Genomic DNA, 288,358 nt, shown 5'->3' with positions numbered 1-288,358 from the left:
CACAAAGTTAGCATAGAAACCAAGGATGAGAAAATACATTCCATTGCTTGACTGAGGGGTGGCAAAGTTATGTTGCACTAATGTAGCACCACGTATAAGGTTACCATAACCATCTTTCAATCAGTGAATAGGCAAAGCACTTTCTGTCCTATGTTCTAATTGTCTCTTTAAGTTACCAATCTTCCCCAATAGCCTGAGAGCTCCTCAAGGACAGGAACTTTGACTGACTCATTACTTTGTTCCTCATGCTCAGACCAAGGTCTGGCACACAAAAGATAGTAAGTGTATGTTGAATGACTATGGCTGATGTAGAGCTGGTGAATGAAAGATCTACTTGTTCAAAGCCCTTGGAGCCACAAGTAGTATTCTCTTAAAATATAAAGTTGACATTATAGAACACTTTCTTTACTTCATTGCGACCCTTCAAATATTACCATGACTCATCAAGGTCAAATTCAACACCACTTCCTCCATAAAGGCTTCCAAGGCTATTTCTTTTCTTCTGTTACAAACTCTCCGCCACTCTAATGGCTTTTAACCCACAGCTTGCATTTGCTTTTGAATTCTCTGATTCCCTGCTCCCTAGGGGTCTTATGGGTCACACCTACTTTTCATCCGTAGTAGGAAGTTGCCAAGACTTACAGAGCTGCATCTTCTCTCCTAAAGGGCTTGTCACAGTGCTGGGCCCACAGGGTGTCCTCAGTCAACACTCCCTGAGTGGACCATCCAATCTGGGTGGTCTTGATCCTGAGAGGTATGGAGTAGGTATGCAAGGAGCCATTCATACCCTTCCCAGTGCTGTGCACATGAGAGCCTCCTGGGTCTCTGTGACAGAGTGAGGCACGGCTCTGGTTCTATGGCCTGGGACTTTGTTGTACCAGGCTCTGGCCCCTGAGCTAACGGGGCATAGAAGAGCAGAGTCATTAATGACAGTGGAAAGGCCTCCTCCCCCTAATAAGCGTCCAGGACCCGAGCCATTTCTTGTGGGGATGAGAGCCATCACCGCCCTTCAGATTTCTGGGGTTTCAGGAACCAGAGGAACAGGTTTCAATAGGTCCCCAAAGCAGAGCTCCTGGGTAACACATTTTACTTCAGTTTCATGAAGAACGTGAAAGCAAGCTATCACATAAGGTTCTGAGTTCCTTCCCATGCCAAACCTTTTCCAGTCACTTCCATTGCCCTCAGGATAAAGCCTGAGACCCTTAATATGGCAGAGGCTTCAGGGCTTGGCCCACATACCCATCCAGCTTCATCTCTCGCCATCCCACCTTGATTCCAGAGTCCACCCAAACTGAATTATTATTGTCCCTTGAATCACCATCTGCTCTCTTCTAGCTCGGGCCTTTATGTATGCTATTCCCTGTGCCTTAAATGCTGTTCCCCATCTTGCATCACAAACCCCTTTTCACCTGTCAGTGGGTTCAAGACTTTATTCAGACATTACTTACTCCAAGAAGCTTCCTGGAAGCTCTTAGCTGTGTTAGGAATTTTCTATCGATGCCATAGCGATGAGCCCCTTCAGGAACAGGAACTGGGACCTCATTTAGCCCAGATCCTGGTAGAGAATCACTGCCAGTCAATGTTGAAGGAAGAAACAAATGAGAATGTTTGAGAGGCTGGAAAACCAAGTGGTGGGAGTGTTACAAGGGCAAGTGCAAGGTTCTGATATTTCCAAGGTCTGAGATTCAACAGTTCGCTAATTCTTGGCTGAAGATTCAGACTTGGGCTTCCCTCCATCTGGAGCCCACTCCCAGCTGACCACCTCCACCCTGTGCCTTCTGAGTGTTTGTTCCCAAGCGGGCAGGCAGACACACTCACATGTTCTGAACGTAAGCAGGAAAGCAATTTACAAGAGATAATTGCCAGTCGATGTGTGCTTGGGAGCAGCGGTGAGCGCAGACTATTTTTGTCTGTGAGTCAGCCCACCCAGCTTCCTTCGTGCTCCATGGCCCTAGGGAAGGAGGCTCCCACTGCACAGGGTGGGCAGTTGCCTTCTGACACCAGACTTAGAGAAGCCAACCCCAGTGAGAGCCAGCTCTGAGGACTGACTGAATTCAAATGGGAGAACCTGAAACATGGGGGATGGGAAGAGCTTTATGGGGCCTGGGATGTATAGGTCAGCAAAACACACAGTCTGTTTTCCCCTCTCCCCACCCCATCTACACAGCCTCCTGCTGGGAAGTTCTACTAGGCCTTCATGGAACTTCTTCAGTATGAGTTTGCCTTTTTAATCTCTCCAGCTGAGTCCTCTTTGTTTTTCCTGCCCAGTCATGCTCAAAAAGCTGGCCCAGACCAGCTGCATCAGCATCACCTGGAACTAGTTAAAATTGTGGGGACTTACTCCAGGCCTACAGATGTAGACACTCCATGGTGGGAGAGAAGTGGGCCCAGCAATTTGTATTTTAACAAGTCCTCCACCTGATTCCGATGCAGTCTGAAGTTTGAGAACGACTGCTTTAGGCCACGAATGACCAATTGAGTTTTTAGAATTTACAGACTGTGTCCCCCCATCAGTCCATGAGTAGCCTAAGGACACAGGCTGTATCGGATTCTTCCCCGAAACCTCCTGGAAGTCTCAGCATAGGAAGTTCGGAGGAAAACTGAAATTAACTGATGCGGATACAAAGAAGAGAAACAGGATCTGTCCTGTGCAAGGTCATGCAGAACATCAGTGACGAAACCTCTCGTCTGTCACGCAAGTGCACACACACACACACACACACACGCACACACCAAAGTACCCTAAGCTCTCTCCCCAACAGATAACTTGCAGTTCCTGAGGTGCGCTAGGCTCTCTCTCTGTTTTAGAACAAGTTGTACTCTGAACATAATGGCTTCTGACCTTGTCTCTCCTGGAAACTGACTCATCTTTGATGATTCAGCTCAGACATCACTCATTCCTTGCTCAAACTGCATGAGGGCCCACCACTGGGCCCACTTCCCTTTCGTGTGCTCTCCTTGCCCTCCATGGGATCCCCTTGAGGGCAGCAGCTGTGGCTGATTCCCTGTTGTTTCTGGTAACCCATGCGAGTCCTGGCACAGAATAGACACTGCTGGATGTATGATAAGCAGACAAGGTGCTGGGTTCAGAGTGCTAAAAATAAAAGACACATATATGTGCACATATGCACACACACACACACACACACACACACACACACACACAAAACAACAACAAATGAAGACCAAAACCAAGTTCTCTCAATTTCCAGCCTAGACCACTTCTGCAGGTGACTCACCCCCTGCCTTGTCACCCTACCATGTGCCCTTGGCTGGCTCAGGCCCCATGCCCAAATATCTAAGAGTGGCCATTTCACTGTCGCCAAATCCAGCAGCAGGTCATATCACTGTCAGAAATGTCGAGAGCTGCTTTCAGTGGCCACTGATTCTCTCCAATCCTTGCCTTGTACTCCCAAGGCAAAGCCTAAAGCAACTGCCAAAGTTAAGATGAAGAGAATAGGCAGGAGAGGGGTGGCAGTCAGCCATCCTGCCCTAAGATTCCTTAACAGTAAACTAATAATAATAACAATGATGATGATAGCTAACACATAGTGCTTTTCATGTGCCAACACTGTTTTAAGTACTTTGCTTGGACTAAGTAATTTAATCCCCACCCCCCCACCCCCCCACTCCTTCTCATTCTGTTCCTCACGGCAGAGCTGCAGGAGAACTAGGAGTCACCTGCCTCTGGGTCCCAGCCATCTTCCTGGGGGATCCTAAATATACCTGCTCTGTAACAGGAAGACCAAGTCAGAGTTCTCTGACCTCCCCCTTAGGCAAGCAGCTCCTGTGAGCCTCCATAACCCCAGGCTTCCCCCTGACTGCGTGGAGTTGTTACTGACCATTTCCCCGGGACACATGTCTAAACTCTCTTTGACTCACAGGAGGCAAGGCAGAGCAGTATAACTGGGTCCAAAGCAGGGCCTGGGTGGAGTTGCTGGGGAAAGCCCTCATTTATCCCACCAGTCTCCCAAGTCCCTTTGATCATCCCTACCCCCACCTTTCATGGAAAAGAGGCTCCAGAAAAGGATGGTGTAGAGACATTTATTGGATGTTTATGGGGTTGGTCCACATGGGTCTAGATTTGGGACAACGGCCTCCTGAGGGCTGCCTGGGATGTCACTGGCAGTCACTGTGGCCATGAAGCAGTGCTGGAGCAGGCGTTTGGGGTCCATGGCCTGCTCCTCATTGTAGTCTAGCCGTGGGTTCAGGAAGGGGTGATTCTGCCAGGGAATGCTCACTCCTGGCACCTCCATTGAATTGCCTGTGTTTCCACCTTGGCGGCCAGGGGGCGCTTCCTCCTTGGGGTCTAGAAAACAGCAAGCAGAAGGCATTCCTCTTACAGACCTTCCTCCCCCACAGTCAAACTCACCCTGGCCAATTTTCCCAAGTGCTCACCTTGGGCAGGACTGCACTCAGTCTTATATGCATCATTCGCTTAACAAATATTTATTAACAACATACTACATCATTCAATAGGAGCTGTCAGTGTTTCTAATGAACTTACAGTCTAGTGGGGGAGACAGACAATAAACAATTGTTAGGAAAAAATGAAGACTTGACCTTGACCATAAACCCATGAGGTAGGTACTATTAAAAACTCATTTTATAGATGAGGATACAGGCTGACTACACAGCTAGCATGCAGAGATGTGTTGGAAAATTTAAAACATACATTATTCTCTTCTTTAAGAATAGATTCCATGACACGCTGCTGATTTATCCTCTCCTCCTCTTGTATACAAGCTTGAAAGGAGGCTCACTTGACATTAGTATTCCCCACTTCCCATTCATTACTTATTCTGCCAAAATTTATTTGGTTTCTGCTCCCAACATACCTCAAAATGTTTTGTCACTAAATCCCACAGTCACTTACAAATCCTTATCTCCCTTGACTTGTCAGGAGCATTTGACACAATTGAGCATTCTTGCCTTTTTGGATAAAATGTATCAAGTGTTCAGGGGTACCTGGCTGGCTCAGCTGCTGGAGCATGACACTCTTGATCTCAGGGTTGTGGGTTAGAGCCCCATGTTGGATATAGAAATTATTTAAAATAAAATCTTAAAAAACAAAAAAACATATCAACTGTTCAAGCCAGAAATGTGAGTCACCAAGTCCCTCTGATTTCACCAATTACCATCTTCCATATTCACCCATTTCTCTACATCTTCATGGCCACCACCCTCGATCAAGCTTTTCATCTCCTTCCTCCCAGACCACTGGAACAGCCTCTAGTTGGGTCTCCTTCAGTCTACCCTCCACTTTGTAGCCAGAGAGAACACTCTAAAGTCATGTGAGTCCATGTACTGTTCTTTCTCAAAAGCCTTCAATGTCTTCTCATTACCTGTTATCCTTGGGGTGGCATTCAAGGCTCTTCACATACTGGGCCTATCCCTTCTCTTTGGCTTCATTACTATCACTCTTAAGAATTCTGTGTTTGTGACACCAAGGTTTTCATTGTACCCTAAATAGCTCCATTCCTTTACATCTCTGATTTTTTGCTTATGCTGTTACTTCTGCCTGGAATGACATTTTTTACCTTCTCTGTCTAGAAAACTCCATTGATGGTGGTGGGGGGGGGATACCCAGGAAGAATGAGAACTTTGAAACTAAGGCAAGAGTGAATTTTAAGAAGCAAGTTATATTAGACATTGGAGTTGGCTACCTAACATTCACTCCACCTCTTCCCATCTGGTAATAGCAATTATATTTGGGTGGTATTGGTCCCATCCCAACTATAGGTGTGGGGCCTGGTTGATCTGAGCCAATCAGATAATCCTATTCCTTTGCCACATGGCTCAGTAATGGATGCACAGCATTTCCCTGAGGACAATGATTGGTTTAGGGGTGGACACATGACCTGAATGGTCCAATCAGAGTAGAGCTCAGCTCCCTGCACCTTTGAAGGAAGAGATAGTTCCCTCTTTCTTCTCCTGGCTAGAGGGAAACAAAAAGCTGGTGGCCCCAGGGACTGTTGGTAGCCAACTTTCTACCATAAGAAAAGTCAGCCTGAGGAGTAAGCCAACTCAAAATAGAGGGTAGAGTTGAAAGAATCTTAGAGGATGGAGCCACAAGCCTGACAACATAGTGAACTTCTATTTCAACCATGCATAAAGCCCACCTTACTTTTAGACTTCTCACCTACAGAGCCAATAAATTTCCTTTTTTTGTTGTTTGTTTTGTTTTGAATTCTCTATTCTTAAAGAATTGAAGACTCATAAGAAGTAAAAAAAAGAAAAAAGTACACTTATCCTTCACCCAGCTTTCCCCAATGATAACATCTTAAACAACCATAGGAAAACTTCCAAACTAGGAGACTGACATTGATACAGTATGATTAACTAAACTACAAATCCTGTTCAATTTCTACCAGTTTTTATATGCACTCTTTTTGTGGTGTACTATCAAAGTTTATCACATATATAGACATATAATCACAGCCACAATCAGGATAAACTCTTCCATCACCACAAAGAAACTTCCTCATGTTTCCTCTTTATACTTGAACCTTCCTTCTAAATCTAACTCCTGGGGGCGCCTGGGTGGCTCAGTTGGTTAAGTGACTGCCTTCAGCTCAGGTCATGATCCCGGAATCCCGGGATCAAGTCCCGCATCAGGCTCCCAGCTCCATGAGGAGTCTGCTTCTCCCTCTGACCTTCTCCCCTGTCATTCTCTCTCTCACTCTCTATCAAATAAATAAACAAAATCTTAAAAAAAAAAAATCTAACTCCTGGTAACCACTAACCCATTCTCTATTACTATAATTTTGTCATACTGGAAGTGTGATATAAATGGAACTATGTGGTATACAATCTTTTAAGATTGGCTTTTTTCACTCTTTATAACATCCTTGAAATCCACTGAAGTTTTGTGTGCATCAGTAGTGCATTCCTTTTTATGGCTGCATATATTCCATTGTATGGTGGTACCATCTGCTCATTGAAGGACTTTTGGGTTGTTTCCAGTTTTTGTCAATTGCAAATAAAGCTGCTATGAACATTCATGTTTAGGTTTTGTGCAGATGTACATTTTCGTGTCTCTAGGATAAATACATAGGAGTGTAATTGCTGATTTGTATGGTGTAGTGGGCTGAATAGTAACCCCTGGATATTAGGTCTTAATCTCTGGAACCTGTGAATGTTACTTTACATGATAAAATTTGCCAGATGTGATTAAATTACAGTGTTTTTTTCCCCCTTAAAGATTATTTACCTATTTGACAGAGAGTTGGGGGAGAGCGCAAGCCAGGAGAGCTACAGAGAGAGAGGGAGAAGCAGGATCCCCACCGAGCAGGGAGCCCAACGCAGGGCTTGAAACAGGACCCCGAGACCATGACCTGAGCCAAAGGCAGACTCTTAACCAACTGAGCAACCCAGATGCCTCAAATTAAGGATTCTGAGATAAGGAGCTTATCCTGAATTATCTGGGTGGATCCTAAATGCCATCAAAACTGCCCCTATAAGAGAAAGGCAGACAGAGATGGACCCACACACAGTGATGTAAAGACACACGCAGGGATTGCAGTGATACAGCTCCAGGCAGAGGGATGCTGGCAGTCACTAGAAACTGGACAAGGCGAGGAACTTATTCTCCCCTGGAGCCTTTGATTTCAACCCAGTGAGACGGATTTTTGTATTTCTGGCCCCTGGAAATGTGAGATAATGCATTTCTGTTATGTTAAGCCACCTAGTTTGTGGAAATTTGTTACAGTAGCCATAGGTATCTAATACATAGAGTAAGTGTATGTTTAACTTAATGAAAACACCAAGCTGATGGATGGTGAGAAGGGCCGATTAGGGATCTCCCACCTACACCTTTTAGAGGGAGAACTGAACTCTTGTCTATCAATGCCCCCCATTTTTTTTTGTCTATTATTAAATGTGTCTAGGTTGGAATATCACCTCTACACTTACCTCATTCACCTCATCTGCAAAATAGAGTTGATAGTCACCACTTGGCAGAGTAGTTGAGTAGTTTAAAGGGGATAAGGTGGGATGCCTGCGTGGCTCAGTTGGTTAAGCAGCTGCCTTCGGCTCAGGTCATGATCCCAGAGTCCTGGGATCGAGTCCCACATCGGGCTCCTTGCTCGGCAGGGAGCCTGCTTCTCCCTCTGCCTCTGCCTGCCATTCTGTATGCCTGTGCTCGCTCTCTCTTCCTCTCTCTCTCTGATAAATAAATAAAATCTTAAAAAAAAAAAAAAAAGGGGGATAAGGTGTAAAAAAAGCGTAGCGCCTAGCACAAGGGTAGGAACTCAGTCATCCTTCTGATCAAGTTAGTTCCTCACAAGGTACCAGAGTACCAGAGTAAAAAAGTTATGGTCTTTGTGCATCCTCAGTTTGGGGTATCGGGCTGCCGTGGGAGTGATGGGACATTACAGAATGCCTGGGCAGCAGGAGGAGCCTATTTTCAGAAACTCTGGTCCATTTCCACTCTGTCCTTGTTAAGGTACTTCCCACACTGCCCTTGTTCCCACAGTCAGGTATCATGGCCCCAAGATACAGTGCAATGATTGTAGGCTTTAGAATCTGGGAGATCAGGGTTGACTCCTCAGCAACACAGGCTCAGTAGCTCTTTGATTTGGCTAATTCACTTCTCTCGGCTAACCCTCCGTTTCCTTTGCTGTAGGATGGGACTAATGATCTCTGCATACGTCCTACTGAGAGGGAGACAGAAATGAGACACTTTTGTAAAGGTAAAACTCTGCTGAATGTAAGATAGTGGGCCTGTAAGCTGTCTCAGATGCAGGGGGGACAGGAGGCTCCTGGTAGATGCTGGGAGTTCAGAGGAAGGAGAGCACAGCACTTCATGAATGGGAGGAACAAAGTTGAGTTTGGGCAAAAGGCAGAGAAAGATGAAAGCTATCACTTAGTAAAAGGTCAGGAAATGCATTTTCCATCTTAAAAATAAGAAGCAAAGAGCAAGGATGCAAGCTGTCTCAAACCCTGGAAACTGAATTATCCAGCTGGTGGTTGATCAATGAAAAATAGGAGGGTGGTTTTCATTCACAGGGTCAAGGCATGAACTGTATTTCCTTTGAGTCAGAAAGGCTTGAGGGGATAAAACGGGGAGAGGGGAGGGAAGGAGGACACAAGCAGGAGCACCCCACAGAACTCACCTGGTGACGGAGAAAGAATAGGACTTTGGAGACACGAAAACACATGTATTAGAATTCCAGTTCCATGATTTACAAGCTGTAAACCCTTGGGCAAGTCATCTAACCTCCCCGACACCTGGATTTTACGTCTGTGAAACAGGGGCTAATAATATCTCCCGCACTGGGATAGTTGGGAAAATGAGATGAGATAGTGCATGTAAAGTTTCAGTCTGGTACGCAGTGAGGACTTTCCTTTCGCAGCATAGGGTAAGGAGACAAAGGAGAGGGGAGGCTGACATGACTCTGTCACTCGCTCACTAGGTGACTTTGGGTCCCTGTCTGTAAAATCCTCACTTGTAAAATGCATAGTAATAAGATCTATACTCCACCCAGTTACTGTGAAGAGCAAATGAGATAGTCTATTTAGAATTAGTTCATTCATTTTAACTGTGATATCATATTTCATTATTCCTCTCCTGAGGGACATTTAGTTTGTTTCTTATACAACAAGCTATCATGGATCTATCTGTACAAGTCCTCTCCTAGTGCAACTATTTCTCTAAGGCAGATAATTAGAAGTGGAATTATGGAGTCTAGGGTATAGATACTTTTAGTTTAAATAGATAAATAGATACTGCTTTAGTTTAGTTTAAATAGATAAATAGATAGATATTGCCAAGTTGGTCCACAAAGTGGTCATACCAATTTATACTCTTACCAGTAGCATATGACAGTATGAATTCCTCACAGTCAAATTTCTCTCTATTAATATGGCCAATTTTGGGACTTTTGCCAATGTAATTTTTTTTAAAGTTTATTTATTGGGGCGCCTGGGTGGCTCAGTCATTAAGGATCTGCCTTCAGCTCAGGTCTTGATCCCAGGCTCCTGGGATGGAGCCCTGCATCAGGCTCCCTGCTCAGCAGGAAGCCGGCTTCTCCCTCTTCCCCTGCCCCCCTCTTATGTTCCCTCTCTCACTGTGTCTCTCTCTGTCAAATAAATAAATAAAATCTTAAAAGTAAATAAACAAATGAAGTTTATTTATTTTAGTAATCTCTACCCCAATGTGGGACTTGAACTCACGACCCCAAGATCAAGAGTTGCATGCTCCTCTGACTGAGCCAGCCAGGCACCCCGCCAATGTAATTGCTTAAAAAAGTTATATAATTGAGGTGCCTGGGTAGCTCTGTCAGTTAAGTGTCCAACTCTTGCTTATGGCTCAGGTCACAGTCTCAGGGTTGTGACATACAGCCAGCTGAGTGGCCCTCAGCATCCAGCAGGGACTCTGCTAGAGGATTGTCTCTCTCCCTATCCCTCCCCATCTGTGCACATACTCTGTCTCTCTCAATCTCTCCCAAATAAATAAATCTTCCCCTTTCTCTCTAAAATAAATATATCTTTAAAAAAATTTGGGCGCCTGGGTGGCTCAGTAGGTTGAGTGTCTGCCTTCGGCTCAGGTCGTGATCCCAGGGTCCTGGGATCGAGCCCCACATCGGGCTCCCTGCTCAGTGGGGAGCCTGCTTCTCCCTCTCCCTCTGCCTCCTGCTCTCCCTGCTTGTACTCTCTCTCTCTCTAATAAATAATAATTTTTAAAAAATTTAAAAATTACATCATTCTTAAATTGCATTCTTCTTTCTTTCTTAATTGGGGTTGGGGAGCTGAAGGAGAAGAGAATCTTTTTTTTTTTTTTTTTAAGGAGGAGAGAATCTTAAGCAGGCTCCACACCTGGCACAGAGCCCTACACAAGGCTCACTCTCACAACTCCGAGATCATGACCTGAACAGAAATCAAGAGTCAGACACTTAACCAACGAGCCACCCAGGTGCCCTGCATTCTTCTCATTATTAGTAGGGTTGAGCAGCACTTTTCGTGTGTATTGAGCATTTGTGTTTTTTTTTTTTTTGTACATTACATTTTCCTCATTTGTTTAAAGATATGCCTATATATTCTGGATGTCAGTGTCATCTCTATTTTATATATAGTTGTATCTCATTATTCACAGTAGTTGTATTCTATAAAGTCACCACAAACACTGAATTAACGAATGCTGAATCATTGCTCCTATGGAAAATACAAGGTTAAGTTCCTATGGGCCTTTGGTCACAACAGTTTTGTCAACTGTCCAATGCATAAATTTGTTTTGTTTGAAGACACATTATTTACTATATATTATTGATTCATTAACATTGAACTCATGACCAACAGCACTATAACTCCTGCTTGAACCAAGTTTATCTAACACATGTATTTTCTGCACAGGGCACATCACAGCCTTCTTACGCTTAGGAGTAGTAGAGAATATATCAGCACTACATTTGGGGGCCACTTTAAACAGTGAAGTTAACAAGAATCACAAAAATGCAAAAAACATGGCACTAAATAGACCCTTGTTTACAGTAGGAGAACTGAAAACAAGAAGGCAGAGTGTAGATTTGTTTAACATCAGCTGGGAATGTGTGTGATAGGGCAACCCAAATTTTTTGCTGCTCTGCACATGTCCACACCACAAATTACCTCAAAAGCACTGCAATTATTGATTTGGAGGTTACAGATAAATTTTAGCAAGTAAACAAATTTGCAAATATCAACTGTGTGAATGAGGATTATCTATATGTATGTATTTATCTTTATGTTTATAAAACCTTTGTAGTCCATCACTTGTTTTGTAATGTTATGTATGATGTCTTTGTATTTTTTTTTCTTTTTTTTTGAGGGGGGAGGGGCGGCGAGGGGAGGAGTAAGTGCATAGGGAGGGGCAGAAGGAGAGAGAGAATCTTAAGTAGGCTCCCTGCTGAGCTCTGGGCCCTCTCAGGCTCATCCCATGACCCTGAGATCATGACATGAACCAAAATCAAGAGTTGGATGCTTAATTAACTGAGCTACCCAGGCGCCCCTGTCTTATTTTTATTTCATGATTATTTGGATTTGATGAAGGCAAATTTGCCAATTTTCCCCTTATTTAAAAAAGTTAAATGTTTTATTCAAATTCCTATATTTTAATTAATCTGTTTCCAGACTCTCTTTTTTTTTTTTTTAAGATTTTATTTATTTATTTGACAGAGAGAGATCACAAGCAGGCAGAGAGGCAGGCAGAGAGAGAGGAGGAAGCAGGCTCCCTTCTGAGCAGAGAGCCCAATGCGGGGCTCGATCCCAGGACCCTGAGATCATGACCTGAGCCGAAGGCAGTGGCTTAACCCACTGAACCACCCAGGCACCCCTCCAGACTCTCTTTTTATTCTAGGGTTTTTCAGATTGACACCGTTTACATTTTGGGTTGGATAATTCATTGTTGTGGAGCATTGTTCTCTGTACTGTAGCAGGTTTAACAGTATCCCTGGCCTCTACCAAGAGATATCTTCCCCAGTTGCGACAACCAAAAACGTCTCCAGACATCGCCAAATGTCCCTGGGGGGTTGGATGGTAATGTGCTCCCCGTTAAGGACCACGGCATTGCCCAATTCTGTCAACTGCTGTGCCAAAATCAAGTGGACAATTTTTCAAACTTTTAAAAATGTCTCTTACCTGATAGGCAAGTCCCTCCTCTTTTTCTTTTTCAAAATTGTTTTGCACTTTTGCTCTTCTAGATACGTTTTAGAACCAATTTGACAAATTCCATGAAACGTTTTCTTGGGAATTTCATTTATAGATTAATTTGGAAGTGACAGGTCTGTGACATCGAGCCATCTGTCCACATACATGCCATAACTCATGAGATAGTTTCTTTGATGCCTTTCATTAACTTCTATGATTTTTCTCTATAAAAGCTGAAGCCTGGGCTGTCTCTGGTCTCCCTGGGCTGTCTGGATCTACACTCAGGCTTTCTTCCTGTTTCCCTGCCAGCCTCCCAGGTTTCTGACTACAAGGCGAGCCAGAAGAATCCTCCTACCCTCAAAAGCCATCCCTCCTGCTTTTCAATGCTCAGCAACAGGAGGATTATTTATTGCCACTGGGATCTGAGAAGGGCTCTTCGTGCTGCTGCTTGTTGCACAAGTTGATGTCAAGCTGGAAAACTAATCTTTTACAACTAAAAGGGCCCTGTCTGTCATTCTCTGAAATTTAGCTACTACCCACCTTTCTACTGCCCTGATCATTGCCACCGCTCTGCTTCTGCTTAGCTTAAATTCCTGCCTGGCCTTCTTTCATACGGTGCCCCAGGATGAATGACCCAGTCACTGCATAGGTCTTACTCAGAACGGCCCACACATTTTTACCCATTATCTATCCTATCCTGGAATGCCTTTTCTCCTTTTACCCAACCAACTCCTTTGCTAATTCAGCACTCATTCAAATCTACTCTCCTTTTTGAAATTATCCTTATATTTGGTATTAAACAATTTTGTACTTAATTTCATATCTGCACAGACCCAGTGTGGTAGGCAGAAGAAAGAGCATGATTCAAGGTAGAAAAACATGGGCTGAATTTTAGCCTTACTGTTTATTAGCTGTGACACTTTGAGTAAGTCATCTAATCTGTCTTAGCCTTGATTTTCTCATCTGTAAAATGGAGATGATAATACTCATTTTGAGTGTTGTCTACCAAACTACACAGAAAGATCATTTGCCAGTAGGCACTTGTATCTTTCATAGTACCTTGCAGAAGTTGTAAAAGCGTGTGCAATAAAGACTTATGAAAAAGCAACACTTTTGGCAGGGGGAGGTCCTTTGAGGCTCTAGAGGGCCTACGCCAATAATGAAGGAAGGGGTAGTCCAGCAATTCAGATTATCAAAAAACAAAAACAAAAACAAAAACAAAAACACAACTATTTAATTTCTGAACAAACCGAGTTTGGAGAGCAGCAAGTTTTGCTTATTAATTCTATTTTGTTTGGGATAATATTAAAATCAGTTTTCATTCCCTAAGGCTAGAATTTTAAAGCAGTGTCTGAGAAAATCCACAAATGGATTAATCTTTGTGTGACAAATACAACGCTGACTCTATCAAGTTATTCTGATAAGCATTGAACACATTGAGCTGACTATGTCAAGTTATTTTGATAAACACTGAGTTGACTCTATCAAGTTATTCTGATAAACATTGAGCACATGAGGAGTTTGGGATGTAAGTGTTCAGACTGTGAACCTCCTAAAAAATGTGCTGCTGCTTCACAATATTCTAGGAACTCTCGTGAGTTTTTATTTCATGATTATTTGGATTTGATGAAGGCAAATGCCCTATGCCCTTAAGGAGATCCAGTTTAATTCAAGGCGATCTTTTATTTACCTGTACAAGAGTGTAAACTTTTTTGTGCTTTTATTTTTCAATTGTGAGAACCACTGATTGGTATGTTCAACAAATTCGTGTATACAAAGAAATGGATAAATCACTGATATATAAGGGAAACTACCTTAGGAAAGAATGTTTACTGAATGTTTATTTTATTTTTTTTTTTACTGTAGAGTGAGGGGTTGTTAACAAAGAATATATATTGGTCATTCTTACAATTACTATTTAAAGTCAGCAACTTTTCACTGAATTTGATAGGTTTTATGTTTGGCCATATCTTCATGCTCATCTTTGATTTCTGAAGACCTCCTACATACACTTAAATAAAAGTTAAATGGACATACTCCCTCTTTTTTGATTTACTGGTACATTTTTTAAATGATAAATATGCCATAAAATGCATTATAGCTGGAGACTTGCATTTGTATGGATGAATTTATTACATTCAACGTATTTAATTTTATGCCTTCTAATTCTAAGATGCAGAAAAAATAAATGAACATGATTTTATTCTATGCCAACATTTGGGCCTGTGAATGTATCCGTTATTTGAATTTAAGTCTATGAGAAGGAATGGTCAATTTGAAAAGTCACTCTAAACTGATTTTTTCCTAAAGGGCTCCTTTTTTCCTGGACTCTGGTTTTACTACTAACGTCACGTGTATGTATGAAAACATTGAGGCTCTGTAGAGCAGAGAGGAGACCTCTCTGGTGCTGTTACAGTACATTCTGTACCTGCCATACAGGCTCATTTTCATGCAAATTCTTCTTAGAGCCAAATAAATAAAGAATTAGGTGTAAAAAAACACGTCATCTAAATATCCCCCCTTGGGGGCGCCTGGGGGGCTCAGTGGGTTAAAGCCTCTGCCTTCGGCTCAGGTCATAATCCCAGGGTTCTGGAATCGAGCCCCGCATCGGGTTCTCTGCTCAGTGGTGAGCCTGCTTCCTCCTCTCTCTCTGCCTGCCTCTCCACCTACTTGTGATCTGTCCGTCAAATAAATAAATAAAATCTTTAAAAAATAAAAAAATAGAAAAAAATAAATATCCCCCCTTTGTAAGGGTGCTAGCCTGCTTAATACAAGGAAATCATGAGGTCTGTTTCTTACCTGGAAGCTGGAGGTGTAAGCCTGGGTCCAACTTCGTGTGGGGCTTAGAGCTGATGAACAGGTAACAAAGCACACAGGCGGTGACAATGAAGGCCAGGAGAACCACGGCTGCTATGGATTGGCCCACAAGGGCGCCAATGCTGGGGAGAGAAGACCAGAGGGAGCCGAGTGTCGGGAAGGGACTTAGGAGGTAACCTATGATGACGTATGAAGCGCTGTTGGTGTTACAGGCACCAGCAGGCTTCAACTTCTGTTCTGTCTCTACTTACCATAGGCTGTTTGTGGCTAAGCATGAGACAGAGCGTTAGCTATATGCCCAGGACTCACCACGTATGTAACATGACTTGCGTCAGCGCCACCACGAAGTTGGGACTCAGTACGTGTTCCCTTTCTTCTCTTCTCCTTCCTTCCCTACTCTCTTCGACTTGATTCCCGCCCACCCTGCCCAGGGAGCTGGAGATGGTCTTAAACAGCCCTCCCCACAATGCCGATTCTTAGAAATCAAGACACATAGCAGGCCTTAGCTAAAAACCAGCTGTCCTTCCAGCCTCAAGGTAGTTTCTGACTCACCCTCCAGTGGGTCATCATGCCAGTGTGGACTCCATGTTTAGAAGACCTCCCCACAGCTGTTCCCTCACCCTCCAATCTTGTCGCCCTTGCCCCAAGTCAGGCCCTCGTCATCTGGTCTCCAGTCGACTACCTCCTGGCTCATTTGGGAGTCACTGTCTTTCCTGTTTCACATGATTCCTCCCCCATCATCTCCCCACGTTAGAGTTTTACTTGTCTTTGAAGGCCCATCTCAAATGTCTCCTCCTCAATAATGCTTTCCTTGGCCATCTTTCTCTCTCCTTTTCCCCCTATGCCAGGCTAATCCACCCAGGACACTTCTCTCAGGGCCTTTAGCACTTTCCACTGGGGCAGGCAGCCCCGTGTGGTAGGAAAGAACAAAGGGCTTTGGAACCAAACCTGCTTGGATTAGGACCCAGGTATATAACAACTCACTCTAAGGTCTTGACGAAGTTATTATACCTTTTGAGCCTCAGCTTCTTTGTCTGAAAAGTGAAAATGATCAAAACACAGTATTTCACAGAGGTACCTGGGTGGCTCAGTCAGTTAAGTGCCTGCCTTCAGCTCAGGTCATGATCCCAGGGTCTTAGGATAAAGCCCCACATCAGGCTCCCTGCTCAGTGGGGAGTCTACTTACCCTTTCCCTCTGCTGCACCCCCTGCTTGTGTGTGCTCTCTCTGTTAAGTAAATAAACAAAATCTAAAACACACACACACACACACACTCAGTACTTCACAGGTGGTAGTGAGGATGACTAATATATGCAATATTCTTGACACATAGTAGGTGTTCCTCATGTGTTCCTTCAAGGAAGAATCAGACCATAAATAATGAGCTTTGTCCTCCTCTTGCAGAAGCCCTAGCACATAGTAAGCATTTCGTAAATATTATTGAATACCTACTGTGTATTAGGCACTGTGAGATTTTCTCCCAACAATAGTGGATAGGTCAGCAGCAGGCTTTGTTTGTGTCTATGAAGTCTATGACTTCTTTTTTTTTTTAAGCTTTTTTTTTTAAAGGTTTTATTTATTTATTTGACAGACAGAGAGAGATCATAAGTAGGCAGAGAGAGAGGGGAAACAGGCTCCCCGCTGAGCAGAGAGCCCGATGCGGGGCTCGATCCCAGGTCCCTGAGATCATGACCTGAGCCGAAGGTAGAGGCTTAACCCACCGAGCCACCTAGGTTCCCCTCCTATTTATGACTTCTTTACCAGCTTTTCTGGCCACTCCTCTCCCTGACCCCAGCCCCAGGCTCCTGCCCTTGCTGCTTCTGCCAAATTTTGGTCCCAGCTAGCTGATGACTTATTTTCCATCTAATTGATGGCTAAGTTCCACTAAGCAGAACAACCTTAGAGCTTTGGAAAATCTGTCTTCCCATGGCTAAATAAATTATTGAACACCACTGCAATGGAATAGTATAGAGCCATTAAAAACATGTTTTCAAGTAATATTTAAGATCAAGGATAGGGATGACTGGGTGGCTCTGTTGCTTAAGCATCTGCCTTTGACTTGGGTCATGATCCCAGTGTCCTGGGATCAAGTCCCACATCGGGCTCCTTGCTCAATGGGAAACCTGCTTCTCACTTTCCCTCTTCCTACTGCTTCCCCTGCTTGTGCATGCTCTCTCTCTCTCAAATATATAAATAAATAAATAAAAATCTTTTAAAAATAAAATTTAAAAAAGATCAAGGATAAGTTCTGATGAGATAATGCTAAGTGAAAAGAGTAGAACATATTACTAAATATACGGCATAACTCCAACTTAAATAAACATAAACATATACGTAAGTATACATATGTAAGGTTGGGTAGAAATATACCAAAATGCTAACAGGCTGTCTCTGGTTATAGTGTGGGCTGTGGATGTCCTGCCTGTGTCCCATGGGGTCTTGTAATTATAGAATATTCTGGCCAGGGTTTCAAATGCCACCATCTGTATCCCTTGGCTTGAGGGCTTTCTTTGGGCCCAGAACAGTCTCGTCTGTACATTGAGCAGATCAGAAGTGCAGGAAAATTAGTGCCTCGCTTCTCCCATCACCATACACCCAATGATTGACACAATTGTATGTGAATACCCGGTTTCCTGGCTCTCAGGTGGGATAATTCTGGGGTGTAATTTCTACAGGGCCGGCAGAGTTCGGCAGGCATAAGCTCCAGCGACCCTCAGTGGTGACCCACTATTGTTTGCTCATACCCTTCCCTGCCTCCTTTTGCCAGCCTCTACCTATGTTTCCTAGGATGGCTTTCCATACAAACTACTTGCCCTCAAATCCTTGTTTCTAAGTCTTTTGGGGAATCCGAGCTAAGCCACTAGATCTCCCGTGATTCCCCTATCCTTTCCACACGTTCCATATTGAGCATGCAGTCTCTTTTAGTTCTTGTAAGTACTTTAATGAAATATTATTTCCCCTTCCGAGATATGCTCACTATTTATAAGGCTATTATCTGGAAGGCCTGTGCTGCAATAGGGACCCCACACTTTACATGGGACATCTGTGGCCAGCAGGATGGAAAGGGCCCTCTAAACGTAAGGTCCTTTGAGGAATGGGTTAGAGAGCTGGCGGGAGATATCCCAGATTAGCAGTCAGTCAGGGAGCCGGCGCTGTCTCTGATGGTTTCTCTGGGGACTGAGGAACCAGGCCCCAAGACCAGAGCTGGGAACAACAGAGGAGGCTCCAAGTGGAAACATCTGTGCTTGGCAGAAGATGAACTTTAAATGATGGGAGTTGTCCCCAGGTGAATGGACTGCCTCGAGAGGCGGTAAGTTCTGTATTAAGGCAGCAGTTTGTAAAGAACACTGGGACGAGTACACTTCTCAGTGAAGCTGGAGTTTCCTGCCCTGGCTGAGAAACTGAAGAGCTGCTGGCCTTCTAGGAGTTCACAGAGCCGTAACTCTGAGAGACAAGGTAACACACTGTGACCCCTAGGAAAGAACCAGAGAGGCGGTCTAACATTTCTCCATTAGGGCTTTTGAGTCAGGCAGCTCTAAGTTCAAATCTGGGTTCTGTCATACATAAACTGAAAAATCCTTCATCTCTTGATCTCATTTTCTTCATTTGTAAAAGCTCCTGTCTCACCAGGTGTCCCTGAAGGTGAGACGAGATGGTGTATATACAGCGGCCGACAACCGATTCTGCCCTGCGCAAGGCTACTGCCTTTTGGCTCATGTCCTGGTAAAAAACAGAGCTACTAATAGAGGGTGTTTGGAAAGTGGACCAGACATGTGATAGCACCAGCTGCTTCTCCACAGGGAGTCTTCACTTCCTGAGACACACTTTTAGAGACAGCAATTCTCCTGGAGCACCATCCACGGAAAAAGTTGTTTACCTGCAGATTTTTATGTTTTTAAGGACCAACTTTCATGAAAAAGGCCAAATGGAGTTGAGAGCAAAACAAGATCTCCGCCCTGCGATGATGGGGCTCTGAGGAGCACTCCAGAAGCCTTGTTTTAGGGTTTAGAGTACACCGATTACCTAGATGCCCTGGGGACCCTCCGTTCCTCTCCTCCACTTTGCAACTGTCTGTGATGTTTATGAGCCACATTATGTCCAAGCCAAGGAAGAGTCAGCCCTGCAGGCCAAACCTTGCAACTGCCCTTGAGACCACAGAATGGGAGCACACTGACATGTGATGTGACCTCAGAGGTCACCCCATTCAACCCTCCACCTCACTGAGGCACTAAAGCATTCCACATATCATGCGTGGGCCAAAGCAACAGGAGGGTACCACAGGGGTGTTAGAGGGAAGGAGGTGTCAGAAGAGGGAGGGGATCTTGGCTAGATGCTGATGGGGTGTGTGTCTCCAAGGGCCAGCACAGTGCCCAGAAGACAGCAGAGGGTCACCGGGTGTCCTTTCAAACGATCTGAGTAGAGGGGGTTCTGAGAGAGCTAGGCTAGGTTTAGGCAATTGTGCCACAGGACAAGCCCGGACTTGGGCCAGAAAGGCCTGAGTTTTCATCCCAGCTCTGCCACTTGCTCTCACCAGGGCCTCACCAGAGAGTACCTTAACTGCTTTCAAGTTTTCTCATCTGTAAAATGGACAGAAGGGTTGTGAACGTGTGACTACATCTAACTCTTGGTTCATCCTTGCTGATGTTTAAATCTCAGTCCACCAAGACATTGCTAGAAGATCTTAGACGATTCACTTTCATACTCCAAGCTTCACTTTCCCACCTGTGAAACAGGGAAAGAAACTCCCTCCTACTGAGCGCCTACAGTATGTACTAGTCACTTTCACACGCATTATTTCACCTAATCTTCACAATTCCACAAACAGGTAGTACGATTGCCATCTTGAAGATGAAAAAAGAGGCTTAGAGATAATTTGGCCAAATTCACATAGCTACTAAGTGACAGAGCCACAGTTTGGGTTGACGGGGTTCTAATCAGCCCCAGAGTTCCACACTGTCTTTATACCTCAAAGGGAAGTCAGTGCTATCATATTTCACACCAGCTCAGTGCTAAGTACACAGTGGGTCTTCAGCAACTACTCCATTGTTATACTCTATGTGCGTGTCATATCTCTCTAAATGGATAGTGGGCCTCCTCAGGGGGAGGGAATAATTAATTTTTGTGTCCCTATTGCCTACGATAGTACCTGGCACAAAGCAAAGGCTATAAGGAATGAATGAATATGTGGGTAAATAGAGAATAAGCTAATATAATTCCTCAGGTTACAGATAGTAACCGAATATGCAGGATTGGCAAGCCTGGCTATCTGAAAATAGTTGAACGGTCTAGAAAAAGCGATTATCTCTAATTGTCAGTGGCATATGTCAAGTTGTCAAGTTCACCTCTTTGTCTCTTTGATCCTAGTCAGAAATCAGGGCAATCCTTTATCATACTCTTCATCTGATAGCTGTAAAGACAGGCTCAGAGAGGTTTCTGTGGCCAATGTCCTTTCCCACCCAGAGGGTATGCAACCTCTGGTCACACACCTCCAGGAACAGGAAAATCACTGTCTCCTGAGATGGTCCACTCCATTTTTACTGATGCCTATTTCCCAGAGCAGGCTCAGGCTCGGGTCCTATTTTCTGGGTGAGGCCTCTGGAGACTGATAGAGACTGAGACCCACTGCCCTCTCAGCACCACACTTAAGGTTCCAGGAATGTCAGCACTGGCCTATCTACTCCCCGCCCTGAACAGGGAGGGAAACTGAGGTCTTTTGGGTGGGGATTCACCCAAATTACATTTCTGTTAATCTTTACTGAGCTGGCTTCTGCTGTGGCCTTACGATGTTGCATGCAGCTCTGATCCCTTGGTCCTCTGCTTTAGCTAGGGAGTAGAGTACATCCCCAGGACCCACCCCTGGCCTGGCACAGCTAAGTGCTCTGTAAGGGGTAGCTGAAAGAATGACTAAATAGGAGGAAGAAAGGGTTGAGCCTCAGCTAGGCTGGGACTGACTTGGGGTGTAGCATGACAGGAGGAGTAAGACTTGGGGCTGAGGTCTGGATGTAGGGCTAGACCATGTTTGGAGTCAGGGTGGGCGGGAGAGCTGACGTAGGTTCCCTGGAGGACTCCGGGAGGTTGGGGCTGGTGATCAGTATTGCCTGGGGAGTGAGTAAAGTCAGGGATGAGGTCAGGCTCATATTAGGATGGGCACCCTGGTGAGCTCTTGGATTAGGGTAGAGTTTGGGTTTCCTGTGAATGTGGGAGATGGGAGTGTTGTGTCAGGGACAGGGTTGGTGTGTAATCTGGGGCTGGGTTCATGGTGGCAGAGGATGACACTGGGAGTAGAGATGGACTCAAGTTTCTCCAGGGTGGAGTTGAGGGTGAGGTTCAAGTTTGGATCCCAATAACTGTTCAGGTCAGGATGGGGGAAGGGGTTACAGAGGGAGCTGGCTTGGTGACAGGGTGAGAGCGAAGGTCAGTATTGGAACGGAAGGGCTAAAGGGCAGGTGCGGTCGATGCTGATGTTGGGGTGGGCACGTGGGTGAGGACTGAGGGTTTAGCTCGCGCTGGGCTGAGGGTGCAGCGAGGGGCTAAGACTGGAGTGGGGTTGGAGCTGGGGTTAGGGCCACGGCCAGTACCTGAGCCACCACATGTAGCTGTGCTCGTAGGGGAAGAAGCTGTGCGGGTCGTCGCAGCAGTACTTGTGGTCGCGGAAGCCTCAGCAGAAGACTGCGGCCGCCTCGCCTGCCGGCCGCCGGCAGCTGAAGCCGCGCACCACCTCCTGCTCCGCGCTCTCGTAGCTAGTGCAAGCGCCGCTCATCGCGCCCGGCGCCGGGCCCGTCGCCACCTCGGGCCACCAGACGGCCGGGCAAGCGAGGAACGGACAGAGACAAAACTGAGTCAGAGAAAGACGGAGACGGAGGGAGAGAAAAGCAGAGAGAAGCAGCGAGACAGAGAGAGACGCGGCGAGTGGCGCGGAGACGCAGCGGCTAGAGACCTAGAGTCCCGGAGGACCGAGAAGGGCCACCAGGTACGCGGACCGAGCGCGGCGGGAGAGGATGTGGAGGAAGAGAGAGACAGAGAAGGGAGGAGGGCGGAGGAGCAGTGGGAGTGGAGAGCGGCGGGAGGGCGCCGGGGAGACCGGGCGCCAGAGCGCGAGCGCGGGGCGGGGGGACCGGAGGGGAGGGCGCCCCGCGGCGCCGAGAGGAGGGAGCTGCCCCGGGGGAGCCTTCTGGGCGCGGGTCTGTGCCTGCGCTTCCCCCACCCGCCTCGCAGCGTTCTCAGTGTATGCATGAGGGTGCTGGGAGCTCACAGAGACTAGGCGACAAGTCCAAGGTGGCAGGGCGGGAATCGAAGCCGCCGCCGTGGATTCCACAGCTGCTCTCGAGCAGCCTCCTGCTGCTGGGCGCTGTGCTCCTCGCCGGCATCTCAGGGCAGGTCAAGGCGAGTGCGGGACACAGCGGCCAGGCAGCGTCCGCACGGTTTTCGGTCAGTATGGATGATTAGTACACTACTTCGCTGAACCTCCACACCAACCCAGAGGACCAGGGATTTTCAAACCCATTTTATAAACGAGAGCTGAGCGCCAGAGAGGTCATTTCCCCCAGTCCTCAAGTCCGTGGGATTTTAACCTGGGTCTGTGTAGTACCTAAGCCCTTGTTCTTTCCGGGGTTCTCACTGTGCCTCTTTTTCCAGTGGACTTTTTAAAAAAGACTTTATTATTTTTTAAAGATTTTATTTATTTATTTGACAGAGAGATAGTGAGAGAGGGAACAGAAGCAGGGGGAGTGGGAGAGGGAGAGGGAGATGCAGACTCCCCACTGAACAGGAAGCCTGATGCTGGGCTCAATCCTGGGATCATGACCTGAGCCAAAGGCAGGTGCTTAACAACTGAGCCACCCAGGAACCCCAAGAATTTATTTTTTTAAAGATTTTGCTTATTTAAGAAAGAGAGCAGCAGGCACACAGGCTGGGGATGGGGGGAGAGCAGGGGACTCCCCGCAGAGTAGGGGGGGGTGCTGGACCCCAGCACACTGGGATCATGACCTGAGAGGAAGGGAGACGGGGAACCGACTGAGCCACCCAGAAGTCCCACAACCTTGAGATCAAGAGTCATTCCCTCCACCAACTGATCCAGTCAGGCCTCCCTCCAGTAGAGTTCTAAATGTCTTCAGCCTCTGGCTTCCTTGCCTGTCTATTCCTTCCCTGAGCAGTTAACTCATGTAACAAGAGGGTTACATGATGTCCCAAATGGAACCCCACTCCCCAGGAAGCAAAGCGGACACACCTCTCCACTCTCAGAAATTATTTCCAGGTGACAAGGCAGTGTTCTCAGTAGGATCAGGGGATAACAGTCTGAAAGGGCCATCTATGGCCCTTAGAAATTTCCTATCTGTCCTCTCAGGATAAACTGGAGAAACTGAGGCTTTGAGAGGTACACAGCTTGGCCCAGTCACACTGATTCAAGACTAGAGACTCCTGAACTTTAGTTACCGCATTTTTAAAAAGTTTTTTAAGATTTTATTTATTCTTTTGAGAGAGAGTGCGAGCAGGAGGGAGAGGCAAAGGGAGAAGCAGACTCCCTGCTAATCCAGGAGCCCAAGGTGGGGCTCTGTCCCAGGAGCCAGAGATCATGACCTGAGCTGAAGGCAAACGCTTAACCATCTGAGCCACTCAGGTGCCCCTAGTTGTCCCATTTTATATGAGCTTTAGTCGTTCCATTCAGCTAGTCACAGGATATTGGGCTGAAAAAGACCTGTGGGACATGTAACCAGTTAATGAGTCACAGCTAGTTTTAAAAAATAATCATTAGTAACACCGGGGTGGCTTAGTCCGTTAAGTGTCAGACTTTTGAGCTAAACTCAGGTATTGATCTCAGGGTCGTGAGTTCAAGCCCCAGGTTGGGCTCCATAATGGGCGTGGTGCCTACTTAAAAAATAAGTTAAGGGCGCCTGGGTGGCTCGGTGGGTTAAGCCGCTGCCTTCGGCTCGGGTCATGATCTCAGGGTCCTGGGATCGAGTCCCGCATCGGGCTCTCTGCTCGGCAGGGAGCCTGCTTCCCTCTCTCTCTCTCTCTCTGCCTGCCTCTCTGTCTACTTGTGATCTCTCTCTGTCAAATAAATAAATAAATAAAAACCTTTAAAAAAATAAGTTAAATAAAAATAAAAAACAATAATTAAATGGAATAGAAAAAGTGCACTGGGGCACCTGGGTGGCTCAGTGGGTTAAAGCCTCTGCCTTTGGCTCAGGTCATGATTCCAGGGTCCTGGGATCGAGCCCCTCATCGGGCTCTCTGCTCAGCGGGGAGCCTGCTTCTTCCTCTCTCTGTCTCTACTGCCTCTCTGCCTACTTGTGATCTCTGTCTGTCAAATAAATAAATAAAATCTTAAAAAAAGAAAAAGAAAAAGTGCACTGTGGGATAGTAAAGCAAAGTATTCTTTCATAAAATGCTTATTTCAGTTACATATGTATGTACATATGTATTATGGACCAGAGCACAATGTAAAATGCATTTCTTACTTTGAGTCATGTCAAAAAGGTTTGAAAGCCACTGAGTCTTTCATTGGACAGATGGGCAGGGGCTAGCTCAAGATGACAAGATCTTTAGCTCTTCTAATTTTTTACAGGAATGGGTAGAGTAGGAAGTAGTTATTGTGATGCCTGGGACACCCCCATTTCTCCATCCTTTGCTTTTGGTGTGTGGGGTAAACACGGGCATCAGGCACTCTGCACTCAAAGCTTAGCTCTCCCCGTTCCCTGATACTTCTCTGTGCTTCAGGTTACCTTTCTTCATCTAGGCCAGCTTCTAATGCTAATATGTACCATGCTTTTGAGCTCAGCCCTGGAGTCCCTGAGAGGGATCAGATCTGGATCTGCCCGTGAGAAACACACAGGTGGTGGGGGAGTCACACAGATGATCATAGAACAGGGCAGTGAAAGGGGAAAGATAGGGACCATGGCTGCAGAGTGGTCACTGTCTGAAGGAGAGAGGAAGAATTTCGAGGGGGTAGTGTCCTCTAGGGTCACTATAAGGTCGGATATGAAAATTGGAGGGAATTGTTATTGTACCCCAGAAAACCTTTCTACTGAACTATGCATCTCGGCAAACTGGAGGCTGGATCTCGTACACTAATGAAGGTGCACTTTGGCCTCTTTATCAGATGGAAAGTAAAGGGGGTGGAGTGGAAATCCTGTGGAAAGGAGAGAGGTCTCCTGGAGACAGGGTTTAGCTGGGAGGTAGAAAGCACTCTGCTCTGACTTTTGGGAAAATTGTGAAGCTGCCAACAGTTTCCAGAGCCCTTTCCCAGCCAAGAATTAACTTGTTCCTGGAGTGAGCCAAGCAGGGGTGATTGTGCCCCTGAGAAATAACAAACCCAATGTCACACAGCAGTCACTGGTCCAGGCAGGACCGGCACTCAGGTCTGCTTAGCCAAGGGTTCCTTTGGCAGTCTGATGAAGACTTATGGACCCCTATTCAGAAGAGTACTTTTAACGACAAAAAGTAAATTACTTAGGATAACAAGAATACCAGTTATATAGAATCATTATCAAAATATATATTTTAAAGGTTTTATTTATTTATTTGAGAGAGAGAGACAGGGAGAGAGAGCACAAGCAGGGAGAGGGGCAGAGGGAGAGGGAAAGGGAGAAGCAGGCTCCCTGCTGAGCAGGGAGCCCGATGTGAGGCTTGATCCCAGGATCCTAAGATCATGACCTGAGCTGAGGTCAGACATTTAACCAACTGAGCTGTCCAAGTGCCCTTCAAAATATTTTTAAAAAAATATTTACTTTATGGGGTGCCTGGGTGGCTCAGTTGGTTAAGTGTCTGCTTTCAGCTCAGGTCATGATCCCAAAGTCCTGAGATCAAGCCCCACATCATCCCTCTCCCTCTGCTGCTCCCCCTGCTGTGCTCTCTCTCTCTCTTTCCCTCTCAGTCTGTCAAATAAATAAATAAAATCTTTAAAAAATATATTTATTTTATGAATGTCTTTCTTTTTTAATTTTTTAAATTTTTTTAAAAGATTTTATTTATTTGACAGAGATCACAAGTAGGCAGAGAGGCAGGCAGAAAGAGAGGAGGAAGCAGGCTCTCCGCCGAGCAGAGAGCCTGATGCGGGGCTGGATACCAGGACCTCGCGATCATGACCTGAGCCAGAGGCAGAGGCTTTAACCCACTGAGCCAACCAGGTGCCCCATGAATGTCTTTCTTAAACATTAAATAACAAGATCTAGAGATTGGCCTATTAGCTTTATAATTTCAAGGTGGTGAGTGAGTGTAAGTATTTTCAAGATATTGTTATTATAATGTAATATGAAAACCACAGCATTTGTTTATAGAAGATTCTTTTTTTTTTAAATTATTTTATTTATTTATTTTGACAGAAAGAGATCACAAGTAGGCAGAGAGGCAGGCAGAGAGAGAGGAGGAAGCAGGTTCCCCACGGAGCAGAGAGCCCGATGTGGGTCTCGATCCCAGGACCCTGGGATCATGACCCAAGTCGAAGGCAGAGGGTTTAACCCGCTGAGCCACCCAGGCGCCCCTGTTTATAGAAGATTCTTAGTGATGTTTGCCAACCCTAGGACTGGAACTGCCTTTTCTCTTGATCTTGGGCTAGTCTGTTCCCCTCTCTGAGCTTTTATTTCCTGTCTTTTAAACGGAGACAGTAATTCCTAAATAACCACAGGAAGAACTATCATTTACTGGATATTTACTATGTGTCAGACACTGCAGTGGTTTGTGGGTGTATTAGCATTTAATCATCCCAATAGGCTTATGAGTTAAGTGCCTTTAATATCCCCACGTCCCAGAGGAAGACACTGAGGCCCAGAGAGGTAAAGTACTTTGTTTATGAGTCACCCAGCTGCTAAGCAGCAGAGCTGGGATGTGAATCCTGCTTTGCAATACTCTAGACTAGGATTTCTCAGCCTATTGTCGCTTTGAGATAATTTTCTTTGTTGTGGTGGACAGTCCTGTGCATTATAGAAGCTTCTGGGGCCTCTACCCACTAGATGCCAGTAGTGCCCATCCCTCAGCTGTGACAACAAAGAATGTCCCCAGGTATTGCCAAATATTCCCTGGCGAGCAAAATCACCCGTAATTAAAAACCACCTGTCTTGTCTATACTCTCGAGTTCTAGACAATGTCTTTCCTCTGCAGTGTGACCACGCTTGGGAAGCTTCTTTCCCCACAAGAGTCAGTAAAGGAAATCAAGTGCAGACAAGTACTGCTCTGATGATAATACTGTTTCATTTTTGTTACAGCCCATTTCCACTTGCAAAGTGCCTTCTCATACATTAGTTTGTCTGAATATTCCAGGTGAGAGAACACATAGACAGAAGTTATCTAGCACAGTGCCCGGTGATTTTAGGTAACATCTTGATTTCCTTTTATTGGCTAGATGAAGTGATGGTTTCATGAGGTTAAGGGATAGTTCCAGGGTTACACAGCTAGTTAAGTGGGTATTGTCATTTATCATATTTATTAACCTGTTAACTATTTTTCCCAGCTTTTCTACTTAAATCCTGAGAAGAGTTTCTGCTTTCATTGGGAGGAACAAGGCAAATTGGAAGAGTTAGAATCTTTGTTTCTTGGAGTTGAAAGGATCTTAGAGGCATTAGCTCAACACCTTACTGCATGGTGTTCAATCCAGGGAAAGGTTGCCAGATAAAATATGGGTGGCAAGTTAAAATTGAATTTTGGGAAAACAGCAAATAATTTTTTAAAAAGATTTAATTTATTTATTTGAGAGAGAGAATGCAAAAGGAGAGGGAGTGGCAGAGGGAGAGGGAGAAGCAGGCTCCCCACTGAACAGGGAGTCTGACTTGGGGCTCAATTGCAGGACCTGAGCCAAAGGCAGATAGATCCTTAACTGACTGAGCCACCCAGGTGCCCCAATAACAAATAATTCTTTAATAGACATATGCCCCATGTAATCATCACTAGTATCAAAGACAGCCGTGGCTCTGGCACTCCCACTGGAGAATGATGAGCAGGGCTCAGTTGGCCATGCGATCAGAGTGGAGCACTTATATTCTGAGGGATTAGAGGAAGGGGTCTTCTGACCGGGCTTTCCCATCTCATTGAAATGGGTCACCCCTTCTGTGGGAGAAGCTTACCAGATGCAGGGGCTCAGATAGCCCTTGGGACATTCAGAAATACAGATGACAACAATGAGGTCAGTTGAACACCTACTCTGAGCCAAGCATTTCCTATACTCAAAGAGGGATAAAGCAATATCAATATCAAGGAAAGTGAGAATATTTTTTACCTGTGCAATGGGAGGAAGGAGTAAAGAGAATATGGCAAGAAATGGAGGAAAATGAGGCACAAGGACTTGGAATGACAGATTAAGGAACTAAGCCTTTACTCCAAGAATAGGAATGGAAGACACACTGAAGCAGAGAGATGATATGCTCAGATTTGCTTTTGGAACATCATTTAGCTTGTGACGTGAAGGATGGATTGGAGAAGGGAGCTGGAACCAAGCTGATGAGCAAGAAGGATGATAAGTCTTGAGTTAGGATAATGGTAGCAGGAAAGAACAGGGAGAGATTTGAAAGATGTTAAGATGTGGGGGTTTTTGTTCCAGAACCCAACTATTGGGGTTATTTGTTCTTCCCTTCTTCTATGTTAATGAAACTCCCAATTTTCATCTGGGCACATTACCATACAAATAAAAACTTTATTTCTTGTCTGAGTGGCTATTTGGTCAAGTTCATCTGACCTATAGGATGTGCTATAGTGCCCTCACTTAAAAGTATAGGGTTGAGGGGGCCCGGTGGTGAGCTCCAACTCTGGTGTCAGCTCAGGTCATCATCTCAGGGTGTTGGGATCGAGCCCCATATCAGGTTCTGTGCTCAGCACAGAGTCTGCTTGAAATTCTCTCCCTCTCTCTCTGCCCCATCCCTGCTCACACACTCTCAATAAATAACATAACATAACATAACATAACATAACATAACATAACACAACATAACATAAATACATAAAATCTTTTTTAAAAAAAGGACTAGGGTTGAGGTGGCCAGCTGTCTTGGGTTGTGCAGGTGATGGCAATATCCTGAGGCTGGAAGAGCCATTAACCTGGCTAAAGGTCCTTTACATAGGCTAGAAATAAACTTTAACTTTATTTGAGGATATGTTTACTTTGGGTTCCTGTTATAGCTGCCAAATCTCCATCCTAACACAAAGCGGTTAAAGCCACAGGTGAGAGCTAAGATGTAGGGACTAAAGGAGATGTGGGGAAGAGAGGAAGCTGCAGAGGTTTTTGTGAGACCGAAGGCAGTGTTTCATTTTTGAAATGTACCTTTTTTTTAAAAAGATTTTATTTATTTATTTGAGAGAGAGAGAGAGAAAGAATGAGAGAGAGAGCATGAGAGGAGAGAGGTCAGCAGGAGAAGCAGACTCCCTGCTGAGCAGGGAGCCCGATGTGGGACTTGATCCCTGGGACTCCAGAATCATGACCTGAGCCGAAGGTAGTTGCTTAACCAACTGAGCCACCCGGCACCCCTGAAATGTACCCTTTTGACCACCTGCTGTGTCATCTGTCAGGGTGGAGTCCACTTGGTGATTCGTAGGGACCCAGGCTTTGGCAATCCCCTCCCTCAGCTACCAGGCTGGCCTTGCTGGAACTGGGATCTGCCAGGTCCTCCTGCTTTCCATAGGAGTCTCCATGGTGATCCCTCCTCCGGGAAGCCAGAACAACCTGCTTCTCCTATCTGTAGTTCAGTGTCTGTGTCTGCCCTGGAGTTTATTTCTGGCCTTCAGACTTGGAACTGAAGACAGGCTCTGTCATGCTAAGTCAGGTCACTCTCATTTTTTACCTGGATTCCACAAGGCCCGCACGGTCTGGCCCCTGACTATCTCTCTTGCCCTTCACCTTATCACATGGCTCCAGACAGTACTGGCTCCATCCTATTGAGCATCTTCCTTCCTTAGGGTCTCCGTCTACTTAAGAACTTCCCACTTCTTTCCCCTAACTCTTTTTTTATTTTTTTGTAAAGATTTTCTTTATTTATCTGAGAGAGAGAGCGAGAGCATACAAGCAGAGAGAAAAGCAGATTCCCTGCTGAGCAGGGAGCTGGATGTCAATGTTGGGCTCCATCCCAGAACCCTGGGATCATGACCTGAGCAAAGGCAGACGCTTAACTCACTGAGCCACCCAAGCAACCCTCTTTCCTCTAACTCTTATTAAAATTTCAGCTCAGTCAGTTAGGCATCTGCCTTTGGCTCAGCAGGGAGTCTGCTTCTCCCTCTCCCTGGACCCCTCCCCACCTTGTGCACTCTCTCTCTCAAATAAATAAACAAAATCTTATAAATAAATAAATAAAATTTCCGCTCTTGGCTTAAATGTCATTCCTTAGGGAGACCTCTGAACTCCAGAATAGCTCCAGGGCCAGCCTCCCTGTACTTCCTCCTGGTGCTTGTCATAATTATGTAATAATTGGTGTAATTATTTGTTTAATGCTTATCTTTCCCAGTAATGTTTGTCTTTCCCACTATTCTCTAAGTAACGTGGCAGCTGAGAACAGGCCTATTTTGTTCACTGATGTATCCCTAGACCCTAGTGCAGAACTTGACACATAAACAGGGCTCAAGAAATATTTGTTGATGAATGAATGTCCCTTTCAACCATAACTTTCCAGGAAGCACCCTCATAGTCATACTCTCCTCTTACCACATTTTAGCTCAGCTCAGAGAGGTAAATAAGCAATTAGGAGGGACCTCCCTTTCTTAGAGGACCCAGGACCAGTTGATGAAGGAGAGGTCAGCCAAACACAAAGGCCTTTGTCATATCCACAGCCAGAAGTGATCCCTCTCCAAACTCCTACCTGGTGGTCTCTGGATTGCTAATTTACTCTTAAACTAATAGCAGATAGCTAAGGGATCAGTATAGGATTTAAGCAGACAACCAAAATATTGATTAATAATTAAGGCTTGGCAGAAAGCTAAACTACTAAGTGCTAAGACAAAACCAGATAAATAAAATACATTGCTTATAAATAAAGTGTTAGAAAATAACTAAAGTGCTAGTAGAAAACCAGATATTAAGTAATCAAGTGTTAGCTAATTACCAAGGGATTAATTTAAAACTAAGTTGTTAGCAGATACTGGTTAGCTAATGACTAAGGTAACAGTTGATAAGGATTTAAAGTGAAATTTTTTTTCCCTAGGGAACTCTTGCACATTAGAGGGGACAATGGGAGCAGCAGAATGCTGAAAAAGCATAGGAATGAAGGCCTACTTGGGACTGTGAAATCGTCAGCTAGACTCTAAATTTCTGGGGAAACTGCTCGTCTTTGGTTTCTAGATAGGTCCTAGTCAGGAACAGCAGGGAGCTGGTGCTCAGAATGCTTACTTTATAGTTAAATTATATATATCCTGAAGGCCAGGTGCTAGGCTAAGGAGAGAGGGGAAACCAGTCGCTTAAATAATAATAGTGTAGTAAGTGAGTGGTATGTGAAAGGAAAGGCTCTGGGGATTTGTGAAGGCTGAGTGGAAGGGAGATACGTGTGTCAGGGAGCGGTGATGAGTTAAGTTCTAGAAGCGTTGAACTGCAATGTCTGTAGACATGCCCACTAGGCAGGTGAATAGGAGTCCAGTGTAGATACAAGGTAGAGATTTGGGTGTCAGTAGGGCATACATGGTGGGGCGCCTCAGTGGCTCGGTTGGTTAAGTGCCTGACTCTTGATTTTGGCTCAAGTCATGATCTCACGGTTAAGAGACTGAGCTCCATCATGGGCTCTCTGCTCAGCCTGGAGTCTGCTAGAGATTCTCTCTCCCTTTCCCTCTGCCCCTCCCCTCACTAGCTCTAAATATACAAATAAAATATTTTATGTATTTTTTAAATTTCAACTAAGATTTTATTTACTTATTTGACAGAGACAGAGTGAGAGAGGGAACATAGCAGAGGGAGTGGGAGAGGGAGAAGCAAGGATCCTGATGAGGGGCTCCATCCCAGGACCCTGGGATCATGACCTGAACCGAAGGCAGACGCTTAACGACTGAGCCACCCGGGTGCCCCATTAATAAAATCTTTTAAAAAAAATAGGGCATTGATGGTGGTCAAACTATGAGGAAAAATGAGATGGCTGAAGAAGAGTACATGGAGTGAGAAGAAGGACCAGCCTGGTACTCCAAGGAAGAGCAACTGGGAAGGAGTGGGCAGGAGGAAGAGACATCAACAGATCTGAAAAGGAAGGAGCCCTCAAGGAGAAAAGCATAAAACCAGGAAAGATAGTGGCATGAAAGGGAAGAGAATGTGTCAGGGAGAAGAGTGCAGTCAGCAATGTCAGATGTGGCTGAGAGGTCCAGCAGGACAGGTCAGAGATGTCCACTGAGAATGTGGTTCTGAGGTGTCCATCACGAACATTTCTATGATTGCTGCATTTCAGTGTGTGTGTGTGTGTGTGTGTACGCATAGCATATGCAGAGCTAGAACTTGGAGCAGGTTGTGTAAGGGCAGGCTGGAGACTACCATCGTGGGGCCTGTGGTCGGCTCACAGAGAGCCTTCATTTACTCTGGGTAGCTTTTGAGGGGGACCACTAAGGGACACTGCAAAAACTATAAGCACAGTTCAACCTTTTCATTGTCCAGTGGGAAAATGGAAGACAGCAGAGAGGGAACAATTTGCTCAGTCTGTGAGTCAGGGGCACAGCCAGGACTTACATCTGAGTCTGCCTTGTAGAAAAGTGACCTTGGGAGAAGTGGACATGAAATTCTTATGGTTAATGAATTATCAATGAGTGACTTTGCCCATTACTTCAGTTTTTAGCTGCCTCTTTTTATATTTCTATAAAGAGTGAAACACATATTTTACATACAAAATTCAACCATTATAGAAATACTTAACAAAGACTGTGAAGGTCTCCTGTTATCCCCTCTTTCCCCTGACTACTTCATTGACAACCACCATTAACAGTTTGGTCTAGGGGGACCTGGGTGGCTCAGTTGGTTAAGCATCTGACTTTGGCTCAGATCCTAATCTCAGGGTCCTGAGATTGAGGCCTGCATCACCCCAGTGCTGGGCTCCACGCTCAGGGGTTGGGGAGTCTGCCTGCCCCTCTGTTCCTCCTCCGCATGCTCCCTCTCTCGAATAAACAGAATCTTCAAAAAAAAAAAGAAAGAAAGAAAGAAAGAAAGAAATAGATTGGTCTATATTCCTCTCTCTTTCACTTAATACAGAAAAATTTTGACAAAAATATCATACTTCTTGGGGTACCTAGATGGCTCAGTTGGTTAAGCAACTGCCTTCAGCTTGGGTCATGATCCTGGAATCCCAGGATCAAATCCCACATGGGGCTCCCTTCTCAGCCGGGAGTCTGCTTCTCCCTCTGACCTCCCCCACTCCATGCTCTCTTTCTCACTCATTCTCTCTCTCTCAAATAAATAAATAAAATCTTTAAAAAATTATACTTCTTTATACTGGATTTTTTAAAAAGATTTTATTTTTAAGTAATCTCTACACCCCACATGGGGTTCAAACTTACAATCCCAAGATCAAGAGTACATGCTCTACAGACTGAGCAGCCAGGCACCCCATACTAGAGTTTTGTGTGTGCGCATGTATTCATTCTGTTTTACAAGTTGCCCTTTTATCACTTTTGGACAACTTTTTCTATGGTAGCATATAGAAATCTACTTCATTCATTTTGGGGCACCTGGCTGGCTCAGTCAGTAGAGTGTGTGACTGTTGGTCTCAGGGTTGAGTTCAAGCCCCACATTAGGTATAACATTCTTTAAAAAAAACAAAAAAAAATTAAAATAAGATGAATAAATTATATTTTTTGAAATATTTTATTTTTAAGTAATCTCTACACCCAATATGGGGCTCAAAATCAACCCTGAGTCCAAGAGTTGCATGGTCTACTGACAGAGCCAGACAGGTGCCCCTAATTCATTCATTTTAATAACTGTATTAGTGTACCATTTGGATTTGTACCATAATTCATTGTCAGGCCATATTGATGGATACAGGGTTGCATCCAATTTTCACTATTGGATACTTGTCTTGTTTTTCATTTCTTTGTATAAGGAGGCTCCATACCTAGCACAGAGCCTAACACAGGGCTTGAACTCACAACCATGAGATCAAGAGTCAGATGCTTAACCTACTGAGCCACAAAAGGTGTCCCTCCAGTTTTCACTATTATGAACAATGTACATACATATTATTGTACATATATATTTGCACAGTTTGGGAGACTTCTAAGACGAAAAATGATGTAAGATACTGCCAAATCACCATCTAAAAACTTGTGCCAGTTCATTGTCCCACCAACAGTTACTATAAATGACATTTCCCCACATCCTTACCAACTATGGGTATTATCATTTAAAACAATCTTTCCAACTTTAATGAGGCTGAGTATCTTCTCATATCCTTATTATCCATCTACATTATTCCGTGAATTATCTATTCATATCCTTTGCCTATTTGTTATTATAGTGTAGTTTTGGTCTGTGAATTCTTATTGGGCAATAATGATTGGCTTGATAAAAAAAATTAGGAAGTCTTCGTACCAAATTGCTGACAGTATTTATTTGCCTCCAGGGAGTGAGATATAGAAAATAAGGGGGATATCTTCATTTTTATTTTATATCATCCTGTATTATTTTACAATCTATTTGCATTACTTTGTGATTTAAAAAAATAATACAGAGGAAATCAATTATAGTAACAAATAAATATTTGGCCCTGGATTCTCAATGGCTGGAAATTCCTGCTGGGCAAAAGTTTTTATTGATTACAAATTATTTTATGGTTTATATGCAAAAAAAAAAATTATTGAATGCCTCCTAGTGAACTGGCACTGCCCTAGGCACTTTCATAGATCTTTCATCCTCATCCTCACAACAGCCCTGTGAGGTAGGAATTGGTCCCATTTTACAGAGTTCTTAATAGGCAGGAGATTATTGCTTGATATACTTCTATTTGCCACATATTTTCATGGGCTAGAGGTTCTTGTTGGCTGGTGATTCATTGGTCAACAGCTCTTATTGCCCAAGAGTTCCTATAGGTTGTTCTAAGACTCAAGTAACCCAAATACTAGAAATTTCCCCCCATAGATGTGATAGGGTAGGTGGGTTAAAAATGGAGGAAGGAGAGTCCATAGTCCTCCCTCTAAGCACCACTGAGCACCACTGAATTTGCTTTGGTCACCCATTCAAGGTGGAGGATGGCAGGGGTGGGAGGATGGGGGAGAGGAGAGAAAGTGGTTATAAGTCTTCTCGCTTCTTCAGGATGAGCTTCCTCACGAGTGCCGTGATCTGGGGCCTGATCTCCTCCACCGACACAGTTGGGTCCCAAGCCCCGACTACCTTTCCATCTGGGGCCACTAGGTACTTCCAGAAGTTCCAGGTGGGCTCCTTCCCAGAAGTCTCTAGAGAAAAAGGAAGAAGGAGAGCAAAGTGTGCTTCCCTGTGTCCCCTCTCCTGGAATTCCACTACCGGTGTCCATCCTTCCCTTGAAGCAGTGGTTCTATTAGTTAGAATTAACTAAAGAACTTTTAAATATCCTGATGCTCATGGGGCACCTGGGTGGCTCAGTTCGTTAAGTGTCTGCCTTCAGCTCAGGTCATGATCTTGGGGTCCTGGAATCGAGCCCCGCATTGGGCTCCCTGCTCAGCGGGGTGTCTGCTTCTCCCTCTCTCTCTGCCCCTCCTCCCTGCCCATGCATGTGCTCTCTCTCTCTCTCACTCTCTTACTCTCTCTTTCAAGTAAATAAAATTTTTAAAATCAAATCAAATTAAATCCTGATGCTCAGTCCACACCCCAGACTACTTAAATTGGAATCTCTGGTGTTAAGATTTAGCCATCAGTATTACTTAAAAGTTCTCCAGGAAATGTCAGTATGGCTCCAAGGTTGAGAACTATTGCTTTAGGATTTTGTGAAGTGCTTGATAAAGCAGTATCAGATCCTCCTTTCGTAATGATCTCAAACTACTGAATAGTCTACACTCTATTCTCTAATGAAATCTTAATAGTTTCCAGATGTTAGTCTGTGGACTGGTTGCATCTGAATCATGGTGGTGGTGGTGGTATGGTGGGGGGGGGCGTGGGCTAAAAGCAACAGATTCTTGGGCCCTGATTCAGTAGGTATCAGTCTAAACCACTTTTAAGAGCTCCCCAGTTGCTTCTAAAGCAGTGTTGGGTTTGATCTATAACTATGGGAACTGGAAAGGAACTAATAAAAACACACAAGGGGAAAAAAAGCAAATATTAGGATTGACCCATAGAGCAAAATTCAGATCTGCCTCAGTAAGGGATCTTTTGTTTGCTACACTGTTGTTTTTCATTTACTCTTCCAAGTAAATGGGGCATGGTGGTGAGGGATAGGAAGGCAATCAGAAGCATGGAATAGAACGCAAAAATGGAGCCCCCAAAAGAAAGAGAAAGGCCCAAGGGAGGAAACAGGACCACAATGACAAGCTTGGCCCATGACCCCGTCTTGTGGTTCTGAGGCTCCTGGGGATGCAGAAGGGATCTATTTCTGAAATATTAAGATCTGGTATTTTTGGCTCCAAAGGTTTCCCTGCCATGGTCTACAAATTTTGCCCCTAACTCAGGAAAGGAGATACCTGTCAGCCATCTTGGTCAGCCTTCTCCAGGCATGTGGCATCCCTTGTCTGTGCCTTGGTTTCTCTAACCTAAGTCCATAACCTCGACTAATTCATGTTGACTAAATCTGAGGGCCCAGTCTCCTTTTAAGAACCCCCGCGTATGAAAACAGGATCCCAGAGAAGTCTGCAAGAGTAAGGGAGAACCTCAAGGCAGCGGGGTGAGATGGGGTTAGAGATATTCTCAGGTAGGAATACCTCTGAGCCCACCCTCAAAGATTAGTGCTGGAACAGACCACGAACCTACATGCAGGGGTCTGGAAGGGGCCCCAGGTCACCCAGCCCTCCAGTGGCTTCTGCTGCCCAGGGAGCCATGACCTCAGCCAGCTACAGGAAGATGAGGGAAAGGATCAGGACTCACGGATCAGGTACTTGAAGGCAGGGTGGGCACCGGTGCCAGTGACTGCGACCTTGCTAAACATGGGGAAAGAAACACTGTAGGTGTGGCGGGCGAAGCTCTCGATCTCCTTGTTACTGTCAGGCTCCTGCTGGCCGAACTGGTTGCAGGGGAAGGCAAGCACATTGAAGTGGTGGGGCCCCAGGTCCCGCTGCAGCTGCTGCAAGGCTCGGTAGTGCTGGTCCGTGAAGCCGCACTCGCTAGCCACATTCACCACCAGAGACACCTGGGCGCCAAAAACAAAACGCAGACACATACACAACCCAGTGACCAGTCATGCACTTGTACATGACCTAACACGCCCACACAGTGAGCCCCCCAATAATTAATGCTTTCTCATAAATACAAAGACACAATGTACACATATGTAAATATGCAGTCCTCGCACAGATAGAAGAACACATGCATGCAGGCACAAATGAAATCAAACACGCAGATATGTGTGCACTCACATACATGAACACTCATGAGGATGAGAATACACTATCCATAAATGGGGATGCATATGCCCCAAGATACAGAATATATCAGAGCACATCACACGTGCCCACAAACACACACAACACATTTACAGAGAGAGGCACACACGCTGGTGAGCTCCCATCAGAGGTAATGTGGAGGAGAGGAAAGGCAGATCTGGGTTCAATTTCTGGCTCAGTCAACCGGCACTCATCAATTTACATGGTCTCCCTTGTAATAAACTCACTGTGAACCCACTGAAGGCTATGCCTGCTTCACTCCTGGGCTTAACACATGGAAAAGAAAGCAGAAAGTGTGTGCAGAATGAATAAGTTAGTGTGCACACAGACAGTCACCTGCAGGGGTATATAGACAGACATGGGTTTTCTTCATAAAAGGACCCCACGGTAATCCGTCCCATTTTGCCCCTCTCTCTCCAGCACACAAATATCACTTTCTTGAGTCTAACTTAACTAATCCTTAAATTTTTTATCACCTTATAATAAATGCATTTATTTATAGCCTCTAGGTGATAAATAAAAAGCTGGCTGGTAGAACTCAGTTATAATACTGCAGTTAGAATTTTGGCACCAGTGCTGTTTTTAGCTTCTAGTTATACATTGTTAAAGAATTCTTAAAACTGGGGCACCTGGGTGGCTCAGTGGGTTAAGCATCTGCCTTTAGTTTAGGTCATGATCCCGGGGTCCTGGGATTGAGCCCCACATCGGGTTCTCTGCTAAGCAGGTACTCTGCTTCTTCCTCTGTGCTCTCTCTCTCAAATAAATAAAATAAAATAAAAAAAGAATTGCTAAATCTTACCCTGTGTCTGGGCCGCCTGGCCCTATCTCTTTGGCCGCTTTTCTAGAAGAGCAGGGATTATACTAGCTGTCTCCGTAAAGAGGGCCACCTCCCAGGGGCAGTCTGGCACTGGGCATGCACAGGCACAAACTGCTCAGGCCATGCAGAGTTTCTCACCTCAGTACTAGGGACATTTTGAACTAGATATTTCTTTATTATGCAGGGGCTATCCTATTCATTGTAGGAAGATTAGCAGCACCCCTGGCTTCTACCCACCAGATGTCTAGTTTTGGCAGTCAAAAATGTCTCCAAACATTGCTGTATGTCTCCTAGAGGAGTTGACAACTACTTGGCTGGATGATGAGAACTGTTGAGTTATAACTCTTCTACCCTGCCTCCACCAGATAAGGAAGGACCCATCCTATGGAGCCACAGGCCATTAGTACAACCTCCCTCATTGGTGTCAGCATGTCATATTCTGCCTGTGGTGGTGAGAAACTAGGACCCTTAACTCCCTTCCCTAGTTAGCGATCTTCCTCTTTCTTCTCTGCTGGATACCTGGGCAATGAGAACATTAAAGGTTGCTTATTTTTAACCTACATTTGTGCATCTGCCCACTCTTTTGGAAGGAGGGAAATTCGGCTTCTAGTTCCATTCCTGAAACCAAAAAGTTTATCCTTAAAGTAACCCAAACACGGATGGGCAGACATACCCAAATACACATAGCTAATTTACATATATGTCTAGCCAAACATACAGACTCAGGTGTGCACACAGAAGTAAACAAACCATTTGCACACATGTTACACTCAGGCCCACAGGTACATAAGCTCACACCAGAGACAAGTGCTTTCCCAGGTGGTCACCTATTCATCCATACTCAACACTGGTCTAAATGACAGCCTTCCCAGTTAGCCTGAGAGCACAAACCATACGCTCTTGTTCATGGCTTTGTCTCCAGGGTTAGACCCAGTGCCACGCAGGTACTGGGAGCCAGGAAACCTTTTCCAATTTTTAAAAAAAGACTATTAAGATACACATAATGAGTCAGTAATTATTTACAGGTAAATGAATGACCCCTATCGTCCAAGTAGTAGACCCAGCTTGGGTTAATTCACAGAATCCTTTACAGCTTCCCTGGAATGACTATTCCTGGTTTCCCTTTAAACCTTGCAGTTACAGGCTTGGGCTTTGGACCTGGACTGCCTGGGTTCAAATTCTTACTTTATCTCTTGGTAGGTATGTGATTTTGTTCTGATTGTTTGTTCGTTTGTTTCAATTCCTTTCGGATTGATTTCTTGGCTTCTCACTCCCATGGTTTTTAGGATTTACCAATGACCTAGAGTATTAAAACACTCAGAATTCTGGGATCACTTCTCTGGGTCATTTTCTCCAAGATTTCTGTTCCTCGCATTCTGAGTGCCTTATTAATTCTAAAAATAAATAGACTTTGTTCTATTTATGTCTTAGCATTTAGTACCACTGTACTAGGAATTACCTTGTTCACTTCTCTGTTTCTGTTTATGGTCTCTCTCTTTTCCATTTCATATAAGCTCTATTAAAGTGGAAACTTGTCTGTTTTGTTCACCACTGTATCCCGAGCACCGGCCTAGTACTTAGCATACAGTAGGTGCTCAATAATAATGAATGAATGAGTAGCAGAGCTGGTCAAGTGCTAAATCTGGAGCTTTCTGTCAACCTGCACTAGAAGGAAGGTGAGACCTGACTGGGAATGGGCCCTACTCTTACTGGCTTTTTGTCCTCAGTCCTGGATGAGTTTCCTGCTGGGGCCCACCAAACACAGGTACAGAGCACTCTACCAGGTTCTTCTGATGTAGGAAAATGTTGAGTTTCAGAGCTGACAGCCAAGAAAGAATTCTTGAGAAGTCTGGTGCAAAAAGGTGCTTTAATTCAATCACGAGGACAGGACCCATGGGCAGAATGAACTGCACTGGGGTCATGAGTAGTGGCTGATTATATACTTTCAGGTTGAGATGGGGTTAGGGACAGCACAAGCCTCCAAGGTATTTTGGAAACAAGGTTTCCAGGATCTTGAGGGGGCTAGCCATTGTTGGGAAAAGGTCATTTATTACTGTTTAGTAAAAACTCAGTCCTGAGATCCTCCATATGTATATCAGTAGGTCATTTGCTTGGAGGATGATTGCTAGCATATATCTTAGAGGGTAGAGACAAAGGAAGTTTCCAAAGGAATTTTTGTATGTTAAAGTAGACACACAGGATCCTGGGGGATCAGGCTAAGGTTGCCTCTTGCCCTTAGCAAAGTGTCAGCATCGAGGTAGCTGAGCTCCTAGAAGAACATCACTCTACCTGTTTCAAAGACTTGTCAATGGGCTGTAGACAGTAAGGAAACTTAATTTTTTCTTCTGCCTTTGTTTCCCATATCACTTCCACACTATCATCTCATTTGAAATTCACAACACCTTGGGGAACAATCAGGACAAGGAATATTGCCCCCAGGATTCCCAGCATAACTGGGCATTTTAAGGTTTAGAAAGTGCATTCTTCACTAAAGACTTTCTCCCAGGAGAAAAATGCTGATAGCCATTTTTGTGCAGTCCTTCCAAATCTGGATGCTGTCCCTATGTGTCCATTACCAACTCCTGACCTTTCTCACAACAAGGCCCTACCTAGGTTCATCTCTTTCTTTTCTTTCCTTCTTTTTTTTTTGTCTCAGGTCCATCTTGGGAAATGGACTTTGAGCACTCTTCATTACACCCAGTGCAAAATCTAGGCCTCTGAATATAGTGTTCAAGGCCCCTCTCGGGCCCTCCCTACTCCCTTCAGCCTCATCTTCTACCACTAAGCCTCAAGCTTTATATTCCTGCAAGCAGAACCTTTGAAGCCCACCCACCCATCCTCCATCCTTCTTGCTGTTTGCTTCTGAGCCTTGGTATGAACAGTTATTTGCCTGGAATGTTCTTGGTCTTGCCAAAACTCACCTTTGTTTCCAAGACTCACCCAGGCACATTTCTCTTTGAGTCCTCTCTGAGCTAAGGAGATAGCAGTTAGCCTGGGTGACTTGGAGCCCAGCCCCAGCTGCCATCTTAGGAGTTTGCCTAGAGAAGTCCACAGATGGGTGGGTGATTCTCCTCCAGGCTCTGTGCTTTCCAGCGCTGTGTGACCCTGTGCAAATAACCTTTCCTCTGCTGGCCCCATGTCCCCTCTAAAGGGAGATCCGGCAAGGTCCCCGTGCATCTGAACAGATAACCCCCGCTACACTGCACATTCATTTTCACAGTGCTCTCATTAGATTCAAGAGCAGCAACAATCCCAGCTCCAGACGCGGAAACGGGGTGGGAGAGACAAAGGCGGCAGGATGCTGGGGTTACTTTCCGACCCATGCATGACAAAGGCTGGGCCGAGGCGATCAGCCTGTGGGAGAAGTCCAGACTCCAAAGCCCAAAGTCGCTCGCTGGGAGGGAAATCTTCGTCCGCTGGGAGAGTTTCGGGTTTCACTGCGTGCCGGGGCCGTGCCACGTCGTCGCGGGACAGACCCAGAGCAGGATCTGGGGGCGCTGCACCCCGCGGGGAATGTCTGGTGTGGTGGGAGCCAGGGCAGAGCTGCGGAGCCTCCTCGGAGCCACACCCGCAGGGTCCTGGGTCGCGGGGCTCGAGCACCAGGCCCTGCCCGGGAGGGGCCGAGGCTGCCGCGGGCGGACACTCACCGAGCCGCGGTACTTCTCCAGCGACACCAACTTGCCCCGGATGTTGACCGCCTTGAAGTCGTAGAAGTCCTGCTCCCGCTGCGCGCAGGCCGCGGCCGACAGGAGCAGCCACGCCGCCACCAGTGCAACCACCATGACTGGCTCCCGATCTGGCGGCGCCGCGAGGGCAAAATCAAGGCGGAGGGACCCAGCGTGGGGGGCGGGCGGAGGCGGCTCCGGCGCGGGCGCCGGGCGGCTGGGAAGGCTGGGCGCGCCCCCTCGCCTTCTGCCTCGCTGGCGCTGGAGCACGGGGCTCTGGACCTTAGTCTCCCCACCAGCACCGGGGGAGCGTCGGACTGCGCGCCGGTTCCCGGGCCCCAGAAACATGGTTTGGGGATTCTGACCGCTGAGACCATTCTGATCAGTGACCGTGAGGCTTCTCGTTCCAGGATGCAGCGACTCGGTAGGGAAAGGGAGGTGAAAAACTGGATCTGAGAGCTCAGCTTTTAATGAGCTCAGTGACCGACCTTAAGCTGGTCATGCGACTTCAATGGGCTTCAGCTTCTCCCTGTGTTCAGTGGAGGCTGGCTAGTACCCCTTCCTGACGCCCCTAGACGATATAGAATGGGAGTAACAGAAGAATGGAGGTGAAACTGACGGAAGAAAAAGAATCAAAGGCCAGACTTTGCTGCGGCGGGCAGAATTCCTGAGGCTTACGGATTGTAACACTCCTACATCTCTCTCAAGGACTTCCTTTATTGCTTTACCGTTATAGCTTTGCTTTTATTAATGTCACTTTCGTTGATAGCTGTAAACACTCCTCAAGATATATTTGCAATTACCTCCTGAGCATGTGGCCCAATGATAGACATCCGAAGGGTCCATGACTGATGTTTTACTAGGCAGTAGTAAATAACCTTATCTTAGCAGCACCTAACCCCCTCAAAGTCCTGGAAGCTTTACTTCCAAATTCCTTAGAGACTTAGTCCATCCCTAAAACCCACTAACTAAAGGTATCATCAGTCACTCCTCCCAACCCCAGTGCAGTTCTTTCTGTCCATGGGTCCTGACCCCGTGCTTAGTAAAAGCATCTTTTTGCACCAAAAATGTCTCAAGAATCATTTCTTGACCATTTGCTCCTGGTCCACATCACATCAGAATGCTTTGTCAGCTGAAGGGTGCCTACAAACTTTAGGTGAATGAATGTACATTCCCTGAAAGAGATGGCCCGGAGAAAGGGGAGAAAAGACACAGGGCCTGTTGCAGGTGGGGTTTGGGGGAAGCGGATTCTGAATGGAGGTTACAGTGCAGGAATTTATAAGGGAACACCTGTGGAATCAACACCTGTGGAAGGGAGGGAGGGAACAGGAGTGGGCACAAGTCCAGAGCTCATTGCAGGCCCAAGGACAGTCTTGGCTGACCCCATGGAGTCTCTGGAGACTCTGGAGCTAGAACGGCCCATCAGGGTAGTCCCCAGATTAGCTAAAATGGCCAGGCCAGGGCTTTATATCCCTGCCTCACCAGTCTTTGGATGTGGGGCCATCTGGGAAGGGGCCTGAGGGGAGCCAAGGTGACCCTGTCCTTGGAGAGGCCGATCGTTAAAGGCTTTCCACTGACCACACTCCCAGCAGCTGATATCTCAGGTCTTCACTGATGGGGAATCTGGGCGGCACATCACAGTGTCTCCCACATTCAGAAAACCCTTACTAAGCCCCATAAAGTGCCAAGCATGGTGCTGGGTGCTGATGCTGTGCTGGTTCTTCAGGAGCTGACAGGCTGCTGTTAGAGAACAGCCGGGGCACACGGGTGCAAGAGCTTTTGGCTCCAGGGGTCCCAAAAGACCAAGTTCAGCCACTTGTTACTGACAAAATCAAAGGCAGAGAGATGAGTGGTAGTAAAATGAGAAAGGAGTTTATTTCAGTGAGGCCAATGTTGGAAGACAGTGGACTAACTTCTCAAAGACTATCTCCAAAGTGCCAAGAGTACTTCCAGATTTATATATGGAAAATGTAGGGCAAAAGTGGGTGACTGTGCAGGGAGGCAGTAGCAGTCAAATTGATCAGTGTCTTGGAGTCAGTCATGGTCAAGGTCTTGCTGGCTCAGGGCAGTCCTGATTGCTTAAAAGGGTGGTTTGGGTTCCCATCAGGGGATGCTTTGCCTGCAAGGTCTTCCATCTGAGCCAAGAGACAAACTGGAAAAAAGAGCCCAACCGGGGAATTTTGAGGTCAAAATGGAGGCAGCTGAAGTCCTCTTTCATGAGAAACCAGGTAAACTGGAGATTTGTTGTAATGTTGTAAGGGCTAAGCACTCCTATAGTTATTCAACAAACACTTATTGAGCACCTGGTCTGTACCAGGTTCTGCTCTAGGCACCTCTTATGCAGTGATGAACAAGACAGCATGGTCCCTACCCAGGGGAAGACAGGTATTAACTAATTCATAAATAGGTCTCTAATTACTACTGTGTTAAATCAGCTCAGATCATGAGCTTAACTAGCTTGGTGAGGGAAAGGGAGGCAGGCAAGGAGGGCTTCCCAGAGGAAGTTTGATCTGCACTCTGAAGAATAAGCAAAAAGTAGCCAGGTTGAAGCAAGGAAGCAAGTGCAAAGGTCCTAAGGGAGAGAGAAACATGGTGCATTGAGAAGCAAAAAAGTCTAGTCTGGCTGGAGCACAGAGAGCAAAGGGTGAGAGGGGAAGGTAATGCGGCAGGTAAGGGGTGAGATCGCAAAGTAGCTAGTAGGCCACAATAAAGATTATGGTCTTAAGCCAAGAAATGAGGGTGGTTTGTTGTTGTAGTTATTTATCTTTTTTTTTTTTTTTTCTTTTAGAGGTGGAAAGGGGAGGGGCAGAGGAAAAGGGAAAGAATCTTAAGCAGGCTTCATGCCCAGTGCAGATCTTGATCTCATGACCCTGAGATCAGGACCTCAGCTGAAATCAAGAGTCAACATTTAACTGACTAAGCCACCCAAGTGCCCATTGATGTTGTTATTTGAAGTACAGGAGTCGGGGTGCCTGGGTGGCTCAGTGGGTTAAAGCCTCTGCCTTCAGCTCAGGTCGTGATCCCGGGGTCCTGGAATCGAGCCCCGCATTGGGCTCTCTGCTCATCAGGGAGCCTGCTTCCCTTTCTCTCTGCCTGCCTCTCTGCCTGCCTGTGATCTCTGTCTGTCAAATAAATAAAGTACAGGAGTGGCAGGGAGTCTTATGATGTCGAAAGATCCCTCTGGCTGTTCCAAGGAGAGTGGATAGAAATGGGAAAGAGCACAAGCATTCTAGACACTGAGGTAGAGGAAACTCTGGGTTTTTAAGGCCTAGAGGCAGTTGCTAAACTAGCAGTCAGGAAAGTCTTCCTGGAGGTAGGTAGTAACACTAGAATCATGTCTTCAGAGAGGAAGGAGAATTCTCCAGTTTGGGGAAGGGGAGGGCAAAATGTCAGCCTGAGAGAGCAGTGTCTGTGGGGGCACAGAGTCTTCATAAGAGTCTGCCTGGCAATTGGGATGAGAAGGGTAGAGGGTAGATGAGATTGGAGCAGTCATCAGGGTCCAGATGGAGAAGGGTCTTAAGTGCCAAGTCAAGGAGCTCAGACTTCACTCTATACTGTGACGAGAGAAGTTTTGGAAGGTGGGCACAAGATCACATAGTTAATGAAATTCAAATCCAGGCCTTTAAATTCAGAACATGGGATCTTTCTGAACTGCCAAGGTGGCCTCTGTCTTCAGGAGCACACAACATTATCAAGGAGAGGAGGAGGGGCGCCTGGGTGGCTCAGTCGTTAAGCATCTGCCTTCCGCTCAGATCATGAGCTCCACATCAGGCTCCCTGCTTAGCGGGAAGCCTGCTTCCCCCACTCCCACTCCCCCTGCTTGTGTTCCCTCTCTCGCTATGTCTTCTATCAAATAAATAAATAAAATCCTTAAAAAAAAAAAAAAGTAGAGGAGGAAAAGAAGAATAGGTGCTCCCGGCAAGTGCCAAGACAGAAATCAAGTGCTCCTGCCATTCCCACTCCCTCCCCCACCTTCACCGTGGGAGCCTCAGGCCTATGATGCTTCTATGATATTAAGTGGCTCCTGCTTTACTCTGCCCAATGAAGATGTTGATCTCTCTTCCTGCCATCTGTCCCTTTCACTCAGCCTGTCCCTGGATGTCCCAATAACCATGAGTTCTCAAATTCTGCTCTATACAACTTAAGAGTTTTGCAAGCTTGGCCAAGCTTTTTCCTGTAAAAATCCAGATAGGTAGGCATTTCTACTAAGTAGGGAAAAAAAATAGTGATGTAATGTTTCTCACTTAAATTTCTCTTCTGGGGCATATCCTCCTCCCTGTTGAGAACCCAGCTCAGATATCACCCTCCTCTGGTACTACACTTAATCACTCTTTCGCCTCTGTAGTTAGTACATTTTCCTCCTGGTGGAGTGGTGATAATATTGTGTAGTTGTCTGTTTCCATGGCCATCTTTCCCATCAGCTTTTGGGGCAGGCTGGACCATTTCAGAATCATCAATGTCCCCCTGGCATACACTAGCTACTCAGTAAATGTTCATTTTTCTTAAACCTTCTGGTGACTTTCATTACTTGTCTGTGCTAGAATCTGAGATGAGATGCTATTGATTTTAGCCATCAGTGTATATTTTGTGATTTTATTTTCAGTCCACTATGAATTTTTTGTGTTTCTGAAAGAGCACAGCTATTTCTAAGTGGTCTATTAAGTGGGAGACCCACACAGTTAGCTGAGTGCCTGAAAGGGTAAGGGACTCACTCCTGGATATCCTGTACTCCTCTTCCCCGTAATAAGCTCAAAGAAGCTTTATATAGGTATTTAGAATATTTTCATTAATGTTTTGTTCATTCCTCAAATTATTAATCACCTGCTATCCACAAAATACATTTTTTTAAAGATTGTATTTATTTATTTGACAGAGAGAGAGAGTGTGTAAGCAGGGGGAGCAGCAGAGGGAAAGGGAGAAGCAGGCTCCCCACTGAACAGGGAGCCAGATGTGGGGCTCGATCCCAGGACCCTGCAATCCAGGGCCTGAGCTGAAGGCAGACGCTTAACTGACTGAACCACCCAGGCGCCCCAACAGAACACATTTTAAGGGCTAGGAATATAGTAGTTAATAGGAGAGACAAAAAAAAAAAAAAAAGGAAAATGGTTCTTGAACTTACATTATTATAGGGGGAAAACGAATAATAACTAAAATGTATAATATGAAACATATAGTTCATTAGATGGTGATAACTGGGGAGGATAGAGAATGTGGTGGTGAATGGGGGGGGGGGGGGGAAGGATTTTGCAACTTTAATTCAAATTATCAGGCGGCCTCACTGAGAAAGTGTTATTTGAGCAAAGACTGAAGAAAGAGAGTAAACAATGGGGAGAACCAGTAGAAGAGCAACATTCCAGACAGGGGAAACAGCAAGTCCACAGGCCCCACGGCAGGAGCGTGAAGGTGTGTTTGGAGAATAGCAAAGAGGCCATTGTGGCTGGAGTGGAGCGGGTGAGGGGAAGAGTAGCAGGAGAAGACACTAGAGAGGTAATGGGAGGGGAGCAGGCTGATACTGTAGGGCCTCACAAACCATTGTAAAGACATTGGCTTGGAAGCTGAGATGTTGAGCCACTGAAGAGTTGTAAGCAGGTGGGGTGCCTGGGTGGCTCAGTCCGTTGAGCATGGGACACGGGTCATGATTTCAAGGTGGTAGTGATGTAGTTTCTGAATGTTGGTGAGGTCCGGAGCCAATGGCCAAGAAAGAATTCTTGAGACATCTTTGGTGCAAAAAGGTGGTTTTATTAAAGCACTGGAACAGGACCCGTGGGCAGGAAGAGCTGCTGCCCCAAGGTTCTGAGGGGTGACTGATTGTATTGGGAGACATAAGGAAAAGGGAGTTTCTCAAAAGATTTTTGTATGCTAAGGAGGATCTACAAGATACTAGACGCCTTGTCATTGTCAAGTTAAGGTGATTTTTCCCTCTAGTAAAGCATTAATATGAAGATAGTTGGGAGTTTCCTTCTGGAAGTTAGGTTATTGGTAACAATGCTTTTACTCTTGTAGGTCACTAAGACATTTGTAACTGAGGGAGACTCTCGGTTTACTGGACTGTGATCTCTATTTAACCATTTGTTTTTCCTTCCCTTAGCTTTAGGGCAGCAAGCAGTGCCTGAGGAATGTCACGTATAGCACCCCCTGGGAGTGAGGGGGATTACAGAGTGTCAGTTTGTGGGTTTGGTTTTTTTTTTAAGATTTTAGTTATTTATTTGACAGAGAGAGACACAGTGAGAGAGGGAACACAAGCAGGGGGCGTGGGAGAGGGAGAAGCAGGCTTCCTGCTCAGCAGGAAGCCCTATGCGGGATCAATCCCAGGACCCTGGGATCATGACCTGAGCCCAAGGCAGACACTTAACAACTGAGCCACCCAAGCATCTCAGCTTGCCTTCGCTCCCTCATCAGTGGGATGGAGCCCAGCGTGGAGCTCTGTGGGCAGCTTAGAGTCTGCTTGTCACTCTCCCTCTGCCTCACACCCCCGCTTTCTTTCTCGCCTGTGTGCAGGTGCGTGCGCACACACAGTTCCTCACTCTCTCTCTCAAATAAATAAAGTCTTTTTTAAAAAAATGTGAAAAGAAAAAAAAGTTTTAAGCAGAGGAGTGGCATTTCTAATTCATATTTTAACAGAATCGCTCTGACTGCACCGTTGAAGCAAGGAGACCAGTCAAGAGGCTAGTGCAATAACTGATTGGCTTAGAAGAAAGAGATGGCAGTAGAGGTGGTGCAAAGTAGTCAGGTTTGAAAGGAGACACAAAAGGATTTCCTGATAGTTGGAGGTAGGGTGTGAGAGAAAGAGAAGAGTCATGGATGACTTTCTAAGGTTTTGGCCAGAGCAACTGGAAAGATGAAGTTCTGCCATTAATTGAAATGAAGATGCCTACAGTGGCAGCTAGTTCGGGATGGAAGATCAAGAGCTCAGTTCTGGAGTTGCTTATGAGTAGGAGTGTGCTGGTGAATGTTTGACAACTGGTTTTCCAAGGGAAAAAGGGGTGTGAGTGTGTGTGTGTGTGTGTGTGTGTGTGTGTTCATATAAATTTATTATAAATGGACATATTCCACCCAATTCACAATAAAATTTAGTAGCTCTCCTCCATCTGTGGAAGATAGGTTCCAAGATCCACAGTAGATGCCTGAAACCTGGGGTAGTCCTGAACCCTATATGAAACTATGTTTTGGTATGCCTGGGTGGCTCAGTTAGTTAAGCATCTGAATCTTGATTTCAGCTCAGGTCATGATCTCAGGGTCATGGGACTGAGCTGTTTTAGACTCCTTGTTCAGCGGGAACTCAGCTTCTCTTCCTCTCCCTCTGCCCTCCCCTAAAAATCAAAACAAAACAAAACAAAACAAAAAAACAAAAAACCCCACAAACCTAAGATTTTTTTCTATAAATGCATACCCGAGAGAGTTTAATTTTTTTTTTTAAAGATTTTATTTATTTATTTGACAGACAGAGATTACAAGTAGGCAGAGAGGCAGTCAGAGAGAGGAGGAAGCAGGCTCCCTGCCGAGCAGAGAGCCTGATGCGGGGCTCGATCCTAGGACCCTGGGATCATGACCCGAGCCGAAGGCAGAGGCTTTAACCCACTGAGCCACCCAGGCACCCCGAGAGAGTTTAATTTATAAATAGGCACAGTCTGAGATTGAAAACAAGTGCAAGTAATAAGATAGTATAAAAGTTACATAGTGTGGTCCTTCTCTCAAAACATCTTGCGCTGTGTTTGTAGTCAGGGTGCAGGGGTACAAGAGCACCCGGCTCTCAGGGTCCCAAACACACCAAGTTTGGCCACTTGTTGCTGACAAAGTCCAAAGGCAGAGAGATGAGTGGTGGTCAAACATGAAAGGAGTTTATTTCAGTAAGGCCAACAGCGGGAAGACAACGGACTAGTGCGTCTCAAAGCCTGTCTCCAAAGTGTCCAAAACACTTCTAGGTTTCTATACAGAAGATGTGGGATGGTGGTGGGCGGGTACAGGCAGGTGCACAGTAAAGGTCAGGTTGATCATTATCTTGGGGTCAATCACCAGCCGGGTCTTGCTGGCTCAGGGCAGTCCTCATTGCTTGAGAGGGCATTTTGGGCTCCCATTAGGGGATGCTTTGCCCAAAGGGTCTTCTGCCTGAGTTAAGAGATGGGGGTGCAGGGGAAGAACTTCATCAATGTGTGGGGCACCTGGGTCGCTCAGTCATTAAGGCATCTCGAAGGTGTCTGCCTTCAGCTCGGGTCATGATCCCAGAGTCCTGAGATCATGGTCCGCCTGCTCCGAGGGAAGCCTGCTTCTCCCACTCCCACTTCCCCCTGTTCCCTTTCTCTCTGTCTCTCTCTGTGTCAAATAAATAAATAAAATCTTAAAAAAACAAAAGATCTTTATCAATGTTAAAGTACAGACTGAGGTCACAATGCAGGTAGTTGACGTCCTCTTTTATATTCTCCCTTCTTGTGATGATGTGAGGTGGGGTGAATGTCTAGGCATTTGTGATGTAGTATTAGGGGACTATTGGCCTCCTGATGGTGCATCAGAAGGAAGACTTTTTCCAGATAGCAGCTGACCTGGATAAGTGAAACTCCAGAAGGCAAAGCCTCGGAGAAGGGAGGACTGACTTGATATAATACTCCTTATCATAAACTCCATATGGCCAATTTATTCTCACAGAATGCTTTCATCAGTTTTTGCCAAACGTGTCTGTTTGTTTTTCAATGAATTTTTAAAGTTATTTATTTAAGTATTCTCTACACCCAACATGGGTCTCAGATTCACAACCCCAGGGTCAAGAATCTTGCACTCTATGGACTGAGACAGGCAGGTGCCACGATTTTTGCCAGATTTGTATCTGAAGCCAACTAATGGTTGCAACTGCTGAACAAGGATTGTTCCAAGGTTCAGCCATAAAAAAGAATTAAATCTTGCCATTTGCAACAACATGAAATGAAAATGACCCCTAGAGTAGTATACTAAGCAAAATAAGTCAGTCAGAGAAAAACAAACACCATATGATTTCACTCATATGTACAATTTAAGAAACAAAACAAAGGGGAAAAAAGGGGGGGACAACCCAAAAAGCACACTCTTAACTATAGAAAACAAACAGATGGTCACCAGTGGGGAGATGGGTGGGCAAAGGGGTGATATAGGGAAGGGGATTAAGAGTATACTTACAGTGATGAGCACTTAGTAACATACGGAATTGGTGAATCACTACATTGTACACCCGAAACTGATAAAACATTGTATGTTAACTATAGTAGAGTTAAAATTAAAATTAAAAAAGTATAATTCCGGGGCGCCTGGGTGGCTCAGTGGGTTAAAGCCTCTGCCTTCGGCTCGGGTCATGATCCCAGGGTCCTAGGATCGAGCCCCGCATCGGGCTCTCTGCTCAGTGGGGAGCCTGCTTCCTCCTGTCTCTCTCTGCCTGCCTCTCTGCCTACTTGTGATCTCTGTCTGTCAAATAAATAAATAAAATCTTAAAAAAAAAAAGGTATAATTCCAAGGTGAATATTGGTTGATATTTCTTTACATTAATAGTAAGATGCAAGTTGGAGGGACTGGGTGGCTCAGTTGGTTGGGTGTCCAACTCTTGGCTTTGGCTCAGGTCATGGTCTTGGGGGGCTGTGGGATGAAGCCCTGTGTCAGGCTCCTTGCTTGGTGCTGAGTCTTCTTGAGATTCTTTTACCCCCTTCCTGGCCCTCCCCCTGCTTGCTCATGTGCTCTCTCTCTCTCTCAAATAAATAAATAGAAAAAAAAAATCTTTAAAATAATAAGATGAAAGTGAAACAAGAAAGAACTATTTTGGAACTTCACTAGCCAATGACACAAATGACTCTTTGTTGACTCAGTTGTTTTCCAGCCCTGGAAGAATAGTTCCTCAAATTTTTTTTTTAAAAGATTTTATTTATTTATTTGTCAGAGAAAGTGAGCAAGAGAGAGCACAAGCAGGGGGAGTGACAGGGAGAGGGAGAAGCAGGCTCCCTGTGAGCAAGAAGCCCGATGTGGGACTTGGTCCCAAAACCCTAGGATCATGACCTGAGCCGAAGGCAAATGCTTAGCCAACAGAGCCACCCAGGCATTCCTGAAATGATATTTTTTTAAGATTATATTTATTTATTTATTTATTTGACAAAGAGAGAGAGCACAAGCAGGGGGAGCAGTAGAGGGAGAGGGAGAAGCAGACTCTCTAATGAGCAGGGAGTCTGATGTGGGGCTTGATCCTAAGACCCTGGGATCATGACCCGAGCCAAAGGTGGAGCTTAACTGCTGAGCCATCCAGGTGTCCCCAAAATTTTTAATATTATTTACAGTGTAATGGCTACAGATACAATGCAATCTAAATTTAATCTGCATTATTAATATTTTTTACATCACTTTCTTAGGTACAGGCAATCAACAAAGTAACAAGTCAAACTCTGATTGGTAGCATTTGCCAATTTCTGCAGTGCAGTACTCTCACCATGACTGGTTTCGGAGCTACCAACATGTCACTGAATGTGGAGTTGGGAAGAGATGAAAGAATAGCACATCATTAAATAGTATTTTCATAATAAGAAAGAATAGTTGTAAATCACATCAAGAGCATAGGAAATAATAAAATATACGAAAATTATGAGTTTTGGGGTGCTTGGATGGTTCAGTTGGTTGAGTGTCTGACTTTGGTTCCAGTCATGATGTCGGGGTCCTGGAATCAGGCCCCACATTGTGCTCCCCGCTGGAGCACGGGGAGTCTGTTTCTCTCTCTCCTTCCTGCCCCTCCACCTGCTTGTGCTTTGTCTCTCAAATAAATAAATGAAATTTTGTAAATTTCATTTATATGAATTAAAATGAAATTTTATAAAGTGATGAGTTTTAAATTTTACCTTTTTTTAAATAGAATTTATTTCATTTTAACTTTATATAACTTAATTTTTAGTAATGGCTGTGTTTAACAAGAGGCTGGAAAAATTCCTGAAAATGTAGCAGTTGTCTCTAGGAGCCTGGTCCAGACACCACTCTTTCTCTAGTTAGGCTGGGTATCTGAGTCTGGACTTGGAGGAGAACAACAGGTCAGATATATAAATTTGGGAGTGGACAGCATGTGGAGTATTTAAAACCATGATACTGGATGATGGAGATGATAGAGATAGAGATTGGTCTAGATAGACAGGAGAACCAAGAACAGTTCCTGGGACTCCCAGCATTCAGCATCAGGGAAAGGAGAGCCTCCAAAGAGTAGCTAGAGGAAAAACAAGAACCAATAGGGCGCAGTGTCATGGAGAACAAGTGACAGATTTGTCTCAAGAAGGAGTTATTTTTTATGTATTTATTTTTTTGTATTTTGTTTTAAAATTTTTTCAAATTCTTAATTTTTTTGTTTGTTTGTTTTACCAAGAAGGAGTTGTTAACTAGTCAAATGCTGTTGGTGGTAAGACTAGAACTGAGAACCAAACAGTGGATTTATCAATTTGTTCTTAGCCCACAAAGAGAATCAAACAAACAAAAATACAATATTTTCAAGCCTTTTTGCCATTACTTATCCTGCTCCTTCTGCCATTTTTTCCTCTTTCTTATCCTTATAGCAAGCTCCTGTCCTGCTTCCAGGCTTTATCAGTCAGTCTGAATAGGAAACAGATGACACATTCAGATTAGGACAATTAGACAAAGGTTTATTTACAAAGGGGCTAATTTCAAACATGTGGATCGGGTATAGAGGAAGACTAGGAAGAGTCCAGGAACCTCGTTCGAGCTGTTAAGGCCCCTTGACCAGGAGGAGTTGGGGGGAGGGGGAGAGATTACAGAAACTGGAAGAGTCCTGTTCACCAGTTACCTTCAAAGAAGGTTCACAGCCAGCTCAAGGGAAACTTGCAGGAAGTAGCCGGGGAATTAATGACCCAGCTCTCACATTCCTCCCTCTCACGGATCCCCTGCAAGGGTGTTGGCGCATACCTAAGTGGAAGCACGGAGCAAAGAAGCAAATTGACTTGGTCTGCACAGGTTCATTGTACTGGTCTGTGAGTAGACAGTGGATCTAGAGAGCCAAACAGAAGGTATCCATGCAAACCCAACTCCAAAAACAACTGAGGCTTTTCTCAACATCTTTCATTTTATTTTTGAGTAATCTTTACACCCAACGTAGGCTCGAACCCACAACCCTGAAGATCAAGCGTGGCACGCTCCACTGACGGAGCCAGCCAGGTGCCCCTCTCAACATCTTTAAGTAGCTAGGTGTGCCTATGCTAAGCTTCCCTTTAACGTAGTACTTACGCTGTATTGCCACGATCCTCAATCCTGGCTGTGCCTTAGAATCACCTGGGGAGCTTTTTTTTTTTTTAAGATTTTATTTATTTATTTGACAGAGATCACAAGTAGGCAGAGAGGCAGGCAGAGAGAGAGGGGGAAGCAGACTCCCTGCTGAGCAGGGAGCCCGATGCGGGGCTCGATCCCAGGACCCCGAGATCATGACCTGAGTCAAAGGCAGAGGCTTAACCCACTGAGCCACCCAGGCGCCCCTCACCTGGGGAGCTTTGAAAAAATAACTGACATCCGGTCCCATTCCAGGCCAGTTGAATCAGGAAGTCTGAGAATAGGTCCTCAACATTAGTGCTTTTTAAAAAATCCTCCAGGTGATTCTAAGGTGCAGCCAGGACTGAGAACTACTGCTGTGTTGTCATTACCTACCTACCTGTGTTTTCTTGAGTGTCTGAGCGCTGTGAGGGGAAGATCATGTCTTTAACATGCAGCATGGAACTTGATAACCTGGCAGGTGCTCAGGACATGAGAGTTCACATTACAGAGTACGATGACTTCACATTTTGTGTAATTTTGTTAGGATTGTGGTATATTTGTCACCTAGGGCATTGTTTTCAAACTGCAAGTTGCAACCCATTAGAAGGTCCTAGAATCAATTTAGTGGCTCAGACCAGTATGAGGGGGAAAAAAAAAAAGACTTGAACAGAAAATACCAGAGTAGGTCCCACAGAGTAAGGGTTAGTGTAGTATTGTGAAACAAGCATGAGTGATCCAGGTTACAACATGAACTATGTTTCTGCTGTGGCTTGTGTACACAATGCTTGAAATCCACGGACCTGGGACAAGTAATCTACTGTCTGTGCTTCTGTTTCCCTATTTTTCAAAAAGGGGGTAGTGGGGCGCCTGAGTGGCTCAGTGGGTTTCGGCTCAGGTCTTGATCCCAGGGTCCTAGAATCGAGCCCCACGTTGGGCTCTCTGCTCAGTGGGGAGCCTGCTTCCTCCTCTTTCTCTCTGCCTGCCTCTCTGCCTACTTGTGATCTCTGTCAAATAAATAAATAAAATCTTAAAAATAAGTAAAAATAAATAAATAAAAAGGGGGTAGTAATAGTACCTCCTACTTTATGGGATTGCAAAGAAGATTAAATGACATAATATATGTAAAGTGCTTGGTGTCTAGCACAGAGTAAATAATCAACAGTTTTATTGTTCAACAACAAAAACCTTTTTAAAAGCAGAATATAAAAGTTTATTTATCCTGCAATTACTGCTATATACTATTGGGCATGCAGATAGATAAGGGTTTTTGTCTTAGACCAGTTATCGTTGGTAAATACTGTGGCAGTACGTAAACTTTTACAAACAGGAAGCTATGTACCCAACCTCTTTCCTTTTCTTGAGGTCAGGAATGTTGTGGGGCCTGATTGGGGTGGTGGAGGTGCTGTGTTAGATTCTATCTGAGGCTATGTCCTATTAATATCTCTACTGCTTCTGACCGGTGCCCGCAGGCTGTCTCTGCACCTGCTCTTGGAAAATTAACACAGCTCTGTTTGGAGGCCTTGGGAGAAGGGACTCAGCAGGGCTTACTTATTTAGGTATCCAAAGCACTTAGCACCATGCCTGATACGCAATAAATGTGGGCTAAACTATGGGTAACTGTTGTGTGACCTTGATCAAGTCATATACTCCAGACCAGAGTTTCTTGTGTGTAAAATAAGGGAAATTGCGTGGAAGTTAGAGGTAAAAGGAACCTCTGATTTTACAAGTGGGGAAGCCAAGATTCAATTAGGCGAAGGCACTTGTCCAAGTTTACACGACAAGGTAGTAGAGAGGTAGAGGTTATAGTTGAAGGCTCTCTGCTCCATGGCACAGCACTTTCAGTGGCATTGTATTGTCCATCTAATTCTAAAATCCTGGCAAGCAGTTAGAGACGACAAACTAAAGACGCACATAGCAGCAGGGATAGATCTTGAGAAATAGAGTGTGTGGTACAAAAGTAAGATACAGAATGAGATACATAATCAGGTGTCATTTACATAAATATGAAATATGTGCACATGATATGAAAATGCACATTTTGCAAGAACAATAAAAATGGTTGCATATGAGACACCTGGGTGGCTTGTTCGGTTAAGCGTCTGCCTTCGGCTCAGGTCATGATCCCGGGGTCCTGCATAAGGCTCCCTGCTCAGTAGGGCTACTGCTTCTCCCTCTGCCTGCCACTCCCCCTGCTTGTGCTCTCTCTCTCTAGCAAATAAATAAATAAAATCTTAGAAACAAAAACACAAACACGGTCTCACAATCAACACATTAAAGAGTTACCTACAGGGGTGGGGAGAGGAAAGATAGTAAAAGAAAATAAGTAGGGGCACCTGGCTGGCTTAGTCCATAGAGCCTGCAACTCAGTTTTGGGATCATGAGTTTGAGCCCCATGTTGGGTGTAGAGATTAACTAAAAAAAGAGAGAGAGAGAATGGATGAATGAATGAACGGGACAGGTCTTTCAGGCCAAAGAAACAACTGAGTAATATGTTTAACTCAACTCTCTGCACTTAAAGTTTAAAATAAAATAAAATACTACAATCTCTGCCTTCTTGGGATTTTATTTCTTTTTTGGGGGGGAATTTTATTTCTAACAGTGTATGTAAAATGCAAAGCAGATAGATTGTCACTGATTTTTAAAAATCCTCCCCTCCTCTCCTTAGCCTCTATCCTCACCAATTAGGCCTCAGTTTCTCTCACTTGGACTCTTGGGGCAGCTCTCTCCTTGGTCTCCTTGCCTCCACTCTTATCCCATCCAATGCAATGCAATTTCCCACAGAGAAACCAGAAAAATCTTTCTCATACAAAAATCTGAGGGCGCCTGGGTGGCTCAGTGGGTTAAGCCGCTGCCTTTGACTCAGGTCATGATCTCAGAGTCCTGGGATCGAGGCCCGCATCGGCTCTCTGCTCAGCAGGGAGCCTGCTTCCTCCTCTCTCTGCCTGCCTCTCTGCCTACTTGTGATCTCTCTGTCAAATAAATAAATAAAATCTTTAAAAAAAAAAATCTGATCGTGGTTTGCTTTCTTTTGTTTAAATACCCTTCAGTGACTTAGTCTGTGAGCAAACAATATATCTTTTTCTATCTGGCTTCTTTCACTCATCATAGGTCATTTGGTGATCCATTCTGCTACATTATGAGTTTTTTGAGGAAAGAGACAGTGTTTTATTAATCTTTAAATCCCTAATACCTAGCCCAGGGCCTGGCATTTGATGGGAGCCCCATGAGTATTTGAGGAATGAACGGATGCATGATTCCCTTGAGACTTTGTAATTAAACTGGTCATTTCCCCATCGTCAGTGGGGCCCCAGCTTCAGATCCCTGGGTGATGCAGGTGAGTTGCTAGGCAACAGCATGAGGTTGGCTCTGGGGTCACAGTGGAGAGTGTGCTATGGAGGCCCGAGGCTGAGGTAATTGGAAACACTTCTATTCAGCAGCCTCTGAACTGCCTCTGGTTTCGCCCCTCCAGCCCATCCCCCACACAGCTGCGGAGTGATCTTTCTAAAAGAGGCATAGACCATAGCTCTCCCCTGTTCCAAAACCTTTGGGCTCTCAGCTGAGGAAATGGAGGTTCAGAGATTTGAAATAACTCGCGCAATGTCCACATAACAAGTAAAGTGCAGAGATAAACTCTGGTTTTTCTGATTCCAAAACCCAAGCCCTTTCCAGTAGTTTGATTTTGGACAAGCTGAATTTGGGGTGCCCACAGATCATCAGCTGGAGAGATCCAGGAGTCCATGGGTGGCACTGCTGCCCTTCTCGTCAAAGACTTCCAAGAATTAGGTGCTTCAGCAACAAACAAAAAGTAAAAGGCCAGGAGACTAGTTCCCTGTTAGAGAAGGGATAATCTTGAAGGTTTCATACAACTTGGTATCTAGAGTTCTAATCAGTGGATTTGATCCAGACAGCGGCAACATCAGGCCCCCAGAGCCTGTCTGCAGGACCTCACTGATCCCAGAAAGGCACAACAGAGTGGTAGACTGGAAGAACAGAGGAGAGCCTTCAGTAAAGGATTCTAGGACAAGAAGGCATTTTGAACAATGAGTAGAAAACCAGGGAGAGAGAAGGGGAATGTGATAGAGGCAGTTCAAATGTCTGGATGTGTGAATTTAGGAGACCTTTAATAATCTGGTTGATGCCTACTTTCCTGGGTGAAGTTGTAGTTCTTTAAAGCATTCATTCAATCACTCATTGCACAAATTTTTCTTGGTTGAGCCATGTACATTGTACTTCAACCACATTGAACTTCTTACTGTTCCTTACACAATAAATGAAAGCTTCGTCCCTCCCTACCATTTGCATATACACACACACAGTTCACGGGACACCATAGCAGTAAGTCTTAGTCTCAATGCAGGAAGGAAAAGAGGCATGTGGAGGAAGTAGGAGGAAGTGTCATCCAAGCAGAGACCAGAAAGATGGATGGCGTTAGCCCGGTCAGGAAGGGGGAGCAAGGTACTGGTCTAGGGAGAGGAACAACATGTGTAAAAGTGCAGAGGCAAGACAGCACAGTGTATCTGGACAGCTGGAAGAAGCTTCTCATGGTACATTCCTATACATTCTTCTTCTATGGATCCAATTATTCCAGGGAGACTTCGATCCTTTCCCATTTCTCGAAGATTTATGATATCTTTTCTTAAAGGGTTCATTACATGATATTGTCACTTGTCTGGATTGTAGTATTTTGTCTGTTCTCCTAAAGATCTTAAGTTCCTTGAAGGCAGGAAACTATGTCTGATTCTGCGTGATAACAGCAACACTGGCGATTAGTGTCGTTGAATGACTGAATGAATGAACAAACTCCTCAAATGTCTTTCTTCTCCACTAAACTATGAGTTGCTCAAGGGCAGGGATCCTAGCTAATTCATCTCTAAGAACTTTCTGGCTTTTGAGTATAGTAGAGAGTACACAGGCTTTCGGGGACAGACAAAGAGCAAATGTCAGTTGCATCAGGTATTAACTATGTGACCTTAACCTTCCTTGCCTTCAGTTTCCCAATGGTCAAGGGAAGCAATAATTCCATTTTCACAGGGCTTCTGGGAAGGTTGAATGAAAAAATGTGTATGGGGGGGCCTGGCTGCCTCAGTGGGTTAAAGCCTCTGCCTTCGGCTCAGGTCATGATCCCAGGGTCCTGGGATCGAGCCCCACATCGGGCTCTCTGCTCCACGGGGAGTCTGCTTCCTCCTCTCTCTCTCTCTCTCTGCCTGCCTTTCTGCCTACTTGTGATCTCTGTCTGTCAAATAAATAAATAAAATCTTTAAAAAAAAAAAAAGAAAAAATGTGTATGATGTGGCTAACACAATGCTCAGCATATAGTAGATGCTGGTTGAATGAATGGGTAGATAGGTGGTATGGCAGTGGTTGAAGAGAAGACATAGGAAAAGATGATTCCCTTCCAACCCCAGATGAAAGAGGATTATTTTCCCCCTCATCACTGAGAGATGACTGAATCTCTCCCTCCCACTCAGGGACCCCAAATTCTAGTTTATAACCCTCTAACTCGTTGCATGCTCAGTCCCACTTAGACCTTCCCACTTTCCCCATTGTCTTTTCATTCTCTTGTATTATCTGTGGGTTCATATTATCTGTGCAGTTCATCTCCCCACATGGAAGTCCTTGGAGAACAAGGAGCAGAGTGGATTAATGCCTGACACATGGGGAATGGTTCTCATTAATCACATGCGAAGTAGAAATATAAAGGACAATAAGTCTGATGAAAAGGCCACCTGGTTCTTGGTTTCAATTCAGGTCATGATCTCAGGGTTTGGAGATCTAGACCTTAGACTAGTGGGGAGTCTGTTCCCCCTCCCACTCCCCCTCCCCCTGCTCGTTCTCTCTCTCTCTCTCAAATAAATATATCTTAAAAAAAAAAACACAGACAACCTACTGAATGGGAGATGTTTGCAAATTATATATCTGATTAGGGGTTAATAGTCAAAATATATAAAGAACTTACACAACTCAACACCAAAAACAACTAAATAATCTGATTAAAAATGGACATTTTTCCAAAGAAGATATACAGATGGCAAACAAACATATGAAAACACTTTCAAGATCACTAATCATCAGGGAAATAGAAATCAAAACCATAATGAAATATCACCTTACATCTGTCGGAATGGTTAATATCAAAAAGACAAGAAATAACATGTGTTGGCAAGGATGTGGAGAAAAAGGAATCCTTGTGGACCAAATGTAAATTGGTCCAACCACTGTGGAAAACAGTATGGAGGTTCCTCAAAAAATTAAAAATAGAAATAACCATATGATCCAGTAATTCCACTACTGGGTATTTACCCAAAGAAAATGAAAACATTAATTTAAAAAGATAAATGCACCCCTGTGCTTATTGTAGCATTACTTACAATAGCCAGGATACAGAAGAAACCTAGTGTCCATCAATAGATGAATGGATAAAGATGTGGTATGTATGGAATATTATTCAGCCATTAAAAAAAGAATGAAGGGCACCTGGACGGCTCAGTCAGTTAAGCATCTGCCTTCGGCTCAGGTCATGATCTGGGGGTTCTGGGATTGAGCCCTGTATCAGGCTCCCTGCTCAGTGGGGCATCTGCTTCTCCCTCTCCCTCTAATCCTCTCCCTGCTCTTGCTCTTTCACACTCACTCTCTCTCTCAAATAAATAAAATCTTTAAAATAAAAATAAAGAATGAGATCTTCCCATTTGTGACAACATGGATGCATCTAAAAAGTATTATGCTAACTGAAATAAGTCAAAGACAAATACCATGTGGTTTTACTTACATGTAGAATCTACAAAACAAAACAAACGAACAAACAAATAGAAAAGCAGAAACAGACTGCTAAACACAGAGACAAACTGGTGGCTGCCAGAGGGAGGGGAGTAAAGGATGAGCAAAATGAGTAAAGAGGACTGGGAGGAACAGGCTTCCAGTTATGGAATGAGTAAGTCACAAAGATGAAAGATCCAGCACAGGGAATATAGTCAATGGGATTGCCATAGTTTTGTATGGTGACAAATTGTAGCATAGCATAACATAGAGTTGTCAAATCATTATGTTATACACCTGAAACTAATGTAACCTTGTGTGTCAAATATACTTCAATTTAAAAAAATAAAAAGCAGGGTTTTTTTTTTTTTTTTTTTAAAGAAGGAGTCTGAATAATACATTCAGGGTGATTATGGACTCTAATTAAACTCAAAGACATCTTGTTAAAAAAAATTTTCTTCCCTGGTAGCAATTTTCTATTTGAGGCCAGTGACTTGCTTTATTGAAAGACCTTAAAGTGTTGTCGATCTGAGCCAAAGGAGGTTCAGAAAGCCTTTTCTTGGCAGCAACTCAATCCTTTCTATTATGTCCATTTCTTTAAACAAAAAAGGATTATAAAAAATCTTTTAAAATTGATTCTCTTGTAAACACTCAAAGAAAGAATGTCTGTCCTGTGGCTGGGGTAATTGACTCTAAGAATAAAGTGGAGGTCTGGAGAGGGGGCTGGGTGAAGGGGGAAAAAAAAGGTCTTTTAATTGTAAAGACATAAAGTGTCTGAATCTTCCATCCTAACATATTTAGTGTAATTGGCAATAATTTCCCCCTCCCCCACACCCTGATTGAGAGACAGCTCACTTCCTATTAGAAGAAAACCAGATCACCAGCCTGGGAACCTGAGTCTTGGAAAGAGTTTATTTTACTAGAGCATGCTTCCAGAGGGAGCGGAAAGCAGGAAGCCTGCATTTTCTCTCTGCTTCAGTCCACCTGGTACCTGGACTTACCACCATGCTTGTGATTGGCCTCAGCTTTCCCCCCTTCCTCTTGGGACATTTTGTAGCCTTGGAAATATTTGGGCAGATGCTTCCTGTGGAAAATATTTCACAGGGCTACCCTCTGTTATATAGGTTTCTGGTAGAAGTATCAAAGGTTCAAAGCTGGGCCCCATATTGAGATATTAGGTACATTGTGCTTTTAAGGGATCTGTTATAATATTAGAAAATACCTTAGAAATTTCTTTGCATTGTCAACAATTAAAACCTCATCTTTTGGGGCGCCTGGGTGGCTCAGTGGGTTAAAGCCTCTGCCTTCGGCTCAGGTCATGATCTCAGGGTCCTGGGATCGAGCCCCACATGGGGCTTTCTGCTCAGCAGGGAGCCTGCTTCTTCCCCCTCTCTCTGCCTGCCTCTCTGCCTACTTGTGATCTCTCTCTATCAAAATAAATAAAATATTTAAAAAAAAAAACAAAAAAAAAAACCTCATCTTTTTCTTTCCTTCCTTCCTTCCTTTCTTTTTTTCCTTCTGATTTTATTTGTTTATTTGAGAGAGAGAGAGAGCATGAGTGGGGAAAGGGGCAGAGGGAGAGAGAGAAGCAGACTCCCTGCTGAGCAGGGAGCCCAACAAAGGGCTCAATCCCAGGACCCCAAGATCATGTCGTGAGCGGAAGGCAGACAGACACTTAACTGACTGAGCTACTCAGGACTCCTAAAACCTCTTCTTTTCTTCAGCAGGCAAACTTTGAAATTTGTTAAATTTCTGGCCCTACCATTTATTAACTGTATAGTTTTGGACAGGTTGCCTGCTGTCTCTGAAACTCAATTTCTTTTTCTGAAAAAAAATTTTTTTGGAAATAACAGTTCTTGCCTGCATGGGTTGTTATGAGGTAGAGAGAAAAGATAAGTGACCATCTTGGCAAGCATAATCACGAATAAATTATGACTATTATTAGTGTCATACCCTGGAACCAAAGGGTCCATTCTGCCCAGTTTTTGAGCCAATCCTGCCTGACCAATGTAGGGGCAGACTGCCGTACCTCTAGGAGCAGGTGGGAACCGAGAGACCTGGTTTTGGATAGGCCAGACTGATTCAGTGTGTGTGACTGGTCTCCAGCTGCAGTCCTCCCACTTAATACACCTGCTGCTTGGTTGTCAGCCTGCGTAATTCCTATTAATCTTAACCTGGCTAGGGTGTGGGAATGGATCCTGCTCCTTATTTTAAGCTGCAAGCTGGCGTTGAGCTGCAAATAGAATGATAACCCAGAACCATAGCGTTCCTCTCATGAGACTCCTCAATGTCATTTGCTGCCTCGACTGGCTGCCATTTTCACCTGCCGAATTGGGGTTTCTTGCCACACATACCGCTTATCCAGACCATGTGTGAGCTCATCACACTCTGAACATCAGGCATTGGTCTGAGAAGATACTCAGCCTTCTCCTGACCAGGTCTCTACTTCTCCCTTCCTCAAGCCCAAGAGAAAAGGGAAAAATAGGTTAACATTTATTGGATACTAGGCAGCTTTATAAATGCATTCTCGCTTAGTTTAATCCTAACAACTATACGAGATAGGTCTTATTTTTCATTTTCCTTCTAATTTTCTTCTAATGATGAGATAACCAAGGCTCAGAAAGGTGAAGTAATTTTCTCAGAATCACATATGAATCAAGTGGTGGGGTGAGATTTTGGACCTTGGTCTTTGCTTCTGAAGTCCAGGTTCTTTTTGTTAGAGACTGGGTGTTCGTTCTGAGACCCTCGGCTTTAGGCCCATAGAAAATCTTTCATTGGAGTTGGGAAATTCCTCTAGTCCATTCTTTCTTGGGTTCACATCTTGACTCTGCCTTCTTGTCTTGTTCCATTTGCATATAGTAATCTTCTTTCCATCTTCCAATCTTGCCCTTGGATCAGTCACTAAATTCAACCAGGGTTTCTATTAGTTTTCTAGGGCTGTCATAACAAAATACCACAGACTGGGTGTCTTAAACAATAGGCATTTATTTTCTCACAGTTCTGGAAGTGAGGAGTCTAAGAGCAAGGTACCTGCAGGTTTGGTTAACTCCTGACACCTCGCCCTTTGGCTCCAGGTGGTCGCCTTCTCACAGTCTCTTCACACAGTCGTTTGTCTGTGCACGTGTGCCTCTAGTGTCTCTCTGTGTCCACATTTCCTCTTCTTATAAGGACACCCGTCAGATCGGATTAAGCCTACCCTCATTTGAACTTAATCACCTCCTTAAAGTCCCTGTTTCCAGATACAGTCACATTCTGAGGTTCTAGGTTTTAACATCTGAATTTTGATGGGTGAGGAGAAACACAGTTAAGTCCATCATAGGGTTCTAAGTAATAAACAACAGAAACGGACTCACTGAAGGGTGCTTGGGTGGCTCAGTTGGTTGAGGGTCTGACTCTTGGTTTCAGCACAGGTGGTGATCTCAGGGTTGCGGGATTGAGCCCTGTGCTGGGCTCGGGGCTTAAGCAGGGAGTGTGCTGGAGATTCTCTCTCTCCCTCATGTGCTCTCTCTCTCAAACAAGTAAATCTTTTTTCTTTTTAAAAAGATTTTATTTATTTTATTATTTTTTTGAAAAATATTTTATTTATTTATTTGACAGAGACATAGCGAGAGAGGGAACACCTGCAGGGGGAGTGGGAGAGGGAGAAGCAGGCTTCCCGCTGAGCAGGGAGCCTGATGCAGGGCTGGATCCCAGGACCTTGGGATCATGATCTGAGCCAAAGGCAGACGCTTAACCAACTGAGCCATGCAGGTGTCCCTCAAATAGGTAAATCTCTAAGAAAGAAGAAGAAGAAGAAGAAGAAAAATGGACTCACAGATTTCAGGAAAAAAAAAATTATTAAAAAGGCACTGAGGATTTCACAGAATCTTAGGGAAGCCTTAGAAATCAGGCAGGAATGAGAGAGGTGAGTAACCAGCCCACAACACAAATCATACTACAAAGCCCGTCTGGTGATGACCTGTAACTGGCCCTGACCAGTGACACTGCCCTCTCTGGATGCCGTTGCTGCCCCCCGGAAACATGGCATGCCTGCTGCTGCTCCCACTTTGGTACTAGAATGAACACTTTATGGACCCTGATCTTCTGGGTTACCAGCTCCTGATTCAAAATTTTGGGCAAGTGTATCTGGTTGGACAACACATGCCCTTGCCCACCAGCAAGAGAGGCTACGAAAACAAGCATCTTGTGTTTTCTGCTTCTATATTAGACCCTGTCTTCACCCAAGACTCACAAGGAGTTTCCAAACATAAGAAAAAAGTTCAGACCTGGGGCACTCAGAATTTTAAGTGTCCACCGCACTCAGCAAGTATTTATTGAACTTTCAATTAAAAAAAAAAATTTATTTTAAATAGGCTCCAAGCCCAGAGTGGGGTTTGAACTAATGACCCCAAGATCAAGAGTTGCAGCTCTATTGGGGCACCTGAGTGGCTCAGCCAGTTAAGTGTCTACCTTTGGCTCAGGTCATGATCTTAGGGTCCTGGGATCGAGCTCCACATTGGGCTCCTTGCTCAGCAGGGAGTCTGCTTCTTCCTCTGCCTGCTGTTCCCCCTGCTTGTGCTCGCTCTCTCTCTGACAAATAAATATATAAAATATATAAAAAAAAAAAAAGAGTTCCAAGCCTGGTATAGTGGTAAACAGATGAATAAAGGATCAGTTTGAATTCACTGTAATTATGGCCATGATAGAGGATAGCAGAAGGGGCTGTGGGATTACAGAGAAGAGGAACTGGCTAGCATAAAGGAATCAGGAGAAAAAGAGAAATATTCTGGGAAAGATGATGTCTGAGGAATGAAGGACAAAGGAGTTTTAGCTAGCTAAGAATCACACCCCCCCCCCTTACTGTCCCAGGCACCTGTTTTCCAAGCCTCAGATATGAGATGCCTTCTTGGCACCTGGCATCCAATCCTAATTGTACCTTTGCCCAGGTACCTCAGTCTTCTGGTCTGAGAACAGAGACTGAACATGAGTTTCCTCAATTAAGAGACTTATCCCCAAATGTACCAAATATATTCTCTCCTTCATTAATATTCTTAATCTCTTTTGGAAGCTTCTAAAACTTCCCAGCCCTGTGCTAGGCAAAGTAGGAGAAAAAAAAAAAAAAAAACGGAAGCCATGATCTGTGCTTTTAAGTGTTTATTATCTGGCTGTGGAGAGAAACAGGCCTGCAGTAGGGCTAGTGATGTATTCCTGGAGAAGGTTGGTTGGCCACTCAGATTCATTCTCGTAGGCTGGCATTACCATGGTCTACCCTGGTTTTGTGACACATGAAGAATGGATATGTCTCCTAGATTAGAGACAGACCCTCAAACTCACATTAACAAAGCTCAGTGTAACATGCATAAACCAGAATTCCATTTATTAATCTACAAAAAGAAACTTTTTTCCAAAGACAATTTAATTTGCAAAGCAGACCAGAACACTCACATCAAAAGATCTGCGCACTTTCTCTCTCCCTCCAAACCTGTTGTAAGGGGAGCCACGTATCACAGTCCAGTAGCCCAATAGGCCTGGAATTAGAGCAAAGGGTGTGAGTCAATCTCAAAAGAGACCCCTCTGCTCACTTAGATGTTTCTCAACACTGATTGCACATTAGAATCATCTGGAGACAGTTTTTAAGCACTCATGCCTGGGACCCACTTAGATTTTCATTCAGTTGGTCCATAGTAAAACCCAAATAGGAACCTTAATTAATCAATTAACTTATTTTTGTTTTGGAATCTTATTTTAAAAAGCTGCTAAGGCCGGGACACCTGGATAGCTCAGTCAGTTAAGCGTCTGCTTTTGGTTCAGGTCATGATCCCAGGGTCATGGGAGCGAGTCCCACATCAGGCTTCTTGCTAAGTGGGGAGCCTGCTTCTCCCTCTGCCTGCTGCTTCCCCTGCTTGTGCTCTCTCTCTCCCTTTCTCTCTCTGACAAATAAATAAATCTTTAAAACTAAAATAAAATAAAAGCAGCTAAGGCAAGTCTAACATGAGGTAAAGGGTTGCTTTCTAGGTCTTGCCAGGGAAATCATGATATTTATGTTGCTTAGCTAAGACTTCTCACCACAGGACAGTGCCTGGAGAGACACTTCTATGACTTCCTTTTTTTTAGGTTCCATGGTTGCCCATCCTCCCTTTCTATGCACACAGATGTTCTCCAAACATATATTACAATTGATGTGGTTTCCAGTTATTACATTGCAGTCAGTTTCTAGGCCTGCAGCTTTGAGAACACTCCCAGGTCATCTTGATTGAAGTTCTGAGCGTTCCCAAACTTTTCAGTTTTACACATGGGTTCTTAAAATGGCTAATTTCTTTTGTGGAGAGTGGATTTTATTTCAGGGGCAATCTTATTTCCAGACTTTTTGAGGGTGTCCTACTGTTGATCATCAAGCATCCAGAGAAAAATGCAAGGCTGTGGAAATTCAAAGAGAAAGTTAAATTATAATAAGTTCACTCTAACTATATGGACACACCAGTGGTTCAATGGAAAGAGTGCAGGAGGTCCAAGTACACATCTTGATTTGGACCTTTTGAGGATATGTGACTTTGGGCAAAAGGCTTTATCACCCTGAGCTTCATCTGTAAATTAGGGATTATCATGCCTAGCTTTTATCATAGTGATGAGTAATAAAGATACTGTATGAAAACTCTTCGGCATAGCATAGGCACTCAATAATATAACCATTACTTTGGTATTTGTGAGAGAATCTGCTTCTCAAAAGCAAGAGATTATTTCCTCAGAACCAAAGTCCCTCTCTCTACTTTTTTAGAGTAGAAATTTATCATGCTTTAAAAATAATGATATAAGAAATAACAATACATGCTCATAAAAAATTCAAGTAGTACAGAAGAAACACAAGGAAGAAAATAACAGATCACTCTTAATTCTGACACTCAAAATAACATCTTTAATGTGAATGAAAATCATTCTGGACATCTCTATATGTATTTACAAAACATAATCAACATATAAAATAAATCCAAAGGGCTCAAACTGGGGAAAATATTTCAAATAAAAGATTTAATAAAAAGCTCTTATTGAAATTAGCTTAGGAAATTTAAAAAAAACAAAAGAAGTTGATAAATGATAGTTATAAGAAGATTATGAAAATAATTGGAGTTTTCGGGGTTTTTTTTAAAGATTTTATTTATTGGGGCACCTGGGTGGCTCAGATGGTTAAGCATCTGCCTTTGGCTCAGCTCATGATCTCCAGGTCACAGGACTGAGTCAAATGTCTGGCTCCCAGCTCAGTGGGAGCCTGCTTCTCCCTCTCCCTCTGCTCATGCTCTCTCTGTCTCTCTCTTGCTCCCTCTCTCTATTTATTTATGAGCGAGAGAGCACACAAGTTGGGGGGCGGGGAGGGACAGACTCCCTGCTGAGCTCAATTCCAGGACCCTGAGATCATGACCTGAGCTGAAGGCAGATGCTTGACAGACTGAGCCACCCAGGCTCCCCTGGAGTTGTTATTTTTTAAACTATGCATTTTTAAAAAGATTTTATTTATTTATTAATTATTTATTTATTTTTGAGAGAACATGAGCATGGGGAGGGCAGAGGCAGAGGGAGAGAGAATCTCAAGTAGACTCCACACTGACCACAGAGCCTGACATGGAATTCGATGTCAAGACCCTGAGATCCCAACCTGAGCTGAAATCAAGTCAGACACTTAATCAGCTAAGCTACCCAAGTGCCTTGAAAGTATGCATTTTAGTGTTAGACAATATTGACTGATTATTGTCTGTCATGGTTGGGTGACTAATACTATTACACTTCCCCCTGTCTCCTCTCCAGTACTGCCTAATTTTTGTTGCTCATTATTTTTAATTTGCCAAGATCCATAATGTTTACATTTTCTTTTGTAATTATAATTCCTCTAGCTGTTTAGGCTTAGTTCTAGATTTAAACGGATTCCATTTTCACCATCAGTCCTTTATACTTTCTTTTCTTTATATAGATTCATGTCTTGATTAGCTGGATTTCAGCATTAAGAAGTTGCTTTTTTTTAAGAAGGATGCTGGATTCCTTGAATTCTTCCAGTTTTAAGAATGTCTGCCTGTTGCCTTTTTTTTAAAATTTTTTTAAATTTTTTATTTATTTATTTATTTATTTATTTTTTTGCCTGTTGCCTTTTTATTTAAAATGACAACATAGCTGAGTAAGATAGTCAGAAAAACTGCTTGCTATTTTTGTAACTCTTCTATAAATTTAAAATTTAAAGTTATTTTGAATTAAAGAGTTAAAAAATGGGGCTCCTGGCTGGCTCAGTTGGTGGAGTGTGTGACTCTTAACCTTGGCATTGTGAGTTCAAGCCCCACATTGGTGTAGAGATTTCTTAAAAATAAAATCTTTTAAAAAAAATAAAGAGTTAGGATGCAAAATAATACAATATATTGTTCAGGGATACAAATATGCATTGAAAGTCTAGGAGCAAGTGTTCCTGGATGGCTCAGTTGGGAAAGCCTGCAACTCTTGACCTTGAGGCTGTGAGTTCATGCCCCACATTGGGCATAAATCTTACTTTATAAATAAATAAGATTCCTCAAAAAAAAAAAAATCTAAAAGCATACATAGGGCAACCTATGGAATCGGAGAAGGTATTTGCAAATGACATATCTGATAAAGGGTTAGTACCCCAAAATATTTAAAGAACCTATGCAACCCAACACCCCAGAAGACAAATAATCCAATTTAAAAATGGTCAGAAGACATGAATAGACATTTTCCCAAAGAGGACATACAGATGGCCAACAGACCCATACAAAGATTCTCAACATCACTCATCATCAGAGAAATACAAATCAAAACTACAATGAGGTATTACCTCATACTTGTCAGAATGGCTAAAATCAACAACAAATGAAACAACAGGTGTTGGCAAGGATGTGAAGAAAGGGGAACCCTCTTACACTGTTAGTGGGAATACAAACTGGTGTAGCCATTCTGGAAAACAGTATGGAGTTTCCTCAGAAAGTTAAAACTAGAACTACCCTATGATCCAGCAATGGCACTACTAGGTATTTACCCAAAGAATACAAAATACTAATTCAAAGGGATACTTGCACCCCAATGTTTATAGCTGCATTATCTACCATAGCCAATTATGGAAAGAGCACAAATGTCACTGACTAATGAATGGATAAAGAAAATGTGGTATACACATACAATGGAATATTATGCAGCCATCAAAAGGAATGACATCATGCCATTTGCAATGACATGGATACAGCTAGAGAGTATTATGGTAAGAGAAATAGAGAAAGACTCATATGTGGAATTTAAGAAACAAAACAAATGAGCATAGGGGATAAAGAGAGAAAGAGATGCAAATAAAAAAACAGACTCGTAACTATAGAGAACTCATAGTCACCAGAGAGGAGGTAGGTAGATGGATGGGTGAAACAGGTGATGGGGATTAAAGAGTACACTTGCTATGATGAGCACTGGGTCATGTATGGAAGTGTTGAATCACTAACTTGTACACCTGAAACTAATATTACATTGTATGTTAACTAACCGGAATTTAAGTTAAAAAAAAAAAAAGGCAGCATACATAGGAAAGAAAAACACTGAATTCATGATAGTGAATACTTATGGATGCTAGAGGAGAAGAAGAAAGGATTAGGCAACTGTGGGCAAGTATATAGGGGCTTTAATTTTATTGGTAGTTTCATTTCTTCAGTGGGTTGTGGGACTACAGTATTCATTATATTTTCTATAATTTTTTGGTATTTCGGATTTATTTCAGTAAAAATGAAATATGGGGTGCCTGGGTGGGGAAGTTGGTTAAGCACCTGACTCTTGGTTTTGGCTTAGGTCATGATCTCAGGGTCGTGAGATCAAGCCCCGTGTCTGGCTCTGTGCTCAGCATGGAGTCTGCTTAGACTCTCCCTCTCTCTCTGCCCCTCCACTGTGCGTGCACAACCTCTCTCTCAAATGAATAAATATATCCTAAAAAAAAGAAATATTACAGCACCTACCTGGCTCTTGATCTTGGGGTTGTGAGCCCATGGGGGACTCAAACTCACAACCCCAAGATCAAGACTTATTTAAGTTATCTCTATACTCAGTGTGGGGCTCGAACTCACAACCCTGAGATCAAGAGTTCCATGCTCCCCTGACTGAGCCAGCCATGTGCTCCAAAAATAAATTTTATATATAAAAAAAGAAATATATAGTTCAGTGCCAAAATGAACATTTGTGATAAAGCCTTATCTTATTCCCTTGTACAGATTTACCACTGAACAATAGCCAAAATTTGAACTACCCTCCTCTTGCTCTTGCCTTTGCCTTAAGGTAAAAAATGTGAGTTAAGGGCAGATTGTAAAGGACCCTGAATGCTTGCACTTTATCCTGAGAGCAAGGAGAAGCTGTTAGAAGGTTTCAGCAGGTGAGGGGTGTGGTTAGATTCATGTTTTAGGAGGCTGACTCTGGCTACAAGAGATAACAATTGAATGGGGATTGAGAATAGAAGCAAGAATGTAAACCAGGAGACTGGCAGTAGTGTAGAAAAATGTGAATGGAGTCTACACCAAGGCAGTAGTAGTGGGAACAGTAGGAAAGGGAAATATAGACGAGGTGAGAAGGAAATAGCAGCAACAAGACTTGGAGAGTGAGTGCATGTGCAGCAATAAGGAAGACTCGGGGATAATGGCTCCTCTGAACTTTCTCATGAATGCTCTGGGCATTTAGAGTATTTGGCAAAGAGGCACCATGGTGGCTCAGTCAGTTCAGTGTCTGCCTTAGGCGCGGTCATGATCCCGGAGTCCTGGGGATGAAGCCCTGAGCCTCACCTCAGGCTCCCTGCTCAGCCAGAGGTCTGCTTCTCCCTCTTCTCCCCACTCATGCTCGCTCATCTTCCTCGTGCTCTCTTTGTCTTTCTCTCTCTCTCTCTCTCTCAAATAAACAAAACTATAATCATTACAAAAAATAAAGTATTTGGCATTTAAGTATACAGTATGCTATGTTATTTTGCTTTTTGTATTTATCCTTTGTCTCCTCAGTAGACTGGGAGCTCATTGAGGGCAAAAACTGTCTTTTCTTTGGCTCCTCCACACCACCCAGTCCCATGCCTTGTGCTATAGCTTACCAGAAATTGGTAGGAGCTGAAGAGGTGTTGAGTAAAATGGTCTGGAGCTAGGAGCAATCATATTCTGATGCTCTAGGAAAGGCTGCTGAGGAAAGGTGAATCCTGGGGCAGGCTGGCTAGGGCAAGGCTGTGAAGAACCAGGAAGAAGGACCTGGATTGAGACATGAGTTGAAAGCTAGTACAGGAAAAGTAAGCTCAGAAAACAAGTATTTTCCAGGTGCCTGGGTGGCTCAGTGGGTTAAGTCTCTGCCTTTGGCTCAGGTCATGATCTCAGGGTCCTGGGATGGAGCCCTGCTTCAGGCTCTCTGCTCAGCAGGGAGACTGCTTCCCTCCCTTCTCTCTGCCTACTTGTGATCTCTGTCTGTTAAATAAATAAAATCTTAAAAAAAAAAAAGAGAAAACAAGTATTTTCTTGCCTTTTTTTTTTTTAAAGTAAGCTTTACGTGAATGTGGGGTTTGAACTCACGACTTGGATATCAAGAGCCTCATGTTCTATGGACTGAGCTAACCATGCACCTCAACAATCCTGATTCTTTTTTTTTAAATAGGATTTTATTTATTCATTTGACAGAGAGAGTGAGAAAGCAAAAGCAGGGGGAGTGGCAGACAGAGAAAGAGGGAGAAGCAGGCTCCCTGTTAAGCAGGGGGACCCCAATGTGGGACTTCATCCCAGGACCCTGGGATCATGACCTGAGCAGAAGGCAAATGCTTAACCAACTGAGCCACCCAGGCACCCCAATAATCCTGATTCTTAATGATGAATGGTGAAGTTGAATTCTAAATGGTGACTCACTGGTTTGATTTAGTTGATTCCAATCTATTGTAACACCATACAGAGCTTCCTAAAAGCCGAGCCACTAAAATCATACTATAAACAATAGCATTTTATTCATTTATTCAGTAACTTATTCAAAATTATTTTTGTTGAGCACTTGTTATCTTACACAATTTGTTCCAAGTGCTGAATTATGAAACTTATGATCTATTGGAGAGACAATGATCAAGTATTTACAAGTGTGATAAATGATACAAGCAAGGAATATTGAGTATTATAAGTCCATATAATAGGAATGTCTAAACCTGTCTTTGGGTAGGGGACGGCTTCCATTAAAAGTAATGTTTAAGTTAAAAACTGAAGGATGAGCAGGAGCTAGGTGGATGAGGAGTTGGGGAAATGAGTGGGAAGAGACTGGGAGTGGCATTGGCATGTGGGAAGGCCCAGAGGCCTAACCCTAACCCTAACCCTAACCCAATTTTGTTCAGGGAACTGAAAGGTTCAGTTCCTAAAAACTGGAGCACTGAGTATGGGACATGAGACAAAGCTGAAAGACTGCTGGGGGTCAGCTCATTTAAGACTTTATGGTCATGCTAGAGTATTCACAGTTCCTCTCCCTGGGACTGGCTTTGTTCTGGGTACTAGACATATACAGAATTGAATCAGACTTTAAAGTTCCTTAATCCTGGGGCACCTGGGTGGCTCAGTTGATTAAGCATCTGCCTTCCATTTGGGTCATGATCCAGGGGTCCTGGGATGGAGCCCCCACCTAATCCGGCTTCTTGATTAGTGGGAAGTCTGCTTCTCTCTCTCTCTCTCTCTCCCTCTGTCCCTCCCACTGCTCATTTTCTCTCTCTCTCTCTCAAATAAATAAATAAAATCTTTGGGGCGCCTGGATGGCTCAGTAGGTTAAGCCTCTGCCTTCGGCTCCGGTCGTGATTCCAGGGTCCTGGGATCGAGCCCCGAATTGGGCTCTCTGCTCAGCAGGGAGCCTGCTTCCCTCCACCCCAACTGCCTGCCTCTCTGCCCACTTGTGATTTCTCTCTGTCAAATAAATAAATAAAATCTAAAAAAATAAAAATAAATAAATAAATAAATAAAATCTCTTAAAAAAGTAAAGTACCTTAATCCCAGGCCTTAAATAATAGGTCATCAGGTGGCTTAGAGACACTTTGACAAAGGCAATGCAGCATAATAAATATAATAGAAGTAAGAAGAGACTTTCATGGGAATTCACAGGAAAGGATCTTGAGGAGTAAAAAGAATCTAGAAAACAATTTTTTTAAAGACTTCATTTATTTATTTGACAGACAGAGATCACAAGTAGGCAGAGAGGCAGGCAGAGAGAGAGAGGAGGAAGCAGGTTCCCTGCAGAGCAGAGAGCCCCATGTGGGACTTGATCCCAGGACCCTGAGATCATGACCTGAGCCGAAGGCGGAGGCTTAACCCACTGAGTCACCCAGGCGCCCCTAGAAAACAATTTTAAAGATTTTATTTATTTATTAATTTGACAGAGAGAGACAGACAGACAGAGAACACAAGTAGGGGGAGCAGAAGGCAGAGGGAGAGGGAGAAGCAGACTCCCTGCTGAGCAGAGCCCAACACAGGGCTCCATCCCAGGACCCTGGGATCATGACCTGAGCCGAAGGCAGACACTTAGCTGACTGAGCCACCCAGGTGCCCCAGGAGTAAAAATAATTTCATTATATTTCCTTTTAAAATTATTATTATTTTAAATTAATGTATAATGTATTTGTTTCAGGGATACAGGTCTGTGAATCATCAGGCTTATACAACTCACAGTACTCACCATAGCACATACCCTCCCCAATGTCCATAATCCAGGCACCCTATACCTCTCCCCGCAACCCCACAGCAACCTTCAGTTTGTTTCCTGAGATTAAGAATCACTTATGGTTTTTCTCCCTTCCCTGTCTCAACTTGTTTCATTTTTCCCTCCCTTCCCCCTATGACCTCCTGCCCAGCCTCTCAAATTCCTTATATCAGAGAGACCATATGGTAATTGTCTTTCTCTGACTGACGTTTTGCTTAGCATCATACCCTCTAGTTCCATCCACGTCATTGCAAGTGGCAAGAGTTTGGTCTTTTTGATTGCTGCATAGTATTCCATTGCCATTACAGTTCCTTTAAAGTTATTTCCTATAGCTTCTAAACTCATATTAGATGAGTCAATTGTAGGACTAAGTTTAGATTAATGTTACTTTTGGGCATACAGAAAAATGGTGCAGCCACTTAGGCAACCAAGCCATTGCTAGTACAGTTCTTGCTTATCACCTCTATACCACATTTTCCTTTCCTTTTCAAAGATTCTTACTCATTCTTTAAGACTCTGCTGAACTCCCCTCTATCATTTTACCCCAGGTATAATTAGAAATCTGTTCTTTTCCCCTCAGTTTCCCCTCTAGACTTTCCCCCCCCCACTAGATTTCTTATGCACAGAGATTTTGTCTTGTTCATGCTTCAGTCAGTCACTCAACAAATATTTATCAAACATCTACTATATGCTGACCATCAGGACAGGTTCTGCAGATTCACTGATAACCTGGCTAAGACTCAGTCCTTGCTCTCACAGAATTATAGCCCAGTACAGAAGGCAGGCAAGTAAGTGGGCAAAAACAGTAAGTATGACAAATGTTATGATAAGGACAAGGGTAAAGTGTCATGGGGAACTCAGAGCAGGAGTACCTACCGTACTAGTGGTATCATAGAAGGCTTTCAGAAGGAAGTAATTCAAGCTAAGAACTGAAGGATAAGCATGAATTAACCAGTCAGAGTGGCATCATGGAACAGAGCTGAGAGAGAACATAACACATTTAAGAAACGGAAAGAAATAAACATTAAAAAAAAACAGAGAGAGAGAAAATTAAAGAACTTTACAGAACAGTAGAGCTAGTAGACAGGGGGGGGGGGGGGGGGGGCAGGTAGAGAGAAAGAGAAGGGAACAATTAGAGATAGGTGTTTAACATGATGGTGTACACATAGAAAACACTATGTAAATTTTCGTTGGATGAATGAATGAGCCATTCCAAAACCTAAGAAAGTGAGACCTTTGGGAAAGCCAAGTTTGTGTGTGATTTTGTTCCCTTGTTCTCTGCGAAGCATTGTAGTGTGTTGGTTAAAATCCTGGTCTCTGGCACCAGCTGCTTGGATTTGAATCCTGGCGTTCACAATTAATAGCTGAAGTCACTCTAGACAAATTACATAACCTCTTTTGTGTCATTTACCTTATCTGTTAAGTTAGAGAAGATAATAATACTTCTTAGGATTGTTGTCAAGATTAAACGAGTTAATACTTGTAAAGCATTGGAACAGAGCCTAGAACTAAGCACTGTGTAAGTGTTAGCTATTATTCATCCATTCATCAAAACATTTATTGTGGGCCAAGTACTGTGGGAGATGCTGTGAAAATAAGATGTGGCTCCAGCCATGGAGGAGGACCATAAAATCTGGTGAGGAAGAAAATTCATAAATAAGTAATTACAACACAATACCATCAAGTGAGGTGATGGGGTAAGTGCTGCAGAATTGAAGAAGAGGGGGTGACTCATTCTCTCCAAAGAAGCCAAGGGAGGCTTCAGAGGGCAGAATGCATTTAAGTTGGGTGACACAAAATGAACAGATTGCCAGCAAAGAAAGGCAATAGGATTTATCAGGCCAGGGAAACACCATGTTGCAAATGTTTAATAGGATGCAAGTCTAAAGCATGTTTAGCAAATGGTAAGGAGCACTTGAGCATCTATTTTGGTCTGCGCTAGGCACTTTTTGTAAGTTATTTCCTTTACTTTTCATAAAAACTGTTCATTGAGTGCCTACTCCACGTAATACTCATATACTCCTTACTGTTACAGTGACTTTATGTATATTAACTATAGATACTTATGACCACTGTGTGAAATAGGTACCATTATTATTCCCATTTTACAGATAAAGAAATTGAGGCAAAAATGTCAAGCTCGTTATTCAACATCGTACAGCATTGAAGCAGCTGTGCCAAAATGCAAACTCACAGGCTGACTCCAGAATTTGTGCTCTTAACCACTATTCTTAGTCTGTCCCCTCCCCTCTCCCATCCATTAGTTGTTGTTTTTGATCTGCTATGGCCATAGAAACTAGACATCCAAACTTGTTGGGACTGCATGAAAAGTAAGAGTTGAAAGTCACATTTGGGAGCGAAGTGCATGCATAAGCTCTACAGCATATGCAGTCTGCCCAAGACTGAGCCCCAAATACTTAAGCACAAGACAAATAACTCCTTCCCCTCTCTGACTCTCCCGCTAGCTGTAGCCAGAAAAGGTGGGGGTGGGGGAGAGGTGGATGTTTATTGAATTACACAGGATGTCTCAGGCCACACATGTGTCTCTGGGGGTCCATTTTAAATGTGGATCCTCCAATCAGCAAGCTGCTCTTCTCTAGAAACAAACAAACAAAAAAGGGTTTAAAATACTCCCTTTATGGCAGGGGAGGACAAAAATGGGTGGAAAATTGCAACACAGACAAGACATGTGACAAAAAGAGTTAGGATTATCGAGAGCTAGGCAGAGCCAAATTAATTCACAAAGAGATACACCAGTTGCAAGGACAATGAGGAATAAGAAAGGAGACTTTTGCAGACTTACAGCAGGAAGCAAACTTCCTCAGAAATATGATTAAGACCATACTTAAAGTGAACCCTTAGCAAATGCAACCATGGAAATATAGATTAATGGTGGCAAACAAGAGAAGGAGCAGAAAGCCCAAATCAGATCTGAGGAATTCGCATTAGTTAAGAGCTTTCCCTAGGTTTTTTTGTTTTGTTTTGTTTTTTTATGGAGGAGGAACTGAAAGTCTGATCCAAAACCTATTAAGCCACCTTTGAAGATCTTCCTGCGGATTTATGTGTAAGTCAATGGGCGGTGAACTGTATACTCTGAATAAAATATATATTCATAATATATATTATGTATATATATAATAACTGTATATTATATAGCATATAATATACATTATAAATCTATAATATAATAACTGTATACTCTGAATAACTGAATATATACTGTATATTCAGAGCATAGGTTCAGTCTTTCCCAGTGAACCCTTAAATGACCTTCATAAAGTCTCCAGTTTAAAAAAAAAAAAAATCCCTCTATGTATGACCTTATAGATAGGAATCTGCATGGCTAGACCCTACCTGAGGTACAGTCAAAATTCTGGTTCCCAGGGTGGGCAAAAAGCAAAGATCTCTTTTTAGTCTGAGTGTAACATAACGAACAGAAACTTCCCGACCACTCTCAGGATGTTCAGAGTTCTTGCTTGTGAAACTGCTTGAAAGCTAAGATTCTGGATAGGTGAATTTATAGCAACATCATGTCCCAGATTTTTGAAGACAGCCCAGATTTGAAGTGCCCTATGTTGTTGTAACTGTAAGTATGCCTATAAACTTGTGCTCTCATGTATCCTAATTTGGACAGAGAGGAAAATATGGGCATGATATAAGTGATACTTTCTTGGACTTAATGATAAGGATAAATACCAGAAGGACGTTGTGCTTGGGTTTAGAGGGATAACAGTGCTAGGAGTATTCCTAAGAATACTTGGTGTATACTTGCTAACAGGGTGTAAAAAAGCTGTTTTGGATTTGAGAGAGGCTGGAAGAAACTCCTGCAAAATTGAGGATGTTACATGTGCCATTTGGAATAATAGAAAAGTCTAAGTGAGAGAAATTTGGGGACAAAATAGAGTCTGCTCCTAGTGAATATCGGTTGTGTCCCCATCTAAGAGGAAAGGGCTGGAAGTTTGAGAAATCCAGAAGAACATAGAGAGAGTGAAAGAAAGTTTACAAAGGCTCACAGGGAGAGAGAGGGAGAAACAGAATAACATTAAAAGAGTTCACAGAAAATCTTCAAAGAGACACAGGAAAGTAAGAGACAAGTGGGGGGCAGGGAAGAAAGGCTAGGGAGAACCAGAGCATTCGAGTGAGGATGGGGTGGGGTGGGCTGAGTTAGAGCAAGTAAGCAGGCAGGGGCGAGAGAGACAAAGGGGAAGCTTGGAGTTTCTCTCAAGATTGTGAAAGTCTGGGGGAGAATTGGGAGAAATCTAAGTCTCGGAAAGGATTGTGGAATTGGACCAAGGGCTGTCCAAACAAGAAAAACTCAGAGCTGCATTTACTGTCTGCTAGAACTGGTGATCCCTCCAGGGATCCCCTAGAGAGCCTCACCCTGCCCAAAGTTGTAAGTGATCTTGGGTCATATCCTCCCAGGAATTTTGGAGACCCAGCCAGATGTTTTGTTGATGTTGTCGAATCTTAAGGAACTCTCTCTCTAAAACATTGTCAACCTGCAAGGTGGGGGTACTTAGTGGTTTAAAAGGTGTGTTTCTTAGGTTCTTGGGAAACATCAAAGTGAGTAACGTGTGTAAGTCCCCAGTTCTCCCCAAACCTGGGACTCCTATGGTACCAAGCCAGTATTTAATTTTTTAAAAAAGATTTTATTTATGTATTTATTTGACAGAGAGAGAGAGAGAGACAGAGAGAAAGGGAACACAAGTAGGGGGAGTGAGAGAGGGAGAAGCAGGCTTCCTGCTGAGCAAAGAGCCCAACACAGAGAAGATCCCAGTCGAACCCAGGACCCTGGGATCAAGACCTGAGCCAAACGCACACGCTTAACAATTGAGCCACCCAGGCGCCCCACAGTGTTTAGTTTTTTTGTTTGTTTTGTTTTTTTTTAAATTTTATTTTTTATAAACATATAATATATTTTTATCCCCAGGGGTACAGGTCTGTGAATCGCCAGGTTTACACACTTCACAGCACTCACCATAGCACATACCCTCCCCAATGTCCATAATCCCACCCCCCCAACCCCCCTCCCCCCATCAACCCTCAGTTTGTTTTGTGAGATTAAGAATCACTTATGGTTTGTCTCCCTCCCAATCCCATCTTGTTTCATTTACTCTTCTCCTACCCCCTTAACTCCCCGTGTTGCATCTCCTCTCCCTCATATCAGGGAGATCATATGATAGTTGTCTTTCTCCGATTGACTTATTTCGCTAAGCATGATACCCTCTAGTTCCATCCACGTCGTCGCAAATGGCAAGATTTCATTTCTTTTGATGGCTGCATAGTATTCCATTGTGTATATATACCACATCTTCTTTATCCATTCGTCTGTTGATGGACATCTAGGTTCTTTCCATAGTTTGGCTATTGAAACTACATTTGTAGTTACTACAGCCTTTGCTCAGAGATTCTGAGAAGCCTGCCCTTTTTAAAGCTTGGAAATGTTTAGTTTGTTTTCTCTCCCACATAACAGTGCAAGTGGAATTTAGGACAAACCCTTTAAAAATCAGTTTGGCAGCATATATTAATTTAAAATTTTTTTAATTTAGAAACTTTAAAATTTTCACACTACTCAATATAGAAATCCCACATTTGAGAATTTTCTCCTAGGAAATAACTTCATAATGCTTTGTACATTTATGTAAAAGTTATCATTTACAATAGTAAAAAATTAGAAGTCACTTAAATGCCTAATAATAAGGGACTGGTTAAGAAAACTCAAGTACCTTCTCTTATGTAACATTTTAGAGCTGCTGAAATTGTATTTACAAAATTCTTAGTGATGTGGAAAAAAAGATAAAACATCAGGTAAAAAAGTTCGTACAAAGTGTGATCTAAACTATGTTAAAATGCATATTTTAAAAAAGACTGGGGGGCGCCTGGGTGGCTCAGTGGGTTAAGCCGCTGCCTTCGGCTCGGGTCATGATCCCAGGGTCCTGGGATCGAGCCCCGCATCGGGCTCTCTGCTCGGCGGGGAGCCTGCTTCCTCCTCTCTCTCTCTGCCTGCCTCTCTGCCTGCTTGTGATCTCTCTCTGTCAAATAAATAAATAAAATCTTTAAAAAAAATAAAATAAAAAATAAAAATAAAAAAAGACTGGAATGAAATATGCCAAAAAGTTGCTCAGACTAGGGATCATAAGATAGTGGGGTGATGGTCTATTATTATTATTTTCTTTCTTTAAGATTTTATTTATTTATTTGTCAGAGAGAGAGAGAAAAAAAAACGCACAAGCAGGGGCAGAGAGAGAGAGAGAAGAAGGCTTCCTGCTGAGCAGGGAGCCCAATGTGGGACTCTCCATCCCAGGACCCTGGGATCATGACCTGAACTGGAGGCAGATGCTTAACTGACTGAGCCGCCCAGGTGTCTCCTATTATTTTCATCTTAAGTTTTCTTACATTTTCCAGATTCTGCAAAGGGCATGAAATATTATCATTGGAAGAAAATAAAAGTTTAGTTTTAGAAGTTTAAGAAACCAGGGAACTAAATGTTTGCAAACGTAAAAATCATTTAGTCGAAAGTAATTTTTACAAAAGTAATTTTATAAAAACAATTGTTAAAGGGAATGACATAAAACTTTTTATTTTATTTTATTTATTTAATTTTCAAAATCATTAAAAAAAATAGTATTAGTACTGGGGCACCTGGGTGTGTGTAAGGGGAGGTAATATGAACCAATGATTATCCAAAATTACTTTCCATTTCTTCTACCTCTCACCAAGAGAAAGATCAGAAAGGAAACAGCAATGTCACAATCAGAGCTCCCTCTCTGAAGCAAGAGTGGACCATGACCTTACCTTTAACCTGTTTCCTAGACATTATTTGTAAGTAGGCCAGGGTTTCACTTAAACCCTCCTTTCCCTCTGTATCCCTTTAGAAGGAGATGTCTATAAAGTCAAGGGCAGATAACCCAAAATTATTTTAGCTCTTATCAAGGTCTAGCTTTCTAAAAAGTTATCATAATTCTTGTATTGAATACCAACCTATAACTACACCCCAACGCTGATCAGACAGCTTTAGGCGGAGAATGCAAAAACAGTCTCGAGACCCTATTCCTATGGTTCCCTTAACAAATAAGTCCATACAGTCCAAACAGTTCCTTCTGGGATAAGGAAGGATACATGAACAGCAAAGGTTAGAGAAAATAGATCAGGACCCACTCCATCCTGGCGTGTGTCAGTTAGCCTTTACTGGTCTTCTGCTTAGGTCCTAAGAGGCAGTATCCAGGTGGAGGTGGGAAGAGGTAACTCCTTACGAAGTAAGACACAGCAGGAAGGCTTCTAGCAAGGCAGTCCTATAGGAAAATGCTTAGGCATGACATTGTTTTTCATACACAAAAAATTATGTTCTCTCCCTCATCTTACTCCCAACAGAGGAACCCACCAGAAAGATTCTTCTCTGGATCTCCTAAAAGAACAAGGAAAAAAAAAAAACCCAAGAAAAATTTGGGGAGCCTGGGTGGCTCAGTCCCTTAAGCATTTGACTTCAGGTCAAGTCATGATCCCAGGGTCCTGGGATAGAGTCCCGCACCAGGCTGCCTGCTCAGTGGGCAGTCTGCTTCTCCCTTTCCCTCTTCCTGCCTCTCCCCCTGTTTGTGTGTGCTCACTCTCTCGCAAATAAATAAGTAAATAAAAAGTTTTCAAAACAAAAAAAACCCTAAAGGACAGATCTTGTTAAGAATATCCAAAAGGGACTGACTGGAAGGGGTTGCCCCCTCATGAGGGGCCGGAGGTCGTGACATTCTAGATGTTCACCATCACAGAGCTTTGACTGCCCAACCCAAGGAATGGTGGCATTCAATAGTAGTCAAATGTAGTCAAATGACAGATGGCCCAGTCTTGCTCCTTGGCTCCTAGTATTAACCCATTAACATTGAGGGCGGTGGAGAGAGGTCCTCTCTGGGCTCAGCTTTCACAGTCTCCTGCACAGCCATTATGCTCTTCTATAATTCAGGCCCACCCATGGCATGGGAGGCAACCCATGCCATTGACCTGGCATAAGGACCAAGTCAGACACGTGGACTGGCAAGGTAAATAGTAACTCAGAGTAGGAAAATGATTGCCCCACCAAACTGCTGTTCCAGCATAATATATCCAGATGTGAGTCTTGAAGTTTAAGAGATTCGTGCATAGTAGAGGCCCCTGTCGCCTCTCAAGGGATCATAAATAAATCCTCAGCCTGCCTGGATAACCAAGTTGTCCATTTATGAAGCCTATGCCATCGGGTGGAGGGCAAGACAAAGGGTTTTATTTAGCAAAAGGTTAGGCTTTGTCTCCAAGTCCATGAGCTGTAACTGCTGGACCTTTGGGAAACTGGTAGCTTTGACCTTTTCTTCTTGTTGGGGCCAAGATTACAGAGCTTCCCTTACCAGATTCAGTTGGAATTCTTTTTCTTGGTTTTCCCGAATTGTGACTATTAATATCCATATCTTATACCTGACTTTCATTTGTCTTGGAGAAGTCTCATTCAGAGGCTCAGACATCAGAGGAGCAGTCCCACTGAGGACCAGTGATTAAGGCCTGACCATCAGCTAGCTATGTTCCAACTGTCAGTTATCCAGAAAGCCCTTGATATCAGGCAGCCAGAAAGGCTGAAGAACCAAAGGATTCCTAGGCACACAGCTGCTTGCCTGTGCACTGGGGACAGTGATGGGGGTGGGTGGGGTGTGTGGATGGGTGGTGGGGTGGGGGATGGTGGGGAGGGTGGGGGAAGGGTTGCGGGGTAGGACCTTGAGTACTTCCTGGTGTAGAGATCAACCTGCATGGTACAGTACACAGGATGCATGGCTCCTCCTGCCCAGGGTTTCAAAGCTGATTTCAGGTAACATAACAGGATCCTAATTCCTAAATTATCCACTTTGGGTTTTTTTTTTTTGTTTTTTTTTTTAAGAGAGAGAGAGAAAGCACACAAGCAGGCAGAGAGGCAGGCAGAGGCGGAGAGATAGGCAGGCTCCCTGCTGAGCAAGGAGCCCGATGCGGGACTCGATCCCAGGACCCTGGGATCATGACCTGAGCCGAAGGCAGCGGCTTAACCCACTGAGCTACCCAGGCGTCCCTCCACTTTGGGTTTTTAAAGGCTAGGATCCGGGCACCTGGGTGGCTCAGTTGGTTAAGTGCTCAGGTCATGATCCTGGAGTCCAGGGGGATGGAGCCCAGCATCAGGCTCCCTGTTCAGCGGGGAGTCTGCTTCTCCTTCTCTCTCTGTGCTTCTCCCCCTGCTCATGCTCTCTTGCACTCTATCTCTCTCTCAAATAAATAAATAAAATCTTAAAAAAAAAAAAAGGCTAGGATCTTCAGTGGGAATTGGGACTTTTTTAAAAAAAGATTTTATTTATTTATTTGACAGAGAGAGAGATCACAAGTAGGCAGAGCAGCAGGCAGAGAGAGAGGGGGAAGCAGGCTCCCTGCCGAGCAGAGAGCCCGATACGGGGCTTGATTCCAGGACCCTGAGATCATGACCTGAGTTGAAGGCAAAAGCTTAACCCACTGAGCCACCCAGGTGCCCCAAGAATTGGGACTTTTGTTTGATTTTTTTTTTTTTTCTTCTACCTAGATACCTAACTTCTCCAGGCCACAAGGCCAGTGTATATTATTGTCCTGGTCACCTTCGGACACTTTTATGTTGCAGCTGCTGGAATTCTGGAAGTGAGCATTGTAACTGCTCATCAGGCCCATTCCCAGATGCTCCAGGAAGGGAGCAAAATAGGAGCCACCAGCCCCTCCATCTTTCACTGGCTGAATGCCAAAATCCTTCACACTACCAGTTTCTGTGAACTGCAGGTAGAAGTAGCCACAGTCGACTGCCCCGTGCACCTCAGCGCAGAAGCCCAAACAAGAATCCTGTGTTAGGTGTAGGAGCAATTGGCCTCTAGCTGGTTAGTATCCATGTTAGCCAGAGAGATTTCCTGCATTTTCATTGGTAAACCACGGCGGAGAGGGTGCACCTATTGCTCACAGCAGCGCGGGCAGCAACAAGTCTAGCTCTCTCAGGCTCGCTGGGGCTGTGGTGGGCCTAGAGGCCTGTTAAGGCCATGTCCCTGGGTGCGGGAACAGGGGGAGTGTGCGGTGCCGAGGCAGCCAGCAGCCAGCAGCATCTGCCTGGGAACCCAAAGCCTTTCAGTTTCTTCTGGCATCTCCTGGAGTCTGGGACTTTGAGCTCAGACTGGCCTGGACTCACCGCCAAATGGTCTCTGAGCTTCAGCCAGCAGCCCCCTAAAATTTTTATTTTTTTTAAGTAGTATTTTTAATTTTTATTTTACTAAAAATAAAAGTTTTACCTTTGAAAACACAAGTGGTCATGAAGAAATGCCTATGATTTAAGGTTAAGTGCAAAGGGGCCAAAATAGTTAAGATTACTATTATCACTATTATTATTAGTTAAGATTACTAAGATTACTACTATTTTTTTACTACTACTATTATTATTACTATTTAGTCCAACATTCTAAGCAACTATACTCAGCTCACAGTATATAGTAGGTCCCTGTAAAAGGACATCCAGGCTCCATGCTCAGAGGGGAGTCTGCTTCTCTCTCTCTCCCTCTGCCCCTCCCCTTGCTCATGCTTACTTTCTCTCTCACTCTCTCAACAACAACAAAAAAATCTAGATGTGTATTTCTGACTTGGTTTTCATTTAGGTTCTGTCCTACCCCTCCTGCCAAAATATGCGCAGAGACTACTTTTGGTAATGCCTCTCCATATCTGACCTAGCCCCTGGTACTCTCCTTTTTTTTTTTTTTTTTTTTAAGATTTTATTTATTTACTTGAGAGAGAGCATGTGTTTGCAGGAGCACCAGCACAAACAGGCGGGAGGGGCAGAGAGAGAGGGAAAAGCAGCTCCCTGCTGGACAGGGAGCCAGATATGGGACCTCAGTCCCAGGACCCTGGGATCATGACCTGAGCCCAAGTCTGGAACAAAAATATTTGAAGTTTGAATTAAAGTCACTCTCTGCTTTCACAGGTAACTTTTGAATTCTCCTCCATTTCATGATTTCCAAAGATGGATATAAAATTGATATCCCTTTAGCCAAGAAGATATGAGGTCTGAGATCCTATCTAGGTCAGAGAAACATCTTTCTCTCTCCAAAGCAGATTCTGTACAACCAAAATAGTGATTTAAGCATATACTTCTCTTACCTCTTATCTTACTTGAGATACCCCCCAGTGCTCCCAAGAGCAATATGGCTCCCAAGACCCCTCACAATCTACTGCCATTCTACCTCTCCAACTTTATCTTCCAGTAATCTGCTAACCTTTTTCTTTCTTCCTAACCCGATGTTACATCAAACTACTTCCATTCCTTAAACACATATTAACTTTTCCACATTTTATTGATGTATACCGTTCATACAATAAGGAGCACCAAACTTAAGTGTACAACTCAGTGGTGGTTTATATAGGTACCCACATGATCAAGATCTAGAACATGACTAAGATCTAGAACATTTCTAGCACTCTAGAAGCCTCCCCATACCACCCTTAGTCCATATCTACACAATTCTGACTTGCATCAATAAAGATTCATTTTGCCTGTTCTTTAAATTAAAAAAAAAAAAAAGAAATATGCCATATGTATTCCTTTTTCTTTTCTGTTCTTTTTTTTTTTAAGTAAGCTCTATGCTCAGCGTGGGTCTTGAACTCATGACCCATACACCCCTAGATCAAGAGTTGCATGCTCCACTAACTGAGCCCGCCAGGTGTTCCACCATATGTATTCTTTAAAACCCATAGTAGATTTTTATGCTTCCTCTACTGGAAAGTAGGAATGCTGAGTATCTGTCATGTGCTGGTGTTCTCCCATTCTGCCTCCATGGCAAATATAACTGAATCACCATTCTTTCTTATTGTATCTAGATTGAGGTTTAGGCTCTTTTCCTAAACTGTGCACCAGTAGCCACTACTGATTATTGAGAGCTGGCACTAGTGAAACTTTCCTGGACAAGAATGGCCTCTTTCACATGAAATCCTTCATTTCCACCATGTACAACACATTTGATAAGTCATTTAAGTCTTACTGACTTAAATGTCCCTTTTTTTTTTTTTATTTAAAGATTTTTATTTATTTATTTGACAGAGAGATCACAAGCAGGCAGAGAGGCAGGCAGAGAGAGAGGAGGAAGCAGGCTCCCTGCTGAGCAGAGAGCCCGATGTGGGGCTCGATCCCAGGACTCTGAGATCATGACCTGAGCCGAAGGCAGCGGCTTAACCCACTGAGCCACCCAGGCGCCCCAAATGTCCCTTTTTTCTGTTCCCTTTTTGCATGCCTACTCCTGCTTATTTCAAGCTTTCATAATTTCTCACCTGATTTTCTACAACAACGCCTCACGGTGTTCCCTGCCTTCAGTTTTGGCTCCTCTATTTTTTTCTACACACTGCTGATTAATCTTTTTAAAATATCCAAATACGATATCCTACATCATTCTCCTGGTTAAAACCTTTTAAGTTGCTACCTTTCAGGTTAAGCCTAAGTGGTTAACACTGTATTGTAGGCCCCGCCTCTCTTGCCAGTGTCATCTCCTGTAACCTGCCCTCCAGGATGTCAGCTGTGCACAGCTTTCTGAAACATGTTCTGCCCTCTTCCTCCTCTAATCTTGAATGCTGTTCTTTCTAACTGGCTAAGTCTCCTTCACTCTTCAGGGGTGTTTCAAGGATATTTATTATACAAACGTTTATCGGTCATTCTTTCCCTAACAAACGATTATTCTCTCCCAGGCAAAACTAATTATCCCTTGTTTGTGGCCTCATAATACTTTATACATATCCTTATTACGACAATTATCACATTGTATTATTATCTGTTCACATTTCCAAGAGTTCCTAGAGGGAAGAGAGCTTTGTAGCTCCAGAACTCATCACAGTGCATGACATCTTATTTTACAGGTTAAAAAAATTGTGGTAGGGGGGCCTGGGTAGCTCAGTGGGTTAAAGCCTCTGCCTTCAGCTCAGGTCATGATCCCAGGGTCCTGGGATTGAGCCCCGCATCCGGCTCTCTGCTCAGCAGGGAGCCTGCTTCCCCCTCTCTCTGCCTGCATCTCTGCCTGCTTGTGATCTTTGTCTGTCAAATAAATAAATAAATAAATAAACAAAATCTTAAAAAAAAAACAAACTGCGGTAAAATCAATGTAATGTGAAATTTACCATCTTTATCATTTTCAAGTGTGCGGTTCAGTAGTAGTAAGTACATGCATGTGGTCCTGCAGCTATCACCATCATCTATCTCCAGAACTCTGTTCAGCTTGTAAGATTGAAATTCATACTTATTAACTTCATTCTCCCCTCTCCCTAGCCTCTGGCAACCACCATTCTACTTTCTGTTTATGATTTTGACTTAAGTGCCTCGTAGAAGTGGAATCCCACAGTATTTGTTTTTTTGTGACTGGCTTATTTCATTTGGCACAATGTCATTTGGCACAATGTCTTCAAGGTTTATCCATTGTTGTAGCCTGTGTAGAATTTCCTTCCTTTTTAAGGCCAAACAATATTCCACTCTACGTATATACCACATTCTGCTTATCCATTCATCTGCCAGTGGACAATTGGATTGCTTTCATGGTTTAGTTATTGTGAATATGCCGCTATGAATATGGGTGTACAAATCTCTTTGAGGTTTGCCTAGGTGGCTCAGTCAGTTAAGCGTCTGCTTTTGGCTCAGGTCATGATCCCAGGGTTCTGGGATAGAGTCCCACATCGGGCTCCTTGCTCAGCAGGGAGCTGGCTTCTCCCTCTGCCTGCCGTTCCCCCTGCTTGTGCTCTCTCTCTCTTGCTCAAATAAATAAATAAAATCTAAAAAAAAAAAATCTCTGAGAACCTGCTTTCAATTCTTTTGAGTATTTGCCCTGAAATGGAATGGCTGGATCATATGGTAATTCTTATTTTATTTTGTTTTCATTTTTTGAAAGATTTTATTTATTTGTCAGAGAGAGTGCACAAGCAGGGAGAGCAGCAGGCAGAGGAAGAAGCATGTTTCCCACTGAGCAGGGAGCCGACGCGAGACGGGATCCCAGGACCGTGGGATCATGACCTGAGCCAAAGTCAGACACTAAATTGACTGAGCCACCCAGGCATTCCTTGGATGGCAATTTTATGTTTAACTTTTTGAGGAACCACTATACTATATGTGTGTGTGTGTGTGTGTGTGTGTGTGTGTGTGTGTGTGTATACATATGCTATGTTTTCTGCTGTGGCTGCACCTTTACCTTCCCATCAATAATACACAGGGCTTCCGATTTCTCCACATCCTTGCCGACACTTAGTGTTTTCTATGTTTTGTTTTTCTTTTTGATAGTAGTTGTCCTAACAGATGTGAGGTGTCATCTCATTGTAGTTCTGATTTGCATTTCCCTAATGATGGTGATGTTAAGCATCTTTTCATGTGCTTATTGGCCATTTGTAGATCTTCTTTGGAAAAATGTGTATTCAAGTCCTTTGCCCATTTTTGAATGAGGTTGTTTTCTTGTTGAGTTTTAGTTCTCTACATATTCTGGATATTAATCCCTTATCAGAGATAGGATTTGCAAACATTTTCTTACTCCTTGGGTTGCCTTTTTACTCTCTTAATACTGTCTTTTGATACACAAAATGTAATTTTTATGAAGTCCAATTGTTCTATATTTTCTTTTGTTGCCTGTGCTTTTGGTGTCATATTAAAAAATTATTTCCAAATCCAGTGGCTTTTTTTTTTTTAAGATTTTATTTATCTATTTGATAGGAAGATAGAGAGCACAAGTAAGCAGAGCAGCAGGCAGAGGGAGGGAGAGAAGCAGGCTCTCCGCTGAGCATGGAGCCCAATGTGGGGCTTGATCCCAAGACCTTGGAATCATGACCTGAGCCAAAAGCAGACACTTAACCAACTGAGCCACCCGGGCACCCCTAAATCCAGTGTTTTTGCCCTATGTTTTCATCTAAGAGTTTGCCGTTTTAGGTCTTAACACTTAGGTAACAGATTCTTTTTTTTTTTAAAGAAAAAAAAATTTTTTTTTTGACAGAGAGAGAGTGCAAGCAGGGACATCAGCAGGCAGAGGAGAGGGAGAAGCAGGCTACCCACTGAGCAGAGAGCCCTATGTAGGACTCGATCCCAGGACCCTGGGATCATGACCTGAGCTGAAGACAGATGCTTAACCGACTGAGCAACCCAGGATCCCTGGTCACAGATTCATTTTTCGTTAATTTTTGCTTATGGTGTTAAGTAAAGGTCCATTTTCATCTTTTGTATGTGGATATCCAGTTTTCCCAGAACCATTTGTTGAAAACACTGCCTCTTCCCCACTGATGAATGGTCTTAGCACCTTTGTCAAGTATCGTTTGACCATATAGGTGAGGGCTTATTTCTGGACAGAGTGCGTGGTATTTCATAAGATCCAAAGATGAATCAGATTATCCTAATGCACTAGAGTTGCTCATAGGGAGTGGGATCTCATTTTTATTTTAGACAAAAAAGAAGAGATGATTTTAGAGGGAGGTAAAATAGCCAACTTAAAAAGAGTTCAAGTCAGAATTATAGATTTTGGTCATCTAGTTCACATCCTTGTTTTTATATAGGAAGAAAAAAAGGCCTGATGTTGCTCTTAAGATCAGAATTATAACAAAAATAAAAAGTTATTATAGAAGATTTCAACTCAGTGAAGGAAGAACTTCTAACATCTAGAATACACAGATTTGAGAAAGAATGAGCTCTCTGTAACTACAAATATTTAAACAGAAGTTGGATGAATACCTGTAAGCTTTGCTATAGAAGGCAGGTCTGATCATTTCTTTGCCTTGCTTGTAAATATTCTATGACTGCCCATTAACTTCAGGATAAGGGCCTGCTTTTTAAAATGGCATATACAGGGGCGTCTGGGTGGCTCAGTGGGTTAAGCCTCTGCCTTCGGCTCAGGTCATGGTCTCTGGGTCCTGGGATCAAATCCCACTTAGGCTTCTTGCTCAGCGGGGAGCTGGCTTCTCCCTCTCTCTGCTGCTCCCCCTGCTTGTGCTAGTGCACTCTTTCTTTCTCTCTCTCTTTGACAAATAAATGAATAAATAAATAAAACGGCACACATAGCCCTTAAGATATGGTCCTAGGTTACCTATATAGCATCATTTCCTGCCATGTATCTATGTTCTTGATATAGCCAACTTTTGTATTGTGAGGTCTGTCCTTTCTAATTGTCAGACCTAACTCAAATTAAAAAAAAAAAGTCAAAAAACAACCATCTTTAAAAAAAAAACAACAGTTTCTAATGCTTCAAGGAAGTAAGCTAAAGGGTGTGGCTGTAGCTTAAAATTCCACACATAGAATTCTCAAAACAAATTAAATAGAATCAATGGGTTGCAAGTATACACATGCACTAGTGACTATAAGGGCACATGAAATCCAAACAGGCAGATGAGAACAAACTTTGATTTTCAGAAGAAAAGGAATTAATTTTTGGTGAATGTTACCATATAATATACATTTATTATTATTTTTTTAAAGCATGCTGTATGCCCAACATGGGGTTTGAACTCACAACCCAAGATCAAGGGTCGCATATTCTACCAACTGAGCCAGTCAAGCACCCCTATAATAGACATTTAAACATATTTTAGCTTATTTAATTTTAAGAATGCAAAAAGACAAAATAAATAGATCCTTTACACTATTTTTGAGGTGAAAACATACTACGTTAGGATCTTTGGTATTACATGCTATAAATAAGAATCACAAAAGTTTTAAACTTTGAACATATCTTCTGCTTTACAGATAACTTAGTGTGTCAATAAGCAATTTCTAGGTACTTTCTGTGTGTCAGGATTGTGCTGGGTACTGGGAATACAAACATGAAAAAGGAATAGGACCACAGCATTGAGGGTGATATGGTTGTTTTGGATGGAGCTCATCATCAGACAAGGTCTATAAAAGGTTAACAACCACTGAAGTCTCTCTCCTTGAAGAAATCAAGTATCTAGGAAAAAAAGGAGGGGAGCTCAGAGAAAACCTTTAGCAGATCAGACCACATCTCTTTCTTGCTTATAAAAGTTCAGTGACTACCCATTAACTACAGGAGAAAGCCTGTTTTTTTTTTTTTTTTGTTTCTATGGCATACATAGCCCTCTATGATTTATTCCCTTTATGATCTATTGGCAAATTGACTTGGTTTGAGCAGACTTATCTTTGAGGTCCCTTTCTTGTGATTTGATTTACTCACCAGATCACCTGTCTGTCCAATATGATTATTTTTGGACTAAGTTTTTCTATCACCTAGGAGGAAAATAGAATATGAATATTGATCCACTGGGCAATTATATTTCTCGTTATATGTGATGAAATAAGACTTTAACTGCAAGCAATTTTCACCTGAGTTTAGATGAAATTGTGCTCCTAGAAGTTCTGGACTGGAGGGCTAAATTTAGAGACTTAACCACAATTATGATATCTTCCTTGCAAGTATCAGGTATAAATCCTCAGTGTTTTTTTTCGGAGCAGTCGTTTACTGTCTTATTTCTCAGTAAACTGTTTGGGATTCAATAGAAAGAACACAGGGCTAGTATTCTAGTCCTGCCTGTGACTTACTGTATAATCCTGGTACTTCAACCTCTTATGTCCTAAGTTTCCTCATTTTTCAAATACAAATAATATTTGTTCTACATGTACTTTGTGATGATACACAAGATTATAGTTTAATTTTAACTCAATGAGTATGTGAGTATTATAAGGAATACAAATGTAAGTATTGTACTCAAGCTTATATTCTGTTGGGGTCAGACTTATAAAAGTAACATGTAGGGATCCAGAGGAAGGATGGATTACATTCAGTGGAGGGGGTGTGATCAAGAATATTTAATAAAGGAGATAGGAGTTGAGCCGGGTCTTGAGGAATAGAAAAGGTGGCAGAGTCATTTGGAAGGGATAAGAACAGAGAGGCACTGGGATTCTCAGTCTGGCCCCAGCTTTTTTTAAAAAAAACGATTTATTTAGTAGAGACAGAGGGAGAAAGCACACCTTTCTTGAAGGGGAGGGATAGGGCAGAGAGAGAGAATCTGAAACAGACTCCCCACCATGCGGAGGCAGGGCTGGATCTTGCCATTTGGAGATCAGGAATCTAGGATCATGACTTGAGCCAAAATCAAGAGTCAGATGCTTAACTGACTATGCTACCTGGGTGCCCTGAACCCAGCCTTTATTTTCAGACTCATTATCTTCTGCACACTTCAGACAAAATGATGTTTTCTGAATCAGGCATGTGTCTGGCATATAGCAGTTGAGCCTCCATGGTCCAGCTTCTACCTCTTCCATTAGAGCCGCACCCAAGTGGCATTTATCATACTTTCCTCTGTATGAGCCTGGGCCTTTGTTCATATGCCCTTTTGCTTTTATTGTAACTTAATAGAACAACCTTCCTTGCTTAATGGTGAACTTTTTGGAGACAGGAATCTGGTACTGAACTCAGTGCTTTGCTCTTATTAAGTAATCAGGTAATTTTATTGAATTGAACTTGTTCCAAGGACACTGATATCACTCATGTCGGAAGGACATGTTGGTATCATCTCAGTGTCTCTATAGGCTTTAACTTTTGTGTCCTGCTGTTTTTCTTACATCATATCTGTGAAGTAGATTTTTTTTTGCCTTTAAAAACTTACAGATGAGGAAACTCAGAGGGTACATTTGCCCAGTCATCCAGCTAAGTTCTGAAGCCAAGCAGGGCTCTTTTGACTTGAAATCCCCTACTCTCTGCACTATACCTGGGCCTTGTGGCATCAGACAAGTAGGGGTAAATGCACTTATTCTGAGAGCTCTCATTCTCTCTTTGTAAATGGGAGCAATAGTACTGACCACATGGGACTGTTATGAGGGTTAAATGGGGTAAAATATGTGAAGTCCCTAGCTCAAGGCCTAGCTAGCACTTAGTGGGCTATGCTTGGTCCCTTCTCAAAGCTTCAAATTCAAATGGACATAAACAGATAAATACCCAGTTCTGAGGTGCAGTGGGAAGTAGATGGGACTACACAGGCAGGAATATCCTTCTCCTTGTAACCTCTCATATGTTCTATCCTTTGAGACCTATTATATGCATTAGGCAGTATTTTGTAAATACTTAAGATTTAACAACCTCCTTCACCATCACGTCCACCCATGTTCTACCCTTTTCCTGCCTAGTGTGTGTCAAATGCAAGGGCTGTAGTTGTGTGACTTGTCCAGCTTTGAGGTCAGGGGTTGGTTGAATAATGTCCAAGGCTGGGGTCTTTAAAAAAACAAAACAAAACAAAACAAAAACTAAGCCATAGATCCTCTCGGATTGCGACTTTAAATAACTATGCAGAGGAACCTATTAAAAGCAAAGTAAGAATGGGCCCATAGATGGTAGTTAATTGCAAACCGGAGTGAAACTAAAGAAATTATTTTTGATATCTTCCCGGGGTAGGGAGATGTTCTTGAGATTTTTCTGCTGAGCTCCTTAACTCCTAAATAGGCTGCATTTTGAAAAGAATTACAGCTTTGGTGGATTGGTGGCAAAGGTGACTAGGCGGGTGTCGACCCCCGGCTTTCTTCGTCCAGCTCCCCCTTGATGTTCAGAAGCCCGCGCTAGGCGCCGAGGGTCCACGGAGGATCCGGCTAAGCCCGGCCCGTGTGCCAGGCTACAAAGTGCACGTCCAACGCCAGGCTTCCTTGGTCGTGGTGGCAGAGCGGGGGGAAGGACAGCTTCTGGAGCGAGGAGTAGAGGCAGCTTTCTGGCCCTTCTTTTCGCTTGGAGGCCTCGGTAGGGCGGGAGGCCCAGGAGCCAGAACTGAGTGGCGCTGCAATACCCGTAACCCCGACCTGCTCAGGCACGCCGGCGTCCCCGTTCTCCCCAGTGGGGCCCCGTCGGGTAGCCGGAGCTAGCGACTCCCACTCGATGGCCCCGCCCCTCCTCGCGAGCCCGCCGTGACTTCGGCCCGCCCCCAGCGCTAGAGGACCCGCCCCCTCCTCGCGTACTAACGAGTGTCCTCGCGCGCGCGCGCCTCTTTTCTCCGCCTGAGTGTGAGTGTGTTGCCCTCCCACCTCGGCCCCTCCCTATTGTTTCTCGCCGCCGCCACAAGCCTCCAAACGCAGCCCCTCCCCCCATTGGTGTTTACCGCTCCCCCCTTCCCTCGTCTCGGTTTAACCGGCACCCTGGGGCCCCCAGAACGAAGGGAGGGGGTACCCCTGAACTCTTTCCTCTGCGTTTCCTCTCCTGGGTCTTTTCCGCGTCTTTCCCCAGCCCAACTCTCGGAGGTCAGGACTCCATTCAAGACTCTGTCCGTCCCTCCCCTCCCCCCTTCCCTGGCTCCCCCTCGGCCCCCTCCCTTCAGCGGGTCCTCCTTTTTCTCTCCCTCTCCTTCCTCCTCCCCCACCCCATCCCTTCCCCCCCACAATGCAGTTCGCGGCGCGGCGGACATGGCGGTGTAGTCCTGAGCTCGTCGTGTCCCGGCCTCCAGCGGCGGCGGCAGTGACGGCGGCGGCGGCGGCAGCAGGAGGCGGCGGGGGGAGCGGGAGCCACTGAGATGAGGAGGCGCCGCGCGCGCCTGTAGCTCGCGGGCCTCGCAGGTACGGAGGTTCCGGCCGCGTCGCGGCGCCGGGCGCCGAGGGGGTGTGCTTTGGAAAGGCCAGGCGGCTCCCTGTTCGCCCTCCTCAGGTGCGGAGCCTCGCAGGTGTCGGGGACCCGGCCCGAGCGTGTCTTAGCCACCCCCTTGGGGCCTGACACTTCTTTCTTTGCCGGAATGGACTTCGGGTGTCCCAGGGGAAGGCTGAGATAAGAGAGGTAGGGGCGGCGGCCTGGCGGCCTGAGGAGGGCATTGGGGCGCTTCGGGGACCGAACTTCACAGAGAGGCTGAGGTTCTCGGTTCCGGGCCGAAACCTGTAGACCGGGGAGGCGGATTTTGAGTTAACGGGATTGATGTGAGCATTCTCTTGGGTCCAGTACGATTCCCTGTCATGTATGCCTTTTCTTTCATCTCCCCCCCCCCCCCGTTAGACACAGATGTCCATATATAACAGGCAAATATACACACTCATGTAATACATAATAAAGGATTTCTCCGGGCTCACCCTTGTCGAGAAGAGAGAAGGCAGAGATGTCTGTGAATTTCGTTTTTTGCTCGCCCGCCTTCTCTCTCCCCCGCCCCCCAGTCGAATGGTGGTAATGAACGCCTTGACGTGGGAAACTGAGATTCGTATTTGTAAACAGACAGCACTAGCCGTGTGTGTTGCACGCCTCCGCGAGAGGTTTCAGGTCTTTTTGGTATCCGGATCGCAAAAGAATGAGATATTTGGACGTGAAAGAAGCACATCGCCGAGATTTCTAGTCATACCTGAATGGGATGAATTACTGTTATTTTAGGAACGTTGATTGAACATTTTCTTTTCGTAAGTTTATCCAGTCTTTAATCAGATGAATTTTGAACCTTGTGTGAGATCTTGTTTCGGTATACCATGTTTTTTTATTTTGATATATTTTTGATACAAAAGTAGTTCCTGACACATGTGACATTCTACTTGGTTTTGTGATCTTTTTAGTGTCTAGAAACGCAATTCGAATTGTTTTGTTGGCGTGCATTTAGTAATTAGCTGTAGTGGATCAGATTACCTTTTGTTTCCAAAAGGCCCCTCTCCCCCGCCAAGTCTTGTAGTAGCGAAATGTGTAACACTTGGTGAAACAGAACATACCCTGTTTCTAAAGTAATGAGAACTATTAGCTAATAAAACTGGATGATCCCAACTAGATACGACAATTTAGAGAGAGTACTATACTAGGGTGGTGAATTGTGGAATGCTTTAAAAAAAAAATTGACTTTTTTGTTCTTGGTGTCAGGCAGCATGTTCTGTATATGAGTACATTGTACGCTGGAATTTTCTTTAGGCTCAGCACCCTTGTAAGGTCTCCTTAAAGATTGCTGCACCTTGCATCCTAGTACTTAATTAGTCACAACTTGTAAAATTTTGAAATTGCTTCATTTGGAATGCTGTGCTTTAAAAATAATGAATTCACTAGTGTCTAGTCTGCTGTGATGTTTTATAAACAAATTTTAAAGAGTGTTCTTAAAAACCACATACTTTGGGGACAATAAGCATTTTATGCTTTAAAATTTTACGTATTTTATGCTTTAAAATGTAATTGTTAATATAAACAAAAGAAAGTTGCTTTGAAAGAGAGCTCTTTTAGGTCTTCCTATTTGCAATTTTTAATTTGACTAGTGTGGAAAATGAAAATTAAAGCTTCCTTGAAATAATACAGAGGAGGAAGTGAAAGTTATTGACATTCAATGTTTTAAATGTAGCAAATGTCTGAATACAAAGAGAAAATTAAGGTCTTTTCATTGTCTTAGGTCAAGTTGTTATTAGTTACAGATAAATTTACAGGATGTTATCATGTACATAAGTTTAGTTCAATTTCGTAATTCCTAAATCACACAGATTCACATTTATTTTTAGTTCATATAACTAGAACAGTAGTGTCTGTGTTATAATTTTAGACCTTTTAAAATAAAAAATTTATAGTTGCAATTATAAATATTTCTGATTAATAGAAAGTTGTTTAAGGAGAATTTTTATTAGTTCTCAGAGCAGATTCAGTCTAGTAAGTAGAGAAACTTTTTTTTGACCCCAGGGTTAACCTTGACATGAATAATCATAAGTTATGTTGTGTTCCATTTTTGTTTTGTCTTGTTTTGTTTTAATGTTGTGTTCTTTATCCAATGTCAAATCAGGATCTGTGGGTAGAGAAAATTTTTTGAATTTATTTTCTACAGAAAGTGTCTGTTTTCAGGCAATAAATAAGACTTACTTATAAATGCTGATGCCAGTAAAATTTGTTTATCCTTAAAAAGAACAAACCATTTTGATATAACAATTCAGGGAGATGTGTTATTTTCGAAGGTAAACTACAAATGCTGGGATCCATAAATAATATTACAAAATTCAGTGAAAGTTATGACTGCAGGTAGAAGTATGTCCTAAAGAAGAACAGTTCTTAAAGACCTAAAACAAGGAGAAAACACTGTAGTTTAAAGCAGGATAGGTGATATGTAGATTTTTTTCTTCTTAATCTAAGAGGAATTAAGATGGTTTAAACTGAACTAAGTGAATTAAGAAGATTTACACTAAACTAAGTTTTAATTCTAGAATTCTAGATAATTGTGTAATTTGGGGAAATGTTTAAAAAGCAGCATATGTCCCCAAGCATTTTTTACAGATCCAAAAAGAAAAGTTATATAAATGCAAAGATGAACAGTTTAGATTTTTTCCCCTAAAGTGATAGATTTATTTTGTATAATGTGTTATGGTTTCCAAATTGTTCTCAACATTAATTCATTGAGTGTCCATAATTATCCTGAGTTAAGGGGGAGAGAAAAGGGAACTGACATTTGAGTAACTTTTTACCAGGCATTATGCTAGACATGTTTATTTTTTTTTCACTTTTAACAACCTTATGAAACCTTTTTTGTAGTTGAGTTCAGTCTCTGCTGAAGATCATAGAGTCAGATTTGGAACAGCTCAGTGTGTTCTTCCTATTACATATGCCTTGTTGCTTTCCAGATGTATCAAGTAGTCTCTCAGTTTTGTAGGATGGACTGCTTAGGGTTACTCATTCACAGATCATTTAATCATTTATCAAACACTTGCATTTGTACATTATCCTAGACACTGGTAGGTTTTAGAGACACAGAATTATTGAAAACAGTCTCTCCCTTCAGGGAACTGAGTCTGCATATAATATAGATAAATTGCAACACACTGGATCATGGAAGGTCAGAGGGAAGAAGCTGGCTCTTGAATGATGAGTAGGAGTTTGCCAGGTAGAAAAGGGTTATAGTCTGGAGGCTGGTCCAGAACTAAGGAATAACCTATGCAAAGATGTTAAGTTGTTAAGGGGCTCAGAGTAGGAAGAGTGAGAAATTCAGTGTGGCAAGAGTTGAGGATTTATGGATAGAGTGGTGAGCGAAATGGTTGGAAATAGAGAGTGAAGGTTATTGTGTAGTTAAGACCTTTGGGTTTTTATTTTGTCACATGAGATCACCAAGTGAGATAGTATTCGAATTGTGATTACAAGTGTGTTTTCTGTATATGTGCTGCCGAAGCGAGCACCAAGTGTGTTTTCTGACTCCTAGTTTAGTATTTCTTTCTCTTCGGCTTCCTTACCAACAGAGTTAACCCATTTTTGGTGGATGGTCAAGCACCCTTTTTCATGATATTCTTTTCTCCTCTTTCTAGTAGTTGCTGTATTTCAGATTAGTTTTTGAGGATCCTGAATGTTAAATTTCTTAGAAGATTTTTTTAAAAAAATTTTATTTATTTATTTGACACGCAGAGAGAGAGAGAGAATCACAGGTAGGTGAGGAGGGGGGTGGAGGGGTTCAGGGAGGCAGGCTCCGTGCGGAGCAGAGAGCCTGACGTGGGGCTCCATACCAGGACTCTTGAGATCATGACCTGAGCCGAAGGCAGAGGCTTAACCCACTGAGCCACCCAGGCGCCCCTTAGAGGATTCTTTTGAGATAAAAATACCTCTGGAGGTAATCACTTGTTATAGTTACTTAGGAAGTTTTTTCATTCCTTGATTTGGGTTGGTTGACTGATTTCTAGTTTAGCATTAGAAAGCAATAGGATGAGGGCTTGGGGAGTGTGGGCTTCCTGCAAGCTGTGTTCATCAGCAAGGATGAGCAAAGTGCTCATCCTTGCACAAAGCAACCTGTACTTTCAAGAAGAAATCGGTGTAAGTCACATAATTGTCTGGTAGTTTATTTATTTGCAAAGATTTTATTTTTCAATAATCTCTACACCTAATGAGGGACTCAAAGTCAGAACCCTGAAATCAAGAGTTGCATGCTCCACCAACTGAGCCAGCCAGATCCCCCAATAGTCTGGTAGTTTTAGGTGGGTATTTGATTTACAGTGATGGTAGATAACTTACTGCAATTTTTACGAGGTATAATTTCTTTCTAAAGATCTTAAGTATTAACTCAGTCTTCAACAACCCTTTTGTATTATCCTCATTTACAGGTGAGGAAAGAGGTACAGAAGGGCTAAGTATTTTGGACAAGATTTCATAGCTACTTCGCTGCAGATTTGGTATTTGAACTCAGGGTTCAGGGTGTCTGAGTCTGCAGTTAGAGCTCTTAACCACTACATTATGTTGTACCTCAGGCTTGGGTTGTCAAAATTGAGCATGCAGAGGGTGTTAGGTTCAGCACAGTTACATGGGTTGTCAAAAAATACATTTTGAGGAAAAAATTTATTTTAAGAATGTAAAGTGTGGGGGTGCCTGGGTGGCTCAGTGGATTAAGCCGCTGCCTTCGGCTCAGGTCATGATCTCAGGGTCCTGGGATCGAGCCTCACATCGGGCTCTCTGCTCAGCGGGGAGCCTGCTTCCCCCTCTCTCTCTGCCTCTCTGCCTACTTGTGATCTCTGTCAAATAAAGAAATAAAATCTTTAAAAAAAAAAAAAAGAATGTAAAATGTGAATTATACATAATAGTGAAATCTGCTTGCATTTTGTCAGTCTTTCCTGCACATTGTAGTTTAAATAATTGTCATTAAAATTGCTCAGCCAGGGGCACCTGGCTGACTCAGTTGGAAGAGCATGCTATTCTTGGTCTTAGGGTCATGGATTAGATCTCCATGTTTGGGGTAGAGATTACCTAAATAAATAAACTTAAAAAAAATTAAATCAAAGTAAAATTGATCACTTACTAAGAATTTGTTAGTTTAGGCTAGCGGTATTCAAATTCTGGGAACCTTTTTGAGGGGATCTCTGAGTTACAGCTCTTCTCATAGTAATATTAAGATAATATTTGCCGGGTCACCTGGGTGGCTTAGTTGTTAAGCGTCTGCCTTCGGCTCAGATCATGATCCCAGGGTCCTGCGATCGAGCCCTTCTGGGCGGGAAGCCTGCTTTTCTCCCACTCCCCCTGCTTGTGTTCCCTCTCACTGTGTCTCTCTTCATCAAATAAATAAATAAAATCTTTAAAAAGAAAAAAAGATATTTGTCTTTTACCCTCTCCTGTCATCTAGAATGTAGAGTGATGTCTACACTATATGTTAAAACATTGCTTTGGGGGCGCCTGTGTGGCTCAGTGGGTTAAGCCTCTGCCTTTCGGCTCAGGTCATGATCCCAGAGTCCTGGGATCGAGCCCCGCATCGGGCCCGCTGTTTGGCAGGGAGCCTGCTCCCCACCCCCCGCCTATCTCTCTGCCTACTTGTGATCTCTCTGTCAAATAAATAAAATCTTAAAAAAAAAAAAGACAAAACATTGCTTTGATGGCTAATGGAGTATTTGTTAATTTTTCTTTGAGATATAGTTTACAGTATCATAAGACTCATCCTTTTAAAGTATAGTGTTAAGTATGTATTCATAAGGTTCTGTAACCATCACTGTCTAATTCCAGAACATTTTCATCCTTCCAAAAAGAAACCCTGTGCTCATTAGCAATCACTCCTCATTACCCTCTCCTCCGAGCCTTTGGCAACTACTAAGCTATTTTCTGTCTATGGATTTGCCTGTTCTGGAATCATACATGTGGCTTTTTGTGCGTGACTTCTTTCACCAAGTGTAGTGTTTCCAGGTTTCTCCATATTATGTATTAGTGCTTCATTCCTTTTTATAATATTTCATTCTATGGACTGTATTCTATAGAGATACCATGCTTTGTTATTCATTCATCATTTAATAGTCATTTGGGTTGTTACCACTTTTTGGCTAGTATGAATAATATCGCTATGAACATTCATGTAAAAGTTTTTGTCTGAGGGGTGCCTGGGTAGCTCATTTGGTTGAGTGTTTGACTCTTGATTTTGGCTTAGGTGATTATCTCAGGATCATGAGATTGAGCCCCGCACTGGGCTCTGGTGAGGGTGGAATCTGCTTGGAATTTTTTTCTCCCTCTCACTGCCACCCCTCCCTTCACATGCTCTCTGTCTTTCTCCAAAAAAAAAAAAAAAAAAAAAAAAAAGGTTTTTTTGTGGATGTATGTTTTCATTTCTCTTGATTATACACCCAGGAGTGAAATTGCTGAGTATTTGGATGCATTTATGTTTAACTTTATAGATTTTATATTTATTTATTTATATATGGGGTGTTGTGCAGCTTGTTAGCAAGTGGGGGAGGGGCAGAGGGAAAGAGGAGAGAATCTCAGGCCGACTCCATGCTGAGCTTGGAGCCTGAGACCCTGAGATCATTATGTGAGCTGAAACCAAGAGTCAGCTAAGAATTGGACACTTAACCCATTTTTTGTTTAACTTTATGAGTATCTGCCAAACTATTGTCCCAAGAGGCTGCACCATTTTGTATTCCCACTAACAATGTATGAGAATTCTATTTTCTCCACATCCTCACCAACACTTATTATCGTTCATCTTCTTAGTTAAAGCCATCCTAGTGGGTGAAGTGGTATTCATTTTGGTTTTGATTTGCATTTCCCAAATAACTCATGATGTTGAGCATCTCTTCTTGTGCCTTTTGGCCACTTGTATATTTTATTTGGAGAACTGTCTATTCACATTCTTTGTCCATTTATTTATTTCTAGAGATTAAAGATTTTTTAAAAGATTTTATTTGTCAGAGAGAGAGCTAGCGAGCACATAAGCAGGGGGAGCAGCAGGCAGAGGGAGAAACAGGCTCCCTGCTGAGCAAGAAGGCAGATGATTAACCTACTGAGCCACCCAGGTGTCCCTGTTTATTTAAAGATTTTATTAATTTATTTGAGAGAGGCACAGAGAGAGAGGGAGAGCGTGTGCGGGCCCTCGCAAGAGTGGGGTAGTGGGGTGGGGGAGGGGCAGAAGAAGAGGGAGGTGCAGAAGAAAAGGGAGAAGCCGACTCCCTGCTGAGCAGGGAGCCTGATATGGGTCTGATCCCAGGACCTGAGCTGAAGGCAGATGCTTAACCTACTGAGCCACCCAGGTGCCCCTCCTTTGCCCATGTAAAAAAAATTAGGTTATTTATTTATTTTTTTTTATTGTTGAATCTTAAGAATTCTTTATATATTCTGTATACTGGACTCTTATCAGATACGTGGTTTGCAAAAATGTTTTCTCATTTTCTTTAAAAAAATTTTTTTAAAGATTTTATTTATCATTTTGAGAGAGAGAGCGAGTGCGCGAGTGCCTGCCGGTGCGCGTACAAGCAGGGGGGAGGGGCAGAGGGGGAGAGAGAAGGTTTCCTGCTCAGCAAGGAGCTAGATCAGGGGTTCCATTCCAGGACCCTGGGATCATGACCTGAACTGAGGGCAGACGCTTAACCAATTGAGCCACTGGGACACTCTCTTTTTAAAAATTTAAAAAATTGTGGTAAAATATACCTAACATAAAATTTACCATTTTTAGCTATTTTTATGCATACCTTCAGTGGTATTAGGACATTCAGATTGTTGTGCAACCATCACCACTGTCCATCCCCTGAACTTTTTCATTTTTCAAAACCAAAACACTGTACCTTTTAAGCAATAGCTCCTTAGCAAATACCATTCTACATTCTGTCACAATGAATTTGACTACTCTGTGTAATTAGAGTTGTGCAGTATTTGTCCTTTTGTGACTGAAATTTAACTTAGCACAGTGTCTTCAAGGTTCTACCATGTTGTAGCTTGTATTAGAATTTCCTTTCTTTTTGGGGCGCCTGGGTGGCTCAGTGGGTTAAAGCCTCTGCCTTCGGCTCGGGTGGTGATCCTAGGGTCCTGGGATCGAGCCCCGCCTGGGGCTCTCTGCTCAGCGGGGAGCTTGCTCTCTCTGCCTGCTCTCTCTGCCTGCTTTTCTGCCTACTTGTGATCTCTGTCTATCAAATAAATAAATAAAATCTTTAAAAAAAATTTCTTTTTGAGGCTCAATAATATTATTCTCTTGTGTATATATATCTTCTATATACCACATTTTGTTTATTCATCTGTTGGTCAGACTTTGGTTGCTTCCATCTTTTGGCTATTATGAGTAATGCTGCTGTGCACAAGGGCATACAAATACAAATTGAGTTCCTGCTTTTTAGCTCTTTGGGTGTATAACCAGAATTGGAATTGCTGGATCATATAGTAAATTTACATTTAATTTTTGGAGGATTTGCCATATTGTTTGTTTGTTTTTCATTTTCACTTTTTTTTTTTTTTTTAAAGATTTTATATATTTGTCTGAGAGAGCGTAAGCGGGGGGAGGGCAGGCAGAGGGAGAAGCTGGTTCTCCACTGAGCAAGGAGACAGATGTAGGACTTGATCTCAGGAGCCTGGGATCATGACTTTAGCAGAAGGCAGATGCTTAACCGACTGAGCCATCCAGGCATCCTGGTTTTTTTCATTTTCTTGAGTAAAGTATGTTTTTGAAGTATGTTAAGTTTTCAGTTTTGATAAAGTCTGATTTATGTATTTTTCCTTTGATTGCTTGTGCTTTGGGAGTCATATCTAAGAAATTATGGCCTAATCCATGATTATAAAAATTTATACCTCTGTTTTCTTACAACAGTTTTATAGTTTTAGCTTTTACATTTAGATCTTTGATCCATTTTGAGTTAATTTTTGTATGTGGTGTGAAGTAGAAGTCCAGCTTTCTTCTTTTTTTTTTTAATTAAAAAAAATATTTTCTTTCTTTCTTTTTTTTTTTTTTTTTAAAGATTTCATTTATTTGTTTGACATAGAGAGAGAGAGATCACAAATAGGCAGAGCAGCAGGCAGACAGAGAGGGGGAAGCAGGCTCCCTCCTGAGCAGAGAGCCAGATACAGGGCTGAATCCCAGGACCCTGAGACTGTGACCTGAGCCAAAAACAGAAGCTTAACCCACCGAGCCACCCAGGTGCCCCCAGCTTTATTCTTTTACATGTGGCTGTCTAGTTGTTCCACCATTAATTGATAAGACTGTTCTTTCTCTTGTTGAATGGCCTTGGCATCCTTGTTGAAAATCAGTTGATCATAAATGTCTATGTTTATTTGTGGATTCTCAATTGTTTTTGGATACTGATTTGATCTGTATGTGTATTCTAGCACCAGTACCACCCAGTCTTGATTACTGTAGCTTTATATAAAGTTTTGAATTCTGGAAGTGTGAGTCCTCCAACTTTGTTCTTTTTCAAGATTTTTTAGCTATTTAGAGTCCCTTGCAATTTGATATGAATTTTAGGATCAGCTTGTCAATTTCTGCAAGAAAAAGAAAAAGAGTTGAGTTTTGAAAGGAATTTTGTTGAATTTGGTAATTAAAAGTGGGGAGTATTGTCATCTTAATATTAAGTTTTCCAATCCATGAGTATGAGATGTTTGCATTTACTTTTATTTCCATTAAATAGGCCTTTACCTATTTATTTCAACAGTGTTTTGTAGTTTTTAGTGTATAAGCTTTGTACTACTTTTGTTGAATTTATTCCTAAATATTTTATTCTCTTAGATGATATTATAAATGGAATTATTATTTTTTTTAAGATTTATTTATTTATTTGACAGAGATCACAAGTAGGCAGAGAGGCAGGCAGAGAGAGAGAGAGAGAGAGAGAGAGGAGGAAGCAGGCTTCCTGCTGAGCAGAGAGCCCTATGTGGGGCTTGATTCCAGGACTCTGGGATCATGACCGGGGCAGAAGACAGAGGCTTTAACCCACTGAGCCACTCAGGCGCCCCTGGAATTGTTTTCTTAATTTCATTTTTGGATTGTTCATTGCTTGTGTTTAGAAATACAACTGACTTTGTGTAGTGATTTTGGAGATCAACCTTGCTGGACTCATTTATTAGCTCTGATGGTTTTTTGTGGATTTCTTGGGATTTTCTTTATGTAAGATCATGTCATCTGCAAATAGACATAGTTTTACTTCTTCCTTTCTTATCTGGTTATTTTTTATTTCTTTTTCTACCTGATTAGTACAGTGTTGACTATAAGTGGAGACAGTGGACATTCTTGTCTTGTTTCTGCTCTTAGAGGAGAGAACATCTAGTCTTTCACTATTAAGTATGATGTCACCTGTGAGTTTTTCTTAGATGGCCTCAGTAAGGTTGAGGCAGTTTCTTTCTATTCTAGTTCATTGAGTGTTTTTATCCCAAGAGTTTGTTAGGTTTATCAAATGCATTTTTACATCTTTTGAGATGACTGTTGTTTTGTCCTTTATTCTATTAATATGGTATATTACACTGATTAATTTTCATATGTTGAGCCAACCTTGCATTCCCAAGAGACATACCACTTGGTGTTCTGGTGTATAATCCTTTAGTTTGCTAGTATTTTGTTTAAAATTTTTGCACCTATATTCATATAAGACACTGGTCTATAATTCTCTTGTGATGTCTTTGTCTGGTTTTGGTACTAGGGTTATAATGGCCTTATAGAATGAGTTAATAGTGTATTCTTGTATTTGAAAAATTTCTCAGTTTTATTATCTAATGATATTAGTATCAGTAGCTATAACCTGCACAAAAAAAGTTCTTTCGAGCTTTAGTAATTTTTTTTTAAAGATTTTTCTTTTTTTTTTTTTTTTGAAGATTTTATTTATTTATTTGTCAGAGAAAGAGGAGCGAGAGCGAGCACAGGCAGACAGAGTGGCAGGCAGAGGTAGAGGGAGAAGCAGGCTCCCCGCCAAGCAAGGAGCCCGATGTGGGACTCGATCCCAGGACGCTGGGATCATGACCTGAGCTGAAGGCAGCTGCTCAACCGAGCCACCCAGGTGTCCCTCGATCTTTAGTAATTTTTAAGAATATGAACACATCTCAAAAAGTTTGAGAACTGTTGGTTTAGGTGAGCAGACCTACCTTAGTGCCTAAACATTGAGCCCTAGATTGGGACACTTGTTTATAGTCCTAAATCAGTCCTGTTTGTGTCACTTTAGGCAACTCACAAACTTAGGGTGCCTCATTAGTGTATAAAATGGAATGACTCAGTTGGTTAAGCCTCTGCTTTCAGCTCAGATCATGATCTCGGGGTCCTGGGATCAAGCCCGGGCTCCCTGCTTAGCAAGGAACCTGCTTCTCCCTCTCACTCTGCCTCTCCCCTCTGCTTGTTCTCTCAAAAAATAAAATAAAATAAAATGAAATCTTTAAAATAGAAATACTGTAAGACTGTATTAACTTCATAAATGTGTAAAGATAAACAAATGAGCATACTAGACGTATTAGCGATGGTGTATCTTCAAAAATTTTTTTTAAACTGAAATATTTGTAAGAGCTCTGGATATTTTTGCAGGAACTTGTATTATTATGTGACGGTGTCTTGAATTCTGCCACATAGATTAAAAAAGAAACAAACAAATGTTAGTTTGTCTTTGGAAATTTTATTTAAGTTTTCTGTGATAGTACCAGTTTTTTTTTTTTTCAAGATTTATTTACTTATTTATTTGACAGAGATCACAAGTAGGCAGAGAGGGGAAAGCAGGCTCCCTGCTGAGCAGAGAGCCCAATGTGGGGCTCGATCCCAGGACTCGGAGACCATGACCTGAGCCGAAGGCAGAGGCTTAACCCACTGAGCCACCCAGGTGCCCAGATAGTACCAGTTTTAAAGCAGTGATTTTCATTATATAAGAATTACACTTTCCTTTGGAAGGCATTTTGTAGTTACTAGAAACTACTCACAATTATCATCCCTCTTCCTCATTCTTTTTTTCCTCTTCGTTTCTGTTGGGAATTTATATTCTATTTCTCAGATGTATTAAAACAAACAACAAGATTGAGAACCATTACTCTGTCCTAATCCTGTAAGGGATGTAGTTTAGTTTCCTCACATTTCAAAGCCAGGAAACCAGACCCATATTTTTCTGCATGTTATCTATTTATTCTTCTGTCTTTGTAGTTCCTCTTCCTTTAAGACTGGTAGCCTGCTGCCTATATTTTTTATCTGACTTGGCATTTCAATCTAGGAACCTCTGGGTTATTCTTTTTTTTTTTTTTTTTTTTTTTTTTTTTTTGGTTAAAGATTTTATTTATTTATTTGACAGAGAGAGATCACAAGTAGGCAGAGAGGCAGGCAGAGAGAGAGGGGGAAGCAGGCTCCCTGCTGAGCAGAGAGCCCGATGTGGGGCTCCATCCCAGGACCCTGGGATCATGACCCGAGCCGAAAGCAGAGGCTTTAACCCACTGAGCCACCCAGGTGCCCCTGGGTTATTCTTTTATATTCACTGATTCTGGATGTAATTCTTGACATCATATTGGCAGTTGGACATTGAATGTCATCTAATACCTTAACTTTATTTTTCCTTAATTTCTGTATTCCAGGGATGCCTGGGTGGCTTGCTCAGTTGGTTAAGCGGCTGCCTTTGGCTGGGATCAGGATACTAGGGTCCTGGGATTGAGTCCCTCATTAGGCTCCTTGCTCAGTGGGGAGCCTACTTCTCCCTCTACCTGCCCCTCCCCCAGCGTGTGTGTGTGTGTGCATGTGCACACGCTCTCTCTTTCTCCCTCTGATGAATGGATAAAATTTTGAAAAATATTTTCTGTATTCCAGTGGTACTCAGTCTACATTCCTTGACATACCTACTCATATGGTTTAAAAAATGGTTCTGGGGCGCCTGGGTGGCTCAGTGGGTTAAGCCTCTGCCTTCGGCTCAGGTCATGATCTCAGGGTCCTGGGGTCGGGTCCTGCATTGGGCTCTCTGCACAGCGGGGAGCCTGCTTCCCTCTCTCTCTCTGCCTGACTCTCTGCCTACTTGTGATCTCTCTCTGTCGAATAAATAAAGAAAAATCTTTAAAAAATGGTTCTGTTTCTGACCAAATTCTCAAAAATATTTATAGGTGTATCTTTCTCATTTCTTTAGTTTTCTGATCTATTCTTAATCTCTATATGTAACATCTTTTTGGCTTTATTCCCCCTCTCCCCCCATACCATTACTGTTTTTTACCCTTACTCTTTTGAAATAGTCATTCTATCAGTCCCTTACCCCATATGAATTAAAATATTTGCTAATTGTATAAGTTAGTAGACTGGTATTTTATATATCTAGTTTGGTCCTTAACATAGCTTGCCAGGATTTTAGATTTCTTTCTGTTCCTCACATTTGCTATTGTTTTACTCCTATCTTAAGCCCTCTACTGCCCTCTGCTTTTCTCGCTTAGTGCTGCCTTTTCTTTTCTAGAACAGTGTTAAAGTGTTTCTTCATGGTTCTTTGAGATGATAGGTGGTCCTGGCAAAAGAGGCTTCTTTAGTCAAATAAATCTGGGATATGTTGTAAGTTATCTCTCTTTTGGAGATTTGCAGTGCTTATTAGCATATTGAAGAGTCTGAAAGTTTCTTCTGGAGAGAAACTCATTTTACTTTATTTATTCATTTATTTTAATTTAAAGATTTTTATTTATTCATTAGAGAGAGAGAGTGAGAGAGAGTGCACACAAGCAGGGGGAGAGGCACAGGCAGAGGGAGAGAGTGAAGACGACTTTCTGCTGAGCTGGGAGCTGGACGTGGGGCTTGATCCCAGGACCTAGAGATCATGACCTGAGCTAAGGCAGACACTTAAAACATCTGAGCCACATAGGCGCCCCTCATTTAACTTTAACACAGACGTTCCCCCTTCCCAACTCTACTTAAATTGCTTGTTATAAGGCCCTAAATAAGTTAGTGGTTTTTACTACTATTGATAATTACTATTGCTTACATTTTTTTTTTTAAAGATTTTATTTATTTATTTGACAGAGAGAAATCACAAGTAAGCAGAGAGGCAGGCAGAGAGAGAGGAGGAAGCAGGCTCCCTGCTGAGCAGAAAGCCCGATGCGGGGCTCGAACCCAGGACCTGGGATCATGACCTGAGCCGAAGGCAGCGGCTTAACCCACTGAGCCACCCAGGCGCCCCTACTATTGCTTACATTACTGACTTGTCTCATTTTCCTCTCCGCTCTCTTACTATCCTGAAATTATCTAAAACTGAAATTGTGCCACTCTTCTGCTTATAAATCTAGGCCTTTTTGCTTAAAGTATAAACTTGACTTGGTATGTAAATGTGTGCACCAGTTTACATTCTCAGTTCCTCTCCTATGTTCACCATTGTGCATGCTATTTTATGATCCTAAAAAGGTTGTCAAATTTTATAAATACGTTTTGTTTACTATATACAGATCTTATTAGGTCTTTCCCTTCTCACTCTCTCTTCTAAGTGGGAAATTTTTAGCCTAACAATTATTTCCACGATAAAGTCTTTTCCAAGGCTCTTCCCACAGGGTTTCCATAACATGTGTCACATAATATACTGTCATTATTTGTTTGTATGATGGTCTCCCCTTTTACACATGACCCATTATTTATCATTATATCTTCAGCTTTTAACCTAGCACTTTATATGTGAATGTTGACAAATAATCTTTGTTAAAATGAATTCCAGGTGTATATTTATTTACCTGAACAAATGCAGGCCCAGCTACATAATTTGCAGGATGAAGTACAAAATGAAGATATAAGGACCTTGCTCAAAAAGTAGGGAGAAAGTGCCATTAAAGTTACTAAAATATAAAGCTTTTTCCTTTCTTCTGTGATCTTTTTCTCAACATTATGGTGATCTATACTTACTTTTATTATTTTATGAGCAGGGAGCCCGATGCGGGGCTCCATCCCAGGACCCTGGGATCATGACCCAAGCCGAAGGCCGATGCCCAATGACTGAGCCACCCAGGCTTTTATTATTTTAATTTATTTTTAATTTACTTTTAAATGTCATTCTAAATATAGAAAAGTCATAAACATTTTACTTTTAAAAAAGATTTATTTGAGACCCATGTGCGCTTAAGAATGACAAAAAGAGCTTGTATGCATGGGAGTGCATGCTGGGAGAGGGAGAGGGAGAGGGACAAACAGCTCCCTGCTGAGCAGGGAGCCCTATGCAGCCCTTCATCAGAGGATCCTGGTATCATGACCTGAGCCCTGAGCCCAAATCAGACACTTAACTGACTGAGCCACCCAGGCACCCCTAGAACAATTAAAAATTTTAAGTTCAGTATAAATTTTACTGTTCATCTTTATATTGTTCAATGTCACCTCTAAGTGTATATATAAGAGTGTATTAACTCTTACGTGGAATTGCTGGTATTTTATAGCTTGTACTTGTACACTGTATACTTGTATATTTAATTTTATTTTTTACCAGGGAAAAACACTGCACAGTACTTACTGAGCTATTTTTATTTCACTTTTTTTTTTTTTTTTAAGATTCTATTTATTTGACAGAGGGCATACAAGCAGGGGGAGTGATAGGGAGAGGGAAAGGGAGAAGCAGGCTTCTTGCTTAGCAGGATGCCTGATGTGGGCTTGGATTAAGCTGAAGGCAGACACTTAACCAACTGAGCCACCAAGGCACCCTTATTTTACTTTTATTATTATTTTTTAAGATTTTATTCATCTATTTGAGAGAGGAAGAGATATGAGAAAGAGCAGGAGTGGGGAGGAGAGGGAGAAGCAGGGAGCCTGATGCAGGGCTCAATCCCAGGACCCCTGGGATCATGACCTAGCCGAAGGCATCAGATGCTTAACTGTCTGAGCTACCCAGGTGCCCGCCATTTCACTTCTTATACTTGCACATTCCACCAGCACCCTCTACCTTCTTTTTTTAAGTTTTATTTAAGTAATTTCTACACTCAGTGTGGTGGGGCTTGAACTCATGAGCCTGAGATCAAGAATCCCATACTCTTCAATTGAGCCAGCCAGGTACCCAACGTGTTCTGCCTTTGATTTTGGCAGTACTGAAAGGAAAAGGAACTGTGGCTTTCCCTTTCCTTCTGTGTCATCAGTTTTAGCATACAGGATTAGTTAATACAGGGAAGTAACATGAAAAAGAAAAGATATAATAGGGTTTGTTTTGGTTTTTTGGTTTTTTTTCGTCACGTTTCTTAGAATACCATTGCCTTTCTTCTGTGTTTGAAGCAAGGTATGGTTAAGGTAAAAAATGTGGCTTCTTGGTTTGCTTGGTTATAGACAACACACTTACCTTATACTCACTTTGAGTCCTGCTGAACTACATATAGTGGCTCCACTGGAATTCTGTGCTCATGGGGCATCAAAGCTATATAAAAACGAGGTGGAAAGGAATGTCAAGACATGCATTTTGCATGTATTTCCTCTTCTCCCATCAGACTACAAAACGCAGGGCCACCTGGGTGCCTCAGTCAGTTAGGCATCTGCCTTCAGCTAGAATTGTGATCTCAGGGTCCTGAGATGGAGCCCTGTTGTGAGCTCTCTGCTAGGTGGGGAGTCTGTTTCTCCTCTCCCTCTGTTCCTCCCTGCAACTTGTGCTTGTGTGCGCTCTTTTTCTCAAACAAATAAATAGAATCTTAAAAAGAAAAATATTACAAAACACAAATTCATAGATAAGATTAAAAATTTCAAGTTGATGACAGCAGTTTTTTGTTTTTGTTTTTTTTTTAAATGAAAAAGAGATCATAAGTAGGCCGAGAGGCAGGCAGAGAGGGGGAAGTGGGCTCCCTGCTGAGCATGGAGCCTGATGCGGGGCTCGATCCCAGGACCCTGAGATCATGACCCAAGCCAGAGTCAGAGACCCAACCCACCGAGCCACCCAGGCGCCCCTCAAAGATTTTATTTTTATTTGGTTGAGAGAAAGCGAGATAGAGCAGGAGCAGAGGAAGAGGCAGAGGGAGAGAGAGAAGCAGGCTTCTTGCTAAGTAGGGAGCTGGATGTGGGACTTGATTCCAGGACCTTGCGATGATGACCTGAGCCCCAACTGAGCCACCCAGGTGTCTTGCATGAGGATTTCATACTGTCCATATCCATACCAACATTTGTCATTTTCTGCTTTTTTGATAATCCTAGTGTGTATGAGGTGGTGTTTTATTATAGTTTTGATTTACATTTTCCTGGTGACTAATGATGTTGAGCATCTTTTCATGTACTTATTGACCATTTATTAATCTTTGGAGTAATGTCTATTCAGGTCTCTTGCTCATTTGTTAAGTGGGTTTTTCTTTTTGTTGATAAGTTGTAGGAATCTATATATTCTGGATACTAGACCCTTATCAAATATATGATGTACAGTTTTTTTCTCCCATTTTGTTGGTTATTTTTTCACTTTTTGGGTAGTGTCCTTGCTGAACAGATGTTTTGATTTTTTTGTTGAGATGTAATTAACATATACCATATTAGTTTCAGGTGTGCAACACAATGATTTGATATTTGTATATATTGTGAAATGATTACCACAATGAGTCTAGTTAACATCCATCACCATATAGGTACAAATTATTTTTTCTTGTGATGAGAACTTTCAAGATTTACTCTCTCAGCAACTTTCAAATGTACAATACAGTATTATTAGCTGTAGTCACAATGCTGTACATTATATCCCCAGAACTCATTTTTTAAAATAATTGTAATCTTGTACCTTTTGACCACTTTGACCTATTTTGCCCACTTCCTTCTTCCCAGCCCCAGCCTCTGGCACTACCAATCTGTTCTATATATCTATGAGTTCATTTTGTTTTAGGGTTTACATATAAGTGAGATCATACAGTATTTTTCTCTATCTGTCTCCCTTAGCATAATATCCTCAGGGTCCGTCCAAGTTGTCATAAATGGTAAGGTTTTCTGCTTTTTTTTTAATGGCTGAATAATATTGCATTGTATATACACACCACATTTTTTTAATCCTTTCATGGACACAGGTTGCTTCCATATCTTGGCCGTTGTAAATGACACTACAGTTAACATGGGGGTGCAGATATCTTTTTGAGTTATCTTTTCTTTTTTTTAAAGATTTTATTTATTTATTTGACAGAGATTACAAGTAGGCAGAGAGGCAGGCAGAGAGAGAGAAGGGGAAGCAGGCTCCCTGCCGAGCAGAGGGCCTGATGGGGGTTTCCATCCCAGGACCCTGGGATCATGACCTGAGCCGCAGTCAGAGGCTTTAACCCACTGAGCCACCCAGGCGCCCCCATATCTTGTTGTTTCCTTTGACTAAATGCCCAGAATGAGACTCGCTGGATTATTTCATAGTTCTTTTTAAATTTTTGAGTACCTTTACACTGTTTTACACTATGGCTGTACCGGTTTAACTTTACCACCATTAGTGCACAGGGATTTTTTTTCTCCACATCCTTGCTGGTACTTGTTATGTTTTTTTGATAATAGCCATTCTGACAGGTGTGAGTTGATAACTCATCGTAGTTTGAATTTACATTTTCCTGATGTTTAGTGTTGTTGAACATCTTTTCATGTCCTGTTGGTGGTTTGTATGTCTTCTTTGGAAAATGTCTGTTCACATCCTCTGCCCATTTTAAAATCTGATTGTTTGTGTTTTGTTAACCTCTTGAGTTCTATGAGTTCTTTATATATTTTGGGTATTAACCTCTTGTCAGATAATGTGATTTGCATTTATTTTCTCCTATTTGTAGATAGCGTTTTTATTTGGCTATGCAGAAACTTTTTAGTTTTTTTTTTAAAGATTTATCTATCTATTTTATTTATTTATTTACTTATTTAAAGATTTTATTTATTTATTTGACAGAGATCACAAGTAGGCAGAGAGGCAGGCAGAGGGAGAGGAGGAAGCAGGCTCCCCACTGAGCAGAATGCCCGACGGGTGGCTCGATCCGAGGACCCTGGGATCATGACCTGAGCCAAAGGCAGAAGCTTAACCCACTGAGCCACCCAGGTGCCCCTATCTATTTATTTTAGAGAGAGTTCATACGTGGGTGGATAGGGGAGGGGGGAGAGAATTTCAAGCAGACTCCCTGCTGAGTTGCTGAGTATAGAGCCCAACCCAGGGTTCAGTCTCACAACTCCTGAGATCATGACCCAAGCTGCACCTAACTGACTGGGCCACCTAGGTGTACAGAAGCTTTTTATTTTATTTTATTTTTTTAAAGATTTTATCTTTTTAAGAGAGGGGTGCCCCTCTTGTCTATTTTTAATATTATAGTTAAGAAGCTGTTGCCAGATCTAAGGTTGTGAAGACTTACCAGTTTTTATAGTATGTGTGTGTCTGTGTGTGTGTGTTTGTAAGTTAAAATATAAGGTAGGGTGCCTGGCTGGCTCAGTTGGTAGAGCATATGACTCTTGATCTGGTGGTTGTGAGTTTCAGCCCCACACTGGGTGTAGAGATTACTTAAAAAAAAAAAAACAAAAAAACAAAAAAAACAAGGTATAGTTTTTAATGTAATTTTAAAATTTACATCTTTGGGGCGCCTGGGTGGCTCAGTGGATTAAGCCTCTGCCTTCGGCTCAGGTCATGATCTCAGGGTCCTGGGATCGAAGCCCGCATCGGGCTCTCTGCTCAGCGGGGAGCCCGCTTTCTCCTCTCTCTGTCTATGCCTGCCTCTCTGCATACTTGTGATCTCTCCCTCTGTTTCAAATAAATAAATAAAATCTTTAAAAAAAAAAATAAAATTTACATCTTTGGAATCTTTAAAAAAAAAGATTTATTTATTTATTTATTTATTTAATTTTAGAGTGAGAGTGAGAAAAAGTGAACTTTTTAAAAAGATTTATTTATTTGTCTGTCTGTTTTAGAGTGAGAGTGAGAAAGAGTGCATGAGAGAGAGCATGAGGAGCCAGAGGGAGAGGGACCGAGCCTCGTGTGGGCCAAATCCCATGACCCCAGCCAGAACCAAGAGTTGGGCACTTAACTAACTGAGCGACCCAGGTGCCCCTTTTGTTGTTTTTATGCTTCTACTGTTTTTTTTTCTTTTCTTTTCTTTTTTTTTTCTGTTTGAAAGATTTAATTTATTTGAGAGAGAGTGTGTGGATGAGAGAGAGTAGGAGCAGGGGAAGGGGAGAGGGGAGAGGAGAGAGGAGAGAGGGAGAAGCAGACTCCCCTTCTGAGTGGGGAACCTGACTTGGGGCTTGATCCTAGTACGCTGGGATCATGATCTGAGCTAAAGGCAGATGCTTAACCGACTGAGCCACCCAGGTGCCCCTATTTCTTTTCTTTTAAAATATTTATTTGAGAGAGAGAGTTTGGGGGAAGGAGGGGTAGAGGAAAGGGAGAGAGAGTCTTAAGTAGACTTCATGTTGAGCACAGAGGCAATGAGGGAGGGGGCTCTATCTCAGGATCATGAGAGCATAACCTCAGTGAAAACCAAGAGTGGGACGTTTAACTGAGTGTGCCACTCAGGTGCCCCCATTGTTTATTTCTGAACATTTAAGTGTGTGTGTATATATATATGTTTTCTTCTTCTTTTTTTTAACATTTTATTTCTAAGTAATCTCTACACTCAATGTGGGGCTCGAACCCAGAACCCTGAGATCAAGAGGCACAGACTTGACTGACTGAGCCAGTCAAGTGACCATTTTCTTCTTTCTTCTGCAGAATTACTACATATTCCTATATGTATTATTTTTTTTTATTTTACAGTAAGTAGGTCCTCACTGTCACTCCACAGCAGAATAGAGACTTCCTCATTCTGTTTTATGGTTGTGTAGTAATATATTTTATGTTCTATGCTAGTTTTCCCTACCAGTGTGGTATTGATGGTCATTTGAGTTTTTTGCCCAGTCTTTCGATTTACAATTAGTGCCTTTTTAAAAAAGATTTTATTTATTTATTAGAGAGAGAAAGAGAAGAGAGGGAGGGCACAAGCAGGGGCGAGGAGCAAAGGGAGAGGTAGAACTGGATTTCCTGCTGAGCAGGGAGCCTGATGCTGGATCCCAGGACCCTGAGATCATGACCTGAACTAAAGGCAGACACTTAACTGACTGAGCCACCCAGGTACCCTCACTTAGTGCTTTAATAAATTATACAGTATACTAATTATAATTATAAGTCTTATAGTTACTATAAGTTATAATAAGTCTGATGTGATCTATTTTGAGTAAATATTTGTAACTGGTGTAAGGTCAGGGTCCAACTTCATTCCTTTGAATGTAGATACCTGTTTTTTTCTAGCACATTTGTTGAAAAAACTGTCCTTTCCCTGTTGAATACTCTTGCCATCATTGTCAGATCAGTTGACCCCGTAAGTGAGGGTTTATTTCTGGACTTTGTTGTATTCTACTAATCTATGTCTTTTCTATGCCAGTATGGTACTGTTTGATTATTGTAGTGTTGTAGTAAGTTTTGAAATCAGGAAGTGTGAGTCCTCCAAATTTTTTTCTTCCTTTCCTAGAGTGTCTTGGCTCTTCAGAGTTTCTTGAAATTCCATATGAATTTTAGGATGAGTTTTTCTATTTCTGCAAAAAATGCCATTGGGATTTTGGTAATGATTGCACTAAATCTGTAGATCACTTTGCGTAGTATTGGCATTTTAACAATATTGTTAATAATATAAGTTATTGGTGATAAGTAAAGGAAATAAATGGGTAAGTACATAGTGGGCTACACATCATGAATTCTGCCCAGTCTCCAGCTTTTGGCAACTCTGGGGAAAAAAGCCTAATCCATTCTTGGGATTTTTGAGCTTAATAACAATAAGCAAGGAGTGGAGTGCTTAATCCTTTTAAGTGAAGGTGGAACATTGTAAGAGATGTGTCTTCCAGTTTTCCACTCCTTGGGGCTCTAAGTCACAGGAACTTAAATACTTCCTGATTTCCAGCCTCACAGTGTAGAATGCAAGGAAGAGGTAGACAGGGAAAATAGATCGGAAGGAATCCATGAACTTGAGATATTGTACCATTTGTTTGAGTCTAATCTTTTTCAGTATTGTTTTGTAGTTTGGTGTGTGGAATTTTTTTTGCTTCCTTAGTTCAGTGTATTCTTAATTATTCTTTTTGATGCTAAAGCCTCTGCCTTCAGCTCAGGTCATGATCCCAGGGTCCTGGGATTGAGCCCCGCATTGGGCTGTCCGCTCTGCGGAGAGCCTGCTTCCTCTTCTCTCTCTGCCTGCCTCTTTGCCTACTTGTGGTCTCTGTCTGTCAAATAAATAAATAAAATCTTTAAAAAAAATAAAAAAAATAAAGAATGGAATTATTTTCTTAACTTCATAGACCTGTGTTAATTTCGTAGATCATTGTGTTGATTCTGTATTCTGCAATTTGCTGACTTAGTTTTTTACTACTGTTTTGGTGCATTTGTGTGTGTGTTTGTGTGTGTGTGTGTGTGTGTGTGCGTGCGTGCATGCGTACTTTTAAGGGTTTTCTTACATATAAGATCATGTCATCTGCAAAAGATAATTTTATTTCTTCCATTCCCATTTGGTTGCCTTTTTTTTCTTTTACTTGCCTAATTGCTGTAGCTGTAACTTCCAATAGATCTATGTCAAATAGAAGTGGAAAAAGCAGACATCCTTGTCTTATTCCTGATTGTAGAGGAACAGTTTCAGTCTTTAACTATTGGGTGGATGTTAGCTGTGTCTTTGTTTTGTATGATGGCTTTTATCATGATGAGGAAGTTCCTTGCTATTACAAGTTTATTGAAAAAATTTTTTTTTCCCCAAGAAAGGCTGCTGGATTTTTTTCAAATGCTTTTTGTTGCATCAGTTAAGCTGATTATGTTTTCCTTTTCCTTCAGTGTGTTAATACGGTGTGTTACATTGATTTTTGTTTGTTGAACCACTCTTGGATTCTAGAGAGAAATCTCACTTGGTTGTGCTGTATAACTCTTTTAATATGCCGCTCATGTTACTGAATTTCTTTTCCTTTAGTGCCCGTGGTTCTTGGTCATGCTGCTTTGAAGAATGAAGAGGTAGACCAGACAAAGAGTGGTGGGCAGCAAAGCAAACATTATTGAGTAATAGTACAAAGCTCCTGAAGAGGAGGGGACCCCGGAGGGTTGCCACCAGTCTCCAAGTCTAGTGGTCTTTATGGGCTTGTTGGCGGGCTCTTTTAATCTGATTAACCCTCCGTGCATCTGTCACCCTATCAGGTTTTTATCATATAACTATTAGGTGGGTAAGGGTAGAGGCTCCTTTTAGGGTGGTATTTAAAGGTGGTGTCCTGTTAGGGTGGAGTTCCCTTGTTCCTGCCTGCCTTCTTCCAACTATCTTTCATTACTTGGTTTGCTGGTATTTTGTTGATGATTGTTTGAATATATGTTCATATATTAGGGTAATGCTGGCCTCAGAGAATGAGTTAGGAAGTGCCCTCCCCTTTTAATTTTTTGGGAAGAGTTTGAGAAGGATTGGTGTTAATTCTTTACACATTTAATAGACTTCACCAGTATAGTCTTTTGGTTTCTGGGCTTTTTGTTGTTGTTGTTAGGTTTTTGATTACTGATTTAATCTATTTCTTTGTTGTAAGTGTATTTGGATTTTTTATTTGTTCTTGACTCTGTTTTGATAGCTTGTATGTACAATTTGACCATTCTATCTAGGTTATTCAATTTGTTGGTAAACAGTTGTTTATTGTATTCTTTTATAATCCTTATTTTTTAATTAAAAAATTAAAAAAAAATGATTTTATTTATTTGAGAGAAAGAGCATGAGCAGGCAAAGGGACAGAGAGAGAGGGAAGAGCAGAGTCCATGCTGAGCAGGGGGCCTGATGTGGGGGTTGATCCCAGGACCCTGGGATCATGACCTAAGCCTAAGGCAGATGCTTAACTGACTTAGCTACCCAGGCACCCTATAATCCTTATTTTTAAAAATTATGTGAAATATCCCTCTTATATCCATTTTTAGAAAATGTGGTAAAATGTACGTTGTTTTCATCTGTCTCAAGGTATTTTCTAATTTCCCTTGTGATTTCTTCTTTGACCCATTGGTTGATTTGAGTGCATTGTTTAAGTTTTCCATATTTGTGAAATTTCCAGTTTTTGTATTGATTTGATATCTAATTTCATTCTGTTGTGGTAAGAAAAGATACTTTGTATGATTTCAGTCTTTTTAAGTTTGTTAAGACTTGTCTTATGGCCTTGCAGAATGGTCTGTTCTGGAGAATGTTCCACGTGCAGTAGAGAAGAATGTGTTCTGTTGATGCTGGGTAGAGGCTTCTGAGTATGTTAGGTCTAATTGGTTTAAGATTGTTGAAATCTTCTATTTTCTTACTGATTTTTTGTTTGGTTTCTCTATTATTGAAAGTAGGATATTGAAGTTCCCTATTATTTTTTTTAAGATTTTATTTATTTGAGAGAGGGGGAGAAGCAGAGGCAGAGGGAGAAATAGGCTCCCCACTGACTGAGCAGAGAGCCCAATGTGGGGCTTGATCCCAGGACCCTGAAATCATGACCTGAGCTGAAGGCAGATGCTTAACTAACTAAGCCACCCAGGCATCCCTGGATTGAACTTCTTATCCGTATATAATGTTCTCTTTGTTTCTTGTAATCTCTTTTGTCTTAAAATGTATTTTGTCTAATAATTATATGACCACCCAGTTCTCTTTATAGTACTATTTGCATGGAATACCTTTTTCCACCCGTGTACCTTTTTTTTTTTTCCCCCTTTTGCCAGGGATGGAGAAGGGCAAAGGGCGGGGAAGAGAATCTTAAGCAGGCTCCATGTCCAGTATGGAGCCTATGCCAGGCTCGATCTCATGACCCTGAGATTATGACCTGGGCCAAAATCAAAAGTCAAGGATTCAACTGCCTGAGCTGCCTGGGGACCCTTGATTTGCATGTTTCTGATGGGAAATCATCTGTTAAATCTTACTGTGAATGCTTTGTACACGAGAAGTTGCTTCTGTCTTGCTGATTTCAAAATTCTCTCTGGTTTTCAAAGTTGAATAATAAGTTGATAAAAATCTTGGTGTGGATTTCTTTAAGTTTATTCTGCTTGGAGTTCATTGAACTTTTTGAATGTGTATAATTGTATCTTTCATCTGATTAGGTAAGTTTTCAGCTATTATTTTTTCAAATATTTTTCTGTCTCCATTTTTCTCTTTTACTCTTTCCTATGTGTATGTTAGTGTGCTTGATAGAGAAGAAAACAAATGAGAAACTCAGGAAACCACAAGAAGCAGAAAAAAATTTAAGCAAAACTATTAGTGTTCAGATATAAGAGATGATAGTCATGAGACAAGAACAAGAGTGCTGTAGGAAGTAATAATCAGAGAGTTAAAGTGTTTTTAGAAATGAAAATATGGTACACCTCCTGTGCTTCTCTCCTCCAAATGTAGAAGAGTTGGAAGATAAAGGTGAGGAAATCACTCAGGAAAGAAAATAAAGGTGGAAAATGGATAAAAGAGGTAAGATAACTGGAGAATCAATGTAGGAGGCATAAGGTCCAATGACTAGGAACTAAAGAAAAAGAAAATGAAAGGGAGGAAATGATAGAAGACATAATACAAGAAAAAATTTTCAGGAGTGGGGGGACTTGAGGTAGAGATTAAAAGAGCCAACTGAATACCAAGGAAAATGAAGAAATATCTGCTCTAGGGCTTATCACTTAGAAATTACAGAACACTGAGGGAAGCCTGGTGGTTCAGTTGCTTAAGTGTATGACTCTCAGTTTCAGCTCAGCTCATGATCTTAGGGTCATGAGATCAAGCCCTGCATCTGGCTCTGTGGTCAGTGGGGAGTGTGCTTGAGATTCTCTCCTCTCTCTGCTCTCCCCCGCTCACATGCATGGTCTCTCTCTCTCTCAAATAAATAAATGAATCTTTAAAAAAGAAAAAGAAATTACAGAACACTAAAACAAAAACAAAAAAAAAAAACAAAACAAAATGCCGAGACAAAGAGAATATCCTAAAAATTCCCATAAGGAAGAAAGCAATTCAGTAAAAAAGATGGAAAATAAGTACGGGATGATTTTCTCAGTACTAACACTACAAACTAGAAATCGTTGAAACAGTACTTGTTGCATTTTGAGTGTATGATTTCTAACCTAGAAGTTTAAACCTAATTAAACAAAATAAGAAGAAAAAAAGACGTTTAAAACATACAAAGTCTTATAAAATTTACTTCCTATTGGGACATAAGGGACCCAATAATTAACACTGTTTCCCTTCCTGAATCCTGAACAAACTGGGCAAGACAAAACAAGCATATGGAGATCAGATTATTGTTTTTGTTTTAAAGATTTTATATTTATTTGAGAGAGAGCATAAGCTGGAGAAGAGAGGGAGAGGGAGAGGGAGAAACAGACTCCCTGCTGATCAGGGAGCCTGATGCGGTGCTTGATCCCAGAACTCTGGGATCATGACCCTAGCCAAAGGTAGATGCTTAAACCACTGAGCCACCCAGGTACCCCCAGATTATTTAATTATGGATAAAATTCACTTTGGGGAGTGGATTTTTTATTTTCAAGTTGTTTGCTAATACTCAGTGCCAGAATTAGACTTACTCAGACACAGGCACAACTTTAGGCTCCATGTGGGGCTTACACCTGTAAATGTTAGAGTATGAATGAGAAAGTGGACTTCTATTCTCTGTGAACAGCTAGTGAAGAGGAATGAGAGAGAGATACTATGTTTTACCTAATCATTTTCACAAACTCATGGATGAAAGATGTTACTTCATGTCCTCCGGAAAAGAATGGATGAGGGAAGTGTAAAGAAGTCCAGAGTGTTATGATAATGTATGCCTGTCTATGTAGAATGAAATGCAGAAATTGGGCATAATTTGTTTTCACTGCCTTTCATATTTCCTTTCTTATCTACTGGAGGGTGTGCTCCACCAAAAAAAGAGGGAGTAAACTGTGGAAGAAGAATATAGAAGTCAGTTTGAGGGTGGATGAGAATTGGTAGGATGATAGTGAAAGGAAGTTGCAGGCTGACAGCTGTGGTAAAAGACTAGTAGTAACCAGCAAGTGCTAGACAAGGGATGTTCAAGGAGAACACGGCAGTAAAAATAAACATATAGGGGCGCCTGGGTGGCTCAGTGGGTTAAAGCCTCTGCCTTTGGCTCAGGTCATGGTCCCAGGGTCCTGGGATCGAGCCCCACATTGGGCTCTCTGCTCTGCGGGGAGCCTGCTTTCTCCTCTCTCTCTGCCTGCCTCTCTGCCTACTTGTGGTCTCTCTCTGTCAAATAAATAAATAAAATCTTAAAAAAAAATATGTAGCTTATGTGATGTGTGATTGATCATATTGACAGGAGATTTATGGTTCTGTCAATGAATTATTGATAGGTATGTAAAAAAATCTTAAGAAAAATGAGGCAATGGTTAATTCCAGATAAAACTGTAAAGTATACCAAAGAGAAATATGATTATAAATATGTATATTAGTTAAGTCAAAATGGCTGGGCTACCATGACAAAGAAATCCATTAATACAGTGCCTTAAAAAATAGTTTTATTTTTTTCTCATATAACAAATGCTAGATGAGTGATCACCTGATCCAGATGAGTAGTTCTGTGTTGTCACTCAGGGGCCCAAGTTCCACTGATGATGTTGTCCAGCCAAAAGTATGGCCAAGGGTTAGCAGCATTGGCTTTACTTGGGCTTATTAGATATGCAGAATGTCAGTCCTCCAAATTGGAATCAGAATCTGCATTTTGGAACTAGCTGATTCTAGTTCTTACAGAAATTCAAAACTCTGTGGTCTGGATTAGAACATAATTGTTGGCTATATGACTGAAGATGGATGATTGAGAATTTTACCCAGTAATAGGAGGAGAGCATGGAGGAGGTAACAACTTGATCTTAAGGACACACCTAACTGTAAGGAAGGTTGGAAAATACAGTCTAGCTATGTGTGTGGGAAAAGGAGAAAATAAATTTTGAGGGGCATTTAGAAAGTTTTATAGTATAATATTTGGCTCAGCCATGAATAATACTGTTATATCTTATTAAAATCATCTTCAGGGGATGTGGGTGGGATAGGAACATATGTGTGTGTATAATTCTGTTTGTCTCTAGGGGGAATGTTTGAGACAGCTAAATTCTTTCATAGTAGGAAGTCTGTAGATACTATCTAAAGTGAAAACAAATTAAGATCAGTATCAGTTTAAGCATGTAATTTAGAAGTACGGAGATAAACTTCAGAAGAAACTTCTAAAAGAGTTGAAAGCAGTTGCTTCTGAGGAGGAAGGTGGGTAGTTGGTGGACAAATACTGTTTTGTCTTATAGTACTGTTGACTTTTTGAACTCTGTATATGTATTTGTTTTATGAAAAGTAAATTGGAAAAAAAAGTTCCTATTATACAAAGAGGAAATAAACACATAAAAGGTATTAAGTACTGGGTGCCTGGGTGGCTAAGTTGGTTAAGCATCTGACTCCTAATTTCAGCCCAGGTCATCATCTCAGGGTCATGAGATCAAGCCCCATATGGGGCTCCTCACTCAGCACTGGGTCTGCTTGTGCTTCTCCATCTGCGCATTCTCTCTCTAAAATAAATAAACAAATAATTAAAACCTTATAAAAAAAAGTATTAAGTATTGAATGCTATGAGAAGAGTAAGACTAAAGTTCATAGAAAGAGGCATATTTCTCTGAGCCCAGCTTAGGGGGTAGGAGCCTCCAGGATAGATTAGGGAAGGCTACCTGGAAGAGAGATATTTTTCTATTTACATTGTGAATAATATAAGCCATGATGCAATTAAATGTTTTGGATTTGTTTTTAAAGTGAACAATTAATTAAATTGCAATTAACATAATTTAAATGTTCATTAATCCATTTAATAGGTTCATTGAATGCCTACTTTAAACTGGGCACTGTAGTAGGTAAACAATGGTAAACAAAATCAGAAATGATTTCTCTCTTGGGTGCCTGGGTGGCTCAGTGGGTTGAGCCGCTGCCTTCGGCTCAGGTCGTGATCTCGGGGTTCTGGGATCGAGTCCTGCATCGGGTTCTCTGCTCAGCAGGGAGCCTGCTTCCCTCTCTCTCTCTCTCTCTCTCTCTCTCTCTCTCTGCCTGCCTCTCCGTCTACTTGTGGTCTCTCTCTGTCAAATAAATAAATAAAATCTTTAAAAAAAAAAAAAGAAATGATTTCTCTCTTAAGGTAGATGCTTAACTGAGCCACGCAGGTGCCCCTAATTTATTTTTTTTTTTAAGATTTTAAGATTTTTTTTTAAGATTTAATTTATTTATTTGACAGAGAGAGATCACAAGTAGGCAGAGAGGCAGGCAGAGAGAGGGGGGAAGCAGGCTCCCTGCAGAGCCTGATGCGGGGCTCCATCCCGGGACCCTGAGACCATGATCCGAGCCGAACAAAGGCAGAGGCTTAACCTGCTGAGCCACCCAGGCGCCCTCCTTATTTTTTTTTTAGCCGGACAAACTTTTTTTTTTTTTTTTTAAAGATTTTTATTTATTTATTTGGCAGAGAGTGACACAGGGAGAGAAGGAACACAAGCAGGGGGAGTGGAAGAGGGAGAAGCAGGCTTCCTGCTGAGCAGGGAGCCCGATGTAGGGCTCGATCCCAGGACCCTGGGATCACGACCCGAGCCGAAGGCAGACGCTCAACACCTGAGCCACACAGGTGCCCCTAGCAGGACAAACTTTTGATGGCTTTCTGTAATCATGCCTTAGAATAGTTTCTCTGTCTGTCTTGTGGAAGGGTTACTTGAGAAGTAATTATTGCTATGATTAGTTTTTCTGTTATTATGCAGCAGTTATTTCTGATAAACTTTCTTACCTAGTGTATCCATACAACTCTTTTAAGTCTCAGGCTCCAGAATTTGTAGCCCAGTCTGTCAACTGAGTGATGGATAATTAAAGAAGAGTGTCAGAAACTTCTTGTGAAACAATTCCAGAGGTCCCTGGGTGACTCAGTCTGTTAAGCATCTGTCTTTTGCCTTTGGCTCAGGTCATGATCCCAGGGTCCTGGGATGGAACCTTGAGTGGGACTCCCTGCTCAGTGGGGAACATACCTTTCCCTCTCCTTCTCCCTCTGACTCCACCCCACCCCCCACTTGTGCTTGCTTGCTTTCTCTCTCAAATAAATAAAATCTGAGGGTGGGAGAAAATTCCAGTTGCTGCTAAAGGCTTCAGATTTTATCAGGAAAAGAAAGATGTGAAGCCATCTGTCTGGAGTGGATATTCTTTTAATTGCTAGTGATTTTGAATGTCTACTAAGTACCTAGCATTGTGGTAGTAAGGCAGGCAGAAGAGGAAGTGCTGTATATTTGCACGAGGAACAAAAAACAGGGAACAGAGTGTTATACCTGACAGAAAGTTTGTAGCAATTAAGCAAACTTATGATAGTTCTGTGATTTCTTGTGATCACAAGTGTTCTGCTGCCAGTGCTTTGCTTAACTGCAACTTAAATGCACACAAAGACCCCCAGTTAGCCTGAAATCAGACTCTATCTGCACGTAGTAGCTAATGTAGAGCATTGCATAATATTATGCAGAATTCCTAGAAATCCCCGCCTGTTCCCTAGAATCCCACATGAGTATTTCATGCCCAAATTATAACCACCCATAAAAATCAGAGCCTCACATCTATCTAGTGCTACTTAGATCCTCTTTCTGAGTGTGCCCTCACTCCTCCTTCCTTGGAGTGTAAACTTGGACTTTGCAGTAAAGCTTCCTCTGTTATACTTCATTCTGACTTGTCCTTGAATTCTTTCTCACTGCAAAGTCAAGAACCTGCCTCTGGTTTTTGGGTGAGGTCCAGGGCCTGAGAACTCCCTAAGTCTGTAGTAGTCAGTAGGCATTGTAAGGATTCAAGGAAGGAAGACATGATTCAAGGAAGGAAGATAAGTCTGTAGTAGTCAGTAGGCGTTGTAAGGATTCAAGGAAGGAAGACATGAACTAGAAGTAGGAAGTGGACTGATGTCTTAATGATATAAAAATGAAATGGAATTGGGCACCTGGGTGGTTCAGTGGGTTAAAGCCTCTGCCTTCGGCTCAGGTCATGGTCCCAGAGTCCTGGAATCGAGGCCCGCATCGAGCTCTCTGCTCAGCGGGGAGCCTGCTTCCTCCTCTCTCTCTGACTGCCTCTCTGCCTACTTGTGATCTATCTCTCTGTCAAATAAATAAATAAAATCTTTAAAAAAAAATGAAATGGAATATATGCTAAATACTGTTGTTTTGGGGATGCCTGGGTGGCACTCAGTTAAGCGATTGCCTTTGTTGGCTCTGGTCGTGTTCCTGGGTCCTGGAATCAAGTCCTGCATTGGCCTACTTGCTCACTGGGGAGCCTGCTTCTCCCTCTGCCTTGTTCTACCTGCTCTGCCTGCCAATCCCCCTGCTTGGGCGCGTTCTCTCTCTCTCTCTATAACAAATAAATAAATAAAATCTTGAAAAAAAAAAAAACTGTTGTTTTCAGTATTCAAAAAACTCTTTAAAGAAATTTGTTAAAAATTCTTTCGTGTTTTCTTGATAATAATTGCTTATATAAGGTTAGAATCTCATTTAGTCCTCATTTGCTGCATTCTAAAAATGTAACCAGGAACTAGAACATAGGTCCAGCATTTTTATTTGGCTCCACAAGTTTTGCTATGAGTACACTGGGAAGCAGTGAACATTACTCAAAACCTTACCTCCTTAGAACTTTATTTCTAGAAATTACAACTTTTTTGGGAAAAATTTGTACTGTTCTTAGAAATAGCAGTTTTGCTATATAAAATTACCACACTTTTTTTTTTTTTTAAAGTGGCCTCCATGCCCAATGTGGGGCTTGAACTTATGACCCTGAGCTCAAGAGTCACATGCTCTCTACAGACTGAGCCAGCTAGGTGTTCCACCACACTTTTTTTTTTGGTGGAATTTAAAATATATATATATTTTTATTTTTTTTATCAGAGAGTATAAGCAGGGGGAGTGGCAGGGGAGGGAGAAGCAGACTCCTCCTGGGCAGAGAGTCTGAGGTGGAGCTTAATCCAGGACCCTGTGATCATGATCGGAGCCAAAGGCAGACGCTTAACCAGCTGAGCCACCCAGGTGTCCCATAGGATCCATTTTTATTTTTTTTTTATTTTTTTTTTTTTAAAGATTTTATTTCTTTGACAGAGAGAGATCACAAGTAGACAGAGAGGCAGGCAGAGAGAGCGGGAGGGAAGCAGGCTCCCTGCTGAGCAGAGAGCCCGATGCGGGACTCGATCCCAGGACCCTGAGACCATGACCTGAGCCGAAGGCAGCGGCTTAACCCACTGAGCCACCCAGGCGCCCCCCATTTTTATTTTTAAAATTAGGAATTTGCAGCAGTTTCTACAAGAGTTTAGATATAGGCATATATTTGGCAACTGTTTTGACAGTTATGTGAAACACCTTAGAATATTGAAAGCAGTGTATAAATCAAATGAATTAAAATATCCAAAACCAGGAGCAAAAACATTCTAAGTGGTAAGCTTTTTAGTGCTAAGCTCTAAGTGGTAGAGCTTTTTACTAGAAAATAACATTAGTGGTAAAAAATATAAATGGTGAAAATATAGGATGGTTTTGGCTTAATTTTGTTTCTGTTTTGGCTTAAATTTTAATTATAGTTAAAAATTATAAAATAATTTAGAAATAAGAGCCTAATCAGTTTTTTTATAAAGTCTTTTTTTTTTCCCCCAAGATTTTATTTATTTATATCACAGAGAGAGAGAGAGACAGCAAGAGAGGGAATACAAGCAGGGGGAGTGGGAGAGGGAGAAGCAGGCTTCCTGCTAAGTAGGGAGTCCAATGTGGGGCTCGATCTCAGGACCCTGGGATCATGACCTGAGCTGGAGGCAGACGCTTAACAACTGAGCCACCCAGGTGATCCTAGTTTTTTTTTTTTTTTTAATAAAAGAGAATATCAGTCTGACTGAATAATCCCTATACCCCGTGTGAGACCCTGAGATCAAGAGTTGCATGCTGAGCCAACTAGGTGCCCCTAGATTGGAATGTGTTTTCTTGTTCCATTTTCTTTTATATTAATCGTGGTACATCAATTGCAAGTTTTATTTCCCTTTTAGTTGAAATTCTTACTAAGTAATGTAGAACAAATCTAAAATTCTCTGTTTTGATGTCATATTGACATAATTACATTTGAACCTACTTTATGACCATTTGGCTGTTATTTACTAATAATTGGGTTTTAACTCCTTATATGGTTAATGGAGTTTTTAAAGTTTTTACAATTTCTTTAGTTTTGAGAACAAATTTGGAAGTTTTTGAAAGTCTTACCAATTTTTAAAAAATGCCTTTTGCATTTTAAATAACACATTTTTTTTTTAACCCTATAGTTTGTTTGCCTAATCTGGACTTGAAGCAATCCAGCTATTGGAAATCTGCCATTTTACAGTATCACAATTGGAAGGAAGCAGGTTTTCAAATAATGGAAGACTTTAAGACCTCTAAAAATGAAAATCATGAACCAAAGAAGAATGCTTGGGCTCTTTCTGAAGAAAGCAAAGCAGTTAAAGTTATATCTAATCAAACTTTGAAAGCTAGAAATGATAAATCCATAAAAGAAATTGGAACCAGCTCTCCAAATAAGAACAGTAGTAAAAAAAATAAGCAAAATGATATTTGTATAGAAAAAACAGAAGTTAAATCATGTAAAGTAAATGCTGCCAACATAGCAAGCCCTAAAGATTTGGGATTAGTCCTTCGAGATCAAAGTCATTGCAAAACAAAAAAATCACCTAATTCACCGGTGAAAGTAGAAAAGGTACCTGTTTCACAAGCAAAAGCAGAAAAATCACCAAAGTCCCCCAATTCACCAGTGAAAACAGAAAAGACACCCAGCTCACAGGTGACAGCAACAGAAAAGGCACTTAGTTCACAGAGGAAAATGGAAAAAGTACCCAGTTCTCAGATGAAATTGGAAAAGGTCCCTGGTTCACCAGCAGAACCAGAAAAGGCGCCCAGTTTACTATTGAAGGAAAATATGCGACGTACAGAATTACAGCAGATTGGAAAAAAAATTCCAAGCTCTCTTACTTCTCTGGACAAAGTGAATATTGATGTGGACGGAGGAAAATCTGCTTTGGAAAACTCACCAGGATCTCAGAAGCAACAAGCATGTACAGATAATACTGGTGATTCTGATGATAGTGCTTCAGGAATTGAAGACATATCAGATGATTTGAGTAAGTACAAATTAGAGTATCCACTGGTCACATTTTTGGAGAGATTTTCCTGTATTAATGTTCTTTAGATTATCCTTACTTTATTTTCAAAAAGCACATTAATAATAGGGCTTTTTAAGCTAAAAAAGAACCTTTACATTTATTACAATGAGTAAAAAGCCTGTGTAAATAGAAATTCGTGGCTCCTGTAATCGGTATGTACATGTCTATGTACACACATACACACTTTTTAAGTGGTCCTGGTAATATGTGGCTCATTCATTCAACGAACCTGTATGTATTGAGTTCCTTTTATATGCCAAGTATATGTTTGTAGTGGAAAAACAAAAAAATACAGCACCAAATCTCAAGGATTCTTCTAGTTAGATGGGGATGATACACATAAATAAAATGGTAATAATTCAGTGCAAAAAACTTAACTTGAGAGAGTGCATAATTTAATTGAGGGATTTAGTCTTTGGTTTGAGAACATGCAGGACATAAATGTGAGAATGAGAGTATGACTGAGATTAAATATGACTGGAACAGAATTGGGGGTGAAAGTAGCAAATGATCCAGCTGAAAAGACATACAGTAGTTGGAGAATGAAGGACCTTTTAGGACATGATAGACAGTTTGGACTTTATGATGAGTGTTTTGAGAAGCCATTGAAGATTTTTAAGCAAGGTAGTTCTATGATCACATATATTTATACATTTTTTTTTTTTAAAGATTTTATTTATTTATTTGACAGAGAGAGATCACAAGTAGACAGAGAGGCAGGCAGAGAGAGAGAGAGAGAGAGAGAGAGAGAGGGAAGCAGGCTCCCTGCTGAGCAGAAAGCCCGATGCGGGACTCGATCCCAGGACCCTGAGATCATGACTTGAGCCGAAGGCAGCAGCTTAACCCACTGAGCCACCCAGGCGCCCCTATTTATACATGTTTTTAATTGGACTGTAGTGCAGTAAATTCTTTGACAGGAAGCAGAGATTGGTTAGGACACTTGCAATTTACTTAAGACTTCTTGGTGTAAAATTCATTTTCTTTTAGTATTTTGATCTTAGCTTTAATTGCTTATAAATGTTGCCTATCTTTTGAGTACTTTAATCTTGGTTATGTTTAACTTTATGGATTTTTTGGGCAATCTTTTTTCTCATGTTTCTGTGGCTCAGTGAATAAAAGCTTTCCTTGATATATGAATAACAAAAAAAAGCTATTTCTAAGTCATTATTTGTTACACTTTTTTTAGAAACTCTGGTAAAGGGTTTAAAAATAGTTTATTTCTGATGATAATAATTGATAGTATATTAACAGACCACTTTTTTAGCTTTAATAGACATATCTTTATGTGTATAAGAAAAAAATACCAACTTCATAATTTAAAAAATGCGATTTAGGAGAAGGCCAAAAAAAGTAAGTCAGTTTAAAGATAGTATCAAAAAAATAACACTACTGATAGTGTTTAGGTGAGACAAATCTGAACTAGATAGTATGTGAATGATTGAAGTTGGGAAATAGTGGTGCATAAGATCAATTACAAGGGTTTGATTGCTTGAGTTAGTGAAAAATCTGATTCAAGGATTATTATTATTTTTCCAAAGATTTTAATTATTTATTTATTTGAGAGAGAGTGCACAGGAGGAGAGGGAGAAGCAGACTCCCCTCTGAGCAGGGAGCCTAACATGGGGCTTAAGCCCAGGACCCCCCAGATTATGACCTGAGCTTGAAGGCAAGATGCTTAATTGACTGAGCCATGCAGGCACCTCCAAGCATTATTTTTTTTAAAAGGGGAAAGTAGGGGCACCTGGGTGGCTCAGTGGGTTAAAGCCTCTGCTTTCAGCTCAGGTCATGATCCCAGGGTCCTGGGATCGAGCCCCGCATTGGGCTCTCTGCTCAGCAGGGAGCCTGCTTCCTCCTCTCTCTCTGCCTACTTGTGATCTCTGTCTGTCATATAAATAAATAAAATCTTTAAAAAAAAAAAGGGAAAGTTAATGAAGTGACAGTGATATGATTGAGAATGTGAGCTGTAGGGTAAAATTGTATAGGTTTTGAATCCCATCTTCCCCACTTAATAAATTTGTAATCTTGGATAAGCTGTTTATATTTTATTTTTTTAATGTATATAATATTTATGAATATATATACTGATATACATAATAGATATAGATAATGGTTGGATAGGGAAAATGCAGCTAGATGCACATCATATAAACTACTTATACTGTATTTATTTATTTATTTTTAAAGATTTTATTTATTTGACAGAGATACTAGGCAGAGAGGCAGGCAGAGAGAGAGGCGGAAGCAGGCTCCCTGCTGAGCAGAAAGCCCAATGCGGGGCTCAATCCCCTGACCCTGGGATCATGACCTGAGCCACCCAGGTGCCTATAACTACTTGTACTTTAAAACATGTTTCAGTTTCTTCATTTTTTTTTTTTCTAAAGATTTTATTTACTTATTTGACAAAGACACAGTGAGAGAGGGAACACAAGCAGGGGGAGTGGGAGAGGGAGAGGCAGGCTTCCTTCCCAGCAGGGAGCCCGAGGCGGGGGAGGTGGGGGAGTGGGGGGGCATGACCAGAGCCACTGAAGGCAGACACTTAATGACTGAGTCACCCAGGTGCCCCACCTCATTTTTTTTTTTTTTTTAATTTACTTACTATAAAAAAAGAGAGAGCACACACAAGAGCAGGAGAAGGAGAGGGAGAGAAAAATCTCAAGCGGACTCCATGCTGAACGTAGAGCCTGACTCAGGGGCTTTATCTCACAACTCTGAGGTCATGACTTGTGCCAAAACCAATAGTTGGGTGCTTAACTGACTGTGTCACCCAGGCAGCCCATCAGCCCTCATTAAAAAAAAAGTTAAGATGCTGCTGCCTGTTTTATGAAGGTGAAGTGAAGTAATCTAATGGAATGTTTCATGTAGTACCTGACATGGTAGGCATGCAGTGCAATGAATGAATATCCTTTATTATTATTATTTCTCTAATTAAATGCTGTTTTGTTATTTGTTAATATGGAGAACAAGTTGAACTAGTTTAAAGAAGCTGGTAGACCAAGAAGAGGTCCTTTTGGAAGACTTGGTTTAACAAATTCAGAGCAATGATTTGTAGTATAGCAGTCATTTTTTATTAAAGAATTCTCTTGAGTATGTGTAATATCTGCCTTGAAGTCATGTTCATACACAATTGTTTAGTATTTTTTTCCTCATATGAAAATTCCAAATTATATTTAAATTAATGATTTCTCATTAGAGTGTCCCTTTATAAATTAAATAGAATAAACCTTTATATATAGATCATTGTCTATTTGGACTTAACCGACTTTATAGAAATTTGACTAATCTCAGGCTCACCTGAGGTTAGTGGCTTAATCTTCCTTCATTAGGCTCAACTTTAGCTTCCAGTTAACACTTCAGCTTTTCCTTTTGCCATTAATCCAGTAAATATTTTTATGGGTGTCTGCTATGTGCCAGGTACTAATTTAGTTGCTAGGAATTTAGCAACGAACTAAAGCAGACAACATTGCTTTTACAGAGTTAATATTCTAGTAGGAGGAGAGGTTATTTATTTATAAAATAAATAACAAAAGTATGTCGTAAGTTAGATGGTAGTAAATCTTATGAAAAAGTAGGAAAGATCATAGGGAATGATGCTACTGTGTCTGATGGTTGTGGTTCAAATTTAAATTGTCACTGAGAAGGTAACAGAAATATTTGAAGGAAAGTGGTAAGAGAGGGAGCATGTGAATATTTGAGGGACGAGTGTTCTAGATCTGAGCTTCTCAAACTTTTTCCCCCCCCAAATTCTAATACTTATATGAATTAGCTGGGAATTGTATTAAAATGCAGATTCGTAGGTTCCTTTTGTAGGAATTTTTGATTTTGAAAGTCTAGAGTGGGACCTGAGATAATGGATTTCTCACATGCTCCTGAGTGAGATTGGTGTTGCTCGTTAGGATCATGCTTTTGAATAGCATAACCCAGCTTACCTCTTTCTATTCACTTACGTAACTTTTCATTTTATTTTCAACGTAACAGCCAGAATGATCCTGTTAAAATTATTCAGATCATATTACTACTCTTCAAAATGGTTCTGTAGTTTCCCATACATTAGAGTGACAGGATCCTGGGATCATGACTTGAGCCGAAGGCAGACACTTAACCCACACTTTACAGAAGTGGGAGGGGCACAGGGAGAGAGAAGGAGAGAGAATTTCAAGAAGAATCCACACTGAGTGGGGAGCCCAACACGGGGCTCTATTTCACAACCTTGAGATTACAGCCTGAGCCCAAACCAAGAATCAGTTTACCAACTGAGTGCACCACCCAGGTACCCCTGTTACTATTATTTTTTTAAGTATGTTCCATAACCATTGTGGGGCTTGACTCAGATCCTGAGATCCAGACTGAGCTGAGATCAAGAGTCAGACATTCAAGCAACCGAGACACTTAAGTGCCCCTACCTTTTTATATAATAGTTTTATTGAGATGTAATCACGTGCCAAAATTTCTCATTTAAAAACATACAGTTTCGGGGCATCTGGGTAGCTTATTTAAGCATCCAGCTCTTGATTTCAGCTCAGGTCGTCTTGTCAGGTTCTTGACATCAGGCCCCACATTGGGTGTCTTGTTCAGCTTGGTGTCTACTTAAGATTCTCTCACTCTCCTTATGCATACCACTCCTTGCCCCCCACCCCTGCTTGCCCCCCCAACCTCACTTGCATGCACTCACACTCTCAAAAAAAAAAAAAGAAAAAAAGAAACATACAATTTAGTGGTTTTTAGGACTATATTCAGAAAGTTGTGTAGATTTTATCACTAATTCCTGAAAATTTTCATCACCTGCAAAAGAAACTGTACCTATTAAAAGTCACTACTCATGGTGCCCTTGTGTGGCCCAGTGGGTTGAGGCTCTGACTCTTGATTTTGGCTCAGGTTGTGATCTCAGGGTCTTGAGATCAGCCCTGCACTGGACTCCATGGGTTCAGTTGGTTAAGCATCCAATTTGGATTGGACTCCATGCTGGGCGAGGAACCTGCGTAAGGTTCTCTCTGTCCCTCTCTCACTGCCCCTCCCCTCTAAAAAAAGAAGTCACTTATCTACTTTCTATCTCTGTAGATTTGCCTATTTTATATAAAGGGAATCATATAATATGTGGCCTTTTTTGTTTGGCTTTTTTCACTTAGCACAACGTTTTTTTTGTTTTTTGTTTTTTTTTTTTTTTTTTTGCTTGATTTTTTAAATTAAAAATGTTTTTTTATTTGAGAGAGAGAGAGACTGAGTGCATGCAAGCGGGAGAAGGGGCAGCGGCAGACAGTGGGGGCGAGAGAGAGAGAGTCCCATGCAGACTTGGTGCTGAGCTCAGAGGCCAAAGCAGGGCCCAGTCCCATGACCCTGAGTCATGACCTGAGCCAAAACTTAAGAGTCGGATGCCCAACCAACTGAGCCCCCCAGGCTCCTCTCCTTTATTTTAAAGAAGGTGAGGGAGAGTGAGAGAGGGGCAGAGGCAGAGGGAGAGAATCTTAAGCAGGCTCCATGCCCAGCGTACAACCCCATGGGGGGCTTGATCTTAAGACCCTGAGATCGTGACCTGAGCCAAAATCGAGTTGGATGCTTAACTGACTGAGCCACACAGGTGCCCTAGCACAACGTTTTCAAGATTCATCTATGTTTAGCATGTACCAGTACCTTATTCCTTTTTATTGCTAAATTCCATTGTATGGATATACCACATTGTATGTATCCTTTTACCAGTTGATAGATGTTTGAATTGTTTCCATCTTTTATTTATTATAAATAATGCTGTTATGAACATTTAAACGTTTTTGTGTGGATATATGTTTTCACTTGATGTATGTGTAGGAGTGGAATTGCTGAACCATACAGGAACTCTAGTATCTTAACCATTTTAAAGTATATAATTTGGGGCACCTAGATGGCTCAATTGATTAAACACCTGCCTTTGGCTCTGGTCGTGTTCTCAGGGTCCTGAGATTGGGCCTGCCTCAGGCTCCCTGCTTAGCGGGAACTCTGCTTCTCCCTCTCCCTCTGCCCCACCCCTTGCTTATGCTGTCTCTCTCTCTCTCTCTCTCAAATAAATAAAATCTTTTTTAAAAAGTATATAATTCAGTGGCATTAAGTACATTTATAGGGTTGTACAACCATCATCACTACCTAACGGCAGAACTTTTTCATCATCCCAAAAGGAAACCTTGTCCCCATTAAGATTCATTCCCTTGGGACCACCTGAGTGGTTCATTTGGTTAGGAGTCTGACTCTTGATCTCAGTTCAGGTCTTGGAGGGGGAAAATTCATTCCTATTCTCCCTCGCTCCGTCATCCTCTGAAAACCACTAATATGCATTCTTTCTCTCTATATTTGTCTCTTCTGGGTATCTCATAGAAACGGAATCATAGAATATGTGATCTTTTTGTGTCTGGCTGCCTTCGTTAAACATCATGTTTTCAAGGTTCAAGGTTCATTCATGTTATAGTATATATCCATCAGTACTTTTTTCCTTTTTAAGGCTGATGGTATAGACTGAATTGTGTCTCCTTAATCTACCTATGCTGCAGCCTTAACTCCCAGTGTGATTGCATTTGGAGATAAGAGCTTTTAGGAGGTAATTAAGATTAAATGAGGTCACAAGGTGGGCGTCCTAATCCCATAGGATTGAAGCCTCATATGAAGAGGGGAAGCATTGAAGCCTCATATGAAGAGGGAAAGCAAAGAAAAAAAAAAAAAAAAGAAGAGGGAAAGCTCTGTCTGTGAGAATTTCTTTTTTCTAGCTTCCTTTATTATGATAATACAATATATAATATTTATAACATACAAAGTATGTATCTGTCTGTCAAGGTTTTTGGTCAACAATAGGCTATTAATAGTTAAAATTTTGGGCAGTAAAAAGTTATATGCAGATTTTTGGCATCCCAAGCCCCAATATTATTCAGGTGTCACTTGTATAAAGAGTATCGGACTGTCTTCTGAAACAGTGTAAGCTTAAGCTAAATTTTGCAGGACAGGTAAATACTAGCTGAAGTAAGGATGGCCTTGATGGTGAAAGGAGCAGCATATGAAAACGCATTGAGACTTGAAGTAGCAGTGATCCATTCTAACACATTTGGTATGAATAAAGTGAAGAGTGTTATGGTAGGTTATAAGGTTAGAGATACAGATAACTTAGTTCTGTTTCATAAGGTCTTTTAAAAAAAATTTTTTTTAAAAAGATATTTATTTATTTATTTATTTGACAGAGACGGGGAAGGAGAGAGAGAGGACAGGCAGGGAGAGCAGCAGGCAGAGGGGGAGGAAGAAGCAGGCTCCCTGCAGAGTAGGGAACACAATTCGGAACTCCATCCAAGGACCCTGTGATCATGACTTGAGTGGAAGGCAGACACTTAACCCACCGAGCCACACGCTTGGCCCTCTTTAAGGTCTTGATTTAAAATCTGAGAGAAGTCTTCCCTGATTCCCGTATCTGAAGTTAGTTTCCTTCTGAGTTACTTGCTTTTTTCCTTTATAGCATTTATTACAAATTGAAATTATTGTTGTTTACTGCCTGCATGAAGGCAAGGATGGCATGTATTATGCTAGAGAGTTTAAACTTTATCCTGAGCTCTTTGGAAGTCTTTTAAGTATTTTAAGCAAGAGAATAACATGATTCAATTTGTATTTTTAAAAAATCACACTGATAGTGGAATCTACTATATGCCAGGTGTATAATGCTAGGTACTGGAAATGAAAAGTTGATAGTACACAGTCTATCTCTTGAAGAGATTGCAATCTATTTAGGAGGCAGAGAAGCAAAGAAGAAATACTGATGTGATAGGGATATCCATGAGTTCAGTGAAAGTAGAGAGGTACTAGCTTGGTGTGGGTTTGTGGTCCAGAGGACATATGTTCTTTTAGCAGCTAGTGTATAGTGATGAAGTCATTAAAATGACTTTAGTGACTAATCTTTGGGACTTAAACTAGATTTTTATCACATTTCAGAGTTCAGAGATTATACAAGATGGTTATGTTGTGTTAGCCTTGTGTAGTGAGTCTGTCATATTTGTCTTTTGATAGGTCAGAAGAACAAGATAGGCATTTGACTCATGAAATAGATTTTTCTTTGTGAATTCTGATACCATGTATATCTCTTCTTTGTATTTACATAAGTATACCAACTTGTACAACTAAGGAAGGTATAAGGAAAGAATATTTTCCCTGTATGTGTATAAATTGATTGTTTCCCATTGAAATTAAAAAAAAATTTTATCAGTTCTGCTGATGGTAACTGATTGCTTCCTTTTCTAGGTAAAATGAAGAATGATGACTCTAATAAAGAAAACTCTTCAGAGATGGACTATTTAGAAAATGCTACTGTGATAGATGAATCTGCATTGACACCTGAGCAGAGGCTAGGCTTGAAACAAGCAGAAGAACGCTTAGAAAGAGATCACATCTTTCGACTTGAAAAAGTATACTATGTCATTTTAGTTATTTGAAGGATGATGGATGTTTTATAACTTTTCTTTGCCAAGCACAGCTCTTTTTATTTACCTTCTTTTATTGCTCAGGCAGAGATAGCATTCATTTTTCCTAACTTCCCTCTTTCCTTTCTTCTCGCCATCTTTCTTTTCTTCTCTCCCTTTGTTCAGCAAATCCTTGTATCTGTGAGTCTGAATTCATTCATTCTTTCTAGGGGTCAATAAACTATGGCCTATCTTCTTGTTTTTTCCTTTTGTTTGTGTGCTCTGTGTTTTTAAAATTGTGTAAAGTAAACCTAGTCCCTTGTTTTTGTAAGCCAAATTGTATTGGTAGATAGCCATGCCGTTTGTTTACCCATTTGTGGCTGCTTTCATGCTACCATGGCAGAGTTGAATGAGTAGTTAGTTACTCCAGAGAGCATTATAGCTTGCAAAGCATAAAATATTTACTGTTTACCAAAGCATAAAATATTTACCAAAATATTACTTTGTCCCTTTACAGAAGTTTGCTGATCTCTTGATTTATTCACTCAGCAGTAGATACTGAATGCTTCTTATGTTCTCAGTACTATGCTGGGCACTGGGATATATTGATGAAAATGGCAGTTGGTGAATTAGAAGTGAACAGTCCATTTGGAATGACAGAAATAAATGAGCAAATATTATATAGTACGCTTTCTTCTTTTCTCCTTGGTTTTCTCCTCCCCTTTCCTCTTCCGTCTCCCATATTTACTGAATATCTCTTAATGTATTAGGAATTGTTTTAGCCATTAGTATCTTGTTCCTGTATATTAATTAAATTCTTAACCTAGAAATACACATTCCTAGCCTTAATAAAAAACATTGCTAGGTATTGAAGGAAAGAATCATAAATCAGCCTGTTCACAAATAGATACTTGGGATATTTGTGAGCATGTATACAGGGTAATATAGGTCATGATTCTTGATAAATAAGAAAGGAAAGAAAGAAATGGTATAATTTTGTAGAGTTTAGAAAAATGAGGTCATATCTAAATTGAAGAGGCAATCCTGGGTTATTAATAGAACTTATAACAGAGTGGTCACCCTAAGAAAATAGAAGTGAATATCAAGGGGTAGAGGCCCATAATGTAGGGAGAATTTAGGTTGTGTAGTTAGTCTCCCAAGGTGCTAGTTAGAAGGAAGTCTTTTTTGCAATTTGCTCTTTTACTTAGTTCTCGCTTTCCTCACTTTCTCTTCCCTATGTCTGGAGTTAGTAGTTATTCTGGGTGTGTGTATTGTTAAGGTAAATATTTAGTGCTTTTCATGTGCCATGATCTGGTGATAAAAAGTTGAATGGGGCCTGTGTGGCACATTAATTAATTAATTAAAAGATTTTATTTATTTAATTAACAGAGAGAGACAGTGAGAGAGGGAACATAAGCGGGGGAGTGAGAGAGGGAGAAGCAGGCTTCCTGCCAAGGAAGGACCGCAGTGCAGGACCTAATCCCAGGACTTGGGGATCATGACATGAGCTGAAGGCAGATGCTTAACAACTGAGCCACCCAGGTGCCTCATGTGTGGCATTTTTAGAAACATGTTACTGGTTTTCTGGTTTACTAATTAGAGAAAAACATGTAAGAGATAATAGTAATAATAGCAGTATTGTTTGAAATCTTAGACAAAAGAGTGGCCAACTTGAACGGGGGTATGGAAGCATCAATTTGGAGAATGCTTTATAAGCAGGTGACATTGGGACTGAGTCTGAAGGAGTATCTGTAGGAGTTGACTAGGTGAATTGGGGAAGTCTGGTGCATTAGGTGAATTATATGGCATGTAAAAAGGAAATGTGAAAAATGTGTTTTAAGAAAAATAGTAGGACTGGATGGGATAGGATATAAAGCAGGAAAGATCAGTTCTTGGGAGAAGAAAGAAATTAAGGTAGAATAGATGTTTGATGGTGGTAGGAAAGAATGCAGGGAGTAAAAGAAAAGCTTAGAAGCATAGAACAAAAACATTTGCTGTTTGAATTTATTTGAATTTAAGCAGCCATGATATAAAATGAGTGTGCCAGTACTAGCATAGATGTCTATAATCTCTTTTCTTTCTGGCACTTCTTTGTTTCTCGTGTCCTCCAAAACCTCTTACTTTCAATTTAGTGTACTCTTAATTAATATTTTTCTTTATCAACTTTAGACATTCATTAAGAATATTCTTAACTACTTGCTTTTGATTTTATCAGTTCTTGGGTTCAGTGTACCCATACATTATCTGATTGATGAGTAAAGATGTAGATTTTTAAACTGTACCAAAGAAGGAAAGAATCTAAGCTATTAGGTCAGAAGGGTAAATTTCCCTATAGTTAGTGTTAAATGTTGACTAGGAAATACTTAGAATTTCCATGCCCAGCAATCTTTATTCTAGCTCTTTTGCAGAAAAAAAATTTTTTTTTTTTAAAGATTTTATTTGTTTATTTGACAGACAGAGATCACAAGTAGGCAGAGAGGCAGGCAGATAGAGGAGGAAGCAGGCTCCATGCTGAGCAGAGAGCCTGATTCTGGGCTTGATCCCAGGATCCTGGAATCATGACCTGAGTCAAAGGCAGAGGCTTTAACCCACTGAGCCACCCAGGTGCCCCTCTTTTGCAGAAACTTTAAAGAAGATTTATTAATGTCTGTGTTTAATAGTAAAATAAAATATAACTATATAATGAAGGAATTTTAAAACATTTTTCGTATGTCTCTTCTATGAAACTAGAAGCTTCATGATGTCATGAAAACATTTTTGTTCCATTTGCTACTGTGCTTAATATAGTTCCTTGCACATGGTAGTTGGTTATTAATTAGAGGTAGTATAAGTGTATAGGTTTTGGAGTCACTTAGTCTACCTTTGCCACTTACTGCTTGGGTAACCTTAGATAAGTTATTTAACTTCTTTAAACCTCAGTTTCTTCCTCATTAAAATCAAGTTGATAAAAATAACACCTAGCTCATTGTTTGAGGATTAGGTATGATAAATACAAGTAAAAGTTCTTCGTATAGTGTCTGGTGTGTATTAAGCGGTAAAGATCAACTACTTGTAGAATTGAATTATTTTACCACTAGAGCAATTTTTATTATTTCATTTTAAGGTTATAGAAGCAGTTTTCAGTGTTCGAGATTTTTTAAGATTTTATTTATTTGACAGAGACAGAGATAGCAAGAGAGGGGAACACAAGCAGGGATAGTGGGAGAGGGAGAAGCAGGATTCCTGCGGAGCAGAGAGTCCGATGTGGGGCTTGAACCCAGGACCCTGGGATCATGACTTGAGCTGAAGGCAGACGCTTAACGATGGAGTCACCCAGGTGCCCCAGTGTTAGAGATTTAATCCAAGGTCAATAGAGATGTCATCACAAGCCTTCTGACTCCCCATTCATGTTAAAACAAACTTTTCTTACAAAAAAGAATCCAGACAAGTCTTTGTCTGCTAATATTTTACAGTTGAAAAACTTTTATGATGAGTTTTTCTTGACTCCCTTAGTGACCTCATGAATACTCATAGCTTTAAGTGTTCTGTATTTATGTTTTCAACTCCTCAGTCCTGACCCTTGCCACTTTCACCACTCTTCTTGAACCAAGCCAGCATCATCTCTTGTCTAGATCATTGCAGTATGCTTGTAATGGCAATAAGCTCTTCCTGCTTCTATTCTTAAAGGAATTAGGAAGGCAAGGATCCTTTTAAAATATAGATGAAAACTTAATTCTCTGCTCAAAAACCTTCAGTGTCTTCCCCTCACACTTGGAATAAAAACCAGAGTCCTTTCAAGGGGCCCTATGATCTGGCCCTCCTTACCACTCAGTGCCAGTCATATATTAGGCTTTTTGCAGCGTCTCAGACATATTAACATATTCCTGCCTGAAGGCCTTAGCCTAACATTTCCTTCTACTTGGAATATCTCTTCCCAAATACCCACATAGTTTAATCCTTCACTTCCTTTCAATTATTTTATCAGTAAGGTCTTTTTTTTTTTTTTTTTTTTTGTAAAGATTTTATTTTTATTTATTTGACAGAGATCACAGGTAGGCAGAGAGAGAGGAGGAAGCAGGCTCCCTGCTGAGCAGAGAGCCCAATGTGGGGCTCCATCCCAGGACTATGGGATCACAACCCGAGCTGAAGGCAGCCGCTTAACCAACTGAGCCACCCAGGCATCCCAGTGATGATCCTTTTTAAAAAAGTAGTTAACACCCGTGCACCATATTCCTCCTTATCTGTGGATTTCTTTATTACATGTCTCTGTATATTAGAAGTAAATTGTAAGGACAGTTTTGTTTTGTTTATGCTATATATCCCTCCTTCCTAGACAAATGTTTGACATTTGTTATGAGCTCAGAAAATATTTAGGGAATTAAGTATTAGTTGTGGTTAGAAACTAAGAGGTAGGAGTCTCTGCAAGGGCTTAATTCCCCAATAAGGACAGATTTGAAAGAGTTTTTTTATGGTTTTTTAAGTTTTTATTTAAATTCCAGTTAGTTAATATATAGTATAATATTAGTTTCAGGTGTACAGTAGAGCGATCGAACACTTCTGTACATCACCAGGTGCTTATCGCAACAAGTGTACTCCTTGATCCCCATCACTCTTTAACCCATCCCCTCACCCACCTATCTCCTGGTAACCATCAGTTTGTTCTCTTGATAAATTTGGTTTCTTGGTTTGCTTCTCTTTCTCTTTTTTTAACCTTTGCTCATTTGTTTTGTTTAAGTTCCACATGTCCGTGGAATCATACTATATTTGTCTTTCTCTGACTGACCTATTTCACTTAGTGGAATGTTCTCTAGTTCCATCCGTGTCATTGCGAAGGGATAAAGAATTTTTATACTACAAATTGAAATGACTGAATTGAGCTGAATTTTCCTTTTTGCTTATTGTTTTGGACAAAATTATTTAAGTTTTGAGATTTAGTTGCTTTGCCAGTAAAATGGGGAATCATAAAGTTGAAGGTTATACATACTTTATAAATGATGGCTGTATTTATTTTTAGTCTGTGGTAGGACTCTTGCTAAATTTGGGGCAGGTTTCTCCATTTGAAGAAAATCAATATTAGGAAGTTAGAGAATCTGTCAGGAGTTGCAAGCTATTGAAGATCAATCTGAAATAAAAATTTAAGCATTTTTGTAATTTCAGAAGTTGCAGTATAAGGCACTAGAAATAATGTTTTAAAATTCAGTGTGTATTTATTATGCTTTTGTAATTTTTCATTCTATAATCATATGGGTTGAGTTGGCTTCAGAATCAGATATACATGAATTTAAATTCATCATCTCCTACTTAATATTATATCCTTGTGAAATTTACAGGCTGTATGAGTTTTTTTAGAGAATGAAGATAATAGCAATCTAATTGGATTATTAGAGGTATTAAAAAGACAAATTGTGTATGAAGCACCTAACTTAGCACCTGGCATATAATAGGCACTTTGGAATTAGTTACGTTTTTTTTTTCTTATTATTTCATGAACAGGTTATTGTAAAGTATGAATAAAGTACTATGGTAATTTTTGTGTGTCATCAGAATTGTTCCTTTTAGAATAGTGGCCTCAAGAGATTATTGATTTATTTCCATGAGATTGTGATTGAGTGGAATGTTTCCAGAACTAAGCTTTTGGAATATTCTTCCATATTCTCAACTCATATTCTTTTAAAATCTCCTATTTGAGGGTGGATTTTATTTTTTATCAAAAAGTCAAGGTTTGAGGGGCACCTGGGTGGCTCAGTGGGTTAAGCCTCTGCCTTCGGCTCAGGTCATGATCTCAGGGTCCTGGGATCGAGTCCCGCATCGGGCTCTCTGCTCAGCGGAGAACCTGCTTCCTCCTCTATCTCTCTCTCTGCCTACTTGTGATCTCTCTCTGTGAAATAAATAAATAAAATCTTTAAAAAAAAAAAAAAGTCAAGGTTTGAAACCAATTTTTGGGAAAGCATTGGGAAGAAGACTACTAAGACTGCCGTTCTTATCCTACATTGGATTCTAAGGACTGTATTAATTAAGTATCAAACATTTAGCATTATCACAGTGTTGTTTGAAATGAGTATATGATCTCCTATGATGACTGTTTTGAAAAGGACAACTATATAAGTACTGATTTGTTTATTAAATATTTATTCCTTTAATGCTTGTTTTTGTTTCTTATATTTATGTAATTATATCATTCCCATATATAGTCAAATACTTACTTCTCTGCTTTCTGAAAAAATGCGTTTTTTAATTTTTCAGCGCTCACCAGAATATACCAATTGCCGATATCTATGCAAACTTTGCTTAATTCACATTGAAAACATCCAGGGAGCTCATAAACATATAAAGGAGAAACGACATAAGAAAAATATTTTGGTGAGTTCTTTTTTCAAAATATATTGTTTATTTTTCAAATGGCAAAACTCTATCAAATACTTATTTATGAAACTAAAAATGGGGTATTTGTCCTGTTTTACATTAGTAAGTGAAGTGATAGCATTAAAAGCTGTGTTCTTTTATCTTAGGTGGTCAGGACGGGAACCTTTTCAGAGCCAGTCTGTTCGTACTAAAGTATGTTGATTCTCAAAGTTAAAACTGTCAGATATAGTTGGTAGAGCATATAATTCTTGATCTCATGTTGTGGGTGTAGAGATTACTTAAAAATAAAATCTTAATTAAAAAAAGAAACTGTCAAATACCATCAGTCCAACTGATGCTTACTGAATTTTTGTGTACTAGGTCTAGGCAGTGGTGAATAAGATAGTTGTGGTTCCTACCCTCAGATTTTCTAAAATGTTGGTGAAGGCATACACTGAAAAAGAATCTAAGTATATTGAGTTCTATTAAAGGGAGAAATGTGGTGCTAAGGAAGTATACAAGGATATTTTACCTAATCTGCAACAGGGACATTTCTGAGAAAGATATTTGAGTTGAACTTTGAAGTAGTATTCTGAAATTAAGGCAAAAAGGGGGTTCCTAGTTGGTTAAGTGTCTGACACTTGGTTTCAGCTCAGGTCACGATCTCATGGATCGTGGGATTGATTGAGAGTCAGTTCTGTGCTAAGCAGGGAATCTGTTTGAAATTTTCTCCCTCTGCCTCTCAGTCCACTTTTGTGCGTGTGCTCTCTCAAAATGAATAGGTAAATCTTAAAAAGAAAAAAGGAAAAAAGGTGAGTGAGGACATGGCATATGAGGAACAGAAAGAGTCAAGTATGACTTGGGCAAAGAGAGAGAGGAGGAAAATGATGTGAAATGAAGCTAGAGAAGTCCAGACCATGCAGGGCCTTATAATCTTTAGACTGTCGGAATTCATAATTTTTCAGTTATTTTTATTAGAACATTTCATAGACATAGGTATGAGTAATGTTTTTAAAAAAATTATTAGTATTTTAGCCATTTAAGCTTTTCTTTTCAAAGTGGTAATGTATATTTTTTATGAGGCTGATACATATCTTTTTAAAGATGTATTTATTTTAGAGAGAGAGAGAGCACAAGTGGGAGGGGCAGAGGGAGAGGGAGAGAGAATCCCAAGCAGGCTCTGTGCTGAGTACAGAGCTCTATCCTACGACTCTGAGATCACAACCTGAGCCAAAACCAAGAGTCTGGTGCTCAACCGACTGTGCCACCCAGGCACCCCTCAAAGTGGTAATAGTAATATTATTTAATCTCCTACTTATGTCTGAGTGTCTGCTTGTGTATTTTCTCTGAGAAAATTCTTTGACCTGACCTTCCCAACAAGTCTAGGTTAAGTATTCCTTCTCTGTGCTTGCAGAGCTGCTTGATCAGAAAACTGGATATATTGTATTGTGCATGTCTGCTTTCTCTCCTCTTCTAGACTTGAATATCCAATATTCTAGAGGGCTATTCTAGAGGGCAGGTTTCAGTTCTTATTTATTTTTGTTTCTATATTGTTTAGGACAGTGTCTGACAAAGTAGGTGCTCAATATGTCTTTCTTGAAAAAATGAGTGCACTGAAGAAAATCAGGAACTCAGAAGGAAAAGAAATTAATTTTTTAAAACAGATTTTTATTTATTTATTCGACAGAGAGAAACACAATAAGAGAGGGAGCACAAGTAGGGGGAGTGAGAGAGGGAGAAGCAGGCTTCCTGCTGAGCAGGGAGCCTGATGTGGGGTTTGATCCCAGAATCCTGGGATCATGACCTGAGCCAAAGGCAGACGCTTAATGACTGAGCCACCCAGGTGCCCCAGAAATTAAAATCTTACTAGCATATAATTATTATTATTATTATTATTTTAAAGGTTTTATTTATTTATTTGAGAGAGAGAGTGAGAGAATGAGAGAGAGAGAGCGTGAGTGGGGAGACGATCAGAGGAAGAAGCAGAACTCCCTGCTGACCAGGGAGCCCAATAGGAGACTCCATCCTGGGACTCTAGGATCATGACCTGAGCTGAAGGCAGTTGCTTAACCAACTGACCCACCCAGGTACCCTGTCAGCATATTATTTTGATTCAATTAGAGCTTCAGAAGATTTAATAGGACAAAGATAAAATTGGTAGTTTATGAGATAACAACTGAAAAATCTCAAGAAATGTTGAGTGATGCTAATCATTAATTCCAGGAAGCTCAGGGAATTCCACACAAGAAACTAAAAAGAAAGCCGGTAGACATTATACACATTATAAGGAAATTTGAGGACATTACAAAAAAACTAAAAAAAAAAAAAAAAACCTTAAAAGCAGTTGTAGTAGATTTTTGCTTAGTTGAAGTTGTAATAATAATGACGAGATTTACCTTTACTCCTGAATAAACCAAAGGAAAAAAGGGATAAAAATAGCTAACAATGGTTTTCAGGCAGTGAATGGAAAACAAATGAGATTAACCCAACAATTACTCTAGTTTGAGAGAGTTTCCATACTGCATTATAGGAAGGGGAACCCAGTACACTCCCAGAGTTGCGGAGATGAACTTGAGTCCAGGGAATCCAGGGTGGCTAGAGTTTGTAGGACAGGATAAGAAAAAAGAGAAAGCTATACAGAAAGAAATCTATAGATAAAAAGACAGTACCTTCAGAGTATTCAGCACAGTACTGATTGGTACATGCATGTGAGAAAGCTGCCTGAAGCTGGGGAAAGAATCATCTAAAGAAATTAGAATAGTGCTTGATGCTTACATAGGGCTGAGAATAGTACCTTCCCACTATTCAGACTGAAAAACTCATACTTCATGGGCATTGGGTAGAGTGCCCAGCAGGATCTTGTTTCAGGACTGGGGAATATATAGAAACTAAATGCAGTCTGATCCCAATAAAGCCTTTATTTTTATTTTTTTTAAACTAATTTTTTTTTAAAAGATTTCATTTATTTATTTGACAGAGATCACAAGCAGACAGAGAGGCAGGCAGAGAGAGAGAGGAAGGGAAGCAGGCTTCCTGCTGAGCAGAGAGCCCGACGTGGGGCTTGATCCCAGGACCCTGGGATCATAACCTGAGCCGAAGGCAGAGGCTTTAACCCACTGAGCCACCCAGGTGCCCCAAGACTTTTTTTAAAAGATGTTATTTATTTGAGAGAGAAAGAGAGCATGAGTGGGGAGGAGGAGAAGGGCATGGGAAGAGGGGCAGAGGGAAAGGGAGAAGCAGACTCCCTGCTGAGCAAGGAATCTGACATAAAGCCCGATCCCAAGACCCTGAGATCATGACCTGAGCCAAAAGCAGATGTTTAACTGACTGGAGCCACCCAGGCTCCCCCCAACTAAAGAATTTTTTTTTTTTTTTAAGATTTTATTTATTTGACAGACAGAGATCACAAGTAGGCAGAGAGTCAGGCAGAGAGAGAGAGAGGGGGAAGGGGAAGCAGGCTCCCCGCTGAGCAGAGAGCCCGATGCGGGGCTCGATCTCAGGACCCTGGGATCATGACCCGAGCTGCAGGCAGAGGCTTTAACCCACTGAGCCACCCAGGCGCCTCCCAACTAAGGAATTTTAAAGGCAAGACCCAAAAGGACTATTTCCAGGGCTTAATGTTGTTATAGAACAAAGCTTGAGGGTATATACAGAAATAGAAAATATGTGTCACCACAAAAAGTTCACATTGTCTGGCATTCAAAGATAGTAAGGCCAAAGCAGGAAAATACATACCACAATAAGGAGAAAAATCAGCCAATCAAAACTACCTTGAATTGACAGAAAAGAATTAGCAGAGGAGGACATCAAGGCAGATAACTATATATTCCTGATATTCTAAAAAATAAAGAGACATGGAAGATACAAAAAAGATTAAAGCTGAACTTACAAGAATGAAAACTACAGTGTCTAAGATGAAAAATACACTGAATGGGACTAAGGGTAGATCAGACCTTAGAAAAGAAAAGGTTAGTGAACTTGAACATATAACAATGGAAAACATCCAAAATGAAATGGAAAGAAAAAAAGAACTTGAAAAAAAAGAAAAGGTCACGTTTGAGCTCTGGGATAATTTTGATAATATGTGTACCAGTTCTGCACATATTTCAGGGCACTGAAGAGTAAGAATGCTTCCTAATTTCAGTCCATGAGTCCCACATTACTCTCATACCAAAACCAGAAAAAGATTTTACAATAAAAGAAAACTTCAGACTATATTTTTCATGAATTTTAATGCAGAAATTCTATACATTACTTTTGCAAATTGAATCTAACAATGAAATTAAGGAAGAAATATATTATGGTTAAGTGGGGCTTTATTCCAGGAGCACAGTGTTGGTTTAGAAAACCAATCAATGTAATTTATCATATCAAACAAAAAATCATTTCAGTAGATGCTGAAAAAGCTTTTTTTTGAAGTAGGCTCTACTCAGTGTGGAGTCCAAGGTGGGGCTTGAACTCACAACGCTGAAATCAAGGCACAAGCTAAGATCAAGAGTTCAACCATATTCTAGCATGTATCAGAATTTCCTTCCTTTTAGTGATGAATAACAGTTCATCTTATGTATATACCATGTTTTGTATATTCATTCATCCATCCATCCATTCATGTTTAGCTTGTTTCTACTTTTTGGGTTTTGTGAATGATGTTGGTATCAACATTGGTAGTTTTTTTTCCATTTTCTGCTTTCATTTCTTTTGTGTATAGACCCAGAAGTGGAATTGCTGGACCAAATGGTAAATATGTTAAATTTTTTGAGGAATTGCCCTGCTGTTTTCTACAGTGGCTACATTGTTTTACATTCCCACTAGCAATGCACAAGGGTTCGGTTTCTCCACATTTATAAACTCTTATTATTTTTCTCTTTTGTTTGTTTTGATAATAGTCATCTTCATTGAATTGGTATCTCATTGTCCTTTTGATTTGCATTTTTCCAGTGATTACTGAGGTTGAATACCTTTTCATGTACTTAATGCCCATTTGTATATCTTCTTTGGAGAAATGTTTATTCAAGTCCTTTAACCACTTTTGAACTGGGTTTTCTTGTTCAGTTTTAGAGGAGTTCTTTATATGTTCTGGATATTAATCCCTTATCATATATGTGATTTGCAAATATATTCTCCTATTCTGTGGGTTGCCTTTTTACTCTATTAAGAGTGTTGTTTAATGCACAGAAGTTTAATTTTTTTTAAGATTTTATTTATTTATTATTAGTGAGAGAGCCCAAACAAGCATGAGTAGGGGCAGGGACAGAGGGAAAGAGAGAATCTCAAGCATACTCTGAACGAGCTCGGAGCCTGATGTGGGACTTGATCCCATGACCCTGGGATCATGATCTGAGTCAAAATCAAGAGTTGGACGCTTAATCCACTGAGCCACCCAAGTGCCCCCCACAGGTTTAAATTTCATAAATTCCAATGTGTCTGATTTTTCTTTTGTTGTCTGTGGGTTTTTTTGTTTCATAGCTAAGAAATCATTGCCAAATCTAGTGTCATGAAGCTTTTTTCTTCCAAGAGTTTATAATTTTTCTCTTACATTTTCTCTTACATTTGATCCATTTTGAGTTAATTTTTGCATATGGGTGTAAGATAAGGGTCCATTTTGCATGTGGGTATACAGTTTTCCTAGCACCATTTGTTGAAAAGACCGTCCATTTGCCATTGAATGGTTTTGACACCCTTATTAAAAATCATTTGACCATATATATGAGTTGGTTACGTGTTTTATTCTTTTGGTCTATACATCTATCTATATGCCAGTACCATAATGTCTTGAGTACTATTGCTTTGCATAAGAAGTTTCAAAATCAGGAAATGTGAATTTCTGACTCTGTTCTATTTCAGGATTGTTTTGGTTATTTTGGGTCCCTTGAGATTCCTTGTTAATTTTAGGATCAATTTTCCTATTTCTGCAAATAGGGATTAAAGGAATTTTGATGGGATTGCATTGAATCTGTAGATTGCTTTGAGTAGTATTGATATCTTAACAATATTAAGCTTGCCCATCCACGAACATGGGATATCTTTCTGTTTCTTCATGTCTTCTTTCATTTCTTTAAGCAGTGTTTTGTTGTTTTCATTGTACAAGTCATTCATCTCTTTAAGGTAATTTCTAAGTATTTTATTCTTTTGGGGACTGTTTTAAATGAAATTGTTTTCTTAATTTCCTTTTCAGATTGATTGTTGTTAGTGTCTAGAAATGCAACTGTTTTTTTTTGTGTTGATGTGTGTCCTGCTACTTTACTGAATTTAGTTCATTAGTTCTAACTAATTTTTTTTGTGTGTCTGGCATCTTTAGGGTTTTTTACGTATTAGATTATTATCTGTGAATAGAGATTATTTTATTTCTTCCTGTCCAAGTTCATTGCCTTTCATTTCTTTATGGCTAACACTTCTCTAATATATTGAATAGAAGTGGTGAAAATGGGCATTCTTGACTCATTACTGACTTTAGAGAAAAAACTTTCACAGCCTTTAACCACTGACTGTAATGTAAGCTGTGGTTTTTTCAAATATGTCTTTATTATGTTGAGGTAGTTTCTTTTTATTCCTAGTTTGGTATTTTGTTTTGTTTTGTTTTGTTTTGTTTTTGACCACAAAAGGATGTTAAATTTTGTTGAATGCTTTTTATGCATTGATCAAGATGCATAAAAATTTTTTTTCCTCTCATTTTGTTAAGGTGATGATTACATTGATTATTGTATGTTGAACCATTCTTGCATTCCAAGAATAAATTGTACTTGTCATGATGTATAATCTATTTAATATTTTGCCAAATTTGGTTTGCTGGTATTCTGTTGAGGATTTATTGAAAGTTTTAAAGTAGAGGACTAACTGGTGGAAGTAAGGGGAATAAAATGAAGGGGCAGAGTCTGGAAATAGGAGACTCATTAGGAGATTCTTCCTTCTTGGGCACTATTTCCTAGCCTAAACTGATTGTTTCCAGAACTTACCTCATCTCTGCAGAACCATTTATTTACTCAGGTGCTTAGGACAAGCACCTTTGATTTATCTCTCTGATTTACATCCCCCATTCAGACCATTAACAAATTGTATAGAATTTACCTTCAAAACATTATGTATTCCCAATTTAGTCATTTGTCACACACACTCTTCTTTCTGTTGGGCTTTTTTTTTTTTTGTAATCTCTGTGCCCAGTGTGGGGCTCAGACTTATGACTTTGAACTCAAGAGTTACATGCTCTACCGACTGAGCTGGCTAGGCCCTCCTACTCTTTCTGTTTTAGTCTATGCTACCACTGTCTCTCACCTGGACTGTTTCCAACTTAGCCCTCCTTCCTGCCCCCATACTATATAGTCTGTTATTCTTTATTTTTCAGCAAGGATTGCTCTTTTAAAATATGTCATATCATGTTATTTTCTGGTCATAGCCCCTCTTTGGCTTCCCAACTTAGAATAAAATGTAAGTCCTTACCAAGTTACTTAAGGTCATATGATATTTAGCTTCCAGTTAACTTTTCAACCTTACCACCTTCTAGTCACCCTTTTGTTAACCCTTTAGCCACATTGTTCTCTTCAAATAACATTAGGTACTTTCTTGCCTTAAGTTTCTGCATTTACTGTTCTCTGTATCTGGAATGCTTTTCCCACAAAAATTTAAATGTCTCTCTCTTTCATTTTTAGGTTTCTGCTAAACATTACCTGTTTAGAGGGACCTTCTTTGTCCACTCTATGCTAAAATAATAACCCTTGCCCATCAGTGTGTAGTCGTACCCTGTTTGATTTTCTTCATAGCTTTTCCTGACATGATAGTATACATTTATTTATCTGTTTCTGTTTTCTCTAACTAGAATTAAGTTACATAGGGCAGAGACTTCATTGCATACTTATGACAGGATATATGAGGATGATCATTAATAGAAGGATATCAGTGAGACTGTTAGATGGAACAGTATCCTAAAGGAAGTAGGATAGGCTTATTAATAGCATAGGTAGAGGAGTATGTTCATCGACTCTCTTTTATCTTTTTATTTCCATGACAATTTAGCAATATAATTCAGAGAATTTTTTGTTATTAAGTATGTAGCTATTAGTACCTTGGATGAATCCTAAGAAAATAGACCTGAGAACTTCAGACACTCATCTAAGATTTAGATTATAATTAAGATTACAGAAATATTCACAGAAATTTATAAAAATGAGGTTGTCTTACCCCCTATGTTTGATATAGTTTACCTTTATCTTAGGTAAACTTTATGTTGAAACTAAATATGGTAACACTGAATAAAATTAGAAATAGAGTTAAGTCTTTGTTTAACTATATTATGGGGAGTAGAGAAGAGAGAATAAGCTACTTTTGATTTTTAGAATTGTTGGGAGCTACAATATAAGAGAATGTCTCTTGACTGAAATGTGGGGTATAGAAAATACCATTATTATAACATTAAAGAAATGGTATGATCCCAGTTATGGTAAAAAAAAAATAATAATAAAATAAAATAAAGGAAGGGGTGCCTGAATGGCTCAGTTGGTTAAGTGCCCGACTCTTGATTTTGACTTAGGTCATGATCTCAGGGTCCTGGGATTGAGCCCCATCTCGGGCTCTGAGGAGTCTGTATCTCCCTTGGCCCTTCCCCTCTCCTGTTCTCTCTCTCTCAGATAAATAAAATCTTAAAAAAAAAAAAAGGAAATTGTATGATATTAGATCGTGGATGATTTTCTTTGTATTTTCCTGTGTTTTATGTAACTTTTGCAATTAGCATGTATTTTTTTAAAAATCAGGAAAAAATTAATCTTTAAAAATTATATATATATAATTTAGTTGGTCCCTCTTTAGTTTTTGGTTTAAATTGGCTTTCAGACTTTTAGTGAAATCAAGGGTTTTGGGGAACATTTGGCTTAGCATTGGAGAAAATGACAGAAATCAATTTTAAATGGTAGGCAATATAACAAATATGATGAAGTGTGTTTAGGATATTTTCCTGTGACCATTTAATATGCAGATGAGAGAAAGAAGACTTTCTGCTACATCTTTGCTGTAATAAAATTATCCGCGGAATTAACAGCCAAGTGTTGTACTTAAAATATTTTGGCTTTGATGTAGTATTTCAGAATTTATGCATACAGAAGAACAAATTTTTATTTTTTTAATGTTTAATAGGAACCTGCCCCAAAGCACCCCTCAATCTTCCAATACTTAGTCACAAAGGAAGGGATTTCTGTCTTGTTCACTTCCTTATCCTAGTTATCTTGAATCAGGCACGCAGAAGGTGAATATTTGTTGAGTTAATACATTTGTTTAGTCTTTTATCCTAAGTGTAAGGACATTAAAATAGAAAAGATTTTTTATGGTGTTGTTAAATGTTACACTAATAGGAAAAACAGGAAGAAAGTGAGCTTCGTTCTCTGCCACCTCCTACCCCTGGCCACTTGGCTGCTTTAAGTGTTGCAGTTATTGAACTAGCAAAAGAACATGGAATAACAGATGATGACCTCAGAGTCCGTCAGGAAATTGTGGAGGAAATGTCAAAGATTATAACAACATTTTTACCAGGTACAAATATACTTTATGCTTAATTTTTAAAATCATACAACTCTTCCCTTTGCTTCCTGTCGACTTTACTTGTGTAAATTTCTTTATGTTTTCCTTTCTCTTTGTTTCTCTATCTTAAAAGCAGATGAATGTAATTATTTTTTAAGTGATTTTTTTTGGGGGGGAAATATTTCAGGAAAGGAAAATGGGGAGTTACAAACATAATTTTTGTAATAAGAAAGATTTTTTTAAATGTCAGATTCAGGAAAATTTCTTAAAGGTCTTATAATATTTTTAGTATTTCTGACTTCTGAATGGACATTTTAGTTATATTATTTTGAGAATATACATTCTAGCCAGTCATAGAATAAGAGTCCTATTAGCCTGATGGTGGGGAAAAATTAATTTATTTAAGTGGGGTCATTAGAAGTAAAATTTGCACTTTTCTTTCTTTTTGACTTTGCTCTTTCTTTATAGAAAGCTTATGTTTTTGGTGTAAATGGGAGTTGTGCCAGGTTTATTATAGACGTTTATATAAAGATTATATTTGTTTAGCCCTTACTATTTTTTACATCAATATTGAATTTAAATAAATATCTATTAAATAAGACTCATTTCTCACCACCAAAGGGATATTGAGTAGTTGACAAATTATAGTTTTATAAAGAGCCATTGTGAGATTTATAAGAAAGAATGTAAAATTGAAATCTGGAAATGGAAGACATTTTCATTTCTCTTTCTTATTTCTGTTATAATGTGGTTTTCTATAAAAAAATTGAATACTAATTTAAATTATATGCAGAAGTAATTTAGTATTGGGGCACCTTGCTGGCTCGGTTGAAAGAACGTGTGCCTCTTGATCTAGGGGTTGTGGGTTAAAGCCCCATGTAGGGTATAGAGATTATTTAAATAACTTAAGATACCTAAAAAAGATGCCTAAAAATTTTATTTTAAAATGCCTAAAAATTTCTATTTTAAAAACAGAAATGAAATTTTTATTATTTTAATGACTTCAATGACTTTCAGACGTTTTGTGAACTTGGAAAGTAGACTTTTATATATATATATACAAATGAGTATGAGCTCACATTTTCTAAGTAACTGCACCTGCCTGCCCCAATAGTTCCAATCATGTTATTTTTCAACTTGCCCTCTGGTGAGAACCTTTTAAAATTTTTGAAATAATATATTCGACTGTCTGAAAAAGATGTAGGTTGTATGTTACTATTCCTATATATTTTGTTCTGTGAATTCTTCAAAACCACAGGATTTTGTTTTTTTGTTCAAGTGATTAGGCTTCTGTTTGTATTTTTAAAGAATGTTGGCATTGAATGTCTGTGATCCCTTTACTGTTTTAGTGCTCTTACGTAAATATAAATATCTAAAAATAAATAAATGTAGTTTATGACAGTAGCTGTACCTAGGTTAGTACATTCTTTACTGTTACATATTAAGTGTTAAACATACGTCTAGTTATTCCTAAATGAACTGTTCTAAAATTTTGTTTAAATACTGGACTTTTATAAGTAATTTCTTCCATCTTTGTCCCTGACCCCCATAATTGAGAAACATTTTTATTGTTAGATCAATTAGAAAGGATGTCATTCTTCTCTAAATGTTGTAACTAGAATTGGAAGACATGAAATTAAAATATATGCATTTTTCCTACCATTGTTTTAAAAATTTTCCCATTTGTACTCTATTTCATGCTTTGATATTTTTTCCTTTATTTCCAGAGTGTTCACTTAGGTTGTATGGCTCATCTCTGACTAAGTTTGCTCTGAAAAATAGTGATGTTAATATAGATATAAAATTTCCTCCCAAGGTAAGTAAGTAGAAAAATCTTTTTCTATGTGATTCTTAACTAGTACTTGTTATTTTGGGGGACTAGAAAACTGGTTTGTAGAGTGTTACTGTCATAATTAAAGGTTGCTTTTGGAAACTATTAGGTGTTAGACATAGGTGGAATAAAGAAATAAGGGAGAGGAAAAGGAAAGCAGAGGAATAAAGTAAAAAATGAAAATGCTTATACATGTTTGATTTTTTTGAATAGTTATTGCTTGAAAGCAGTATAGAAAGTGAAAAGAGTTTTGAAATCACACATCTATGTTCAAATCTTGGCTGCAACAAGGCAGTTACTTTCTGAGACTCAGTTTTTTAACTTCCAAAACAGGGATAATAACTTTATATTACATGAGATGCTGTATACCAGGCATTTTTGGGTAGTGTGTGCTACATTGTGGGCACTTTTTAAATAAGTAGTAACTAGCACAGCTAATACTACTTATTTATTGACCTATGAAACATTTAAAATGATCGGTTGATGTGTGTTACTGATTTTTTTTGAATGATACTCAAAGTGGTTTGATTTACGTGAAAATTTGATGTTTTAATTTTCATCTGATACAGTCATTTACTTAAAGTTAGCATGTGATTATTAAATAGTTAAAAGTAGCAGCAAAGTACATATTACACTAAGAATTTGACAAGCTTGTTAAAGTAGTATTTAATCTAAGCTTTTTGACCATGCTGCCAGTATCAGTATCTCTTAAATTTCCTATCTCAACAACTTCTCTTTAACGATTATTTGGTAAACTAATTTCTTTTCCATTTGTTTTACTGTGAAATTCCAGAATCTTTTCTCGTTCTAAGATGGAATAATAGTACTCCATTATTTATTAGATTCTACTGTCATGAACAATATTTGTTAACATAAAACTCCATTCTTTTTTCATTATTTTAAGATACAGAGCATGATTTTATTTAAATATTTAATGAAATTGAATTCTCCCTAAAGTATGCAATTTGAACTATGAAAGTAGTATATTGATTTAATTTGAAATCTTTTAGATGAATCATCCAGATCTTCTGATACAAGTGCTTGGGATTTTAAAAAAAAGTGGTGAGTTTCTTTTTTAATTTGTCTTTCTACAGAAAATTCTTTAAGGGTACATGCAATGTATTGTTTATATATGACTAACCAAGTTCAGATAACATTCATAGCATATTTGAGTCATTATATTACGTAAAGTTATATATTTGTTGAGTAGGTGTGCTACAAAATTTATATGTCATTAGATCAAAAGTATATTTAAAGCTGATATATAAAAAAGTACTGCCTTTTGGGTAATTTAAAAATGTTAGCTTTGAATATTATGGGCATTTCTTGTGTAGACAGAAAACCTATAATCAGTAGGAGGCCATTTGATGAAGGATGATTTAGGGAGGGACATAGGGAAAAAATATGTGCATGTACTGAGTAAGTATTTTCCCCCCACTTAATATCAAACTAATCATTTATAGTTCCATCAACCAAATCATACCTATCAAAAGTTTTTCATATCTGGGGGCACCTGGGTGGCTCAGTGGGTTAAGCCTCTGCCTTTGGCTCAGGTCATGATCCCAGGGTCCTGGGATCGAGCCTGCATCAGGCTCTCTGCTCAGTAGGGAGCCTGCTTTCCCCCCTCTCTCTGCCTGCCTCTCTGCCTACTTATAATCTCTCTCTGTCAAATAAATAAAATCTTTAAAAAAAATTTTTTTTTAAGTTTTTCATATGTGCCTTGTCTGTTTGGATTGTTTCTGGTGTAAAATGAACATTCATATAGGTAAAAATACTTCTTAAATTAAAATTTTTTAAAATTACACCTGTCTTAAACCAGGTCATAGGTTATGTGGTACAATATGGAATATTATTTTGTTTTTTTTATTTACTGCTTTTCTTGTTAAAAGTAAATGCTTAAGAGCTGAGGATCTGGAGCCAGACTTTCTAGGCTCAAATTTTAGTTCTGCCTCTTATTGGTTGTATCCTTTGGCAGATTATTTAAGTGTTAATATTTCAGTTTCCTCTGTAAAATGGCTATATATGCATATATATTTTTTACTATCCTTTTGATGAGAAGATTGTCATCAAACTCCGCATGTGGCTCCCTGCTCAGCGGGAGGCCTGCTGGTCCCTGTCCCACTCCCCCTGCTTGTGTTCCCTCTCTCGCTGTCTCTCTATCAAATAAATAAATAAAATCTTAAAAAAATATTTTCAGTTTGGCTTAGGAGAGATAGCTTATTGACCTTAGCCTTACAGTGTCATTGACTTCATAGTTTTTTTTTTTTTTTTAAAGATTTTATTTATTTATTTGACAGACAGAGATCACAAGTAGGCAGAGAGGCAGGCAGAGAGAGAGAGAGAGAGAGAGGGAAAGCAGGCTCCCCGCTGAGCAGAGAGCCCGATGCGGGACTCGATCCCAGGACCCTGAGATCATGACCCGAGCCGAAGGCAGCGGCCTAACCCACTGAGCCACCCAGGCGCCCCTGACTTCATAGTTTTAAACTTCCTTTCTCTCTTCCTCTCTCTCTTTCCCCTCCCCCTGGCCATCAGTTTTTTTTTTTTTTTTTTTAAGATTTTATTTATTTATTTGACAGAGATCACAAATAGGCAGAAAGGCAGGCAGAGAGAGAGAGAGAGAGGAAGGGAAGCAGGCTCCCTGCTGACCCGATGCGGGGCTCGATCCCAGGACCTTGGAATCATGACCTGAGCTGAAGGCAGACTCTTTAACCTTACTGAGCCACCCAGGCACCCCATCCCCCGTCAGTTTTTTATTGTTAGCTTCTTGATGGTTGTTTTCCTTAGTTTTTTTTTTTTGTTTGTTGGTTGGGTTTTTGTTTTTGTTTGTTTTTGCACTCAAAACATTTTATTTGGTCCAATTAATGTTGTAAAGGGATTTTTAGTATAATTTTCTTTCTTAGTATTTGTTTGTTATTGCACAAAAACTCTGAAGCATATTACAGATAAGAGGTATACATAGAGCTTTTACTTCTTTAGAATCAGTGGATAATATCAACTTAGCAAATGTATTTTATTTATTTTTTAAAGATTTTATTTATCAGAGAGGTTGAGAGAGAGAGAGCACAAGCAGGGGGAGTGGCAAGCAGAGGGAGAAGCAGGCTTTCTGCTGAGCAAAGAGCTGGACATGGGACTTGATTCTAGGTCTCTGGGATCACGACCTGAGATGAAGGCAGGCCCTTAATTGAGCCACTGAGGCATCTTGTAAATATGTTTTAGATACATGACTAGATATCTTAAGTCACATAATATAGGCTTACAAAATTCAGTTTGGTAAAAAAGATTATTACTGCCTTTTTTCTTTTTAAAATTTTTTAGTTTATTTTTTAATCTAAATTTCATTAAGATACAGTGTATTATTTGTTTCAGAGGTAGAGTTCAGTGATTCATCAGTCTCATAGTGCTCATTACATCTTGTGCCCAATGAATGGATTAAGAAGATGTGGTATATATATACACACAGTGGAATACTACTCAACTGCCTTTATGCCTTCATTGTACTCCTTTAAGACTTCTGTCCTGTCATCTACAGGATTGAGTTGTTTATAGATTTGTTTTCTAAACCCTTAATTGAGCTCCTTGTGTCTCATTCATTGTTCTATCCACCATGCATAATACAATTCCTGGTATATAAGTCTTCAGCAGATAATTTTTTTATAAGTTAATAATTCCAACAAGTACTACTAAGAGATATTCTTTAGACCTCAAATGAAATAGTATTAAAACATCTATTTTTATTAGATTAAATATTTATGACATGGTACCTACCTGGGAGATGTAGAGAAAGACTTCAGAGTGGAAGTGTGCTTCACCCTCTTCTTCCTTAAGAGCTTTGATTTGGCAGACCTTTCATATATTAACAGGAAATGGGGCCAGCAGAGTTAGTCTTTTACTTGCATAAATAATTTAAAAGAACTAAATTGTCAGAGAATTGTAGATTCTCATTTCATGACTTCTTCGGAAGTAGAAGTAAGTGGTATTTGTTGTTTGCTATATTTTTGAAGGTTTAATAACTGACTAGATTGTATACTTACTAGGAAATATTCAAACTTTTAGAGATGTTAAGTTCTTTCTTCTTAAGGTGATTATAATTTTTGGACAATATTTTGGACTATGCCTGTGGTTTGTGATATACAGCAAATGACACCAAGAGAGGTAAGAGATTCTATTGGTTTGATGCTAATAATGAGAAGTGTATATTATCACAGAAGCAATGTCAGTGATTTTTAGAAGGATGCTACTGCTTAGTGTTTACCATAGAGTAAATATTTGAGAGATGTTGACATTATCTTACTTGGTTTATTTTTTTTTCCCTTATTAGTATTATATATAGATGTGGAATCTGATTTTCATGCCAAAGTTCCTGTTGTGGTATGCAAAGATCGGAAAAGGTTGGTAACAATGCATAGAAAATATTTTTCGAAATAACAATAACCGAGTATCTAGTGAACATTTCCAAGACAGAAAATTTTATTTTAGATTTCTCTTTGGATTAATATAACTAACCTAGTTTTCATTTATTAAAAACAAAAGCTTACTAAAAGCTTGTGAACGAGAAATAGAATTACCAGTTAAAAACAAGACACAGTAAGGTAAAACTTCTTATTTTTTTTCCTCAAGTTCATTCATCCAACAATATTGAACATTTACTATATATTAGGTACTGCTTTGCTGTTGGGATACAAACATAAATAAGAAATATCCACTCTTCTTAAGGAGCTCACAGTTTTTTAGAATCTAGTTTTTGGTTCACTAAAATTGAATGAGTCATTGAAGACTATTCTTGCCTTTCTAGTCAGATGTCTATAAGACTGAGAGAACAATGTGCCTGTGAAAAAGGAAATTGAAATAATTCTGATTGAGATCATTGTGGGAGACATGGAAAAAATATAGAAATAATTAAGTGTTCTTTTATTGAAAACTAACCTATATATCTTAAATTTTAAGAGTACTATATTTTCTTATTCCAAGTTAGAAGGATCTGTGGAGATCTAATTCAACTTTGTTGTTTTCTAATTAGAAAATTGAGACATGGAGGAACTAAATGATTTGACCAAATTCACATCATTTAGAGTAAAATCAGAATTGGAATGGAAGTATTCTGACTTCTAGTGTTTTTTGTTTTTTTTTTGTTTTGTAACCACATTGTATCAAATCGCCTCTTTGTGGAACCTCAGATACATTCTTCCCCCTGCCACCAAAATATCTCCACTATAATTCTGTCACCCCTTAAGGTAGCTCCTATTTTCATTTACATATAAGCATTACCTGTGGGTTAATACATGCATCCTTTCTAATCTGGAAGTAGCAGTAAAACCATGAAAGCTTGGATAGGAAAAATTAGAGTCAATAATTATAGCTAGTCAGTTCAGCATTTTATTTTTTTCTTTTTATCCTGTGTAAAGCAAAAAGAATGAACTGGGAAGATATGTTGCACCACTTGATATTGATGAGATCAATGTCTTTGATGTAAAACAAATTTTGTGATTTCTGATGAATTTAAGTTCTAAATAAGGTTGAAATTTATTTGTGAAGTACAAATGAGTATTTAAAACATCTTTATATGGAACTCTAGTTATGGAAATGATTATAGTTTTCAGTAGGCTCTCAGTTTAGTAAAAGTCTTATTTTTATTATGACTTCCTAGGTATTAAAATATGGTGACTGAGACAAATCATGAGAGACTCTGGACTCCAGGAACAAACTGAGGGTTACAGAAGTGAGGGGAAGGGGGATTGGAGTAACCGGATGATAGGGATTAAGGAGAGCATGTGTGGTGATGAGGATTGGGTGTTATATGCAACTAATGAATCATTGAACACTACATCAAAAACTAATGATGTACTATATGCTGGCTAATTGAACATAATAATAAAACAATGCAGAAAAATTATGGTGACTAGAAAGGATAACCATAGAGTTTGGAATATTCTGGTTTGTAAGATATTAGTACAGTGAAATTTGTTTCTGTCTCATTCACAGTGGTTTGCTTTGTAGAGTGAGTGCAGGAAATGATATGGCATGCCTCACTACTGATTTACTTGCTGCTCTTGGCAAGTTGGAACCTGTTTTTACTCCCTTGGTGTTAGCCTTTCGCTACTGGGCTAAGGTAAGTGGAGCAGAAGAAAAAAAAGTACCTGTCTTTAAGGAAACTCAGGCTTTTTCTTGCACTAACATGTAACATAAATCTTAATATTTGGAGATAAAATGGTTATCCGTGCTAGACAGAAAGTGCTATGGCAGGTTCTGATTATGGACATGAAAATAAAGCAGTCTCACAAACACAGAATGATTGATTTTTCTCCTTTTATGTAGTACAGAAGTGTTTTCTTTTGCATAGTAAATGAGGCTCAAATTTTCACTTTTAATGTGAGTGAAAGTTGTAAGATATAAGTTAATGCATAGGTTTGCAAAGGTTTTTTTTGTTAGCATCTTTTTCCCCCATCTCTGTCTTAGAACAATATTCTCTCTCCTCTAAATCATCGATAAACCTACACACTTTCTGACTGGGTCACTGCTGAGAATCAGTTGTTTCCTAAATTAGAATTAATTATTAAAGGCTGTGGTTCCCTTTGTAGTAATTTCTTTGGTATGAAGATAAGGAGGAGTAATAAAATAATTACTGTTACCAATCCAAATGACTAGAGAGAGTATAGCTTTTCTGTGTATGTTCTTATCAGTGTACTCTTCATGAATTGTTACATTAGTGATGAGGAAATTTTCAGTCTTACACAAAGAGGATGGATTAAGGAACTATGGTAGAATGATAAAGGAGAGCAAAAATTGCTAGAGAATTCTTTTTGGAATTTTTTGTTTGGACTCCGATAAGAGGATTGAACTCAGGGTTGGGGTAGACTCAGCCTGGTTGGTTGAGTAAGGAACAGCTTGAAAAGTAAGTAACAGTCAGAAATCCTAAGGTTGGTACTTCTTCAACTCAAGGCCTTTGTGTTTGGTGTTCCGTTCATCTTGAATTTTCATACCCCACATTTTCAGCATGGTCACTTTTTTACTTTTTTCAGGTTTGTGCTCAAATTTCACCTTGTCAGAGTTCTCTGAATCACCTTATATAAAATAGCATTGCCTCCATCATTCTCCCTGCTTTTACCTTGCTTTATTTTTTTCATAGAACTTGCCATACATGCATTTATTTGTTTGCGATCTGTTTTCTTCCAAGAAAATTGTGAACTTAGTGAGGAAAACTGTTTTATTTATTCACTGATGGTCCTAATGCTGCTTATTTTTATTGCACTTGGTGTGCATTTAATAAGTATTTATTGAATATACGCATGGCCCAGTTTCTTCAGAAAGGGGATTTTTAACCGTTGGAAGTGGCTGGGAGCACTGAACCAGACTGAGGGATATAGTGAGTACCTCTCCATGTTTATTTCATTATCCCTTGTGCCTAGCATACTATAGAGATTTAGTACTGTGAGATGGAATAAACCAATTTCAACTCTCGTTTTCATAAATATGTGATTTTTAGCAAGACATTTCACTTGAGCTCTTTTCCATCTGGAGAAATTATGTCAAAGGTGATATGAAATAATGCATGAGACTGTACTTTGAAATGCTACACAATTTTTTAAATTGGCAACTGAGAGTATTTAAACAATAGTAAGTCAACAGGAATAAGAACTGGTGCAAAAACTCTAGTAACCAAGGTTTTTTGGGGTGTGTAATGAGACTGGTATATGAAACATAGCTGTCATTCAGGAAGCTCAGTGTATCAGCTCTGGGAAGGTTATGGGTTTCGTAAGGGATGAAAGAATAAACGGATGGTATTTCTTAATTATGCCATAATTTTCTGGTTATCATAAAATAGTGTCCGTTTTCTCACAGACATTCTTTTATTCAAGTAAGTAGACTTGGTAGAAGAATATAAATGATACTCAAATAAGTAATTTTCATTGGGGCATGGGATGCGATCTGTAAACTTTCTTTTCTAAAGTGGCTCTTAGAAAAGAGTACTCAAACTTACATTGATTCTAAATGTACCAGTCAACGAAGGACACTAAATGTGCACACAAAGCGGGTTGCAGAGTAGTTGTTTCCTATTTCCAACAGAACAGTGTGTCTGATTTTTCGCAGTTTGTGTTAGTTACAGAGCTTTTTTTATGGCTTTCATTTTCTGAGTTTATTGTAAGAAACCTAAAAATAATTCCTGGTATGTTTTTCCTCTCAAAGATTTTTTAAATTTAAATTTAAATTTTATTATTACTATTTTTTTGAGATTTATTTATTTATTTGTCAGAGAGAAAGCACAAGCTGGGGGAATGGCAGGCAGAGTAAGAAGCAGGCTCGCTTGTTGAGCAAGGAGCCTGATATATGGGACTTGATCCCAGCACCTGGGATCATGACCTGAGCCAAAGGCAGACGCTTCACTGACTGAGCCACCCAGGTGTCCCTCAAAGATTTATTTATTTAAAAGATTTTATTTATTTGTCAGAGAGAGAGCACGATCAGGGGGAGCGGCATGCAGAACAGGCAGAAGGAGAAGCAGGCCCCCTGCTGAGCAGGAAGCCCAATGAAAGACTCTGTCCGAGGACCCTGGGATCATGCCCTGAGCCGAAGGCAGATGCTCAACCGACTGAGCCACCCAGGTGTCCCTCAAAGATATTTTTTTTAACAGTTTTATTTATCTTGAAGTTTTAAGCCACATTGCACATCTTGTAATAAAGCATGGATTTTCTATACCTTGAGGCCTTAGAAAAATTCCAGTTTATAAATATATTCTTGTAACTGATCTAATAAGATTACTGTTGACTATTCTCTGGTTGTCGTCTTCTCCTAAGTAGCTATATTTTTAGCATTCCAGTAGTAGGAAATAGTTTTTTAGTAAAGTCTCTTAAAACACTTTAGGCTTGAGGCACCTGGGTGGCTCAGTGGGTTAAGCCTCTGCCTTTGGCTCAGGTCAGGATCAAGCCCCACATTGGGCTCTCTGCTCAGCAAGGAGCCTGCTTCCTCCTCTCTCTCTGTCTGCCTCTCTGCCTACTTGAGATTTCTGTCTGACAAATAAATAAAAACAAAAAACAAAAACACTTGAGGCTTATCAGTCTCTTATAGTCAGGTTTCCTGACTGAGAGCCAGTTTTTGTGGTTAATAGAAGAATTAATTTTAGCAGTATTTGACATCTGAAAGAGATCCCTGGAGATAGCTACATTCAAAAAGTTAAACTGGACCACTTTCTTATACCTTACACAAAAACAAACTCAAAATGGATTAAAGACCAGATTCCTGGGTGGTTCAGTCACTTAAGCATCTGCCTTTGGCTCAAGTCATGATCCCAGGGTCCTGGGATAGAATCCTGCATCAGCCTTCCTGTGTCTGATTCTCCCTTTCCCTTTGCCTGCTGTTCTGACTGCTTATGTGCATGTGTGCCTGTTCTCTGTCAAATAAATAAATAAAATTAAAAATAATAAATATAAATATAATAAATATAATAATAAATAAATATAATAAGATAAATACAATCTTTTAAAAAAGGACTAAAGACTTAAATGTGAGACCTGAAACCATAAAACCAGAAAACACAGGCAGTAATTTCTTTGACTTAGGCCTTAGCAACCTTTTTCTAGATGTGTCTTAGGCAAGGGAACAAAAACAAAAGTAACTGTTGGGACTATGTCAAAATAAAAAGTTTTCATACAGTGAAGGAAACCATCAACAAAACAAAAAGGCCACCTTACTGAATGGGAGAAGATATTTGCAAATGACATATTTGATAAGTGCTTATTATCCAGAATATATGAAGAACTTCTGCAATACAGCACCAAAACACCAAATAAGAGACATTTTCCAAAGAAGACATATAGGTGGCCAATAGATGAAAAGATGCTCAATATCACTAATCAGGGAAATGCACATCAAAAGCACAGTGAGATAGCACTTTACACCTAGTCAGAATGGCTGGTATCAAAAAGATAAGAAATAGCAAGTGTTGGCGAGGATGTGGAGTAAAAAGAACCCTCTTATTAGTAGGAATGTAAATTAGTGCAGCCACTGTGGAAAACAGTATGGAGGTTCCTCAAAAATTTAACTTTAGAAATAACATCTGATTCAGTATTTCTACTACTGGGTGTTTAGCCAAAGAAAAAGAAAACACTAATTTGAAAAAGATACATGTATCCCTATGTTCATACAGCATTATTTGCAATAGCCTAAGATACGAAAGTGACCCAAGTGTCCATTGATAGAAGTGTGGATGAAGAAGGTCTGTGTGAGTGTGTATAGAGATCTTGCTATTTGTGACAACAGGGGTGGACGAGGAGGGTTTTATGTTAAGTGAAGTAAGTTACAGAAAGACCAACACAGTGATTTTGTTTACATGGAATCTAAAAAACAAAAAAAGTAGGAACAGACCCACAAATACAGAGAACAAACTGGTGGTTTCCAGAGGAGAGGAGGGTAGGGTGATGGGCAAAATCGGTGAAGAGAAATGGGAGGTATAGGTTTCTGGTATGATATGAATAAATTACATTAGTGAACAGTATAGCATAGTGTGTATAGTCAATAATACTATAATAGTATTGGTGGTTATAGATAGTAGGTATACTTGTGAGAATAGCATGACATATAGAGTTGTTGAATCAGGCTCCATAGCTCAGGGGCTAGAGCACTGGTCTTGTAGAGTTGTTGAATCATTATGTTGTAGACCTGAAACTAATGTAACATTGTATGCCAGTTATATTTAAATTTAAAAAGGTCTGAGGACCAGCTGCTAGGTAATTAAAAAAATAATCTCATACAAGGAAAAAAGAGATCCCTGGGCTTTTTAATTTTTATTTCTTATTGTATGTATAAATACGACTTGAGATGCCTGGGTGGCTCAGTTGGTTAAGCGTCTGTCTTTGGCTCAGGTCATGATTCCAGGATCCTGGGATTGAGTCCTGCATAGGGCTCCTTGCTCAGCGGGGAGCCTGCTTTTTCCTCTGTCTTCTGTTCCCCCTGCTTGTGCTCTCTCTGACAAATAAATAAATCTTAAAAAAAAAATACAATGTATACCTTGATAATTTGATACATGTATTAATTGTGAAATGATTACCAACCTGTTACCTCACACAGTTACCTTTATTTTGTGTGTGGTGAGAACACTTGGGATGTACCTTCTTAGGAAATTTTAGGTGTATAGTATGGTAGTGTTACCTGTGGTCACCATGCTGTATACATTAGATCACCAGAACTTACTCATTTTATGTAACTCAAATTTTGTATCCCTTGACCAAAATATATCCCATTTCCCTCTCCCCCAGCCTCTGGTAACCACCATTTTAAACTCTACTCTTATGAGTTTGACTATTTTAGATTCTGTGTAACGGAGATTAGCATTTATCTTACAGTGTCTGTTTTCTTTCACTTAGCAAAATGTCCTCTTGGTCCACCCATGTTACTGCAAATAGGAGAATTCTCTTTTTTAAGGCTGAATGAGATACCATTGTAGGTGTGTATCAACTTTTCTTTATCTCTGTTGATAAACATTTAGGTTGTTTCCAGGGCTTGGCTAGGAGATCCTCCCTGTGTTTTAAAAACTCTCTTGTAAACTTCCTAAATGTTGTTCCTCTGTGAGATGTTCAGTAGTGTTAACAGCATACATGAACAGTTCCTTACAGTTACCAAAATGTTTTTAATTAACTTGATTTAGTCATTAGGCAGCATACCTCCTGTCCTAGGACTCTGGATAAATGGGAATTTATTCTAGTGGAAAGATTGAGGCTCCTTTTTTTTTTTTTTTAAAGATTTTATTTCTTTATTTGACAGAGATCACAAGTAGGCAGAGAGGCAGGCAGAGAGAGAGAAGGGGAAGCAGGCTCCCCGCTGAACAGAGAGCCCGAAGCAGGGATTAATCTCAGGGTCCTGGGATAGTGACCCATGCCAAAGGCAGAGGCTTAACCCACTGAGCCACCCAGGTGCTCCTGAGGCTCTTTTTATAAATGTTTTTTATCCTTTCATTTTAAATTGTATTCTTTTTTTTTTTTTTTTCCAAGTAAGCTCTATGCCCAACGTGGGGCTTGAACTCATGACCCCAAGTATAAGTCTTACTCTGTCGACTGAGCCAACCAGGAGCTCCTGTATTCTTAAATTTACCAAGCCATTAAACTTTAGTGATTGTTTTCATTTTTTATTTAGGTAATAAAGATAATAAATTTTTAAAAAATCTAGTATAGTCTTAGATGCAAAAGTTGTAGATGCAAAAGTCTAAATGAAATATAACAAGTACAATATATTAGTGTATCAAAAGGTTGTATGCCGTGACTATACAGGGTATATTTCAGGAGTATAATAATGGCTTAATATCAGGAAATCTGTTAACACAATTTATTATATTAACAGTTTGAAGCAGAAAAAACATGGATGCTGAAAAGGCATGTTTTTCATAAAAAAAAAAAAAAACCCTCTAAACTAGTAAAGGAAATTGATGAAGACTGTTTACTGGGGCGCCTGGGTGGCTCAGTGGGTTAGGCCGCTGCCTTCGGCTCAGGTCATGATCTCAGGGTCCTGGGATCGAGTCCCGCATCGGGCTCTCTGCTCAGCAGGGAGCCTGCTTCCCTCTCTCTCTCTCTCCCTGCCTCTCTGTCTACTTGTGATCTCTCTCTGTCAAATAAATAAATAAAATCTTAAAAAAAAAAAAAAGACTTTACTAAAATAATAACAAACATTCTAAACAGTGAATTACTCAAGCAGTAGGTGTTAGAATTAGGAGTATTATAGAGATGTTCGCTAGTAATGTTGTACATTGTTTTGGGAGATTTAAACATGCAATAAGAAAATGAAATAATGTCGGGGCGCCTGGGTGGCTCAGTGGGTTAAGCCTCTGCCTTCGTCTCAGGTCATGATCCCAGGGTCCTGGGATCGAGCCCCGCATCGGGCTCTCTGCTCAGCAGGGAGCCTGCTTCCTCTCTCTCTGCCTGCCTTTCTGCCTGCTTGTGATCTCTATCTGTCAAATAAATAAATAAAGTCTTTAAAAAAAAAAAAGAAAAGAAAATAATGTAAATATTGGAGAAACAAATTTTTTTTAAAGATATGATTGTATACCTATACAACGTTAGTAAGAAAACTGTTGGGATTTATAAGAGAATTAAAAAGAAAGAATTTGTAAGATGACAAATTACAATATAAACATAAAATAATCAGTAGCTTTTTTTCTGTCATGGGAATAACCTGGTGGAGTGGAAATGGAAAAATATTCCTTAGCGATAGTGACACAAATTGTAAAATATTAAGGAATAAATTTAATAAAAAAAGGTACAGGAAGAAAATTGTATTATTGAAATGTAAAAATGAAATCTGAACAAATTCATTTATTCAGCGAACATTTGTTGAATACTTCCTGTGTGCCAGACACTATTCTAGGTGCTTGAAATATCTAAAGATATATAAAGTCCTGCTGTCATGAAGCTTACATACTTGTGGAAGAATCAGCCAGTAAATAAATATATAAGTAACACAGTATCTGATAGATTTTAGCGCTGTAAAAATGAGATGATGTGATAATAGAGTGGCATTATACCAGATGGTTAGGGAAGGTCTTTTTGAGGAAGTGATATGTAAACTCAGACCAGCAGCAACCAGTCACTTGAAAGTCTCAGGGGGAAAGTCTCAGGGAATAGCATCCCGGATAGCTAGTAAAAAGCTTCTGAGGTACGAATGAGCTTGTAAGACCAGAAAGAAAGACAGGAGTGGCTGGAATGAAGTGAGAGTGAATGTTTCATTGGTAAGGAATTTGGATTTTTTTTTTTTTTTTTAAAGATTTTATTTGTCAGAGAGAGAGAAGGTGTGTGCCTGAGCAAGCATGGGGGGCGGGGAGGAGGGAGTAGCTGAGGGAGAAGCGGACTCCCTGCTGAGCAGGGAGCTCAATGTGGGACTTGATCCCAGGACCCTGGAATCAGGACCTGAGCTGAAGGCAGATGCTAAACTGACTGAGCCACCCAGGCATCCCAGGAATTTGGATTTTAATTGCAGTGAGAAAGCAGTTCTAAAAGTTGTGTATGAGTTGATGTGATTTATGCTTTGAAAAGATCTTTCTGGGATAAAGAGTACAAGGAGAGAACTCATTAATCAGGCTGCCGTAGTAGATCAGCCAGAGGTGATAATGGTCTGTGCTAGGTTTGAATGGGTGTGAAGCATAGTAGACAGATTTGGGATAAGTTTTGGAGGTAAGACTTGTAGAGGTATTGGTTATGAGAGTTTAGGGGAAGTTAGTAATTAATGAAAACTCCTGAATTTTTGGAAACTGCAAAGATACAAAGTTCTTAGATAAGGAGATGGTACCCTTAAAATGTAAAGTCATCTTAATTTTCAAATGTATGGTAATTTCAATTAGAAATACCCAGAATTTAAAAAAATTTGATAAAATTGTCTTAAAATTAGTATGGAAGAATGTTTGAGGGTACCCAGAAGAATTCAGAAAGAGAACATTAGTGAAGGGGACCTACTTTACCACTGTGAAACTGCTTATTCAAGGATGTGCCTTTGGCATAGGAATAGACAAATAGATTTGTGAAACAGAAGTCCAGAAGTAGATCCTAGTGTAAATGAAATTTTAATGTATGAGAAAATAAAATATTTCATTTCAGTAATAAAACAATGGTTTATTTGTTAAATGGTGCTGTCACAACTGTATTTTTAAATTTAATTTATTTTTAACTGTATTTTTAAATTTAATTTTGTTTTATTTAAATTCAGTTAATTAGTATATAGTGTATTATTAGTTTCAGTGAACAATTGTGTATTTCTTGAAGAAAATACTGTTGAATCCTTAGGACACAAAGTGCAAAAATAAATTCTACTTAAATGAAAAATCAAAATTTTAGGAGAAAATTTAAGAGTATGTATATATGCTATGGTTTGGAGAAACCTTCTTACCATGATAGGAAACCTAGAAGCTATATTGCAAAAGCCTATTTAACTATATATACACACACGTTAATATATTTTACATGATAAAAGCTTCCTTAAATAATTTTACTAATTCCTAAAATAATTTTACATGATAAAAGCTTCCTTAAAAATAAAAACAGATTGGGAAAAATAACATTGTCCAAGTGCATGTATCAGATTTAAAGGCTATTAACTGTAATGTAAATTGATATGCAGTGTGTACAAATAGAAAAAATTGGCAAAAGATTCAATAGGCGGTTCAGAAAAGAGCAAATCTAAATGGTTAGTAAACATATAAAAATTGTGTAATATCGGGACGCCTGGGGGTGGCTCAGTTGGTTAAGCAGCTGCCTTCGGCTCAGGTCATGATCCCAGCGTCCTGGGATCGAGTCCCACATCGGGCTCCTTGTTCTGTGGGGAGCCTGCTTTTCCCTCTGCCTCTGCCTGCCACTCTGCCTGTGCTCGCTCTCTCTTGCTGACAAATAAATAAATAAAATCTTAAAAAAAAAATTGTGTAATATCTTAATATTGAGGACATGCAAATTGAAGTTATTAGATAATTGTATCACATTGGCATTTTCTTTTTTAAGATTATTATTTATTTATTTGATGGAGAGTGGGAGAGCACAGGCAAGGCGAGTGGCAGAAGGAGAGGGAAAAGCAGGCTCCCTCCTCGGCAGGGTGCCAGATGCAGGCCTGTGTGGGCAGATCCCAGGACCCTGGGATCATGACCTGAGAGGAAGACAGTAGATTAACCAATTGAGCCACCCAGGCCCCCACCCTTGGCATTTTTTTAAAAGTGGTAATACTTAGTGTTGGGAAGTGTTACATGTACCACTCATGTTAACTGGTGAAAAGAGGAATTTTTGTAGTGATTTTGGAAAACTGTTATTAGAAATTAGGTATTTCACACATTTTTATTTATTTACTTATTTTTAAAGATTTATTTATTAGAGAGAGAGTGCAAATGAGCTCAGGGGTGGGGAGAGGCAAAGAAGGAGAGAGAGACCCAAGCAGACTCAGTGCTAAGCACAGACACCAACACAGGTCTGATTCCATGACCCTGAGACCACAAACTGAGCTGAACTAAGAGATGGATGCTTAACTGACTGTGCTACCCAGGCACCCCTCTAGCGCACATTTTTAAATCCAGCAAACACATTCTTGGGAAAACAGCTCATATAAATAAGCACCAATAATTAGGAAATGCATATAAGGATAAAACAGCATTGCTTAAAGTGGCAAAAATTGGGAACACAATGTGAATGTCCTTGGGTGGGAAGATTATTAAGTAGCCATACAGATCATAACCTATAATTTAAGTATTTAAAAGAATGCTAGGAAAATAAATAAATAAATGTGTTATATCTGTACTAATTGACTTAGAGGAACTTTGTTGGTACATTGTTAAGGGAGAAGAATAATACACAGATGTGTATAATACATAATTTTGGTAAGAGAATGACATAAAACAAAACCCTTCCTGCATTTATATAGAAAATAGAAATATATAGGAATACATTTGTATATGGTTATTAGAGTATAGAAAAAGGCATGTAAGAGTTCATAGATGATCGTTAACATTGCAGCAGAAGTAGAAGGCAAGGTAAAATATTTTAAAAATGTGTACACAGTAAAAGCACTATGTATGATATTCCATTTAACTCCATTCCATTTTAATTCCATTAAAATATATATGTGACTTTATATGCAATAAAGAAATGAATGGAAAGATTGTCACCAATGTGTTAACAGTTATTTCAGGGTGGTGAGTGATCATAGTGAAAACAAAATTATGAGGGGAACAAAGAAAATTAAAGCTAATGGCAGTGTTTTCTCCCCTTCTGTTTTGCAGTTATGCTATATTGACTCCCAAACTGATGGTGGAATCCCTTCCTACTGTTTTGCTTTAATGGTGATGTTTTTTCTACAACAAAGAAAACCCCCTCTTCTTCCTTGCTTACTTGGAACTTGGGTAAGCATGAATTTGTGACGTATATGTGCTTGTATATATGTGTAGTTTGCTCTGACAGAGTACTCTGTTCAAACATTTTAAGTGGAATTCTGGTTTGTTTGTTTGTCCATCTTTTTGTTTTGTTTTTTTTTTTTAAATAATTTTTCCACTACCAATTTGGAATGCCTTTTTATATAGATTGAAGGCTTTGACCCAAAAAGAATGGATGACTTTCAGCTGAAGGGCATAGTAGAAGAGAAGTTTGTGAAGTGGGAGTATAATTCAAGTAGTGCAACTGAGAAAAACTCAATTGCTGAGGAAAACAAAGCTAAGGCAGACCAACCAAAAGATGATACCAAGAAGACAGACACAGACAACCAAAGTAATGCCATGAAGGAAAAACATGGCAAAGTAAGCTTTTTTTGTTTTTGTTTTTGGCTTTTCTATCTGTAGAATTTGTGATGCCTTCTATTGAAGCTGCTCTTTAATAGTAGATTGACTGACTGCATAAGCCTCTTGGCCTCATTTTCCTCATCTGTAAAGTGAGGGGTTGATCTGGTTTAGTTTTTCAGTACTGAGATTCCCTAATGAATTTGTACCTCATTTTGGAAGATGTGTATTGTTTGAATCTTAGCATATGGTAATTCTTTGTATCTTTTTCATTTAGACAAGGAAAATTTCCTTCAGGAGTTGGGCTGTGATCACAACTTTAGCATATGGGAATTATGTTGCCAGATTGGTGGAAAAATAAAGGCCCTTTCCTCCTCTGTTGGGGGTGGCTTGCTTATTTAATCTTCAACATTCATTTATTAAGGACCTGCTATGTGCCAGACATTATCTTGAGGGCTAGGGAACCAAAGATGAATATCCATGGATTGTGTCCTCCAGAAGTATGTAGTCATCTGAATAGACATATTACTACAGAAATAAAAGCATTACTGAAATGGTTGCTCTAGCTATACTGAATTATGTGTAGTTCCCTGAACAGTCATTCTTAGTCCCTTCAACTCTCCCACTTTCCTAGACTTCTTTTTCCTCTCATCTCAAACCACCAATACTCAGCTAATGATTTTGCTTATTACTTCACTGAGAAAACTGAAGAAATAAAAAGAGAACTTCTGCATACTCCCACCACCACCTGCTGCTATTTCACATAGTCTGCCTTGATGCTACTTTCATAAAGGAACTTCCCAAGTTGCTATCTAATTTTCTCCACTTGGGTATTTAATCCCATCCATTCTTATTTATTCTAGAACACTGCTCTAGCACTTCTTCTCTTTCCTTCCTTAAGTTAGCAATTTTTCATCTATAAGCAAACATGCTTTTATTTCTCCCATTTTGAATAAAAATATGGATATCATTTCCCTTCCCAGCGATTCCTTTGTACCCTTTACCTGTAAAACTTCTTGAAAGAATTGTTCATATTCATTATTTCCAATATCGGTTTCCTCTTAAGTCACTGTAATCAGGCTTTGACCCTCATCAACCTACCAAAATTTGTATTGTCAATATCCTTTATCTTCCATGTTGCTAAATCCAATTGTCGCTTCTCAATTTTTATATTTTTGATGTATCAGCAATATTTACCAGTGGATTACTCTGAAAGATTTCTTAACTTGACTTTCAGGATAGCACACCCATGGCTGATTATTTCTTCTCAGTCTTTGTCACTGGTTTCTCCTTTCCACTTGAATCTCTTAATGTTGGCATGCTCCAGGGCTCAGTCCCTGATCCCTTCTCCTTTCTTCTGCATCTGCACTCCCTTGGTGATCTTATCCAGTTGCATGGGTCTTACATACTATCTGTATAATACTCTCTAATTTAAGTCTTCAGCCAAACCACACTCCTGAATTCTATAGTTGTATGCAACTGCCTTTTTAATGTCTCTACTTAGATGTCTTTTTTTTTTTTTTTAAAGATTTTATTTATTTATTTGTCAGAGAGAGAGAGCACAAGCAGATAGAGTGGCAGGCAGAGGCAGAGGGAGAAGCAGGCTCCCTGCTGAGCAAGGAGCCCGATGTGGGACTCGATCCCAGGAGGCTGGGATCATGACCCGAGCCGAAGGCAGCGGCTCAACCCACTGAGCCACCCAGGCGTCCCTCTACTTAGATGTCTTAATAGATGTCTTAAACTTAACATGCCGAAAACTGGACTACTGGTCTTCCTCTTTCTCCACAAGCAGTGTTCACATCTAAATTGATGGCACTTTGTCCTTTCAAATGATCAGTCAGAAGCCTTGGAGTCATCTTTTACTTCTCTCTTTTATACCCTGTATCAAGTCTGTCAGGAAATCCTGTTATTTTTATTTCAAAATATATTTAGAATTTGACCACTTCTCACCACCTGCACTGTTAACATGCTTGTCCTAGCCACCATCATCTTTGACTTGGATTACTACTGTAGTCTCATAATGAGTTTCCCTGTATCTACCATTGTTCTTTATACAGTTGACCCTCGAATAACATGGATTTAAACTGTGCATGTCCACTTACGTGGATTTTTTTTTAATATAGTCTAGTACTATAAATGTATTTTTCTCTTATAATTTTCTTAACATTTTCTCTAGCTTACTCTGAGAATACAGTACATGATAAATATAACATATAAAATATGTATTGGTTGACTACATTATCAGTAAGCCTTTTGGCTAACAGCATATATCAGTGGTTAAGTTTTGAGGGAGTCAAAAGTTAATATTCAGATTTTGACCTCATAAGGGTCTGTGTGCCCCTAACCCCTATGTTGTTCAGGAGCCAACTATAGTCTGTTCTCAGCACAACAATCAAAATGGTTCTTAAGAAACTTAAGTCATATCATGTCCTTCCTTCTCTCCACACTCAAAATGCTTCAATTGCTCCTCATTTAATTTAGAATACAAACTGAGGAGTCCTTACTGACTAGTCCTTTGTTTTCTCTTCTCTTTTTCCCCTTTCTCTGCTACTCTAGCTTTCATGGTTTTATTATTAAAGCTAGTAACACTTCTAGTTAGTGTGTTTGCTGTATCTAGTCCCTATTCCTAGAATGCTTTTCCCTTTTCTTCAAATCATACCTTTTTAACAAGATCTGTCCTGACCATGCTATTTAACACTGAAACCATGTCATATTCCCATACTTCCAATTCGTTTTTTACTAAATCTACTCAACTTCTTTTCATTTCCACAGCACTTTGCTTTTTCTAACTTGCTATGTAATTTACTTGTTTTTTGTTATCTTCTTCCCCCGGAAAGGAAAATCCATTAAGGCAAGGATCTCGAGGTTTTTTTTCACAGATATAGCCCAAGTGCCTGGCACATAGTAGGCACTGGATGAATAGTCGTAGAATTGAATGAGTGGATGACTGTTTATGTTCTTTAGTGGTCATTTTTAGCTATTTCCTTTAGAATTCAGTTATTATCTCTTTTGTTAAAACCCCCCTAATTTAGAGGCCCATGTTAGCACACAGTCTTTACTGTAATTGTTAAATTGTCTCTTCCTTTCCTAATACTCTGTGAAGTAGGATCTCTCCTTATATGAATGGCAGTATGGTAGGTAGCAACATGAATTCAGTAGCCAGGTGGTCCTGAGTCAAATCCTTGCCCTGTATTATCTACCTTATAGAGTTGTTAGAAGCAATAGTAACTGTATGTGCAACACTTAAAAAGAATGAATGATGCAGAGTGACCATTATGTTTAAGTGTGAACGCTCATTATTTTTTTTTATATCCCCAGTACAGTGCCAGGGACATAGTAGGTTCTAAATAAATGTTTGCTGAATGAAGGAATTGGCTTTTGAAAGCCCAGGGCACGCACTTAGATTTTTAAAGTAATTACCAGAACTAGGAGCTGCAGTAATTGTTATGCAGTGGTTTGCAACCTTGGCTGCACAGGAGAATCACTTAGGGGGCTTTAAAGATCCCATTGCCCAGTCCATTGCCCAGGTCAGTTAAATCAGAATCTTGGGAAGGGTATGGGAGGTAGGAATGGTATGGAGCTTAGGTACTAGTGTTTTTAATGTTCCCAATGTGATCTGATATAGCCAAGGTTGAGAATCACTGGTTTAATGGAAAAAAACATAAAATTCTTGGAGTCAGTGAACTAGGACTGTGTTCCCAGCTGTGTAAGTTACTTCTTTATGCCTCAGTTTTTGGAAAAGTAATGTCTGAGATCTTTTAAAATGAAAATTCAGTGATTCTCTAGTTTTGTGAAACCTAAATGGAAAAGTATTTTTTCTTTTCCAGTCTCCTTTAACATTGGGAACACCAAATCAGGTATCCTTGGGGCAGTTGTGGTTAGAGCTGCTAAAATTTTACACACTGGATTTTGCTTTGGAAGAATATGTCATATGTGTACGGATACAAGATATTTTAACAAGAGAAAACAAAAACTGGCCTAAAAGGCGAATAGCTATTGAAGGTGAGATGATATGTTATATTTCATTTGGAGAATATGTTTTTGTGCCACTCATCATTTGTTTCTAATACAGTGTTATAAATTCTATCTCTGGCTTTGTAGCACTATATATGCCACTAGGTTGTCATTATATATGTCAAGTAAATTCTTTATCAAGTCATGATAGTTTTATAAGATTAATAATAATTTTAAGGTTTCAAAACTATAAATATATTGTTTGGTTTACTAGCTTATTACATGCCTTTATTTTTATTTCTTAATTCTTTTGAAAAATTTCAAAAACATAGGAAAATAGAGAAGTTACTCAAAATAGTCTTAGAATATTCCTGTAAGTTTCTGTCATAAAATTATGTTAAAATGTAATTTGAAAATCTGGTTTTTCCATTGTCTTCTAAAGTACCTCATCTCTATGGAATGTGTAAGTCACTGGAGTGTATATTGAGAACATAATCACTGATGTTAGAGTTGTATGGTGACAGATGTAGCTACACTTGGGGTGAGCACAGCGTAACTATAGAGTTGTTGTATCACTGTGTTGTGCAACTAAAACTACAATGTAACATTGTCAGCTATACTTTAAAAACATTTAAAAAAAAAGTGCCTCAGTTGTTAAATATGGCTTAGCCAAAGAGAAGAATGATTGATTCGGGGAAAAAAAAATTGTTGACAAAAAAGTTTCACATGAAATCCCAAGAATATTAAGATTTTAGAGTGCAAAGTAATAGAACGGTTTCTAGAAAACTTATATCATGCAGCATTTCACTTTTTACAGATTGGGAACTGAATTTCTGTCCATCATTATAGTCTGTTTAGACAATATATTCTTCTGTTCCCTGTCCTCTTTTGGCTTTCTGTAGACCCACAGATACTCTTACACACTCACTCAAAAATGTACTTAAATCTTATACTTACATATAGTAAATAAATGAGCTATAAAGCTTGTAGCTATCATAATTGGTCTTCTCGTCTTTTTCTTTTTCCTCTTCTAGAAGGAGAGCGAAAATATTTGGGTTTCAGTAACAGCCTGTGGACTTAGATAACAAATACCCAAAAAGTAACAGATACCCAAACATTAACAATCTGAAGCCTGCCTGTTGATTCTTTTACTTGGTGATCTTCAGTAGTGGAGAAAATGTGTATCTTTGGGTGTCATTTGTTTTTTGTATTTATTTATATTATATTATTATATATATTACATTAAATTTTTGTATTTAAGGCTTATAAAATCCAAAAACTGCTAAGCATTTTCGAGGTATTTTATATTTTCTTAATAACGAGGATGTAGTTGATATAAACCTTTTCAGCATACCCATTTTAGACTGGACCAAATTTAAATTTTGGTTTAATTTTCTTTTTTTTTTTAAAGGATTTATTTATTTATGTAACAGAGAGAAATCACAAGTAGGCAGAGAGGCAGGCAGAGAGAGAGGGGGAAGCAGGCTCCCCGCTGAGCAGAAAGCCACGTGCGATGATGCGGGGCTTGATCCCAGGACCCTGAGATCATGATCTGAGCGGAAGGCAGAGGCTTAACCCACTGAGCCACCCAGGCACCCCAAATTTTACTTTCTTAGATCTCTTTTTTCCTGCTTTTTTATTTTTCCTTATTCCTTTAATTTTCTGATTTCACTGAAATTAAATGTTAAAATCACATTTTTTAACTTGAAGCTTTGAGAATTTTAGGTTATTATTATTATTATCATTTTTTTTTTTTTGCTTAAATTGCAAAGAGAATGTAGCTAAAGAATATTGTGACGAGATGAAAATTATGAATGGGTCCTGGAGGCTTGAAAAATTTCACCTAATGACAGCCTAGGAAGGCATAACAGTATGCCTTTACCAGTTTTATCATTGAAATTTTTAAATTACTGAGTTGGTGTCCTTGGCCAACCTCTCATTAATTAACCTTGTTATTATTCTTTTCTCTTTTCCCCTTAGCATTTTTATTTTATGACAGAAACAAAGGAAAAGATGTTTGCTGTTGTATTTCCCATACTCATTTTACAGGAACTCCCACTTAGACTTTAGGTTAGGAGAGGTTTGGGAAGTTGTACTCTGCTGACAGTATAGCAGTTCAAATCTGTTTGAGTAAGCTTGGAATTGTAGTTTGTTAGTAGATACTTAGCAACTGACCATTTCCTTTCTTACTAGATCCATTTTCAGTCAAGAGGAATGTTGCACGGAGCTTAAACAGCCAGCTTGTTTATGAATATGTTGTGGAGAGATTCAGGGCAGCTTATCGGTATTTTGCCTGTCCTCAGAGGAAGGGTGGAAATAAATCTACAGTGGATTCCATGAAGAAAGAGAAGGTGAAAATAAGCAATAAGAAACCAGTGAAGTCTGACAATATGGCATCCAGTTGTTGCATTCTACTTGGAGAAAGCACAGAAAAAATAAATGCAGAAAGAGGTCAACCTGATAAATATGATGAAATGGAATGTACATCGCAGAGATGTATTACTGAAGATAACAGTTTGTTGGTAAATGAACTAGATTTGGCTGAACTTGGACAGGAATCTTCCCGTCTTTCTACCAGTGAAGGCAGTGAATTAGAGCCAAAATCAAATAAGAAACAAGATGATTTAGCACCTTCAGAAACTTGTTTAAAAAAGGAGCTCAGCCAGTGTAATTGCATTGATTATAAATCCCCTGACCCAGATGACTCTGTTGGTACAGACTGCAGGTCAAATACAGAAACAGAGAGTTCACATCTCATTGTGAGCACTGACACATCTGCTACCTCTTGCAACTGCAAAGCTACAGAAGATGCTTCTGACCTTAATGATGATGATAACCACCCCACCCAGGAATTATATTATGTGTTTGATAAGTTTATTTTAACCTCTGGCAAGGTAGGATACAGTTTGTAAACAATTTGTAAGATTTTGTGGGTTTTTTTTTTAACAACTATATTTGTAGTTTTTAGATTCAGAAATGTAAAAATAGCTCCGTGATGGTAGACTGTTACATTTTGGTGTATATTTTCACTTTTCCTTTTTACATTTTTCCCTGTAGTTGTCTTTAAGGAATGTATATAAAACCCCAAAAGGTTTCAAAACTCTTATTACTAGTTGGTTTATTTCACTTTCTCATATAAAAGGATTCATCAAATATTTTGTGAAAATCAGTTTGGCAGAGGCCGCAAATATTTTAAAATTTTATTTATGTTTATTTTTTCTTCCACAAAGAAGAATATAAGGTTTGTGAATTCTAATAGTATTTTACTCTAAAGTTTTGTTTGTTTTTTTGACATGGGGTGAGTGAATATAAATTTAATAAAGATAGATGAGCAGAAACTAAGATCAGGAACCAAAAATATGAAGAGTCCAGATTCTGTCTCTGCCATTGAACTTTTCTTTGAGTGTTGGCATATCCTTTATAAATTAATGAAGTCTTAACTTTTCTACTTTTAAAGTGCGATAGTCTGAACTTTAACTTGATAAATTATGGAAATCAAAATACCTCAGTAACAGAAAAGAAGCAGCAACTATTTTGTTAATGAAAGAAAGTTATAACTAAGTCACATAGCTTCAAATACAGTATACATAATTGATATATCAGCACCCAAGATGAAAGATTATATAGATTATGTGTAAACCAACTAGAATATTTTTTTGAAAACCTAGAAAGTTATCCAGTTTTATTGTTTTTATCAATAACTAGTTATTGACAAGCTTTAAAATTTTTCTAATTACTAAGCTGTGTTTCTTCATTCTTTGTAAGGATATATCTATTGCATTTTTTTTTAGGTTGCAGTATTTAGGACGTATGGATTGTTGAAAGAATGAATTGAATGAATTAAATGGCGGGTTTTTAGAAAAGCCTCAATTATATAACTGCAGTTTACAATTTTGTTCTCTATACTTTTTCCCTCTGAAAGTTCCTTTTCTAGAATTTAAATATTTCATTTAAAAAAGCTTTGAAAAGCTACTAAAATTCCTATGGTATTGTTAATTAGCTCATAGCACAGCATTCCAACAAGTAGAGGTTTCTGTATTTAATTTGCATCAGAGTTCATGGCTAGGTAAATGTTCACGGTAATCCTGGAGGATGAGGCTCTCTGGGATTTAGGCATTTTACAATAAAGAAAAGAATAATGCTCTTCCTTCACCATTGCTTAGCTAGTTGGGATACATTACTGTTTTAACTACCTGGCTGGTAGTCCTGGAATACATTTTAAATGGTGGTTTGCAATTAACTTTATGGCTCTCGCATAAGAGTTATTCCTTGTATGAAGTGAAGTTATTTTTTGAGTTCAGCCCTACAGTTTGGTTTCTTGAGTATCATCCTAATGTAATAAATTGAACCAACTAGCCAGGTGAGGGTTTTATAGTTGATTGACCACGAAGATAGATATTGTTTGGAGTGCAATGAAAGGTGCCACTTGAAATTTCTTTATAATCTACTTTGTTATGTTAAAGATCTCAGAGGGTTAAATTAATGCAAATATTCATCTTGGGAGCTGACAGAAATGTTTGCATTAACCCATACTATTGCATCTTCTAGTATTTTCTGTATCGTACATCTCTGGGTAAATCTGATCTTGATAATATCATTTTAGTAGGGAAGAAGAGTTAAAGTGGTTGACTTAAAATATGGTTTTTACATTTAACACTGCATTTAATTAATACTCTCTTGTTTTTTTTTAAACTTCCTGGAAGTACAGGTTATCAGAATTGAGTTACATAAAAGAGTCTTTTTGGACCTGCTTTCTAAGTGATGATGAAGTTCCTCAATAGTTTATTAGATTATTAGATTATTTTTTTACCTTTGTATAGCCACCAACGATAGTATGCAGCATCTGCAAAAAAGATGGCCATTCAAAAAATGATTGTCCAGAGGATTTCAGGAAAATTGATCTAAAACCTCTACCACCAATGACAAATCGATTTCGGGAAATACTTGATTTAGTATGTAAAAGATGTTTTGGTAAGTCTTACTACTAGAGCTATTCTGAGTAGATTCTTTCCTTGGTTTTAAATATTTATTTTCTTATTTAAACACAGTTTGCTTACATGTTTTGGTAGAGGTTTTTTTTTTGTTTTGTTTTGTTTTGTTTCTTGATAATTTAGAGACCCAACAACAGACACTGACTAAATGCACAGCACTGTGGTACATGCCAATGGGAATACAGAGTCCATATTATGTGTTGCTTTTAAAGAGCTTAGACTCTGGATCTGTGCTGTCTAATATGGTGGCCATTATTTAAATTTAATTAAAAGAAAAACTAATTTCCTCATTTTTACTAGCCACATCTCAAGTACTGAGTAGTTACATGTGGCTAGTAGTTATATATGGCTGCCGAATTAGACAGTCTAGAAGAACATTTCCATCATTGCAATGCTCTTTGCACAGTTCTGCTCTAGACGGATATATAATATGAAAATTGCCATAATTGGAAGCAGAATATATTATATGCTGTAGTAGTAGTAAACAAAATGCAGTACAAACTCAATTAATTTTAACTGGAGTGGATCTTTTTTAGATTTAGGAGATTATGCACAAAATTATAGGATGTATAATTTCTTTGGGAGAAGAATTGCCTTGGATTTGGTAGAATAAAAGAAAGGTAATAGAGGGAGATAAGGCTATAATATTTTGGGAAGAGCCTTATATACCTTTATTCAACAAACATTCATGGTTACCTGGGATAAACCTTCACTCAGCAAACTTTTTTTTTTTTTTAAATTACTTGCTGTGTCTCAGATAAGATAAATCTTCTGATGTCATAACATTTAGTTCCCCATCATAATATCTTCCCCCTACCTTTTGCTTTCCCAGCCTCTTGCCAGGCAACCACTAACCCGTTTTTAGTTACTATAAATTAGTTTGTATTTTCTAAAGTTCTATATGAATAGAATCACATAGAATATACTTTTTTTTCTGAGGTAGGATCCTGGCTGCTTTTGTTTAGTGTAATTATTTTGAGATTCATCCATGTTGTGATGTGTGTAAATGTTTCATTCATTTTTATTGTTGAGCTGTGTTTCGTTATATGGATGTGCCACAATTTGTTTACCATTCACCTGCTGATTTGTTTCTAAATTTTGGTTGTTACAAATAAATTTGCTCTGTACATTTGTGTGTGGGTCTGGGTAACAGATACATCCTTTAAGTTCCCTGGGGTAATACTTGGGAGTTGAATAGCTGAATTGTGGTACATTTTTTTCTCCCAGCAGTTTTATTAAGATATAATACATTACATTTATTTGTATTCATTCATTCATTTTTATATCTCCTTATGAATTCATGGATATTTTATACTTTGGGTTATGATCTAATACTGCAATGTTGTTCATATTGTTCCACATTTGGCTATCAGGAACTCTTTCATTTGGTACCCGGGACTCTTTAATATACCCCCATCAGTGTGTGGGTTTTTTGTTGTTTTTTTTTTGTTGTTGTTGTTTATTTGTTTTTTTTTTTTTTTTTTTTTTTTAAGCACTTCCTTACTTTTTGGCACTACAAGATGCTCCAGGCTCGTCATGTGTATTTTCCACCCCAGTCCTAGAATTAGATATATCTCCAAAGAGCCCTGGTTCCTTTTACTAGAGAATGGAATTAGAAACCAGGATCCGGAAGCTAGGGTGCTTGCTATTATTGGGTGTTGTTGCTTTTAGGCTCTCTGTGAGTGAGAAAATTATATGTATATACTTAGTATATGTTCGTATCTATAAAAATTTCTGTTATGTGACCATCTTACATTAAGTTAAACATGACTTTGTGCTGATGGCTCCAACTTGAATACATTACCATATGGCTCATTCAAGACTCTTCTGCTTTAAATTTCCCACTCCCAACAATGAGAAACATGGCTGTCATCATCTGCTTTTTTTTTTTTTTTTAAAGATTTTATTTATTTATTTGACAGAAATCACAAATAAGCAGAGAGGCAGGCAGAGAGAGAGGAGGAAGCAGGCTCCCTGTTGAGCAGAAAGCCCGACGCGGGGCTCGAACCCAGGACCTGGGATCATGACCTGAGCCGAAGGCAGCGGCTTAACCCACTGAGCCACCCAGGCGCCCCATCATCTGCTTTTTTATTTAATTGTCCCACTTAAATACAGTTGTATAACATTATCAGAACTGTTATCTAATACCCGTATGGGAAATAACTTTATCAGAGTACAGTACTTATGTGTATTCCTTTTGCCTTTAGTCTTACAAACTCCACTCATTTTCAAAAAGTTACTTAGGTTAGTACCTTGAGGTTAGGTTCCCTTGAGTGAAGTTGTCTTACACATGTAGATTATTTTGGTACAGCGTGCATTCCATCCTGAGATTCCCCAACCTCCTAGATGATTTTTTTAATTTGCATACTGTAAAGTTGACTTTGTGGTGCACAGTTTTGTGAATTTTGACAAGTGCGTTGTGTTACTTATTACCATTATGGTATCATACAGAATACTTTCACCACTTAAATAATAATAAAAAAAAAAATCACCTGTAATTCAGCTATAGGTGTACCTCAGAGATATTGTGGGTTAGGTTCCAGACCACCGCAATAAAATGAGTGTTGCAATAAAGTGAGTCAAATGAACTTTTTCATTTCCTAGTGCACGTAAAAGTTATGTTTACATTATACTGACATCTGGTAAGTGTGCAATAGCATTATATCTAAAGAAAAACAGTTACTTTAATTAAAAAATACCTTATTGCTAAAAAATATTATCCATCATCTGAGCTTTTAGTGAATTGTAATCTTTTTGCTTGTAGAGGGTCTTGCCTCAGTATTGGTGACTGCTGACTGACCAGGGTGGCTGTGGCAGTTCCTTTAAATAAGATAATAAGTTTGCCACATTGATTCTTCTGTCATGAATGGTTTCTGTAGCACGTGATGCTGTTAGGTAGCTATTTTGTTCACAGAAGTTCTTTCAAAATTGGAGTCAGTTTTACCAACTATGCTTATCAACTTTATCAACTAAGTTGATGTAATATTCTAAATCCTTTGTTGTCATTTCAACAATCTTCACGGTATCTTCAGGAATAGAGTCTATCTCAAGAAACCACTTTCTTTGCTCATCCATTAAAAACAGCTCCTCATCCATTCAAGTCATCTCATGAGATTGCAATAATTCAATCACATTTACAGGCTCCATTTCTTATTCTGATTCTCCGGCTCTGTACCACATCTGTAGTTACTTCCTCTGCTGAAGTCTCGAACCTCTCGCAGTCATCCATGAGGGTTGGAATCAACTTCTAAACTCCCCCTGTTTATGTTGCTATTTTGACTTCTTCCCATGAATCACAGATGTTCTTAATGGTATCTAGAATGGTGACTCCTCTTCCAAAAGATTTTCTGTTTACTTTACACAGATACATAAGAGATAGCTATAATCTCACAAATGGATTTCTTAATAGGACATGAAAGTTGAAATGACTCCTTGATCCATGAACTGTGGAATAAATAGATGTTGGGTTAGCAGGCATGAAAACAACCCTAATCTTAATGTAGATCTCTGCCAGAGCTCTTGAGTGCCCAGGTGCAATGTCAATGAACAGTAACGTTGAATCTTTTTTTCTGCAATAGGTTTCAGCATTGGGTTTGAAATATTCAGTAAACCATGTTGCAGACAATTGTGCTGTCATCCAGGCTTTGTTCATTTATAAAACACAGGCATAGTAGATTAAGTATAATTCCTAGCGGTTCTAGGATTTTCGGTTTGGTAAATGAGCATTGGCTTTGGCTTAAAGATTCCAGGTACATTAACCCTTAACAAGAGGGTGTCAGCTTGCCATTTGAAGCTTTGAAGACAGGCATTGATTCTTCCTGTCTAGCTATAGAAGTCCTAGATGGTATCTTCCAGTGTAAGGCTGTTTTGTCTACATTGAAGATCTGTTGTTTAGTGTGGCCACCTTCATTAATATCTCAGCTAGATCTACTCTGTCACTTGCTGCTTCACATTGCACTTTTATGTTATGCAAGTGGCTTCTTTTCTTAAACCTTATGAGCCCATTTCTGCTAGCTGCAGACTTTTTCTTCTGTAGCTTCCTCACCTCTCTCAGCCTTCATAGAATTGAAGAAAGTTAGGGCCCTGCTCTGAATTAGACTTTGGCTTAAGTGAGTATTGTGACTGGTTTGATCTTCTATTTAGACCACTCACACTTTCTCCATATAAGCAGTAAGGCTATTTCATGTTCATATTTTTTTTTTCCTTAAAGTTATTTATTTATTTGAGAGAGAGAGAGAGAGAGAAAGAGAAAACACAAGCAGGGGAAGTTGCAGAGGGAGAGGGAGAAGCAGGCTCCCTCGAGAAGCGATCTCAACGCGGGGCTTGATCCCAGGACCTTGAGATCGTGACCTGAGCCTAAGGTAGATGTTTGACTGAGCCACCCAGGTGCCTCTCATGCTGGTATTCATGGGAGTAGCGTTTTAAATTTCCTTTAAGAACTTTTCTTTTGCCTTCACAACTTGGCTGTTTGGTGAAAGAGGCCTAGCTTTCAGCCTCTCTTTACTTTTGACATGCTTTCCTCCCTAAGGTTAATCATTTCTAGCTTTGGATATAAAGTGAGAGACATGATATATATTTTTTTCCCACTTGAATAGTTAGAGGCCATTGTAAGGTTATTAGTTGGCCTAATTTTGATATTGTTGTGTCTCAGAATAGAGAGGTCTGAGGAGAGGGAGAGAGATGGGGAGAATGGCCAGTCAGTGGAGCATTCAGAACACATACAGCATTTATCGGTTAAGTTTGTTGTCTTATTTGGGTACAGTTTGTGACACCCCAGAACAGTTATAGTAGTAACATCAAAGGTCACTGATCCCACAGATCACCATAACAAGTACAGTAATAGTGAAAAGTTTGAAATATGAGAATTACCAAAATGTGACACAGATATAAGGTAAGCAAATGCTGGTTGGAGAAAAGGTGCTTGATAACTTGCTCAGTGCAGGGTTGCCACAGAAATTCAATTTGTGAAAAAAAAAACACAGTATCTGGGGCAAGAAAGTGAAGTGCAGTAAAATGAGGTATGAAGTATACCTGTATTCAACTTGCAATCCCAGATGCTACATTTGTTTTTCAAAAGCTGAATATTAGTTTAATTCATTACTGTAAATTACTGCTTTGTTCCCATTACTGTATTAACTCTTGGGGGTGAGCCTGGAGGAGGAGATTAAAAAAAAAAAAAAAGACTATTTTTAAGACTATGTTGTCTTATTTGGAAAAATAATATGAATATAAATGAAATAACTAGAAAATTGAATGGCTACTATAAACTGGCAAGTGCTTTAGGGAATAAGAAAATTCACTTAAGTCATTGAAGGCTGTGGATGGAAGCATCTTATAGGGAAGATGCGAATCTTGACCAGGCATTTGAGGAAACTGGGGTTTGAATGGGTCAGGTGCTTTACATAACAATATTGAGTATAGACTTACAGGAAGGAAAAACAAGCATATGGGAAGAGAGCAGAACGTCTGAAGAAAACAATATTAAAGAATTTATAGAGGTAAATATATTTTGTAGGTATTTCATAGGGAAAATGATGATGTGTGAAACATACATAAACCTATAAAAATTATTTTTCTGCTGTCCCCTGCCCCTTCCTTCCCCAGTAACATTTATGATTTTAAAGTCAGAGAAGTTAATAAATAATGAAATTTTAAGTAAAGAGTTTAGGGTAAAAAATTGAAGACCTTTTCAGATTCCATTTTCCTTACTTTTCTTTTTCCTTTTTCCTTTTTCTTTTTTTTAACTTAGATGAGTTATCACCACCCTTTTCTGAACAACACAACAGGGAGCAAATTTTAATTGGCTTGGAAAAGTTTATTCAAAAAGAATATGATGGTATGTCATATGTTAAAAATTGATTGCTTTTATTATTATAGCCACCTAGTCTGAGTTCTATTTAAAGTGTTCATTGAATGTTATGTTTTAGGTACTATTCTAGGCTTTGGGAATACAGTACCAATACAAAAGGTGAAAACTGCTTTTGGAAAGCTTATATTAAGAAGGGTAGACAGATAGTTAGCTAACAAATAGGTATATAATATAGTATCAGGAAATAATAAATGCTATTAAAATGTAGGAGTTAAAAGGGTAGTGATGGGGAAGTTTTCTATACTGTTACAGTAGTTCTTTCTGATAAAGTGACATTTGAAGAGAGCCATGAATAATGTGAAGGAGCAAGTTATATTAATATCCAAGGAGAGAACATTCCAGAGAGTAAGAACAGCAAGTACAGATACCCCAAGATTGAATTATGTTTGTCATGTTTGGAGTCCATGCAGGACATCAATGTAGCTATAACAGAAAGATGAGGTCTGAGAGGTAGCCTGGAGATTGAATCATTAGCCTTATAGGTATTGGTAGAGGGTTTTAAATTTTGAGTGTCTAATGAGAAGCTTCTGGAAGGTTTTAACACTTAAGTGACATGATCTGAGGGAATGAAGTATAGGTCCTTAAGAATAGAAGCAAGGGGAACAATTTAGGAGGCTGTTGCATAAGTTCGGATGAGACATACAGTGTTCTGGAAGAGTAGATTAGAAGTGGTCAGAAATAGGACATATTTTGACTGTAGAGCCAGTAGGATTTGCTGATGTTTTACATGGTAAATATGAGGGAAAAAAAGGAGTCAAGGATCATTTCAAGATTGTTACCTCAGTAGTTGGATGATATTATTTAATTGAGATAGCAAAATAGCAGAAGGAGTAGATTTGGGGTACAGAGGTGAAGAATCAAGGGTTATGTGGCCACATATTTTAGAAAAGGTTAAAGAGTTGATTTATACATCAGAATGAATTTATACTTGTAAAAGATAATCTGTTATATACTATAGGATTCCATATTCCGTTATATTTGTTAGTATGTAAAGTACTGACCAAATCTAAGTCTGTTATATTAAACTCATGCACATTTTTATTTGCTGATGAACATAGCTTCTTTTATGTCTCTCAGTTGCCATTTGAAATTTCAAGTTGGACATCAGAACTGAATTGGAGAATTAGGTTTCGAAAATGCAGAATTTCTTAACTAAATATATAATCTAAAGAATTAATAGTGAGAGAAATCCAATCCAGTTAAGTGACAGCTTGCTTGAAGTGCTACCTGTTATTGAATGACACTAAATATGAAAAGATAACCCTATCATAATTTATATCAAATGGATTAATCACTCACTTTGGGAGAATTAAGTCTATGTATTAAGGTGATATTTGTAAAACTATTGGAATTGTGTCTGAAAAAACTCGTTAATTTCCAAAAGATAAATCTCCAAATATTGAACTTTACTCTTAGTAGTGATGTGGAGAATGAAGAAAAGTAGATGGATTTATGAGATAGTTAAGTTGAAAGAAATTAATGGACTTGGTGACTGGATGTAGAAGCTGAGAGAGGGGGTGCCGTGAGCAATTGAGTAGATAAAGATACTATTTGCTGATAGGGATTATAAGAGCAATAGTAAGTTTGAGGTAAAAAGCTGAAGGCTTAGTTTTGACTTGTTAATTTTATGATGTTTGTAGAAAAATGGAAAAAGCAGTTGAAAACAAGGGTTGTGGGAACTTAGGCAAGAGATCTGGGCTTTAGTTGAATATTTTGGGAATTTCTCAGTATATCTGGCAATGGAAGGTATTTAAGCCATAAAAGTAGACAAGATCATCTTGTGTTAGTCCATTAGTGGGTAATAGAAGACTCCTCTTTCCTGCTAATTATAAAACTTTTTACTTTTGTTTTTCTTTATTTAGAAAAGGCAAGACTGTGCTTATTTGGCTCTTCTAAGAATGGATTTGGATTTCGTGATAGTGATCTGGATATTTGTATGACCCTGGAAGGCCATGAAAATGCAGAGGTAAGAGTTAGTGTTTGGAAAGAGATGTAGAAGTTTATTTTCTTGCAGTGGTGAATGTATTTTAAATTATATATGTAGTATTGATAATAGTATGGTGTCATTCTTTGTATAAATATATTAGCAATAATAGTATTTGAAATGTAAAAGCATTTAGCATTTTCATTTTAGAAGACATTCAGATGTCTAAGTAAGTAAATTTACTTAAAATTCAGTAATTTTATATCACAAAAACCATGTCACTGAAAGTTAAAAGTGCTTTGTATTGAATTTTTGGAAAAAGTTAATACACCATAGAGTTGCAGTTTTTTTCATTGGAACCAATATGCAGCTGGTGCTACTGATCTCATTTCCTCTCTCTTTTCATATCTCTTCCATTAGGTGATATCTTTGTATCACTAGAAAATAAAAGTGGACATCTAATTTATAAATGGGTTGTGTTGTACAAGTTAATTGTAATTTGGGGGCACTTAGAACACATTTTTTTCTGTAAAGCAATGTTAACAAATGTGTTCTAGGATAGCTTTTAGAAACTCATTTTGGGTGGCGAGGGGAACTAACATTTACTGAGGCCTCATTTCATTCTTAAAACCACCTTCGAGGTAGATAATTTCCCCCATTTTACAGATGAGGAAACTGAGGCTTTGAGAAATAAACTGACTTGCCCAAGTTCACACAACTAGTAAATGTTGGAGCCGGGATTCGTACCCAGGTCTGTCTGACTCCACAGTTCATGCTCTTTCCATTGTATCTCACTGCTTCTCTGTAATTTATTTAACCCATAATGTAGCTGAAATATAGTACTAATAGTACTGTAGAACCTAACCTCTACTTTTGGAGTTTCACTGTGAGATGCCAGGAGCAGACCTTCCCCCAGAGCAGTCTTCAGCAGTGAGAGTGGGTACTTGTGCTTTCTTTTTTCATGGACCATCAGCAGTGGAAACAAGATTGTCCAAGCTCCAGTAAAGAAAGGGACTAATTGCATAGGGAACTATCCCAGGCCTTCCTAGCAGCAACTAGAAAGGAGGGGATCCCTGTAGTTGCTCCTTCCTTTACCAACATATCTGTTGGAATTTATGTCTCAAAATCAGGGACTGCTTGCAAGATTGGGGTGTGGCCAAGCTTCTGGCATCTGTAGTGGTGTCAGTATAGCTTCTATTATACCATAAAAGAATTCAGCAGAGTAGTGTACCTATGTGTTTCTGAAAATTTTTTCAAAAGGTGGCTTTTAAATTGTTAGAACCAGAGTAAAGATGGCAGAGTACTGATGTCTGGTAGATCCTTATTTCTGGCTCTAAGAAATTATTTCTGGTATTAACGTTTTATCAAAAAAAAGAAAATGGAAATATAAGTATTTTAGTTCTTCTTAACTAAGTTCTACTCAGTGCCATCTATTGGAAAGAGGCTGCCCCTCTCCATTTTGAAAAGCAAGAATTGAAGGAATAGGAAATTATTTTACCCAGGGGTGGAGGTTAGGGTTTAGATACCTTCTATATAAAATGTAATAATCAGATTTCTGATCACTAAGGGTTTGTCTGTTATATATCTTCTGTGCCATTCACACTGAAAAGTTGAAGCAATGAAAAAGAATACATTCTCTTCTGATGAGACATAGTTGAAACTTGTAATTTAGCATAAGTTGTATCCTTGCATAATAAATTTTATTATTTTAATTAGCAACTGTAGATTCCCTTGAAATCTTCAGGTTAAGCTGCAAGGTTAAGCTGCATTGATTACTGCTCTCCAGTACCAAAAAGAGCATGTTTGGGATATGCAAATGTGATTTTAGTAGTAAGTGTGGGCACTGATGTATATACTCTTCAGCTTAATCCAGTTAATTTATAATGCCATTATCTTCCCTATTCCTTGTATCATGGCCATATCAACTCTGCTGTCTCTGATTTTTTAAAAAATCAATATATTTAAATTTGTAGAGGTAAGAATTTTCTTGAAGAAGTAGGTACTGGTAATTGGATTACTTTTCCTCATCAACATGATAACAAATAAATAGCTCACAGATTTGAAGTGCTTATTTTGTGTCAAGCATGCTGCTGAATGCTTTACATACATGTTTCATGTAATCCTTCCAACTACTTGATAGGGCAGGAATTTATAATTATTTTGGTTTTATAGACTAGTAATATGAGGCTCCAAGGGGTTAAGGATCTGGTCAAAGTCACACAGCTAATTAATAATAATTAGTTGAAGACTGAATCCCGGTTTGTTTAAATTCAGAACCCATGTTCTTAAACACTATACTGTTTTGCCTTACCAGATCCATCTCTAGTTACGTATTCATGTGTTTGAAAACATTATTCTCCTGTCTTTGTGCTTCTCACACTTTAATGTGAATGTCAGTGACCTGGGAATCTTGTTAAAATGTGAATTATGATTCAGTAGTCTGGGGTGGGGCCTCAGATTCTGCATTTCCATCGTTTCCAGATGGTGGCCTTACTGCAGGTCTCCATATACGTTGAGTAGCTTATAGCTAGAGATTTTCAATGCTAGTATTAAATGCCTGATTAAAGTGAATTTGCACAAGGCCAAATTAAATTAGACAAACTTTATTATTTGTTTCTTTTGTTTTTTAGAAATTAAACTGTAAAGAAATAATTGAAAATTTGGCAAAAATTCTTAAGAGACATCCAGGTATGAATCTGAAGTTACAGCTTTAAAGCAACAAAATATTTTTTAGATTTATGAAAATTATTTAACCTAATGAAGTTTTTGTATTTGTTTGTTTTAAATCAGGTTTAAGAAACATTTTGCCTATAACTACTGCCAAAGTGCCTATAGTAAAATTTGAACATAGACGAAGTGGTTTAGAAGGTGATATCAGTTTATATAATACATTGGTAAGTTTCTCTTTCTGTATAGACCTAGGTATGTTTACACTTGTCATTTTAAAAGTTTATAGGTTAAAAAAAAAAGTTCACAGATCGCTGACTATACATTTATGTTTAAAAGTTTTAAATAGGAGCATGATAAGACAAAAATATTTTTAAGAATCATCTTGATATTTCCTTCAGATTGAAGATTAGTTTTTGACTCATTTACAGGTATTTTAAGTTTTACAGTTATATATTATATTTGGAGTATATTATGTTTTTTTATCTGATATAAAGTTTAATACATTTGAAATGCTTTCAGCTATGTAATTTTTTTCAGGCTCAACATAACACAAGAATGCTAGCTACTTATGCAGCTATTGATCCTAGAGTACAGTATTTGGGATATACTATGAAAGTGTTTGCAAAGGTATTTATGAACTAGTTAATGATCTCCTTTGTTATAGTACTCATGATAGTTAAAATGAAATATACTGGTGTCAGACTGTGAAAAATATCTTCTCAGTTTTATTTATCTGAGCTTTTTAAAGGAAGCACTCAATAGTAAATGATTTAAGTTTATACTTACTAGAGTAATATCTTAGTTTTTTTTCCTGTATGTGCTTTATTCCCATGTGTAACACTTGAGTAAATTCTCAGTAGTAAAATTTCTCAATGCAGTAAAGATTTTCAGCCCCAGGTATGAGAATTGGCATATGATGCTACTTAAGAATCTCTGGGTTAAGACATCTGAGATTTGGGTTTAGTCATAAATATTTCTGTCCAAGAAAACAAAAAAATTCCAATGAAATCTTGTTTTTCTCCTATTATAACACTTATAATACTGAATTCTGTTTTCTTTTTTTAGCTAAGTGTGTAAACTCAATGAAGATGGAGACCCGTGTCCCCAGTTTAGTGTACCTGCTTTATGGGAGCTGCTCAATAAATAGTTAATTTTTTTGTGTTGGCGGAAGGCTCCTAGTAGCCAAGTGATTGGTTGCATTTTCATTTTGCTAAATCCACTCTTCTACAACAGGGAGACAGTACTTGTTTAGATATTTCCTATATATGTCTTTGTCAACAGAGGTCATCTTAGAAAAGAGTGGCATTTAGTCACATCCTCAAATTATATTTGATATGGCTACTTTTCTAGATTCACCTCACAGAATAACTTTAGCATAATGGTTCTGTACTTCAGTGGTGTTGTGGTATTGAAACTTAAGTCTTTCATGTCAGAGAAATCATTCTTCCCCCTTTTATATATCAGCTAAAGTCTTACTCAGGGGAAGCTTCTGAGGATTCTTTTAGGGTTTATTTTTAATTAAAAATTTTGTTTGGAATAGTCAACTTATTCATGTGGTTCAGAATTCAAAAGGTCTAAAGGGATTTTTGGTGGAAAATCTCCCTTTCACACCTGTCTCCTAGCCAACCAGTGACTCAGCTGGTGTTAAAAGTTCGTTTGTATCCTCCCAAAAATACACCAGTATAAGCAAATACAAAAATTTCTTATCTCCTTTTTATAATGGGTATAAATATACTAAGAACAGTATTTTGTACTTTGCTTTTCTCACTGATTAATAGATACTAATAAGTACTTCCTGTTAGTATACTAGAGCTTCCTTGTTCATTTTTTTTTCCTTCCTTGTTCATTTTTAATGGCTATACCCTATTCAGTTGTGTAAATAGTCATCAGTTGTTTAGAACCTGTACTTTATTGAGGAGTCTTAAGTTGTTTCTGGCTTTTTGTTGTTGAAACAGGGTTATGCTTAAAAAAACTTGTTTAGTTATTTCACATATTTTTTGGTGTTTGGTGTGTTTGCAGGATAAATTCCCAGAATTGCTAGTTTAAGTAAGATATACTTTTGTAATTTTGATATTATCAAATTACTCATAGATTTTATGCTATTTTATACAGTCATCTGTAATGTATGAAAGTGCCTGTTTACCCATCTTCATAATAGTTTGTTATTTAACTTCTGGATATTTGATAGTTTGATGGGTTAAAAAGATAGTATCTCAGAGTAGTCAGTACTTCTGCATAAATAAGATTCTGAAGTTATATTTTCAATCACTGTTTTGTTTCTTCAGCGATGTGACATTGGAGATGCTTCCAGGGGAAGTTTATCTTCATATGCTTATATCCTTATGGTGCTGTACTTTCTGCAGCAGAGAAAACCACCTGTTATCCCAGTTTTACAAGAGGTAGGTGTTTAAGAAAACCTTAAAAGAGTTTCTTGTGAAAACATTAATCTAAACACAGTAGATCTTGATCAGTTTATGAGGTCATGAAGGATTTTTCTAGCATGGACATCCTAAGTTTTCTTCTTCCCTTAATGATGTAATCACATAATGAATCTTTTTGAAAATTTCATTATGGGAGAATATAGACTACTGAAAGTTTTAGATAAACAAAACTAATAAGTATCTTTTGTAGCTTGTTTGTATTTCATAGTCTTAGAATGCTGCAAATGATTATGAAAGTCTTATAGCCATCCATGAACTCATGCATTATAGTCTTTCAGATGCAAATATAAAGTTTCTTCTCTCCATAGTATTCTCCCTGCTCCTGCCTGACAAGGAACTTTGGTATATTCTTGTGTATACTTTGGTTAACTTTGTGAATTTTTGGTTGAGAGAAAACCCAAGGAAATTCTTCCTCATCTCTGTAAGGTCATGTTTATTGCATTAAGCATAAGAATGTACATCAGAAGAAACATTATACTCCTATTCATTCAGATTCGGTGACTCATGGATTCCCTTTTTGTAGCCAATTTATACTGTGTGAAATAGGTTTAAAGGAGTTCTTAATCATCCCATCTGTTCCTCCTCATCCTTGGCACAAAGTGTATTTGCAAGTATTAGGGAGAATCCAGTTCTAAGTTCTTAGAAAGGTGATTATTTTGAGGTAAGAGAGACACATCAGAATTGTTTGACAAATCATATATTCTGACTTTACACAAACCAGTGGTCACAGCAGAGAAGAAAATCACAAAATAAGCAAGCCATATGGTAGATATTAGATGGCCTTAGTAAGTTTTTAAAAAGTTCTAATGAATGCCATGTACTTATAGCAGCATTTATTTCCCATTTTAAATTAACAGTGGAGAAGAAACAAAAATTTCAAATATCCTTTCCTGGCAGAAAATTTTAAGTTGCTAAATCTGTGTTGAGTGATGTTGTTTTTAACAAGGTTGTGTATAGTAGGATATTTAAAATTTAAAATGAATTAATGAGGCCTGGCAAGGCCAAGGTCATTCTCTGTCTTAGTCTAACTGTTGTTAAGGCTTTAAATTTGGGTGTCTTAAACGCATTATTACACAGGAATATCATAGCAGCCATTTACTATGATTTGTTATGACTTTGACAGAAAACTATAATTAACTAAAGTAGCACACAAATTCTGTTTTCGGGGTGGTTTTTCTGTGGGTGATTATATTATCCATGAATGAGGAGCCATTCAGGCAGTACTGTATAATGCAAAGAGCGGGCATGATTTTAGAGCTAGAGCTTACCTGGTCTGAATCCTAATTCTGACATTGTGGCCTTCACTAAGATGCCTGACTGCCACTAGGCTGAGTTTCATCAATAATAATGTAATAATAGTATTATTTCACTAGTGATCTAAGGAACAGAGAAATCAAATGCCCTTGAATTATAGTAGGTGCTAAAGTAGGTGTTCATAAATGATGCTTGCTTTATCATCATCATCATTATTACTACTACTGTCATTAGCAGCTGTATTAATATTATTATTGGAAAAATGTAGGCAGGACTGCGGTAGCCAACTTCAAGAACTCTTCCATTATCTGCTTAACAGTGCTTGATGAAATGAGAGACAGTCCATGGAATGTTTTCCATCATAATGAGCTCTGATTGTGGGGGGCTTTGTGATACATATGAACTGATGATATATGGATTTTTGCTTCTGGCCTTTTTTGCTTGTCATATGGGACCCCATTGTCCATTACTCTGGCATCATTTAAGTATTGGTCATTGACATCGATCAACTTTTAAGGGTAAGGATATGTTTAATGAAGCTGTTGATCTTTGACTCCATTTATAACTGAACCTAGACTTGAAGTGACTGGGTATAAGTAAGACTATGCTAAGTGTATTTTTCATGGTTAATAATAGAGTTCTTTAGGTCAAAAGGAGCTTTCCTAAGCAGAATGATTTTGCTGTATTCTAGAAAATCATAAGTGAAAATAAATTTTCATGTAAAAATACTAAAAGAGGATTAAGCAGTGGTAATCACACTTGATATTATGAACGTCTAAGTTTTCTTAGCTTATATTAGCTTAAAAATTACAACTGAATGGATGAATCTTGAGAGCAGTATGCTAAGTGATAAGTGAAGTAAACCAGTCACTAAAGACTAAATATTGTATGATTTCACTTATATAGGGTAGTCAAACTCATAGAAATGGAAAGTGGAATGGTGGTTTTGGGGGGCTAGGAGAGGGGGGGATGGGGAATTATTGTTTAATAGTTCAGTTTCGTTTTTGCAAGATGAAAAGAATTCTGTGAATGGATGGTGATGATGGTGCTCAACAACATGAGTGTACTTAATGTCACTGAATTGAACACTTGTAAAATTTACCATCATAATCATTTTTGTTTTGTGTATTTTACAACTAAAAAATTTAAGTATTGCAGTTTAAATATAGCAGCAGATACTAAAGTATTACAGTTAAATATGAAAGTAAATACGGTAAACATACAGGGTCACTCCTTGTACAAATATGATTGTTCTTGAGGTTTTAGGGAGGACTGAGTAGAACTCAAAACTCGAGTACGGCATGATTGGTGTGGAGAGAGAGAGAAATGGAAAGAGAAATTGTGTGTGTGTAAGAGAAAGGGGAATAGCAGTAATCCTTCTAAGGGCTGAAACAGTGGAAAGTTAGAAAGTGAAATATGAGAGCTCATTAAAAAAAATAGGCAAATCAGTGTTTAAATACCTTTCAAGGCCTACAGGGTCCCCTTCACTGTGTTACCAGCCAACATAGTTGGGTTTGGATCATAGATTTTAGTCAAAATAAGAATTATATTAAAAAGAATCAAGGTCTAACAGTGTAGCTTATATTATTCCCATGTAATACTTATAATAGCATCAATAAGGGTAAAATATTCTATAATGGTAAAATATTACACTTTGGTTTCTTTAATACCTTCATTTCTTTTTTCAGGGCAGATTTGTTGTAGGTATCAATATCTAATTGCCACCCTCTCCCTTGTTTGTTTTATGAAGTGTCAGAATTTATGGTAGATAAGTGGTAACTGTATTTATGTTACATATAAATATAAAAGCAACTGGGGCATCTGGGTGGGTCAGTCAGTTAAGTGTCTAACTCTTGATTTGGGCTCAGGTCATGATCTTAGGGTTGTGAGATAGAGCAGTGAGTTGGGTTCCATGCTCAGTGGGAGTCGGCTTGAGAGTCTCTTTCCCTCTGTCCTTTTGCCCCTCCTCCTTTGTGGGCGCTCACATGCTCGCTCGCTCGCTCGCTCGCTCACTCGCTCTTTAAAAAAAAAAAAAACAACAACTTCTTAGCTTAAGTTTCTGGAAACTTCATCTTTTTGTAAACATGCTTCCAGAGCATGGCTGTATAAGGAACTTAAACCTGAGAGTGAAATTAGAGGGGCCAGACATGTTAATTTTCTAAATCACTGTGCCATCTAAAATGGAAGGGGTGATGTAGACCACCTTATCTGATGGTTTGAAAGTATTTTCTAGTAAGCTCTAGGGGCTCATTAGAGTATGTGTGAGAAGTGAGATAAGGAAAAAATTGGGTATATTTTCTCCACTTAGGATTCTGTTGAAGCACCTTTGCTTTTATCTACTTTAAGCTTCCAGAAAGGTTCCATTTTAGGAAAGGATTTAGGATCCTTTAAGCTTCCAGAAAGGTTCCATTTAGGAAAGGAAAGAAAAATGAAATTTGAAAACAACTGACCTAATTACTCTATAATCTCTCATTTTCATTGGGATAACAGTGAAGGGTTTAGGAGGGTGATGGTCTTTAGAATCACTACCAGGCAGGTCTGCTGACTGTGAACCTATTGTAGCTTTTTACTTTTTAAAGAACTCATCTTAAAGAGATACTTTTCTTCTAATAAAGGAGCATTATTCCCCCTCCCTTTCCTCACGACAGTGGATTATTATTCATAATCATGAAGATTTTATAGTTTTTATCAAGATGTTAGGAAAAGCTGTCTGATTTTCTCTTTAAAGAAATCAATACCCAGGGCCTTTCAGCATCATCTGATAGAGATAACTGATTAAAAGTACTGGAGCCTTTCCCCAAAACAAGCAGTTCCATTGGCTTCCTTTTGGTGTACAAATCAGTAGATATTATGTATTTCTACATCTATGATCCTTTGATAAAAATGTGGTCTTCGGGGCACCTCAGTGGCTCAGTTGACTAAGCAACTGCCTTTGGCTCAGGTCATATTCATGGAGTCCTGGGATTGAGTCCTGCATCCGGCCACCTGCTCAGCGGGGAGTCTCCTTCTCCCTCTTACCCTCTCCCCTCTCATGTTCTCTCTCTCTCACTCTTAATTCTCTCTCAAATAAATAAGTAAAGAAAATCTTAAAACAAAATAAATAAAAATAAAAAATAAAATGTGGGTTTTTTTGTTTTTTTGTTTTTTTTCATTTTACTTCATTAGTCTTGGGCTGGATGTGTTTTGACAGGCCAAATAGATAACATCAAATGTGTCATTTGGAGAGTCTCAAGCTCTTAAGGTATCCTTTCCTAGCTTTGATTTTCCAGATACATATCACTTATTAATAACGTGGCATCAAATTATACCATCCTGGCATGTTCCTTCTGGAAAGAAATATCTCAATATCTCTTATAGGTACATTCTAAAATGATATGAGGATACTTAGGCGTGTGGATTAGAGGACTTGAAATCTAATAATAAAATTATTTTTACAGATCTTTGATGGAAAACAGATTCCACAGAGAATGGTTGATGGATGGAATGCATTTTTCTTTGATAAAACAGAAGAACTGGTAATTTTTTCATAGTCTTTATGTTATAGAATGCTCACTGATATATGTTGGGATTTGCATAATTTAATAATTTTACTTATATTTGGAATCCATATTTTACATAACTATAGACACCTTTCTCCCTCTTTTTTCTTACCTATAGAAAAAGCGTTTACCTTCACTTGGAAAGAACACAGAAACATTAGGAGAGCTTTGGTTGGGACTGCTTCGCTTCTATACCGAAGAGTTTGATTTCAAGGAATATGTAATTAGCATTCGGCAGAAAAAGCTGTTGACAACTTTTGAGAAGCAGTGGACATCCAAATGCATTGCAATTGAAGGTAATCATTTAGCTGACATTAACTGAGGAACAAAATGAAACAGAAAGCTGGAGTTTCATTTGGCCAGGAGATAGAAGGGAAAACTGAAAACACATTAGAATTTGGAAGATTCTTCCTCTTTTTTTTTTTTTTTTTTTTTTTAAATTTTTTTTTATTTTTTTTTTTGACAGAGAGATCACAAGCAGGCAGAGAGGCAGGCAGAGAGAGAAGAGGAAGCAGGCTCCCCTAGAGAGCAGAGAGCCCGATGCGGGGCTCGATCCCAGGACTCTGAGATCATGACCTGAGCCGAAGGCAGCGGCTTAACCCACTGAGCCACCCAGGCGCCCCAGATTCTTCCTCTTGATTTTTATGTTTCTGTCCTTTTATTATTCCCCCATCCCAATTTCTATCTTTTTAAAATCTATAACTTTAAAAGAATAATTTGGTGACTTGAATGGTCTGAGTTATAAAGTATTACTCTCTTGGTATGGCTCGTATGTATATTTTATGTTACAGTGAACAGAATTCTTAATTAAAAAATAAATATTTCTTTTCTAGATCCTTTTGACTTGAATCATAACCTTGGTGCTGGAGTTTCTAGAAAAAGTAAGTTTTAAATTTAGAAATCCCCTGTTTTTAAAGCTTTTTACACATTAAGGTCTGCATCTTTATTCTTTCTTCTTTTTTCAATAGTGACCAATTTTATCATGAAGGCATTTATCAATGGAAGGAAGCTTTTTGGTACCCCCTTTTATCCACTCATTGGCAGAGAAGCTGTAAGTTTACATAATTTGGATTCTGAATCTTTTTTCTTATAGAGCTGCCTTTTTTGTGGTACAGTAAGCTTTATCCTATTTCCAAGTTGGTGTTAGAAATAGGGAAAAGAGATGATTATACACTCCCTGTATTTTTTTTATTGTACTTATCATAGTTCATAATGAGTTATCTATTTGCTAAATTTTGTATATCTACTTGTTTAATTCTTTCTTCTGCTATTAGATTACAGCTCCCTGAGGACAAGGGTCTATTATGTCTCTTCACCATCATATCTCCAGTAGCTATTAAGATGGTACATTGAGGGGTTCCTGGGTGGCTCAGTGGGTTAAAGCCTCTGCCTTCAGCCTAGGTCATGATCCCAGGGTCCTGGGATCGAGCCCCGCATCGGGCTCTCTGCTCGGCAGGGAGCCTGCTTCCCTTCCTCTCTCTCTGCCGTCTCTCTGCCTACTTGTGATCTCTGTCAAATAAATAAATAAAATCTTAAAAAAAAAAATGGTACATTGAATGTACTAAATAAGCATTTGTTGAATGAATGAAGGCAGATAGTCAAGAGTCAGTATCCTTAAATTTGTAATTTGAGGTGCTGCCCACTGCCCTTCTTCCATCTCTGGAAATTTTGATGAAAATATAAACAGAGAGGACAACACCAAAGAAATACTTTCTTACTTGCTGAGACTTCTCTAATTTTGGTGTAGCCCTGGTAACTGAATTTGATGGCATGGAACTGAGAGGATTCTTTTTGCCTGAACTGGGTGGCATAGTATTTCCTATTGCTCTTGGTCTCACTCTGTTTTTTGCTTGCTTTCTAATGGGAGGAGGTCTAAGTTTTATACAGAAAGAAACTTCAAAGAGAAGCAATCTCAAGAGAGAAACTGTGTCTCTACTATTGCATAACAAATACCTTTGATTTTGTTCAGTACAGTTTATGCACTCTTTCTTTGGGATGTAGGGTAAGAAAAGCAGAAATATCTATAGCTTTTTTCCCTTGCAGCACTGATTCTTGACATTTTTTTTATTGCCCTGCCTCTTGGGAGGGGGTGGTAATAACTATAATGGAGAGAAAGAAAATAATAGTAAAATTTGAAATGACAAGTTGTGTAAGAACAAAATGTCAAACAAAAGGAAAATCCAACAATGATTTTACTAACATACTAATTAGAAAAACAATAAATGAAGAGAGTACAGTCAAATCAAAACAAATTTGATGATGCACTGATAAAGCATTTTACCTGAAAATTGTGGGAATTCCAGCTATTAGTGTGTATATATGCATATGTTCTATAGGAACCTAGCAGTTTTGTATTGTGAGAATTTTTGGTAGACTATTAGAATTCTTAGTAAACTGAAAATGTGTTAATTTTAGTCTATGAATACAAAATTTTAGTAACTTCTAAAACAATTTTTATTTATTTATTTATTTGACAGAGAGGGAACACAAGGAGGGGGAGTGGGAGAGGGAGAAGCAGGTTCCCCGCTGAGCAGGGAGCCTGATGCAGGGCTCGATCCCAGGAGTCTGGGATCATGACCTGAGCTGAAGGCAGAGGCTTTTTTAAAGACTTTATTTATTTATTTGACAGAAAGAGAGATCACAAGTAAGCAAAGAGGCAGGCAGAGAGAGTGGCTGGGGAAGCAGGCTCCCTGCTGAGCAGAGAACCTGATGGATGCAGGGCTCGATCCCAGGACCCTGAGATCATGACGTGAGCCGAAGGCAGAGGCTTAACCCAACTGAGCCACCCAGGTGCCCCTGAAGGCAGAGGCATTTTTTTTTTTTTTTTTTAAAGATTTTGTTTATTTATTTGTCAGAGAGAGAGAGAGAGAGCAAGCACAGGCAGACAGAGTGGCAGGCAGAGGCAGGGGAAGAAGCAGGCTCCCTGCCGAGCAAGGAGCCCGATGTGGGACTCGATCCCAGGACGCTGGGATCATGACCTGAGCCGAAGGCAGCTGCTTAACCAACTGAGCCACCCAGGCGTCCCGAAGGCAGAGGCTTTTAACGACTGAGCCACCCAGGCACTCCAGAATTTTAGTAACTCTTAATAACTCAGTATAAGTAGTCCGAGTAGATGTCAGTCTTTGGTCTTGAGTATCATTTGGTGTAAGAGCCAAACATCAGTTTGAGGCCTATCTGAAGGGGCCTGTGAGTCTGCTAACCATTTTTTGGACACACTTTTTTCTGTTTTAAAAGTCAAATAGGGGGCGCCTGGGTGGCTCAGTGGGTTAAAGCCTCTGTCTTCGGCTCAGGTCATGATCCCAGAGTCCTGGGATCGAGCCCCGCATCGGGCTCTCTGCTCGGCAGGGAGCCTGCTTCCTCCTCTCTCTCTCTGCCTGCCTCTTTGCCTACTTGTGATTTCTGTCTGTCGAATAAATAAATAAAATCTTAAAAAAAAAAAAATAAAAAAATAAAAGTCAAATAGTATTCTGTGGCTTGTTTATATACTAAGTTAACTGTTCTCCTTTGATGGACATTTAGATTGTTTTTATTGTATCAGTGTTATAACTGATATTGTAGAAAATATCCTTTCAAGACTTCATACTTATATTTTCCATAGTAAAATATATTCTTTCAACACATATTTATTGAATTCCTACATGGTTTTGTTTTGTTTTGTTTTGTTTTAGATTTTATTTATTTATTTGTTAGCGAGCCAGCACAAGCAGGGGGAGTAGCAGGCAGAGGGAGATGCAGACCCCTCACTGAGCAGAGAGCCCAATATGGGGCTCAATCCCAGGACTCTGGGGTCATGACCTGAGCCGAACACAGACACTTAACTGAGCCACCCATTCCTTTTTATGGTTGAGCAGTATTCCATTAAATGGAATATATCATATTTTATTTATCCATTCATCATCTTTGTTGGACATATGAGCTGTTTCTTCTTTTTCATTCTTATGAGTAATGCTGCTGTGAATATTTCTGCACAAATTTTTGTGTGGATGTTAGTTTTCATTTCTTTTGGGTATATACCTAACAGTAGAATTGTTGGTTCATTTTGGCAAATTTATGTTTAACTTTCTGAGGTTCTGCCAAACTTTTTTTAAAGCATCTGTATTATTTACCTTCCCACAGCAATATATGTGGGTTCCATTTCATCTACATCCTTTTCTCTTTTTATGATAGCCATCCTAGTAGGTGTGTCTCTTACACTTTTATCTTTGACTTTAGATTTGAAGAGTGCTAAGTGGATATGTTCTCTTGCCTTACAGAGGTGTGGATACTGTTAGGACAAACTAGTCTTTGTGATAGTGCAAAACAAAACTGAGCTAAAGCTTAGAAGAATACTCCAGGTGGTAGGATAAAGGAAAAATAATCCTGGTACTTTTAAAACTTGGGAAAATGATTTACTGTGTATTGGTTCTCTATCTACTCATTAGCTGAACCTGCTTTATGTTATTAATGTTATATGTTCTTGAAAAGTTATATACAAATCCAATCATATTTTAAATAAACCAGAAGATTGCTTTATCGGTAGAGAAGTCTTTTGTTTTTTTTTTTAAGATTTTATTTATTTATTTTACAGAGATCACAAGTAGTTAGAGAGGCAGGCAGGGGCGGGGGGAAGCAGGCTCCCGGCTGAGCAGAGAGCCCGACTCGGAGCTCGATCCCAGGACCCTGAGATCATGACCTGAGCTGAAGGCAGAGGCTTAACTACTGAGCCATCCAGGTGCCCCTAGAGAAGTCTTTTGTAAAGAGAATAATTCTTTTCTAGAAATAGCCTGGTAAGGCAGAAAGCATGAGATTTGTAGTCAGACCAACTTAGCATTAAATCCTGCTTACCTGGGGTGCCTGGGTGGCTCAGTGGGTTAAGGCCGCTGCCTTCAGCTCGGGTCATGATCCCAGCGTCCTGGGATCGAGCCCCGCATCGGGCTCTCTGCTCTGCAGGGAGCCTGCTTCCTCCTCTCTCTCTGCCTGCCTCTCTGCCTACTTGTGATCTCTCTCTGTCAAATAAATAAATAAAATCTTAAAAAAAAAAATCCTGCTTACCTATCATGTAATGGGCAGATTTTACTATGGGCAAATGACTCGCTTTCTGAGCCTCTGTTTGCTCATCTATAAATGAGGATGAAAATAGTATCTGTTGAGTTATTATGCAAAGATGCCACAGATAAGTGCAGAAATAATGTGGCTGTAACGTGGTTAGCACTGTTAGCAACTGTGGTATTGATGATGATGAATTTTTTTTCTTTATTAGAGAGAGAGAGTAGGGGAAAGAGTAGAGGGAGAGGGAGAGAGAAAAGGAGAGAAGGAGACTGCCTGCCAAGCACAGAGCTCAACTGGAGTCTGGATCCCATGACTCCTGAGAGCGTGATCTGAGCTGAAATCAAGAGCTGAATGCTCAACCATCTGAGCCACCCAGGGCCGCCAGTGATGAGAATTTTTTTTTTTTAAAGATTTTAAAAATTTGGGGTGCCTGGGTGGCTCATTGGGTTGAGCCTCTGCCTTCGGCTCAGGTCATGATCTCAGGGTCCTGGGATTGAGCCTCCGCATTGGGCTCTCTGCTCAGCGGGGAGCCTGCTTCCCCTTCTCTCTCTGCCTACTGCTCTGCCTACTTGTGATCTCTCTCTCTGTCAAATAAATAAAGTCTTTAAAAAAAAAAAAGATTTTAAAAATTTATGAGAGAGAGGGTGCACACACAAGCAAGGGGGAGCAGCAAAGGGATAGAAGCAGGGTATCCATCAGCAGGGAGCCTGATTCAGCAGGGAGCCAGATTCGGGGCTCCCAGACTCTTTTTTTTTTTTTTTTTTAAGATTTTTTTATTTATTCATTTAACAGATAGAGATCACAAGTAGGTAGAGAGACAGGCAGAGAGAGAGGAGGAAGCAGGCTCCCCGCTGAGCAGAGAGCCCGATGCGGGGCTCGATCCCAGGACCCTGGGATCATGACCTGAGCCGAAGGCAGAGGCTTTAACCCACTGAGCCACCCAGGCGCCCCGGGGCTCCCAGACTCTTAACTGACTGAGCCACCCAGGCACCCTGATAAGATTAAGATAATTCTTAATCTTATTTTCTTTCTTTTTTTTTAAGGTTTTATTTATTTATTTGACAGAGATCACGAGTAGGCAGAGAGTAGGCAGAGAGAGAGGGTGGGGAACAGGCTCTCTGCTGAGCAGAGAGCCCGATGTGGGGCTCGATCCCAGGATCCTGGGATCATGACTTGAGCCGAAGGCAGAGGCTTTAACCCACTGAGCCACCCAGGCGCCCTTATTCTTATTTTCATATTATGGTTTTAGTTACATTGAGAAGTTTTTTGATATTTCCTTTTTTTTTTTTTTTAAGATTTTATTTATTTTTTTGAGAGAGAGGGCATGAGTAGGACAGAAGGGGAGTGGGACAATCAGACTCCCTGCTGAGCAGGGAGCCCTCAGCAGGGCTGGATCCTAGGACTCTGGGATCATGACCTGAGCCAAAGGTAGATGCTTAACCAACTGAGCCGCCGGGCTCCCCATTTATTTCCTTTTTTTTTAAAACCACTTTTATATCTTGGTCTTCTTTCCATTTGGATTCCACAATTCCTAATGTTTTGGTTTTTTTTTTTTTCTAGTAAAGTTTTATTTTCTCCCTAGGAGTACTTCTTTGATTCCCGAGTATTAACAGATGGAGAACTGGCTCCCAATGATCGATGTTGTCGTGTGTGTGGAAAAATAGGCCACTACATGAAAGACTGCCCTAAAAGGAGAAGGTTGGCAAATGATTATGTATCAACATTACAGGGAAAATAAATGTGAGGCCAATAGTAGCTATAACTGTGTTCATACATGTTTAATTAAGAAGGTTCAGAGCTTTAAATTGGACATTAGGTAAAATGTTTATTGGAGTGGAATTTTTTTAATAGAGTGAGATTTATTTGTGACACAGTGCTATCTCATTCATTTGTTCACTTCATTCAGGTTTTTTGTTTTGTTTTAATTGAAGAAGCATTTATTGACACCTGCTCTATTGGGAACTGTACCACGAGCCAAGAAAAAAAATGATCAAGTCATGGGGTTCTTCCTGAGTACCTCACAGTCCTACAAATCAGTAATTAAAATATAATTAACTGAATCTTTGAGACACTTACTGTGAGGTATACCTATATAATATATACCTTGAAGAATAGACATCCTTCATACCCCTGAAAATATATTTGTGAAATAGACTTTCCTGTGTTTTATATACTCTTCAATAAGCCAGGAAAAATCGTTTCTTTAGTTATTAAGTCTTTCCAAATATAAAGAGCTTAAAACTTTACGAACAGAATGAATTCCTGGGTTCCGTCAGTGCTATATACTGACTTAAATTTAGAGAAGACACTTTCTCTAGCATCAGCTGCTCCTCTATAAAATGGAGATAATAAATACCAATTTCTAAGGATAATTATAAGATTAAAATTCAGTAGTAAAGTTTTTTTTCTAATTTGATATTGTATTACAAAACTCCTGGGATACCCAGTTTCTGCCATAGGAGTAGGTGTGCTCTAAATGTGAGTTCCCTTGCCTTAAAAAAGGTGCATGAAATAATCAGCATGTTAGTCCCTTTATTGTGAGACTTTTGTGTAGTTTAGTTTGTTCTGTGATTCATTCAGTTTACAAGTCCCTAGCCCCACATTATTGGTATCAGCAGTTTACTGTTTAGACTAAAGAAGAAAGACAGTGAAGAAGAGAAGGATGGGAATGAAGAGGAGAAAGATTCCCGAGACCTTGTTGACCCCCGAGACCTCCACGACACTCGAGAGTTTAGAGACCCCAGAGACCTCAGATGCTTTATATGTGGAGATGCAGGACATGTACGAAGGGAGTGTCCAGAGGTCAAGCTGGCCCGTCAGAGGAATAGCAGTGTGGCAGGTAAATAGAAAAGGCTAAAAATAGTTTTTGGTAGAAATAAGGTCATTTGTGTTGATATCATTCTAAGGACTCTTGATTCCTGTCTTTTCCAAAGTTAGCAGTATGATTTTGGACCTTATAATTTTTTTTTTTTTTTTTAAAGATTTTATTTATTTATTTGACAGACAGAAATCACAAGTGGACAGAGAGGCAGACAGAGAGAGAGAGGAGGAAGCAGGCTTCCTGCTGAGCAGAGAGCCCGATGCGGGGCTCGATCCCAGGACCCTGAGATCATGACCTGAGCAGAAGGCAGAGGCTTTAACCCACTGAGCCACCCAGGCGCCCCTGGACCTTATAATTTCTTAAAGAGAGAAAATTTAGACAGTCCTTTATTTTGAACAGTACTCAGATATGTTCACTATTAAGGTCTTAGCAGTGTGTTGTATTCAGTAAACTCCCTTTAAGTATTCTTTGGATTTGAGTTACTTTCTTTATCAAAAGATAATAGAAATTAAATTTTTTTGGGGGAACATATACAAGAGAAATTATATCTCTTCCCTTTGCTCTTATGCGAGAGGGAGATCTGTTTCTGTTATAATTCATAAGTAATTTTAAGAATTTGAAACCCAAATGAGAGTTTAGTGAAAGAAAAAAATAAGAGTATTTTAGAAGTGATGATTTCCAGTTATTCATATTCTTGTTGCTGAAGATTTTTTTTTTTAAATTTATTTATTTGACAGGCAGAGATCACAAGCAGGCAGAGAGGCAGGCAGAGAGAGAGGGGGAAGCAGGCTCCCTGCTGAGCAAAGAGTCTGATGGGGGGCTTGATCCCAGGACGCTGGGATCATGACCTGAGCCGAAGGCAGAGGCTTTAACCCACTGATCCACCCAGGCGCCCCTGCAGAAGATATTTTCTTAAGTATATCTTCTCCTTTAGAAAAGGAGTATTTGTCTTTTTGTTCTTGTTTCTACCACCAGTATATTTTTTTTAGTGATTTACAAGATTGAGAAATAGCTTTAAAAAAATTAGTTGTTACAAGTCCTTCATAAACATAATAATACTATAAAGGTCCAAGTTTATAAAATCTCAGAGGGATTTGAGACTCTTTAACAGAGGAAGGGAGTTATTGATTGTCATCTCTCTGTTGTTTTCTTTATCTGTTGATTTTCTTTCTGATGTCTTCTCTTAGCAGCCCAGCTGGTCCGCAACCTTGTAAATGCCCAACAGGTGGCTGGTTCAGCCCAGCAACAGGGTGATCAGTCCATAAGGACTAGACAGTCCTCAGAATGTGTAAGTACTCTGCCTGCAGATGGATTAGTTTTGGTGGGAAGATAGTACAATCTTTGATAGGTTACTGGGTTGATCTTTTAGACTGGCAAATAGTCATCCAGATAACAGTGCTTTTGTAGAGGTGTTTCTGCTAGGCACATGAGATGGAATGTGAGCATTATCTTTGGAGTAATGCAGATCTGGGTTTATATCTTTGGGCAAGCTACTTAACTTTATTGAGCCTGCCTAAGAGAACAGCTACCTAATATATTTGTTCATTAGTTAAAATAAGGTAATTGAGGTTTCAAGCCTTGTCTAGTAGCAGAATATCAGCAACATTTATAAAAATAAACCCCCAAATGGAGATGTGTTAGGGGTTTAATATGTTAGGGGAATACATACATGGCATTGGACTTGCTTGAAGTCTTTATGTGTCTTCTCATAGCTGATATGAATACCTAATAAAATATATCTTGTGAAAGAGTATTAAATTGGAGTTCACAAGTTTCATATTAACTTTGCTGAGTTGCTCTTAACCGTTGTGTAAATCTGTATTCACCTTACACTTCTTAAATTAATTCAATATTAACTGAATGCTTCCTTACTTTATTTTTTTAATTTAATTTTATTTTTTCAGTGTTCCAAGATTCATTGTTTATGCACCACACCCAGTGTTCCATGCAATACGTGCCCTCCTTAGTACCCACCACCAGGCTCACCTAACCTCCCACCCCACTCCCCTCCAAAACCCTCGGTTTGTTTCTCAGAGTCCTCATGGTTTGTCTCCCCCTCCTATTTCCCCCAATTCACTTTTCCTTGCTTTAAACCTGGTACTATGCTTGGTGCTTCACACTTAATCCTTTGCGTGGCATGTGAAGTGGTAGGTATTAGTATGATCAAATTTTACGAATTGGGAAGCTGAGAAAAAGAGAAATTAAAAGATTCAAACTCAGGTCTAGGTAGCCTCAAAGCTGTTAACTATTAAACATGCTAAATCTGGTATGGTATCTTTTTTAGAAAAAATTCTCAAAGGATTTGTAGATCAGTATAGGGAGAATCTTGGAACAACATTTAGAAGCCCACTAACCCCATCTGTAATATTTGAATACCTACTATGGCCCTGACATTTTCATAAATGTTATATAACAACAATCATATTAGCTAACATTGTTGATTGCTGTGTGCCATATATATAATTTCTCCTGTTTCTTGTAATAAAATATTGAAAAAGTACAGAAAGTAATAAGCACCCATGTAGTACCACCAGGCTTTAACAATTCTTAATATTTATTACCTTTATTAAAAAATCACCCATAGTTAGTAATCCCTGTGCATTCCTTTTGGATGCTGTTTCCATCTTAAAACCTTCTTACCATCCCTTCCTAGCTACTAAAATGTATCTACTGTCCTGAATTTGGTGTTTATATTTTCCACATGTACTGCTTAACCTACACAGAGATGTATGAGATAGATTCTGTTTATTATTTATACATTACAGGTGAAGAAACTGAGATTTAAGTTTCTTGCCTGAGGTCAGCACATACTTGGAACTAGAACTTGAACCCTCAGGCCCTGTCTTCAAAACCTGTGTTCTAACCACTTTCCTTTGCTGCTTCAAACTTTTACCCTCTGCTTTAGCACTCGCTTTCCTCTTACTTGAGATATGGGTCAGAGTCTGTCTAATGGACATATTCTGATATCTCACAAAGCACTTTAACCTCAACATATCTAGAATGTAACATACTTCTCTCTAAATTCCCAGACTTGCCACTTCTTGGCTCTTGTGTTCTCCATCTCATTGAATGATCCTGCTTCCTAGTTTCCTTTCCCTCAATCCCCACATCAGTCAGTCATCAACTCCTGTTATTTCTACCTATAAAAAGTAGCTCACAGCTATTTGCTTCCCTGTCCCTATATTGTATTTCCCTAGCCTAGGTTACCATCATCTTAGGGCCAGCCTTTTAATCACTTCTATTGGTCTCCCCCATCCCACCCCAAGTATTCTCTATTTCATTCCCATTAAGCCAGAATAATTTTTCTAATATACAGATTGATCATGTTCCTGACTGGTTTGAAACCCTTCAGTGGTTTCCCTGAGCACTCAGGATAAAGTCTTAACTACAAGGCCTATGGGACCCTTCATTATCTTGTACCTCTTTGGTTCTTCAACCTCAAATCTGCCATTCCCCTGCCCTTATACTTCAGTAATAATAAACTTCTTTCAGAATCTGATTACTTAAATAGGTCAGGTGTTCATGAACCTATATTCCTTCAGTCATGTTGTTCCCTCTGCATGAAACACTCCTCCTATTCCCCTATCCCTGCCCTCTTTTGTTAGACTGATTGCTATTTACCCTTGTATCTCAACTTAAAGGTCACTTCTCTGGAAAGCTTTCCTTGATTTCCACTTTCATTCTTCTTATTTTTTTCTCCTCCGGAAGTATGTTTAGATATTCCTGCTCTGGGATTTCCTTATACAATATACATCATGCATTCTTTATCATAGTAATCATTGTATTTCATTGTAATTGCTCATGTAATCTCTTCATCTGCTCTTTTTCCTTTCCCCCATAAACTTTAAATTCCATGAGGGCATACATGCTAGTATTGTATTTTTAATACCTAGAACAATGCCCAGACATAACTGACAGTAACTTGTTGAGGGGCTGAATCAAAGTGCCTGTGAGATACTTAGATACAAGTTTCTAGTTACAGTTGGAATGTGAGTTCTGCATGATGAAAATGACGTCTGGGCTCTTTCTTCTTTGGGCAGTAAAAAGGTTTATAGGGTAATATATATGTCAGAGAGGGTTTGAGGATTTTGGAGAAAATTCTATTTTCATGTAAAATGAGGCTCTTACTCACATAATAGAGTTGTATTTATAATGTTCTAATAAAATATCTAATTTTGTGTAGATAATCTCTGCTTTTATAACACTAACATGTTTTTAAATTAATTTTAAAATGTTATCTTTTTCTCTTTGCAGTCTGATTCACCATCTTATTCTCCTCAGCCCCAGCCGTTTCCACAGAATTCTTCCCAATCAGCTGCCATTACTCAGTCTCCATCCCAGCCAGGATCCCAACCCAAGCTTGGCCCACCTCAGCAGGGAGCCCAGCCCCCCCATCAGGTCCAGATGCCTATGTATAACTTTCCCCAGTCACCACCAGCTCAGTATTCTCCCATGCACAATATGGGATTGTTGCCAATGCACCCTCTCCAGATCCCTGCCCCATCCTGGCCTATCCATGGTCCAGTGATCCACTCTGCACCAGGCAGTGCCCCCAGCAATATTGGCCTGAACGATCCCAGCATCATCTTTGCACAGCCTGCTGCCAGACCCGTGGCGATCCCTAACTCCTCTCATGATGGACACTGGCCTCGTACTGTGGCTCCAAATTCCCTGGTGAACAATGGTACAGTGGGGAATTCGGGTAACCCTTCCTTTTCTTCTTTTGCATCTGTCTGTAGAAAGGTTGGGTGATTGGTATGATTGGTTGCACTTGACGAAATAAATGTGAGGAAAAGAATGGCAGGCAATATTTATGAGGGGCAGTATAGGATTAGATAAAGGGTATGGGCTGTGGATTCACACTGTCTAGATTTGAATCCTAGCCCTGCCATTTATTATGTGGCATTAGGCAGTTGCTCAGTCTCTTTGTGCATTGGTTTCATCATTAAAATAAGGATATTAATAGCATTTAATGCACAGGGATATTGTGAATATTAAATGAGGTAATATACATAAATGTTACTTATTTTTAAATTTCACTACAGTCCAGTTTGATGTAGGGTATTATTAAAGCTAATTTTATAGTTGAGGATATTGCAGGGTTAAGTAACTTAACTATCAGGCTTTAATAATTAATCATAGTAGATCCAAGATTTAAACCAATTTCTTTCTTCAAAACCTGTGCTCTTTGCCCTAGCCTCTTTACTATCTTCCAGTAAGGACAATTCTTTAAAATGATATTAGTAGCACTTTGTAACATTAAAAAATACTAGTTTTTTCCTGATTTATAGAAATACATTTTCATTATTGGACATTTGAATAATAAAAAAATAATCTATATTCTCAATTCGTAAACATAATTGCCAAGTAATATTTAGGTGTCGTATGATCCAGTCATTTAAAAAATATTTGCATAATTGAAATATTTGATAAACCAGAAGTCTTGTTTTATATCCAGTTTTAGTTGATAATTTTTTTTAACAATTTTTTTTTTTTTAAAGATTTTATTTATTTATTTGACAGAGATCACAAGTAAGCAGAGAAGCAGGCAGAGAGCGAGGAAGAAGCAGGCTCTCTCTGAGCAGAGAGCCCGATGCGGGGCTCGATCCCAGGACTCTGGGATCATGACCTGAGCTGAAGGCAGAGGCTTTAACCCACTGAGCCACCCAGGCGCCCCTTAGTTGATAATTTTTAAAAAGACTTAATTTATTTATTTTAGGGAGAGAGCATGCACAAGTGGATGGGGCAGAGGGAAAGGGAGAGAGAATCTCAAGCAGACTCCACACTGAGCACAGAGCCTGACTGGGGGCTCGATCTCATGACTCTCAGATCACAACCTGAGCCAAAAACCCTGAGTCAGACGCCTAACTGACTGCGACACCTAGGAGCCCCCAAAATATTTTTATTTTAAAGACTCTATTATTGAAAATTTGAAATGTATACAGGAGAGAGAATAAAGTATAATGAGCCTATCCCCCATTACCCAGCTTTTAACAGTTACCAGTATTTGCTAGTCCTTGACTCCTTTACTATCTTTTTTTTTTTTTTAAAGATTTATTTATTTATTTTAGGGGAGTTAGAGGCAGAGGGAGAGGTAGAAAATCTCAAGCAGACTCCCTGCTGAGCATGGCATCTAACACGGGTCTCAATCTCACAACCTCGAGATCATGACCTGAGATGAAGTCAAGAGCTGGACACTTAATCGGCTGAGCCACTTAGGTGACCCACTCCTTTTCCTCATTTAAAGATCTTGGCTTTAGTATTTAATTGCATCTCAGGCACTGGGTCAAATTTCTGTATAAACTTGTTTGTATTTCTTAAACACACAAAACTGTTACCATATCCAGTATCCTCTTAATACCCAGTTCTTGTTCATTTTTACCTATTTTTCTAAAGTTGTTTTTTTTTTTTTAATCAGACAAAGCCCCATACATTACAGGTGGTTATTATATCTCTTAAGCCTTCTTTAATTTATAATAGTTTCCCCTCATTATTTTTCTCCCATATAAACTGTTTATTAAGAAACTATAACACTTCCTACATTCTAATGTCAGCTGAATTTTATTTTTGTGGCATTGTTTAAAATGTACCTCTGTCCCCGTATTTCCTAAATTGGTAGTTAGTTAGGTCCAGAGTTTGGATTAGATTCAGGTTATTTTTTTGGTAAGAATTTTACTTTCTGGTTGGTGCTATGTTTCCTGTTCCCTTATTTCAAAAAGAACTTACTTTCTGTTACTCTCTTGGTGACCTAAGATTGATCAATGAGTTGGATATCATAAAGTTCCTCGTTAATTTTAACATAATAGTCATAGCTGTAGTTGATAATTACTGCTGATAACCATTATTTCACTAAGGGTTATAAAATGATTTTCTGTGCACTATTTGTGAACAGAAAAGTTCTTTCTTTTTTTTTTTATTTTATTTATTTATTTTTTATTTTATTTTTTTTTAAAGATTTTATTTATTTATTTGACAGAGAGAGATCATAAGCAGGCAGAGAGGCAGGCAGAGAGAGAGAGGAGGAAGCAGGCTCCCCGCTGAGCAGAGAGCCTGATGCGGGGCTCGATCCCAGGACCCTGAGATCATGACCGGAGCCAAAGGCAGAGGCTTAACCCACTGAGCCACCCAGGCGCCCAGAAAAGTTCTTTCTTAAAGAACTTTTCCTTATTAACTACTTGATTATCCTAAAATGTAGTTTATATAGGAAAAGTAGGCTAAGCTTGACTCTTTTCCCTTTATTAATTCTCAAAAGAATTTTGGCACTTTTTAAACAAAAATAGGTTGTTGCTTAGAGCACTATGATAGAGGAGGTATCTCTAAACTCTTCTGAGACAATACAGATAATGTATTCTGCTGAGGGAAAATGTCAGAATGTGGGAACTCATTTAGACTTCCAGGGTCAAAGGATATGTGGCATACTTGGCCATTCTAATGTGATCTCTGCTTTTATCATTCAACAGAAGTTTATTGTATATATGCCATGACATGTATCATGATCGTTACTGAGTTACATACCCATGAACACAGACCCAGTGTCTTGCCCTTTGGTATAGTGGCTCAGTTTTTATAGCTTTTTTCCTTCCTGTATCACCACTAGTTGATCTCTTTCAGCCTTAATGAACTAATGAACATCCCACGAACATACCATACTGTCTCTTATCCCTAATTGTTTACTTAATTTGTTCCATCTGCCTGGAAAGTCCTCTCCCTTTTATCTTTCTTGCCTATTTGCACATCCTTTTGCTTTGCTCCAAAGCTTGGCTAACTCACTCACCACCCCCTGCCCAATTTTAAAATTTAGCTCACTTTCTGCAGGATGCCCTTAACTCTTGTTGATTCTGCCCTCCAGTTGTGTTAGCTGTTCTTTTTCTCCTCCATGTTTATATTATGAAAATATTTGTGAAAAATGGCCAAGGGAGATTAGATATATTCTAAGAAGTACACTTTTATGTCAAACATCATTTCTCAATTGATTTGGACCTCAATATGTATTCCCAGTCTCATTTAAAGAAATAAATACACCCTGTAGTATAGCTTCAGCTCTTAGTTGTAACTTGATTTTATGAACTTTCAATGAAACAGCTGCTTTGTTTTTCTGGTTACCTCCTGAGAAGATTGAGCTTGTTAAGAATGTGGCTAGTATGGGTTTTAGTTTTCTTGCTGTGTACGCTTCCCTTTCTGTACCTCCTAATTTGCATTCCTGCTAGGAAGTTTAATGAATGTGAGGACAGTGTCTTTTAGATTATTTCCTGCCACATTATGATCCTGAATGAGAAAAGCCACCAAAAATGGTCCAAAGGATTCAGTAAGTGCTTTGAAAAGGTGTACTTTGAAAGATGTACTTACAGATACATCTTAAAGGGAAGTAGATTGTGGGGTAGTTTGCCATAGAAAGAATAGTACTCATACTTTTTTGAGTTCCTACTTATATACCAGGACTTGGATAAGCCACATTAATTTTTGTCATCTAATTTAATACTCACACTAGCCTGAGGTGCATAATTGAAACTTAGTAATTTTTGGAACTGGGATTAGAGTGTCAGCCTCGTTGGCTCCAAAGCCCAAGTTCTCAACCATTACACCAAGTGCTTTAGCTTTTAATAGAATCACCTTCCAGGCCATGATATAATTATTTCTAGGATAGTTGGCATTGTCTTTAGGATAAAATATAAGTTCCTTAATGATGTACTATAGTTCTTTGAAATGTAAATTCTACCTTACCTGTCTAGCCTTTTTTCTTATCACTACCTACCTTTACTCCTTTCTCTATATCACTGATTGTTTTGCGGCTTCCCAAACTTGCTCTGCTTTCCTGTTTCCTGGCTGTTGTATATGCTGTTCCTTCTGTCTAAAATGTGCCCTCTTTGCCCCATTTTGCCTAACTTGTTCCTTGTGCTTTAAAATTCAATTTAGTTAATCATCTTAGGAAAACCTCTATCCTTGAGCCAAATGTGTTAGCCCCTTCTTTATAACACCTTCCACCCATCTGTTAGAGCAGTGACCACATATTATTCTGTTGTCTTCTTGTATGTCTCTTTATGAATAATTTGAGCATATTTACAGTGTTTGATTCTTTAAAAAAAACTGGTATGCTCTGTATTTAGCATTGTTCTTGTTCAGTGGTAGGTTCTCAATAAATCTCTGTGGAATGAAGGAATATTTAAATGAACAAACTGATGTTTTAAAGTATGTCTTTCCTGTCTTGTTGAAATGCAGAGCCAGGCTTTCCAGGACTAAATCCTCCAATTCCTTGGGAACATGCACCACGTCCCCATTTCCCTCTTGTCCCAGCTTCGTGGCCTTATGGTTTGCATCAAAACTTCATGCATCAGGGAAATGCCAGATTTCAGCCCAACAAACCGTTCTATACTCAAGGTATCGTTGTTTACAAATTCATTAATAGGCTGGGTGGGGTTTGTTCTGGGACAGCGGAAGCTATGTGAAGGCCAGGAAAAAGGAGTGATATTTTAAGCATTGGATAAACATTTATTGAAAGAGCATACTGTTTGTCACACTGTGCTAATGCTTGTTGTTCAAACAAGAATTAAGTAAAACCTGTACACCTAATGCACATTTATTAGGAGAGCCAGACATCTAAAATAAACAAGAATAGGCGTGTAGAGGGAATCAGTTAATGTTATCCTAGCAGAGATAACAGGAGATAGGGACACCAAGGATCAATTCACACAAGATTTTGACATTTGAACTAGATTGTGAAAGAGATACAGGATTTTTTTTTTCCCCTACAGATTTTTTAGAGATTACAGGTGAAGAGAGTTCTTAGCTGAGGAAATAGTATAGGCAAAGCCAATGATATCTGCCTGCCATAATGAGAAAAGGAGAAAATAAAAGGACTAGAGTATAAAGTAAATGGGAAAGATATGTATGTGATGAGGTTAGAGAAGATAGGCTGAAGCCATATTATGAAGAACTCGGGTTTTTTTGGACTCGGTTAAGTAAATGGTAGGGATCTAATAGAAGTTTTTGAATTGAGTAGTGACATAGTCAAATTTCTTTTATTGAACTAAGAGTTGAATGACATTAGAATTCATTGTATTTTGTTGGTGCTTAGGTACCAATAATGGCTTTGATCTTAGTAATGAGTATTACAAACTAAGGAGTACTTGTAGCATTTTATCTAGTCTGCTTCCCTCAAAGCTATTTCAGTTCTAATACGGAATGTGTGAGTCTGGCCCTCAGCTCTTAGTTAATCTAGGAATTAAAAAACTAGAGTCAGAGTTACACTTAAACTAGAAGTTCAAGAAATTAAAGGCAGGAAATGTTGACTGAATGAAATGATAACTTTAAGGGGAAGCCCCTGGTATGGGTTTCAGGCTTGATTCCATTTAAGCCTTCCTAAACTATCCCATGTACTTCTGGGGCATCCCTGTACTATAGAGTGGCAGAACATTGAGTATGGTGGGCTTATTCTTCCGAGTAAAGAACTAGGATTGAGGAAAGTTACTTTTGGTCCTATAAACCCTTTTAGGGTTCAGTGGGATTGTGTGGGGGATGTCTGAAGTTCTTCCCTGGTGAATTTGTTCCCTTTGTTTCCTCCCCTTCATTTCTCTTCTCATTCACATAGCCACATCCCTTCTGTCCTCCTCCTTCCCCTGCTAAATGTTTTTGACATGCTTTATCTCCTCTTTACTGTGTAAGTAGAAGAAAAAAGAGAACTAGTTACAAGTTAAATTCTAAGCGTTGTCAGATAAATAGGCACAAGCCTTTCAGTTTCCTGTCTGTGTTGTGTCCAACAGACAGATGTGCCACCCGTCGGTGTAGAGAGCGTTGTCCCCACCCACCAAGAGGAAACGTGTCGGAGTAATGCGAGTCCATTTTCTTTCAGCTGGTCTACCGATGCACAGCAACCAGCCAATCCTGCTGTCTCAAGGGTATCCGTACCTCAATGTCAGTTACATTCAGCAGAAAAAGTGACATTTAATGGAAAGCAAAACAAATCAGGTCCTGATTTAAAATTTTAACACGTTTAGATAGCTTATTTAAATTCTAAGACTGTTTTTAAAGACTGTATTATTTGTATATAAATATGAACTATAGTTTTTACTAGTATCACCAAATTGAGTGATACAAATTTCATCTATTTTATTACCCTATTTTTAAGGGAATTTTATGTTTTGTTTAATCTTGATGAATTGTATAAAGAGAGAATTTAAAAATTACATTCTTTATTTTCTATTAGCTGTATTCATACTTTGGTTGCTTCAGACTTTATATATATTGTTCTTAAGAATTAGGAAAAACTTTCATGTGTTTTAAATTTGTCACTTCTATCCTTTACAGAACCTTGTAGTGCCAAAAAACTTTTTAAAAGGTAAAAAAGAAAAAAAAATAAAACTACAACGTGAAGATTCAGAATTTTTTTCTTTTACATTCTTGTCTATTGAAAATATTCAAACTTGAACAGAAAGTTGCTTTTGTCTGTATTTGAAGTAATTCTATTTTAAGTTAATAAATCTTTTTGACAGGAGTCAAACTTGGTTAATTCATATGGTTGTTAGATATGGAAATACAATGTAATAATTAGGACATTTGTTTTACACTCCATGAATAGAGTATTCTAAATTACAGACTTAGTTTTAGAGATCTAAGGATCTTTTATTTGTCCTTTATTTTACTGGATCTTCACAGCACCCAATGAAGTTGACAGAAACATGCTATCTCCATTCTATAATTGAGAAAACTGAGGTGCAAAACAATGAAGTGAAATTCAAGGTAGCACACTTATATGTTGGAATTGAAACATCTTTTGAAGGAGAGTTTTTTAACGCTGAGACTGATACTGGCAGTTGGAGTGGAGGGAAGATATTTCTTACTGGGGTACTAGTATGTGCCAGGCTATCCATTTTGAATTCTGTTACTACCTGGAATGCACACTTCCCAGGATGGTTTTTACCAATAATCACTGATTATAATTGAAATTAAAACTTGTGTTCTGGTGGTATTTTGGTACATTGAGGTTGAGGTCATTTTGTCTAAAACCCCCAGTTACATGTTTGTCTGGGATTTTGGACTAAATGATGGTGTATAGATTTGGAAATCTGCAGAATAAGTAAATACAAATGTATTTTAAGGACAGTGTATTATCTTTGTTCTGCTTTCTCAGATATACGTTACTTAAATAGGAGACTACCTGTGCTTTTGCCATATTTTCCAGCTTGGAAGATGCTTGAAATCTGTTGCAGGAGGTTGAGGGCTTTCCTGCCATATTTGCAGCCCTGAAAAGGTATTTATTAAATGTTAAGATTAGGTGTATTTACTGTTAGTTTTTCATATTAAAACTTCAGTATCTTTCAGAATCCTACTAAATGATGGAGTTCACTCATTTGTTTTGTTAATGAGATAGCTGCCCCAGTGTATACTTTTATGTTAAAATACAGGCATACCTTAGAAATCTTGGCAGGTTAGGTCCCAGGTCACTGCAATAAAGTGAGTATCTCAATAAAGTGAACAGATGCCTTTTTTGATTTTCCTAGTACATATAAAAGTTATGTTTACACTATACTGTAATTGATAAAGTATTCAATAGCATTATGTTGAAAATATGCATCTTTTTTTTTTTTTAAGATTTTATTTATTTATTTGACAGAGAGAGAGAGATCACAAGTAGGCAGAGAGGCAGACAGAGAGAGAGGGGGAAGCAGTCTCCCCGCTGAGCAGAGAGCCTGATGTGGGGCTCAATCCCGGGACCCTGAGATCATGACCCGAGCTGAAGGCAGTGGCTTAACCCACTGAGCCACCCAGGTGCCCCGAAAATATACATCTTAATTAAAACGTACTTTTATTGCTAAAAAATGCTAACCATCAGCTGAGCTTTAGTGAGTTGTAATCTTTTTGGTGGTGGAGGATCTTGATGTTGTTGAGTGCTGACTGATCAGGGTAGTGGTTGCTGAAGGTTGAGTGGCTCTGGCCATGTCTTAAAATAAGACAATGAAGTTTGCCTATGGATTGACTTTGCTTTCACTTGAGCCCTTGGGGCCATTGTAGGGTTATAAATTAGCCTAATTTCAGTATTTTGTCTCAGGGAATAGGGAAGTCCAAGAGGAGGGAAACAGGGGAATGGCTTGTCAGTAGAGCAGTCAGAACACACACATTTATTTAGTTTGCTGTCTTACATGGGCATAATTTTTGACACCCCAAATCATGGCTCAGATCCATGACAAATATAATAATAAAAAAGTTTAAAATACTGTGAGAATTACCAAAAGGTAATAGAGACAGAAATTTGTCCAACGCTATTAGACAAAATGTACCTATATACTTGCTCGATGCAGGATAGCCATAAACCTTCAGTTTATTTAGAAAAAAAACAACAACAACAACAAAACCAAAATTCATGATGTGTGATGGTGCAATAAAGTGAAGTGCAGTAGAACAAGGAATGCCTGTATGACTTGGAGCACTCAGGATTTTTTTTTTTAAGTTAAGTGTTCATGTATTTAATCTTTTTTCAAGTCTTGGAGAACAGATGATGAGGTGTACAGGATGTTTATTTTACTGTTCTTTTGTATATACTTGAAATTTTTATTGGGAAAAAAATCTCCCAACAATATACTGCCTCCAGCTCGGCGTTATTTTCTATAGGAAGGCAGACCACCTGGCAAAAGGTACTTTTGGGGCAATAAAGCCCAGTGACCTAGGTTTTAATTATATGACAGTGTTCTATGTAGTTACTTTCAGCATCTCATTTGTCCCTCTTTCAGCAATTACTAGTGCCCAGTAAATAGCAAAACTGTACCAAGTGGAAAAATAGAATACTCTTAGTTCATAGTTTATACAATAGTAGTTTAGAAGTTTGCAAACTTCTCATAGAAGTTGTAAACTTGAGTTTTTGATTGTGAATCAAATTCATTGTAGAGCAATTGAAGTGCCCAAATTATCAATTTTACGTAGAGTACACATACACACACTACACTTAAGATCATATTGTTTTGTATAATGTTTAATGACATGGAGAGATTAATATTTTCATTGTCATTAAAGATTATTCAAAAGTATGAATATTAATGATGTATCATTTATTTGTTTAGTCCCCTACAGGTGGGACATTTCTGCTTTTTTTTCTCCTGTATAAATAATATGTAAAATGATGGGATAAAGCTATTTTTAACTATATTATTCTAGTATGGTGAATTTATATATTTATATTCATATGTGGGATTATTAGGTAAAAAGGATAAAAGTTCTAAGGTTCTTGCTATATATTGCTAAATTGCCCTCTAGGAAAATGGTTACCATTTTGCGGTCCCAACAAACAATATATAAAATGTACTGGTAAGTTTATAAAGTAGCTTTGAAGTCCAAACAATTCATTTTTTTCCCTGGTAAAGGATAATTTAAATGTGTTTATTTTTAAAAAAGGAGTATTACGTAAAAGAACAAAGTATAAAAATCACACAAAAGGTGGCACCTGGGTCGCTCAGTGGGTTAAAGCCTCTGCCTTCAGCTCAGGTCATGATCCCACGGTCCTGGGATCAGGCCCCACATCGGGCTGTCTGCTCAGTGGGGAGCCTGCTTCCCCCTCTCTCTCTGCCTGCCTCTCTGCCTACTTGGTGATCTCTGTCAAATAAATAAATAAAATCTTTAAAAAAAAAAATCGCACACAAGTCCATCCATCAGAAATAGATACTGTTAAGAGCTGATGAACTTCATTCATTCCACCTCTCTTTAAGTAACCTTTACATCCAACATGGGATTCGAATTCCTGACTGAGATCAAGAGCCACACACTCTTCCAACTGAGCCAGCCAGGTGCCTCCCTCCATCCCCAACTATCTTAAACATAGACATACATACATACAAAAGTGGGCTCATATACTATGTTTACTAAATATAGCAAATTAATTTTACTTGGACTTAACAAAAAGTGAAAGAAATGCTCAACTTCTGAAGTTTTTTCTATGGTAGTTCTAAAAGATTCCTCTTAAAATTAAGGACAATTACAGAAAACACTAAAGAGGCTAGAGTTATTTCCTACTTCTCATGTATGTTTTAATTAGAAACGACTCCTGTTATGAAAAATGTAATCAGCAAACTTAATAGTTCCTCTACTTCTTGCTTATATTACTTTTTACATAGATATTGTTCACGTATAAGTTGAGCCCTGAAATTATTTCCCATTATTTTTATTTGGTCTTTAGAATTTTTGACACCACTCCTTTTATGGCTTCTTTTTTCAAAGTCCTTAATTTGATTCTTATTGGATGAATTTCATTATCAGGCAGTTTTTTTTTAGTATTCCCATTCTCTTTACATTTTAGAGAAAATAGCTTTAGCTAGGTATAAAATTCTTGTCACTATTTTCCGCAGACCTCTAGAGCCTTTTTGCTTCACTGCCTTAGGAAGTTTGCTCTAAGATGAGACCAGCTTGATTTCCACCCCCTTCATTATTTAGGACTTGATTTTTCTGCTTCTATGTCCCTGTAATTCTTTATATCTTAAATTCATCAGGATATTTGATAGATTATTCTTTTATTATTTTAGAAAAATTTTCTTGTATCCGGACATCTCATTTACTCAGTTCTTTTCATCAGGAATGTGAATTATGCATACATAGGATTTCATGTGTTTTATTACCTTTGTAGCTTTTACGTTTATTATTTTCCATTTTTATTTCCTCCAGCCTATTTTCTCTATGCTTTATGTTTATTTTATACTGTCATCTAATAAGGCTTTAATTTCTTCAGCTTTTCAAATCTTCATTTAAGTTCTGCAAGCTTATTTTCCATCCCTTACCTTTTAATATCATCTTTGAACTTGTATACTTTGCTTTTTTTTTTTTTTTAAAAGATTTTTGTTTATTTACTTGACAGAAACAAGAGACAGCAAGAGAGGGAGTACAAGCAGGGGGAGTGGGAGAGGGAGAAGCAAGCTTCTGGCTGAGCAGGGAGCCTGGGGCTTGATCCCAGGACCCCGGAACCCCAGGATCATGACCTGAGCTGAAGGCAGATGCTTAACTACTAAGCCACTCAGGCGCCCCTATACTTTGCATTTTTAATCATCGCTTTGTTATGGTGTTTTTTCCGTCTGTGGAGAACTTGTTATTTTAACTTTCTGTAGGGAGTGACCCGCATCTGTGAGCATTCTTTCTGATTACTGTTTATTTAACCTTAGGTGGTACATAGATCAGTTATATAATGGAAGTAACAGAAAGGGGCTAGTGGAATGAGCTTTAAAAGTTGTGTTGTTATGTTGGAAGACTTTCACCAAATTAATTGTGGGAAGTGAAATAAATTTAGTGGTTTACACCAAATATTAAAAATACAGTAAAAAAAAAATACTGTGGAGGAAATATCAGAATGCATTTTAAATAAGGGATATTTTTTCCCCAAAATTTCAGTTACAGAATATATGTGTACAGAGGTAAAATGTAAAGTGTTCCTTAATACTGGTTAGTCAGTTACAAAGCTACAGTTCTAGGGCCTCACCTAGTACGTTAGCAGATAGATGACAGAAATTGCCCTCAGCAAAGTTTGTCCTTAAGCTCCATCTTCTCTGGAATTCTGTAATTTACCAAATCAGTCTCTAGAGAGATGTTCAACATATCCCACTCAAGAACTCTTAGCTCTCTGAAGCAATGAAAGAATGAGAATAATCTGCTTCCTGCTATAAGTTGGCTGTGTTAGCCGTAATTTGGTTCAGATTTCACTATATACCTGAGTAAGTATGCACTAAATTTATAGTTTGAGAATGCTTATTTCTGTTATTAAAAGTTGTTGGGGTTTTTTTAAAAATTTTTAATCTTATATTTTAAAGTGAATATTTTTAACAATATACTGGATGTTAACTTTGTTGGTCCATAGGTCATTAATCCAGAAGACATTTCTTTACATCTAAATCACTTTGGTAAAGAAATAACTGCTAGGGGAAAAAAAAGAAAAGAAACAAATAACTGTTAGGACTCAATAACAGATGTAAATAGAGGTGTTTATATTTAATTCTTAAAGGCAGTCCTATATATAGTTGTCTAATGGATAACAAGAACCCTTATGGTCAACTTTTATTAGCTGAAGTATTATCAGGAGAGGAATCATTGAAGAATATGAAATCTCAAATATCCCAAAATGCTTTATTTAATATTGCTGCAAAAGTCCTTCAGTTCAATAGCAAACAAAAGAATGTATGACCAGATAAAACTTCCCAAGAAGCTGGATCCTATGAGGCATTTGGTCTTCATAATCCTTACTGGGTCTAGAGCTGCAGAAAGTCAAAACACTCCCCCTCCCCCACTCCTTTTTTTCACTTTTCCCTTTTGAAAGGAGGAAAGGTAAGTACTGGTAGACTGAACTAGCAAAGATCCCAACACCTTCTTGATTATCAGTGCCCATGGACACTTTGCATTTCTTATTTTGCTTCTGAATCCTCAGACTATTAGCTTCTTTGCCATACTGTCTCCTACTTCTACCACCTTTCTGAATGGTTCATTTCCATTTTCAGTTGGTTAACTGCACTACTTCCCTCTCACCAGTGTCGAGTGTTGCCAATGATTCTGTTGTTGGCTTTCTTACAAAAACACTTCCTGGGCAATCCCATTTAATCCCATTTAAATCCCATTTAATTCCTCAATGTTGTCAATTCTGGGTTAGGTCACTATGCTCAACTCCATTTCCTATTTCTAACAACCTGGGCTTTATCTAGTTATACCATAGCAGCCTCTAATTACACTTTAGGATAAACTGAATGCAACACTTTCTTTACAAACACAACTTTTGCCACATGCCTCTCTAAAGCCTGGCCTCTTCCCGTTATATTTTGTAGCTTTGTGAATGAATGGCATTATTTTCTAGCAGTTCAGGTCAAAACCCCAAGCAGTATTAGATCCTTTCCTCTTTTTTCAGTCTTGTTGCCCTACTGCTACTGACTATACTTGGATAATGTCAGTGCTTACAAGATAAAGGCTGAGCACCATAACCTCGAATTCAAGGCTCCTGGGGAAGAAGAAATATCATTTAAGAATGTTGTGTAAAAGGTATTAAGTTTCATTGTTTGAACTGTTTGATGCAATTGGATTAAATGATCCAGAGAAGTCTTATATTTGAATGCATTCTTTTCTTCTTACAAAGCTGCTGCTAACTCGTCAGTTCTCATGCTATTATTACTACATGGTCCTGCTGGGGAGAGGGAGAAACGGAGGTAATAGGTTTTTACTGATTTGGTTTTTGAGTGTAATAGCAGCAGCACAAATCTCAGGATTCTCAGAACAGTTCCCATAATGGAGCAAAACAAAACTAAACTACAGAGAAATGGAAAATGGGTGTATAAAATTTAATTAACAAAAGGGTCAACAGGCAGCTACATCCATCCTCATCATTCATCCTCTCTACCCCTCAAGTCCTTTCTAACCTTATAAATTTGAGTACCGTCAAGGCTGGTTGCACAAAGGGGTCCAAAGCAGCCCTTGGGAAGCACTATCCCTCAAATGTGAAATATGATTCAGAGATACAAAACTCAGCACCTCTTTCATATAAGGAAAAAAAAGTGGAGAAACTTGGTTAAAAAGAGCTAAAATATTCTCATAGCTGCCTGGGGAGTAGATCTTAATCCTTCCACATAGATGCTTTTGGATCCACAGGTGGCCATTTGGACTAAAACCAAACAGAGTCCATTACTCATTCCCTCTCCGGCTCTTCTTGTGGCTTTTCTTAGATCTGAAATGGTAACACATATGAATCATAAATTAACATAAATTTAATAACAGCTGTTCAAGGAGCTAGGCAAGAACTTTTGAGTAAGATGGGGTATGCCGATACTGATGGGGATAGAGAGGATACCCAATATTCATTAAATGTGCTTGGTGTTATGTCTTAGAGCAACACTGAGTGAGGTATTACTATCCAAAATTTACCACTGAGGAAATGATCTCTGAGAGCTTAAGAGTACACCTGACAGTGTATAGCATATAGCAATAATTTCTAATTAAAGTTTATCAAAAGAAAGTGATTTGTCCAATGTCACTCAGCTGTTAAGTGTCTGAAGTTGGGATTTAACCACAGGTCTCCTGAGACCAAAGCTCATGCCCACTATCAAAACTGCAATTCTACAAGGAAAAAACGAAATAACATAAAACAGATACATAATTCTAGTAATTCTTAAGACAATGGGCCAATTTTATAATGTAAAAAAGGGAAATTCCTAAATACCGCATCAAAACAAAATTTCAGGTCTAACTTAGTTGTGTGACTGGAACTTTGATTTCTGAATTAAGAAAAAATTCTTAAAGGTCAGTCCATACCTTTCAGGAGACTTTGAGTGGCTCCTATGTCTGTGACTACGGTGATGACCTGGGGAAGAAAAGGCCACCGGATGAGCGTTATTCTATCCACCACCACCTCCGCTGTCATTTTCACTTCGCCCAATCCCTTTCATTGGCGTATTTTTTTGGCTTATGCTAGACACACCTCTTGGTAGCACCTTTCTGAACTGTGTGTGTTTATGGGGGAGTGTCAGAAGAACTGAACGCACTTCCTATGCATTCAGGGGTTATGTTTGTGAAATTAGCCATAACCCCTGAATGCATAGGAAGTGCGTATCACATTGAGTATTTTTACCACTATGTAAGGTCTTATTCCTGTAATTTCAGATGAAAGAACTGAAGTTCAATTCTTTCAGCAAAGCTTATAAGAGAAAGTAAAGATGTGAACTCTATTCTCACTTCCTTTTAAGCAGGCTATTGCACTGGAGTGAGGCTAAGTACTTAACTGTATTTCTTTAAGACCACCAACAGCAAAAGGCCCAAATGCTGTACCTGGGGACTTGGAGCGGGATCTGTGCCGTCTATCTCGAGATCTGCTGCGGTGACGTCTTGGGCTTTTGCTCCGATGCCTTTCTCGGCGAGGGGAGGGGCTATGGAAATGATTGGTCAGATCCCTTTATCTGACATTATACTCACCACAACAGCACCCTCCTCCCCAAAGCCCTGTATTTCATTACAAATCAACCAAAGGCCCACCTCCTCCTTTTAGGAGATCGACTCCGCCTGTACAAAAAGAAAAGAGGAAGAACCTTAGTAGGTGCACTGCAGTTGTAGATTCCAAAAATTGCTCCAATTCTTCACCCATTTCTGTTATCCATGACCTTAGTCCTGTAACTTTTTATTAGCACCCTCCCACTCTAAGTCTGGGGTTGGTCATGTGACCTGCTTTGGCCAATGGGCTATTTGCATATGTGATACCAACATGATACTGGAAGGAAATTTGCATCATTGAGCTTGTCTGCTCTTGAATTCTGCCACTGCCCTGAGACCATGCCTAACCCAGCCTAGAATGAGACACACATACACAGACGAGAAGAGTTGCCCCATTAATTAGTTGCCTCATTAAAAGCCATCCTATAGTAGCCAACAGATGATCACAAAACAGGTTCATGAACTTAAACTGCCTATCCAAGCCCAGGTTAAATCACTGACTGCAGACTTATGAACTAAATAAACAGTTATTGTCTGACACGGAGGTTTTGTGGGTTGTTTTATAGCAATTACTGCATCAGGCAAACAGAGGCCAAAGAGTAGGGCCTTACCTTCTGGGAGACCGGCTCCTACTCCTCCTATAGCGCAATGTGGGAGAACGACGGGGCTTGTCTAAATCTCGGTAGCTTCTCCGGCGGTGATCAGGTGATGGCACTCTCTCCAACTGGAAAAGAAATGTATAGTAGGTCAGTGATGAGCACAGACTTACAGAGAACCACTTAGGGAAAGTACATACGCGCTCCTTTTCCTGTCCCAAATTCTACCTTCAAGTGACTTTAAACACAATGAATACATAGATAACCCTAAGGACAAAAACAACCTCCAAATAAAAAAACTGAACTGTTTCCAGTATTCCCACTATTGTTCTAGTGTTGGTACCATTATTCTGGGACTTTGTGAGAAGAATGCGACTGTGAGAAGAGTCAGAGCTAAGTAATTGTGCATTTCTCCTTCAGAAGCTAGATTTTCAATGTGAAAGGAGATACAGATGTAAAATCAGTAAGATTGTATAAAGTATACTTTAATTTTAAAATTTTCCTCTGGGTCTGCCAACTCTAGAGACCAAGAAATGCTGACCAAACCATATCAGTGAGCATTTATAGTGCCCAGATTGTGGTATCTAAGTATCATTTTCCCTGTAAATGAAAGCAAGGGCTCCCTGGAAAAATGGCTAATTTCAGGTTGGGGACAGCAGCTTACAAAACATGAACAGAACATACATCAGAAGATAAGTCGTCTGAGACTACGATGATTCTATCAGTCTCATGTGTCAACTTGGGGACTGCCCTCCATTGGCCAAAGAGGGGACAATTTCAGCATCAACAAGGACTATGATGGTTCAAAACCACATCCAATCTGCTTAAATCCTTCAGTTTATAATGTTACCAAGGACAAAAGCTCATCACACTGGGAGGATACTATGGAGTCAGCTCATTATTTAAAAAACTGATTGAGAAATAATCCAATATTTACCTTTTCTCTATCAACTATACCTATGAAAAACTAAATATTCATTTAGGAGATTTCTCTTTATAGCAGTGTTACAGGTAACAAATGATCAAAAAAAAAAAACCCCAAAAAACAAACTAGAATATCACCATTTCACAATCCCTAACGGGTCTAGGCAGAGATCATCTAGGCACCGTAGCTCCTAATAAAACAAAAGAGAGGCAGGCTTTGCTCACCCTGGGGGGAACAGACATCAGTACTATGAAGTAGTGTTGCTCTACTCCAAAGCCTACAAAAACCTCAAATACAATTAAGCCTCCAGCTCTTAAGAATTAGTTTACAGAAGATAACAAGGGACAAGTGAACATGTTAAGTGACCTCACAGGGACACAATAAAAAAAATACAGATTGTAAAAATCTGTACATAATAATATGACTTGATTTGTGGACCACTCAAACTATTAAAAAATATAGGACAATTGGGGAAATGTGAATAAATATTTTTTTCCTTGTTTCAAGTTTTATTTAAATTCTAGTTACAGTATGATTTTAGTTTCAATACTGAATATTTGATTTTAAGAAATTACTGTTGATGTGGGGGTGACAAGCAGTATCATGTTCAGGCCTTTTCTGAAATATGAATGCAATACATGATGGTTGTGATCTGTGTCAAGAAAATTGTGGGGTGGGGACAGTTTGGTACAGAAATATGTAAAATGGCCGAGTTGATATAGAGGCTAGACAGTGGGTAAAGGGAGGCACATTCTCTCCACTTTGGTAAGTGGCTGAAGTTTTCCATTAAAAAAAGGAAAAACAGGGCGCCTGCGTGGCTCAGTGGGTTAAAGGCCCTGCCTTTGGCTCAGGTCATGATCTCAGGGTCCTGGGATCGAGCCCCGCATCAGGTTCTCTGCTCAGCAGGGAGCCTGCTTCCTCCCTCTCTCTGCCTGCCTCTCTGCCTACTTGTGATCTCTGTCAAATAAATAAATAAAATCTTTAAAATAAAAAATAAAAATAAAAAAAGGAAAAACAGAATGCCTACTTTTGGTTCACTAACCACAGAAGAGCACCTCAGCATTGCTTGGCTTTAAATTTATGAACTCTAAGATAATGCTTCCTTTTGTACTCACCTTGAAGGGAGCCTAATGGCTCAGAGCCACACTTTCCATTTACATCCAGTACCCACAAACCAGCATTTCTTGTATTTCCCCCTAGCCTTTTTGGATACATTGAATAGTTTCAGATCCTTCTTTTCTAACCATATGTATTTCCATATTATCATATACTTTTCATAACAGCTTTGGCTAATAGTCTGTTGAGGTGATGATAGTTTACCTGACTGCTCCCTGACAGCTAGGTTGCTTTCAACTTTTCAGCATTTTAACTAGTAAAGAACATGATCATGTAGTAGGTTTTTTCTTCCCCTAAACTAAGCCTACTCCTTAGGATAGGTTCAACTCTAAACAGTATCATTTTTGTTCCAAGTATTTGTTTTAATAGCTACCAGCTATGAGTCAATTATAATGTCCCAATGTATGTGAAGGGCTTTATATGTATTGTCTAATCATAAAATCCTAAGAGAAAGGTATCATTCTTCTTGCTTTACTGACATTAATTTGCACAAGATTATGGAGAGCTGAGATTTAACTCCAATGCCTATACTCTTAATGATAAATACTGTATTTTTTGGCTAAAGAAAGTTAAAAATTAAACTGTAAACAAAAGGGGAAGGACCATTCTCCCATCCCCTCCCCAAATTTATCCCTCCTTCAGCCCTTAAGCTCCCAGGTACCTGACCTTCTCATCCTCCTCTTCCTCCTCTTCACTGGACTCCACATCATCCATGTCCTCTTCTAGAGCGCTAACCCGGGGCTCCAGCTGCTCAGCTTCCTCTAGCACATAGCGTTTCTAGAGAAAGTATGATGAAAGTCAGGGGGCCTTGTTCACTATTCTTGATTGTGAGGACAGTTTCAAGGGTATATACATATGGCAAAACTTACAAAATTGTACATACTTATAAATTTGTGTTGTTTAATGTATGTCAACTGTACCTTAATAAAGCCATTTAAAAGGGGGAAAAAAAAACCCTTGTTCAAGTGAAATCTCACTCTCAAGCCCAATATGTAATTAGAGAAAAAAGGAGCTACTCTGGTTGGAATATGTGGGGCTGTCTCCTCTTATTCCTCTCAGCAGCCTTAAAACAGTCCCACAGAGTAGTTTAAAGACCACTGAAGTAGCCTAATTTCCCCATTTTATAGATGGGAAAAGAAAACCAGGTTCCACAGCTAGTCAGCTATAACAACAGAAACTTAATCTTCTAATTCCCTGCTCCATCATCTCCATTATAGATCATTCATTCCCTTTCTCCTTTGGTAACCTACTGTATCATTTTTCCCTTTGTATTTTACAACAGTAGTTTTAAAATAATACTCTGCAAAACCCATTCCTGAAAGGCGCTTCATGGATAATCATTTATTACTAGGAAAAGGAGCAGGGTTATAAAGGTGACATTTAAGAGGTTAAGATCTCATCTACTATTCCTGACCCTCTTACCTGTTTTACATCCTACAATTTCCTTCATATAACATTTTAAACAAGAAAGTCTTCCGGTGTTACTCACTTTTAAAGCCCTACCCTTCATATACTTTATCTGTTTTCCTCTCCCAGTTACCTTTTTCATACGTTAAAAAGACTACTTATTAAGATGATCCTTGGGGGGGTGGGAAGGGGACCCCTGACATCCATGGTCTTCAGTGTTTTATTGTATATGTGTACTTGTCTGTCTCCCTGTCTTGGGGAGAGAAGGGAGACTCTGATAAGAGATCTTTATCTCTTACCTGTAGCCGGGGTAGAATGATGTCACAGACTCTTTCACTGTGGAGCAGTTCATCAATAAACTCATCTACATGCATCAGTTCAAACTCTGGAAGAACAATCATAAGCTCAGGCAACTTGGAAATAAGTTTATGTAGCCAACAAGTAAAAGAAGTGTAAGTCTCTATATGTAAAATGTCTATATATAAAAAGTACTTGGTATAGAAAGTGTGAATCCTCTGGAGCCTCCCTTCCCTGCACATTTACTAGTAAAGCCATTCAGTCTGGCAGTTACCGAGAAGGGATTACTGACAGACGTGGGCTCAAACTACAGCCATTCATAGCCTTGTCATCATCACTTACCTTCATTCAGCTCATCTTTACTGAAGGCATCTATATGCCAGGCCCCTTCTTGGAGCTGGGCATAAAAGAATAAGTGAAGCTGTCCCAATTAGCAGGAGACACAACACAAAAGGAAGCACACACAGTTCTGAATTGTATAGGGGTGATGTGTTTTTTTTTGTTTTTTTTTAAAGATTTTATTTATTTGAGAGAGACCCGCATAAGAGAGAGAGAGAACATGAGCAGCGGGGAGGGAGAACATGAGAGAGGAAGAAGCAAACTCAGCAGGGAGCCTGATGTAGGACTCGATCCCAGGACCCTGGGATCATGACCTGAGCCGAAGGCAGACACTTAACTAACTGAGCCACCCGGGCACCCAGGGCTGATGTTCTTGAACAGATCCTGTAAGTCAAGTACAACTTCTCATGTGAACACACAGTGTTTCTAAATATAGAGCATGTACCTTATATGGTAAATGAAGTAATAGCTTTTCAGAATTTTTATAGTAAACATTACCTTAGTTCAGTGGTTCTCAAACAGGGGTTAACTTTGCCACCCACAACTAGTGGGGTTGCTACTGGCATCTAGTGGACAGAGGCCAGGGATATGGCCAAATATCCTACAATGGGCTGGACAGCTCCCCACAACAGAATCATCTGTATCAAATTATCAATAGGTTGAAAAATCCCATCTCAATTTAACATAATATAAACATAAGTAACTCCATGATGGCCATGACCATGTCCATCTTGTTCACCATCTTATTTCCAGTACATAGCACAATACCTGGCATCACACTGGCACTTAATAAGTGAATAAAAGTTTACATTAAAATACCAAATTCTTGACCTTCTGCTTAATGTTACATGTAGAGGTAAAAGGCAAATGTTACTAATCTTCTGTTATGACACTCAGTGAGAAGAAAAAGGTTTTGATTGCATTACACTGAATCCCCCTCTACCACAGAAAAGATCTTTGTAAAATATATGGAGCTGCCCCCTTTGGATATACTTACTATTTTTCAGTAAGATTCCTACATAAGTATGAGTATACTTAATCTATACTGTGGTGAGTAGTACAGCACTAGAAAAGAGGCCATTAAAAATAACCACGATGATGGAACATATGGAAAACTAACTTTGGGAGGTTTGGGGAAGGCTTTTTCAGAGGTCATGGAGGCAGATCATATGGGATGGAGCACATGTGGAGGGAGCAAATAACGCAAGGCTGGAATTGACATAAGATGCAGTTGGAGGGGCGCCTGGGTGGCTCAGTGGGTTAAAGCCGCTGCCTTCAGCTCAGGTCATGATCCCGGGGGTCCTGGGATCGAGCCCCACATTGGGCTCTCTGCTCAGCCAGGGAGCCTGCTTCCTCCTCTCTCTGCCTGCCTCTCTGCCTACTTGTGATCTTTGTCTGTCAAATAAATAAATAAAATCTTAAAAAAAAAAAAGATGCAGTTGGAAAGGTAGGCAGACGGGTAGATTGGGTAAGACCAACAGGAAGCTAGGAGTCTAATGGAGTACTCCATGCAGCAGAGGGAGAAACTGAAATGAAGACAGTAACAAAAAGGATGAAGAGCATTCACAATGTATGTTACAATAAAGATAGAAATATTGGTGAAATAAAAACTGGTTCAGGGAGGAAGGTCCAAACAATTGGTACCATACTCACCCCCATTTCGGTTCTGGCTCTTGATTTTTCGATAGTCGTTGTAGAGAGGCTCTAAGTACTTGTAGCAATCAATTGCAGTGCCTGTCAGCCTCATGTAAAGTGCTCCCAACATACGCACGTACCTGAAAGATAGAGGACAGTAAAACAATAAGCCATCCTAAAAAGTTCTTGTTCTTGAATTTCATACCTGGCTTTTCTCATGACAGCAGTGGATGTACAAGTTATTTCTCCTCTTTGGCAGATGAGAGAACTGCAATTTTAGAGGAAACATGAGGCAGCGAAAGGTAAAATACGGAGTTCTGGGTTACAAGTACCCATTCTACCACTTACTGGCTACGGGAACTTGGGACATGTTGCTCAACTTTCAGAGTCTATTATATCTTGTATAACATTAAGATAGAACCTATTTATCTCATAGAATTACTATAAGAATCAAATGAGATACTGAATTTAATAACAACATATAAGGTATGTTTACTTAACACTACAAGAAATAATACATATAGATGTTCTGTTCCTAGGCAGCACAGTGTGCTGGTTCTGGGAAAAAAAAAAAAAAAAGTCCTTTGGGTTACAATTCTGATTCCATTACTTACTGGCTTTGTTACATTAGGCAAGTTACTTGCTATCTCAATCCTTGTAAAATGGAGATAATAGTACCTAATTTGCTGGCCTGGTTTAGTGAGAAATCTGTGTAAAGTGCTAAGCACAGCATATAGCACATAGTAAGTGCCTAGTAAGAGCTATTCTCTAGCTGTTAATGTTTTGTAAAATTTCCTTTTTCTTTTCTCCTCTATCCAACTACCCACTCAAATTCTCCACTTAGAATGACAAGTAGACATCTGAAACTGAACAGTTTCTTTATATGACAAACAGAATGGAGTAGAAAAGAATCTGAACACTGAAGCCAGCTTTGCCACTTACTAGCTGTTTGACTTTGAGGAAATTACTTCATCTGTGCCAAGTTTCCTCCCCTGTGTAACAGGGATAATAATTTTGCGGGGTTCTTGTGAAGGTTAAATTATTACATGTAAATCCCTTAGAGGGTAACACATAATCTACTCTATCTGCCTCCTGTACTTGTCTGTGAACTCCTTGAGAATAAAAAATAAAAGAATATGAGCAGCAGATATTTTGGGGATATCTGCCATGCAGTAGGCCCTGTATTGTGAGATATACAGCACTATCTTCTTTAACCGTCACAGCAATCTTGAATTGGTATCATCATCTCCATTTTACAAGTAAAGAAAGTAAAGCTCACAAAATGTAACTTCTCCAAGGTCACAGTAAGTCTGGACATGGCTGGACACGAGCCTGGACACGAACCTCCACCTACACCAAAGTTTTCCCACTTATCTACCACATTATGTAGTTTTCTTCATCTTTGAGCATCCAGTACTACCAACATACTAGGCACTCACTTCTGCTTAATATATGTTCAGTGAACTTGTGATATGCTTTTTGGGGGCAAGGGGTAGTTACCAGGACTGAGAATGTAATAGAGAAGATCAATACAATCAGAACACACAAAATAACAAGATACATTGCTTTCACTCCTCTTAACCAAAGCCAAATTCTGGACCACTGAAACTGAAGCTTTTATATTAGTGAATCAACATTTTACTCACTTGAAATCTTCATTTTTGATAAACTCTACAATGATATCCTTCTCAGGCTGAATTTGAAGCATCTTCAAGGTCAAACACAGAAAGGGAGTTGGCTTTATGTTGCCACCATAGACACCACCCACAAACCTCAATTCCATGGCTTTATCGACTACAAGTTCAGCTGAAAAGAAAAGCAAAAACAAAGTGGCATCTCAAATTAGGGCCAAGCTTATCCCAGTCTGAAGTGGTGATAAGCTAGTTCAAGCTTTGGTGCTCCTGAATACTAATCAACAATTTAATATAAGAACAACTGTGTATTAATAGTAATAATAACAGCCAATATATACTGAAAGATGAGGATATGCCAGATACTCTGCTAAGCATATCATATTATCTCATTTAATGCAATTAGCCACAAAGTTCCTGCACTGAGGCTGTTTTCAGCTAAGGGAAAATGAAGGCTAAGAAAGGTTAAGTGACTGGGGTGCCTGGGTGGCTCAGTGGGTTAAAGCCTCTGCCTTCGGCTCAGGTCATGATCCCAGGGTTCTGGGATCGAGCCCCACATCGGGCTCTCTGCTCAGCAGGGAGCCTGCTTCCTCCTCTCTCTCTCTGCCTGCCTCTCTGCCTACTTGTAATCTTTGTCAAATAAATAAATAAATCTTAAAAAAAAAGAAAGGTTAAGTGACTTGCTCAGGGTCCACAGCCTGGGAGGAGCAGGGGCTGCATTTACATGTAAGCAGTCTTAACTTCAGAGTCCATGCCTGTCACCATTATGTTTGGAGAAAAACAGCCAGGTTCTGAGTTAAAAGAAACAATAACAGCAAATGATTCAATAGCTACATAACCTTGGGCAAATGTCATTTACAGAAGGGGGATAATAACCTTCCACAATTTTTTCAAAAGCAAACCCTAGCTGTGTGAACTTAGGGCAAGCCATTTTACCTTACTTCCTTTTTAGACTGTCAATTCAAATCTGAATAATAAAAGTACAAAGTTTCAGGGCTATAGTGAGAATCAAACTTATAGCCAGGTACTAAATACTGAAGATGTAGGTAGAGGGAAAAGAAGGACAAAATTACAACGCTTACAGAGTTTACAGTCTGGCAAGGTAGAAAGCACTGGAAAAAAATTTTTTTTAGGTGTGATGAATAGTTGAAATAAGATGCAGAATGCAATACAATTATAGATCAAGGGAACATAATCCAGCATTGGAGGAAAAAGGTCATGAGTTCACTTTTGGACATACTGAGTTGGCATGTCTTGGAATTTAGATCTTAGAGATCTGGGATGGAGAGGTAAATTTGAAGGCATCTACATATAAGATGTAACTGCAGTGTGGAGATCATCCAAGGAGCGAACTATGTAATGAGAAAAGGTCCCAAAATTTATCCGAAATTGACATGACTCCAAAATTTCAGGAACTCAGAGAAAAACAATATGATGTTTCCATGGACACAACAGCTAATGGTGGTGGCAACAACAGTACAGGCACAGGAATAGTTAACAGTGGTTAACAACTAGCACCACCACTACAACTGCTGAGTACTTCTTAAAATATATACTTGTAACCATACCACATACTTTTTATACTTTATGGCATTTAATCCTTACAGCAACCTTTTGGGATGGGCATTATTCCTTTTACAGTAGAGGAAGACATGGTTCACTAGGATAACAGAGCTACTAAAATGCAGAGCCAGAATTCAAAGACTGAAAGACTACCTGGAAGCCTTTTCTGAAGAACTCCTATCTGTATTAAGGCCCGAACGTGGAAATACTGCAAATGGTCCAGATTTAGGGACAGTAAGACCCTGAACTGGGTTTCGGGTACGTTAAAGTTCCTTTAAGAACTTCAGAGTCCCTGAGTGCTTGGGAACTCTGCAGATTACATTAAACATGGAAACCCCCAGAGAACCCAGCACAGACACGCTTTAGAACAAGACAGCAGTAGACTGTGTCTCCGAAGCGCAACACAAAACTACGCACACAGTAGGTACTCAGATTTTTCTGAATGACTGACAGATTCCCCTCCAGTCACACACCCGGGAGCCAGTCCCAGTAGCTCCCAGTTAAGAGAACTGGGCCACAAGGCGGGGGAGGAGGGTCCGCGCGCTGCCGCTCACCCGTCAGTCCAAAACACTCCTCTTTCCAGTACTTGGACTCATAGATTCGCGTCCGAATGATCTTCTCCACCAGATACTGAGGATTGGTGCCGTGGATGCTGTGCGCATCCTTCACCGTACGGTTCGCCATTTTAGAACGCCTTCAGTTCTATTTCCGTCGGGTCCTTCAATGCGTCACATCCAGGTTAAAAAAAACATCTAAGAGGGACTGCGAAGCGTGAAAAAAGTCGCTCTAAAGGACTCAGGCCACCATCTTGGTACCGGAAATGCTGTAAGGAAAGGAACTTCCTTCCGTGAACAGCGTAGCCGACCGAATCAATGATGGCCGCTGCACGTTGGCGGACGTACGACGTGCATCCCCTCCCGTGTGGGCGGGGCTGAAGGACTGGCTGGTGACGAAACTCGGGGACAGCCTGGGGGCGGAGCCACGACGTTTGGCGCGAAATTTTCTTTTCTCCACCTTCTTTCTTAGCTAGGCGCCGGCTTTGACTGTGGCGTGCGGCCAGTGGCTTTAAGAGGAGTCCAGCGGGGGCAGGTTAGAGTTGCTGCGGCTCCACGAACTCTTGGAGCTGAGACGGTGGGAGCAGAGGGCTTCGGCGCCCGGTGAGTGTGGCATTACGGGGCTGGAGTGGAATCTGAGCCGGCAAGACTGGAGAAGTTCTCTGTGGACTCAGTCATTGATTGATTCATTCAGCAGATATTTACTAAGCCCCTGTTAAGTGCCAGGTACTGTTGTAAGCCCATTAGGAGCATTTTTCTTTTCCACATCCCGATTTGTAAAAGGCTTCCCGCTTCGCCGGGGACTGAGGGGTTGTAGTTCGGGAAACCGGAAGCCAACCGAGAAGCGTGAGCATCCCTACCCCCAGCGCCCTGAGATTCCCATTAATGATCTTAACCATCCCTCCTATCTGCTTTGACCTTGTGAAGCTTTTCCGTCTTTCTCCTTTGAGGCGTCGTGAACCAAGAACCACAGGGAAGGCAGAACAGCAGGAGTTATTACCCCATTTTACGGATGTAGCAATTGAGCCCAGAGAGACTTGTCTAGGTCGCTTTTTGTGAGTAAGGGGCCTGGCTCCCACCCAAGTCTCCCCTCCAACCTACTCCCAGGTGAGCTCTCTTAATTGCGGGACTTTCATCCACCTTCTTTCTAGGAGAGAAGTCTAAAGGCATGTCTTCTACTTCCTTCATTCTAACCCTAGAGTAGAAGCGCCTTCTAATTTTCATAATTGGAAAAAGCACTGGACTTAGAGGCATGAGATGTGAGATTCTTATCGTGGTCTACTGTCTGTGAAACTGCAATGATTAGATATGTCAGTTTTCGATTTTAGTTGTCTGTAAAAATGGTACCCTCTTCGGTGTTGGTATGGGGTACTTGCGAATGCCAACGGAGGTTTCCGATGTGAGAGCACCATTTACCAAGTCTTTCTGCAACGGTTTTTAACGTAACAGAGGGTAATATGTGGTTGTTAGAAGGTTTATGAATCCCTGAAATTAAGTGCAAAATTTTGTGTGAATTGTGAGTTTCCTAACATTCCTCAAATTCTTTTTCTTTTTTCTTTTTTCTTTTTTAAGATCCACGGTCTCTTACAAATAAATGCAAGGGATTAAGGAAGTGAGGAAGTAAATTTGCCATTTTGCATTTTCTCACTTAAATCCAAGAATAGTGCCTGGCACACATTGGGTGGTTAATATATGTTGGTTGAATAAAAAAAAGGTTCTATTATTATCCCCATTTTGTGGGTAAGGAAATTGAGGTCCATTTGACTTCCCACTTAGTGGCTGGGAAGCCTAACTTACTGTAGTAAGCTACCAGAAGCATGTTCTCTCAGGCATATGTTAACATTATTCACTTTTACACAGGTGTTGTAAGGTGAAGTGGTTTAGAGTCATTGGAATCTGGCTGCTCAGGCTTCGAATTAAGACTGTGCCATCCTCTGTACCATTGGGACAAGTTAATCATTTTGAAGTGCTCATAGCACTTAACTTTCATTCAGCAAATATTTATTATTGAGAGTCTGATGTGCACTTAGTATGTACTAGCATTGGACTCAGGTTATTTTGAGCATTAAATGAGATAGCGTTTTGACTCCATTTTCTGTCATATTGGCTCAGTACATACCTGCTATCATTTTTACCGCAATTCCCTTATATTTTCCTTGGGTGTGGCACCCTGTACTTGGTGGTGTGTCTGTTCAAGATTTCTGGTATCTGCAACAATTAAGAGCCTGTCGGTGGTTATCTCCTAGAAGCAAATCCATTGCTCCACCAAGTCAGACCTGCCTTTCCACCCCGTTCAACATCCCTCTTGGGTAATCTCTCTGCTAATGGTGGGGGAGATGAAATCCTGGGTCCTGAAGTAAGAAAGTAGGGTAACAGTACAAAGAGGCTTGACATCCTTATGCTGCCTCTATAGAAGGATTCTTGATTAATTGTTTGAACTATTCATTGAAAAATAACTAAATACCGACAAGTGCAGATATCATAAATGTACTAGTCAATGAACTTTCTTGAAGAGAACATACTTGTGTAACCAGCTTCCAGATAAAGAAACAGGACCAGCATTCCAGAAACATGTCCCTTCCCCACTGTGCTCTCTTTCAGTCACTTAGGTTACCTTCTGTTCTGACTTCTAACACCATGGGTTACTTTTAACCTATTTTTAAGCTTTATGTGAATGGAATCAATATAGTATGATTTCTTCTGGTGCCTGATTTCTTTAGCTCATTGTTATTTTGTACACCACCACCCCCCACCGCCGCCCTGTGCATTTGTAGTTGGTTTATTTCATTGCTGTATAGTGCGGCTACAAACATTTTGGTTCATGTCTTTTGATGGTATGTATGTTTTTCTGCTGGGTATAGTATGTTGAAATTGCTGAGTCATAGGATGTGCGTATATTTAGCTTTGGTAGCTACTGCCCATTTTTCAAAGTGGTTTTACCAGCTTAAATGCCTTCCAGCAGTTCTGGAAGGGTTCTGGCTGTTCTATGTCCTTACCACACTTGCTACTGCCCTAATGATTTTTAAAACCAGTTTGTTTTTCATTCATTCATTCATTCATTCATTCACCTATTTTATTGCCAAGTCTTAACCTAATCTCTGGGAATGCAGTTACAAACAAGATAGACAAGGTCCCAAGATCCGTGCTTTTGAAAGTTAACATTCTAGCGTAGGAAGTACAATAAATAAGAAAGTAATGTTATTGCTTTGATCATAGGGTGGTATAATGAAATATGACCCCGAGGGACAGTATAAGATGGTGTGAAGATAAATTTCCATTGGGTATCAGTGAAGGCCTATCTGAGAAAGTTTTGTTGAGGTGGGGACCTGAGCCATCCCTGAAAAGATATGCAAAAAGAGAGAACAGCAATGGTATATTAAGTCTGAGGGCACAACAACTTTGGCCTTTTTGAGGTTTGGAAAAGCAGGCCTGGAGCAGAGTGCTAGACCAGGGTGAGGCAGGTTTTATGTCCAAGCCCAGATAGTCTTTCTTGCAATATCCCTACTTGCTCAGCCTAGGGTAAATCACCCACCCTTGTACATATATGTCCATGTGCTGGTCTCATTGAACACAGTGCATGGTCTAGAAAGGGAATGTTAAATTTTATCTTGGAGTGGTTTTTGCAGGAGGATGCCTGCTTTAGTAGGGTTAAATATCATCTTGATTTAAGAGTTGAGAGCATGGATTTGATTTTCTTAGGTATACATGAGAACCTTATAGGAATGGCGTTAGTCCTTCTGTTTGCCAATTTGGGGTATGAAAAAATGAGATTATTGTTTCGGTGTAGTCAAGTATCATAGTCGAAGTGATAAATCAGGTATTTATTCTATAATTAGATTATGCAGGAGTTGTAGACAGTTTTCTAGGAGATAACCCATTTGCTACAAAGCACTCTCAGTGATTTTCCAGTTTTGTTTTGTTTTTTTAATGGCAGAGTTTAGTGAGAATTGTAATTGATTTGCATCTTTTGTTCTCTCAGTAGCCTATTTTGCCTGATTGCATTGTGGAAAAGTGAAAAGTTCCAAGTTTACTTCTGACAATACTGTTACCAAGTTTACTTCTGACAGATCATCCATTAAAAGGAATATTTATTGTAAGGTAAGTTAGTGTTATGTATTTCCTCGAATGCTTATTGAAATTCAAACACTTCTCCTAAATTTTACCAAACGCTTATTGAATATAAGAATCCAAATTCATTTTTTATTTGACATGAGTCATTGCTCTTGTTCATTTCTGTGATGTACTTAATTAAAATTAAACTGATTTTAATACTACCATGTTGTGAATTATATAGTACTCTTAATGCTCTGTAAAGCAATCATTCAGACATCATTTGTAAGCTGTGTATTTACTAATGACTTAGCATTTTTTCTTCTTTTTATAATTAGTTTCCTCAAAGTAGATTAAAAAATACCTTTTTTAAAAGCAGACAATCTTGTAGGTCAGAATGTTCCTGTAGAGTAGAGAATAAGACATAATGCTACCGAACTTCAGGAAACAAGGTTGTTTAATCAGGATATCAATATGCTAATTAAAATTCTGTTGTTTTCAACACAGACTGAAATTTTTGTTCATCTATCAGTAATTCAGAGTAATTCTGTCAGACAGATTAAAGAAAAAAATTCTTTTGTCAAATATTAGCTCCCATAAAAACAGCAGTTAATTTAGAGGAAAGATTTATTATCTTAATTACTTAAACTTAGATAATAGATTAGCGGGCACCTGGGTGGCTCAGTGTGTTAAGCCTCTGCCTTCAGCTCAGGTCATGATCCCAGAGTCTGGGATCAAGCCCCCCCGTCAGGCTCCTTGCTCAGCAGGGAGTCTGCTGCTTCCACTGCTTGTGCTCTCTCTCTTTTTCTCTCTGTCAAATAAACAAATAAAATCTTAAAGAAAAAATTAAAAAAAATAAATGTTACCGATAGCTACTTACTATTCAATATTCAGTTTAGAAAACCCCTATAGGAAGCATTTGCTACCCGAACAGCCACAAGACCTGGTCCTCTAACTTGCAATAGTCTCTCTGCGTCCATCTCTTGACTTTTCACACTACTATTGTCCTTTAGTGCATTTATATTTTATCCCTATCTTGATTATAAGTGTTGTGAAGATATGAACAACTGTATATCACTGTCTTTTAGTTTCAGGTTGTTAGATGTTTAATACCTATCATTGTGCCTTGTAGCTAGTAGATACTTCTAAAAAACTTAAAGTTTCTTTTCCTACTTATTGACCCTGCCTAGGAAGAGGTAAGGCATAGTACAAGATATATGCAGATGATAACATAGAGGATAAGTTGTCTATGTTCAATCTTAATGAAGTTTGACTTTTCTCAAGATATTTTCTAAAATCTGCGGGAATGTAATGGGAGCAGAAGAGAAGGCTAAACTCATTGAAGGCAGGACTGTGTGCTAGAATCCATCAGAGCATTGTCATGTTAACTCAGAGTTAGTGACTTCTACACAGGAACCATGGCGTGCTACCCTACAAGGCTGAAGACTAGACAAATTTATTCATGGATTGGCAAGCCGTCTTTGGACCAAAAACTACGCTACCACACCTACAAGTGAGTGTTGGACTCTGTTGGTTGTCCTGGAAGTAATAACTTCTCCTCACTAAACTGTTAACTTATATCCAGCCTGTTCCAGTTACTCTAGATTGAGAATTGAGGGACAGTAAATATGAATGGATTATAAGGAGGGGTTTTATTTGGTACAAGATGATAGCATAACTATAGCAGTGATAGAGGAAGACATGTCAAGTTAATAAAATTTGGTATGTGTGATGATGTTGTGTTTATTTAAAGTGGGTTCTTTGTGTCTGCATGATAACGGTAGGATGCACTGTTGTTGCTATGTCCTCTCAGCCCTAGAGGTCTCTGAAAATTTTGATACTGTTATTGGGCAGGTTTCATACTTTGGGAAGCCTTTATTCTTTGTCAATAACTAAGAGAGGTTAACATTCATATTAAGGCCTCTGGATTAACCATCCACATTAAAACAATTCATTCAACCCATTTCATTTCTTCTTGCATATGACTTTATGGGTGAACTGGTTTCCTAGTAGGATACTTGGTCATCAGAGAGAAACTAGGAGATTTTCCAGTTGGAAAGCACTTTCATCCGCCCAGAGGGTACGTTGAAGTTGTCTACCCTAAGTGATATCCTAACATGTTTCTCTCCTTCGTAGAGAAATGAGTGTCAAAATGGAAGGTGGTCTGACTGAGATTCATATCCAAGTTGGACAGTTCGTGTTGATAGAAGGGGATGATGATGAAAATCCGTATGTTGCTAAATTGGTTGAGTTGTTTGAAGATGGTAAGTTTGGGGCTAGAATGAAAACCATTCCTTATCATGAACAATTGGGAGCTGCAAGATTTTTGATTGCTGATTTCTCTGTTCATAGCTCCATATAGGGCGTGAGCTCTAGATTCTGAGGTGGGGTCATTTAAGCCCTGGCTATACCATTTTATACCTCGTAAACTTCTCTACTCATTAGAGCAATATTGGGTAAAAGTGGGATTGGGGGAGTGGTTCGAGAATTTAGCTTTCTCATTATTTTTAGGAATGGGCTAAAATGGTCACTAAGGGGCACCTGGGTGGTTAAACAGCTGCCTTGGTTGGTTAAACAACTGCCTTCAGCTTAGGTCATGATCCCAGAGTCCCAGGATCGAGTCCCGAATCAGGCTCCCAGCTCCACGGGGAATCTGCTTCCCCCTCTGACCTTCTCGCCTCTCATGCTCTCTCTCACTCTCTCTTCCTCTCTCAAATAAATAAATAAAATTAAAAAAAAAAAAAAAGGTCATTAAGGCAGGATTTTTGGAATGGACAAAGGATGAGTTCAAAAGGAAGGGGGAAGAAAAATAGGTGATTTACACTATCATACAGACTTATCTTTTAATTTTAGTATGAGGAAGTTGGGGGGAAATAGGTGATTTGTACTATAATACAGATTATCTTTAAAAAATATTTTACGTATTTATTTGAGAGAGAGTACGAGTCGGAAGGGAGGGTCAGCGGGAGAAAAAGAAGCAGATTCTCTGCTGGGCAAGGAGCCCTGCAGGGGGGCTTGATCCCAGAACCCTGGGATCATGACTTGAGCCGAAGGCAGATATTTAAATGACTGAGCCACCCAGGCGCCCCCAAACTTGTCTTTTAATTTTAACATGAGGAAGTTAGTGAAGAATTTTGCAAGTGTAACTTTTTTACAAGGGAGGAGGTAAGCTGGATTGGGAAGGTGTATCAGCTGATGTTCAGTCAGGAACACAAAAACACTTTAGATCTGTGTATAGTGTTGAAAAGGCTGGAAGAACAAAAGGTGGTATTTCCCAGAGATCAATAAGTGCAGAAAGCCATTACTTCCCCCTAATGCTGGAGGAACAAAGGGGAAGGTAGAGCCTGCATGTCTGCATTCACAGCCCTCAACTGATTTCCTGAGCTTTTAACGCTCTGCAAAGCAGAGAAGAGTGCAGAAAGGTGGGAATGGGACAGAGTTCTAAAAGGAGGATTAAAAAGAAATGGAAAATACACAAAACTGTGTCTTCCAAAAGATAGGAGGGGAATGATGCGGCAGTTATTCCTGTGGCAGTTTGTATGCCTACAAGAAGGAACTGATATGGTGAGAGGATGAAGATATTTCATGTTACAGAGATAGGAAGGGTATTTGACAAGAAGGGAGGAAAACCTCATCAAAGGAATATCCACCAGGGGGAGCACCTCAGCACTGTGGGCTTTTGTATTTAAGGTACAGGCGTTTGTGTCTAGAGTTTGGAGTCTGTGGTGCTCTTTTGTCTTTCTCTGAAGAGCGCTGGGGAAGAGGAGAGGTGATGACGATGGTGGCACTAATGAGCGTATGCCCTTTCACTTGGACCGAATGCTGGTACAGAGTGATGTTGATGATATATTGCAAAGATAAAGCTAAAAATTGCAAGCATATGTTTGTCAGAAGTCACCTCAATGACTGATGCTTTAGTTTTTGTCAAGATTTTTATTTTGCTGTTTTTTGGTGTCCTCTTTATAGTCACTCATTTATAAGATTTGTTCACTGCCTCTGATTAGAATTTCTCCTCTCAAATGCCTTTTGTAATTTCTTCGATGACTAATAACCTTATTAGGAAGTCCAGCCAAGTGAGAAGGACATGAATGCTGGGTGGAGTCAGATTGCTGCTGGTTGGTCCTGTAACCTTTGGCAAATTTTTTTAAGGTCCCTGTAACTTGATTAGTTTGTCTGTTAAGGGGAGATAGCCATAGTACCTACCTTGTAGGGTTAATGTGCTGATTAAAAATAATATGTTCATCGAGGTGCCTGGGTGGCTTAGTTGTTAGGCTTCTGGCTTTTGCTTGGATCATGATCTTGGTGTCCTGGGATCGAGGCCTGCATTGAGCTCCCTGCTCGGTGGGAAGCCCACTTCTTCCTCTCTCAGTCCCCCTGCTTGTGTTTCCTCTCACTGTGTCTCTCTCTGTCAAATAAATAACATCTTTAAAAAAATATGTTGATCAAGTATTATCAGGTGCTTAGCACAGTGTCAGCCACACAGGAAGTGTTTAACAAATGTTCTTGCATCTCCCTTTTTCACCTATCCCGTCTAGATTCTGAACCTCATTCTAAGAAACGTGCTCGAGTACAGTGGTTTATCCGTTTCTGTGAAGTTCCTGCCAGTAAACGGCATTTGCTAGGCCGGGAGCCTGCTGCACAGGAGATATTCTGGTATGATTACCCTGCCTGTAACAGCAACATTAGTGCTGAGACCATCATTGACCACGTGGAGGTAAGTGATGCTTTGATACTCGGGTTCTATCTTGAAGCTTATTTCTGGCTGCCTCCTGAACTGCATGACCTCAGAAACATTCCTGGCTCTAATTTACCCCACAGAAATGAAATTTTTTCCTGTTTGTTATCTTTTCTGCTTGCTGCCTACTTCATCTCCACAAATTATTTATCGAGAGCACTTAGCATGTGTTAGGAGCCTCCTGGAGGAAGTGACATTTAGGTTGTGACCCAAGGGATAAGCAGGAAATTAGCAAATGAATCTCGGTGGGAAATTATATTTAGCTGTGGTTGTGGCAGGCACAAAGCATTGCGAGGCTAAATACGCTTGCTTAAATGAGGACTTCACCTTAAGTGGATCAGTACGAAGGGTGTTAGTTGCTAAGGGCAAATTTGTATTATGGGATTTTGTGATAAATCAGGTTCCAATGAACTACAGGATGAATGCAGACACTGGTTTGGAGACTAAGATACAGGTTATTTCTTGAGCTACTTCAGGCCCCCCAAAATAGGGGATCATATGATATGAAGTGTGGTCCCAAGTTTGATTTAATGGTAGGGCAGAGAGACTTGGGTCTGGCATGACCAGTCAGATTTTTCCAGTCTACGAGTCCAGCATAACATATGCCTCAAAACAATTTGTCTCTGAGTTAAAAGAGTGAAGGAGCAAAAGGCAGATATACAAGTTGAAACAGCAAAATGGGTTGATTTAGAAAGGAAGAGGGGTATTTAGGTGGGAGCATGATGGGGGAGAGGAGCAGGACTGTGACAAGCCAATCTCAGATAGTGATGGAAGGCCATCTGGAAGAGGACTGAGCACTCAGGAAGTAACGTGGGGCCATTTTTAGAATGCCCCCAAAACCAGTGTAATAATCAGATCTTGAAGTAGCAAGGAGCCGTTAGAGACGAGCAGGGGAGCATGCTTAGAAAAGTTGTGGGGAAATTTGGTGTGAGTGAATAGATCGGACTGGGAAAGAAAGCAACATGGGGTATGGATATCATACTCCATAAGTAGGAGTCTGGAAATATGCCTCTTTAGTTTGGAAGAGGGACATCCCAGGTAGGGATGTAGATGTAAATGCTTTTTAATCATAGCTCTCATGAAGCATCTGTTGGCTCATTTGGTTCTCATTTCTTCCTGTTCAGGTAGTAGCTTTAGGCCCAGATGAAGTGATGCCTGTGGATGTGAGAAATGAGGAGACACTCTTTGTGAAACTATCTTGGAATGAGAAGACATTCAGACCACTATCGCCAGAACTATTTGCAGAGTTTGATCGGCCACAAGAAAGCAGTCCTAGGTGCCAGAAGCCTGTGGGAGCCAAGACTAAGGGCCTGGGAAGCCCTTCTTCGACCACAGCAGAGCATGCAATCAAAAGAATTGAATCAAGACACTCTACCTCCAAATTTCGCCAAACTCCTTCCCATCTTGTCACTCCAAAGGCAAAGAAGAGATTGGAGCTCAGTGGTAAGTGCAAGATGGGTCACGGTGGGCAATACTGAGACTAATGGAAAATGATAAAATAGTAACTCGTGCTGTAATATCCAGTTAATGCCCCAGTGGACCAGGTACCGAGTAGACAGGTATTGAAATACACATAAAATTTACCATTTTAGTCATTTTTAAGTGTACAGTTAATTGGCATTAAATACACTCACATTTTTGTACAGCCATCCCCATCATCTTCTGCAATGGAAACTCTGTAGCCATTAGACCATAGCTTCCCATTTCCCCATTTCCCATCCTTGGGCAACCACCACCATTCTTTTTTCCTGAGTTTGACTACTCTAAATACCTCGTTTAAGTGGAATCATATAGTATTCATCCTTTTCTGACTGGTTTAAGTTAGCATAATGTCATTAGGGACCATCCATGTTGTAGCAGGTGTCAAAATTTCCTTTTTTTAAAAGATTGAGAGGTATAATTAACATATAGCATTATATTAGTTTCAGATACACAGCATAATCTGTTCACATCTCTCACCATACATAGTTACAAATATTTTTTTCTTGAGGTGAAAATGTTTCGGCTTTACTCTCTAAGCAACTTTCAGGTATGCAATAACAGTATTCTTAACTATAGTTGCCGTTATCTCTCCACGCACACTGTATCCTCATGAGTGACTTATTTTGACCTCCTTCATCCATTTACCCATGCCTTGACTGGTGATCACCTGTCTGTTCTCTTTATTTATGAGCTTGGTTTTGTTTTCTTAAAGTTTAGAGGGACGCCTGGGTGGCTCAGCCAGTTAAGCGTCTGCCTTGGGCTCAGGTCATGATCCTGGGATCCTGGGATGGAGCCCCACATTGGGCTCCCTGCTCAGTGGGGGAACTGCTTTTCCCTCTCCCTTGCCTGCTGCTCCCTCTGCTTGTGCTCTGTCTCTCTCTGACAAATATATAAATAAAATCTTTAAATAAAATAAAATATAAATAAATAAGTCCTTAAAATTTAGATTCCAGGGGTGCCTGGGTGGCTCAGTTGGTTAAATATCTAACTTTGGCTTAGGTCATAATCTCGGGGTGCTGGGATCGAGCCCCAAATCAGGCTCAGTGGGGAGCCTGCTTTTCCCTCTGCCTGCTGTTCCCCCTGCTTGTACGCATCCCCTCTCTCTCTCTCTCTCTCTGACAAACATAAATAAAATCTTTAAAATTTAGATTACACATTTAAGTGAGATCATACAGTGTTTGTCTTTCTCTGTCTGACTTATTTCACTTAGTGTAATGCCTTCAAGATCCATCCATGTTGTGCAAATGGTAGGATTTTATTCCTTGTTTGGCTGAAAAATATTTCTTTGTGTGTGTGTATGTGTGTGTGTGTGTGTGTGTGTGTGTGTGTGTGTGTGTATCTTTATCCATTTATTCATTAATAGACACTTCAAGTTGTTTCCATATTTTGAATATTGTATATAATGCTGCACGTAGGTGCACATATCTTTTCAAGTTAGTGTTTTCATTTTCTTCGGATAACTACACAAAAGTGGAATTGTGGATTGTATAATATTTCTATTTAGTTTTTTTTAAAGATTTTATTTATTTGACAGAGAGAGACAGCGAGAGAGGGAACACAAACAGGGGGAGTGGGAGAGAGAGAAGCAGGCTTCCTGCTGAGCAGGGAGCCGGATAAGGGGCTCCATCCCAGGACCATGGGATCATGACCTGAGCTGAAGGCAGATGCTTAATGACTGAGCCATCTAGGCGCCCCTCTGTTTAATTTTTTGAGAAGCTTCCATATTGTATTCCATAGTAGCAAAGCTTTAGAAGTTATAGGGCTCAACCAGAACAATTAAGTTTAACTTCTAAAACTTTGCTACTAAGGTGACCTTGCTTTTAGAGATAAGAAATAAGTATTTTAAAACTCTTAAATTTATACCAATACTTCTAATTTGTACTACAGGGTTCTTCCCATATTCTATAGCTGTATCCCCCTTCTTCAAGATCCTGATACACACGAAGTAGTTTCACAATTGCTATCCCAGTACTACTACCGATAGTTAACTTACCAACTTAAGTTTGGAATTAATTTGCAGTTCTTTATGCCTTTAGAATATATTCCATTGAGGGAGTAAGTTAATTTAATTGCTTTTCTTTCCTTCTGATGGTTTTATTATTGGTGATAGGCAGTTAGGTTCTTTTATTTCTGTTTAATTTTAGGGTCTCTCCCATCTTTGATTAATTTTGAAGCATATGAAACATTAAAATAAGATTCAAAGCTATTTAAAACAAGTGTACTCAGGTGCCTCGTTAACGCAGTAGGTAGCGCATCAGTCTCATAAAACAAGTGTACTTGGGATGCTGGGTGGCTCGGTTGGTTAAGCATCTGCCTTTGGCTTAGGGCATGATCCCAGGGTCCTGGGACCGAGTTGCGTGTTGGACTCCTTGCACAGTGGGGAGCCTGCTTCTCCCTCTGCCTGCTGCCTACCCCCACCCACCCCTGTTTGTGCTTTCACTCTCTCTGACAAATAAATAAACAAAATCTTAAAAAAAAAAAAAAAGTGTACTCAAGAGAAGCCCCATTCCTCTCTTTGCCCACGTACCCTGTTTCTTTTCCATCTTTTGTAAGTAATCAGTTTTATTAGTTTCTGGGGTTTTTTTTTTTCTGTGTTTTTTGCAAAAATAAGCAGATACGCATGTATGCACACACATACATATGCACAAACATGCATAGGATTTTATTTTTCTTTCACTTACAAGGTATTTGAAGCTACCCTGTGGCAGTTCTGAGAGTTCATCCTCATCCTATTATGTGTCATCAATCCTGAATTCTTTGTGTATGTACCAAGTTCATTGGGTTTAAGTTATCTGTGTTCTTTTTTTTTTTTTTAAGATTTTATTTACTTATTTGACAGCAAGAGAGAGCGAGAGCAGGAACATGAGCAGGGGGACTGGGAGAGGAAAAGAGGGAAAGCAGGCTTCCCGCCTAGCAAGGAGCCCAATGTGGTGCTTAATCCCAGGATCCTGGGATCATGACCCAAGCCAAAGACAGACGTTTAACAACTGAGCCACCTAGGTGCTACAAGTTATCTGTGTTCTTGATATTTCCTTAGTATAATGTGTATTTAGGAGCTGAACATAAACATATAAAACATTTGGGAAATACCAAAAGATTACTAAAGAAATAATTGGCAACATCACCATATAGAAATAAATGGCAGTATTTTTTACTGTTGCTTTTACAGGACCTGGACAGGGTAAGAAATCTGGACTTGACACAGTTATATAACTAGAGGAGAGGGCTATGATGAAAATGTTTTGGATTAATTGTTTTTAACAGAAAGGGGAAAATGGGGGCGCCTGGGTGGCTCAGTGGGTTAAGCCTCTGCCTTCGGCCCAGGTCGTGATCTCAGGGTCCTAGGATTGTGCCCCGCATCGGGCTCTCTGCGCAGCGGGGAGCCTGCTTCTTCCTCTCTCTCTGCCTGCCTCTCTGCCTACTTGTGCTCTCTGTTAAATAAATAAATAAAATCTTAAAAAAAAAAAAAAAGAAGCACTCCTTTGGTAGATTACTTCAGGGAAATTGCTGAACATTTATCCACAAAAGCTGATTTAACAGTTGACTTATGACTCTAACTAGGGAAATCACCCTGGAATTTAGGAGAGATGAAAAATAAAAAAAACTAGCTAGCCTGGGGGAAGAAAGCATGGAGTGGTTAAAAATATGGGCAACTCATGGGGTTCAGTCAGTTAAGCACCTGACTCTTGGTTCCGGCTCAGTTAATGATCTCAGGGTCCAGCCCTGCACTGGGCTCTGTGCTGAGTGTGGAGCCTGCTTAAGATTCTCTGTCTCCCTTTCCTCTGCTACTCCCCGCTGCTCATGCATATATGCTGTCTGTCTCTCTCTAAAAAAAAAAAAAAAATGATAATAAAGTAACTGACCCTAGAATACAATGAGGCAACATTCCTTTTTTTTTTTTTTTAATATATATGGGCAATTCATGTCTTTGTGTAACTTCAGTGGATGAATTTAGCTGTAATGAGATTGAGGTTGTGCATGTGCTTATTATAAAATTCATACATTGTGGTAATTTCTCTTGGGATTAGGTTTCCCTAGGACCCCTAGCAGTAGGATTTCCCAGCAGAATTCAGGGACCTTGTTGGATTCTCCCGGAAGAAGTAAACGAAAAGTGGCCTTCTCTGAGATCACCTCACCTACTAAGAGGTCTCAGCCTGATGGACTTCATACCTCGTCCCCAGCTCTGAAAGCCCCACAGAAAACTGGAGAGATTCAAAGCTCATGTGCTGAGGATGACAAGAAGGCATCACCTAACTGTCACAGGATCCTGAGAACCCGAGTCCCAGCTTTGAAAACCACAGAGATTAGTGAGGAAAGAACACTTACCCCTATCAGCGGGGGCTGGAAATCCTCGGCAGTGCCTTCCATGGTTCTGAAACCAGCTATCATCAAAAAGAGGTGACTGGGCGTTACCCTGCCTCCCACAGGGCAAGCTGAGCTCTGTTATGTGATGTGGAATGTGTGGGACACGGCTGCTCAAGTTAGAGCAGCAGGTCTCAAATCTGTTGTAGCATCACCTGGGAACCTTTCTAAAATACAGATTTTTTCTGAGCCTCTTCCCAGACGAATCAATCTCTGAGTGTTAGGCCCAGGAATATGCATTTGGAAATGGTCCTTGGATGATTCTGATATACTTGGCTGTCCTTTTGGAATCCCTGCTCTAGGAGATAATTTCCCAAACCTGGATTGCTTCACAGTCCTGCCAAGGCTCTTTGCCACATATTAATATTCACTTTCCTAATTTTTTTTTTTTTTTTTTTGGTTTTTTTTGGGCTGGAAACCATTCTCAAATACATATGGTACAAGAAGATAATGCATCTAGATCAAACTTTGCAGTTTGACACGAGACAATGTTTGTAAATAAGGGGCAGCACAGATAATATGACATAACAGAAATCACGCATGGCCATATTTCCTGCTCAAAAACTCCAGCACCTGGTCTATAATAGGTTTGCTTGGTAAATGCTTTGTATTGAATACATAGCTGCACTTCTGCCTGCCTTGAGTCTGGACAGTAAATCCACTGATGCCTCAGAAATGAAAGAGGGCAAGAAGCTCTGCCCGGCCTGAGTACATTCTGGTTTTTAGCTGGTGAAGTCATGAGTCTGATTTGAATGATAAGCTTCAGGCAAACTTTATCTTTGGTGTTGAGTCAGACTTGAATTGTAAAGTTTTTGACCAAGTGTGATTAGTTCGCTCCAAATCCAAATCTTTCCAAAGTAGCTATAAAAAACAGTAGGAGCCAGTCAGGAGCCCACCGCTGACTCCAGTGCCCAAAACTATGTCTCGTAATCGTGCTGTGATACCTTGCAGGGAGGCAGAAGAACCAGAAGCTCCAGAAGAAACTACCTCTACCCCACATCGGATCCGTAGGAAGAGTTCTGTCTTGACTTTGAATCGGATTAGACAGCAGCTTCGGTAAGCCTGTTCTTAGCAGGCAGGAAACGTTTGTCACTGCTCTCTATAGTATCCCTAATCTCATTTCCTAAAGCCTCCTATGTTTCTTGTTTGTTATTTGCTATTCCATTAATTTGCCTTTTACTTAGTATGTCTGGGAATATGTTAATTCCACATAAATGTCATAGTTTGAAAGAGGCAAGAAATAGTGCCCTGGGTTCAGAGGGCTCCTGGGGCCCCATACTCACACTCAGCAAGACTGTTAGTGCAGTCCCTAAAAGCATGAACTTTGATTCTAGCAACTTGGATTTAAACTGAGCTTTGTCATATGTGTAACCTTGGGAAGGTTACTTCACCTTTCTAAGCTACGGTTTCCTCTTCTATAAAATGGGAGTGATAATTCACAAGTCACAAGGTTGTCGAAGGATTTAACAAGCGACTACAAGTAAAACCCTTAGCAGAGCATTACAGTAGCAAGGGTCCAAGAAGCAGAACACATCCTATATTACTTGGTTGCAGAAAAGACTCTGTAATATTTCTAGTCCGCAGCGACCTATTAGAGAGCTTTTTATTTAGATGCTAAATATCAGAAAATAATGTGTCCCACCATTCAGGTTTTTAGGTAACAGTAAGAGTGACCAAGAAGAAGAGGAATTTCTGCCAGCAGCAGAGATTTCAGACTCTGGCAGTGAGGAGGAAGAAACTCCCACACCAACCCTCTCAAGGAGAACATCCAGTCGGGTGTCCAAGGACCTATGCTCTTCCATGAAGTCATCCTTACAGACCCCCTCAAAGACACCAAAGAAAACCGTAAGACACTTTTAGGTTTGTTTGCCACTGAAGCATCTTCTCTTAATTCTAAAATTGTGTTGGCTAAGATCACACAGTTAGTCATGGCTGGATTCTGAGCACAGGTCTGTCATAGGCTGGAATATTCATAGAGGAAAAGACCTAAGTGAACCCTAGGACTGAAAATGAATCCAGTAGCAATGATTTTGAATCCGAGTTCCTTTTAAGATATGGAACCAAATAGCCAAGAGCCAGACTTCCTGAGGGAGAGACAAGGCCTGGCTCCTTGTCTTTGCATTTTCCACAAACGCTAGCAGAGCACTTTATGCCTGACCTGTGTAGCCAGGGCCCAAGGGTGCAAGAGCCGCCCGGCTCCCAGGGTCCCCAACAGACCAGGTTCGGCCACTTGCCACTGACTGACAAAACCCAAAGGCAGAGAGATGAGTGGTGGGGAAATAAGAAGGGAGTTCATTTCAGTGAGGCCAACACCGGGAAGACAGCAGACCGACCTCTCAAAGACCCTCCAAAGCACTGAAGATGCTTCTAGGTTGATATAAGGGAAAGGGGACAAAGGCGGGTGGGTACGTGCTGGCGGGCAGGGAAGTCAGGGCCATCACTGTCTGGAGGTCGGTGCTGCAGGGTTTTGTTGGTGCCAGGGCAGTGGTTATTGCTTATCAGTTTCCGTCATGCAATGCCTTGCCCACATTAAGAGATAAGCTGGAAAGAACTAAATCAGAAAGTACAGACTAAGGTCAAAATGGCAGTGAAGTCCTCTTTCAAGTTGTTCAGACTTGGTCTCGAATCCAGGGCTGCTGGGCTATGTTACGTTTTTTCTGCTGTGCCACGTGATTCACCTGAGAAACGAGCACGACTGAGGTCTTGGTAATAAACTGTGTAAAGTAAGATGGAAGAGGGTAATGGACATCTCTGCTGCTTCCTGTGGAATTTTAGCAGAATGTTGAATCAATTAAAAGAAGGTCTTCCCACGTTCAAATGTGTTTCAGAAATGTTTGGATCACACAGTTAAACTGGTTCATTGTCACAGGAGTTCTCAGGGCCATTAATTTATTAATGTTAACATGACCTTCTCAGAGTGCATTAGTATATGGGTCTTTGATCTGGAAACTCTTCTCTGGGAGCCTATTGTTTTTAGGAAATGCCTAGTTAGGAGACTTTTTCTACAGCTGATCTCCATTTTTCCGTATCAAGAAAAATGTGATTGGGCTTGGGTTGAAAAAAAAAGACCTTCAGAGAAGGAAATCAAATAGATCACTTTTGGATTAGTGACCATTCTACCTGGAGTTTCTCATTTTGCAAATAGCTTACCAAGGTTCTGATCGCATCTGGCATCTGCGGGGTCCCACCCAAAACAAGGGATACTAGGGTGTGATGGCATCTTTAGCATGATAAAAAGGCCAGAAGTCCACCAAAGTTTTCGATACCTTCTCAGCAAGGTTTTGGTATTCCTTTCTTGTTTTCTCCGAAGGTAATAGATAGAAAACTATTAGGGTGTAAGTGCTTTCTGCCTGAGGAAGGAGTGGAGAGGCTGTTGTTCCCCTATAGCCTGGGGAGATCAGAAGGTGGGTAGGGGAAATGCCCCCACGGAAGGGAGTGCTTTGTGGAAAGAAAGATGGGGTAGCAGGTCCACTCTAGTAAGCCAGCAACAAGGAAGAAAAGAGATGGGCTGGTCAGCCTAGATAGAACAGTGACCTGGGGTTTGGGAGTGGAAAAATCTGGTGATATCTTTCCAGTTCTGGATTATGGAAGTCCTGAGCTAAAGTTGACTGTATATTCAAACAAATCTAGAGGAGAGGCCTATGGATCAACCTTGGTTTATGCCTCCTACCCTACTGTGTATTGGGCAGAGTAGTTAGGGTTTCTTATAAATTTCTTGTCTTTCAAGATAATATTTTACTTTTAAATAGTATTTAATCTATGCTTTCATTCATTTTTAAAATTAACATATAATGTATTATTTGCCCAGGGGTACAGGTCTGTGAATCATCAGGCTTGCACATTTCACAACACTCACCGTAGCACACACCCTCCCCAATGTCCATCCCCCAGCCACCCTATCCCTACCTGCCCACCCCGCAGCAACCCTCGGTTTATTTCATGAGATTAAGAGTCTCTTCCTTTATTCATTCCTTACTCAGATTGACATTGTTTTCAAATCCCGGACTGTTTGTAAAATAGAAAAATTGTGTCTGGCCAGTGAACAGTATTTGTAACATGAGAGAGGGAGAGATTCGTGGTACTTTATAAGGAAATGCACTAAGAGGTATTCACCATTCTTTTTGTCAGATCATCATGAATCAGACTTGCTGATGTGTCCTAGATGGTGTTTTGCTTTGCCTTTTTCTTCTGAAATCTGTTCTCTTTTTGAACACAGCCCAAGCCCAGCACGCCACGCCATGCCACTCCCCAGATCCGCAGCCGAAACCAGGCTGCCCAGGAGCCGGCCAGCATGCTGGAGGAGGCCCGGCTGAGGTGCGCTCCTCGTGGGCCCCCATTAGATAGGCGGGAATGGGTCTCTGCTTTCATTTACATCAAACAAGTAATTTGTAGCCTTCCATGTACATGATAAAGGTAGAGAGTAAAATGAACACATGTGTTTAGAGAGAAGAAACCTTTTCAAGCAGTGTCTGGGTGGGATAATGTGGACAGGTTCTCAAAGGAGTAGGCTTCTGCCACCATTTGCTCAGGGACGGAGGTGGCTGATGAATGAGAATACTGCTTTTCTATCATGGTACCCTTTAGAACTATGCGGGAACTTTTTCAAGATACATAAGCCAACATCTTCCCAGAAAACAAGTAAATCAGAATCTCTCATGGGATGAAGGCCATCCCTGTAATTGAGGAAAGCTCCCCAGGGGTTATGTACCCTTGTTTAGAACCTATCAGTTGGGTCATTTGGATGGAGAAAGGATTATGAGGCCGAATGAAGGCATTTCCTGTAGATTTGTGATTGAAGTTTCACATAGAAACTATACATAAGCCTTCTGCATTTGTTACTGAGCAGATGGTGAAATGTCCTCTTTCCCCCTTGTTTATCACTGATTGTAGGCTGCATGTTTCTGCTGTACCTGAGTCTCTTCCCTGTCGGGAACAGGAATTTCAAAACATCTACAACTTTGTGGAAAGCAAACTCTTGGACCGGACGGGAGGGTGAGTCCGCTGAGGCCAACAGGACGGTCTGGGGAGAAGGCTCCTGCTGGTGTACCACCTCAGATGTCACAGTTCAACCGAATGGTCTTCCCAGCGTCAGGAAAAAAAGTCTTCTTGGCCTATAGCACTGCTTAAGAATGAATGATTCTGTGTTACCAGGTCTTGCTCTGACTAGTTTCCAAGGGTGGTCCTTACTGCTCCCACCTCCACATTTCAGGGGTCTGGGCCCTTCCTTCAGCACACATCCCCAACGCCTCTAACTGGTGATGGTGTGAGGCGGCCGGCACAGACTCAGCCCACGGGTCTTCCCCTCTTGCTGCAGGTGCATGTACATCTCTGGGGTCCCCGGGACAGGGAAGACCGCCACTGTGCACGAGGTGATACGCTGCCTGCAGCAGGCTGCCCAAGCAAATGACCTTCCTCCCTTTCAGTACATCGAGGTCAATGGCATGAAGCTGACAGAACCCCATCAGGTCTATGTGCAGATCTTGCAGGTAAGTGAAGCTGTTGCAGCTTTTTGGAAAATAGAGTTTCTTGGTGGCATATGAAAAAAGGGAGGTTTTGTGCTTATTGGTATGTTTACGATGTGCCAGGCATTGTCCTTTGTGTGAGGTAGCAAGAGTAGAGAAGGCAGAATTCCTACCCTCAGGCACCTTAAAGTCTAGGAGCTGGGCATGAATACTGGAAACCAGGACTTACTGACGTGGTGAAAACTGTTGGCACATAGGAGGCCCTGTGGCCAACTGTGGGGAACAGATTAGAGGTCGGCTAGAGTTTGAACCTGGCTCTTGTATTCATTAGTGGTTTTCTTGGAACAAGTAATGTCCAGTTATAAATCGAGTCATGCAGTAATGATTTTTGAGGGGCTGCTGGGACCTGTCTGTGGCTCACTTGCATTTCAAACACAGACTTTCTTTATCATCTCTTCTGGTGCCTTCTCTTCTCCTTCCATGTTAAGGTTAAGACCAGAGTGGAAGGCAGAATTTAGGACACTGAAGTCCTCACGCAAAATTGCTTCCTCTATTGCAAGTTTAACATTAAGCTCAGGAGAGTAAAATCCTTCCTGTTTACCACACCTGCTTTTCCCCTCATTGCAGAAGCTGACCGGCCAAAAGGCAACCGCTAATCATGCAGCAGAACTGCTGGCAAAGCGCTTCCTGACCCGGAGGTCCTCCCAGGAAAGCACTGTGCTGCTTGTGGATGAGGTAAGGAGGTACCCTCGGGAGGAGTGGGAGAGTGGCCTGGTGCTTGACTGGGGCATGCCAGGAGCAAGTGCTGGGTTGAGAGGGAGGCCCTGGCTCCTTCCTCGCATCCCTTTGTGCATCTGAGCCTGTTCGGTGGTGGTGAGAGGCCTGCATCCATCGATGTCCCTGCTGCTTTCGTGGTGGGATCTGAGAAGCCCAGGCAGCTAACACGGCGGTAACAGGGCTTCACTCAGAGGCCCTGGCTCAGTTCTGTGGTTGATCCTGCATCTCTCTCCCTTTCCCGGCAGCTTGACCTTCTGTGGACTCAGAAACAAGACGTACTGTACAATCTCTTTGACTGGCCCACTCACCGGGAGGCCCAGCTTGTAGTCCTCACCATCGCCAACACGATGGACCTGCCGGAGCGCATCATGATGAACCGGGTCTCGAGCCGACTGGTGGGTCCTAGGGCTGTTCTCAAGCCCTTCTTACAGATCCATAACGGGAGCCTAGGTGTTCTAAAAACTAAATGCACAGGAAACTAAAATAAATGGGAAAAGTGCACAATGTGATTTCTGAAATTCCTGTAATTAAATTAAATCTGCTGCCATTGCATGATTTTCTGCAAATACACCTTGCTGTTCTGTCACCAGGGTACTCTTAACCTGCACAGAGCCCTGCAGGTCTAATTGTTTTTTAAACATCTGGAAGCCCTCGCCCCTGCCAGGCAAGGCTGGAGGCGTGGGGTACAGCAGGGACCAGGGTAGACGCTGCCCTGCCCTCGGGGATGGGGTGCTTCAGCAGGAAGCACAGCAGGGACTGAGAAGCGAGTCAGTTGAAGCCAGGAGCTGAGCCTGTGTTCTCTGCGGAGCTGGGGATGCTCCCACCCGCTCCAACTAGAGCACCCCTGCCTGGATCTACTCCTAAGTTGATTCTGGGAGAATAAAGGTTGTCTGAAACGAAAGGAGAAATTACTTGAGCGCTGTGACTGCCTGCAGGAGACCACCTGCCGCTATTGGCGGTGAAAGGAGCTGTAATCGATTCTGTGGCAGTCCTGGGAGGGACTGTGTAGCCTTGAGGGACTTGGAAAGCAGGCTTAGGGACTTGACGGTGGCTGACCAGAAGGACTGTCAGAATGGTTAATTAATGAGCTTGTTCTCTGTGGTCTTGACTTGCCAGGGTCTTACCAGGATGTCCTTCCAGCCCTATACTCACAGCCAGCTGCAGCAGATCCTAACATGCCGACTCAAACACGTGAAGGCCTTTGAGGACGATGCCATCCAACTGGTAGCCAGGAAGGTAAGTCACCTTCCGGAGCTCCTACTTACACCTGTGAACCAGGAGGCAAGTCTGTGCTGAGTGCCTGCCAGCGTGAGGCCTTGTGTTGGGTGCTCTCTGGGTGAAGAGAAATTTAGAGAGTCCTGTAAACGTAAATATCAAAAAGTAGAAGCAAAAGTGTGAAAAGTTCCTTAACTTTCTTTTTTTTTTTTTTTAAGATTTTATTTATTTGACATGCAGAGAGAAATCACAAGTAGGCAGATAGGCAGGCACAGAGAGGGGGAAGCAGGCTCCCTACTGAGCAGAGAGCCTGACTCGGGACTCCATCCCAGGACCCTGGGATCATGACCCGAGCTGAGGGCAAAGGCCTAACCCACTGAGCCACCCAGGCGCCCAGGTCCTTAACTTTCTTATTGTCTAATTAACGCAGGCTAGGAGTATGGTGGACTTATATACAAATGAAGATAAATTGGTTCGGGCGGTAACAGGGGCAGGCAGCTTTGTATGATGGAAAGGGTAATATAGGCCATCGAGTAGCAAACCTGTTGGGCTGTTTTGAGAATTAAAGGAGATCACGTCCGTGATGCGCCTCCAGGGGTGGCTCTCCGGGACAGGTGCCAGGCATTGGATGCCTGAGTCCCACAAGCTCACCGGGAGAATGCCAACCTAGACTGTTCTGCAAGGCTGCTGAGGGACAGAAGTGGGTTAAATGTCTCAGCTTCGATCTGGATGCGAGAAACCACACATCCGGAGTATTTCAGCACTTAAAAGAATTATAAGCTTATTTCTGGTTCTTCCTGTCTGAAGCGATTGGAGTTCTGAGAGCCTAGAGCAGCAGCGTGTGGGACACCAGGTCAGAGCTGGGTGCTGGGGTCAGAGGCGATCCAGACAGGGAGCTGGTCTCCAAGCTTTGCTTTGTAGGAGCTCAAAGTTACCACTTACCCCCTCTGTTAGGTAGAGTTTTTTCACTTCTGCTATCTTTCTAAAAGTTCTTTTTTGTCTTTTTGTCTCTCTGAAGGGTCCTTTTTTTATGCCATTCTGTTTGTTGACGTTGTCTTCTCTCTTTTCTTTCAAGATGCTTTTTGTCTGTTGAATTCAGCCTCTATCTCGTGTGGTTAGAGACTTTCCTCAGATGTCTTGGTTGTCCACTCTGGTATATGAGTGAAGATTAAAAAACTTTAGGTTGGGGAGCTCTGAGCACACAAGTGGGGCTTACCACTGGGAGCTTCACTCTGGGGCATTCTGTTTGGGCCAATTCCAGTATCTCCAGTTCTTTCCCTTAAGAATAGTCAGATCTCCGTGAATAGGCATCCTGTGTCCTGCCTGGAGGGCAGTATTCCAGGAGTCGGGCAGAGGATGGAGGTCTTCAAATTCAGTATGGGAACAGTAACCATTTATATCTAGGAAGGGACCTCCCCTCCCCTGCAATAATGCCTAGTGGTCCCTGGCCCAGAGACTTTCTCTTTATCCTTGCTTGAGAATAAATTTCTGGACTCTTGCCATGGCAGAAGAGGGATAATCTCCAGGGCCACGAGTTGTATAGTGACAGTACAACCAGCCAAGGCACAAAATTTGCCAAAGAGCCCTAAACCTTCCTGAGTGTCCCTGAGGTTTACCCAACAGCGTGAAATGGGGGAAGGAATCTAGGGCAAGGGTCCACAAACTTTTTCTGTGAAGGGCCCGGCAGGAAATGTTTTAGGCTTTGTGGTTCCAACGGTCTCTGTCACCACTCCTCAGCTGTGCCCTTGTATCCTGAAAGCAGCCAGGCACAGTAGGTAAATGAAGGCTCACGGTTGTGTTCCAGTAAAACTTCACGTATGCAAATGTGTGGCAGGCTGTAGTTTCTGACTCCTACTCCAGGTCATCAGTTTGTTAACTTGCACCCAGTCCTCCTTATTTTAGCCATACATCCCCCTTTACCTTCAGTTCTGGTATTGCTGTCATCTGAGCGCTTTGAAGATATTTAGTGTAATTCAGATTTTTTTCTTGGATTCCTTGATACTGGCTTAGGACTTGGCTCTCTCCAGCCTGTGGAGTCAGTCACTACTCTGCCGCCTCTTTCCAACTGGAAAAATTACATTTTCCACTCTCCTGTTGATTCCCTTCCTTTTTAGGGTTCTTGGTTTCAGGAGGCATCAAATTTAGATGCTGCTTTTACTCAAAATTTTGCCTGTAATTTCAAATCTCCTTTTCATTTCTATACATACAAAGAAACAGACTTATTTTATATTGTTTCTTACGATTATGATATCTGAACTCTTTGTGCATTTAATTCTGTTGATTGCTGTTTGTCATGCATCATTGGCCTTGTTTCCTTGTTTTTATGTCTTGATTTTTTTTAATTTAATTTTTTATTTTTTACTATATGCTCATGTTCCTTAGAGCTCCCTTTGAGAATTAGTTGAGGACTGGGTTGAAGTTAGTTCATTCAGAGTTTGTTTTTGCTTCTGTCAGTTACAGAGGGCCACTACCAACTGGGACCATTTTTCAACAAATTTCTCCACTTGAGGTTTTTAGGAGACATGACATACATATGGGCTACAACTCCACGTGAAGGCTTGTAGTTGCAAAGACTCCGTTTTTGTATACCTGCCTGGCACCAGGGTCTACACAAGGCCATTTTTCTGTCCCTTCTGCCCAGTGGGTCTCTCATTCACCCTATACTGAGGCTGTAGTGAAGGTCAGAGCCCAAGTTTATACACGGTCTTCTGTTAGGTTCCGTGCGGGGTGGGCCGAGCTTTTCTTGTGCCTCCCTCACCCCAGCAGCAGTGAGAAAGGGTATGGTCACCACAGTTCGTGGATACCCCTAGGACAAGAACTGCCTTGGGCGTTTTCTTGCTTCCCAGGGTCACCTGTTCACTCTGCGTTTAGGCCTCTGCAGCAGCTCTTGGGTTACTAGAAAAGTGACCTTTGTTTTGAATGTCTTAAATTTGCATTCTGAAAACATATACACAAAACATTTATAAACTCCGATAATCTCACTTCCCACAGATGACCACTTTTAATCTTAGTGTGTTGTGTATGTATATGCCTATACAGTTTGCTCTTGTAAACGTGACGCAGTGTGAATTTTGGAAGGAAATGATCATCTCAGGACGTCCAGGATGTCGTCAGGCAGGATGTTGTTACCTGCGATGGTTGTTGGGCAAATGGTCGGGACTGCCGACAGTTACTGGGAATACTGAGAGGTCCTCGAAGGCTGCAGAATCCAAGAATTTCCTCTGTGAAATTTAAAGTGCAGGTGGCTTTCTGAGTCAGCTTGGGAGAGAGTACAGGATTCCCTGTGAAAGGAATCTGCATGCATGGAAAGAAAGGAGCAGTGGAGTCATTGGCGTTGTGGGTTGGTCAGACTCATCTAACCATGGACTTCCCTGTGTCCTCAGCTTTGTGGCTTCCTTCCCTCTTGATTCTGGTTCATTTAGCCATTGACCAGGTGGTCTCCAAAATTTACCACATGCTGTTCGGGAGACTGAAGCTGTGGTTTTATATCAAAATAGGCTCCACAGCAGCCTCTTGGCTTTGGCTAGCTGCTCCTGGGGGACATTGTTCTCTTCATACAAGGAATGAGAACACTTGTGTTTCTAGGTGTTTCGATAATGATCTTGGGCCAGTGGTCTCTTTTAAGTTTTATTTCCTGAATTTTAAATAAAGGTGAGAATTCTTGCCCTTTCCATTATGGATTTATCCGTAAATCCAATACAAAGGTTTGGACTTAAAGAAGAATCCTAGAAGCAGTGTAATAATTTATATCCCACCAGGTTCCCATTGGGTCTAAGCGCATAACGTCAGGCTTCAGCCCATTCCCAGCACTGCCTTTCCTTTTTAGCTGAACCCAGAGTCTGTTGGTTTTTCTCTTGGGCTGAGGTAACAAAAGGACCCCAAGGAATAAAATATTCCCTCTTGTAGGTGGCAGCCCTTTCTGGAGATGCACGACGCTGCCTGGACATCTGTAGGCGTGCCACGGAGATCTGTGAGTTCTCCTGCCAGAAGCCCGACTCCCCTGGCCTGGTCACTGTAACCCACTTGCTGCAAGCAGTAGATGAGATGTTCTCATCGTCATATATCACTGCCATCAAGTAAGTTGCTTCTAATGGATGTGGATAAGAGTATTTTCCCATGATCGTGTAATTTGATAAATATAGACACAAAGGGAATTATGACAATATATAAATGTTTCAAAGTACAACGTTGTATACCTTAAAAGTGCATAATGTCAAATGACAAATACATTCAATTTTTTAAAAAGTAAGATGCTTCTCCTTCCTGACCCTGAACCTTCCTTGAAGGACCCCAGGAGAGGTCCACAGTGTGGGAAGGCCATGGAAGTTTCTAAGCTTTTACTCATCCAACCTGCATTTACTGAAGATGCTATCCTTTTCGTAAGGGGCATAATCCATAGGGAGAGCTAGTTGCTTTTTCCCTGGCTTCTGTAATGGCATTTTATATCATTTTGAAACTTTTAGGGGGTAGGAGGAAACCTTGTCAAATAATATAGGAGAGAGGTTTTCCCAGTTTTTTCCTCTCTCTTCTGTAAAGACACATGAAAACTTTATTTGGCTTTTCTCTGAGCTAGTGATATGGCCACTTAACAAGAATTCACATCTCATTTTCTTTAAGAAATTCCTCTGTTCTGGAACAGAGTTTCCTGAGAGCCATCCTTGCTGAGTTCCGTCGATCAGGACTGGAAGAAGCAACATTTCAACAGGTGATTGATCTTTTCTTTAAATCCTTCTAGATTTTGCTCTTGGTGCCTTTTAAATAGTCAGGAAATTCAATGACTGCATAACAGTTTGTCTCTATTTGTGCCAACCCAATTATGCTAAAGAATATCAGACCAACACCTTTTTTTTTTTTTTAAAGATTCACTTATTTAAGAGAGAGTGTGTGAGCAGGAGGAGAGACAGAGGGAGAAGGAGAAGAGCATCTCCTTCTCCAAGCGGGAAGCCAAATGCAGGGCTCAATCCTGCCCAGAGATCGTGACCTGAGCCAAAATCAAGTCTGACATTTATCCGACTGAGCCACCCAGGTGCCCCAGGCCATCATCTATTTTTATGTGATATTGTATTCAGTTGCGTGAGAAGAGACCTTTACCAACTAGTTTCTGCACAGTTGGTGGGAAGGAGCAGTATGTGCCAGATACTATTCTAGGAGTAAGAGATTCAAAAATGAGTAAGACAAGAGGCACCTGGGAGGGCGCATTCGTTTAAGCCTCAGACTCTTGGTTTCTGCTCAGGTCATGAGAGATCAAGCCTGGCATCGGGCTCTTTCTATGCCCCTCCCTGCCTGTGTATGCTCATGCTCTCTCTTTCTCAAACTAAATAAATACATCATTAGAGACAAATCAAACACAAAGATGAAAGAGACAAGAGTTACTGCCCTAATACAGCTATGGTGTGGTGGGGATAAGGCTCTCAAAATGACCCATTTTATAAACAAATTACAAAGATCAATGCAAACACTCTGAGCATAGTTTCGATTATATTGAGTAAAAGACTCACTAGAGCTAGTGCCTTAAATGTCTATTTAAAACTAGTGTCCATAGATAATGGGCTGCCTTAAAAGATTGTTAAAGGTGTTTGAGCGTGTACCCGGGGGTGCATATGTCTGTGTGACTGTATTTTAGACATGCAAATGGAGAGGTCCAGCTACTTCTGTCCTTCCTTTCATGTTTTCTTTACTTTAAATTCTGTTTAAACTGCTAGTTACATTTGCCCACGATTGTGGGCCACACAGTCTAGAGCCTGAGGCAGCTCTTAGCCACTGTGCTTTCATTTTAGTCTGTAAACATTTCCTGAACGTCTACAATGTGTCATTAACTGTGAAGGTGTGCCAGGAACCCTGGGTTGAATTGGTCAATGTCCCTGCTCTTGACAAGCTCCCAGCCTGGGTGGGGGTGGGGGTGGGGGGCGATTATTAAAGAGAATAGTGACCAGGAAGTGCAGCAGGCTTGCCTGGCCCCCTGGAGATGCTTCAGGAATCCAGGTTTCCCACTGCGACCTGCCTCTCTTTATGCAGTATTCTCCCTGGGCCTCTGCTTTTTCAGGGGTCTTGCTTTAGTACCTGTGTACTATTATCTGCTAAAGAAAATGCCCTTATAGCAAAATTTGACTTGAATTTTAACAGTCTCATTAGGAATTCTCACTCCCTGGAGACTAGGACTGTTTGTATGAGTGACAATTACTAGATATTTTATATCCATTAGCACGTGAGGGATGTGGCAGTATGTTTAACAGATAAAACTAAAGCTCACAAAGTGAAATAACTTGCCCAGGGTTGCATATTTAGGTGATTAGTAGAACCAGGATTCAGACCTGTCCTGAGTCCAAAGCCTGATTAGCATTCCACCCCCACATTTGTGCCCCACAGGGGCCCCTGTGGATGCCTTCAGGGTATTGAGGATCCTGGGTAAGAAGTATCTGATTTGCCTATAGGAAGAAATAAATGATCAGGTACAGAACTGGTACTACCTTCTTTCTTCTTTGACTTTCTGGCGTCTGACCTCAGATTTGCTTTTTTGTTTCTAGGTATACACTCAGCACGTGGCACTGTGCAGAATGGAGGGACTTCCGTACCCCACCATGTCAGAGACAATGGCAGTGTGCTCTCACCTGGGCTCCTGCCGCCTCCTCCTTGTGGAGCCCAGCAGGAACGACCTGCTCCTTCGTGTGCGGCTCAACGTCAGCCAGGACGATGTACTGTATGCACTGAGGGAGTGAAGGGCCTCACGAGGAAGGACTGTGATCCTCTCTTTTCAAAGGGCTTCTTTCCTCTTTCTAGGCAGGTGGAATTGTTGTAGCAAAACATACTGAATGGGAATGGTTGTCAGGTATTTTGAAGTTTTCCATTAAATAATTTTCTTTTTCTAGAGTGTTTGAGAAGTTTACAGTCATTACAAATGCCAGATTAAAAGACCAAACCACCCCTCCAACAATAGGCCATCCTTGTGATTTTTATTTTTTAACCCTGCCATTTATTTAATGGCAACATGGTATGCACACAGTTATGTGTATGTATATAAAATAGTTGTGGGAGAATAGATAAGAAACTGGTTACATTGGTGACCTCTGGGAAGGAACTAGATGGCTATGGCCAGGCTTTAGAGGAAGACTTACTGTAAGTCATGTATCTTTGAACTTTTGAACAATGTGAATGTAACAAAATTAGTTTACAAAAGAGAACCGCTGCTTGGGATGCCTGGGTGGCGCAGTCCATAAAGCGTCCAACCCTTGGTTTCACCTCAGGTCCTGATCTCAGGCTTGTGAGATCAAGCCCTGTGTCGGGCTCTGTGCTTAGTGTGGAGTCTGCTTAAGACTCTCTATCTCCTTCTTCCTCCGCCCTACCTTCTCCTCCTACTCTCTCTCTCTCTCTCTCTCAAATAAATAAACAAATACTAAAAAAACAAACAAACAAACAAAAAACTGCTGGGAATAATACCAGCGATAAATAATCCCTATCAACAAATAGATAGAAAATATAATTTTTAAAAAGTTACTGTTGGGGCGCCTGGGTGGCTCAGTGGGTTGAGCCTCTGCCTTCGGCTTTGGTCGTGGTCTCAGGGTCCTGGGAACGAGCCCCACATCGGGCTCTCTGCTCAGTGGGGAGCCTGCTTCTCCCTCTCTCTCTGCCTGCCTCCCTGTCTACTTGTGATCTCTCTCTGTCAAATAAATAAAAAATCTAAAAAAAAGAAAGTTACTGTTTATCATAAAAACAAATCTTTAAATTAAAGACTTAGAAGGCACAGAAAATACAAGATACCAAGAAATAAGTCTAATGAAGGAGAGGTAACCTCTAAATACAAGTCTGTTTCAGTCAAAATCTTGGCAGGGCTTTTGTGTAACTGCAGTTCTCATATTTACATTTCCAACCAACAATATAACAGACATCTAAAGCCTCCTTATGTCAGGCACTGAGAAAAACACATCACCTGTGTAATAGTCCTGCCAGAAATGTTTGACCCGAATCTACTGATGAAAATTTTCAGAAATCAAAATTGAGGGGGAAAATATTATGCAAAGCAACTGTCCCTCTTCAAAAATATCGGTATCCCAGAAGACCAAAAATCCATGGAGAAACTATTCTAAACTAAAGGAAAATAGAGAAACGAGACCTAAATAGCTAAATGTGCCATGTGAACCTTGATTGGGTCATAGGCTTAGAGATGCAAACAATTATAAACATTATTAGGGACCATATCTTATGTCTTATGTAAATACTAAACTTAGTGAGTGGTAAGTTATTGTGGTTATATAGGAGAATGTCCTTGTTGAAATATTTATGAGTGAACTGGAACATCTGCATATAGTTCTCAAATAATTCAGAAAAAAGTATTATAACTGCATATAATGGAGGATCAGTGTTAGTAAAGGATTACACAATAAAAAGGAAGAATGAGTGAATAATTCATCTACAGAATAAGACACATGAAATGACCAACAAAATGGAAACATAGTAAATGAGGCCTGCAAGTCAAAATCCTTTCACATGTATTAGAAAACCTTTCCACGACCATAGGGAACAACTGGAACCCAAACGCTCCACTGACAGGAATGTAAACCGAAACTACTTTGGAGATGATCTGGTAAAATTTAATCTGGAAAATGCAGAAACCCTATGAGCCAGTAATCCCACTCCTTGGTATAAGCCCTAGAGAAACACTGTGCTCCCCAGGAGTTGTGTACAGGAATGTTCATAGCACTTGCCATTGGGAAAGTGGATTATTTCCACACTTCTGTTTTTTTAAGATTTTATTTATTTGACAGATCACAGGTAGGCAGAGAAGCAGGCAGAAAGGGGGTGGGGTTGGGTGGGGGGAGCAGGCTCCCTGCCAAGCAGAGAGCTCTATGTGGGATTTGATCTCAGGACTCTGAGATCATGACTTCAGCCGAAAGCAGAGGCTTAACCACTGAGCCACCCAAGCGCCCCCATTTGCATACTCTGAAATACCACAGAGAAGGGAAAATTGCTAGATGTGAATGAACCTTACAGATAGAGTTGAATAGAAAAAGAAGTTGTAGAATATATGTAGTGATACCAATGATACAATGTTACAGCTTGCAAAAAAATGCTGTAGATAGTAGAAATAAGGGAGTAGGTTTGTCTTTGGGGAAACGGTTGCAACATGAAAGGTGTAGGGTGGTTTCAGGTGTATTGTACTGTTTTTTCTTAAATTCGTGATAGATACCTATGTATTATGTCCCTTCACACAAAAAATAGGAAGTATATATTGAGTACCTACCAGGTACCATGCAATGTTCTAAACACCGGAGATAACTTTAAGAACAAATAGAAATGTCTGCCTTCGTGGAGCTTCCATTCAAGCAAATATGAGATATTGTATATCTCTCTGTATATATTAAATATTTCATAAAACAAAACTTACTAAAAAGAAGAAATATGAGAGCGAAACTTAAATTTTAAATGGTAAAGAAAACCTCTTTGAAAATAACCCAAAGGCAGTAAGAAAATGAAAAGTCCTTTGTAGAAGTTCAGGATTAGGCGTTGGGGCGTTTGTTTCAGGTCAAGGTTCTCTGTATCACGCCTCCACCCGCCATTTCATCGTCCTAATCTCTTCGTGTTAAACTGTCTAAAGTGACTTCATGAAGAGGTGCCATCAACACTGCCTGTCTTAGGTACTCAACCTGCCTTCTCACTAGAAAAGATACATTCAATTGCTGAGTGATTCAGAAACAAACGGTGACCCCATTTTCATTTCTCTAGACTCTATTACAAAGACAATCCCGGCGCAGTAGGCTAGCAGGGAAGCCCCACCTCTGGGGCAGAGCGTGCGCCAGGCCTGCCTCCACGCCGAGGGGGCGGGGCGAGTGTGAGCCCAGAAGCACCGTAGTGGGAATGAGGGTGGAAGCTTGGCAGCGAAGTTGTAAACGTAGGGGCAGGGGACGCACCTACTGCATTTGCGCAAGCAGCGGCACACCCCAAAACCGCCCAGCTGTCGTCTCCGCGAGCGTCGCGCTACCTGCCCGAAGGCGCCTGCGCACTGAAAAACTCACGCTTCGAGTCACCTGTTGGAAGGTCACGCCCACCTCGTTTTGCGCATGCGTATTGCGCGCCTTACGGGCCGTGGAGTCACGTGTTAGAGCGCGAGCCGTCTCCTGCAGGGTCGCTTCCTGTCACGGCTACTGCCCGCGCCGCCTGCGCCGCCTCCGCCGCCGCCGCCGCCGCCGCCGCCGCCGCCGCCGCCCGGGGGCCGCAGGAGCCCTGGGCGGTGCCAGGCGGGATCAGGCCCAGGCTGGTTTCGGATCCGATGTGAGGTATGCAGCGTAACCACACCCCGGCGAGGGGAGATACAGGGCTGCGGGGGAGATGGAGGCGCTGGGGCAGGGCAGGGCGGCGCGTCCTGCAGCGCAGCAGTGGGGTCCCTTGGCTTCGCCTCCCCTGCGCCCTTCGCTGTCTTCTCTTTTGAGTCCCGGCCCAGCACCGACGCTCCCTGCCCGAAGCCCCGGAGCCGCAGACTCGGCCTTTCCGACCTCGTTTCTCCCCGAGTCCGCTCATTTCGAGCCCCCGGCTCAGGTGACGGCCGGCCGTTCCCCTAAGTCAGCGAACTCTGACGGCTGGAGTCACCCTGAGCGCCTCCTCCCGTGCGCCCACAGCCAGCTAACCTCGGAGCCCTGTTGATTTTACCCTCTAAGTGTGAAATCCAGCCGCTTCTCTCCATCCCCGACGCCACCCCCGCGCTCCCCTCCGCTCTCCACGTTCACGGGGACCGTTGCGAGATGCTCGGTGCCAAGAAGGCTTCCAGCCTCCTCTTCCCGTCTGCAGCCAGAGGGAGCTTTCTGAATTGCCCATCTGGTCCCGTCACGTCCACTGCCCTCACGCCCGTGCCCAGATCCTTAGACTTAAAGGATTTCCCGTTTTGCCTCCTGTACGGATTGTCAGCTTCTTATGTGCTATTTCCCGTCTCACACTTTTATGCCCCAGTAATCCCAGGTCTTTAGCTTCTGCAGATCAAGTTGTTTCTCAGTTCGGAACCATTATCAGGTTGTTCCCTCTGGAATTCCATAACCCTTCCTTACCCTCAACTTTTTCATGACTCAGCACAAGCATCACTTTGTCCATGAAGCCTTTTCTCTCTGCTGGATAAGTGGCGGCTCCTGGGGATACAGGGCCCCTGCAGCAGCCCTGTGTGGTTTTAGTCCATTGTCAAGGCTGTCTCCACCATGTAAGTGCACTTTGAGGGCTGAGACGGTGTCAGAGGCATTCCTGCTCTTGCAGTGCCCAGCACACGTTCTTTCACATAGTAGGTCCTGTGAAAGGTTGTGAGATCTCTGAATCAGAATGCTGACTCAGATTTCTCTGGAGCAGAACAGTCCAATAGAACTTTCTGTGGTGATGAAAATGTTCAGCTGGCCAGTGGAAGCCACTAGTTGAACTGGATTTTGAATTTTAATTTAAAGTTAAGTTGCCACATATGGCTACCATGTTTGACAACACAGCTTTAGAGCCTTTCTGAATCCTATCCAGCCTTGCACAAACCTGGTTCCTGAATCTGCCTTCCTGTGCCGCTCCCCCTCACTCAGGCTCTTGGGTTTAATCCAAATTGGTCAGTCAGATTCAGTAAGTTCTTACTGTGTGTCCACACTCTCCACTTAAACCCATTAACAGGTGGGCCCCATCCCTTCCACCTCCCATGTTGCTTGCTCCAGTGCTATGATTCCAGTGACAGTATTCCATCCTTTGGTGTTCAAGATTGCCTTTCTTCTCTGATTTGACAGTTTAGGAGCCACACCCTACCACACGTAGTGCTATTGGGGGTGGGGCTTTGTAGCCTGCTCCAGTCTGAGTCTCTTCCCCTCGCCATCAGACAGGTACCTAGGCTGTCAAGATGCCAGGGCCAAGACCTCGGAGAGGACCCCAGGCCAGTGGCCAGGGTGTGGCAGCTGCAAAGCAGGTATGGATATTGCCTCTTCCACTCCCAGGCCAGTCTGGGGTGGGGGCTCTCTAGGCGGCTTGATCACCTGTTTAGTTTCCCCATTAGTCCAGAGATTTTGAACAGTTCCTCCTGGAGTTGGGAGAGCTGTTAGAGAGCCTCTGACTAGCCCCTGTCACTCTCATGTAGGGGATGAGGTGTGAACTCTGCTGTGTTTCAACCCAGGCACCCTCCTGCCATTGCCATCTCCATATGAGTGTTCTGAAGGGTTCAGGAGCCACAGAATTTAGGGTGTTCTGGTGGGGTGTCGTCGCTGTCATGGGTTTCTCATTTAGGGCCATGATTTTGCTTGCCAGACAAGGATGCCAGAGCTTGAGAACTGTGGCAACTGGAAGAGTTTTACTGCTTAGGGACACAAGGCTGTGGCTCAGGTGGGAGACAGAAATCTGCCCTCCAGTCTGCTCCTTTTACTTCTTCCCAGGTTCTGAGACTTCTTAGTCCGTTTTTATTGTCTTAAAAGAGGTGGGTAAGGGAGCTTGTGGAATAAAGAGCCTAGACTGAAATCACAAAGACCTTTATTTTAAATGCTGTCTCTGGCACTTATAAGACTGTGTTTCAGTTTCGTCTGAGCATGGAAATAGAAATAGGGCAACCTTTTCCTAGAGTAGTCAAGTTCTTAGGGACAGAGTAGAATGGTGGTTGATGGGGTGGTGGGGGGAAGGGGAGTTGTTGAATAGGTGAAAAGAGTTCTGTGGATGGCTGGTGGCAGTGGAGTACAACAGCATGAAGGTACTTAATGCCACTGAACTGAACACTGGGAAATGGTTAAGGCGAGGGGCGCCTGGCTGGCTCAGTCGGTAGAGCATGCAACTCTTGATCTCAGGGTCCTGGGTTCAAGCCCAATATTGGACATAGAGCTTACCTTAAAAAAATGGTTAAGGTGATAATTTTTATGTTACATGTGTTTTGTTTTTTAAAGATTTTATTTACTCAGAGAGAGTGTGTGCAAGAGCCGGGGGTGGGGGGAGTGTTGCAGAGGGAGAAGGAGAAGTAGACTCCTCACTGAGCAGGGAGCCCAATGTGGGGCTCCATTCCAGGACTCCAAGATCATGACCTGAGCCCGTGACCTGAACCAAAGGCAGACCCATAACCAGCCAAGCCACCCAAGTGCCCCTTGTTTTCTTTTAAGGTTTATTTTTAAGTAATCTCTACACCCAGTGTGGGGCTCGAACTCACGACCCCGAGATCAGGAGTCACAGGCTCTTCCAACTGAGCCAGCGAGATGCCCCTGTTATATGTGTTTTACCACAATTTAAAAAAAAAAAAAAAGACTTAATGTCTCAGGGTTATGGGAATTAATGAAGATAATCATGTAGAATGCTAAGTACATGCCTGACAGCTAGTACTCATGTGGTCTGAGTAATAATAATGGCAATGGTAGTCTTACTGGGTTGTTTACAGTCACTAGGGAGATAATTTTCACAAAGGCTAATGTTGTAGGCTTCATTTTCCCTGTCCTCACCTTGGGCCTCACACATAATGAAGGAGCCTAAGACTGGCTCTGGGACTGGTCCTCATTGTGTGGTTCCTAAGAACCCTTCTCTCCTCGCAGTTGGGGCTCTTTGTGGAGTTCAGCCCTGAGGACATGCTGCTGGGGATGGAGGACACTGAAGATGACGGAGATCTTGAGGCTGAACTGCTGGCCCTCACTGGGGAAGCAGGGGCTTCAGGCAAGAAACCCACAACCAAGGGGCAGGGTGAGTTTGTGACACTGGGCTGGCCCATTGCTGGGTCCAGACGTGTTTAGGCAGATGGTAGAGAGGGTTCTCTCCTCACATCTGGGAGGATGTGAGATCACCTGGTCCTTCTGATATCCATCCTTCGGCAGCCCTCCCACCAAGAGGCTGTCTTGCCCTGCTCATACACCTGTGTGATGGAATCTCAGTCCTCTGACTGTGCCTCTCCGCATTATGGACAGTCAGCAGTCTGATTCTCAGACAGACTCACCTCTCTGTCTTAGCCCTAGCCAAGGCCCATTACAGAGGAGGAGCTCAGCACGGACCACACTGAGCACATAATAAGTGTATAGAAATTGTGTTGAATGAATAAGTGGAATCCCCCTCCCCAGCCTGGAAGAGGGCAGAGACCTGAAGCCTGGGAGGATCTGAGCATCCCACCTTTGTTTTAGCAAGAACCACCCCCACCATCTCGTGCCCCTGAGATGAGGACAGTGGGAGATGGTGGGAAGGGCATCACTGGTCTGGGAGACCCATGGCCCTTACTTCTCTGTTGGTCCAAACACACTTTGGAGTTAGATGAGCCTGGGTTTGAATCTTGGCTCTGCCATTTACGAGGATTGCAGTGTGAGGAAAATTAACACGGATATTATTATCAGTTCACTCATATAAAAAGGGGATAGTATCACCTATCTTGCAGAATTATCGTGAAGCTCCATTGGACGTTAAAAATCTTTACATGTGCCAAAAGTGTGGTTGGGGAATGGATGGACAGGTCTATGAATAACTATGACAACAAAAAATGCCAAGAAGGGAGCATTCCCAGGAAGCTTCCCCACCTTTTCCTAGGGTCTTTTGAGCTGGGTCATAAGGAAAAGCAGGAATTTTCCAGGTGGGACTTTGGCTGTGGAAGGGAAGGAGGATTCTATTTGGGTGTGTCTTGCTGGCACAGTGGATTGAACACCCTCCTCATGGACCTTTTCTGCCTGCCCTGACCCTCTGTGACCCTCTTCCATCAGCCCCCCTGCCTATGGCCCACATCGAGAAGTTGGCTGCAGACTGTATGCAGGATGTGGAGGAGGAGGAGGAGGAGGAGGAAGGGCTGGAGGAGGATGCAGACTTGCTGGTGGGTCTGCCACGCTGGTGTCCGAGGGCTCTGTGATCAAGCCTGTGGAGGAGGCCTGGGGTTTGTTTCTGTGTGTGTTTTGAGGTTGAGTGAGTGCCTTGCCCTTCTTGGGCCCATTTTCCTAACTGCAGTGTGAGACTGGTCTTTTTTGATGTCTGGTCTGAACTATGCATTCAGAGATTTTTCCGATTTGGAGTTTTCACTGTTTGAAGGCTCTCCTTGGTCAGATTAAAGGAGTGTTTTGGTAAAGAGGACGCAGTGATAGGCACAGTGACTGATGCTGGGAAATACTGCTGGGGGAGAGGGTCCTTTATGCTCGTATGCTGTCATGGGTATGTCTCTGTGGTTCCCAAGCTCCTGAGACTTGTGTCTCCCCAGACTGAGCTGCAGGAGGTCCTGGGTGCAGATGAGGTGACTGGGCCCCTGGATGGTGATAAGACAGCTAGTCCAGGTGGCTCTGAAGAGGAGAAGGGACAGGAAGACACTGAAGCTCCAGTACAGACAGCTCTGCTAACAGCTTCGATCCCAGCAGCTCAGGTAGGTTCTGGAGGGATACTGTGTGCCTCTGATGCCACTTTGTGTCTGTGTGTAACGTGCACGTTGCATGGCTTGCGTAGGAAGGCTGCAGTAACCCTTTCCAGGGTCCTCCTCCAGCAGCTTCTCCATGCAGAGGCAGAACATGAGAAACTGCTTGGTGGCTGGCCAGCCTCAAAGGCCTCTCTGTTCTCCCAGACCACCCCCTGCAGCTGTTTCCTGGCCTCCACAGATTGTCTAAGCCTCTATGTTTTCCTCTGACATGGCCTCTGGCCTCTCCAGTGCATCTTTGCCTCCCACCTTGAGGCTTTTAGGCTCTTCCTTCTCCTTGAATCCAAGAGCTCCATTTTTCTGGGGCAGCTTCCTTGCAGGGAGGGAGCAGCAAGGGCCTAGCTGGCCCTGGAGTGGCCATGCCCTGAACTGAAGTATCTACAGGCTGGAGGGCCTCGGGGGCTGCAGGCTCTTCTGGAGGATCGGATCCACAACTACCGGGAGGCCGCAGCCAGTGCCAAGGAGGCAGGTGAAGCGGCCAAAGCCAGGCGCTGTGAGCGTGGCCTAAAGGTGGGTTGGGCCTAGCCAGAGAGCAGGGCTGGGAGGAGCAGGGCTGAGGGCACTGGCTAAAGCAGCAAGGGGGAGGCTTCCCCATCAGCCTTGTGAAGGATTCCTGGCCTGTGTTCAAGCAGAGTTCAGGCTGCGCTGGCTGGCTGAGCTTCTGGTTCTCTCCCTCAGACTCTGGAGGCCCAGCTGGCTGCTGTGAGGAAAGGCAGGAAGATCAGTGAGGATGAGATTCCACCTCCAGTGGCCTTGGGCAAGAGACAGCCTGTCCCCCAGGAAACAACTGACAGGAACCCAGAGGCGGATGCCCCAGCTCCCTTCACCATGGAGCCAGGTATCTGGAGACATTTCAAGTCCTGGCCCAGTCTCCGAAGCCAGAGCTCATGGCCTGCTTCCCCATCCTGCCACGCTGTCCATTGTCATGAGTTGCACCTACTAAAAGGTCGTCACCCCACCCACACCTGTAGGCACTGGGAACCCAGGGTGTGCACCTTCTTCTTTGACACTCATGCTCCTTCTGCGGGCTTTTTGTTTCTTTATAGACAAGTCCTCCCAGATGGAGACAAGCCTCTTGGGTGGTCCTGGCATTTCTGCCCCACCTGATTCAGACCCAGACCCACAGGCCCTGTTGTTGGCTCGACAGAGAGAGTACAAATTGGCTGCCCTGAATGCCAAGCGGGCTGGAGACCTAGACCGTGCCCGGGAGCTCATGAGGATTGGGAAGGTATGACGTCTGACTCCAGCTCTGTGTGCAACCCCTTGTTTCACAGATGGGGGCAGGGACCTGCTCAAGGTCACGCATATAGACTGAGCATGAGTGAGACTGGTCTGAGGGGGGAGTTTTTTCAGCAGAGAGGTTCCCAGGCTTATGCCCACACCTCCTTTTCCTACTGTAGAGATTTGGTGCAGTCCTAGAGGCCCTGGAGAAGGGACAGCCTGTGGACCTGAGTGCCATGCCCCCCGCACCAGAGGGTCAGTGTGGAGACAGTGGGGTGGGACCTGCTCAGGCTGGGATTGGGAAGTTTCAGGGCTGGGACTGGCCATGCACCTCCACCTCTCTTCTGGGTCCCCAGATCTGAAGCCCCTTCCACAGGCTTCCAGAGCTCTCACAGCACCCTCAGCTGTATCCCCAGCAGTGGAGCGAGTGCAGCCAGTGATGGCCTCAGACACTCCAGCAGCCCCAGGTAGGATGGGATGGTGGAACTGCGGAGTGGGGACCTGGGGAGGGGCAGCAGAGCTGATGCCATCTCTTTTCTCCTTGAAGGGGTCCCCGCTGAGCCACAGACGGTGCTGGATGCCCTGCAGCAGAGACTGAACAAGTACCGGGAGGTGGGCACCCAGGCCCGGAGCAGTGGGGACGAGCGCAAGGCGCGGATGCATGAACGCATTGCTAAGGTGGGCCCACAGCTGCCCTGCCCTGTGTCGGCCTGTCTCCCTGGGCGGCTACTCTGTGTTGCTGCTGCTAGTCTTTGAATCTCCATCTCTCTGTCTCTCTGGAGTTCCTGCTGCTTCAGGGGCTCTTTTTCCCTTTGGGGCTGCTTTCTGTCTTCCTCCCTGTGTGGAGCCTGCAGACTGCTGCCCACTGTAAGGCCCTCCCTTCCCTTGCAGCAATATCAAGATGCCATTCGAGCACACCGGGCAGGACGGAGGGTTGACTTTGCCGAGCTGCCTGTTCCTCCAGGTGAGTGGGGCTTGGCCTAGGGGCTTTATGAGGAGGTCCCTGAGCAAGATAGGGGGAGAGGGAAAGATTTTCTCCCATATCTGCCTCCACTTTGTAGAAGCCGTCCATCCCAGCCATGGCCAGAAGACCCAGCTAAAGCCCGCAGCAGCCTAGAGCTTCCCCAAGGCCACCCTCCCCCTCTGCTAACTGTCTCTGTCTTGCATAGGGTTCCCCCCCCATTCCTGGCCTGGAGCCCACCATGGGCACCGAGGACGACGCAGTGGCAGCTACTTTAGCAGCTGCCCAGAAGCTGGTTTCCACAGAGGATACAGCCCCAGCAGAGGAAAATGAGGATGAGGTTTGGCTGAGGGCCTGAGACTCCAGGGGTTGGTTGGGGGGAAAATAACAGATGAGGGATAAACCCAGACTTGTTCATACTAACGAGCCCAGCGAGGTAGGTAAGCTTTCTTCTATTTTACTAGGAAAAAATCGTGGCCAAGTGCACGCAGCTAGGAGTTAGCAGAGCTAGATTCAGACCAGCGTCTTTCAAACTCCAGGGCCCAGGTTCAGTCCCCATTACCCTGCTGTTTCCTACTGGGAAGGTTTTGAAGCTGCTTCCAGCTCTGAGATTCTCTCGGGCCCAGGAGGGAAAGCCATTCATTTCAGGTTATACAGCAGGTTAGTGCAGCATTAGGCAGAGAGCCCAGGTCTGGGAGCTGCCACAGCCTGGGCAGGGAGCAGATCCCCTTTGACAGCTTCCTGGGCACCTGCAGGATGAGTCCCCAGCCCAGGCCCCAGTGGCCAAGAAGCCAGTGAAGCCTGTGGTCCCTTCATTCCGGGCCGTGCCTGAATCCAAGGCCTCAAGTTCTAAGGAGTCAGTGAGTCCGTCTGGTGAGTTTGGGGAGAAGAGGGCTGGAAGGGTGAGGGCTCTCGTGAGGGACAAGCCTGGCTCTAACCATTGTCCCTTATCCTTTAGTGCGGGAGCAGCTCGCATTGCTAGAGGCACGGAAACTGCAGTACCAGCGGGCAGCGCTGCAGGCCAAGCGTGGCCAGGACCTGGAGCAGGCCAAAGCCCATCTGAGGGTAGCCAAATGCCTCGAGGCTCAAATCACCCAGGTACGAGCTGGACGACCTGTGGACCTCTCCAAGGTGAGTCTCACCTCATTGAGCAACAGGACTTCTCAGGCAGAGGGGGCATTTGGCAGCCTTGACAGACAGGGAACGAAGCAGCTATGTGGAGGGGGTGGGGTACAGCTAGGATAGGGTGACACCTGGGAAAGGGCTTGTTCCTTATACTACTCTATCCCATGGCCCCAAGAGAGGCCAGGGAAGGCCAGACGGGCTGCCTGTGGTCAGAGATGACAAGGCAGGGCAAGGCTAGTGGAAAGTGGAGCATTGTGGCAGCCTGGGATAGAATGGGAGGCAGTGAGTTCCCATCACTGGAGGTTAGCACTGGGGAAACAGTTTGGATTTTGCGTTTGTTAGGCTCAGTAGAGGAATAATCTGACTCTTGGGGCCCCTGAGGGGCCTTGTGACCTGGGCAGGTGCCTTCACCCTTGACGGATGAGGAGGGTGACTTCATCCTCATTCACCATGAGGACCTGCGACTCTCCCAGAAGGCTGAGGAGGTGTATGCCCAGCTACAAAAAATGCTTCTGGAGCAACATGAGGTTAGTGGACTGCTTGTCTGTCTTCCGCTTTCTCTGCCCACAGCCCCTCAGGGAAAGGTGTAGCGCTCAGGTCAAACAGGCCTGGATTCAAATTCTAGTTCTTCTACTTATTGGTTATGACCACAGGGAAAATACTTTGAAAATAGGAGCAAGAGGGAAGTGTGAAGGAAGATGGATGTGTGTGTGTATTTCTGTATGTGTGTATCTGTCTGAACTGTTGCCTTTAAGTCTGTTTCTGAAGTGATGTTTCTGTTAGGTTTTGAGGGAAGAATAGGAATTTGCTAAGTGAATTCTGGGGAGTGGCTGTCCTCGAAAGAAAACAGCAAAAACTTGGGCAGAAAGGTGTGATAGAACTTGGGAACAGTGGCCTTGGAGTATGTGCTGGAGGAAGGAGGGCTGAGGCTACAGAAGAAGGTTGGAGCTTTCAGAAATCAGGCCTCAAATGCCAACCTAGACAGGCTTACTGTGGGCTCTGGAGTCACCCTAGGTCCTTATTTTCAGAAGTGTCTGCTGTTCTCCAAGCAGTTCATGCACCAGGGCAATGTGGCTGAGACTACCAGGTAAGTGCCAGGCCTGGGGCTGGAGCTTACTGGGTGGGGAGGAGAAAATGAGCCCTGCCATGTTGATGGGTCCACCCATCCCTGTCAGGTTTGAGAATCTCGCTCAGGACCGCAAGAAGCAGCTTGAGATCCTGCAGCTGGCCCAGGCCCAGGGTCTTGACCCTCCCAGCCATCACTTTGAATTGAAGACATTCCAGACTGTGAGGTGCCAAAGCCTAAGTGAAACTGTGGCTCCATGCAGGGACAGGACTGGGGAGGAGTGGGGTGTGGTTGTCCGCCTGCAAGAAGCTCAGAGCTGTGGTGGCTGTGGAAGGAACTTCGGACTGGGGGTCATGTAGGTCTGAGGTCTGTGTACTGGCTCTGCTGCTGTTCTCCCAGACACAGTTTGCTTCCCTGGGCCTACTCTCCTGACCACCTCCCAGTGAGGCAGGCAGGCAAGCAGGCACTGGAAGAGGGGACCTTTTCCTACCACTCTCCTTCACTTTGTTCTTTTCTTCTTGGTTATAGGATCTTCTCAGAACTCAACAGTACAGAAATGCATCTGATCATTGTCCGGGGAATGAACCTCCCAGCCCCTTCAGGTAGTCCTAAGGCCTCGTCTGCTCCAGGCTCTTGCCCAGGCACTTCACCCCTGGCCAATAGAGAGGCACTGGCTCTCCCTTCATATCAAGCACAGGGCTCCTGGCTCCTCCTCCTGAACCCTTTCTCCTTCACAGGGGTGACTCCTGATGACTTGGATGCCTTTGTGCGGTTTGAGTTCCACTACCCTAACTCGGTGAGGTTCAGGTAGAGGTAGGATCCCCTGAACCCCCCTCTTCTAGGACCCTGTGCTCAGTTTCTCTGCATTCCCTGGGAGGTCTGGCTGCTGGGAAGGGTTTGAAGACCCTTGAGTACATTCCTTACAGGGCGCAGTCACTTCCCTCAACACGGACTTAATTTAGCCTAGAGCTCTTTGCCTTATAGAGCAACTATAGGACTTCTCCCATCTTACTGCTTTAGGACCAGGCTCAAAAAAGCAAAACAGCTGTGGTGAAGAACACAAACTCTCCAGGTGAGAACTGCTTTCTCCTCCCGCTCGCTCTCATGAGTGTGTGCAGCACTTTTGTTTTCAGAATGCTTTCGGGTCTTACCTTAGTTGGTTTACTCAACTTGGGAAGTAAGGCAGTTGGGGAAACTGAGGCTCAGGGAGGTAGAGGAACTTGCCTAGGGCCCCACAGCAAGGAGGTGGTAGAAATGGGACTTGGATCCAAGTTCTTCACATTTTGGTAGAATCTGTGTCTAATAAGAGTGCAAAAATTGTGTGGGCTTCCAAGGCCAGGACCTAGAAACTCTACCACCCTCTGGTGGCAGTTACTCTGAATTGAAGGCAGAGAGTGGTGGGGGCGGCGCCGGGGGGGGGGGGCGCGTGGGGGGTAGGCCAGCTGTGAGCCTCTGTTTCCACTTCGTCAGTTAATCTTGGGAGCTCGAGCCACTTCTTGTCTTCTTCCATTCTTGCAGAATTTGATCAACTCTTCAAACTAAACATCAACCGAAATCACCGGGGCTTCAGGAGGGTGATCCAAAGCAAAGGAATCAAGTTTGAAATCTTCCACAAAGGGTGAGGCCCTGGTCAGTTACGCTGCCAAGATGGCTGGAAGGAAGGAATAGCTTCTGTTGCTGCCCCTACTGCTTCTCAGTTTTCCTGCAGTGGGCCCACTTGTCTCAGTGCTGCCTTCTTCCCTGCTCTTCCTGGTCTGATACTCTGTTGATTCTTGGTTCCCCAGATCCTTCTTCAGAAGTGATAAACTGGTTGGCACAGCCCACGTGAAGCTGGAGCGGCTGGAGAATGAGTGTGAGATCAGAGAGATTGTGGAGGTAGGATGGGCAAACCAGAGGGCTTGGCAAGTAAGAGCCAATATTCATTGAATAACAGTCCCTATTGTAGGTTTCTGGTGCCCATTCATTATAAGACATGAATAAAAGTGCTGTAGACTAGGCAAGGTACTCCCTTGCCACAAATGTAGAGATCGACAGGGTTTGAGAAAATTCCATAGCAACACTGGACAAGAAGTAGTGATACTCTTTCCGCAATACTCTGAGTCACCTAAGTTCCCAGGGATGGTGGATTAGAGGGGTTTTAGGGATCTGAGTGTTGCTGTCAACTTGGCATGCACAAATTCCTAGGTTTGGTGGGGGCAGAGTTGTGTTTGGGGCAGTTGTCTAGCAGCGTGATAAAGTGGAACAAGCTCTGGGCATAAAGCTGATAAGTAGTTACAGATTGGGGACCCCTCCAGAATGTAGGTAGTCTGTGTTTAGGAATTGGCTCCAGACAGCTCCTTAAACTCATTGAACTCACTGAATTTCACAGGCAGGGGCTCTGAGAGCTTGTTTCTGATGGGAGGACATGAAGGTCCAGCGAGAAGCGTGTTCCATAAGCACATATATTCATGCCCCTGGCAGGCCTCAGCCCAGATCCTTACTGATGCCTTTGTAGGCTGGGGCTTTCCCCACCACGTGTGCCTGTCCCCACTCCTGGCCTGTCTTGGGGGAGACGTTCTCAAGCAGCGCCTGCTCTGTATTGGTCCTGCTGTAGGCGGGTGGGCTGCTTGAGCCTGTAGCACTGTTTAGTGCTGCAGCTGCCCAGGCTCCGGCCAACAGGGAAAGCAGTGTAGTGGGTGGAAAGAAACTCTTTGTCTGGGTTCTAGTCCCAGCCTTGCCCCACAGTGGCTATATAACCTTACCATTCACTTCATTCTGCACTGTGAAGTGTGGGCTTGGGCTTGGTGGTTTTCAGGCTGTAGCTTGAAGCCAGACCATTTTTTCCAGGAGCTGCCATGGGGAAACTGAGTGGACAGAGCTCTGGGTTTCTCATCTCCACTTCAGAGCATTGATTTTTAGTCGGACTTACATGTTACTTTTTGTAAGCCAACCTAAAACTACCAAGAAGCAGGAGTGCAGGGTGGTCACAAAATGGAGACTCCTGTGTCGGCACTGCAGGACACTCCTTCCTCTCCTGACTTAGGAGCCTAGGGAGCTGTGTGCTCCCAGCCCCTGCCCCCTCTTAGTCACCATTCCTCTCTCTGTGGTCTTCACAGGTCCTAGATGGAAGGAAGCCCACTGGGGGCAAGCTGGAGGTGAAGGTGAGGCTGCGGGAGCCTCTTAGTGGCCAAGACATGCAAGTAGTCACTGAGAACTGGCTGGTCCTGGAGCCCAGGGGCCTGTAAGGTGGGCAGCTGCCTGAGTCCTTGAACCTTTGCCCTTAGATTCTTCCAGTATTCCCTTTTCTCATCTGTATGGACAACCAAGAGGCAAAACTTGGGTAGGGCTTGGGATAAGTTTATCATGATCCTCAAGAGAACTGGAGATCCCAGATCTGTCTGCAGGAAATCTTCTCTAAACTCTTTGCATGTTCACTGTGGTTTAGACTTACTACATATGCTTTGTGCCCTTGTGCAGCGTCCGTCTCGGGAGAGGAGACAGGCCAGCGACTGTGTGCGGGAGCATACTTTTCCCAGGCTTTGTACATAAGGAAGATGCTGCTACACAAGCACCAAAGATCTGTGAAGTATGTGCATTACTGATCACACAGCCCTGGCCTTTCCCGTTGCTGGCCCCTCCCTGGGCCTCTACCCCAGCAGGCTGGATTCCAGGAGTCCCTTCCCCCTTCCACTGCCTCCCTTTCCAGCAGGGCAAAGGTAGCCTCATTGCTCTGTGCCATGGAGTCTTCTATCCCCTTAACCTTGTGTAGCAACTGTGTGTAGCTTAACCCCAGCCCCCAGTTGCAACATTTTTGGATGTGCCTTTAAAAGATCTAACTAAGGGATGGGAGAACTTGAGGGTGATCGGGAATGCCCCCCCCGGCCTAGGGTGGGGGCAGGGTTCCGTGACTCCACTTGGTCAGTGGCAGCCTGTCCCACTCAACTCAGTTTACCCCAGCTGTGCCTGTGCCTTGGTTCCTGACTGCTGCTGCCCTAGCCTCCCTGCTTCCCAAAGCTCGCAGTAGAGGAGGGAAGGGACATTCAGGAATGTGGTGCTGGGAAGTAAGGGCAAGGATGCATCTCGGGTTTGGTCCATGCACCTAAGACTAAACGACTGTTAACTGGAAGAAAAAAAAAAAAGAAAAAAATATATAAATATATAATTTTATCTAGCTGTTTTTATTTAAGAAAGTAGGTCTAATTCATTATGGGATTTTACATTCTATATGCAGAGTAACTATCAAAGTCCTGAATAAAAGCTCTATTCCCTGTCACCTTTAAAAGGCAGAGTGGCAGTAATGTTTGTTAATTGACAGAAACTGCAGCTGTGGCTTCCTCTCTGAAGGAAGCGTAGGTCTTCTGCTGATCACCTAGAGAAATACCTTAGTTGCTTCCCAAGAAACTCTCCTTTGGCTTTTTCTGAATGGATGGAGACAACGGAGGGGTTTGTAGTTACAATAGATTTAGATTTAATATTCAAAACTGCAATATTCTACATGTCTTAGAAATAAACTTCAACATCTTTTTTTTTTCCTCTTCCTTTTTTGAAGCATTAGGTTCTACAAAGCATTCCTCAGTATTTTTTAAAGGCTATGAGTGAAGCAAATACATTCAGCTCACTGGTCACTATGCATAAGCACAGCTCAGGGTCTGAGCTGTTTGTGTCTTTCCAGGATAGGGCTAGACCATGCTTCCTGCCTTAAGAGCAGAGCTATTCATGGGTAACAGAACAGGAATGACAAAGGACTTATTTTCTAAAAGTTTTCTGGCCAGTCTTACCTATCAGTGAACTACCAAAATTTCTACAGATGTGAGAGCTAACACTAAATTGCAGTCATATCTGTGTGTCAAGCAGTAATCTAGAATGAAAAAGGTTGTTATTAGCCTTTACAAGGTGGCCTAGAGCAAAGAGGGGTGGTCAGGAAGATTCCTGCCCTAACCTAGTGTTCACCTAAGGGTTTGCACCCCACCCCATGCTTACTAAGACAGTTGTGATTATCCTCAGAGGTTCTAACCAGGTTTAAGAGTTTTTAAATTCACACCTCTGCTGGAAATGCCCTATTCTAATTTGATAGTAGTTTTCTGTGCCTCAGAGATTTCCCTTCACAACCTGTTTAACATCAGTCCATTTTATTACCCTTTGCTTTTGGAAAACAGAACCTCCAGGCTGAGAAAGGCAGACAAAGCCGCCCACTGGACTTGGAAACTGAGATTCTTAAAAGGCCTTTGTTGCACCCAAAGCATGCAGGGGTCATGGCTGGTGGGAGGAGCCTGCCCAGCTTCCTTGTCCTAAGATTTGTCTTAATGCAGCTCCCAGACATCAGAGATCTGTGACTTATGGGCAGTTGGGAATAAGTCACAACCCAAAGATCTTTACATTTTAAATTCTCTTTTTCAATCTAGTGCAAGACGTAAGTTCTTCAGCATTCATGAACTGAATAAAATACGGGAGAAATTTATCTTTTTTTTGGAAATTTATCTTATTAAAAGGGCAAAATATTTGTGACCTTAACATCATTTTCCTTTCTGATAGTACCATTGTGAAACCCACATTGTTACTTCCAGATGCTGAGCATGTTTCCTAAATATTGTGGGTAGCTCCTAAAAGATCTTGTCCCTTAAGGTAGCTCCTCTTAGGATGAAACTGTGGGGCTGAAATTCGTAGAGCCAGGGAGCTTGGACTTGGTCCAGCTCCATCACAGACAGATACTTCCTTCTTAGGGCCTCAGCTTCCCCAGCTCTAAAGTGGGCATTATCATTCCTACTCTACTCTTCAGCCCTTCTGGCCACATATTCACTCCCTAAAAATCTCATTACATTATTAAATTAGAAACCACTACCACAAACATACTACAGAAACAATGTTCAGCAGATTGCCTGATGACTGAAACACATTAGATGCAGAAATTATTCCCCAGGGATTAGTTATGATAGAAGTCAGTTCATTTGGAAATTTTGGGCCCACCAGCATTCAGGAACCATAGTAGGTGAGGGAAGACACTAGATGGGAGCCTACACAGGACAAAGTCCCATATTTCTGTAGCCCTGGAGACCAACAGGTGCTCAGAATGTGTTGATAAAAATACCTGGAGAACCTACATTGCCTAACATTTGGTAAGAATTCAATCAATATTTTTAAAATATTTAGTAAGTTACCAGACTGGCAATTATTTTCTTTGTAAGGAGCTTTATAGCTCAATCTTTATGTTCTAGAAATATTTCACTTATTTAGAAATGTGGGGTTTCAACCCTCTATTTTATATCATTCTTATAATACACAATTTATAGAAACAGATAAAACAAGGGAAAAAAGTAAACCAGCTTTGGTAACTTTATGCTCAGCTCCACAAGATGATTTTACTAAACAAAGGATATTTTATACAATTGAGAATGGCCTTGACTATGCAGGGCCAGAGCTTGTCCTTAGTGGAATTCAAAAACTTGCACTGATCCAAAAGAAACAGCTACAACTGCAGCATGTACTGAGCATGAAGGTAAACTCTCATAGGAAAACGGAACCAGCTCCTGTAGAAGCTCTGAACTTCTAAGATATATGTAGACCATACTGGATGTTATACCCCAAACACATGCCCCTATTAAGTGTTTCCTGTTCTGTCAGGTTTGGTGGGTGATGGTTCTGGGGTTAAGTCCTTACACGTTGGTGTGCTCTAGGCATCTGCTTTTTTTTCCCTTAGAAGTTCTGAGTACCTCTGAGTCTCCGGGAACGGTCACAATCACAGAGCTCTTTAGCTACCATCAACAAAGCCTATGGAGAGACAGAGGGTAGAATGTGAATCCTCCCTCCCCCCACCACCATGGAAGAGGGATGAACACACATACAAGGCCAGGTCTCTGGGCCTCTGTTTGGAAAACTGCTCTGTTGTAGTTCCACAGCCTGTGACTGCCAAATGCTAAGCCCAACTCTAGGTGCTGGAAAAGACTCTCACTGCCCCAGAGGCCTGCATTAACTTCTAGGGGATTTTTAGTGCTATGCTTTTAGGGATGGACTGACTCCTGTTTGGCCAGGGCTTCGAGAAGATGGCAGTGACAAGGGAGTTGCCCTAGTCCAGTATTTTCCAAACCAAGTTGTGAAATCCATTTGGTTCATGACTAAAAACAATTTTAACAGAAAATGATCACATATATTACATATATCAAGGGTAAACCGTATTTTGGTTTCTGATGCCACTCCTACTAAAAGAAAGCATGGCTGATTTGAAAGTTGAGGCAGGGTAAACAAGATAAGCTGAGAACATGTTCTTAGGTCAGAAAAGGAAGTGTTCAAAAAGAAAATGGTAGGAGCATATCACAAGGATGTAGGAGCTAGCTTGAAGGGGCTCTCTCTGGCCAAAGCTGAGACCATTTGAGCACCAAAATAATGAATTAGAGCTACTCAAAAAGTGATCCATGGGTCCACAAGGAAAATTAAATGAATGAATAGGAGAAGAGGAAGGGCTTTTGCTTACAGATGACCAAGCATAACTGCTAAAGAATGCCAGGAATGCACAAACTGATTCTAATTATGAGAAAGCACAAAATGAGGCATTCTCTATTAAAAAATAGGATGGGGGAACCTATACTCACCACAAATACTGATGCCATAAAGGTGAGTCAGGGCAGCTACTTGCTGAGTCTGATCCTAGGCTGGAAGCTTTACTGGACAGAAAATGCTCCGAAGGATGTGACTGGACAGATGCTAGGTTCAAAGATCCTATTAATATTAAATTGACTGAAGTTGCAGTTATGCAGGATAACATTATTTTTAAAGAATTAAACATTATTGAGGAGTATATGACTATGATATATGCAACTTATTCTCAAATGCCTTAGTCTAGGGAGAAGGAGAAAGAGAAAGCTAGAGCAAATGAGGCAAAATGTTAATATGTACATAGGAGAATCTTGGTAAAGTGTATGTAGGGTTATTTTATCTGCAATTTCCTTGAAAGTTTAAATTATTTCTCAATAAAATATTTTTAAAATGCCTCTAGTGTAGAACTAAAACTGCCTTGACTGTATTCTGTCAGTTTTCACAGAAAGGCCCACTTCAATGCCTGCCATTCACTCGGGCAGATGCTGAGCAGTCCTGAATTCAGCTCTGCTATCCCAGTGACCTCACTTACACTGAGTCGCCCTCCTTGGATGGAAGAGATGATCCACTGGATCTCTGATTCACTTCAGTGAATAATCTGATAAAAAACAAACAAAAATCTAGGTGTGAATTCTACGTGAAGTCACTGTGATGTAAGTGGGACAGAATCAGTGTGGAAGTCTCCTTTTTTGTATCAATTCTGTACAAAGATTGCAAGACCAATGCTTCTTTTTTTTATTTCCCCTCTGCCCTCCCAACCACATCCTTGGTGATGGTTGTACCCACTTGAGCATTTCTGAGCACAAGACCATAAGTAAATCTTAGAGGAGGATTTTTGTCTACAGTAATGGAAGGGGTTAGCGGCAAGGATAGCATAACTTGTGCAGTACAGAAGCTGCCCAGATCTTCTTGGTGGACAATGCATAGAAGACTCAGAATTATGGAACATCTGTCCCCCTGACCACCCTCTCCCACCCCTGCCCCCAAACCCCCACTCCCACCCCACCCCCCCTATTTAATAGTGTTAACAAAAGCTTAATCTTCCAGTTCTAAAGTGCAAATGATTTGGGTATGACTGCTGTTGCAACAGGTCTGAACAGAAAAACAATGAAGTCCCCTCTGTCTATGCGATGTTTTCCAGAATATAAAAGATGAGTTCCATGACGATGGGTCCCTCACTGAGCTGGCAGGCCCCTCCATGGATCACCGGCACCAGAGCGCTGTCCAGATCATTCATGTATTGGGAGGGAAGGGGCTGGCCATTGCTTCCTGCTTGGTAGCCAACCTACGGCACAGAGAGAAGGGGATGACAGGTTACTGGACAGAGAAGGCTGGGGGCCAAGGAGGCTGAGCTGGAAAGGAGATGTCCTTGGCCACGGGGTAGACACAGCAGTGAACACAAGGTTCTCCTTATCTTCCCTGAATTGTCATTTATTATCAGCCTGTCATGTATTCATCCTAACTTCGCCACTGGGTAGCTGAGACCTTCGGCAAGACACTTAACTGGTTAAGGCCTTAGTCTCCCAGGAAAGGGCCGGGGGCAGCATCCCCAGTATGGAATGTCCAGCAGTATGGAATGTCAGAAACGATACCTGAATCTTTGGTTGTGGAAATTAAAAT

The 288,358-nt window shown here is 40.9% G+C and overlaps 7 protein-coding genes and 1 pseudogene across 16 annotated transcripts in view; 3 read left to right on the top strand and 5 right to left on the bottom strand.

The window, feature by feature from the left end:
• Positions 1-4,028: 4,028 nt before the first annotated feature.
• LOC111142820 (family with sequence similarity 159 member A) lies at positions 4,029-16,135 on the bottom strand. Its single transcript, XM_022496143.1, has 3 exons — positions 16,062-16,135; positions 15,424-15,638; positions 4,029-4,309 (listed from the first exon to the last, which is right to left on the bottom strand). Exons 1-3 carry the CDS (start codon positions 16,133-16,135, stop codon positions 4,056-4,058), a joined length of 543 nt encoding a protein of 180 aa, XP_022351851.1. The 3' UTR covers positions 4,029-4,055.
• An 18,766-nt stretch (positions 16,136-34,901) lies between these two features.
• On the bottom strand, positions 34,902-42,704 carry LOC111143439 (glutathione peroxidase 7). The gene is made up of 3 exons (XM_022497180.1): positions 42,339-42,704; positions 37,360-37,621; positions 34,902-35,762 (listed from the first exon to the last, which is right to left on the bottom strand). Exons 1-3 carry the CDS (start codon positions 42,702-42,704, stop codon positions 35,599-35,601), a joined length of 792 nt encoding a protein of 263 aa, XP_022352888.1. The 3' UTR covers positions 34,902-35,598.
• Positions 42,705-84,627: 41,923 nt separating this feature from the next.
• Positions 84,628-84,937, bottom strand: LOC111142819 (annotated as a pseudogene).
• Positions 84,938-95,365: 10,428 nt separating this feature from the next.
• On the top strand, positions 95,366-218,758 carry LOC111142844 (zinc finger CCHC-type containing 11). 9 transcript variants are annotated; one of them, XM_022496176.1, is made up of 30 exons: positions 95,366-95,547; positions 128,760-129,608; positions 137,886-138,049; positions 144,266-144,382; positions 153,700-153,877; positions 155,593-155,681; positions 156,707-156,758; positions 160,015-160,084; positions 161,676-161,802; positions 172,423-172,542; positions 172,720-172,932; positions 176,739-176,913; positions 179,059-179,759; positions 181,686-181,836; positions 187,606-187,692; positions 189,588-189,691; positions 192,280-192,337; positions 192,440-192,543; positions 192,857-192,946; positions 194,605-194,718; positions 199,452-199,529; positions 199,672-199,849; positions 200,387-200,434; positions 200,522-200,604; positions 206,164-206,279; positions 207,212-207,420; positions 208,590-208,690; positions 211,657-212,104; positions 216,619-216,777; positions 218,249-218,758. In XM_022496176.1, exons 2-30 carry the CDS (start codon positions 128,852-128,854, stop codon positions 218,335-218,337), a joined length of 4,980 nt encoding a protein of 1,659 aa, XP_022351884.1. In that variant the 5' UTR covers positions 95,366-95,547; positions 128,760-128,851; the 3' UTR covers positions 218,338-218,758. The 9 variants fall into 9 exon arrangements, with proteins under 9 accessions (XP_022351884.1, XP_022351887.1, XP_022351883.1 ...); XM_022496179.1 differs by having other exon boundaries at positions 218,160-218,758; XM_022496175.1 differs by having other exon boundaries at positions 207,200-207,420.
• Positions 218,759-224,327: 5,569 nt separating this feature from the next.
• LOC111143316 (pre-mRNA processing factor 38A) lies at positions 224,328-237,657 on the bottom strand. Its single transcript, XM_022496975.1, has 10 exons — positions 237,386-237,657; positions 235,284-235,443; positions 233,656-233,777; positions 231,666-231,751; positions 230,626-230,736; positions 227,934-228,046; positions 227,368-227,394; positions 227,164-227,261; positions 226,651-226,699; positions 224,328-226,066 (listed from the first exon to the last, which is right to left on the bottom strand). The coding sequence occupies exons 1-10, from the start codon at positions 237,513-237,515 to the stop codon at positions 226,024-226,026; spliced, it is 939 nt and encodes a 312-aa protein (XP_022352683.1). The 5' UTR covers positions 237,516-237,657; the 3' UTR covers positions 224,328-226,023.
• A 233-nt stretch (positions 237,658-237,890) lies between these two features.
• Positions 237,891-266,330, top strand: LOC111143120 (origin recognition complex subunit 1). Its single transcript, XM_022496608.1, has 18 exons — positions 237,891-237,988; positions 241,365-241,483; positions 242,849-242,948; positions 243,572-243,699; positions 245,971-246,149; positions 247,295-247,613; positions 251,681-252,050; positions 252,966-253,070; positions 253,664-253,859; positions 256,231-256,328; positions 256,905-257,006; positions 257,329-257,500; positions 258,104-258,211; positions 258,499-258,648; positions 259,370-259,489; positions 263,375-263,544; positions 264,086-264,173; positions 265,993-266,330. Exons 3-18 carry the CDS (start codon positions 242,854-242,856, stop codon positions 266,182-266,184), a joined length of 2,592 nt encoding a protein of 863 aa, XP_022352316.1. The 5' UTR covers positions 237,891-237,988; positions 241,365-241,483; positions 242,849-242,853; the 3' UTR covers positions 266,185-266,330.
• A 3,342-nt stretch (positions 266,331-269,672) lies between these two features.
• LOC111143385 (coiled-coil and C2 domain containing 1B) lies at positions 269,673-287,382 on the top strand. The gene is made up of 25 exons (XM_022497091.1): positions 269,673-269,736; positions 271,287-271,373; positions 272,965-273,109; positions 274,108-274,214; positions 274,593-274,751; positions 275,184-275,309; positions 275,478-275,637; positions 275,846-276,027; positions 276,200-276,275; positions 276,377-276,487; positions 276,568-276,698; positions 276,912-276,982; positions 277,189-277,321; positions 277,737-277,854; positions 277,940-278,112; positions 278,508-278,633; positions 279,135-279,193; positions 279,282-279,398; positions 279,701-279,774; positions 279,910-279,968; positions 280,193-280,244; positions 280,691-280,790; positions 280,957-281,047; positions 282,268-282,397; positions 282,629-287,382. Exons 2-24 carry the CDS (start codon positions 271,308-271,310, stop codon positions 282,394-282,396), a joined length of 2,565 nt encoding a protein of 854 aa, XP_022352799.1. The 5' UTR covers positions 269,673-269,736; positions 271,287-271,307; the 3' UTR covers position 282,397; positions 282,629-287,382.
• A 67-nt stretch (positions 287,383-287,449) lies between these two features.
• LOC111143384 (zinc finger FYVE-type containing 9) overlaps positions 287,450-288,358 on the bottom strand; it is a 200,155-nt gene continuing 199,246 nt past the window's right edge. For both annotated transcript variants that reach the window (XM_022497088.1, XM_022497089.1), the window contains one exon: positions 287,450-288,023. In XM_022497088.1, the coding sequence (XP_022352796.1) occupies positions 287,862-288,023 (162 nt within the window). In that variant the 3' untranslated portion in view covers positions 287,450-287,861. The remainder of the gene's footprint in view (positions 288,024-288,358) is intronic.

The sequence above is a fragment of the Enhydra lutris genome, unplaced genomic scaffold, assembly GCF_002288905.1.
Source record: "Enhydra lutris kenyoni isolate GAN:26980312 unplaced genomic scaffold, ASM228890v2 scaffoldscaffold9, whole genome shotgun sequence".
NCBI classification, from domain to species: domain Eukaryota; kingdom Metazoa; phylum Chordata; class Mammalia; order Carnivora; family Mustelidae; genus Enhydra; species Enhydra lutris.
Note: the sequence above shows the minus strand (reverse complement) of the source record. Positions and strands in the feature narration are given on the sequence as shown.

Excerpts from the sequence above, each read along its gene's own strand:
- LOC111142820 (XM_022496143.1), bottom strand. The coding sequence starts at position 16,135 with ATGAGCCAGGAGGTAGTCGACTGGAGACCAGATGACGAGGGCCTGACT. Across the intron at positions 15,639-16,061 it reads AAGGGCGACAAGATTGGAGG|CGCTTCATACGTCATCATAG; the intron begins GTGAGGGAACAG and ends TAACACCAACAG. Across the intron at positions 4,310-15,423 it reads CTTACACCTCCAGCTTCCAG|ACCCCAAGGAGGAAGCGCCC; the intron begins GTAAGAAACAGA and ends GCTGTTTTCTAG.
- LOC111143439 (XM_022497180.1), bottom strand. The coding sequence starts at position 42,704 with ATGTTTCTGGGGCCCGGGAACCGGCGCGCAGTCCGACGCTCCCCCGGT. Across the intron at positions 37,622-42,338 it reads TGGAGAAGTACCGCGGCTCG|GTGTCTCTGGTGGTGAATGT; the intron begins GTGAGTGTCCGC and ends TTTGGCGCCCAG. Across the intron at positions 35,763-37,359 it reads TGCCTTCAAGTACCTGATCC|AGACTTCTGGGAAGGAGCCC; the intron begins GTGAGTCCTGAT and ends CTTTTTCTCTAG.
- LOC111142844 (XM_022496174.1), top strand. The coding sequence starts at position 128,852 with ATGGAAGACTTTAAGACCTCTAAAAATGAAAATCATGAACCAAAGAAG. Across the intron at positions 153,878-155,592 it reads TATAACAACATTTTTACCAG|AGTGTTCACTTAGGTTGTAT; the intron begins GTACAAATATAC and ends CTTTATTTCCAG. Across the intron at positions 200,605-206,163 it reads CACTCATTGGCAGAGAAGCT|GAGTACTTCTTTGATTCCCG; the intron begins GTAAGTTTACAT and ends TTTTCTCCCTAG.
- LOC111143316 (XM_022496975.1), bottom strand. The coding sequence starts at position 237,515 with ATGGCGAACCGTACGGTGAAGGATGCGCACAGCATCCACGGCACCAAT. Across the intron at positions 231,752-233,655 it reads GAGCCAGAACCGAAATGGGG|AGTTTGAACTGATGCATGTA; the intron begins GTGAGTATGGTA and ends TTGTTCTTCCAG. Across the intron at positions 227,395-227,933 it reads AGGAGCCGGTCTCCCAGAAG|GCGGAGTCGATCTCCTAAAA; the intron begins GTAAGGCCCTAC and ends CTTTTTGTACAG.
- LOC111143120 (XM_022496608.1), top strand. The coding sequence starts at position 242,854 with ATGGCGTGCTACCCTACAAGGCTGAAGACTAGACAAATTTATTCATGG. Across the intron at positions 263,545-264,085 it reads TCATATATCACTGCCATCAA|AAATTCCTCTGTTCTGGAAC; the intron begins GTAAGTTGCTTC and ends ATTTTCTTTAAG. Across the intron at positions 264,174-265,992 it reads AAGAAGCAACATTTCAACAG|GTATACACTCAGCACGTGGC; the intron begins GTGATTGATCTT and ends TTTTGTTTCTAG.
- LOC111143385 (XM_022497091.1), top strand. The coding sequence starts at position 271,308 with ATGCCAGGGCCAAGACCTCGGAGAGGACCCCAGGCCAGTGGCCAGGGT. Across the intron at positions 279,399-279,700 it reads AAGACATTCCAGACTGTGAG|GATCTTCTCAGAACTCAACA; the intron begins GTGCCAAAGCCT and ends TCTTGGTTATAG. Across the intron at positions 281,048-282,267 it reads AGATCAGAGAGATTGTGGAG|GTCCTAGATGGAAGGAAGCC; the intron begins GTAGGATGGGCA and ends TGGTCTTCACAG.